Below are 288,358 nucleotides of genomic sequence, written 5' to 3' on the forward strand. Positions count from 1 at the left end.
TGAAGGTCATATCTCCTTTATATATTGTTTTCTTCTCTCAAGTAGTACAGATTTATTTATTGTAATTGATGATTTCTGAGTTTGAATTAACTTGAGTGAAGAAGGGTTAAATTTGTTTTAAGGTTTGCTTAAGATTTTGTTAAAAGAGGTATGTAATATGATTCATTCGACTTACCAATCTTCCTTCCAGGAATATAACTTTACAACAAATAATGTACCACTAATAAGGAATAAGGATGATTATCACCATCATTGCTTATCCAAACACTTGTCACCTTAACAGTTTGGGATTAAGGCACATTTAGGGTTCCCTTTGGGCTTTTTAGGTGGCATTCGTTCTGGATAAAGAGGTTGGACAAGTGGTCACCATCCTGTAACTAAGCTTAACCCATCTCAATCTATTGCCTCAAATTATCTCCCTTCCCCTCTCATTCGTCCACCTTCTTCTTCTTCTACTTCTCTTTCTCTCCCCCCATTAGCTCCCTTCCCTAGCTAGATATTCCAAAACACAGCTACCAAACAAAGTTAAGAGTATACTTCACATAGATAGAGCTCTGGTCCATGGAGGTCAATGGTATGTTTGATGGCATTCTTGGAATAGATTCTGGGTCTATAACACATTCTAAAACCCGATTATTCTCTATTTTCTCGTTTGAGAATGCATTCTATACCCAGAATTTAATCCGAGAATGCATGCCAAACACAACAATAGAGTGTTTTTAGGTTCACGTTCACCATTAGCTTCATTAGAGCCAACACTATACATACAGAGCTCTGGTCTATGGAGGCTTATGGTATGTTTGGTATGCATTCTCAGATAGATTTTGGGTCTAGTAGTCATTCTGAAACCCGGTTAGTCTCGTCTATTTCCTCACTTCAAAATGCATTTTATGCACAAAATCTATTATAAGAACGCATACCAAACTCAACATACAATGTTCTTAGGTTCATGTACACTATTAGCTCCATCGGAGCCATCACTCATTTTCACGCACTTGGAGGGTTACAGTGAGTGGTAGGTATCAAGGAAAAGTGGGACTACTGTACAAAGCATATTTGCTCTTCGTGTCCTTATTGAATCGGAATTCCCTTATATATAGAGCTGCCTAAATGCATGAAGTAAGACATAATTAGTAACTTCAACAAAATTTACAAGGAGCATGATCCAAAAATAAGGAGAAGTTTATTTTAAGAAGTGGGAAGAGAAAAAAAAACAAATTTATGTGCACCACTTTGGGAATAGATAGACCAAATGGTATACTAGATCAAAAAGTATACTCTAAAATTGGAGTAAGAGCTGAATCGAGATAAAAAATGTCACTTTTTGATTAAAATATATCGATATTTTGGTCGATACAAATATACAATCAGTCCCTATCGGTGTACCCATATCGGGATTGATTTCCAACGATGCTGATACGTATCGTTCGATATAATCAATATGTGTTTTACTGTCTAATTTTACACCATGTTAATACTACGTATACTGTAAAATTGTGTATTACACATGTCATGTAAGGGTCCCTTTTGAATTTGAACAACAAAGTGGGAATGTGGTTACATAAGGTAGGAGGTTGTAGGTAGTTACTTAACCACTCGGAATGTTCAAATTCAAAATGGGAGGTGAAGGAAGTTGCTGAAAACTGCCAGGAATCACCAGAAACTACCAAGAACAGTGGTATGTTCTCTATATATACCCGCATCAAGATTAATAGAAGTACTCGATTTCCCATTTTCATTATCAATTGTTCTGTGATTATCTTTATTTCATACATTGTAATTTGGTCTTTAATTTAAAGTCCTTGGAACCATCGAGGCAGGAAGGTGATCCACATAGCTTGATAGAAGTCAGAAGTTTAAACTTGTACTACTTTGAGTCTTATAGACTTTGACACGCCCGCGTTCTACATCAATACCATTTGATTACGGTAGACTGATCTCACGATTAACCGATTGTTTGAGCAATCCAAAAAAAGAGCCAAACAATATGATATAGATACTTAAAACCCTAATCATGACGATAAATACCTAGCATTGTCTAGTGCCATATTGGATATATCATGTGCGAGGGTCAATCCCTCAAAAGATCCAATAAGAAAAATGGACAAATCAAACAATGAAGCAAGTCTCAACTGTTGCTACCCCTGGTTGTACTATAAAATCTTTTAAGCCACCAGATATATTAAGTAGTGCAAGAGATCGCTGCTTGGCTGCATAGGAGCATCTATGCCAATGTCTAGACTTTAGACCAATGGGGGAGTGTGTCTAAGTATCCACCCAGGGGGTTGAGGCGTTATTTCATGGTACCTTGTGAGAGGACGTAAAGGGATAACAACCAAGCAGGGATTCTTTTCCCTACTAAGTACCTTAGTTAGTAAGTTCAGGAACGGCAATTGAACGGGAACGGATACGTATGGCAATTAAACGGACTAGACGGTAATAATACTTTTAAAAAATCCGGCTTCATAAAACGCATACGGTAATAATACGGTACGCGTTTAATACGGATATAATACGGCATTGACAGCAATAATACTTTTAAAAAAACGGACATATATTCATTATATAACATGCATTCACCACCTAATAAACAAAATAATATCATGATTTTATGAACTAAAATAGACACAATAATATAATATGCTATATAACATCTCTAAGATTATCATTTAACATACCAAAATATCAATAATCTACAAGAAATGAATGTAGATTGTCTGAAAATGACATGAGTAAGTTGATTACCTTATCATTAAATCATTCTTCCAACATTACATTTCTTTCTATCTACAATGAGATAACCATTTATTTTTAACCAGATGTGTTCTTGTGAAGGGGGATGAGTTCCCACTAATTAACCAACACAAGACAAGAGGGAGAGTTCCAGATATGGATCTCCACTATACACATTAGCTACAAGAGACAGAAAAACAAGAATAAAATAGAATAGAGATTGAGCCGTTCTCGCCAATATCACATCAGATTCATTTGCTTCACTACCACTATCAAAGTTCAAAGACCAGAGAAACAAGAGGAGAGTACAAGACTTAAGTGCCACTTTGTTGAACGGAGATGGCGAGGATGATTGGAGATGGAGGGCGGCTACTGTTGCCTACTATGGTTGGATGTTCAACGCAAATCGGAAGGGACGAAAGGGAAAGTGAAATCGTTTCCCTAAATTCTAATCTTTTTGGTAAATTTTTTTTTAAAAAAAAAAAACATATAATACGTGTATTATATGAGTATAATACTCGATTGATTAAAAGATGTATTTTTTTAAATAAAAATACGGGAAAATATGGGGACGGGAGTATTATATGTTTAAAAATACGGGGACACATATAATACGCATATGATACACGAATTTACTAACTAAGCTAAGTACTAGAAGGTATAGCTTGTGGTCAATATAAAAGTAAGAAACCAGTGGGAACAAATTTGCCCCTCTGATAATTGCCCCTCTAATAATGGAAAGCAACCTTGGGCTCTAATTAATGAATTATTTTTTTTTATCAACTTGTCAACTTCCTCATTGCAGTATCCTCTCATGTTCCTGTCCGGTTCTTCTCATAGGGGGGATGGAAATAACGATCTAACCTTGTCTGAAATACTGTCCGAGTGAGGTTAAGTTGTCATTTTTGCCTTCCTATGAGAGGAACCGGACAGCAAACCTGAGAGAAAAAAAATTCATAATTAAGTGTATATTTATGTTCATACTAATAACTATTAAGGGTTAGTGCGGTAGTACGTTGTATAAATCTCTATCTTATTTGTTACCCCAAAAAAAAAATCTCTATCTTGTTTAGCCGATTATAATCTGTCGTTCCCAATGCGAGGCCCTTACCCGTCGGTTGCCTCACTGGCCCGACTGATGACGAGCCCGCTTAAGCCCAAACCTTTAGGCCCGTTTGAAATACCTATTCTAACATCAAAATCCTCTAAGGCTCCATTTTTACTTAAGGCCCAAAAATCAAAATCGACTAAAAGCCCTAACCCTCTTCATGGCTCAACAAACCAATGATTTTCGATGTAATGAGCTTATGGACCGACGAATTAAACATTTGTTAACCTTTGTAATCCTAAAAATAATATAAAAAAAACACTTTCTGTCATGGCGCATTTTGAGTTAAAATGTTCACTAGCCCGTTTAAAGCCTGCCTAAGGTCCGTTTAGTCCGATTATAAATAGCTTGATTAAAGCCCGAACACCTATCAATCGAAATAAGACAGGATCATACCTATCCAGTGCAAGCCCAAATACTTAAACGGACGGACACAATGCAAGGGTGAAAATTGATGACACCCGACCAGTTGACACCCTTAACTCTATGATTGGACTCGTTAGTTTCATCATTAACTCTCGCCAAGTTAAGAACACTCTTTCCAAACCAATTCGAAATGATATGTTATTGCTTAAGATCTTCTCTCTTCATCTAGAGGGAAGGGAATCTTCAAGAATTACATATATCGTTTTAGTTTGGTTCAAGATACAACGTGTGAAAAGCGGATCAAATAGAATCCAAATAAGAACATGTATTTTCAAACAAAAAACCAAACTAACACATTTCAGTTTGGTTACCACCGGACAATAAAAAGCATGACGATCGCCGAGTGAGAGCTTCACGATATCCACTTGTTGCATGTGAATGGCATGTAACTTCAGTGCAAGCTCGAGACCCAGTCATATTCGGTTTGACCTTGATTTTACAACAAAAGAATCCTTGTTTGTTAGAGTCATAATCCACTAAACTGTTTTTTAAACATTAAAATGAAATAAAAATTTATCATCCATGTTAATTAAACCATTTGAAAAAGAATATGATTTATTCGGTTTCATTCATGAAATCGAAATCGAACCTAAACAATGAAAGATTTCAGATTTTCCAACCAAAATGAACCGATTTAATTTGATTCAATTTGATTTTAAACAGAGGGTTTCAATTTTGGTTCTAAATAGACATCCTTACCTAATCATCCCATTTTAATTTATACCGTTTATAGTTTACACTATAAAATGATGATAAAGTTTCCATAATAGGTATAGGAAAACTCTAGCCCACTCGGAAATCTTTGCTCTTGTTTTCTAGTTTTTAATAAAATTTTCCTTTTTATTTAAAAAAAAAATCCCTACCTTATAAAGTTGAGAACAGCCCCTCCCAATTCAATGAATGTGAGAGATGTCATGCTTAAGATGTTCTCTGACTTCTCTCTTTACCGAGGGTGAAGGGAAACTCGAATTACTTATATCACCCATTTTACCCTTTATAAATCAAAATGATGACGAAATGTTTGGGGCTATAAATAAACTCAAACTAGAAAAGAAAAAGATTTTCGTAAACAATTCAGTTTGAAAAATTCGTAATATTTACAACACTAAATGATAATGAATAAAAAATTAAAGCCCACCTTTGTTGTCTTGAGTTTTTTAAATGCAAAAATCTAACATCCAAATTAAATATTCAAAAAAAAAAACAAAACAAAACAAAACAAAAAACATTCAAATTAATCCAATTTGGGCACTTGGGTCAGCCTATTTTATTATTTTGTTTTCAAAAAAAAATTCAAAAAATCCTCTTTCAAATTTTAAAAAATAAAACCTCAAATTTTTTTTTTCAATGGGATTATGTTGAGGACTTGAGGGCACGGCATAGGTCAAAGCAAGGTCGATCATGGTATCAGAGTGAGTATTGGTTGCCGCTCATATTGATCCGATCAGCCGTATCAGATCAATTCTAGTAAAAATTTGCCCTTTGTGTACCGCATCAGATCAGATATCGATCACTTGCAAAATCAATACAATATGGATATGGTATCGACACATATCAATTGTATCGGACAAATTTACCTTTGATTTTCCATAAAAGAGATAGATTTTTTGACTGTTTTACCCCTTGTCCATACCGTTTCATCGATATGGTGTCAATATGGTATCAGAACAGGTGACTTGCAAGACTGATACGCATCACCCGATACAATACCGAAACCTCAAACCATGGTTAAAGCTGAGAACAAAGAACAATGGTAATGGCTGCTCATAATATACCACTATAGACTAAAAATAATTGTATTAATATAATTGCCTCCAAGTAAATGATTACAAAAATTTAAGGAGTTTAGGGGGTAAATTAATCGAGGAACATTTGCTTTTCTTTCTTCAAATTAATGGCTACGAACAAAAAGATCCAAGAGATCTAAGCTGATGCTAATCATATAAGATTCAGCTTTAACTAACTATAATTGGAGTTCCAATTGCTTTGAAATTGAAGCATCGGAAGCCATTAAATCGAACCAGATCTTGTTATGATCAGCGTGTTGCTTGGAAGATTCTGTAGCCGAGTTGTTAACGAGAAGGTATGGTGCTTTCGCACTAATCCTGTCTTTTCTCTTCTCCAAGAACCGGTGGAGGGAAGCTTTCCTTGCAATTGGCAGATCTGCATCAACAAACTGAGATCAGAAACAGATCGGGAAATAGTGCATTCCAGATCTAACTAGCAACTTACATCTAATATAAGCAAAAGGAGAAAATTTTTATATATTATTTTTCCCAAAACTATGAACTCTATATACCTGAAATATTAGGGTGAGCAGGTAGCTGAAAGCATTCTTGGTTCAGTTGGTTGGTTCCAGAAGAAGTGGATGCAGAGCTACTGAGTTTCTGGGAGCTTCCATTGCTCGCTAGAAACATGACTTCTCTCGCCTTTTCAGCCGGGAAATCGTTGAACACAAGCACTTTTCCAGCGTAGAAAATGGTCATTTGGGATGTTGCAGCTTCTTCGGTAGTAGGAACCGAGGAAGATGGATGATGATGAGCAAAACTAGCATGTTGAGGGAACAGATCCATGGATGAGATGTTACAATTTGCTGCTATCTTTTCCTCAGAAACGCTTGATTCTTCTTCGGATGATATTTCCAGGTTCGGTAACAGATTCATCGTTCTTAATGTTTGATGACATGTTTCAGGTTTCCCTGGAGAGATCAAGTAACAAACAAAATACTTTATATCAGATTCTCGTTCTGTCTTTCCTTTTTTAATTTTAAATGAAATAAAAAAAGTCCTTTCAAGTAATCAAGAATCAATAACAGAAAATCAATCAAGAACATGTCGATGTGTTAAGAGATCGGGTGAAAAAACTGTAGTAGATCTACAAGTATTTGTCGGAAGAGAAAGAGGGGTTTGATTTGGGGATCTTCGATTGGAAATCTTAAAAATTTTAGATAGGAAAAGGAAGGAAAAAAAATTCGCTGTTTGAATGAATAGATTTGATTCCTCAGATCAAAAACCAAAAAAGAAAAGTCGCCAGGAGCAAGAAGATTAACAGAGAAGCAAAGAAAGAAGGAATCATATAGAGGGAGAATATCATATAAACATACCTTTGGATTGGAGATTGGAAGAAGAGACGACTCCCATGCTGAAGAGATCTCCAAAACTCCCTTTCTTCTCCTTCAAATAATGGCTCAACAGATTACAAGTCTGGGAGAAGTTAGATTTCTCCTTCGGTCTGACCATGTTCCGGCGAAGAAGAGTTGCCGTTTCTGAAAGTTCACGAGAACTCGACATGTTTCCGGCGTGCGTTTTAAAGTAATGAAGAAAAAAACCTTGAAAAATACCAACACGAAACCTTCCCTTCCTTGCGCACTGCAAGTCTTGCGAGGGGTTTCACTTTTCAGTGAGAGAGAAAGAGAGAATTTGGAGAGAAGTGATAGACGATGTTCTCTTTAATACACTTTGCTTGCTGGCAAGCTTGGATTAATGTTGGAACGGTAAGAGTGATGGAGTTATTAAATATTGGCACGAGGAATACATGGGGGATGGTATTAGATGGGGACTCATCACCACCCACTGCTTATTTGCTTGGGCTTTCGGTGGTGGTGGTGGTGTTTGAAACACGTGCTCTTTTTCATTTAAATTATAGAATAATATAATGTAAAACCGGGTAACGTGGGAGTAGGGGGGGGGGGGATGTTTGGTTGAGTAACTTTTTGATTCCGGAAAGAAAGAAGAAACTGGGAAAGTTGCCGTCTTGTTATCGTTTTGGTAAACTGCACAAGAAGCGCTAGCGTAAAAAAGAGACTTTGCCATTTTGCCAACCTCCTCGAGTTCCCCAACCAGCCAACCTCCTCAGTTTAAAAAACCTTAGTCAAAATCCGAAATTGAGTGGGTGAATATTTCCCTGTTTCTGTCCCCTCTCCCCAGCAAGGTTCGTATATTCTGTATCGGATCGGATCGGATTGGGATTGCCCATTCTTGGGCAAAAGTGACACTTTTGCCCTTTTTTTTTTTTTTTTTTTTTTTTTTTTTAAATTTTAAATGTTTAATTTTTTTTTATTCTTTTATTCTTGTTCGTATAAATGGATTGAATTGATATCGGTCTCAATCGATACTGATCTGAATTTTGTTATAATACACATTGTCAATATTGCACCGTTGCTCTCGATTGATACATTGGCATTGTATGTAATCTTGGAATCGGATTTGGATTGATGTATGGGATAGGTCTCAACATCACTTAGAATTAGGTCGAATTGGATGCATTGGCCCTTGTTTTGTATTTAAAACAAACAGCTTTTTATTACCTTTTTATCCTTGATTGATCGTATTCGTGGATCAAGATCGGCCTTGGAAGATACCGATCCAATCCGGGAACAATTCGGAGTTATCTAATATTGAAACATGATCTGACCAATTCTGAGTGATCCTCAATGAATTATGCTTCAGAATCAACTGGACCTGATTCAGATCCCGATTCTTGTTTTAGAATCCTTCGTTAAGAATTAGGAATTTACGATTGGGGTGACGAGCGGTTTGATTGTTTCAACGTCGTCATGTCAAATTTGAGTTTATGTGGATTTTTTGACTAATAAAAAAACAATTATTAATTACTTGGATTGACTGATTCGCTGCCTGAACTGACGGCATTGCGTTTTGAACTTTTGACGTCGTTAGTTACTCCATTCGACACGGCAATTCCACAATTCGGTAGTTCGCAAGCGACTACCGGTCTACGTAAATGGGTCCCACGCTCCGTTGGTGGGGTCAGAGTTCTCTTCAACATTTACAACCTCAATTGTCCAAAAAGTAAAAACGACGAATCCGAAGTCCCATCGCGATGAAGCAACAAGGAAGGAAAGAAAGTTTGTCTGCCAGTCAAGTAGGGCCAAGTGGCAGTGCGGCAGGTTGGGCGCCAAAAGAAAGAGAGAGAGAGAGAGAGAGAAAAGGATTGCAGCCTGCCCACATACATTGTACTATACAAGCGGAACTGTGTGTGAAGAAACATTTTTTCTTCGTGACATTTTATTCCTTCTCTCTCTCTGTATATTGGATCACGAAACTCGTGTGACGTCTGTTGTTGACGTGACTGACCAAACAAGGAACAATAAAAAATAAAAAAAGAAGGAAAGGCTTCGTTGAGTTTCCATTTTCGCATAAACACCACGTGTTCCATGTTCGTTATTATTTTATTATTGTCTCTATGTGGCGAAACAGACACAGTTTTCCGAAAGGAGGCTTCACATATTGTTAGGTGATGACTGAGTCGTAAATTTACACACAAAAAACAGGTTTGTTGTAAATACTTTTGTTTAATCTACAAGATTACACAAAATTATGTTTGGTGTTATAAACTATCTGTTTACTTTTTCAAAATAAATTGGAAAAATTACACGATTAACCGCATTTCTTTTATAAACTGTTGACTCAATTTTTAATTTAAGTATTATAACCTAAGAAAAGATTTTTTTTTTTGGTAATAAAAGTCTTTATTTATTTATTTTTTGGATAAATTTATTAAAAATCTTTATTAAAATCAACATGTAACCCGATAGTACCCTCCAAGCCAAGGAATCAACCAAGCTATTAGTCTCCCATACAATAAAGTTGAAAATACAACAAACAAAATGTAAAAACAAGAAAGTAACATCCTCCAAGATTGATCGAACCTGTAAAGGTGAAGATGAACAAAGCTTTCTTTCTTCTTTTTTTTTTTTAATGAAGTTCCAGATAAAGCCAACGGAGTAGTTGAATTTAGTTTCTATCACTTATTATTACTGAGAAAGTGAAACACAACACCTTTGATAAATTTATCAGGATTGATGTCGATGCCTATGATTCGTGAAGCTCCTCTTAACCGTGCTCCTTCTGCTACCTGCGCATCATTAATTAGATCGAACACTTTATGATTTATATGGTCTGAAACACAAAGAGAGAAAGAGAGAGAGAGAGAGAGAGAGAGAGAGAGAGAGAGAGAGAGAGACGAGTCTTTTTTGAGACTTACAGCAAGCCCCACAGCAGCCAAACCAAAGATGGCCACGCTTGATCCGGCTTGCACGTTTGCGGTGTTCCAAGCAGCTCCAATCCCTTGAACCCAACAAAATTATTATATTTTTTTAGAAAAATTTCTTCAGCATCCATATGTTATATACATTAAATGATCATATATCATATCATTCATGTCATGTCCCTGCCTGATGTGTAATTTGGAAATAGGCAACCAGAATGTTCCACGCCATGCACAAGTACTGCCAAGTTTCACCAACCCAATTGAAGAACTCTCATCCACTAACTCTCCCTCTCTCACTCACTCACTCACTCACTCGAATGAGTTAATAATAATAATAAATGAAGATTAATTATGAAATGAATTAATTGGCGTTGGGCAACCAGTTCATGAACAAAGTGAAAATCGATTTCCACATGCTTTGTTTTAGCATAGAAAACTGGATTGGCCGAAAGGTATGTAGCCCCAATATTGTCACACCACAGAACAGGGGGACTCGGAAGAGGGTGACCAAGTTCGCGAAATAGAGATTCAAGTCAAATAAGTTCCACGGATGTATCAGCTAGCACCTTATATTCAGATTCGGTCGACGAATGTGCAACTGTCTTTTGTTTGCGAGACAACCAAGATATAAGGTTGGGCCCCAAGAAAATTGCATAACCACCAGTAGAGCGTTGGTCTGAGCCACTGCCAACCTAGTCCGCATTAGAGAATGCTTGAAGTGTGTGAGATGTAGACCGAGTAATGAATAAGCCATGATCAATAGTGGCCTGCAGATACCTGAGAATGTGCTTGACCATGGTCCAATGAGACCCAGTTGGAGATTGCATAAACTGGCACACACGGTTGACCGAAAATGAAAGATCAGGTTTGGTAAGTGTAACATACTATAGAGCACCAACAATCGACCGATATTGAGTAGGATCTGGATGTGATGCACCCCCTGAAACATCGCTCAAGGCAGTGGTAGCCATTGGCGATTGTACTGGCTTACAGTCAATCATGCCGGCTTTGTTCGGAAGGTCGCGAATATATCTTGTTTGAGATAATAAGAGACCGTTTTTGTGATGAGTGGCTTCAATGCTCAAGAAAAAGTGAAGATCGCCCAGATCCTTAATGGAGAATTCGGCTGCAAGGCGCTGAAGAAGAATAGAAACTTGCTTGGAGTCACTGCTAGTGAAGAGGATATCATCGACATATACCAGAACGTAAACAACATGAGAACCAACCTTCAAAATAAATAAGGAGGGATCCGTCTTGCTAGCAAGGAGCCCCAACTGAATGAGAAATTGTGACAAGCGATGAAACCAGGCACATGGTGCTTGTTTTAACCCATAGAGGGATTTATGGAGGCGACATACATGATTCAGATGATTGCTGTCTTCATACCCTGGTGGTTGAGACATATAGACTTCTTCAGTCAAGAAACCATGAAGGAATGCATTGTGTACATCAAGTGGTCGCACTGGCCACTCTTGAGAGATTGCAATTGTGAACACTGAGCAAATGGTGGTAGGCTTCACCACTGGACTGAAAGTATCATTGTAATCAAGGCCATAGAGCTAATGGAAGCCTTTTGCAACAAGGCGAGCCTTATAGTGCTCTAGAGAGCCATCAACCTTTCGTTTGATGCGATACACCCACTTACAACCAACAATATTTTGCATCGAAGTAGACCGTGGAACAAGGGACCATGTACCATTACGAATCAATGCATTAAATTCATCACTCATTGCAGCTTGCCATTCAGAGTGCTTTGAGGCCTACGAAAAACAAGTAGGCTCAGTAGTAATAGTAGTCGTGGTTGGGGCAGTAGGGTGGTTGGTACGTGGGCGTAGAACCATGGGATGGTGTGAAAGGGCTGTAGAGGGTGGGGGGGTATGTGAATCAGAAATTGAATTGGTGGGAGATGCAGTGGGTGTTGGGGCAGCCTGATATAGATCATGAATAGATCGAGTGTGAAGAATTGGTGAAGATGTAGTGCTTGTAGGACTGGTAAGGGGGGTAGCTAGGTGAATGGGAGATGGAGACTGAAATGACCCTAGAGGAGTGGGTAACACCGGACTAGGGGAGTGAACCCCGGAAGGCGCCATAATAGGGTTAGGGTAGGTGGGGGGAGATGGTGGCCGAATAGATGTAACTCCCCAAGGAGATGAGGGAGATAAAGGCGGTGATGGGGATTGCACGACAGGCAATTGAGAGAATGGGAACATGGATTCATCAAAGCGCACATGGCAGACGATGTATAATCTATTGGTCTTAAGATCAATACAACGATAGGTGGAGTGAGAAGGGTTGTAGCCTGAGAAACACACATGGTTGGGACCGGTATTCCATTTTGTGACGATTGTAAGGACGAAGGAATGGGTAACAAAGAGAACCAAACACATGAAAAAAGGAATAGTTGGGTGCTTTGTTATGAACTATTTGAAAAGGGGAAAATCCGCCAGAGACCTTGGAAGGCATGCTGTTAATGAGGAATACAACAGTCTCAAAGGTAAAGTGCCAGTAAGACATAGGTACAGACCCATGAGCAAGAAGGGAAAGACTAGTTTTAGTGATATGGCGATGGTGGAGCTCAACAACCCCTTGTTGCTCATGGGTGTGTGGGGCAGCTACTCGATGCACAATTCCAAGTTTTTGGAAATATTGGGGAAGAGAACGAAATTCCCCGCCCCAATCAGTTTGGACCGTTATAATTTTCCTGAAAAAATGGCGTTCAGCCAGGGCTTGAAACTGAACAAAGGTAGAGAACACTTCAGATTTACGTAATAACGGGTAAATCCAAATAAACTTACTATGATCGTCCATAAAAATTACATAAAACCGATGTCTAGATATAGAGGGGTTAGCAGAGGGACCCCAAACGTCACCATAAATAAAATCTAAAGGAAATTGGCTATGAAGATGAGACTCAGATAAAGACAATCTGCTAGACTTGCCCAATTGACAGGACGGGCAAATTGGAAGACCGATACGACAAATTATTGGACTACAACATATGGCGAAGAAGGCGTTCATTAGGATGTCCCAAACGGCTATGCTCGCCATCAAGAGTGGTGTGCTCGGCTACGGAAACACAAGGAGATGACTTAGAAGAAAGGGTGTAGTGTTATACCCGCACCCCGAGAGTATAATTAATTATTAATTCTTCCCCGTGACGTGTAGTTATCACTGCCACTTATGCCGGTGAGTTGTTCTCACTGGTGGTCAAACCCAGCTATATTGACCATAGTACGAGGTTGCCTATGAAAACTAGTCGGGACCATGGAGGTTGCCCCTTGACGTGTCAGGGGTAAGTAGTTGACCAAATTTTATTGTGTGCTTACGCCCTCTCAAAGCCCTCGAAGTGTGGTCCAAAGGCCCCGACCTCTTATGGTGGGAACCACCTTCCTACTCGCATCGGAGGCAAGGTTCTTGGTTGCCTCCGACCCCGCATCCAATGTCTGCGACAAGGACCCTTGTGGGTGAGACCCCGTGGCTAAGGTACTATTGGTGTCCCTGCCATGTTTGACCCTACCCTTACCCCTTTTTATTAACTTGACCTTATGTGGGCCTTGGGGCCCAAGTTAGATTTTTAGAGCTTGTGTAAGGGTGGATGGTTGTTTGACCCTATCCAAACAGACCTAGCCTACACTTATGAGGCCTTATCCAAACAGGCCATTAAAAGTGATTTTCTATATGAGAGAGAGGGGTAAGACTATTCCTTAGTCTTTCTTTTTCTTTCTCTTTCCTAACCTAATCGTGAAAGGAGAGGAGAGCTTTGAAGAGAGGAGGCGGCAAGGAGGAGAAGAAGGAGAAGGAAGGGAAGAAGAAGAAGGAAACGGCTGCTGGGTTTGGAGCTTTAAAGAGGGTACATCGTGTGTACCTCAAACCAGGTAAGCCAAGTGCCCTTTTCCCCCATTTTTCTCTCTTCCCCCTTGCTCGTTTGAGCTTGGGTGGTTCGTTGGTTGCAGCCCCAAGATGGGGATTTCTTTTTGGAAATCCAAAGGGTTAGCTCGAGCCATGTGTAGTTTCCCCTTGTAGGATGCTATCCCATTTCATTACAACCCTGTAAAGACCTCTATTTGACCTCTTGCTGAATCTATTTGATTCTAAAGCTTCAACCACCAAAGAAAACCCCAAATCTGGATTTTGAGCTTTTGATCCTTTAAACCCCCTTAAATCTTTGAATGTTGGGTGTTTCTAAGACCCAAATAGACTCCAAGACACCCCTCCCTTGTCCCTTGAGGCTTAGAGAACCAAATGGGACAACCCTGGGCTTTTAAAGACCTTGAAATCACACTTGGGTTGCATCGGAGGCAAGAGGCGCGTGAGTCCGATGTTTGCCTCCGATGTGTCCCGAGCTGCGAGGAAGGTCGGAGGCAAGGTCGGAGGCAAGCCTCGCCGAGTCCGACGTTGCCTCCGATGCGCTTTTAAGGCTTATAACTTATGTAAATGGTGGGGTTTCTCTATGAGGCCTCCCTACACTCTCTCACACTCTTATTCACTTCCATAGGTGCCAACATATGTGCAATGGGGTGATTTTAAGCGGGAATCGTTGCGCTTATACAAATTCCATTTGAAGTAATTGGTGAGTGGGTTTGGGTACTGTTTGAGCTTGTTTACTATTGCTTATTCATGCATTTATGAATTATATTGTGACATTATCATTCAAGCATGATTGCATATTTGCATTTATTCTTATTCGATGATGATGATTTGGATGATATGGATTTGTGTTGGGTTACGGTGCGGGAAATGCACCGGAACCCCGATACGTGGAATTGTATATTGCATCTCATTCTTGTCTCGTATGCGCCGTGTTGTCTTGGTACCGGGTGTTAGATGGAATGGGACGTTGACACACCCGGATGTACCTCTCAACACGATAGGATTCATGTAGTATATCCGTGGTTAGGCTCGTTCCTATGCTACGACCCTTACCAACAGGGGTTTTGGTGTTGGGTAGCGCAGCACTGCTGCTGTGGAGAGTTAGAGAGGCCAGGCCGGGGTAGTAATGGTTATCGGGGCTGCCTGGGTGGTGGTGACTACGACCGGCGCGGGCTCCATAGTAATAATTGAGGTTGCATTGTGGTGAGAATGGAAGGATCCACAATGTCTTCCCGAGTTATTGCGAGTAGCATATACCCATTGACTTAGCATTGTGTGTTAGGTGGTAAATGGCTCGTTCCTATGCTACGACCCTTACCAACGGGGTTTAGGTGTTGGGTAGCCGAGCACCGCTGCTGTGGAGAGTTAGAGAGGCCAGGCCAGGGGTAGTAATGGTTATCGGGTCGCCTCCGGGTGGTGATGACTACGACCGGCGCGGCTCTATAGTAATAATTGAGGTTGCATTGTGGTGAGAATGGAAGGATCCACAATGTCTTCCCGAGTTATTGCAGAGCATATACCCATTGACTTAGCATTGTGTGTTAGGTGGTAAATGAATTAATAATAGCATGCACCATGGACTATTTGTGATTGTGTGATTGTGCATCCCCTTTTCTCTCTCACTAGCTCGTGGAGCTAACCCCGTGTACACATTCTTTTTAGATTTCGATGCAGATGATTACTTGTGGAGCCGGAGACCGTGGTCGAGGATCATGGCGATTGTTGCCCATGATGATTGTGCCTACGTCTGTATTTGATACTGGGACTTGTTCTTCTTTTTTTTTTTTGGGGGCCACGTGCCTTATATAAATATTTATTGTTATACTTGTTTTAGGGTAGTTATGCTATGGTCATTCGGGATATCCATCCAAACTATTTATGTATCACTTAGCCGTGTGAACATGAGGTAACATCGAACGCTTTCGCTTATTTTATGATCGTTGGAAATGTAATATTCTTTTATCTTTCTGACTCGATATTATTGTATTGTAATATTGGTTTATGACCGTGAGTTGGCCATCGATCGAGATCCTGGCGGTGAGGTGGGATGACGCGTGTCACCCCAATCATACCCGATATTGTATTTTATCCCTTGTCGGGATAGGGTGTGACAACATGGTATCGTGAGCAATGATGCTGCACCAACCACTCTTGCGGACTTTTGATTTACTCTCCACAATTAGGTTCTAAACTAAAAATCTTCAAGCACATAAATGATTGTGTGCGGACATAGGAGAAGACTGATTGTGGTGAAACAAGGACTTAGAAGATAATAGGTAACATGGAACTTAGGACTTGAATCTTAGGTCATTAAGCTACAACTATGTAATTGCTTGGTTGAGTCTTAAGTAGGTCATAGATGGACAATTATATGCTATAATTCATAAACACTAATGAATCAATCATAACCAAGCACAAATATCGCAATGATTTAAACAAGAGAGAATTAATCAAATACATCGAGATACATATAAGATTAATTACAAATATCAATTATTCCAAATCTTCTTTGGAGGCAATCATATCCTTCCCATTTCAACATTCATGATTTCATCTATTCCAATAAAAACATATGACTCCATCTGCTCAATCAAGAGATACCAATCTAAACACCATAATTGTTCGATTCTCTGTTTGGGCATAAGCGTGCCTTTCCCAACTCGAGATGCAAGACCCCATTTGTTCCAATTGAAACTTTTGATTATGGTTATCTCGATTAAATATACAAGTCTACCATTTCTAAAAGTTCCTAGTTGTTCATCCTAAGACAAGAACTAGAAGAAGCGATCCGGGATAACTTCAATTTGTTGAGAGAAAGCTGGGCTAGTCATTTGCACCACCGCCACCACCGCGACCAAGAAAGGTGTTGATGTCATCTACCCCTCTCTCGATACCCTCTAGGCGCCGAGTCGTCGAAGAGTTGCTTCGTGACCTCATCGAAGCATCCACCACTCGCAGTTCGCCGCCGATGGTCGCCGAATGTCAATACCTCCCACCGATGAAGGTATAGGGATTCCTTCTAGGTGAACAGAGGTCTTCTCTTCCCCAATGGAGACATTGATAATGCCGCCAAGTGTGCTGCGTGAAGGCTATTGGAACCCCCTTTACATACGAAACAACCCGATAGTTTTGTGTGCCCGGGTTCTCGGTGTTGATTTGCATAGAAATGCCTCGATGAGTTTTGGGTAATATGGTTCAGGGAGGTTGAGAATGTCAGTCCACCCCAATGCCTCGAACTGCTCCACATTGTATGCTTTGAGATCATCCAACACTACATTTCACCTCTTCCACTATATTTTTGAAGAAGAAGTAGTCTTGATAAAGCTCTTGGTCCTCTATCTTTTGAAACCAAAGTGGATCTAGGACAGTTGGTGCAACTTGTTCCACGCATGCACGCCGTGTTCTTGGAGCCATTGATTGTTTTAACCTGCAGCCAAAAGCCAAGTAGATAGCAAATTAATACCTTGAATGCTAAGGCCTAAGTAGATGATCAATGTAAGGTTATGGGGTTTAAAACCTAGCCTTTGATTCTTTTCCCAAGGCAATTAAGTTACACAGGATTCTTAGGCTAGAAATTTCTGATTTTTTTATCAAATTGTGATCTAAGAAGTTGGGGAAAAAGGGAATGCATGGCCACTATATGAATGCAATCATACATGATCGAGGTTAATGGCCATATTATGCCTAGAAAGTAATATTTTATGCAAAACAGTGGGTTCAAGCAAGAAATGGGTTTATTCAATCATGGAGCATGCCTTGAACTTCAAAGAAATTTTTTTAGATTTTGTGGTTGGAAGTTTGAATCTTGGGAAATAAGTAAATATGATTTGTGATAACTTAGAGAATGTAAGCTAAGCCCTATCTAGTAAGACCGAATCAAATATGGCAAAAGAGAAGAGGAAAGATTCTAAGGATTTTATCAACAATCATGTATACAAGAAAATATGTTTGAAGATAAGACATTGTGATAATTTTCTATGAGATTTTATGGCATGTAAAAGAATTAGATTTGAACTTGGAGAGTTTTCCCAAAAAATTGTGAATTGAGGACTTTAACACAACCAAAACCTGAACATAATCCTAGTAAAATTCAACTAGACATGACAAACATAGCAACAATCTCTAAAATGTTTGCAAAGACTTGAAAATTTATAAAAGATGCAATAATCAAACGAGGATCCAACAACTTAGTGCCATCGATCAAATAGGGCTTGATTTACATCTAAAAACCCTAGTTCCGACCAATCGATTTTGGCATGGACTTGGTGTACATGGCCATGGGATTACAAGCAAAATCAAGACATGATCACAACTTGAGATGATTCATCCCAAATCCAAGAAAGAGAAAGTAGGAATGAGAAGAAAGTCATATCATGAACAAGTAAGAGTTGAACCTTGAGGCTTAAGATTACAAGAAAACCACCTAAGGGGAGCTTGAACGAAAGTCCCTGTAGAGCTTTTTCTCCCTGCGGTTATGTCCTTTTCTTTGGAGCCAAAAATGCGTTTTAAAACTCGTGGCTCTGTTTTGTTAAAATTCTACGAACAAGCGAACGAACGGATCCACTTGTTGTGAATCCGCTCCGCACAAAACTCGAAATTATCATTTTAAAAGCGTGCGAGATCAACGAACGGATCCACACTCATGCGTCGTCCAGTAGATCCGTTTGACTTCAACTCTCTGCCTTTGAGACTTCGAGACGGACGAATGAACGGATTTGCATTCCACATCCGCCCGTTAATCCGCTCTACCTATTTTCACGGAGGAGCCACGAACGCACCCGAGAGTCCGACGGTCGCTTGTGAGTCCACCCGATTTCTTTTAAGATTTTGAGCCTATTTTGGAGACCTTTTGACCACACCTATATGTGATGATCTTGTGCCTATACCTAGATCGGACACCCTGTTGTGTGACCCATTTGTGGGGACCACATGAGTCTAGTTAATACCTAAAAAAATTGAAAGAGGTTAGGACTTGTACCGACTAGGCCAGCTAATAAGAACTAGCAGCATTGGTAACGCTGTGACTCCTCTCTTACCTAAAAGGAGAAGAGTTACCCTTGAGGATGAAGATCCTTAGACCCTATGAATGTAAGGACTCAAACCTTATGGATAGGGAAACCTAAATCTATGCGGGTAGAGACCCTTAAGGGGGTGCGTAGAATCTAAACTGTGGGTAGGTACTAGGAAAGGAAAGTAATAGGCTGGTTTGGGCTGTTTATTTGAGTATGCCATGAAGGTCACGTGTATTTGGAAGTCACTCATAACACCTCAAGCTAGTGATGACTCTATTTGGACTTTACTTGGTCCATCCAAACCTTGTTTAGACTCATAGAGAAAGTCCTACACCGTGTTTCGACTTTCCAAAGAAAGGACTTAGCGAACCGTGCACGAGAACTTCTTATTCGGTGGATTGACCTAGATGATGAGATATGTCCATAGGAATTTGAATGTAATTATTGAATCTATGCCTACATATTGGTGTGATATATATATATAGTTATCCCTTAGAACCTTGGACTTGTGTGACTAGAGTGATTCTCTGGTACTATAAGTATGACTTACCTCGACCTTGCTGTGAAACTAGTTGGAGCCCTGACCTTGGTTGACCAAACCTTAGGGTAATGAATAATGAATTTAATGACCGAGTAGGTTAATTTATTGAGACTGCTTGAAGAGTTGACTTGGACCAAAACTATTAAAGGGTTATTGGTTCTCGAAAGAGGACCGATGTGGACTCTTCCTTGTGGGATAAGCTGTGTAGTAGGTTTAAAGGTTGTGAAAGTTGAAGCCGAAGGATGTAACAAGACCTTCTCCAACGCAGATATGAATGGGGTAATGGATCACCAAATGCGTTCCCTCCGTCTTGGGAGTGAACAATAGGAGATTCCATCAATATTCTAAATCATTCTAAAGTTGGGTTAGGTAATGAAACAACCGGATGTGAAAGCCTTAGAATGTAAACCCTATGTTGGGTCATGGACAGGTTAAATCCTGTAACCCAAGAATGACCGAGTAGTGAAGGCTAGAGTGGTATCACCCGATCTGGAAGATCTAGGGAACCTTTGGTCCTTGAGACTTAACTTAGTAGTTGGAACCCTGTTTTCCTAGGGTTATTGTGAACCACACCCCTGTGGTAATTTGACCTGTAAGGAAAAGAGAATTGTGGAACCCGACTTGCTGTGACATGTAGGCCCGCCTCATCTTGACCCGACCTTTGACTTAGTTTAAGATGTGGGTGACTTGGGATGTTGTTATCCAACAGCCCTTATCACTTGAGACCCTAAGTCGCCTCAAATTTCGGGACGAAATTTCTTGTAAGGTGGGGAGAATGTTATACCCGCACCCGAGAGTATAATTAATTATTAATTCTTCCCGTGACGTGTAGTTATCATGCCACTTATGCCGGTGAGTTGTTCTCACTGGTGGTCAAACCTACTATATTGACCATAGTACGAGGTTGCCTATGAAAACTAGTCGGGACCATGGAGGTTGCCCCTTGACGTGTCGGGGTAAGTAGTTGACCAAATTTTATTGTGTGCTTACTGCCCTCTCAAAGCCCTCGAAGTGTGGTCCAAAGGCCCGACCTCTTATGGTGGGAACCACCTTCCTACTCGCATCGGAGGCAAGGTTCTGGTTGCCTCCGACCACCGCATCCAATGCTGCCGACAAGGACCCTTGTGGGTGAGACCCGTGGCTAAGGTACTATTGGTGTCTGCCATGTTTGACCCTACCCTTACCCCTTTTTATTAACTTGACCTTATGTGGGCCTTGGGGCCCAAGTTAGGATTTTAGAGCTTGTGTAAGGGTGGATGGTTGTTTGACCCTATCCAAAGCAGACCTAGCCTACACTTATGAGGCCTTATCCAAACAGGCCATTAAAAGTGATTTTCTATATGAGAGAGAGGGGTAAGACTATTCCTTAGTCTTTCTTTTTCTTTCTCTTTCCTAACCTAATCGTGAAAGGAGAGGAGAACTTTGAAGAGAGGAGGCGGCAAGGAGGAGAAGAAGGAGAAGGAAGGGAAGAAGAAGAAGGAAACGCTGCTTGGGTTTGGAGCTTTAAAGAGGGTACATCGTGTGTACCTCAAACCAGGTAAGCCAAGTGCCCTTTTCCCCCATTTTTCTCTCTTCCCCTTGCTCGTTTGAGCTTGGGTGGTTCGTTGGTTGCAGCCCCAAGATGGGGATTTCTTTTTGGAAACCCAAAGGGTTAGCTCGAGCCATGTGTAGTTTCCCCTTGTAGGATGCTATCCCATTTCATTACAACCCTGTAAAGACCTCTATTTGACCTCTTGCTGAATATATTTGATTCTAAAGCTTCAACCACCAAAGAAAACCCCAAATCTGGATTTTGAGCTTTTGATCCTTTAAACCCCTTAAATCTTTGAATGTTGGGTGTTTCTAAGACCCAAATAGACTCCAAGACACCCTCCCTTGTCCCTTGAGGCTTAGAGAACCAAATGGGACAACCCGGGCTTTTAAAGACCTTGAAATCACACTTGGGTTGCATCGGAGGCAAGGCTGCGTGAGTCCGATGTTTGCCTCCGATGTGTCCCGAGCTGCAGGAAGGTCGGAGGCAAGGTCGGAGGCAAGCCTCGCGAGTCCGACGTTGCCTCCGATGCGTTTTAAGGCTTATAACTTATGTAAATGGTGGGGTTTCTCTATGAGGCCTCCCCTACACTCTCTCACACTCTTATTCACTTCCATAGGTGCCAACATATGTGCAATGGGGTGATTTTAAGCGGGAATCGTTGCGCTTATACAAATTCCATTTGAAGTAATTGGTGAGTGGGTTTGGGTGACTGTTTGAGCTTGTTTACTATTGCTTATTCATGCATTTATGAATTATATTGTGACATTATCATTCAAGCATGATTGCATATTTGCATTTATTCTTATTCGATGATGATGATTTGGATGATATGGATTTGTGTTGGGTTACGGTCTGGGAAGCTTGCACCGGAACCCCGAATTACGTGGAATTGTATATTGCATCTCATTCTTGTCTGTATGCGCCGTGTTGTGCTGGTACCCGGGTGTTAGATGGAATGGGACGTTGACACACCCGGATGTACCTCTCAACACGATAGGATTCATGTAGTATATCGTGGTTAGGCTCGCTTCCTATGCTACGACCCTTACCAACAGGGGTTTAGGTGTTGGGTAGCCGAGAGCACTGCTCTGTGGAGAGTTAGAGAGGCCAGGCCGGGGGTAGTAATGGTTATCGGGTGCCTCCGGGTGGTGATGACTACGACCGCGCGGGCTCCATAGTAATAATTGAGGTTGCATTGTGGTGAGAATGGAAGGATCCACAATGTCTTCCCGAGTTATTGCAAGAGCATATACCCATTGACTTAGCATTGTGTGTTAGGTGGTAAATGGCTCAGTTCCTATGCTACGACCCTTACCAACAAGGGGTTTAGGTGTTGGGTAGCCGAGCACCGCTGCCTGTGGAGAGTTAGAGAGGCCAGGCCGGGGTAGTAATGGTTATCGGGTCTCGCCTCGGGTGGTGATGACTACGACAGCGGGCTCCATAGTAATAATTGAGGTTGCATTGTGGTGAGAATGGAAGGATCCACAATGTCTTCCCGAGTTATTGCGATAGCATATACCCATTGACTTAGCATTGTGTGTTAGGTGGTAAATGAATTAATAATAGCATGCACCATGGACTATTTGTGATTGTGTGATTGTGCATCCCCTTTTCTCTCTCACTAGCTCGGTGGAGCTAACCCCGTGTACACATTCTTTTTAGATTTCGATGCAGATGATTCTTGTGGAGCCGAGACCGTGGATCGAGGATCATGGCGATTGTTGCCCATGATGATTGTGCCTACGGGCTGTATTGATACTTGGGACTTGTTCCCTTCTTTTGTTTTTTTTGGGGGCCACGTGCCTTATATAAATATTTATTGTTATACTTGTTTTGGGGTAGTTATGCTATGGTCATTCGGGATATCCATCCAAACTATTTATGTATCACTTAGCCGTGTGAACATGAGGTAATTCATCAAACGCTTTCGCTTATTTTATGATCGTTGGAAATGTAATATTCTTTTATCTTTCGCACTCGATATTATTGTATTGTAATATTGGTTTATGACTGTGAGTTGGCCATGCATCGAGATCCTGGCGGTGAGGTGGGATGACGCGTGTCACCCCAATCATACCCTGATATTGTATTTTATCCCTTGTCGGGATAGGGGTGTGACATGTAGAGACCGCCATTACTCGGTCCGGATAGCACTGTTGACTTGGTGACCTGATCCTTCACAAGAAAATAAGAGCGATGGAATTCAAAGAAAACATTATTATCTTTGGCAAATTTCAGAAGAGAAAGCAAATTCTTTAAAATAGATGGAACATGTAAAATATTGGATAACTTAAAAGGAAGAGAAGATAGGGGGGAAGTGATGGAGCTGCTACCAACATGGGAAATTGACAGTCCCTTACCATTGTCTACATGCACTTGATCATTACCAGAATATTCTTTATAGGAGGACATAGAATTAAGATCATGAGTGACATGGTGTGAGGTGCCCGTATCAGGATACCAGGTAAGGACGGTAGATGGATGGGGATTGGGAAGAAGTGGTGGATTGGGATTATTGTATGTATGGGATTGAATGGGGGTAATAAGAGTGAGAAAAGTTTGCATTAGGTTGGTAAGATGGTTGGGAGGGATAGGGTTGTTGAGGGCGATAAAATCATGTAGCGGTGGAGTGATTGTTACGGTTGCAGAAGGAGCACCACTGGAAACCACGACCACCATACTGGCCAAAACGTCCATCACGACCACGTCCAAATCTGCCATGCCCCCCACGCCCCTATTGAGAACCACAACCAAGGGATGAGCCAGATTCACCAAGGGAGGAGGGGGACCGCTGAACAATGTTGGCAGTTGGAGTTGAAGATGGGGCTGCTTCAATAACGGAGAGTTTGCGAAAAGCGTGCATGCTTTCATGACTGAGGAGAAGACCATGGAGTTCAGTATATGATGGAGGTGTGGGACGATTCAGGATGCCAAAAACCACGTCCTGAAGATCATCGTAGAGGGCCTGTAAAACATGGAGATTGAACTCAGTAGGTTTGAGAGTATTGTTAGATGCAACAAGTTCATTGGCGATAGCTTTCGCACATCGAAGAAGAGAAGTGACAGACTCATCGGGTTTTTTACTGAGGTTTTGCATGTCAAGATGTAAAGACATAAGTCTTGTAGAGGAGGCAGAACCGTATGCTTCATGAAGTGTAGTCCAACATTCATGGCTTGTTTCTTTGTCGAGGAGCAGAGGAACTAAGTCTTCAGAGAGAGAGGCCACAAGAAGGCTCACAAGTTGGGCATCTTGTTTCTCCCATGCAGCAGCATCAATGGGATCGGCCGATTGAGGATTGGACCCATCAAAATACCCAAAAGACCTTGTCTCTTGAGGAAGGGAACAAGCTGTTTCTTCCAAACAAGGAAGTTGGTGGCGTTGAGCTTGATGGAGAGGAAGTGGTGGGCGGATGGGAAGGTGAGTGGAGAGGAGGGAGTGGTAGTTAGAGGATTGGATGGTGTGGCGGTAATGCTGTTTTTGTCACCCATTGATGGAGAGCTCGGTGGAGCAGAAAAGAAGAAAAAAAAAAAAGGAATTGTGTGCTCGTTTGAGCTTCAGACTCTGTATAGCATGTTGAAGAATATTGTATTCCTTAAATACATTACAAGTATGTGATCTTAGAGAATCACATAAAATAAGAAAGAGAAGATTGGAGGGTTATACCAATATCACATGTGATGTGGTTGCCTTACAAGAGAAAAGAGTGATATGTTTCCATTTAGGGATTGCTTGGCCGGCACTACTGTATGTGTAGAAACAAGAAATAGAAAATGTCCAAAACACATGCGCCTGCATTTCATGGTCTATTTTGTGTTTGTTGGTGTATAAAGATGATATTGCTAAGCTAGAACGGCTCTCCAAGTTCGTGGATGACTCCTGAACTAATACAATGTCTGTTCCTCATACAGACCGGCTGCAGCCAATACAGTGTTTGTTCTTATTTATATACCACTTTTTACATTTTTGCCACCACCCACTCTTCTGACAGATGGGAAAACTAACAACTCCCTTAAATTAATTAATGGGGTCTATTCTAGTGTATTGGAGCTACATTGAGCAAGTTTAGTATGAGAGAGATTAAAGAATTTGATTTAACGCGTTCCATCAACTTTGACGCGCTTATGGGGTCAAGTACCTAACACCTTTCTACCCAATCCCCTACAACCCCTTTGCAATCCCTCCATCGCAACACCCTCTTGCCCCACACCCTCTCCTCCTGTCCTGTACCCACTGCAATTGCATCACCTCAATCTAAAGCCAAAACAAAAAGATAAACGAAACCAAAAATCCCACTCTTACGAAAGGGAAATGATTCAGCCAAGATTCTATGGAAAAGGAGAAAATTGGAATCCATAGAATTGGTTTAGATACTCGGTTAGATCATCACGATCAATTCGTATCCTCCATTGGAGTCGAAAGTAAAAGAGTTCGACAATAAATTAAAATAAAAAAAAAATGTAAATCTATACAAGGATCTATTATCATCGACCTCCATTTTTTTAATATCTCCGTCTTTTTTGTCTTAGATCACAAATTGCAGATGAGCAGAGGTTCTGAGAAAGCTTGAATTGGGAAGCCGGTTGTGATCACGAAAGATGTAACCAATTCCACCCTTACCCTGCTCGTAGGGAAGTGATGCATCACAATTGACTTTGATCTTCCAACTTTTGGTGTTGGAAGGTCATATCGTTTCAGGACAACCATAGGTACCAGAATATGAAAGTTGAGAGAGATCCTCGCGAGCCTTTTTCTTGTCCTCTGAGATGAGGGAATCCCAACTTTTCAATTAGAGGAGCTGCCAAATCAAACTGCTATGGCAAAGGGGCAATCCTAAATGATATGACCAATTGTTTCGAGATCAGCTCCACATCGGCAACATGTATAGATCAAGGGGGATTTGATGAATTGCAAGACCTTCACCTGGTGCTAAACCTTGGGCACAAGCCCTCCATAGGAATGAATGACTTATTTTTTTGGAAGGGAGTTGATGGACCAGATTCTATAATTTGGCTCTATTGGTATTGGTGGTAGTGGGAGTGGGAGAATGATGGTTGAAGCAACTCTGCCGTATCTCTTTGGTTACCGTCGCGAGATACACCCCAGACATGTTTATCTTGAATTTCCGATTGCTTTGAAATTGAAGCATCGGAAGCCATTAAATCGAACCACATCTTGCTACGATCAGCCTGTTGTTTGGAAGATTTTGCAGCCGAGTTGTTTACGAGAAGGTATGGTGCTTTCGCACTAATCCTGTCTTTTCTCTTCTCCAAGAACCGGTGGAGGGAAGCTTTCCTTGCAATTGGCAGATCTGCATAAGCAAAAGAGATCAGAAACAGAACGGGAACAGATCAAGCTACTTACATCTAATCTAAGCGAAGGGGAAAATTTGATATATTATTTTTCCCATTAGTATATATGAATTCTATATACCTGAAATTATAGGTCGAGCGGGTAGCTGAAAGCATTCTTGGTTGGTTCCAGAGGAAGGAACCAAATTGGAACTGGAAATAGCAAAGTTGGTTTGGTTGAGCTGATCATTGGAGGAAGTGGATGCAGAGCTACTGAGTTTCTGGGAGCTTCCATTGCTTGCTAGAAACATGATTTCTCTCGCTTTTTCAGCCGGGAAATCGTTGAACACAAGCACTTTTCCAGCGTAGAACATGGTCATTCGGGATGTTGCAGCTTCTTCGGTAGTAGGAACCGAGGAGGATGGATGATGATGATGAGCAAAACTAGCATGTTGAGGGAACAGATCCATGGGTGAGATGTTACAATTTGCTGCTACCTTTTCCTCAGAAAAGCTCGATGCTTCTTCGGATGACATTTCCAGGTTCGATAACAGATTCATCGTCGTTAATGTTTGATTACATGTTTCTGGTTTCCCTGGAGAAAGATCAAGCAACAAACAAAATACTTCATCAGATTCTCCTTCTTCCTTCTTTTTTTAATTTAAATGAAACAAAAAAAGTCCTTTCAAGTAATCAAGTTTCAAAAACAGAAAATCAATCAAGAATATGTTGATGTGTTAAGAGATCGGGTGAAAAGATCTACAAGTATTTATCGAGGGAGAGAGAGAGGGGTTAAGATTTGGGGATAATTTTTAGATGGGAAGAAAAAAAAAATCTCCGTTTGAATGAATAGATTTAATTCCCCAAGATCAAAAACCAACAAAGAGAAGTCGGTTGCAGCAGAGAAGATGAACAGAGAAGCAAAGAAAGAAGAGATCATATAGAGGGAGAAGAGAGAACATATAAATATATGAACATACCTTTGGATTGGAGATTGGAAGAAGAGACGACTCCCATGCTCAAGAGATCTCCAAAATTCCCTTTCTTCTCTTTCAAATAATGGCTCAACAGATTACAGGTCTGGGAGAAGTTAGACTTTTCCGTCGGTTTGACCATCTTCCGGCGAAGAAAAGTTGCCGTTTCTGAAAGTTCAGGAGTGCTCGACATGTTTCCGGCGTGCGTTTTAAAGTAAAGATGAAAACTTGGAAAAAAAAAAGTAGTAAAAACGAAACCTTCCCTTCCTTGTGCACTGCGAGTCTGCGAGAGAGAGAGAGATGATTTGGAGAGAACTGATAAACGATGTTCTCTTTAAATAAGTCTTTGTTTGTTATTATTATCTCTTAAATACATTTTTGCTTGCAAGTTGGATTGTTGGAATGGTGGCTTGTGATAGTGATGGGATAAATATAATAATAATATTGACTTATTTAATATTGGCACGAGGAATACATGGGGGATTGGGTGTTGGGATTTGGGTACTTACCAGTTACCACCCACTGCTTATCAGGGGCTTTCGGTGGTAGTGGTATTGTTTGAAACACGTGGTTTTTGTATTTGAATTCTGGAATAATATAAAACGGGAAAACGTGGAGCAGGGGGAATCGGATCCTCTCCTGTCAGTCTAGCGTACAGGGAGAGGCTTCCAACCGTGTTGGGCAGTTGGGTGTGTTAGGATGTGTGCTTATGTGACACCTGATGTATATTCCAACATGCCCAATAGTTAGGACTATAAATGGATAATCAAAAATTCGAATTGAATTCGATCCGCATCCTTATCCGTTTTGGAGAATCTGAATTCGTTTAGAGATATCCGAAAAAAAATCCAAATACTCTAACAAAAATCTGAATCCGAATACTTAATTATAAAAAATTATGTAAATCATGATCTTGAGGGTTTTTGAAGATTCAATAGGTTCTAGAATATGAGGAAAAGAGAATCATGATCTAAAACTATAGATTGAGAGTGAATTGTATCCACTAGGGGGAGGAAGGTTCGGGTTAAACAAGACAGAGGTATAAACGGATGGTCGAAAATCCGAATTCGATCTGCATCCAAATCCGTCCGAATCCGTTTAGAGGTATCCGAATTTGACTAAGAAATATTCGAATCCGATTACATCCGATCCGTATCCGAGCCGAATCCAATCCATTTACAGGCCTACCAATAGTTCAACTCGGATAGATGCCTCACTGTGCATTGCTTGAAAGCTGAGTTAGAGATTTCTGATCCGGAGGAGAGGAATGATGGGAAACTTTGATTTTCGTAAATAGCGCAAAATATTTGCGATTTTGCCAATCCCACAGTAGGGTGCCTTGGGGTTAAAACATGGATATACAAATATTGGAAGAAAAAACGCTACTTGATTGCGTAGGTGACATATATTTTCATGTAAGCAGTTGTATTTTTTACCGTCGGATTAAGACTATCCATTTAAGGCCCTTGATATAATTAAGGCAATAAAAAAAATCAATTGAATTAAATAGTATTTTATTGTATATGAATATTACTTTAAGAATGATATAATTAAGGTTTACTATAAAAAAAAATTGATTTAATTATCCCAAGATTCTTTTCCATTAAAGTAAGTCAATAAAAAAAGACCAATAGTACTCTATTGTATATGAATATTACTTTAAGATTGATATAATTAAGGTTTACTATTCAAAAAATTGATTTAATTATCCCAAGATTCTTTCCCATTAAATTAAGTCAATAAAAAAAGACCAATTGAATCAAATAAGTTAGATATTCTCTCTGAACCCACAAACAAATGGAATACTTATTTAATTCATTTGGTATTTTTTTATTGCCTTAATTATGTCAAGGGTTTTCATTTAAAAAAATTATGCCAAGGGTTTGAACTAAAAAAAAAAAAAAAATTATGTCAAGGGTTTTAAATAGATAGTGCTAGTCGATGGTAAGAAGACTATTGCCTGCGTGGAAAATGTACCACCTACACAACCAAGTAGAGTTCATTCTCCCCCAAAAAATATTGGATCAGGTGGATTGATCCATTCAAATCGGAATGGGAATTGATTCGGGGTTTTAATAATCAGTCTCAACCACTACCGATTTAGATCAGTCCATATTGATCAAGTTTATCCTTTTTTTTTTTTTTTTTTTTAAATTTAAGTTTTGTTTCTTACATTTTTACCCTTATTCGTATCAATGAATCGATACAGGATCAACCAAAAATCGATATAAATCTCCACCAATACCAATAAGAGAATCGACTAATCCAATCAATTCAATATCGATTCCTCAAACCATGAATGGAATTTGGAATTGCCAAAATTCAATCTTGTTCACTGTTATAATAGACATTGTCCATATTCGCACTGGTCCTCTCAGTTGATACATTGGTCATATACCAGCTAAGGGAGCTGCTTTGTCTTTGTATGTCCAAGGTTTGGTGGGGTCAAGCCCTTGCATTCATTGTAAACCCTTCTCTTTCTTTCAAGAAAAACAGTTTGTTCATTGGTCAAAAAAGACATTTTATAATATCCATAAAGCAATTTACTTTTTGGGTATTTCACCAATAGGTGTAGTATCAATATTGTATGCAATCGACATTATTAATACGTATCCGATATTATAATGTTTCTTATTAGAATCATGATCTCAATTCCTATCTTTTCAGAGTGGACGATCCAATATGGGTTCTAATTTTAAAGCAGAATCTGACCAATTCTGACTGATGCTCGATTAATTCCGGTCCGTTCGACTCAGAACGAGAAACCGGTTCAGCATCTGTACCGGATTCAGATTCAGAATCAGAATCAGATTCTTGTCTTAAAATCTTAAATTAGGACTTAGGATTGGGGTGGCGAGCGGTTTGATTGTTTCAACGTCTATAGTCTCGTGATGTCAATTCATATGTGGTTGTCTGATTGATGACATTGCGTTTGAGTTAGGGGTGAAATCGAACCAGGTTGAATCGGGTTTTATAAAACCTTAGTCTAACCCTGAGTCCTCTTAGTTCAACCCAAGCCCAACCCGGTCCTAGATTGGGCTCAATCTAACCTAAACTAGCCCTGATTGATCATGGTCAGGTCGAGTTATCCCTAATTGATCTTGATTTTTGTTAAGGGTTGGGTTGGCCTTGATTGACCCTAATTTATTATGTTAGGGCTTGGTTGGCTCTAACTTGTCCTATTTTTTTGCTTATATGTCGTCTTATGCATTAAAAAAATTAGATACATGTGATTGGGTATCGAGTTGTTTCATACTCAATTGACTACTAGACTTTATTTTGGATTTAAAAACTTAATATAATTTTAAAATTATTCATATTTTCGTTCATTAGATTAATTAGTTTTTTTTTTATTTATTGTAAACCAATAGATAATTAGATACTTAAAATAAATTACAAAATATAAACAAGAAATAGTAAAACATAACTTGGTTCAAACTAGGCTGAGCTTAGCCCGAGGTTTCAACCCTAAACTAAGGCTTGAAAATTTCAACTCTAACTTATTCACAGGGTTGAAAAATCCAATCCATTCCCAATTTGGACTCATGGTGGGCTCTGTTGACGGGGCCAAACTTGCACCCCTAATTTGAGCTTTTGATGTCGTTAGGACTCGCTCAATTAGGCATTCCGATGGTTCGCCAAGGTTATAGAGACTACGTAGATGGGTCTCACGTGCTCTTAGTGGGGTCAGAGTAGGTATTTATTTATGAGTACCCAAAAACAAATAAAGGAAATCAAAATACATAAATAAAACAGATAGGAATTAGGGAGGAAAGCACGGGTCAACTTACAGTTGCATGTCGCCAGTCAAGTAATGGCAAGTGGCAGTGAAGTAGGTTGGCGCGGAAAGAGAGAAGAAGATGGCAGTCCACATGCATTGTACAGAAGCCGACATGTGTGAGGGGCACTTCTCGATTTTTTTAGTTGTTTTTTTTTTTTTTTTTTTGGGTGAATCTCGATTTTTTTAGTTGGATGGAGGGATGAGTATGGGAAACCTTTTCGTCGTCACATGTTTTTTTCTGTGTCACGTGAAGTTGGCTGAGTCTGATGTTGACGTTACCGACATAACAAGGAGGACTAAAAGAAGGAAACGCGGAACTTTCTCGAGTTTTCCGTGTTTTGTATGCACACCATACACCAGTGTTCCACGTTCGTTATTATTTAATTCTGTCTCTTTGCGAAGAAACAGGCACCGTTCTCTCCCATAATTACACTATATGCCATTCCCCTTAATTGAATTTTCTCAAGAAGGGGATCGCTTTTGTGTGTCCGCGTGTGTTTTTATTTATTTGGAAAAAAAATCTCTATCCGTGAATACAGTTTATGCCAGTGGTCCTATGAGTTTATCTTTTTCTTCTTCATGTGAAAAGATAACTCTATCTTTTTGTTTTCAAGAGGAGAGAGATAGACACATGGGAGTGATGGCGTAGACCACACTCCTGAACAAAAAATTGTATCTCTTTTTTATTTTATTAATTTAAAGTTGTGTTTAGTATATATTCTTGGACTATTTTGTATTATCAAATGATAATTTGCAAGACAAGTTTTATGTTTTTGTACGCTTTTTATATTGTTAGATGATGAGTTGTCACAAATATTTTTTTATTTTTTAAAGTTTTCATTAAGAATGTATAAAAGGGTATGGATGAAAATAGAAGACTCCACCTAACCACACATATAAAATGCATATGTACAAGTAGATGATCTGGGTTCATATTTCTCCGTTCTATACTTCACACAATTTTAGTTTTGGGAGAGAGGTTCTTCATGATACCAATGTAGGAAGGACTCTTTGCAAACCACACTAATAAATGTCCTAAAGAAGGTATTATCCATATATTTAGAATAGAAAAAAGAAAATAATATATTCACAACTCAGTATAACGATACAATTATCAAGGATGCGTTCTACCATAATAGTTTGTCGTGCAGACCAAAAACTGACAAACACGTATGATTAAGTTGGCTAAAATGAAATCCAAGTATCTTGACCTTTTCTCATCAGTAGATCTAGAAGTAAAGTAAATTACTTTAAAAAAATTGATAAATCATTTGACTAAAAAAAAGACCGTAGAAAAACTTTTTGATTGAAAAGACATGCTAGATCGGAAAATGGTAAAGTTTGTTATTACTCGTCTAAAGGGTTATGCCACAATCAAGTGGGACCAAATTCAAATAGATAGGTGGTTGAAAGGTAAGGAACCTATTAGAATGTGGGAGAAAATGAAATTCAGATTACGTGGAAAATTCATTCCGCCACCTAAACGTTCTTTTAGAAACTCCAAACCTTTGTTTTTTTTGGATAGAAATTCCAAAACTTACGCTAATGGGAAAGAAGTGTACAAGAATATACTGAGGAGTTTCATCAATTATCCATTCAAAACGCCTTAAATGAGCCACTTATTAGAGTAAAGATGCTCAAAAGGTGGCTCGTATGTGAGTAGTTTGCGACCCCCAATCCAAGATGAGCTATCATTACACCGGATGCTGGATGTTGATTATGCTTACCAACTAACATTAAATGTTAAAGACAAGCTACATCGCCATAACATTAGAAGGACTATTTCAGAAAAGGAACAAACATCGACAAACATTATTAAATTGAAAGATCTGTAATCGCACTACCAATCAGTTGCAACAAACTACAAATAGTCAAGATCATGGAAAATGAGCTAAAGGAAACCCTACAGGTTGTTTTAGTTATGAAAATCAAGGGCATCGAGCTTACAAATGTCCTAAGCATCAACCAAAAGCTCAAGTCCACCTGGCTGAAGCAAGTGAATTAGGGAATGGTATGAAAGAAGAACTTGAAACCGTAGAAAGTGAACATATTGAAGAAATCCATGTGGGAGAGAAATTGTACTATTGTAGGAAAGTTTTTCCCTTTGACTCCGTTTGGTTGCAAAGGGTATTAAACAGAAGGGAAGTGAATACAAAATTTGCTTCTTCGACTTTGAAAATTTTTGCTTTCTTTCCCTTTAATTTACTTCCAACTAATTTAGAAGAAACAACGAAGAAAGACAACTCAAGGGTATATCTATTTGTAAATGATGACATCAGTTTATGCATTTGCATGGAAGAAACCGCAAGTTGCAAGAGGCAATTTGAAATATAAATGTGAGCTATATATATAGTCCTACATTAGGGATTTAGAGTAATACAAAATAATTCCATTATCATTTTAACCCAATAATCCCACTTCCAAGGGGAGGGTGAGACCGAGTCTACATTCCCTACAATTCCTCACGTAGGGGGCAAAAATTACCACCCTACCCCCTATCTGAACACACTACTTATGTGGGGTCCACCCTCTATTAGAGGAACTTGGGGAAATGAACCGGCAAAGAATTACAGGAGATAATTTTCTGAGTGCGACCCCACCTCAACTGGAAGCCATAAAAAAAAAATAATTCAAAGGGTGTGCTCATAAAATGACTCATATGAGAAATACCATTTTTGTGCATGAAAGAAAAGAAAAGTTGTCTTAGAAACAACAAAAAAAAAAAAATAGTAAGTTGCAGGTTACGTACAACTGTGATAGAATATACATCAATTTAAAAAAAAACCCATGAAAACGAAAGGAGAAGTTTTTTGGTTCATCACATCATCGTAACGTTCAAAAATCCCTATAAGGTTTTATTATGTTTTTTAAAATACCATCTCACATGCATCTGTAGCATATAAATGAATGGATTCCCATTCATCGTGGCTTAAAAAAAACTCAGTCCTAAATGAACTTACCCCGCCCCATTTGAGTTTGATAAAAAAAAAACTGCAGTTTTATTATTTATTTATTTTTTTCTTTGTTATATTCATCAAGCTAGGGTTTCCTATGGGTTGTGTCAGTCAAGAAACCTTTCTTGATCAATACATAATATTTGCCACGTAGTAGATTGAATTGAGCTGAAATTTTGTAAGCATTCTTTATTGACACGTCAAATTTTGAATCAATCAGAATCTACCAAATGTTGAAATCTAAGCATTGAGAGATTCATGACCATCGAGAAGATGCATGGACATGTATGAGATGATGTGTTATTGAATTTGAGTATGATATTGACATGGTGGCTGGCACATAATTTTTTTGAAACATAAAACCATTAGAATTATCATATCACCCTTCCATAGGACATAACTAAGTGCAAGAACCAGAAAAATAATGCACACAAGAAATCTTTTCAATATTCATTATTTTTTTTATTTAAAATAATATACATATAGAAGGGTTAATTTGGTCCCAAAATAAATTAACCGGACTAGGACCAACCGATTAAAATCAACGCCGAGCCAACCATTTAATAAGTGATTTGGTTTGGATCTAACGGTCCGAATAGCTAGCAAAATCCGAATTTGATTGAAAGTAGGTAAAAAAGATCAATAAACCAATAAAAATCGTTAAGCAATGGTTTTTAACTTCTTATTTTAGTTTTCATAAGACCTTTTAACTATATTTACCAAAAAAAAGGACCTTTTAACTAATTTTTTTTTAATGAGAAGATTATTTAACTTAAAGGTGTCAATTCAGTACCAAAATCGTTTACCGAACTGGTACCATACCTTACCATACCATACACAATTTGGTACGGTAACGATATGGGGAAATGGTGTATCAACGGTACAAACCGATATCGTACCGAATCACCGAATACCGGTACCGTACCATATTATCATAATATATACTATATATATATATATATATATATATATATATATATATACTAATTTATATATAATAAATAATATAAGTATATATGTATTATATATATATATATATATATATATATATATATATATATATATATATACTAATTTATATATAATAAATAATATAAGTATATATATATAAGAATATAACATACTAAAAATATTATATTTCATACCATATATTCTAATTTTTATACATATAATATAAAAAACCGTATACTGTACTACATATATACTGAATAAAACCATAAACTAAAACCGATATCGTACGGTACCGGTATGGGAAAATGGTACCGTATTTAGAGTATGGTATGGTATCAATAGAGGGTGTTTGCCTTCGTATCATATCGAATACTAAATACCGTACCGATTGACACCCTTAAATTTTAACTATTGATACATTATTGATGATCATGTTTTGGATTTTGATTTTACAATTTAACTTTTCAACTAAAACCAAATATAATTATGCTGAAGACATCAATTATTAATTGGCTATGGTCCTAAGACGTGAACCGATTATATAATCGATCGGTTCTAATCTAGGATAGAGAGGTCATGATCTTGATTAATCGTGTTTCAAAATTTCAAAACTTAATTCAATCAAGAAAGAATATTCTCTATGCCATAGCACAGTCTGCGCCCAGACACATCGTTAGCCTATGCAAAGGGGTAGAGTGGTCATTGCGTTCACCCCATCTGCCTGGACATAAGTTGGGCTGCGGTAGAGAGAACAGCCCCCCTTCAATCAAATATCATTCCTGGTATCACCAGCGACCTCATATTTGTTTATGTAGAGTCATCAATCGAGGTTCGGCTGGACACTGACTTTCGGAGAATCGAACTGAGAATAAAACCCATCATCGTTCAAACCTTCAAGCCGCCACCAAAGGAAAACTATAGAGAGAGCGGGAGAGATAGCATAAGATTTGGTCAACTGTGGAAGATTAGATGGAGTCAAAATTTTTGTGGACCAGTAGAGCCTTGGTCCCCTACCCAAATGTCAAGCTCATGTCAAGTTTCAATCCTCTGGTGTTTGTCACATGCTTAAATAGAGGTTTGACGTTCTAAATAGAAGAACGCGCAATGGCGGTCAAAGTGCGTAAGCTTGCATGGAGTTCTAAGGGTGTCGATGTTTGGCAGCTGAGCGAGCTTGCTTGCGGGGGAGGCAAAGAAAATAAATGAATCTTTTCTATCTGGTCATGGCAAAAGGTGTTCAAATCAAACCAAAACCGTGAACACTTTTAATAAATGGTTCAGTTAGAGGTTCAAAATTAATGCCATTTAATTAAAGGGAAAATATCACGTACCTCCCTTGAGGTATGACTTATGTATACTTTCACCTGTGAGTTTTGGGAAATTTCATGTACCTCCCTTGCTTTTCAAACTAAGTAACAAAAACACCCACTTCGTTAATTATAGACGTTAAACGTTAGACTTTTGATTTAAATGGCCAAATTGCCCTCATCTTCTTCTCCAACTCGTTTCTCCAAAACATGAAACCCTAAACCCATTTTAGGGTTTCAAAACCCTAAACCCATTTTAGGGTTTCAAAACCCCATTGCCGCCTTTAGCAGCGGCCAAACCAGAGGGCCCGCCACTAAACAGTGCTGATCTCAGGTAGCATTTCACTAGGATTTTGTCCAAAGATAAAACGAAATCGACAAACCTTAATTGAAAATACAAATATGCAGCACCTGCAGATTTGCAGATCTCTCCTTAGTCCTAAGAGTAGACGAGGCTGGTAAGAATCTTAAGTCGCCATTATCGCTTAAGGAAAGAGTTAGGGTTCTAGATGCGCATGCAAAAATCGAACCATGAGTGTCTTTCAAAAAAACATGATTGTAGAAGAGAAACTGTAGAAAAGAATGGAGTAAAAAATATACCTGATGCTTAGCCTGCAAGACGTCCCAAACCTCAAAACTGAAAAGGGAATCAGCTTTACGGAAACTCGGAAAGAACACAAATAAAAAATTTTAGAGCTCAGAGAAACAGAGAAAGGAAACAAATAAGAACGAAGCGTACGATCCTTCTCTGGTTCCCCAAATTTCAAAGTTCAAATTGAGCTTCGCTCTCCCTCTCTTTGCTTGTCTTCACTTTAGTTGTCGTACGGTCATGGACGACGAATTGTGTGATGGACAAACCACAGATCGTTTTCTTACAAAATTGAAAATCCGAAACTCACAGTTGGCTTCACTCTCCAAAATCCTAACTTTGTCCGCCTGAAACCCTTCTCCTCTTCTTTCATTCCTCGATTTCAACCTCCGTTGAAGGTCCAAGCTCGCAAATTGAAAAACGGTGAGGGTTTGGGAGATGGAGCGAACAGGTTGCTAGAAAATTTGGGGAAGTCGAAGTGATCTTTGAGATGGATGGTGAGGTACCATGGCCGTGGCCGACGCCGATAAGCAACGATCAAAGGGGATTTTCCCTTGTTTTCCTTTCTGGTTCCTTATTTCATGTTTAGGATTGAAGGGTTTCGATTCCTAAACAATTTGGGGAAGAAGATGAGGGCACTTTGGTCTTTTAAACCAAAATTCTAATGTTTAACGTCTACAATTAATGGAGTGGGTGTTTTTGTTACTTAGTTTGAAAAACAGGGGAGGTACGTGGAATTTTCCAAACCTTACAGGTGAAAGTGTACATAAGTCATATCTTAGGGGAGGTACGTGATATTTTCCCTTAATTAAATGAATTGAAACAAAGTGAACTGTTTAACCAAATACCACTTAACACTCTTAAATGTACATAAATGTACCAAAAGCAAGCACAAATCATTCATCGAACCAAACAGTTTAAAACTAAAACCATAGAACCGTTTACATACTGTCTTCAAGTGAATTCAACTAAATGATGGTGTCCATAAACATGGTTTGGTTGCTACAAGAATCAAGCAAGGTAGATTAGGAGCCTTACCTAACTAGGACACCAACTTGGACGACTGGACAATCAAAGAATAGATCATCCCATTTTGCACTCAAAGAACAATATGACTGAGGCGATTACACCAGGCAAATGAACCGTTAAAATACAAGCAGCCGATTCATCCCTCTTAAAGTTCTTCGAACATTTGCAGAAAACGGGCATACTCCTGCCTCAGTAAATCCAAGAATGCATAAACAATTGAACCCTTTGGACATGAACCCTTACGACATATATACAAACCTGTGGGAAGATGATGTAGCTGCAACAAAAGATGACAAAGAAATGAATAACCGCCCTGCCAAATACTTCATCCCGGGCATCCAAAACTGTATCAATAGACACAAGATGAAGCCATCAATCTCTGTGGGATAAGCCCAGTAGACACTGAGTACCAGTGTTTAACCTAGAAACCCTCTTCAGAAATCATAATCGATGTCTGTAATGTTCTGGGATGTTGACCGCTTGACCAGCCGATCTTGCTCATCATATCGGTCGAGATTCTCACATGGTGCAGGGAAAATTGTTCCGATCACTCGTCCCTCAACGAAAGAACACTGGAAGATATGCTTCTTCTTGTATGTTATCCCCACAGACATGTCCCGAAATGTTACGTTTCTCACAGGGATCTCTTCACTGCCATAGATTCGTACTGGGACACGGACTCCTTGGCCATGGATCCCAGTGAAGCTTATGTCCTCGAGCACCGGGAAGGCCTTGGGGTCGTACCCCTCATCTGGGTGCTCATTATAGTCTGTCTTGATGACAATTCCAACCCGGACATTGTCAAAGGTAAGATTCCTGTAGGTTATGTTTCGAACAAATCCTCCTCTCCCAGGGGCAGTCTTGATCCGGACTGCCCGTCTCGAGCTCCACACATGAAGATTCTCTACTATTACGTTTGAGACTCCACCAGACATCTCACTGCCTATTGATACTCCAGCACTGGCCAAGTTTAATCAAAGCACACCTTGGTTAAATGTCTAAATACAAATGTCAACATGTAAGAGATTTATTGCACATAGTGACATTATTGCACATAGTGACGTGACAATGCCATATTAAAAAAAAAAGGGTGTACCCAGTGCACAAGCTCCCGCCACTGCAGGGTCTGGGGAGGGTCATAATGTACGCAGCCTTACCCCTGCTTTCGCAGAGAGGCTGTTTCCAGACTCGAACCCGTGACCACTTAGTCACAATGGAGCAACCTTTACCGTTGCACCAAGGCCCGCCCTCTGTAACAATGCCATATTCAACTGATAAAAATTATGCCCCACATGCACCCAAAAACTGTACAATTATGTCCCACACGCATCCAGCTTAACAAAGCATAACATATCAAAGACTTATTCAACCGGAAAAAAAAAAAACATATCAAAGACTTGGCATCCCTGGACCCAGACCAGACATTTATGAGTCAACGAGGACAAGTGGGACTGACAAAGAGAAACAAGAAACATTTTCTTTTTTTTTTTTAGTTTGAGAAGAAAAGAATATAGCAGATAGTTATGGTTAGCTTATCCACAGACTATCACATGATACTGTCTTCTAGCATATAAATAGTATGATAGATGTGAATGGGATAGATCATCGCAGAGAAAGGCTAAACATGACACCAAAGATTGGCCTTGCCTGATGATGTTCCAGCACTAAAGGCCCTTTCTCCAGGTTTGGGGTGGTCTGGGAGTCCAGAGTTGTTATCATTCTGGCAGTGATGGAGGGAGGTCATAGCACCAGTTATGCACAGTATGAGATATTCTGACCATGAATTAAACAAGGTAAAATAATCCTTCCCCTTCAAAAAAAATCGCAGAGCAAAATGCAATAGACTACACATACAGGAGGTACTATTCTCATACACATACGTACGTTTGATGAGCAGGAAATATAGTGAGGAATAACTCACCTCACCATAGAACGAACAACAAGGTTTCGGATGAGAATGTTGGTGGAAGGCCGGCCATAATAAATTCCATATTGATCCCAACCACTCTTTATTGCGATTGCATCATCTCCTACGCTAATGTAACAATCCTCTATCACCATATTCTCACATGAATCTGCAGAACACAAACCCAAAGCTAAATTCCAATGCAAGATAATAATATAAAAAAGAATCGGCACCACTTCAAATTCTCAATAAGCAGTAACTATGTTCTTTGTACACTTGAATAAGTATATTTAGAGAAATGTTAAGCCAAGAGGTCAATGAGGCCTTCTTCACTAACTTAATGGTCGCATCCCATCATAATGTAGCTTCCAATCTCAGGATCCAATGTTTAATGCAACAAAGAAGAAAATATATCTTGATCATGAGGTCCGTTATTCTCCAGAACCCTGAACTAGCAAGGATTCACATCCCTTCCACTTATTGTCTAGACAGTTCAACTGATTGGTAAACTTTTCAAGGATGGAGCACTACAGTAATCTCCATTCCATCTGCAAACCTTCCTACTTTGGACTTTCAAAGGCATTCATGTTTCAACTCATGGTCATAAGGTTAACATCCCCTGGTAGCTCACCATAAGTTCATCATATATTCCTCCATCATAAAATGACAAATAAAACAAGACAGAAGACACACCAGCAAAGCATACTCACCAGGATCTATTCCGTCTGTGTTTGGGGCTTCAAAGACAGGAGCCAAAATGGTAACATTTGTGATAGTTACATTCTTGCAGTCAAAGGGATGAAGGGTCCAGAAGGGAGAATCACGCAAAGTGATGTTAGAGATCCGGATGTCACTTGACCACATGATCTGCACAAGTGGGCCCCTGGTATAGTTGAGCAGTTTCCGACGGTACTTAACCCACCATGATTTACCTTGCCCATCAATGGTGCCATTGTGCCCTATTATAAATAGAATCAAACGTATAAGTGTTTATACTTGAATCCCCCCCCCCCCAACACACACACACACAAAAAAAGAAGAAGCTATAATTAGCACCACGCAAAGCACTATACCAATGACATACAATTTCTGTCTTCAACATGGGATCGATACGAATCATATATATATATATATGGATTTTCTTATTGACACCCCTTAAGGTGTCAAATAATTTGTAACCTTACTTTTTTGCCCTTTTAGTATAAAACTTTTTTTTTTCAGTGAGGGTAAGTCCTGTCATTTCAAGTGTATTCAAAAAATGTGTAAAGACAATGACAGTTTTAATAATGACATAACGATATCACTTTCAAATTACTGTTAAAATTTTTTCACTCTCGACTTAAAGAAGTTTTGGGGATAAGACAAGGGGCAATCAAAAGAAGGTTACAAGTTCTAAATACAACTATAGAGGTGTCATTTAGTCATTTAGAAGTGTGTGTGTGTAACCAAGAAAAATCATCCAAAGAAGTTGAATAATCCAATCCAATCAATCTGAATAAATGTATTTCTGTCACATAAACACTAATACACAAGTCAGATTGAACTGTCTAAACACTTTTGATTTTCACCTTAATTTTTTGTCAAGGATGTAAACCAATCAGATTAAGACCTTAGGTCCTACATCTTTAGTTCTGACAGATCTAGGATTAGATTTGGCTATTGGTGATATATGGTCAAATTTTACATGGATACACAGATCAGATCTGTTATACCGCTATACATGTCAGAAAAGCATGCATAACATTTCGAACAACACCAGTTAAAGCTTGAACATTTTTCAATGGGGAAATGTTGTAGAGATCCCAATCAGATAACTGAAGTAGATACCACAGGATTTGACTCAGTAAACAGCGTCCAGAATAATAGAGCCAGCCTTTTCCATCACTATTTCTAAGTTTTTTCCCATCCACGTATCCATACAAAATATGACAATTTTTCGGCAGGTCATTAGAGTTTAACAATCTACCCAGCGAAAAAACTCAGGTAAGAAATGTCCTCTACCCACTCCTTAGATAGAGGGCCATTGGACAGCTTGGCTAAAGCCCCTGTGAGACAAAACTCAGCTGTGCCATTTAGATAAGCATTAGTGAATTGAAAGGCTTGCAGGGACTCAAAAGGAAACTTTTCTGAAAGGTCTACCAGCTTAAAAGGCTAAAACAATTCAATCATGCCAAGACTAAGCTGACTCAGCTCAAGACCTGTTTGGACTCAAAGACTGGACCTTGTATTATAGCTCGACTCTAGAAGACATTTACAAAAACAAAAACAAAAAGTAGAATTATTTTTGTCAACTTCTGAAACAAGGTCAGCTTGCAATGGACATACTGTGCCATACAATTTGTATTAAATATTGAAGGGAAAAGTGATAAAATATATAATCTAACCTGTTATTACAAGATCCTTGAGATTTTGACCATGGATCAAGCTCCCATATCGTGGTCCAGGACGTTCTCTCCCATATCCATAAGATGGCAATGGAGGCATCAGTGGCCAGTACTTCTCATCCTGTTAAGAGGCATGTTAGAACGATTCAAGGAAAATATATAAAAATGAAAACAATAAAGATTTTAACCCAAAGTATTGTCATTAAGGTAAGTATAGAATATACCCGTTCTGAAACCATGTGTTTTTAATCACTACTTGACATATAACGCCAACAATAATAATTTGTACACATTATCAGAAATACAAACTTGGAATAGAGAAAAAAATGAAAATAGGCTCAGGACCAAAACCTCGGCTTCTATAATGCTGTCAGTGTCCGACAAGGCTAACAATGCTTTGGCTCATAAGGAGTCACTTTTCACTTTAAGTGATTTTCTAGCTTCAAGTTTTTCTCAGCATTCTCAATGATACTACAGATGGTCCTCACAGGTATGAATATCACGGGTTGTTTTAATCTTGTAAGGAGGGGGGGGGGGGGAGACATTGGCAAGTTGCAGCTACTTGCACTGGAGAACCAAGATGTTTGTCCAAAGTAAATGTATCTCATGATTTACACAATATATATGAATCTGTTGATGCATCATGGAGTGAAATACAAAACCTGATGACTATACCTTCCAGGTAATATGTGCTCCCTAGGTAATCAAAATTTATTTATCTTTTGAAATTAAAGTTAAAATTGAATTATAATAAGAATATGAAGGAAAATAGAGATATTATAAGCGTAGGGAAGCCAATATAAAGCTCAAAATGATTAAATTCAAGGATGATATGTAAACAATAGATAAACAAACACATTCATAATGCAAACTGTCAGCCCCCTATTTAACTCAGTCAAGTTCTTAGGAAAAAGAACAAGAAAGAAAACAACGATAAAGAAAGAGGAAAGAACAGGGGACGCGGAGAGAGAGAGAGAGTCTTGTTGCCACGTATAACTGTAATTGATTCATAGCTGTCCATAATTGGCATCCTAATAAAACCTTACTGGGCCTATTTAACAACATCCCCACCGTAAGTCTCCTCTGTTTTTGTGTGTTGATATAAATTGTTGTAGCCCTTACTTAACAGATCAAGCTTTTGGGATAAGCAGTTGTAACATGGTATAAGAGCCATAGGGTCGATCCCTGGTAAATGCAAGGGGTTTGTGTTAACTGTTGTTGTGCCCCTTGGCGCAACGTGGTGTCACATGCAAAGCCTTATGTGTGTGTGAAACTGCACATGCAAGGGGGTGTTGTTGTGTGTTGATATACATTGTTGTAGCCCCTTACTTAACAGTTTGAGCTTTTGGATAAGCGGTTGTAAGTTGTAACAATTCCACTCCTCATCTGTCTGTTTCTCTTGCACCAAACAGATCAGTTCCATGAAAATAAGCCAAGTAGAATTGCTCAGGAAATACCCGAGAAGCCACAAACCCTAATCTCAGTTTGTTCATTTGTTGATATCTACAACTGAAAGGAGGCTATAGGATCCATACATGTCCCATAAAAAAAGCAGATTGGTTTGTTTAATAGCAACAAAACATTAATTTGCTTTTCATTGACTCAAATTTTGTATTGTTTACAAAAGATCAGAAAGGAAATGCAATGGCATGGAGATAAGAAACAAAAACAGGAAACAGAGTGCTGGAGAGGAAAGAACAGAAGGGTTCAGGAAGGGATTAATTTTCACTACACATTTTGTTCCCATGACTGCTAGCCTTCTCATTCATGTGACATTCTTTGTCAGTTGTGGCGCTTGTTAAAATTAAATGTCCGTTAATGGTCCTACTTGGATTGGTCTAAGAGGAATAATATGTCAAAGCCTGATGTAGCATTCACGCGACATCAAACTACTACCGGAGGGATGTAGCATCCCTTGAGGGTAACAGGAATATTTAAAAAGCACCAAATAATGAATAATTAGAAAAAGCAGCTGAATAATTAGATGCCAAGCCTAATTATGATGTGCAAGTCTGGGATTTTCCTAAGTGGCATAATAAATCAACTCCTGTTATAGCATTCACTGGATCTCCAACTACCACCTTAGTGATGTAGCATCCCTTGAGAAACAAAAACAAGGGTGCTGGAATTTTGACAGAGCAAAAAGCTTCCAAAACGGAGCTCAGAGAATCACTCTGTTCATCCATCATTTTGGTAAAAGAGGGGTGAGAAAAAAATTTCCTAAATTACTTCACTTGAATCAAAACCAGCAACCGTTTATCTTAATTGACCATAAATATCTTTTATATCTAAACTCTAAACTAACCATAAAGTGAAAAGTTCCAATGACCAGAGATAGATATGAGTACTCTGAAGTTCACTCCTGAAAAGTACATATTTCTTTCTTTTATAAGTACTTTTTACGATATTTCCTAAAAGGCTAAAACTACCCTAACAAAGATTAATTCTTTGCATTTCCCCTCTTTGGTGGTAATCCTAACAAAGTTTAGTTTAAGACTAGACCTAAAAAATAAAAATAGTACTAATTCAAATGTAAACAGTTTGACCAATACTAAAACTAGAAAAAGCAGAACTACAGTGAACAAAAACTTGTGAGTTCACTTTATAAAGAAATTTTTTATTTTACTACAATGGGGTTTATTAACATATGATTTTCTATAAATAGTTATAGAAGTTTTACTAGGACTAATGCAATCCAGGGTTCCAAAACCCGGCTCGAGTCGTTTATGGACCCAGCCAATCAATAAGACCCCAAGTTTTATAAGGCAATGGCAGTTTGGTAAATAACCAGAAATTTCAAGGGTTGTTAGGTGACTAAGTGCGGAAAAGACATAAAAGGGATTAGTATTTATTGTTCAGGGACAGACTTGGAAGCAAAGTTAATGTAAGGGCTAAGGGAAATAAAGGGGAAAAATAGGGGTAAATATTGGAAACTAAAATAAAATGATTAGAACACTCCACACATGAGATTGTCTTCAACCATACAACAGCCAAAGCCAGTGGAAACCTGGCCTGATTCAAGGTGATAAATCTCACCCAAAAGAGAATCAATACACCCAAAGTTCACGGATTAAGATTCTCAGCCAGAGACCTCTTGAAATCACATGACTGCATAATGTAGCCTAGGTAGGACAAAGCCCACTAGGAACCAGGGGAAACAAGGTTATGTAATAGGGCTGGCCCAATGGATAGGTTTTGGGTAATTAGGGCAAAAACTAGGGTTAGGGTTAGGGTTTCGAGTTAGGGTTTATTTGGTAAAGATGTGCAGGTTTTTATGAGTCTAATGGTGTATAAGTTGGATCGAATTTGGTTGAGGTTGAAAATCTAGGGTTTCGGGTAGGATGCCTTATGAAAATGAACTGTTTGTGAGAACTAGGGTTTAGGGGCAGATTTTAGGAAAGGGGCTTATAGGGTTTTAATATGCAGGTTTAGGGGATCTTCATGATGTAAAGAAGTTAGGGTTTGTATAGGTTTTCAAATTCTGCTGTAGGGGGCAGAATTAAGTTGCAAGTTTAATGGAGGTCGAATGTGATGGAAGAAGGTAAATAGATCAGATCTGTATAAGAGGGAGCAAAGGGCAGCAGGTTACTTACTGTAATGCAAAGATAAAGGCAGTAGTTTGAAGATTAATAGAGCCTCCTAACCTTCACAGTGCAAGGAGTCGCAGGAGTCCACCCACCCTTCACCACCTTGAGTCCACAAGGATGCAAGCTCGCAGAGGAGCAGAGGCAGCAGCACGCAGGCAGCAATCTCAGATTGAAACAAGAGTTTTTTAATGCAAAATTAGTGGGGGAGCCTGCCCACGATAGATATATTTATACTAAAAATTAGGGGCCAAAAGGCCTTACACATAATCAGATTTGAACTGGGAATTCCAGTTCTAAATCCTAGAAACAATCCTAGTCAGATTAGGAGTAATGATTCTTAACCTGAATCCTAATAAAAACACAGCAGACTCAATCTAACTGGGAGTACAAGCTTAAACAAACAAATAAACAAATAAGTCATCCCTCTAAAATCGTGGAGGGGAACAAAAGACTATTTTAACCCTATTAACTAAAACATTTAAAACTAATTATGGAAAATAGAAGGCTCCAACGATTTCTTCTTCTTTCGCATGCTTGGACCTGCATCACTGCAGGCCCAAGAAACTGTTGAATAGAAAATATAAACTCAGCAATCAAGATCTGCGGAAACTAAGGTTTCAGACCTGTTGCAGACCTTGTTCATCACCACAGAAAGGGGGTTAGGACTGGGGGTTCAAGGGATTAATTCGCCTACGGGTAGGATACCTTCGACCCAAATCTCAGGGCCAATCGATTGGGAATAGTGATTCAACAAAGCTTTCTATAGAATCTGGTAGTACCGCCCAGAGAAGAGGAACTCAGTAACCAATGTTGTAATAGAGAAACAGGGAAGCAGGGGTTGGGGTCTGAAATTGAGTAAGAGGAACTCAGGGAGACAGAAAATAGAGAAGAAGAAATCGAAGGAGGAGAATACAGAGGAAAGGCCACACAAACTGCTATGCTATTGTACCATTTTGGTAACAATAAACAAAACCAAATTTCATTCCTTCAAAACTAAATCTCTCGGTTACAACCATGTATTTAAAGAAACTAACAAATGACTCCTAATTAGACTCTAAAACTGAAACAAAATTATAAATCAAACTCTACCACTACTTAGCCTATTAAAAATAAAACAGAAGATTACAAGATAAATTCAAATAATAAATAAATAAATAAATAAACTATAATATCCTACTGGCCCAAAACAAAATTTGGACCCGGTTCATCTACTCTGGCTCCCCAACGGATTTGGGCCGGTCCAAGGAATTGCTCCTACATCACTAATGTATAAACCAAAATTCCTAAAATTAGAGGCTTATGCAGATTTTTTTTGCAGGTTTTGAAGTTTCCTTCATCCTCCCATAGCTGTAAGCGCTTCTCTTTTGTTTTGGGCAATTACTTGGGTTAGTTGCTTGAGTATTCCAACATGACCTCTATTTGCATAACTTAAATTGATTCAGCTCTCTCTTGAGTTACACACCATAAATTAAGGATGCAACGTCAGAGTCAAACAAAAATGACCTTAAATTGTAACCATCCCATGATTAAAAAACAATATGATATATTATATATATATATATATATGCAAGGAAAAAGATACCACTCCTAGCAATGGGAGTGGGACATCAGGCCAAGGAATACAAACTCCATAAAGATATTTGGTAAGAAGTAATGTAGCACACAAAAGGAATATCAAGCCCATGAATTATTCAACCCCCTGCCCCCCCCCCCCCCAAAAAAAAAAAAAAAAAGAAAGGGAGGGGATATGTAAGGTGTAAAGTACAGTTCACTCAAAAATTAAACATTTCCACTAAAGAAAAAATCAACCTATAGTGGATCCTCGGATGGGCATTTAGGACCTTGAAGGAGACCAAAGACCAAAACAGTCCTACTACCCAAACTATCCCTGACAGTAACATTGGTATTGCTTAGAGATCAGATCATAATCCGTTAAGGCTCCCTAGACTGCCCTGACCTTAAGTGCATTGGAAGAGTGTTGCATCCAGATCAGAAAACACTGATCCCAATCATGATCAGCCAATCCAGACCAATACTGGCTGAAATTTGACAGAATATCTGTGGTATCCGCTGATTGGTGATGGTCGATCCTGATCCCGGCCGGCCAAGACTTAAAACCTTGCACATTTTCTTTATAACACATAAACCTCTTAGACAAAACCCGTCTTGAGCAATCTAACTCCCTTTTCCTCGATAGATTTGTCTAATGTATGTGAACACTAAAATCATTCTTCCAGGAAAAATCATTGAAGAAAATATAGCCTGTTTTAAGTCATCAAAGCTCATCCCAATATATGACAAACCCTCTGTCTCAAGTACTTCCACATGTTGTTCCTGCTACACTTGCATCCTTACTAGCTTCATCCATGTTAGGTGGTTGGTAATTCTCTTCTCCATAAACATTGGCTTCCCCTATACCCTCGCCAACACCATGCAAACATTCAGATGCTACAGATTCTTCTGTCCCAGTGTCCTAATCCTGTAGTTCAGTCTCCAACTCCACTGCATCAGCTTCAATAACTTTCTCCAAATCTGATTCTTCGTTACTTCCATATATAAACTTTGTCAAAGCATCAAACACAGTGGCATCCTGTCACACTGTCATCAACCATACACTAGTTTTCTAACCATACTCACCTGTTTCCATATAAAACCAGGTACTCCGAACCACAGAATAATCCTCTATCTCATCCTCCATCTCTATGGATGAAGCTATACTGACGATCTCTTACAAGCTTTAACCATGGAGTAAATTGTACCAAATTGTGATTCAAACACCAACACCGCATTCTAAACATCAGTCCTACCAAATGTCAGGGCAAAGCTGATAGAGAATGTACTAAAACTGAAAGCACGAAAAATTGACGTACAAATAAGCAATAAAACTGAAAAAAAAAAAGTTGAAATGAAGACATTCTCCCCAATGACAGAAGGTTAAATAGTGTTTCAATTTACAGTGAGTTTGGTGGCCCAAAAAAAATTACTTTTCTTTAAATTTTAGGAAACAAACTAAATTACCCTTTAGCATTGTTTCAGACTTTCAGTCAAACATGATCTAACAACCATCAAACTGTTAACTATTTAGATGACAAAGTTCATGGTTCCCTTGCTATTTTTATCCTTGTTAAATAACTTTTTGGGCACTACATGATAAATCTGGCTTGGTGCCTACTGCCCTCTATGTTGTTGGTGTTGACTAAAGTTGTTGCTATTTGAACCAGGGGAATTTGTTTACCTTTATAGTGGTAATGCAAATAAAGGTAGACATTCAAGTCGATTTACAATATTCATGCAAAAAAATAGCCCCAGCACATAAGAAATTACATGGTGGAAAATTGCCATGCAAAGGGAGTGAATTATGTGGCAATTTGTAGAGTTAACGAGCAAGACCACAGAAAAATGCCAGAGTATCAAGAGCTTGAAAACAGACCATTGCCAGAAATAATGACCAAAACCACAGAAGCAGCAGAGTATTGCGAAAGTAACTAGGGTGAGTGCAGTGATTGTGAAAGAAAAAGATTATTCTTTTGTATCCAAATGATAATGAACAGAAACATATGTGGGTAGTTCAATTAAAACCCCGCGTTTTGCTTCACTGGCAATATAATAAGACTGAAAAAAACAGAACTCGAAGTGCAAATGAGAATAAAAACTCAAAAAAGGTTGAAACAAAGATATTTTCCCAATCTAACAACAGGAGAACACCTAATCACAAGTCAAAAGCTTCGTCAATGCAACCTTAGTGATGTATATCATAGATCGTTGTGATTTAGCCTCTGTCTTTATTTTTTTAAACTATAAATCAATTAGAAATACAGAAGATTAAGCGAGAAATACAAAGGCTACATGAAAAACCTACTTATTTGCAGATATATCAAGTGTTGTCACAAATAGGAATGCATAGACATGAAACATAACGCCATAACATTATGCAGAAACTGGAACTACTGATCGGAAGTATTGGTTTTGTAGTGACATTAGGATGAACCCCTTTTCAGCTTTAGAATCATCTGTGGAATCTCCATATCATATATACAACCAACAATTTTATGTGTCTTCCTCTTCAGAGTTCCTCCAACATCAACTCTTCTTTGCTGTTTACTAATTCCTCTTTCGTCACTACAAATTTCTCTTTATGGTCTAAAGAAGCAATGCATGTTCTGCTCTAAAGAAGCAATCAATACCTTGCCCTTTTTTTGTTTTCAGCTAGGAATCTCTTGCTAAACTCTTGATTAAGTAACCCTCATTCTACTGGAACTTGCTTGGTTTATCCAAGCCCAATGGAGATATAATGACCATGGTACTAATATCAAAGCAGATAGGTAAGATGGATCATAAATTACTCCAAAAGATCCACCATGTTTATCGGTTGGAACCACTAAGAACACCAAATGTGCACCATGTGAGCAAACATGAACTACAGATTGAAAGTGCTGCTTGCACAGAAGTAAGGACCTTGGATTGTTGTGGTCGTGTATTGGGATCAGATCCCGATGCCTTTTTCTAATCCTCCAACCACACTTTCTCAAAAAATGAAAATAAAATGAAGTACAGATCAAGAAAATCGGAATGAAAGAATAATATCTTAATACAAAGAATAGCAATCCATCAAAAATTATTTCTTGCCAACCCATCAGTCCTTATATTGTACAGAGACACATATTTCTCAAATCAAATGAGAAACTCTCCAAGAACCCTTGTAACAACTCGTGATACAACTGATTTCAATGCTCAACTCACACAATGCTGGCCAACTACCCTTGGGATTTAAAAGATAAATAACCTGTCATAATATTCACAATCAATCAAACTGGTCATCCATTCGGCGCAACAAATTCAATAAATCTAAGCAGTTGTTTTTCAATTAAAGCACACAAAAGAAACTTTGATCCTCAATCCAATGAAAGAAGAGTCAAATCCAGCATCAACTGACAAGTAGGAAAATTGAATACTGTGAAGATGAAACGATCAGATCACTGTAAGGTCCCCAAAAACTTTCCATGATCAACTCGACAAAATCAACTTACTATCTCTCAAGCAGTGTACTAGAAAGAGTAAACTATAGGGAGCCAAGTAGAAATAAACCACCTTTAGATTCTTAAATCATGAACTAAAAAATGTTGATTTACAAGAAATAAATGAGGAAAACTAGAGAGTACCGACCTCAAGTCCAAGTATAACAGCATCTTCAGCGAGAAACAGAGTCATGTGACTGGTAAGATTAAATGGCGCTGTGAGCCAATGCCCAGCGGGAACATTAAGCTGTGCGCCGCCTTTCTTCCCCAGCTTAGAAATAGCGACCACGGCCCTCTCGAATGCCTCCGTGTTCACTGTTACCCCATCGCCAACAGCACCGAAATCAGTCAAATTGAACGCAAATGGTCGTAGCTTCGGAATTGGCCTAGCTGGGACTCGCCGGAAGATCCGAATGCCATCAACAATGTTCCGTTGCCATATAAAAACGGAAGCGAATCCAACGATCCACAGAACGGTGAAGAGTGTCCTGTGTGAAGATAGAAATGCAGGAATACACCGCTTGAAGTCAGGTCTTTGGTTGTGAAACCGCCCAAACGTGAAGGTGTCCACCATGATCAGATGAACGAGCTTGTATGAAACGAAATCAGCAGATCCCGGAGAGGTTAAAAAAAAATTAGAGTTTTCCTATCGAATTTTCATTTGAGGAAGATTTAGAATCGGAAAGTTTAATTCTAGAGTTAGAAATGAGAGTTTCAGGAGGTAGGGTTCGGGACATTCTCAGGGTTCATAAGGTGCGGAGTCCTGTCACGATGGAGAGGGTTTGGAATTGGAGTACATTGGAAGGTAAGGTTCACAAAAACTAAGAAGCAAAGGCGTGGAACTTGCAAGTGTTTGTTAACTGACGAAATCAGGTTCGTTTTAGATTTGAGAACTTCTACTCCCACTATTCCAGTTCCACTCTCAGAGCCTCAGAGGAGATTCAGGAGAAGGCGACTCTGACGAAACTACCCTTATTAGTTGGCAAAATTACCAATGGAATTCCCGTGTGCAGCACTGCAGCAAAACTACTCCCTAGTCCCCCCACCCCTTAAAACCCCAACCCTAGTTTCAAAATTTGACCCAACAAACTCCCCAGAAAATACCAGAGGTATCCTATTTTCTATCCGATCCCACTTATGATTGATCTCCCCATTTAAAATGAGTCCGGATCAGATTCAATGACATGTACCATCCTTAGAGAGGTTGCTGGTGAAGGTTTTTGATGGGGTTCAAGTCGGTAGTGGGCGACAGAGACGATCTGCAAAGATGGGGGGAGGATTATCAGTGGACATGATGATCAAGAAGGGGGGTGGAGGGGTAAAATGGTCAAAAAATACATGATTAAGGGTGTAACATTGTTTTGGTTAATTTTGTAAACTCAAACACTAAAGGACCGAAGAGTATCCCTCCATCCACGGTGAATTGGATCTCATTCACCGAGGGCTGGGAGAGGGCGGGAATGAGTATCAAGAGGGTATTGTGAAACTTACCAAAATCCTAGGAGAGGTTTATGAACCTTAAGATGGTGGGTGAATTGGCCTTTATGGGTGGAGGAAAACTTTGTCCTATAATAAATAGATAGTTTTGTAAAAAGAAAAGGATATTTTACAAATGACCCCTTAAAAATGTCCATTTGTCCAAATGCATTCTTACAACTTCTTAAATTGCAAATTCCCTCATACTTCAAATCACTGTAACACTTTGGTCCAGTCCGTTAGTTTGGATCGTTATGTTCAAATTTGAAACGTTATGTTCAATCGTCTGAATTCTTTTGACCATTTTGCCCTTAATAGAATAGAATGACCAACTTGCCCTCACTCACTCCCAACCCTTCAACTCATCTTCCAAACCCTAGCTATCTCCACCGTAATCCATAGTCGGAACCCAATTATTTGCACCACCGCTACCAAGGGTTTCAGGATCATCTGCCCAACAAGGCACCTCCGAGTACTGGATTCGATTCAAATCCATACTTTATTATCAGTGCCTGCACACGAGTCCCCCCACTCGAGCTCCCTTAGTGAAGCACATGATCGTAAAACACTCGAAAAAGTGAACTCATTAGGGAACAAACCAGAAATCACCATGTGATCAAACAATTCCAATGCTTCTTCATGATTTCCACTTCTGACATAAGCAGATATCATGCTAGTCCATGAAAAGATATCCGTGTAAGACATTCCATCAAACATCTTCTGTGTTGGTTCAATCCCAAAACACTATGCATAGAAAGACAATAGAAGATTATTCAGAAACAAGTGGTCTTGTAGACCCAGCTTGATTAGAGGGCTGTGGATGTTTACACCCTCTTTCAATGACCTTGAGTTACAATTAGAAAGAACCCATGAACCAAAAGCTTATGAAATGCACAAATTGGTTCCACTAGCAATCGTGGGCTCTGATTTCTAAATCCATTCTCTTCTAAACAAAGAACTGAAATCAAATGGCTTATGTTGGTCAACATGACTGTGGTGAAGAAAAGCTGGCAAAATGGGGTTTCTAATAGAAGGGAGAATTACTTGGGTTTGAGAAGGAGGAAGTAATGGAGAATAGAACAAGTAGGAGATGATGAATCTGCAGAAATTCATGCTAAGAAATAAATTTCATTGCCTAAAATGGCGCTTCGGTGATTGCCAAATTTCGTGGGAATTTTCTGATTCAAAGCTCTGAGAGACAGCTTACAAAATCTTCGTCGGAGCTTGTCAATCTTACAGCGGAGAGCCTTCTACTTGCATTCCACCATTGGAGAAGAATGCGAGGTTTCAGTCTTCGTCTTCGCTGTCTTATCTAATATTCTGTTCTGATTTCTCTGCTTCGACAATTGGGTGCAGACACGGATAGTAAAGTATGGATTTCCCTTCTTTCTTTGAAAGAAATTAGATTTGGTGGTGGGTTTCTTCCGACCATGGATTACGGTAGAGATGTTGGGTAAGTATATGGTCCCTGAAACCCATGGCAGTGGTGGTGCAGACAATTGGGTTGGGTTCCGGCCATGGATTAGGTGGAGATAGCTAGGGTTTGGAAGATGAGTTGTAGGGTTGAGTGTTAGTGAGGGCAAGTTGGTCATTCTACCTTATTAAGGGTAAAATGGTCAAAAATGTCTAGACGTTTGAACATAACTCCCAGGTTAACGGACTGGACCAAAGTGTTACAGTGTTTTGAAAATAGGGGAGAGTTTGCAATTTGAAAAGTTGTAGAGATGCATTTGAACAAATGGGTATTTTTAAAGTGGCATTTGTAAAAAACCCAAAAACAAACCTAATTTTCACCAGTATTTTTTTCAAAGAAAATTATAAGATTGGGAAAAATGGATTTTGGTTCATCAAATTATTTATCTAAATCTTTTGTTTAACTAAAACTATCTGGGCATCATAAAACTACTCAGAATTATGCCCCTCTTTCTGATCACCACCTCTCTCTCCTCAACCACCTAACTTCCTTTTTCCGGCCAGCAAATCCTTGAGAAGGTTTGCTATATTTTCAATGTTGGTGAGCTCTAAAGCGTCAATAAGGTATTTTAGCAGAAGATTAGCCCAAATTTGCACTACTAATTGAATCAAGTATGAGAGATCGAATAATATTATCTCAATTGGGCTAAGGATGCACAATTCCTTATTGATGCTTCAGAGATTTGTTAGCCGGAAAAGGGAGTGGAGTGGCCGGAGGTGAGAGAGGTGGTGATTGGAGAAGGAAGAAAGAGGGAGATCAGGGGGTAAAAATGTTAAAAAATGAAGGTCGGTGAGGGAGGGGCACTTGTTTGAATAGTTTTATTATCCAAGTATTCAAATATGAAATTTAATGATGGGATTTGTTTTTTTTTTTTTTTAAATATATATACTACTAAAAGAACATAATATTGTATATAATTGTTTATATCTTGTCATTTATTTAATTATAAATGATAGCTCAACCACAATTTTTCTATGATTGGTTATATCTTATGAAGACTATAAGTAACCTTGTATCCAATTATCATTTGGATACCAAAAAAAAAGGTTTTTTTTTTTTTTTTTTTGTATTAGATATTTAATTACAATTCGATTCAACTCAGTCTTATCCAAATTAAATGGATAAATATCCAAATAATATATGAGAAATTCGAAGGAACATACTTTTTCAATTGTTAATTTATAAATTAAGAAGAACCTAAAACCTTGTTGAGCATTGCATCATCAGTACTTTTTGGAAATTGAGAGCTTTTATTATATATTTATTTTTAGGGGGGGGGGGGGGAAGGTAATCGTTCGAGTCTTGTGATGAGCATGGGTATGAAACTCACCATAGCTCATCAACTGCACTAGGCATCATCAGTGCTTTCAGTACTTTTGTTTTCATTCCAAGGGAGAGAAACAGTTTGGTGGATTTCCTTATAGGGTCTGGAAGTTTGTAACTTAGAATCCATATGCACGAGTACCACACATTCTTTCAGTAAAGTTTTATTTACCCCCCCAAAAAAAATAATAGTTTCATAAATTTATTTAAAGGTTAAGGTCATTTAAGTTACAAAACATTTATGTTACCTTTGAAAAGAGAAAAAGATTCCACTAATTACAAAATTTTATTGTTGAACTAAAAAAAAGATTTCTTACACTAAAGAAATAAGGAATTACAAGACAAACATCTCCCTCAAGTAGGTAGGAGGTTGCTTCTCCCTCAAAAGAACCAGTTTAAGAGAAAGAGAGAGAGCACGACCACAATGTTCCTATGATTGAGATATGCAGCCTAAGATGGGCCAAACCTACTCATAATCTCATAATTAAACAACTAAAAATTGCCTTCATTTTGCTTGTAGGGTTGGCAAGCCTATTATTGGAAGTTAGACTTTCCATCATCTGTTCTAGTGATACACTAGTGTTCCACTTCCATTTTGTTACTCTCTGTATCTTTAACACCAAGTCTATTGGAAGTTAGACTTTTTTTTTTATAAAAATAAAAATATATAAAAACAAGAGAAAAATAGAAGTATATACATTGTCCATATGGTACCAAAGCATCTGATGACCTTGGATTGTTTTCTCAGCAAATCTTGTCACCCAAAACATTAAAGACGTATCAGGAGAGAGCAATATTTAGTATCATGGAAGAGACTTCTCTACTTCCAAGGCGGGCTGTACAAAAGTATTAAGATCGATCAAAAGAGGCAAAATATCCCAAAGGTCAAACATTCTAAGAAGGGTGAGGCACATGTTGTAGAATTTCCTTTTATGTAACCCAGATCCCTTTTACACTTAGTCCTAGGCTAGATACTTGTTTGAGGGCAGAAATTACTGACTTTCCTACTATTATTAGACTAATGTCATTACAAATGGAAAATAGAATCTAAAATAAAATATAATACAGTTAATCTTTTAATAATGTTAACTGAGTAACAACTACTAATCTGTTATTAACAACCATGTGCTGTTACTGCTGAAGTTTCTGGAATATTCGTATTGTTGGGTAATATTGTAGTGGGCTCTATGGGCTTAATAGGTTCACTATTTGTTTGAGCTTAAAAATCAAAATTGACACATGAGCAAGAGCAAAAGAAATCATGGCAATAAAATTTCTACCCAATTCCATGTGTTTTTTTGTGTCATCAAATATGAATTTCGATGAACATGCCAACTAGTAAAATCACTTCGAAAACTTATCATACTATAAGGAAATCCCAAGAGTATGGTTTAAAGTATTGCACTGTATTGTATCGTATCGATTGATATGTATTGGTATCATAAGGTATTAATACGATATGATGTGATATGTATTTTTTTATAAATATTATGTATCATTAAGTATCATATTGTATCGGTCGATACGTATCGATACCAATACGTCAATTTAAGGATTTGGAATATATATATATATCATTACATATCGTTAATGTATTGACCGATATTGATACAATGCGACACAATCGACACCAGTACGATACATCTCATCAAGCTATTAAAACCCTCGCGCTTGCAGAACTCAAAACAAAGTTTGAAACAAGTTCTGATCGAAAGTGGAAATAATCATCCGAGACTCCAAATCTTTACTCTCAACCTTTTTCTTTTCAATTTTTTGACTTGGGGTTTACATTCAAGCATCAAATACAAAGCAGATTCAACCAATAAATATTTCTTTCAATTATTCAAGTAGTTGAAAAATCAGAGATTGAAAGAGACTTCCCAGAAAAGGTAGGGTTTCAAAGAACTTCATTTGTTTTTTTAATTAAATATTTGTTTTTAGACTCCCCCTCCCCCCAACGCCCACCACCCTTGTTGCTTTAGATCTGCTGATTTAGAAAAGAAAAAAAAAAAGCCATTCAATTTCTAAAGACCTTTATAGATATGAGTTTGAACCATCCTCATATTCTTCATGGTAATAAACTATTACTATATGTAAGAAACCTCGTCTATTATAACAATTTCAATTGAATGCACTTGTTTTATTATACATTATTTTCCATTTTAGTATTCATGCATGATATATGTTATATATTAGTTATTTATTTATATTATTTTCTACCCAAAAAGTGTATTTATTTAACTTTTTTTTTAGGAAAAAAAGTTATCAAGGTTTCAAGAAACTTAACCCACACAAAATTTTTTTTGAATGTTTTAAGAATTGATATCAAATCGATCAATTTTGGCCCATCTGGATTGATCGGCTTGATCAATCTATATTGAATTTCTATGGGTAGGACATATTGTCCGATTCTTGGCCAATTCCAATCTAAATCTTAATTCAGGGAAAGGGTTGGGCACGTTGCCCACTGCAAATAGGCTGACGGCCTTGCCAATGGGAGGGGTGGATGATCTTATCACATGAGAAAGGGAGAGAGATAGCGCACTGCGCACCCTTTTCCCTATAGTTCAAGTTCAAACATTGAATTTGAGATGGAGTTATTATATTAGGTATCCTATCTATCCTCCAGCTGGAAGAATGGCTAGATCGGACTCCATGTAACATGAATATCTTACCTACGGATGTGGTTGTTTTTTTTTTTTTTTTTTTTAAAAATAATATTTAAGTTTATCATAAATTATTTTTATTTTTTGAAAATAGAAATTCTATTCCAAACCGGGATTAAAAGAATACAAGGAGTCAAGATTACAAACATCCATCAGCCAAGGAATGAATATCAATCATTTCGTCTTACTAGTCAAAGACAATGCCTTCCAAGGTAGGGAATGCGCAATAGTATTAGCATGTAGATATATGAGAACAAGAAAAAAAATAGAAAGACTATCGAGAAGACAACTAATGGATGCCCTAAATGAGGTTAACCATAACAGTGGGAGCATGGTTTTAGTGTATGGTATCGAAACGGGTATCGACAATATGTAAATCGATACGATACCGATATGATGTAGGTCTGAATAGATTATATCGGACAAAATTACCCCTAAAATTCCTTAAAAAATAAGTTTTTTAACCATTTTACCCCTTGTCTGTACTATATTACCAATATGGTATCGACACCGATGACCAGCAAAACCGATACGCATCACACATATCGGGCAATACGATACTCATAGTTAGAACCATGAGTGGGAGGGGAAGTTGTGCCTTCCTTGAGAATGTTCACCACTTCCACATTATCGGATTCAATGTAGACGTGCTGCAGGCCAAGCTCGATTGCCTTGATCAAACTCGCCCGAACCGCCATTGTTTGCCCGACTAGAACTTCTTCGAAAGCTATTGGATGTGAAATCGCTCCCTTATGATGCATCCAATCCAACTTGATTCTGTTTTCGAACAACTTTCAGAAAAACCTCCGGGGGTATGCATTGAATGGGTCGGGTCAGATCGATTACCTACCCGGTTCTACACCTAACGCATAAGTTATGGTACGCCGTTTTTAAAATTAGGATCAGGGTAGGGTGTTTGAAAGTCTAGGGTACCTCACACTCCAACAGTCCAACTGCCAGTTTGCCACAGCCTGTATGCACTTGCTCCGGTTATCGTGTAAATTTGGAGGTTCCATGCATGTTTTGCGAGGTGGGTGAACCCAACGTAGGTTAGATACGGTGGGGGAATATTTTTTATTTATTTATTAAACGGACAGTTTATGGTATGTTTTTTTTATGAAAAGGATAGATTATGGTATTGCCGTATTGGAGATAGCTGTAGTGAACCAATGCCAGCATCCATCTCACTATTCCTAATTAAGCATGCCCCACCAGGGACCTATGTGGTGGTTATTTCAAAGGGAAAATTACATGATTAACTATTTTTGGGTTTTCATTTATAAAACTGTTCACCCTATGTTGAGTTAATAAAAATAGACAAAAACAAATTTAGTTTTACAAGATTAGACAAAACTGTGACTCTCCTTCCTTCCTTTGCAGTTCTCTTTTGAAAAAATCATTTTTTTTTTCCTCTATTACTTTGGATAGCATAGAATGGCGGTAGTTGGGACAAGGGTAGGGTTGCAGGGAATGAAGGATGCCTAGGCGAGAAGGTAAAAATATCTAAAAAAAGTAAAGTGTGGGAGGGAGGGATACTATTTTGTCTAGTTTTGTAAATTGTAAGGTTTTTGTCTATTTTTGTTAATTCAAACATAAAGTGGATAGTTTTGTAAATGAAAACCCAAAAGTAGCTAATCATGTAATTTTTCCTATTTTCTCATTACCTAAAGTCAAAAAATTCATCGGCACGTGTAATGAAACCGATGGGAGCATGAGCGAGGGTGAGGACATTATTCGTATACAATGCAAATCAGCGTTTTAAAACTCGGGATCGAAACAACCTGATTGATTGATTCGGATCAGAAGCGGCAGACTTGGTAGAATTGTCCGATCCATACCACATTGTATCTCACCCATTTTGGCCGATTCTTGACCGATTATGGTCAATTCAAATGAAAATCTATCGGACCAATCCGGATCTCAATTCCGCTGTTTACAACCTTAGAGACTGAGTGTTTAGAGAAGAGAGAGAGAGAGGGTTAAGGAGGAGCAAAAATGTGAGAGAGTGTATGTGTCTTTTTTCCATTACACTTAACTAAAGGAAAAGGGTGAAATGGAACCTCCCACACCTCCCTATGCCAACACTCTACTAATGGGGAAAAATTCCGAATAGTTCAATCCGTCGTGCCTTTCTTTGTCAATATTGTTGCATCTCTTTTTTTCTCTCTCTCTCCCCTACCGCCTTCGTTTATTTTGGGTAATTACTATCACTTGTTTTTATTTAACCTATATTTACTAAAAGTCTTCTAGTTTGAACTTTTTTCAAATACTTTTCTGCTTGTAAACTTTTACATTTCCTTATTTCCTCAATGAACAAGTTGGTCTCTGCATGGTGTTGTTTTTGAGAAATTTTTTGAAGGACTATATGAATATTTCAGTAAAATTCTGCATATAATTTCAGTATATATTTGTAGGGAGAGTTCTTTCTTTATATATAATCTGAGAGAAATGTAAAGATGAACGACTATAACCTTATTTTCCATTGATAGTGAAACAAATCTCATTTCACTGTGGATATAGATAATTTTATTGAACCACACAAATCCTCACACAAATCCTTGTATGCAGTGTGATTGCTTGTTTGTAATTCCCATTCTTTTCAGAATCATTATAAGTTTTGTTTTATATAGGTTAGATAGATTTGGATTGATAAAAATGAGGTAGGAGTGGGTCATAACTAAGTCTGGACCATACGAAAATTGTGTTTTAAAGGTAAAACCCAAAAACAATAAATTGAAACGTGATTAGTCCTCTCTCTCTCTCTCTCTTTCACACGACAATACAAATCTTTTATTTTTTAAATGGCCAATGGTTTCGATGACATACGACCATGCAAGAACCCTTTCCCCTTTTTAAATATATGAAAGAACTTTTTCTTTTGGTAAAAAATAAATGAAAGAACTTAAAGCTAAAGATGTCCGACTTTTCCTTTTTAAATATATGAAAAGAACCTAAAGCTAAAGATGTCCAATTTAAAAATTTTAAGCTTTCTTCCAAATGATAGCGATGTTTACCCCAAAAAAAAATACAAAATAGTGGTGTAAGTGGATAGTCAAAAAATCTACATTCGTTTTATTGCATTCATTAACCTTATGTTTGGATGTCAAGAAAAAAAAAAAAAAAAAAAAAATACAATGAAAAAAAAATCATGATAATATAATGATTGATTTATGTGTCTATCTCTCTCTTCATTAAAATTTTTTAAATTTTTTCTTTGCTTGACATCCAAACATTGTGTAAAAGTGAGTTTATATTTGAGAAACGATTTTAAATAATTATCCATATTCATTCAAAATTTACTAGTTTCCTGGGAAGTTAGGAAGAGGGTTAGGCACACCACTAGCTTTCTTGCAGTTAGCAACTGTGCCCGATAGAGAGGGTGGGAGGCGGAAGGCATGAGTCATTTCTATAGGACCGGCTGTGCACAGTCTCTCTTAGCTGTAGTAAAACAAAACCCAGCTACGCCAGCCAAAAATTGTTCAAATACTAATTCGTCTTAGCTGGCCCCCTTCCGCCTAGAATAGAAAAAAGGTTTATTACAAACACTGAATCAGTATCTGACACGGATCGGTCTCGGCTTAAATCGGACAGATTTACCTCTAATTTTACAAAAAAAATCGATTTTTTAAACCTTTTTTCTATCCTTGTCCATATTCATCATACGGGATCGCCCAATAATCGGTATTGCCAACCACCTCTAACGATACGAATCAGGAGATTCCGACTATTGTAGTAAAACACAACCCTCTTCCTCCAAGCATACTTTTGTCTCTCTCTCAAAATTCTATCGGTCTTCTGGATTTCCAGTTTCAGAAATTGACACAAAGTAGCACAGTGCCGTTGCCTACTTGCCTCCTTCTGTCCCTCTCTCCCTCTCTCCCGCTCTCCCTCTCTCCTCTTCCCTGAAATATCTATCTAGCCAGTCAATGATTCATTTAGGTTTCTCTTCGTTATTTCTATTCTTGACTCTCTGAGGCAATATAACAAACAAGGAAACTTCTCTTGTTTCTCTCTATCTCTGTCTGTCTGTAGAAAAACAAAACCCAGCTACCCAGCAACGCCAACGAAAAGTTTCGCAACTTTCCCTTTATCTGGATTTTTAGAAACCCTATGGGTGATTGACTGATTGGGTTTTTCTGTCATCTCCCTTTCTCCTCTTTTTAATCTTTTCTTCCCTCTTTCCGGCCACTGCCATGGAATCGCATGAGAGCGTCTTCATGAAAGTCGAAGCCGCGGAGAATCTCATACTCAGGTGGGACTCCTCCGCATCCGAGGAGGCCAGGGAAAGAATGATCTTTGATGGTGGCAATCGTCAGGAAACCGACCGTTACTTGAGGGCGGTCGACGAAATCCAACGGTCTATGGAATCCGTTTCTGTATCCGGAGATACATTTTCCGGTGGTGGTGGCGACCCCGGCAAGGCTAATGGTGCCATCCAAATTGCCATGGCTCATCTTGAAGATGGATTCCGTAACATCCTCATCATCCATACCAACCCAATTGATTTCGACTCAGTCCTCCACTCCAATTCTTTTTCAACCCTCTCAAGCAGCTCTAGAACGTCTGACGGCGGCGCCTGCGATTTTGATGTTGATGATCTCTACCCAGTAAATGATGGAGGAGGAGGAAGTGGACGACGCAGCAGCAGCAGAGAAGAGGAACTGCAAGAGGGAGAAGGAAGTACTAGCAACAGCGGGGATCGTACTCCAAGCTACCGTTCCACTAACAGTATCCGTGAGATCGATTTGATCCCATCCGAAGCCATCTACGACCTCCGTAGCATCGCTGAGAGGATGGTCACTGCTGGGTACTTGCGTGAGTGCATTCAGGTATACGGAAGTGTCCGCAAATCCGCTGTAGACGCTAGCTTTCGCCGCCTCGGCATCGAAAAGCTCAGCATCGGCGACATCCAGAGGCTGGAGTGGGATGCTCTGGAGTCCAAGATCAGGCGCTGGATACGCGCTGCGAAGGTCTGCGTTCGTATCCTCTTTGCGAGTGAGAAACTTCTCTGCGAGCAGATCTTCAACGGCATCGGCTCCGCCGCAGACGACGCCTGTTTCATGGAGACCGTCAAGGGTCCCGCCGTCCAGCTCTTTAACTTTGCCGACGCCATCAGCATCAGCCGCCGATCACCGGAGAAGCTCTTCAAGATGCTCGACCTCTACGATGCCCTGTCCGACCTCTTGCCGGATATCGACGCCGTGTTCAATTCCAAGTCATCCGAGTCCGTCCGAGTCCAGGCAGCCGAGATACTATCACGGCTCGTCGAGGCCGTCAGAGGGATACTGTCGGAATTCGAGAACGCCGTGCAACGCGAGACCTCCAAGATTCCGGTTCCAGGCGGGACAATTCACCCCTTGACGAGGTACGTGATGAATTATATTAATCTCATCTCTGATTACAAGCAAACCCTTCTCGACCTCATTGTGTCAATACCTTCCACTGCCTCACGCTACTCCGATGATCCCTCGACGCCGGATTTGGAGTTTCCGGAGCCAGAGAACCGATCTCCGCTGGCCCTTCATCTGGTTTGGATCATTGTAATTCTGGAATCGAATTTAGAGGGGAAGTCCAAGCTCTACAAAGATAGCTCCTTGGCTCACCTTTTCCTCATGAACAACGTTCACTACATCGTTCAGAAAGTCAAAAGATCGCCTGAGCTCCAGGAGATGATTGGGGATGACTACCTGAGGAAGCTAATGGGGAAATTCAGGCAGGCAGCGACGAGCTACCAGAGGTCGACATGGGTGAGGATCCTCCACAGCCTGAGAGACGAGGGGCTACATGTAAGTGGGAGCTTCTCGTCGGGGGTTTCGAAGACCGCTTTGAGGGAAAGGTTCAAGACCTTCAATGCCATGTTTGAAGAGGTTCACCGGACTCAGGCCACATGGTTGGTACCCGATCCTCAGCTGCGTGAGGAGCTCCGCATATCCATGTCGGAGAAGATCATACCGGCTTACCGGTCCTTTCTAGGTCGGTTCAGAAGCCATATAGAGAGCGGGAAGCACCCAGAGATGTACATCAAGTACTCGGTAGAGGATCTCGAGACTGCTGTCTTGGATTTCTTCGAGGGTTTCCCAATTTCCCAACACCCTAAAAGGAGGTCACAGTGAAGGAATGAATGGATTCAGTTAGCTAAACGCTTGATTGTTGCTGTTTAGAACCTAGGAAATATTCTTTTAATTTTTGGGAGTATATAGGCAATCGGATTCCGGCCAACCAAAATTGGGTTTTGTTTGATTTCTTTGGAGAACCTGATTGAATTCAGTCTCAGATGATTTTCAGCGAATTGTGAGAGAGACAGGAATTGGGAAAATCGGGTGGTGCTCTCGAGAGTCCAGAGTAGCCAGAGACCTATGCCCAAATACTTCTGCCCTGTAAGAAAATTGTTTCATTTTGTTACTCCATTCTAAATTTTATTTCATTTGTTCATATAGAGAATTGTTGTGTGTTTCTCCTGGTGTCTAGAAGCAGTTTCTTTTACTAATTTTGATTTAGGTTTGTTCTCTAGCCTCTTTTTTCATCTGAACTGTACATGTTAATGTATCTGTTCGACAATATTTCTCCTCTAGCGCATGGTGCCTGTGAATATTTCTCTTGTCTAGTTCATATGGAACTCCTACCGTGTCTCTTACTCTGCAATATGGATTGAAGGTTTTCCTATCAAGAAGTGTTGTTTGGGTGATTGGGTTGGACAGAATAAGGCTTGATTGTTAATCTTGTGTCAAATTTTAATGTGCAGAAGCTGATCGGCCCAACGGCTTCCCATTAGTTATATAGTGATTCTTTTACAACCGTCCAGTTTTAATCCATTTTTGGCTATACCAATTGATAACATAAATTGTTTCCAGCACCATGAAGCATTCTGGGTTTATTTCTGTCATCATAGATCGTCAAGCAAAGCATCACCTGAATTCATGTTTCCTTATTGTAAGGTTACAGAACGTGCAATTTGTGATACTGGTACAACTTACAAGGTACAACTTGAGTAAACTGGGGATTAAAGTTGAGTGCCAATGCCTCCATGGATATCAGATGTCTTGTGTTCTTATTACAGACTAAAAGAATGACCAATCCCCCTAATGAGATACAAGTAGCAGCTGAAATCTTGTAGGCAACTCTCTCTACAGCCACCAGCTCAATGGTTGCCATATTTGAAGTCCAAGCCCTGAATGTGAATCCACCTTCAAACGCATCACGAAATAAAGATCTCATTCTTTCTGGGTGTAAAGATGCTTTCTTCTCTGTGCAATCCCTGATTGAGTTCCTGTCTAGGTTTCATGCATGGGAAAGCAGGGAAGGTTGTCTTCACACTCTTGTGAACTTTCAAAACATAATGAGAAGAAATATTTTGGGGCTTCCCTGTCCTTAAACTATTAAATTATTAGCCATGGGTAATCCTTTTCTTGATGTAAATTGTCCCACTACCCTCTTTTGTATTGACACGCATCATATGTATGTCCAGAAACAGCGCCCCCTAGTTTGAATTAGAAAAGAGGAAAAGAACAGTGTCAGGTTGTGTAGCATACATTAGTGCCTCTTTGTGTCTATTAATTACTCAAAGATAAGAGAATAGATACAATATCGGCTTTTTGCCTGCTGATTCAGGTGTTTAACTTTGGCCTGAAAAGCTAAAAACTTAATTAACCTAGCCAAGTCATTCTCATTAGTTTTAATACCAAATTGTTAAAAGCTAGGGAAAAGGAACATTAACCGGTATTGTGCCTGGAGTGTACTTGCGCCCAGACACAACATAGCAAAAGACTGACGATGCCCCTGGTCCTTTCCGCCTTTCTAGGGGGCAGCGTTGGTCTTTTCACACTGGACTGTGTCTGAGTGCAAGTACACGTCCAGACACAACACCGGTTAGCTTTCTTTCTCCCTCAAAATTATTACACAGTAAAAATAGTTTAAAAACCAGGGATATGCCCCCTGGATAGAAATCCTCTATAGTGCTTACTTTATATTGCAGTGCCTTTGCAAATCGGGGCTGCAAGCTCAATATGTGGAAGATGCTTCATCCAACTGTGCGAGCTCGAGTAGAAAAAAATACTGTTGGATGAAGCATTTTCCGAGCTCGCAGACGGGCACTGCAAAGGCACCGCAAGATTAAGCACTGCAAAGGATTTTTATCCCATGCCGCCATGGCCATACCATGCTTTTTAGCTTTGGAAATTGGAAACCAAAAATTGCAACTGAAGAAAATTTGTGACTACCTCAACTTCCTCAATATATTTAATAAGGAAAAAGAAAAGGATCCACAGATGCTTGACATAAACAACGTATTTGTAGGATTTTCCGGCAAATCTAATTATTCATTGTCATCATATTCGTCATCCACTGATAATTAGAGGGTGGCTTACCGTGGAGGCAAATGCATTGGGAAGTTAGGTCATAAATGTCCTGTTTTTTTTTTTGAGGTTTGGCTTCGTAGAGATTCTGTATTATCCTCTTAAAAGTAACCGAAAGGTATTAATGCCAAGATTCATGCCAAAGGTAAAGCCAGTATTATTCTCTCCTTTTTGAGTTTCTTATCTTCTCATCTTCCTTTCATTTATGTACCATAACCAGTTTTGTTTGATCTCATCCATGGTTGATCTCTATTTTCTCCATAGATAAGCTTTGAGGTACGTGAACAAGCATGGATTTTTCTGATGAAACTCGACCTATTGTCTGTGATAATGGATCTGGCTTTATGAAGGTTAGCCTCTAAGAACTTGTAATTCACAGTCATTGACCTTTAATTTCTATTGCTGCTTTTGTTTAAATCATCTAATTATTGACTTGTTCTGTGTTATCAAATTCATTTGGAAGTGTAGGCTGGTTTTGCTGGAGATGATGCTCCCTGTGTGGTTTTCCCTAGTGTAATAGGCCGACCTCGAAACAAGCATTCCATGATGGGTATTGGACAAAAGGAAATGTACTATGGAGATGAAGCTCAAGCAAGGCGTGGAATACTTCAACTAAGTTATCCTGTTAACCAAGGAATAGTGACAGATTGGGATGCGATGGAAAGGCTTTGGGAGAACACATTCGAGAAGGAACTTAGGGCGACGATCGAAGAACACCCTGTCCTCCTAACAGAGGCTCCATTGAATCCCAAGGCCAACAGGGAGAAGATGGTGGAGGTCATGTTTGAGGCATTTGAGATCCCAGCTACATACATAGCAACTCAACCAGTTCTCTCCTTATATGCTAGTGGTCGCACTACAGGTTCAGTACTCACAACAACTTGTGTTGCTTCTCTTCTTGTGTATTGTAGTTGGGGTTGAGTAGCCCAATTTAAGCGTATAAGGATTTGGGCTACCTCTCCTTATGCCTAACTTTGCCTAACTTTTAAGGGTGAATTCTACCCAAACCAATGATGTCACATCGGAGGTTATTAGTTCGATGTGAAGACTTATAAGGACTTGGACACCTTCGATATCCTTAATGCTTAACTCTGTTATTGGGTGTAGGGATTGTAATGGACAGTGGAGAAGGGGTCACAAACATTGTCCCTATCTACGAGGGCTACGCACTGCCACATGCCATTGAGAGGCTCAACCTAGCTGGCAAGGATCTGACTGACACCCTAACCAAGATTCTAATAGAAGAGGGTCATGTGTTTGCCACATCAGCGGAGAGGGAGATCGTAAGGGACATGAAGGAGAAACTTGCTTATGTGGCGATCGACTTCGAAAAGGAATTGGCCATGTCGAAAGAAAGCTCAGAACTAGAGAGAGAGTATGAATTGCCTGATGGGCAAGTGATCAGAATTGGGGCAGGAAGGTTCAAGTGCACAGAAGTCCTATTTGATCCAAGTAGAGTAGGGATGGAGTCCGAGGGGATCCATGAAATTGTATTAAAATCGATTGGGAGGTGCGATATGGACATCAGGAGAGATTTATACTCAAATGTAGTGCTTAGTGGGGGAACCACAATGGTAGCAGGCTTGGCCGATCGGCTAGCAAAGGAAGTGAGCACAATGGCACCATCATCAATCAGAGTGAGAGTAGTTGCTCCTCCTGAAAGGAAGTATAGTGTGTGGATTGGTGGCTCCATTTTGGCTTCTTTGAGCACTTTTGAACAGGTATTCTATCAATCCCTTTTTGAGTTTTAAATACTAAATTTCTATTCTAGCCTAGCTTCTTCAAATAACAAATTGATTAAATATTTTTGTGGGTTGTGGTGATGGTGGTTGTGTTGCAGATGTGGATAACCAAAGAAGAGTATATGGAAACTGGTTCTGCTATTGTACACATGAAGTGTTTCTAGTCAAGAAGCTATTTTCCCTCAACAAAGCTTTCTTTAAACTATTTCCCTATAAGGTGCATCTTGATGTTACCAAATTGGTGAAATTAGAAATTGTAATTCTCTCTTGGTTGTACCTTTTCTTATATCTAAATGTTATTTAAACCAAATGTAAAAAGATAATTTCATACACCAAAAAAAAAAAAAAAAACGAAGATAATTTCAAATTGAGTTTAAAGTGACTTATCATTATGGTATTTTCAAATGTCATTTGAAATGATACGATTATCTTTATAAAATAGGTTGAAAGCGATTTATCATTACTTCATTTTCAATAATTTTCTCAAGTGTGTTATATTAAAAGGCCAATAAGTAAGACTACAATCTCGGTGTAACCAACCTTGGTGAAAACAAGAATTTCTCTATAATAATTAATTTTTTAGAAACTAGTACAACAGGATTAAAAAAATCCGGATCTAATCCAACCGATAATCAGGCTGAATCGTCCGATTCTAAATTTTTAATCCTTAGTCGATAGTCAAACCTCATATATTTTTAAGATAGGTACCTATTCTATGGGGGGAGGGAGGGAAGAAGAGAATCAAGAGTCTTGAATCACAAGACTTGCTAGTAGGATGGGCTTTTACACTCCACACATCTACCAACTACATTAGACAGTTGTTCTCAACCTCATATACTTCTTTTAGTCTTCAACTCTTCGTGATACATTGATTTTTTTAGTTTCTATGTGATAATGCAATAAGGTTTAAAATTCGTTTTGGTGAGGTTTTTTTTTTTTTTACCCACAAAGTTCGAAATTTTAGAAAATCAATCAATAATTAAGGCATTTGTGTGATCTCATAAGACTATGCATAATTAACTGAGAGAATATTTGTAATTGGATTTGAGCTAAAAATGTTTTGAGTAGAGTATAGTACAGAACGACCCTTTGGAAGAAGGGCTATTAAGGGAATGCTATCAAGGGTATAGGGCCGATCCAACCCGACCCGACGCATTGCAACCCTTAGACTTTAGTCAATAGTCAGGGCGAGAGAAGCCATCATAATCATAATTTCATGAAGGCTTCGCAAAAGTGCAGATGAATCCAGTCTAGATTACAGCTAATACGAAGACTTGGAGAGGTGTCTGAAGCTTCTCATTGATCGGACAGTGAGCAGATATATTTTTTCGCTCTGTTTTCCAGGTAGATTGTTAAATGTATGCTCTCTTCTTGCTTCTCTTGGTATGCTGCTGCTGCCTCCCTATTTTTTGATTTTCAGTCTTGAAAAGCTAAAGATATTTGAAGTCTGTTCTTAGTTGATATTTGAATCCGAATTTTGATGAATAGTTGAATACCCATCTCCTTCCTCCTTTTGAAGTGATGGTTGTCAAAAAAATGGAGATGCAACTACAAACTAGGACTGATTTTATAGAATATTTTTTTCGTCATTGCAGCCAAAATTGAGTACTGCTATAAATGTTAAAACTTTCCCAATTCCAAACGCACCCATCCACTGGTCCAAGCTTAGTCGGGATCAACTGCAGATGCGGCCCCTTGATATGCACTTTTACCATCCCTGAATTGGTTGTCCTAATGGGTACAAACTGAAGGAGCTGTGGTTGATCCACTGTGGTGGGTTTTGTGTTCTGCCATTAGGGTAGAGAAGGAGCTGTGGTTGATCCACTGTGGTGGGTTTTGTGTTCTGCTATTAGGGTAGAGAACCACCCCAGGTTGCAAGCGAAATTGAATAACACGATTGAGGCTTCAGATAAAAGTCTCTCTCCCCACCCCTGCCCCTTTTGTTTTAATTTTGTACCCACAACCCCTTGTTAACTTGCAACACTGGTTTGCAACTTCAGTCTGATTTGATTCTGGGTGGACAGATTTTCTCTGTTCCTTTGTTCCATTACCAAGTGCCAGTGCTATAGAGGGAGTCACAAGAGATGGGTTCAATTAAGAAGGCTTCAGAAATTGCAGCACTATTAAATCTTCTTCCTCACCCTGATGGAGGGTTCTACTTGGAGACTCACAGAGATTCATCGATTACACTCCCCAGATCCCTACTTCCGTCCCGCTGTAAGTCTCTCTCTCTCTCTCTCTCTCACACACACACACACATATTTTGACGTTGAATTCAATTCTATACATGGACATTTGGCTAATGGGTTGACTTATCTGGATACAAACTACTTAATTGTAATGGTAATATAGTTCGAGAACTCGCGAGATCTCGCCGAGTTTCTCGGTTTTTGGAAAAGCCGAGACGAGACTGCCTACGAGTCTCAAAAGTGCAATATCTCGGTTGGATCTCAGTCTCGATCCATTATTTTAACCCACCTACCACTTAAATACCTTACCTAATTGGACAAAACTCGACATATCTCGGCGAGATCTCGGGTCCAGATCTCGGGTTGACCCAAAGTTGAGGCTTCCGACAAATAGAAACAAGCCAAAGCAGCCCCAGGGAGATATAACTAACTCTTGAAACTCCTTCCAACCTTTAAATAGATCAGCTGAATGCTCTTTGGGAGCTAAAAACCAAGAAACTGAGATAAGTCCTCTTTCACTTTCTTGGAAAGGCCTTTTCTACAGTCGAAGTAAAACACAGAATCGATTACAAATCAACAACCCCTGGAGAGTAAAAAAGTGGACAGTTATTGCAAATGCTTAGAACCAGGAAAGAGGTGACAGTTACCCTTAGATGCTGGGATCCTGCAATTTCAGTTGAAGAATAATAATGAAAAGAAGCAGTGATAACAGACACACCGAGGGGAGGGAGACAGAAAGAGTTGAGTGCATTTTTTTTTTGACTTACTGTAAAAAATATATCAGGTGTAGCATGTGGAAGGTTATCCCAGGACTAATTTTCCCACTTAAAAGGAGAGATAGAAAGAGTTAAGCTCTTTTTTCTTTTACTTACTGTATATTTATTGTGGAATTTTTTTTATTTAAAAAAATATATCAGTTGTAGCATGTGGGAGGTTGTCTCTGGACTCGTTTTCCAGCCTTTGAGCTGAAAGCCTGAGGGTCTAGCTTAAGATACAGTGCTTCCTCAATGGAAAGATTAGATGGGAAAACCTAGATCAAATGAAAGCACAAAATGTCCTGATTCCCAGTCCTAACGTAACTTAGCTAACAAAGTTTTAACTTCAAAACCAAAAACAGGTTTGTGAACTCTCTCTCTCTCTCTCTCTCTCTCTCTCTATTTTTCTGATAACAATTATCAAAGAAAAGAATTTGTGAGAAAGAAATGCAGTAACAGAGTTTTAAAAAGATGAAGAGAAGACGGATAATAAAAAAAACAAGGAAGATAATGATCCTTTGTCTTGAGACTTTTCCTATATACTGTGCATCACATGCCGACTTCTGCTAGTAGCCTTGTGGTTCCTCCCTAGGCACATTTGAATTCTCTAGGTGTTCCCTCATTGCTGTGTTCTTAATGGCTTGACCCCACAGAATATTTCCATTATTGTCTTAACAAAAGCTTATCTAGGACGTGGTCTTGCCTTTCAAACTCTCAACACCATGGCTTCCCCTTTGTCATCTTTAAGTTCATGACTTCCCTAGAGCACACAGATTTCTCTTTTTCATTTTGAAGTTCCATGGCTCTTGTTATGTCAGTATCGATTGGGGGTATAATTGGACTCTTCTCTTTATTTTTCTGTCTTTTTAGTGTAAAAATACACTTAAATTATGTGGACCTGTCCTTTATTGTAATTTACCTTTATTATGTTAATATAAATATCTCCCCCCACCCACGATTTGAAGATTCTGCTCTTCTCTCAAACCGTGGGGAGATCTCTCCATTCTCTCTTCTTTGCTTGTTCTTTTCTTCGACCTTCATCTTCTCCTCTCTCTTCCTTAATGTCTAGGTTCTGATATCAAGTTCTGTCAGCCTGTCACAGCTCTTAATGGGCTTGGCTTGGGCTTTTTAATCCTCTAAGATGATCTTTTAATATGTATTCAAGTGCAGACCATAACATGACAATGTTCATCGATAATGAGTAAATATACAATTTGACCCTACAAGCGAAGGTCAAAGCAACAGCCATACAGGCAGGACAACTAGATAGTAGGATGAGGCTATATATTGATTCTTCTATTTCCACTCTTTGTAGTCTCATTATCCAAAGAGTACCACCAGACTTAGATCTCTCCAATGAAATTTTCATGGGTCTAGATGGAGAAACCAAGTAGTCCTACTGAGATGGGTCTTGATTGAACTGATTTCATCATTTATACAATTTTTTTTGGTTTTGGGGGGGGGGTTGGATAAACTTATCCAATCAGCCCTATTATCTGCCATGTGGCAGATTGGATGGGGCACAAATTTTGTGCAAGGGTAGACTCCAAGGGCCCTTGTTTTGAAAATCTAGGGACTATGGGAGGGTTCATGGACGTACGCAGATAGTTAAATAATACAAAGATTCATGGCCATTCATGGAGAGGGTATTTTGACTGAATTTGGTCTGTAATTTGACGTAACTAATCCATAAGGTGTACAACCAATCTAGTAGTCGGTGTTAGTTTTAAATAAAGTTATAAAACAAATGAAGATTCAAAACACTTGTTCTCCAGTTTTATTCTTTTTTCTTTTTTTGATGATCCTTAATGTCTCCCGCTATGAATGCTCTTAATCTCTGCAGTTGCTAGAATATTTGCTTTGTCTCTTTGTTTTCTTTTGTTTTTAAACTCTCCTCTTAATTCCTCTTAAAGTCTCATTTTAACTCCTCTCAAAGAATCTTGCTACGTATATAAATACCTGGGACTTTAGCCTTTAGAGGATCAATCGATCAAGTCCCTCTTGAGCATGCATGTGTTGTTATTCATGCTTCTCTTGGTTCTTTTTTTTGAGTTTTACAAGTTCATATTTGTGAGTATTTCCTTTTAGTTTGAGCACAGTTTTTGTAGTCTCAAAGGGGTCTAGTAGTCGAGTGCATGATTACTAGGGGAGCCAGTGAGCTGTTTTATCTTGGAGGTCGATTCGCAATACTCCTAGTTGCACCATAGGGGGCAGCTATGGACTTAAGGACAGTGTCAAGTGACACGACATAGCCCGTCAGTTTTCTAACTATTTCTGTTGCAGGTTTCCAAATAAATCAGTGCAAGAGATAATTTGAATTCTCTCCTACTGTAAAGGGAACATTTAGATTTGATCTCTCACTATTCTGACATACATTTCCTACAGTTGGCCAAAACCAAATGTCTATGTGGCTCAAAATTGTGGACCCATGCTGTGTAAATGAAAATTTGCCATTTTTATTGTGTTTAACATCTTACCATCTAACTAGAGTTTATTTTCAGACAAGGTAGATCGTCCAATCAGCACTGCCATTTACTTCTTGCTGCCAGCTGGGAGTGTCGCATGGCTCCATCGTATACCATGTGCAGAAACCTTTCATTTTTACCTGGGAGAACCTCTCACCGTAAGATGAGTTGTATTTTTCTCCTCAAGTGAATTTGGTGTTTCCTACTCACAATCCATGTAGATGGCTAATCTGTCCATATTATTCTCTTGCCGGAGAGTAATTTGAAGGCACCTCTTTCTGATAAGGACTTTCTTCTTGCAACTGATTCATAAGTTTTTAGAATATGGCTTATCAGAAAAGTGGTCCATCAATTCAAATGTAAGGTTGGTTGACCCATCCATTCAGATTGTGGGTATGATTTTTTTTTCATTTTTGGAACAACTCATTAAAGAAGTAGACTTGTTAATGTGAAGACAAGTTGTATTTTTCCGTAATTAACACATTGTTCCTCACCCACCCCCAATGCAACCTTTTCCTTCAGATATTGGAGCTTAGAGAAGATGGGGTGACTAAGATGACTGTACTGGGTCTTGACCTGGAAGTTGGTGAGCGACCACAGTACACAGTTCATCCCAATGTTTGGTTTGGTACATATCCAACGAAGGACATCTCTGTATCTCCAGATGGTAACTCATTTGTCAAAGCCCCAAGAAGGGATGCTGAGAACCACTACTCTCTTGTTGGAGTCACTTGTGCACCGGCATTTCAATTTGAGGACTCTGAATCAGCAAATTGTTTGGAACTTGTTACACGTTTTCCCGAAATGGAGTTCTTGATCTCTTACCTCACATCCTCTAACTGAAGATTGTCCGGATTGTAGTAGTTGTGGGAACCTAGTATTTTGTCATCTTCACCTCATCTCCATATATATATTGTATATGTATCCTTTGGTGGTCACCAGATACTGCTTGGCACTCAACAACGCACCACAAGGGACAGGCGCCACATAAGAGTACAGGACCTCTCTAGTGGAAATCTTGTTGCAGGGGGCTCACAATGCCTATGAATGGAGTACAACTCGATCCATCTGAAACAGTTCCATCTAATAAATAAATTCGGAAATTGTGGAGCAAAGCAGCTGAAATTTGAATCTACATTGTATGCCTTTCAATCTTTCATGATGCATATTATCAATGAACAGAAAACATTTGACTTAAAATTTTCATACCAAGTTGATTCACTTAGGGGATTAACCTTTTGTACTTATTCATCTCTTGGATCTCATGATTCTCCAGGTTGATCCAGTTAGCACATTAACCTTTCGTGTTTAATCATCTCTAGGAATTCATGAATCACTGACATTTGGTGTTGAGCAAATAAGGAACCATTAATTAAGCAAGGATTATAGGGTTTAATCAGCCTTGGGCAGGATAACAATTATTTGTGGGACAGAGACAGAGACTTGGCATATGTAGTGGAAAGTTGAAACGTGAAGCTGACTCTAACCCAACTCCTTGAAGAGAAAGAGAGTGACTCTCCATACTTCAGAAATTTGAGTCTGGTAAAGTTTTCTTGAAATATCTGGACTTAATACAATCAGGAATTCATGATTACTAATACTGGATCAGTTGAAACTTGAAATGGCCGACGAGACCTTTATGCTCCAATTCTGGAGTCGTTGGACAAGAATCCATAAAAGATACGCTCTCTCCGGTATCAAATCACAAGTCGTATATCTTTTTGAATATCTCTTGGACTATATGTCATTGTCACCAAAGGTGTAGTAAATATAATAGCACACCGGGGTTGTGCTCAATCTGAGTTTGTCTCTCTCACCCCTGTGGAAATGATCCTTTTTTTACTTTCCCCATCCTACCTTCTCCATTGGTCACAGTTGTTAGCTCCAGGGAAGCCAGCGGCGTGCCCAACACTCTCCTTAAATTAATATAAAAAATAAATAAATAAATAAAAAAAGAGGTAGACTTGTCCCTTATGGTTAGGTGATTGAATTCGATTGATTGTAGGAGTCTTTTATAGCAAATATAATAAATTAATAGGAAGTAATTTTCTATACGGGAGTGTGGCCTACTCCAGCACTCCCATGAGTCTATCTCTCTCCTCCTTAAAACAAGGTGGCAGAGGTGCCTTTTCACATGGGAAAGAGAGAGGTAGACTCATGGGAGTGCTGGCATAGGCCACACTCCCGGACAGAGATCTTTTTCCCCAAATTAGAGTTAGACTTATCTCTTATGGTTAGGTGAATGAATTCAAACCATTCTTGATTGTAGAGGAATCTTCTGTACCAAATATGATAAACTAATATATAAAATGAGAGTTGGATATCTTATGGTTAGGTAATTGAATTCAGACCATTCTACATCATCTACAACTAAGGGTATCAATTGGTCCGGTTCCTTAATGGTTTCAATCCTAAGGAGTCAGGATCAGAACTTGACCAATATGGTAATTGATTCTATACCTGGGAACCAAGACCATTAACTAATAGGTGGGCTGGTTCCGATTTCTAATCGGTTCCAAGCAGTCCAAAATTAAAAAAAACAAAAACTTAAATAAAAAATCTTCTAACACATGCTATATATATTCAATAATATTGTAATAAAACATTATATTTGCTTTGGGAACTCTAAGATACTAATTTCCATCACATGAGATACGCAATTTATCATCATTTTTTTTTATAAAGGGCTTGACTTAGCTGTCAAGACCTCAAGACTTAAGAATTATATAATATATATGGTTAGGATGTGGATTTTGTTCCAGTTCCAATTCCAACGGTTTTTAGTTGGTCTATCTATTTTGAAACTGTTTAATTGACAGATCCAAAATCAGCCCAATAACTTATCGACAGATTCAGAACCGACCCAATAAATTATTGGGTGAATCAGTTCCCATTTTTTGTAGGTCGGCTCCAGTCCGATTTGCAGTTTTGGTGCCCAATTAACAGCCTTAACTAACACATGAACATCAAATTCATCAAGAAATTTGATGGGGCTGAGTTGTGCCACTTGTGTAACTTTCCTTAAGATCGTAGATGTCCCTTGTGATCCTATCTGGGTAATGTGACCAAGATAAAACAACCCCCACAAACTCTTCCAATAGTTGTTGTACCCAATCTCCTGGGTCACGTGGGAACATTACTCAGTGTGTTGTTGAATCAACCAGCGGAGGAGAGTGGAGGCTACAAAGACTTCTAAAACAGAACATTTTTTTGGGTCTAGCTAGAACAATACATGAAAATTGTAAAAGCCAATGAGAGAGAAAGAGAGATCCTTGTCTCATTATTTTTCTAGTAGTAAACCCTTCAAACAAAATTTGGGAACTCATGATAGAGCAGCAGGAGAAAACAGGTGAAGCCGTACAGTGACTGTGAAAGTGTGAAAGTGAAACAATTGGAAGATTGATTGTCGTTGCAGAGTGAGCATTGCAGAGCTAAAATGGATCCAAACAAGAAGGGTTCTGAGATTGCGGCGCTGTTGAATCTGAATCCTCACCCAGAAGGAGGTTTCTATTCAGAAACTTTCAGAGATTCGTCAGTTACTCTCCTCAAGTCGCAACTTCCCTCTGAGTGTGAGTATTTAGGGTCCGAAGTCTCAATCGTGACTCATTGATTTGTCTATTTTTATCGATTTTTCTTCTTAAATTTATCATTTATCTGGTTTACTCATCTGGGCGTTGAATGTTTTCCCATTTCATTTCTCACCCCCACTCCCCTTCTTATTCTTGCTTCCTCCCATTATATACACAACCGAATCCACCCAGGAAGTAAAAAATTGGCCTTGATCGACTCTGACCTTAGAACTTCTTTACAGACAAGGTTGATCGCCCCGTCAGCACATGCATTTACTTCTTGCTGCCATCAGGGAGTGTCTCACGCCTCCATCGTATTCCATCTGCAGAAACTTGGCATTTTTACATGGGAGAACCTCTCACGGTATGGATGAACTTCTCTTTGATTCCCTTTTTATGAACTAGTGATCTTCACTCACTGTCAATCTAATTTAGTAATTCATGGATGGGATCGGTAGATCAATCAGCCAATATGGAATTTTTTTTTTTATGGGGTGGGGGGGTGGGGTTGGGGTTGCTATCCAGTTCCTCAATTTCAAAGTCATAGTTTTCAAAAATTGTGACGGTTGTTGGAATAGCCATCTGGTTGCGGGTATAGATAAAAAAGGGCATACCCAGTGCACCAGGCTCCCGCCACTGCGGGGTCTGGGGAGGTTGTACGCAGCCTTACCCCTGCTTTTGCAGAGGCTGTTTCCAGACTCGAACTGTGATCACTTGGTCACAATGGAGCAACCTTACCGTTGCCCAGTATAGATGATCTCTATTATTTTCAGGAAATTGATATATGAAATTGTTGTAGATAACTTTATCAGTTGCTTCTATTCACATTTAGTTTCATCCCTTTCTTTTTCTTTTCTTTTCCTAATCAATTCAATGAGAATATAAAGGAGGAATATATAATAGTCATGAAGGAATCAAGAATGGTAAAAGATGATCCAAAATAAGCAACAGAGTTGGATAACTATAAATTGACTCTCCAAGGGCTCATAACCCAAGAGATAACCAACCTTTGGCAGGAGAAGAGTACACTTTGGGAATAAATTCTGTATCCCCAGTCATTGAGTATTGAGATCTGACAGTACATGCACAAACACTAGCCCCCTACCATCCCACACTTCAATCTCCAAAGCTGGGTAAGCCCATATTTCTGAAGGAACTCTCATCAAAACATTGAGTCTTGTGGAGTTTGTCAATGGATGGGCAACAAAAAGTCTCCAGCTGTGGTGATAAAAGCAATGGTCTAACTATTTCCACCCTCTCCTGAATGATGTAATTTTTCTGATATTTCCTGAGGCCTAGTGAGCCCTAAAAATTCCATCATCTGTTGAATGGTCATATTCAAATAAAGAAACCCTATGTGCTTATATTCCCATAAACTTGTATTTACCAATGGATATGAATTCTCCAGAGAGGTTAGTGGTTTGACCAAAGACAAAGTGAGTGAAGTACTGTAAGAATCCATACATATTTTATGGTACATGCATTGTTAAGAGAGATTTGGAAAAAGGACTCCATAGTAATTAACAGGGCGAAAAGATGGATTGACTGATTTCCCTCTCACTGAACACAATTAACAAATTTGTGGTGCAGCAAAGAGAATTCCATCTTTGCTTCTCCTTTTGTTGCATGCCCATTGTGTGTGTGTGTGTGTGTGTGAGAGAGAGAGAGAGAGAGAGAGGGTTCAATGTGAGTCCTCTAGCAAAGTGCTTCAACTGGACATGAATATAAAAGTTACTCGTTCTAATCTACTTATTTTATTGAAGCAGTGATTGGTAATTATGTTATGTTTGTTTCCAATATAATGCTTTTCTGTTGTAACTTCGATTTACAATACAGCAACTGTAGGAAGAGATGAAGTACACAAATTTTCTATGTTGGAAGATTGTCATCAGCTTGCTTGGTATGAACCTCACTTTGCCTCCCCATTTCCTAAAATTATATGCCCATTGTATCAGGTACTGGAGTTGAGCGATGATGGCCACATCAAGATGACCACCCTGGGGCTTGACCTAGAAGCAGGCCAGCGACCCCAATACACTGTAGCTCCAAATGTGTGGTTTGGTGCATATCCAACTAGGGATGTTGAAATTTCACCAGATGGTAACTCATTAGTTATGGCTCCACAAAAGGATGCAGAGAGCCACTACTCCCTTGTCGGGTGCACCTGCGCTCCAGCTTTCCAGTTTGAAGACTTTCAGTTGGCAAAACGCAGTGAGCTGATTGCAAGTTTTCCAAAGCTGGAGTCTCTGATTGTGTACCTCACCTTCCCCAACTGATCAAATGCCCAGTTAGCTGGAGTGAAATCTGGACCGAATACTTTCGAGTTTTGTTTGAAAAACTATGTTATGAACTCACTTCCCTTCTCTTCATCTCGCTCCCAACCAAGAAAGTCACACACACAAACCCCCCTCCCTCCAATGGCTAGTGTAAGTCACACATAGGACTTTCACTAATGCCTATACACATCGAGGATGGATATGGGTTCTTCTGCTGTTGGATGGACAGTATCATTATCTTAATCATATGGTCGTCACTGTATTGGACTATTTGCTTTATTTTGTATAAGTAATACAGATTTTCATACTTGACATGTCAACCAAACTTCCACATGAGACGCATCCACCAGTGGCAGAATGGTTTCAACTCCATTATTTTCAGGGGAGGAAATCTAACAAGTAACAACCAAGAGAAACCTGATTGTCATTCCCCTCCTTAATATGAATAGGGAATATATGATACACAAATACCCACCCTGACACGACCTTGAATAAGATCTGTTCTATAGGCTCGTACCTCTGTTTCCTTGAGTTCTAACAATTACACACCCCAACACTAACGTATTTTCCTGCGTTTACAAGCAAAAGTAGGTAGGATATGGGCAATAGTAACAATGATTCCTTTCCACAGATTTAAAAGTTACACTATTCATTTATTTATTTGGTAAACTATCCATCCACATGAAAAGCTAGAGATCCAACCATTGCAATTTAAATGCCAGATAAAGTACCAAGGGAAGGGAGGAAAAACAATAGGCATTCTGATTTAGAGAAATGTGTACCCAAGTATGAAACACGCTCATTCTGATTGGGAAAAGCGGAATAAAGGCCCTCGCTGCCTCCATATAGACAGCAAAGGCAATGCCTTTGCTGATGAAACTCTCTCCAGGGTACTCTGGGCCAATTTACTGAGGATGCACTGAAGAAGAGATGGTAGAGGTATGAGCTCCAGTGCACAAACACTGGAAGTTTTTAAGTACTACAGTCACCTACTAGTAGCCTAGATTCTGGAATTAGTCTTTAGTGGAAAAGAATCAATTGGTGCTGAGTCGATGACTGCTGAGCTTGAGCTTGCTCATGGCGTACCATGCATCATTCATTATCTTTGTCCCTTTAGATCCATTGATAGGCTATATCTAAACTTGCACTTTCCGATTATTGCAACGATATCATGAAACAATGGCTTGACAAAACAAGTATCGGATTTGTAGACCCATGGCACTGACCTAAATCTTAACACAGTTCACACTTCACTATGCACACGCTATCCAGAGGATGATTTAACCTGCAACCCATCAAAATACAAGTTTTTTACCTTATAAAGCCTTTCTCCATGTTAAACAATGGAATGGAAGTTTCATAAAGGACGTTTCCACTTTTGAAGGGTTGATAATTGATATTCTCTTCTGCAAGGCCCACAACCTTCCTCTACAATTTGACATTAGTGAGGAAGCCAAGGCCGCACACATACAGAGATTGTTAAAGAAAAATGTTCTCAGGGAGAAATAATTTCATCGTAAACAAATATTGAATTCCTCACCCTCAAACCAATTTGTATCTTACAATCCAAATCAGATATTGCAAGGTAGCTTCTCTCCCATCACCCTTCTGGTCAATTGCTTACAATCGCAACCACAGGAAGCAAAAGCATCACCATCGTTCAAAATATTATAGCAACTTGATACATCCATTCACATGTTAAATTCACTCTTCAGAATTGTCAAGAACCAGAGGGGAGGATAGCATTCCACTTGTCCAAATTCATGGTGGAGGAATAACAAATGGATGGAGAAAGGGGGCAAAAAACCATCTTCCCTGATGATCGATCTCCCTTGGCAGCAACCAACCATGATAATATTTGCAGACATGGCATTTAGTCACTGACCAAAAATTGAGGATCAAATGTTATGAGGATAAATCATCAATCCAGATCAAGGAACTCCATCCTCTTTCTCATGGAGCCTTTCAGATCTGTAGAATCCCTTTCCGCTTTCTGTGCCTGCAAATGTGAGGCAACAGTATACCCTTGTTATAGAAAGCCATAAATATTTGCATGGTCATAAGTGACCCACTCGTCCCATATATGACAGCAACATTTCCCGTAGTGAGAAGAAGGCACTCTAATGGACATGCAGCAGCTTTGCATAAAATAAATGAGTATATAATAATATGGAAAAAGAAGGCAGGCTGCCAGGTTGCGTGGCACCTGCGCCCAGACACAGGAAGGGCAAAATAACCCCCCCGCCCCCGTGAAATGAAAAATCTCACCCATGTTGGGTGCCTCCACGTGCACTCTTATTGGCTTCCACGGTACAGGGGCAACGCATTCGAGCAGCAATCCCCCTCCCATAATAATAATAATGATGATGATGATGATGTATTTGGAAATCAAATTACTAAGATTAGGGTCTACTAATTTAAAAAAAAAATTTCCTTATAAAATGGCGGTTATACACAGAACTTCTAATGGTATGCTCATCTATAAACTTCACTTGGCAAGACAAACAAGGAATTTGTTTTGATTTGACATCAACAGAATTCCTTATAAAATGAACAGAAGCCTATGGCAAGACTCGGAACAATCAACTAATACGCAACGTATCTAAAATCGTCCGTTTGATCAAAGGCAGTTAACTATGCACCTCAGATCCCTGAAAGGTGGCGACTGCCAAGACAGATAATCCAGTACCTCAGATCTCATGACTCAAGATGATGAATGACATGAGAAAAGCACAAAAGCCTTCTCTCCCTTGCAGGGTTTTTTGACACTGAAGAATATTCCTTTGACACTTTGGGCTTCTTAGTTGTTCCAAAATCTTAGTCCATCCCAAGAATTTAAAGCAAGAATTTTAGTTGTTTTCCCATTTTATCTTGTCAAGTCAAACTAATGCCAACTGGGAATCCAAGCCATAAATGAAGACGAACTTGGAAATAATTAGAGAAAGGGGGAAGTTAGAGAGGGAAAAAAAAAGGTCGTCCCAGTGCACGAGGCTCCAGCTACTGCAGGGCTTGGGGAGGGGCAGACGTATGCAGCCTTACCCCCGCTTCGTAGAGAGGCTTTTTCTTTGATTCCTTAAAGTTGCGTTTCTTTTAAAAATTGACAGTGTTAAAAATGCCTGTGGATTTCCTTTCCCCACCCCACACCCCCCAAAATAACACAATGTCACTTAATCCGTCCCATTCAAATCCATAAGCGGGCCATCACTAGATTCTTCATTCCCAAATAGGTAAAATAGTCAGTGGTGAAAAGTCAAAGTGTGAGCGGTGAAGACTGCTTATGATCCCTGGTCTAGGGTTCGAATCCCACAGACTCTGCCAGCATAACACCAGCATCCATTATCCATAGATGACTACCTTTCGTTCACTATCTCATCCCTTCTCTTTTCCTTATATGCGCTACCCACAAAATGTTTTCCTTTATAATGAGGTAAATTACTGCCACCATCCCTTATAACTATACTGCTGCCTTTTGTTTCTGCACCCTATTCTCTACCACATTCAAATAACCCAACCCCCTCCATCTTCTCCCACCACATGCCCCCTTGACCATCTGCCCCTTCCTCTAGAATAAAAATATCTTCCTCTGTGAATCTCACAAAAACTATATTGCATAAATTTCGCCTAAACTACAATAATGTTAATCATCTTAGGAACCTCATTCCTAACTTCTAAGTTTTAACCACTGTAGGGTCTCTAATGTAGTCCTAGATTCGTATGGGACCAACTAGGAGCCAGTAAACCAGGATCTATTATGAACAGGTAAATTGGCTAGGTCAAAAATAGGGTTTTGGTGAAATTAAGGTTAGGGTTTGGTGTTAGGGTTATGTCAAGTCAAGGTAGGGAGACTCTAACAGTGAAGGTCCCTGAGATGTTTTAATGGAAGGAAGTATGCTGATTTGAATTAACAGCAATTTAGGGGTTAGGGTTTCGGGTTTTAGAAAAGTGGGAAAGATGGATTTCTAGGGTGTGGCTGGAAAGAAGTTAACCAAACTTGAATGGTTTTTTTAGGAGGGTATGAGGGATAATCGATCAAATTTTTAGACTGTTCTGACGGTTGGTTTGGGCTGGGCAGAAATTGGGGTTTTGGGTATTGATTTGAGATGGAGGGAATTAGGGTTTCAGTGGTTGGAATGGGCAGCAAGGGAGATCGAGTTCTCCTTATGGGCAAGGGTGCTGTGGTTGAAGTTCTGATGGCTAGTTAGGTCTGGGGAATTTAGGGTTTGGGAAAACTGAAAATAACAAAGGGGAAAACTAGGGTTGGGGTTGTAGAGGATTAGAAGGAGGAGGATGGAGATGGGGATGTCTCAAACTTACTGTAGTTGCAGATTACTTTTGGCAGCAGCTTGTTTGAGGATGAAACTTGAATAAAAATTGGGTCTTTAACTAGAACTTGAAAGAAATCTTCTAGTAACTTGAAGGAGAGCTTCAAAAGAACCACCTGGGCTTCACACCGGAAGGTGTCGATTGGATCAAACACCAATCCCACCAGCTTTGATCAAACACAAAACAATTCTTCAAAGAAGAAACAAAGTTGCAGAGCAACAATAGCAATTTTCAAAAATTCCGAGGTGAGAATAACTCCCCCATTGAATCCTTTATTTATAATGGCCAAAGGCCCAATTCCTATGCAGCCTAGGAGTGTAAATACTCCTAGCTGGCTAACTCTAATATCACTTCCATTGACTAATTCGTGGGAGGTATAGACCCAAAGAAAAAACAAAATTACATTAAATAAAAAAAGGTGACAGGTTCAATTTAAAACATGAAAATATACCAAGTATAGAGCTAATCCCGTATGCAACCTATGTACCCCTACTTTAAGGCCATAAAAGTGGCATATTACATAGAAAACCCATGGGACCAAAGGTCCAACATACATAGAACCCAACCCTAGACTTATTTCTAATAAAACAAGCCTATTTTGGTGATAAATCTGCATCAGTCTCACAAATGTAACAATAATCCAATAGCACGAATCAAACACATCATAGCCCAATCATCTCCTCTGTTACATACTCCACATAAATATTCCACAATAACAGCATCATCATCATCAAACTGTAAATATTGGCCACCTTTAATGACAAAATAAAAGTTAAAGGTTTGTCATCACTCTCTCCAACCTTCCAAAGCAAGATCAAACCAATCAGTCCCATTGAGCTTGGATACACCAATAACACAGCACAAAATAACAATTTTCCAATAGATTGGACCATCCATAGTGGATCATAAACTGGATCCTCCCATTTAAGGATCAAGCTTTGTCACCAGCCAACTCACCCAGTGAAGATTATATTGAAGCTCGAAACATGCAAGAACCATGACTCGATTGTCAAGCCGCCCATCTGAAACGCAGTGGACCCATATTAAAGGACGATAACAATTCGTTCTTATCTACTCCAACATGTTCACAAGAAAGACAAGTGAAGATTGACCCCACTTTGAAGACGAATGATTAACAAAGATTCGTTCTTATCCTGACATATGAAGCCCATATAAAAATGGATCCACGGAGATGAGGACAATGCTAGAAGCGAAGAAAAATTCATTCTTCTGATTATTGTTCTTGATAAAGACAAGGAATTTGTGTCATATTCAAGGAGTCATTGTAGCAGAACTATGCAACAGAAGAAAAAATTTGTTCTTCTGAGTGGAGACTTTCCAAATCAATGAATACTAGAACACTATTCATTGAGAATAAAAGCCAGAAAATACCCGAGGTGTTCCCAAGAATTACTTCGAAAAACAATTAATGTTTGGGTAAGCACTATTGCTTTATGCTCTTCAGATTGTTTATCTAACAAAGAACAGCTTCCAGGTCGTATTCGAAACCTAACATTTTTGTAGTCCCAATTACGACCAAAATGGATCACAATAGAGCAATCCTAAGAAACCTTGTTCTGAATACTCTGCCATTCACATGTTGCCCACGAGCTCAACTCATACTACAAACCTAATTGAACTTTCCAACTAAGCATAATTATGCGGGTTCCTCCATCACCACAGAATGATTCAATACCACATTACCATCCAATGGCTATTACTGTTCTGTCAGTTCCTGTTTGTATGACTTCTGCAAGATCCAATATGATATCCTTAGCCCACCTGTTCCCAACCCTCCTATTTGCATAACTCATGTGTCTCCTCAGAATTCGCATGGTGGGGGGTAGGCAGGATGAACCCTAGGTTCAGTCTAGACACCTCCTGGACAAAATCCCAAATAAACCCAAGTTGAAAAGTAAACAAAAAAGTCAACCTTATCAGATGAAGGTCAAACTCTGACACACACAAATAAATAATATAGATGTCCTGATTAAAAATAATTGTAGAATATTCAAGATTAAATTCCAGCAATTAGGAAATTTCTAATTAAACAGAACCAAGAAGTCAGATCAGTATAAAATTCTGGTCAACTTCTGTTCTCGAGGTAAGGAACCCTTGCTGAAAGTTTCAGGTCGATCCAATGGTTGGATCAGAATTTATTAAAGAATCATAGTTTGCTTAGGAGAAGGATGACAGTCAATTAACAAATCAGAATACTAATCAGACAGAAGAATTATAATCCCCAAACAAAATTGATGCTATGGTATCAACTTCAAACAAATCAGACCAGTAATGACAAGATATCGAGTTCAGCATTCAAAGGGAATATTTTGTCCTACTTGAAATAGGACTTCGACTAATAGTCAAGAAACTAGAAAATTGAAAACAGAATTGGAAAGGGAAAATTATCAATAGACCAATTCTGAAATCAGAAACATGATCAACATTATAAAATTATCAAAATCAAACAATCCTAGTAAAAGTAGGATAGTTAGAATTAACTAACAGAATCAGAAACTGAAGACAGATTTTGAAAACTAATAATTTTAATTAATGATTGCAGAAAACAGAATGTGAATCCGGTTATGAAGTATGAACTCACCACTAAATCAGCAATCTGATGGTGATTGGAATGATATTGCAGACAACATTAAGAATGGCAGAATTGCAGTAAAAACAGAGTATAGAGAAAAGAAAAGGATAACAATGGCTTCCCACTAACTGGAATCCCACTGTCCAAGGCTTCACACCAACAAGGTACAGAATCTCACTGCCCTCCAAGGATTTCTCACCTCCTACTAACTCGCATAGCATACATTGAAGAAAACTACTTCAAACTTTCATTCATCTAAATCGTCTGTGAGCCAATGGCTCTTTCAAGCTTTATATAGAAAAACTAAATCAAACTCCTAATCTGACTATGAAAAGCTAATCCCGTAGCTAATAACTAAGCATAATTTAAAAAGGAAACCTACTCACACAAGGTGAGAGAATTCAAAGCCTATTAAACAACTTAAAATAAAGACAAACTAAACTCATGAAGCCTAATCCCATCCCGTATGCCTACCTTCTACCCATACTTTAGGCCCATTACAATGAAAACACATGGGATCAAATGCCCAACACATGCATAACCCAACCCAAGGCTCATTTCCAATAAAATAAGCCCAACACTCCACACCATACATCTGAACATTCTCATCTCGGCTCTAATATGGTCATTCCTTACTTTATCCTTCCTAGTTTGCTATAGATCCATCTCATCATCCTCATCTCGGCTACACTTAGTTTATCTATATGACGCTTCTTAACTGCCCAACATTCCACACCATCATAGTACTATATCTCGCGATATATCGGTATCTCGGGCCTACCGAGATATCCGAAATATCCGAGATATCGCGAATATGACCGAAATATTGCATTTTTCTGCAATATTTGGGGTCCATCTCGGGGTTTTTGGCCATATCTAGGCCGAAACTTCATGGACAGCCTTATTTAAGCTTAATAAACACATTTAAACCATAAAATTGTAAAAATGTGAATTCAAATTGGTGTTTTGGGCTTGCACCCTTGATTGACATACGGTCGCCGACCTAATGTATAAATAGTTAAATACACATAGATTAGGCAGTTAATATTTAATAATAGTATTTAACTTCATCACATATCAAGTTAAAGCCAATACACATTGATGAGTGCTATGATTCTCATAAACTCCATAATATTCAATAACTCGCTTAAAGCCTTAAAGGCAATACACTAAGTGTCAAAGTTAGTAAGTCACAAGACTCGCAACTCGCAAGTCACAACTCACAAGTTCATAGATCAATGAAATCACAACTTAAGTTACAAATTACAAGTGCTAAGCGCTAATAGTAGTTCTTTGTGCCTCCCTGGATCAATCCCACTCATGCCTCGCCGAGTCGACGTCCATTGCTCTCTGTTTGAAGGACATATGTGGACCACGGTATAGAATCGGAGAAGAAAGCGAGTGTAGTCATCCACAAGTGTCACGTAAATGGAATCATCAACATCTGTAGGTAACCTATCCTAGGATATAAACTAGGGTTACCAATCGATCCGATCCGTGAAGAAGATGATCCTTCGTGATATGATGTTGGCGCCGCGCAGAGGCGATGGCATTGGTCGCATGTATGGTCGGTGAGGTTGGTAGTTAGGTCCGCTAGGGTATGCAAAGATGTTATTTACAAAAGATGATCCAGATGTCCTCGGGATGGGTAGTAGTCATAGTCCCCTACCCCACTAAACGCCCATATGATGATGATCCATATCTATATCCATCGTAAGGTTGTGATGCACCATAATCCGATGCCAATGGAGTGGTATGTGCGAAAATTAAAATAATTATTTAAGAGCGAGAAAAATAAACCGACACCGTGAAGCCGTAGATCGGCCATTGGTGTCTAACATATATTTAATTCATTACCATCTAAGTCATATTACCCCTAATTATTTCCTATTTTAATTGTAGGAAAATGAATTTTTAAAACCAGAAAAAAAAAAAAATACATATGGAAAAAAATTTCGACACTCGTGAGGCTATAGATCGGCCTCGTGTCTAACATATATTAATATCATCACCATCCAACAAAATTTGTACATAGTCTTTTCAAAAAATAGTTTTAGAGGAATAGAATTTACCTTAAATAGTGGAAAAAGCTTGGATGATGAGCTTAGATGACCCTCCGATGAGTTTACCGCGAAAATCCGACAACAATGTGCTTGAACAATGGCTAGAGTGTTGGATGAGAGCTTGGAAGAGTGGAAGAATAGGCAAAAGACTGAAATTCCTTAGCAAATGCAGCTCTCGGTCGAAATATGGACCGAAATTTGCGAAATATTGTATTAAAGCCCCCTTCACGTGACACTTTAAGCCAAAATACCATATTTCGCCGATATCTCACGAGATATCGAGATATTGTCGATATCTCACGAGATATCGTCGATATCTCACGATATCTCACGAGATATCGACTAAATATGGTATTTTTCATTTCGACCTGATTTCGCATCTCGGTAAGCTCGAGATATACGAAATTAAGCGATATTTCGGCGAAATATCGCGAGATTTTGAACCATGCACACCATACATCATAGCCAGTCGTATGATAGTTCTGTAAAATTTTTCATTAGCATTAAAAGAATATGCCGATCACACAACACTCTAGACACACCTCTCCACTTCATCCATCCTATTGTAATCCTCTGGGCAACATCATCCTTTATATCACCTACTTTATTTGCGATTGAGCCCAAATATCTAAAATAATCACTTTTGAGATGGTATAAGAAGTGAATCTGTGCTTAACCATTGTGCCGACACATCTACATCATAATACAGATGCATTCAAACAATTCTTGAATCTAATACCAGTAAATGGAATTGTTCCTCAAACAGGTCACAGATTCAGATTTTGATGATGGAGTCTTTGATAGTTTTGAAAAATATAATATATCTAGTGGATATAGTACATACATTGGACAAATATACTCTTTCGGCGGTCTTACAACCAATTACAATCAAACAACACGAGGCTAATAATTATAGTCCATCTATGGCAGTCAGCAGCCACATCTAAATGTCTGGCCATTCATTAAGCCAGATAACCTTCATTTGTAGAGACAGGAAATGGGAACATTTGCACAAGCTTTGAAACATCAAATGATTATCTTTATCACCAAGGCAATTATATCCAAGTATCCAACGAAAAGAGTGAGAGAAAGAGAAGCTGCCATAGAAACCCTTACCCTTTTTATTTCTGCAGCTGGAACACGAGTCATATGCGGGGGAAGCTCCTCCCTCTCGAGGTCCTGTCCAAACAACAAACAAATTTAGGAAGACATGCAAGAGCTAGGTCCTGCAACAATAAATCACATAGTAACAAGATATTTCCCATACCAGCTCACCAATTAAGACAACATTCTCTCCACGAATTACATAGAGACCTAAGGGAATGTCACAATAAAGATCACCAACAATCACCCGCTCGCAAGCACCTTCAAGAACAGCATTGGCTGTATATAATGAATGAAATTGAATAGTCATTTAATGAGGAAGAATGGGTATATGAAACATCAGGAAATAAATGAGCTAACGGAATGATACCAAATTGATCGAAAGAGCGAAGTATCCCCAAGAGTTTTCGACCATCTCGCAGCAAAATGAGAAGTTTCTCTGTGAAATACATAAATGAGCAGACAGTAAAAATTAGACATGAAAACTTTAGGAATTTTTCTCATTGATAAACTTTTTACACGTTAGAAAACACAGATGAATTAGATTGGTCACCAACTGTACTTCTGGCAAGGGAGGGAGGAGTAGAGAGGACTACCAGGCTGTAGATGACATCAAATTTGCATTTAGAACCCCAGCCAATCCATATAACATAAACATTCCATAAATTTCTCAATAAAAAAACAAAGTGTATGAGCTACACACATGTTACTTCAATAATCAATACTCCTCCAAACCAACCATATAGTATAGGTTCAACTCTTCCAGTTTAAAATAGATGAATGAAAAGGCTAATTTCACAGTGACTGACGTCACAATCCAATCAATTGCCAGATAAACTATCTCTATTTTTGTCGCCCTTACTGTACAGTTTTCCATGACCAGGGTCCCAAGTGCATGAGAACCCATGATAAAATGAGTAAATGACAACGTTTCTTCCCCAAGCTTCATGGCAATGAAGAAAATCATCCAAACTGCTTCAAAAACGGAACGTACAGCTTTTCACACATCCGACACCCCAAACTAATTTAATTTATTTAAACATAGAAAGTAAAGACTAAGTTCAGTAAAATCCTGCAATAAGAAATTAGCATAACTTGATTCTCTAATAAAGTATAAAGTAACCGACCAAATTGCATGACTGTCCAAGTGATTACTCCACCCCAGCATATTTCAGAAAAAAAAAATCGAGAGTACACAATTCACAAGAGCTCTGGCATATAACAAGAAGCAACATAGATAGCCCAGAAATCACAATTAGGTTACTGAGAGAGAGAGAGCTTACTGTCAAGGTAGCTCGCAAGAGACGTGGAAAGAAAGATATCTTCCGGGCCTGCCCAAGACATTGAATTCTAACTTTTTCGGTATCCCAAAACTCACCGAAAAACTCTTCAAAACCGTAACAAATGGCATTGGCAGCTCGATTCTCCAATGCCTCACGAACTCCCAGACAACGAAATCCTCAGTAAAGCAGAAAAATTTAAAAAGAGAAGGGTGAAACCCATCCAGCAAAAGTCAACCCTAACTTCAGATATGTTAATAGATATTAAAATTAAAAAAAAAAAACACCTGACTGCACAAAAACCTTAAAGTCACAATACTTAAGATCTAAGACTCAAATTTGTTCAGATAAAGACCCTGGCAGTAAAAACAAAGTCCTTAAAGAACGAAATGAAGAATTCCAAGGTTTAAACACTTAGATCCAGTTGCCCCCAAAGAATAAAAAACAGAAGGTAAGTAGGGCTAAATTAGATGGAGAGAGAACAAGAGTGGACAAAGAACGAAGGAAGGAGAGAACGAGACTTGGGGCGGGAAAGATCAGAATTTTAGGGCTAAGTTTGGAACTTTTGATCAGCGCCTGCAACTTCCTTTTCGCACAGATAACCCATTTCTCTCTTTCTCCTCATCGATTGAGAGAGAGAGAGAGAGAGAGTAAAAACCCTTTGACCAAAAAGACGGTAATTATAATACGTACATATGCTAGAGGCTAGTCCACGGATGGATCGGGTAATATCCATTTGTAATCCGAAAAGAACTTACCGCATCAAATGCTAATCGGATCTTACTTAAAATTTAAAGTATGATCCAATTATTGAAACAATGATGTAACCTGAACCAATTGCACTTAAGTTAGGGTCCTCAACTTGCACCTGTCATTCATTTAATGGATTAAGATTCATAAGTTGGATGAGCCGCCGGTTATCACCTTTGAATTAGGGGTGTAAATCGGTTATTCCATTTTGTTTGGGTTCAATTCTAAAGAGTGTTGGTGTGATCCAGAACCAAATCAAGAATAAAATTGGTTCTGAAATTCGATACTCAAACTGAATCTGCTTGGTTCGATATCGGTTTCAAAATTTGGTTCTGATTCCTCTACGTGGTTCATATATTATAATAATATTCAATATATAATATAATATATTATTGGGCAACAGATCTCTACTTGGTCGCATGATCTTTACACAAGCGTCTGGATCAATGGAAGAGCACACCTAGGTATCTACCCAGGAGGCAGAGGCGTCATTTCACGGTGCCCTGTGAGAGGACGTAGAAAACACCACCAAGTAGAGATCTTTTTCCCTATATTATTATACTATAATATTAGTATAGAAGTATAATACAATCTAATATTAATATTAGTAATATATAGGCATAATATTATATTACTAGGTTAAAATAAACTTCATTCTTGGAATGTTTTTATAGGCTTTTGAATGCCTATAGGTCCTTTACCAAAAACAAAAAGAATGTCTATAGATGAGGTCTCTTAGTTTTTTCTAAGGAATTAAATCCACTCAATGAGAAGGAGATGATTCAGAAGAAACATTTTCAGTGACGATAATTAAATCCATCCACCAACATTTTATTATTGGTTGCGACACACTTAGATTGTGAGATATGACAGATGGATATACAAACCAACCACACGTATGCATCAGCCAGTTTTGAGATCTATCTATGGTATCAAACAGGATTCCAGGAGTTGGAACATATGTTTTGATCAAACTGTCAAAGCGTTTTGGGTTTGAACAAAACATAGATACCCATGCGTTATAAGAAGGTCAATGGGAGTAATGTTTGTTTTCTGATCTTTTATGTTGACGATATTCTCTTCACTTGGAATGACATGGACATGTTGTCATCTGTAAAGGAGTGGATGTCTAAGACCTTATCAATGAAAAACCTTGACAAAGCCAGCTACATCATAGGAATTAAGCATGTGAGAGATTGCAAGAACATAATGTTGTGCTTATCACAATCCAATTACATTGACAAAATACTGGGCAAGTTTGGTATTAATGATTTTAAGAAAGGAAGTGTTCCTTTCAAACATGGGGTCACTTTATCCAAGTGTTAGTGTCCTTAGACTATTGGGGATATAGAGGCAATGAAGAGAATTCCTTATACTTTGATCGTATAAAGTCTCATGTAGGCCATGTTATGCACCAGGCTAGATATTTGTCATGTGGTAGGGATTACGAGCTGGTATCAGTCTTATCCAGGCCAGGAGCATTGGATTGTTGTCAAGTGTATTCTCAAGTATTTGAAGAGGATCAAAGATTATTTTTTAGTCTTTGGTTGTGACTAGTTGTCAGTCATAGGTTATACGGACTTAGATTTTGAGACTAACAAAGATTATAGAAAATCGACATCTGATATGGTTTTTGTTATGGGTGGTGGAGATATAATTTGAAGAGTATCAAGCAGAAATTAACGATTGACTCCACAACTGAAGTTGAGAATACCTAGAAACTAGTGAAGCAGCCAAGGAAGGGGTTTGGGTCAAGAAATTCTTAATCGACCTAGGGGTAGCACCTGAGCTCATCGAGCACCCCATTATGTTTTTTTTGCTAAAGGTCAGCAAGTATATATTGAAAGTAAGATGAAAATTACAAAAATAAAAGAACTGAACAGCTGCTGTGGCTTAAGAGCACAAACAGCTAATTACAAGTACAATCAAGATCGTAGCAGCCTCACTACAGGTTTGGAGAGGCGGTAGTACGGTCTGCCCAAAGCTTCCCATGTAATAGTATGAGCAATGAAGTTAGGGGATCCGTTCCAGTTCTCAGAAGTTTTGGAATTTGCTGCACGATTGGCAAGGGCATCGGCTGTGGCATTACCCTCTCTATAACAATGGGTGATTCGCCACTGTATTGATTTTAGGTAATTTTTAGCAGTCCACCAGCGTTGAAGGAAGTCCCACGGGATCTTAGAGGAAAGAATGCCAGTAACCATCGTGGCTGAATCACACTCCACCCAGAGGCGCTCGACCTCTAGATCTTTCGCCTCATTTATGCCAATAAAAAAGGCTGCCATCTCAGCTTGGAAGTTCGTTCCGATTCCTTGGAAAATAGAGAAGCATCTTCTTGTTACACCAAGGTGATTCCTGAAAATCCCCCCTGCACCTGAATAGCCGGGATTGCCAATGGAAGAGCTGTCAATGTTCAGTTTCCACCACCCCACAGGGGGCGTCTTCCATCGAATTTCAAGATTTTGCTTCAATTTGGGCGTTGCAGTGTCTACCTTGAAGAATTTTGCTAGCATTAGATCATTTACTGATTTAATTTGGATTCCTTTGGTTATAGAGCAATCTGCAATCTCAACGATACAACGTTGCATGACCCACATTGGAGTGTTGCGCTGGTTGTCATACCTTCGTCTATTTCTTTCCACCCAAATCTGTTGGCATACAATTATAAGGAGTGCCTTCCAGATATCAGCCACCAAAACTATCTTTGCTCTTCTCCGCCACCATGAGAAAAGGAGCTCCATGGAGGGGAAACCGTTCCAATGCTCATTGAAAAGATCTAAATCTCGACCCAAATCTGGTTCGAGAAAATGCAATTGAGGAAGATGTGATTCCTTGAATCCTCTTCAGCCCAACAAAGCTCACATCTGGACACCAGTGGAACTGCTCTACGACGAACATTCTCATCAGTAGGGAGTGATTTGTGAACTAGTCTCCAGCCAAACATGGAACTGCGGGGGTGGAGATGTTGAAGCCAAACTGCCTAAGTCCACTCCGGATTTGCTGCTCTTTGCCTCAACCCTTCCCAGGCTGAGTGCACCGAGAAGGATCCAGACTTGGTGTTCGCCCAAACCCGAACGTCCTCCCTCCCTGAAGGCACAATATTCAGGTTGTGTATCTTGGAGAAAACGCCTTGAAGCACCTGATCCTCCACCCGTGGGAACACCCATTTACCTTCTTCAATAAAATCTGAGACGGTGGCTGTGAGGTTGTTGGGAATACGGCCTTGCAGCAACTGGTCTATGCTATGGTTACCCAACCACTTGTCATACCAAAACCTAATGGAATCTCCATTCCCAACCACCCAGCGTTCTTCGGCTTGAATGAAGTCCCACACCTTCTTTAATCCTATAAGTACCGTAGAGGAACCCACATATTTCTTCAGGGAACCATCCTTATTAACCAATCTTCCTTGCAAGAAGGTAGTTAAGCTTGAATTTCCATGTCTTATAGACCAGGCAAACTTGGAAAGAAGGGCTAGGTTTACCTCTCTGAGACATCGGATGCCAAGTCCCCCTTCATCTTTCGGCTTACAAAGGGTGTCCCACCTTACAGTGATGGCTTTGGATTTGTCTGAGTCCCCTGACCAAATGAAATTACGGACCCATCTTTCCATGCAATCAATAGCAGACGACGGCCAAAAATACATAGAGAGGTTGTGTATTGGAATGCTTCCCATGACCGATCTTACCAATTCCACACGCCCAGCCAGGGAAAGAAGGCGACCTTTCCAAGAAGAAAGCTTTTTCTTGAAGTGATCAAGGAGAGGAAGATTTTGCCCATTATGATGTATTATACAATCAGGGAGTCATAGCACAAGCAAAGGAACCTAGGGCTCATCAGAAAAACAAGCATGTGGAGTGGAAATTTCATTTGATTTGAGAAATTATTTAGTGTGGTGAAATTTGACTCTATTCAGAATATTTTTGATCCCTTGACAAAGGTTTGTCACTTTCTATTTTTGAAAAGCATGTTGAGAACATGGGTGTAAGGTACATGGGGAATTGTCTATGATGTACATGAAAGTTGGAAATGTGTCCATCAAACTCTATTAAATTAAATTTTCTAATTTACTTAATTATTTAGCATGATCTTTTAATGGTCCAAGGTTGTCCATGGGTTCCAACCCAAAACTGTTCACGACTAGGGACGAGATTGGACACCTTGTTCATATGGTCATTACGCTGTATGTACCTAGGAATGGTTATTCCAAGGCCTAAGTGTGAGTGTACATATTATGTTTTCATTGAACTGGATCATTCGAGAATTTCTCATGTGGGTTACTATCGGATATGGTACGGTATATATGTCGGTCCCTTGACTTGAGGGGTCCTTATCGATGCAGTTATGCTTTGTGAATTTTGGCCACCAGCGATTGATGTCTTGCTGACTATATATCGGTGTATTGATTCCTAGTGTTTGGTCTTATATTCAAAAGAGATGTCCAACACAGAATCACTGTCCTAATTGGGTGAATGTCAAGGAGCAAGAAAGTCTGTAACTGATTGGACAAATATGAATATAGTAGCATTTGGATAAATTATTTTTAAAATATTTGGAAAATTAACATATTTTATTATTTATTTTCACAAACATTTAAAAAGTTTTCGATCCAATCTGAATTACGTAATATCTGTAATAGAAGTTTTGGCGCATTAGGGACTTGACATTAATTTTGCACATGCCATATAGTATGCCATATGATATTGTTTAGTGGGGAACTAATCCTTAATTAATCTACTTAAATTGGGAGTTTTTGGTTATACTTACTTATTATGTATGTATTGGTAAATATTACATTGAAAATGTACTATTCACTACACTACATAATGAGTTATATCCCTATAGGGTCATACTTTTACGACAACATATATAAGTTGGCATATATTCATGAGAAGATGAACGTTATTTTGGAATCTTTAGATATGAGATTTGATCTGATGTCATAAAGATTGGATTCTGATTCCATGGAGTTTGATGTACAACTGGAAGAGTGTTGGTGGATATGTGTCCATCAAAGTATTATAAGGGCCCACCATATTATCTATGTGTGGAGATGAGAGTTTAAATTTTAAATTCAAACCCTAACATCCTATATTGAGGGGATTTGATCCCCAACCACTTAAAGTGATTAATTCATCGAACCTAGACGGAATAAAGGCAAAGTAGAGTTGGTGCAGTTTGGGAAACTGCCATCACCCCTAAATAGTTAGGTTTAAATTGCATATTTGAGTAATTAATCAATATACTCTTTTGATGAAAGAGTAGTTCTCTCCCTCTCTTTCTCGCCAAAGGGAACAAGGTCAAGTCCCATTGCATGTTCTCCATTGAAACCTGAAGAAGGCAAGGTGATTCCATCACTGTGGGAACGAACAAAAAACTAACTTGCTGTCGTGAAGAGAGAACTACTCGTAGAAGGGCTAAGTCCGCATGGAGGCTACGTGATAGCAAAGTTACGGGTAACCTTCTTCTCCCTCAGTTAATTGTTTATGAATGATCATCCCCAACGGTAGGTTGATCCCGTCTCTAACTAACACATTGTATATTCCTGTCTCAATTCTGATTTAGGTTTCCTATCTCATGTAATACTATTTGGAGTCATCGATTCAATTAATTACATATATAGATGATAAGGTGAAATTGGAGAGAGTGATTAGAATCAGCCAAGATAAAAAAATTCCTTAGGGCAGAATCAAATAAGAATGTGTCATATTTTGATACACACAACATAAATTCTGCGATCTTTATGATCAAACTCCACAATTGCTCCTGTTTTAGCTTCAACACCTGAATTCTTAGTAGATAGCTGTATTTATATTTTGAACTTGAACACCCACCTCTTGTGCTTGTTCCCAATTGTTGGATCCTATGCTAACTATTTTAAATTTTGATTCAAATAATACAGATATCTGCAAAAATCCATTTAACATAGTTATTATTATTGTCTCTCTAGTAATATAATTAACTGAGCAAACAAGGATTCCTCAAGGTTTTAGAGATTGTCATTACCAGGCAATCTTTTTAATCATATACTACCCAAAATGGAAATTGAAGCTTTAGATCTCTAGAACAATATCTGCATCAAAAAATTTGCCCATTAATCCCTTTTTGCTTAACTAATTTTATGCAAAAACTTTTTATGAATACCATGATTTCATAGCAAGAATAACTTACATTCAGAGTCTGTCTTGACCCATTTACTGCCATCTTTCGCTTTTTCGGGCAAGTCATCTTCCTTCCTGTCTTGCCCCACCATATGTCTATTTTCCAGGTATTTCTTCATTGATGCAGTTGGAGTAGAACTTTGTGGATATATCTTCTTTTGAAGAATTGCCCTCAAAAGCTGCAAACAAGAACCATGGTTAATTAATTAATCTTCTTATAGGGACCCAACCTTGTATTTATAATACAAAACCTTAATCTTTATCCACCCCCACAATGGAAAAGACTAGTATACCCCTATTAACCTTAAAGTAATCCAAAACCGGGTTTCATGATCATGAACCCACACCAATAGAGTAGGGTATAATTAATTAAACCCATAAAAACTAACATAAACCACTAATAATATACTTACTGGATATATATATATATATATATATATATATATATATATATATGAAATACATACCTTTTCCATTCTTGATTCTGGAATTGGATCTCTTAAACAGGGAGTGAAGGTGGGAGCTGGTGCAAATCCACTTCTACAAGCGAACATCTTCTTAAGAAGAAAGGTTACAGATCTTTTCTTGATCGCATTTGCATTGTTAGTATTACTATCCAAACAGGTGCCTTTGTCTTTACTCAAGACCACAGTAGTAGTACTGGTAATATGTTCTTGATAAGGAAGATCTTTATCATCTAAATCATCACAGAATTTAGTGCAATTTGTTCTATCAACCTCCAAGCTTGATGGGCAGTTTAAGAATTTGTCTAAGGGGAGATTATTACTACTTTCTCCTGTTGATTCAGATTCATTATTGGAAACAGGTTTACGTGATAATAGCTTAGTTAACTCTTTCTGTAATTTCCCAACTTCTTCAGGTGTGAAATCTTCCAGTAGTTCTAGTGATGAAGATGGATCTTCTTGAGTATTATCACTCTCTGATTCTTCTTTCAGATTGTTATTTCCGAATGTCCCAATTGCTAGCAACCCATGTGGCCAATCGCTGAATTCTTCATTTGGAGGTTCTTGCCGGATTTGATCTGAGTATAGGGACAGAAGAAAGGAAAAACTACTTCAGAAATTTATTTGGAAGATCAAAAGCTTTTGTACATTACACACAAATGTCTTGTTAATTTCCCTGTGGACCACCCGACGGGTCAACCGGGTTCACTTGAATCTGAAGCAAGATATGGCATGGATTTGGGTATCAGTATCGGTATCTTTGGTAGCCGGAACCTGATACCGATACCTGCACGGTTGATCGTATTTGTCTCGGTATCAGGTGTATCAGCCGGATTGGCTTTGATGACCTGATACGAGTTATAAACATACACTTCATGGTTTAAAGTATTCTTATCGTATCAACAGATAATATTTATAAAGGGTGATGTTCTCTGTGCCGCAGTGCAGCCTAGGCCCAGACACATGGGTCTGTCATTCAGGGGGGTAGGGTGGTCATTTTGCCCACCCCCATGTGTCTAGGCGCAGCCTGCATAGAGAACATTTGGCCTATTTATAAAATTTTAGATTTTATTTTTTCAACCAATACAATAGTCAATCCCATCAAATGATTCAGATTGATCGAATCAGACCAATTCAGCCAATATATATCAATTTTGGTATTTATATCAGCTGAAACCGATACCTTAAACGCAACAACTCAGATGGATGGTAATCACTAAGCTAGGGGTGTCAATTGGTTGGTTCGGTCTGGTTTTGGTAGGTTTGAATTGATTTTGGGGTGAAAATGAGAGAATCCAAAACTAAACCAATCAGGGAAGGTTCGATTTCAATCGGTTTCAGCCTGGTTTGGGTTTGGTTTATTTGGTTTTTCTCTTATCAGTTTGATATTGGGTCCGGTCTGATTTAGGTTTGGTTTTCCTATATGTTATATACATTATTATTTAAAAAAAAGAACATGTTTTTTTTTAATGTTTTCGGGTTGATATCAATTTGGATTTGATTTCAGTCTGATTTTTTAGAATCGTTATCCTCTCTTGTTACAACACGGTGTTGTACCGCATCGTGCGATGCTACAGAGTCCATGTGGCACAATGGGCCCCACATGGTGCACATGGCCTCTGCAGCCGTTGCACGATGCGTTACAACACCGTGCTGTAACAAGAGAGAATAAAAATTCGATTTTTCATGTTTGGTGTGATTTTGATTGGTCCGGTGCAGTCTGATTTTCAATTGGTCCCGCAATATCTGAAACCAAAGCCAATCCAATAAAGAATCGGATCGGTTCAAATCGGTTTCACTAAGCATATAATTGGCTTGGGCTTATGGCTCCATTCATGAAATCGTTGAAATAGGGTAACCACAAAGTCATGTATGCTGCACGTGTGCTTTGGAAGACGTGAAAGGAGTCTTCCAGGTAAAGGTTGCCAGATTTTCCGCTCCTTCTTTTGAAGCCTCCTTTTTTTTTTTTTTCACCTTTTCACGGAAAAGTATATGTTTTGATTAATTGATTTTGACCATATGTTTGGTTAATTGAATAACCATTTTAAGTCTCCTAGCAATTCATGGGCACATTACCATATGTTTGGTTAATTGAATTTGACCATTCTATTAAGTCTCCCAGTATTTCATGGGCACAAATTTTTTTTTTTGAGTGAAAATTCTGTTATGTGTCTAATGGGGTTCGGTCTAGTGTATGAGCGTAAATCAATCTAATATGAGATAGGTTAAAAGGTTTGATTTAGCGCGTTTCATCTGCTCTGAAGCTTTTGGTGTATCGATCAAGTACTTAACAACATGATCTTATATTGTTATTGTCTTGTGTAGAACTTTTTTATAGGACTATTAATAGTAACATACATAAGTACACACTTGGCGTTTACCCTCCAATGAGGAAAAAAACAAAAAAGGGTGGGTGTTCTCTCACTTTGTGGGGAGCATGGTTTTGTGCATGTCAGGGGACCAATGAGAGTGCATAAGTTGGCATAAGGGGACGAGATTTCTACCTTTCATGGGGATGGGGCAGTCATTTCATCTGTCTGTGTCTAGACGTGTGCGATACACTCCCCTCATAGAAAACTTTCTTCCAAAAAAAATATACACTTCCTATAACAAACCTTTTTTTTTTTTTTGGGGGGGGCGGGTTTGGGTCCTCCACCGACATGGGGACCTTCCCACATGAGATGTCACCATCCATGGGGAGAGGATCCCATGTGGGGAGGTACCCACATGGGCAGAGGATCTAGACCCTAGGGGTACTGGAGGTGTTGAGTCCGGATCCCCTCCCCCACATGGTAACCACCCCTACCCATCTCAAACCATCCAGGGGTGGAGGTAGTGTACGATAGGATGTGGCCTGGGTTGGTTACCATGTGAGGAGAGGATCCCCACTTGGAGGTGTTAAGACTTAGGACATTCTAATTTTCTGAAACAAATCTAACAACCCTTGGTATAGCTGAAATTTCAGAAAATTTAAATTCCTTAACCGTACAATAAATAGAAAATAAATATACATTTGTTTTTCCATGAGATTTATCACCAGTTTAATAAGCAACCCTCTCCCCCCACCACCTTCCCTGGTTCTAAAAGGAGAGAGAGAGAGAAAGAGAGAGAGAGTTAATAGCTTCATGGAATATCTATATAACTAACCCTAATCAGAATCAGCATTACCATTACAGTTCTTCAGAATTATGAACAATTATTTTTGTGGAAGTTAAACATAATAGTTAATAAGAGGATCGAGATTTACTTAATAAAAACACAAATCTCTCAAGAAATAATTTGTGTAGGTTGTAAAGGGGAAGGATATTGAAGGAGGAAAAAGACTAGCTTAACCATGAATAAATTAAAGAGATTGAAAGAGGTAGCATGCACTTACGATTAACTGAAACCCCACTGGGCTTATTGCTGCTCCCTGCTCTTCCGCTAAGCTTAGTTTGCATCCAATTGAAGAAGATCTACAAACAAACAAATCAAACTACACTCATTAACTTACCAAACTTAATCAATCATTAACTCTCACTCTCTCTCTCTTTCTCTTTCACTTTCTCCACCTCTAGCTTTTGTGTATTTTACCTTCATCGTTTTGTGCTGTAGATGGTTTTAGAGCTCTCTTCAAATCAAAACAATCAAAACACCAACAGATCGAGATAGATGGTGGGAGTGACAACCAATGGAAATGAAGTTGGTGGTCCTGCAAAAAAAAAAGATACTCGGATCTTGTAAACCAATGAGAGCATTGGGAGTATTAAATAGATCGCGAAAGGGCTTTAAGAGAATTCCACGGCCAAGCAAGTAGTTGCTACTGGTTCAAGTTCCCAAGCACACCCTTTCCACCCTCTTTCCCTCTCTCTTCCACCATTTTTCAACTATTGTGCTCATTTCCCCCACTCGTATCTTATTTAATTAATTAGTACAGAAACAACAACAACAATAATATTATAATAAAAATATCTCCATATCTTATATTTCTTATTTGCTGTAGTTTTTCATGGGAATTGGATTAAATCTTAAGCTTCTCTCTACCTGAACAAGTTGCACATCAATCTCAGACATATGCGACTATATATCCTATCGGAGTTTGAAAGTGTTTACCTTCCCACTGAGCTTGTCCACGAAAGAGTGACCGAAAATCACAAAATATGTCTCCCTATTTTTGCTACTCCATGTGCATTTATGTTATCAAATGAGAGAGATTTGATTTGAAATAAGTGACTAGTAGCTGTTGGAGGGTCCAATCCAAAACCTCAAGGCATTCGATAGAAAGAGTTCGTCAAGTACATGAAGGCTGCGCACCAAGGTGAAACTATAACTCTATAATTCCCAACATCTAATGTTGATCACCTTGCTCAAGGTTCCTCCGGGGGGGGAGATTAGTCATAATCGGATGTTATTAAAGTGTAAACATATGAAATAAAAATAAATAAATAAATACATTAGCATAGGTTGATCATGTTGAGGATTTGATTGATGTCTTGTATTCCTTCATTTGCATTAAGTGAGATGCTTCTAAACTCCTGTTAAGAGGACCGGAGGAATTGACCCACCCTGTGCGTTAATTTATGTTATTATTAGCCAGGTCTTGACAAACTAATGGCTCCATGCAAGGTTTGGGGGTGGTAGCTCCCAAGAATCATTTTAGGGTTATATGGGTATTTTGGTAAAATTCCTATATAAGGTTTCGCTATAAATTTGTACCAAGGGTTTTTTGTCCGTAACCAATCTTAGAGAGGTGTGAGGGCTAGGGGTGTCAACGTTGGGACCGAACCAGGTAAATTGGGTCTAACCAAACCGAAACAGCCCGACCTGACCTGAAGGCTTATTTGGTTGGTTTCGGTTTGGGGGATTATGACACCAAACCGAAAATCGAAAACCAAAACCGAAACTAAACTGGTCTACTCCAATAAGAAACCGATAACAACCCGAAACCCATTAAGAATCATATATATATATTTTCTATAGTGTTATATCAATGTGTATGGTAATTGAAATCGGACCGAAACCGAAACCAATCCGATAACAAACTAATATAAACTCGAAACCAAACCGAGTCGAAACCAAACTTTCTTTATTGGTTTGGTTTCAATTTCATCATTCCCACACCGAAACTGACTCAAATTGAAAGGAAACCGGTCCGAACCAACCGATTGACACCCCTAGTGAGGAAGAACAGTTGTAAACTTATTCTCCATTAAAAGTGAAATATATCTCATTTCACCGGACATAGACAATCTTACCGAACCACATAAATCTTTGTATTTGACTGTGTGATTATTGTTTGCGATTTCTATTCTTTGATTCATCGTTTGAAGTTAACGTAATTCAAATAGGTGATACTTTGGTTCACCATTAATTGTGAGATCATGGGCTTATTCTTTATATTTGCAATATACATTGACTATCCTAGCTCATATAGAAAATGTAGGATATAAGAAAACAGGGAAAAAAAAAAAAACAAAACCTAATCGATCACTGAAAAGAGTGTAGAGTTAAGAAGATGACTGCCCAGTGCCCACTTGTCTCTTTGCTAGCTCCCTAGCCTACAGTCCAAAGAGGTAGAGGAAGGTGATCAGGTTGTGCAGCTTTGGAAATTAATGTTAATGGGAGAAGGTGGGAATGGGGTGCAAGGATAAGGAAAATGCCATAATGTTCGCGTGGAAATGTCTCTTACTAACCGGACACCCCGCCTAATATACCACATCTTATTACTGTCACAGAATCACTCGGAGGCAGCCGTCACTTCCCCATAATTCCTTAAGCACACATTATATATATATATTTATTTATTTATACCTTACCATTAGTTAATAAGCAATATGCAGCTCTTGTACTATATATGGATTGATTAAGCTTGATATACTCAAAAATAAAAAAAAATATCCTACTACTTCTGTCTACCCAATAATAAAAAATAAAAAAAAATAAAAAAAAAATCTTATGTGAGATGAAGTTGATTTATGGGGGGAGGGTTTCCCACGCCGTCTGTGTAAGAAAGAATTTGCACGTCACACCAATGAGGTTAGGACTATAAAAAGGTCGGGTTGGGTTGGACTGGGCTTTTCAAAACCCCAGCTCAACCCTAAGTCCCGCTAATTGGGGCCAAGCTCAACCCGACTCTAACTTAGGGCAAGAAAAATCTAACTCTGACCCGCCCTGAGGGTCAGGTCAAGCTGACCCTAATTGGCCATGATCATGGTGCATGGGTTGGCCAGGCTAGGAAAGGGAGATGCCTGGGCTAGCCAGGCTGCGAAGGTGGTGATGAAGAAGAAGAAGAAGAAGAAGAAAGAAGAAAGAAGAGACAGAAGAAGAAGACCAACAAAAAAAAAGAAAGAAAAGGAAGAAGAAGATAGGGTCAGCTTGGGCCAGCCCGGGCTCAGCCGGAGGCCTCAACCCTAACCCGACCCAACCTGACCCTGACTCAAGGCCAAAGAATCTCAACTCAGGTCCTATCCGGATCAGCTCAGGCGGTCAAGACCAAACTTGCACCCCTCAATGAGGATATGTCGATATGAAGAATGATATCATACATATATTACAATTTACACCTTTGCAACATATGCTTCTTTTTCCCTTGATTTGTATGCACATTCATCAAGTGCCCTAATGCACTTAGATGGAGGGTATTTTGAATAAAGAGAGCGCTCTTAAGCATAATCTTGGCTAAATATTATTTCTTCTTCCTAAAGAGCAAGACAAAAACATTGCCATGTACCTCACAACATGTCAAAGTGACCAAGTCAACAAATACAAACATCAGAAAAAAGTACTAAGAACCCCATCTCTCATATTTTCGACATTATCAGCTCAAATTTGATTTTCCCAACTTAAATTTACATATTTTTTTTTATTGCTTCTAACATACCAAACGTAATATAGAGATAACCACCGAACAATTAAGAATTGCTCTCTAAAGATCTCTCACAAATTATTGACAACGTAACCCACACACACACACACAAAGAGAGAGAGAGAGAGAGAGAGAATGAAGGATTGTGTGAGTAGCAACCCTAAGTTACACGTGTACTGCAAATCCCATTGACGAGGGGATCTGCAAATGTTGGTATAGGACTACAAGTTCCTATAAATTTTCGTGGTAAACTGTGCACATTGGTAAAACCATCATTGATTTTGACTTTGATTATCAGAGTGGGTCGTCCTATAAGAACTTTACGTGTTCTAGCTTGTTCACCAACATCACTACTATCATCATCAACCAGTACTAGCAATTCACCAAATCAAAACGAACAACCAAATCCAATCCTAAAATCTAATTAGGCATCACCATACCTGCACCATAAGGTGAGCAGGATAGGTCAACTTGAAGCAAACAGAGAGACACTATGCAATTTTATACTCAGTTTGGGAACCCCAACATGGAAGAGTACTGTAAAAAAAGGGACAAAAGTTACACGGCTTGTTGTAAGCAAGTAGAGCACAATTTTTCTACCAGATTTTCCATTTTCCCTTCTTTTTAAAGGTTTCAAGTTTCAACAACGGGGACGAGTAGAGGGATGAAAGAGTTGGTGATGGCGAAGCAACGCAAAATTTCAACAGCATCTCCTGCCCTCCAACACGATTCTACCCCATCCGAAGAAGGGGAACCAAAAAGCCCAACCCCATAAGGAGGGGATCCGGTTCCTCTCTAGGGAGCTCAGCGCCCAGGGGGCATCCAAGGGTTGGGCTGTGCTGCACACATCTCGGTGCATGCCTAACGATTTGTACAGTACAACCCAACGGCTGGATGCTCCTTGGGCATGCTGGGCTCCTGGAGAGGAGCTCAATTCATAAGGAGGATGGTCTTAGGTAACTTGATCAATACGCTAAAAGCATCAGAGTTTATCCAACACATTAAGTCAAACCCTTCTAACCCAATCTAGCGCCCATACACTAGATCGAACCCCATAATATAACAAGGAGAAACAAAGAATGCCTATTTTTTATCCAGAAAATGATTCTGAATCTTAGCTCTTGTCACCACACATGGATCTTTATCCTCTTAGATTCCTTGTCCAGTACAGTTCATACGATTCCTCTCACGAGGCAAAAATGACCTCCTTATCCCCTGCACTAGGATAATTTTCCCACCACATACTCACTTCTCTCTTTTATCCTTTCCGATTTTGATGGAATTTTGAAGAAAACGAGTAGGGAGAAATCCAATTTAACTACCTCATTGCAATCAAACAATATAATTTTGGTATTTTCAAGAAAAATATAGATAACTATTCCATTCCATCTCGCCGTAACACCAGCAAACACAGTCTCATGGATTCTCACGTTTCAAACAGAACTGTTGCAACAGTGGAGACTGTAGAAGGTAATTAGATCATTCATATATATACAAAGGAGAGATCATTATGGCATTCGGTTGTGCAATTTGGTTTGTCCACGTGTTACACGACAACCTTGTTATGACCCTTGATCGTGCAATTGGTCCCTTGTCTTTGTCCCCATTAAGGAATCGGATTCCGGATCAGATCCCGTGAAGGTTTGACGACATGTGTCCTCTAATTTCCATAAATAACCCTTCACATTGTCATTAAGATTGTTAAAGGGGCATTTGTGCAATTAAAAGAATATATGTAGTACTTTAACCCCCCCCCACCCTAAAAAAAAAGAAATATATGTAGTATATGTAATAAGTGTTAAAAAAAATTATTAATATATATAAAAAGTCTTTATTTTCTACGGCTTCGTTTGGGTGCAAGGGGAATTAAAGGGAAGAGAATTGAAATTTTCAAAGTTGAAATAGAAATTTTGTAATCATTATTCTATGGGACTATATCACTAATTCCAAATCATTTCATATTTGGTTATTAAATTTCATTTTATTTTGTATTCATATCCTTTTGATTTAATGGTTTAAAAAGTCAAACGAAAATTACATGTAAAATATATCATTACTAAATATGATAAGAAATTTAAGTAGTTTATCCAAACACATGAGATAATGATTACAAAAATTTCTTTTTTAAATTTAAAAATTTTTACTTCCCTTCCCTTAGATTTCCCTTGCACCTTGCAACCAAACGTAGCTTACATACGGGGAGTTGGTCCGAGGAGTCCGGAGACTCCGGACTAAGTTATTAACCTTCCCCTCTCCTTTACAAAAGGGGGAAAAAAAAAAAAATTCTTTCCCTCCCAAAAACTAATAATACCTTTAGGGAAAAGAACAAAAAAATTTAAAAACTTTGAAAAAATTCAAAAACATTCAATCGGATTGGATCGACTGATCCAATCGAGTTGGCTGATCCAGAGAATGACCTAGTGAAACCTTGCCGTATCGGTCTAATCTCAAGATCAGCCACGATTGATACCAATCAGATCCGAGATTACGAACCATGGGGCCAACATCTCTTTTCTATACTCTTTGTTAGTCTTAATATAATATTTTTTTTTCATAAAAAAAACCTTGACCATATGTTAGTTTCAAACCTTGACAATATCTTAAAAAATAATCTAAATTGGGTAATATGTTAGTTTCAAATTTAGACTTAATCATGTAACCAACATATTTTGAGTATTTTCAACCGTCCATTTCTTTTTAGAAAATTTTCATTTATCCACAGAGGTTCAAAACTTTTTTTTGCCACTTGATCAACTTTGTTTTGATTGAAACTTGACATGTCAACAGGGCAATCTGCTACGTGACATATATTTGTGCCAGACTAGAAAAACTACCTAAACCAGTGGAATAACAGGTAATTGATACTAATACTATAGAATGAGAATCCATATGAGGATCATGCATATTCAATGAAGGTAAAGATTCTGACTTAGAGTATTTTTACATAGAGAATATCATCCTATGTGCTAAGTAGCTACTGTTCTTCTACCAAAAGAAAAAGAAAGTAGCTACTGTTCTAAATCTCTCAACTGCCACTAATGATTTCAAAGTAGTGGTTTTTGATCAATATCTACAGCCTCAGTCGTGGGCAATGGTGGTGGTTCAATAACCCTCTTTAATTCAGTGTTTAGCCAATCCATTAATGTTCCTCCCTGTTAGCACCTGTTACCATTTTAGGACATGAAAAAGTATCCATAAGGATAAGGTTATAAATGTCTGTGGAAGATTTAAATGTATAAACTAATCTTAGGGATTTAGAGTAATATAAACTAATCTTAGAGATTTAGGGTGAGTCAGAGATAGCTTATTGAAAAGCTCTAAAGTCCTAGATTGCGGCTGCTAGATGAAAAATATACATCCACATTAACCCATGTGGTCTGGGCTAGAAATTTCCAAAGAAGTCTCTTATCTTCTAAATTCTAACCAGATTACAGATCAACCCTGAGGGGGCAAATGCGAGAGAGAGAGAGAGAGAGATTCCTCGAGATGCAAGTTTATGCACATGAAAAAGAGGGGTTAAAGCAACATCTGGTTATAAAAGAAGGCACTACAACCAATAGATAGATAAATTTCTTAACCAATGAGGCCATGTGATTTCCCCTCACAGCTACAAATAATATAAGCACCACCTTTCTGGGGGCACTTGGTTCAAACCCAATCTTAATCTATCTAATAATATTTTTTTGTAACAAGACATTCCTAAACTGGAAAGTTTCTCCTTGTAGCTTCATCCCTCTGGGAAACGGCAGCTTTTTATGGTTTCAAGTATGACTAGCTCGACTATCGCTGGCTCTGCAAGTGAGTTTTTCCTTTAATCCAGAGAAGAACATAACATAACAGCAAATAATGAGTTTTACTAGAGTAACAGTAACGCATCCACGAAGGGTTTATCTTATGGAAAGAATAAAAGCAGCTTCAGACACAGAGCAACGTTATGTGCCGCAACCTGTGGGATGAGGGAGGTCGGTCTGTGGTCAGGGAATACAAAGATACATAACCTATCCAAACCCATGCCAGCAGCAAATAGCTCCCACAAGGGGAACCCTAATTTTTGCAGAATGACACTCCAAAAGCCTATGGTTTGGTCCTCCCAAGGTAATTCATTTGTTCTAATAGCACTCTAGCATGTCTCATAGGGGTATGGTTTTTGCCAATTGCATGAGAGTACCCACCAAAAAGAACAGCAGAAAATATATTGATCTGCAAGGATAATTACTCCTGTAGCTCTCAACTCAGCCTTATCCCAACTAAATAGGATCGGCTACATGATTCAGTTTTCTTCAATCTTCTCTATTGAAATCCATGTGTTACAAGTTCTAAGCTATGCATGTCGTTCCTCACTTCTCCTAGAGTCATGTTAGGTCAACCCTTTGGCTCTTTTAGCTCCTTCAATCTGAACCAAATTACTCTCATGCTCTGTGATTTCCATATCTAAAGTTCTTTCACTTGAAAATACCCTTCCTACCATCCTTCCTGTCCTCCGCATGTCACTTTTTGTAATCAAATTATGACAAATATTGCATCAGGCTTCACTTATACTGGAATGCTAACCAACTAGGAATCACGATCATTCAAATATTCTACTTTTGGCATAAACAATTTCTACATGAGATCCATTGTAGAAATTGAAATTGAGACCTAGGAAGGCATTTTTTTAACGTGTAACACTTAATTTTTTTTTTTTGATAAATAAACATTCTTCTATTGTAACAGCCCAAATAGCACTGGCCAAGTAGCAAAATAAAGCATTGAAAAACCAAAACACTCAGCTTCCACCCCACCCCCCAAAAAAAAAAAATAAAATAATGTGCACATCGGTTGAACTATTGAGAGGATGCATTGCCAATTAATGCAAAGCAATATGATTGAATTAGAGTCTGAAATTTGACAGCCAATTTAGATCATTCCCTAGATTTGAATGAAAGGAATTGCCACATCACTCTTCCATGCAGTACAACCAATTGTGCATTAATTACCAATAGTGGACCGAGTAGGGATGTAAATGGATAACCGAAATCCGAATCCGAATTCGCATCCGTATTCGTTTAGGGGCATCCGTATTCGTTTAGAGATATCCGGAAAAAAATCCGAATACTCCGATTAAAATCCGTCCGAAAAAAAATCCGAATACTTAATAATAAAAAATTAAGTAAATAATGATTTCAAGGGTTTTTGAAGATTAAATAAGTTCTAGAATATGATGAAAAGAGAATCATGATCTAAGAGATATGGATTGAGAGTGAATTGTATCCGCTAGGGGGAGGAAGGTCCGGGTTACACAAGGCAGAGATGTAAACGGATGGTCGAAAATCCGAATCCGATCCGCATCCGAATCCGTTTAGAGGTATCCGTATTCGACCAGGGAATATCCGGCTCCGATCATATCCGATCCGTATCCGATCCGAATCCGATCCGTTTACATCCCTACCGAGAAGCACCGGAAACCATTTAGTAGAAGGGTTCTTTCTTAATAAACAATCAATTAGTATTACATTAAATTTAGATAAACAATGCTTAGTTAACATAAAAATATTAAAAGCCAATAGCTTTTATTCCACTAATTTTACAAAAAAGATGCTGTCAACCTTCCCATAAAGAATCATGTAAAGCTAATAGCGGTATTCCTTGATATAATTGTAACAGGAACTAGATACATTACTTTATTTTAATAGAATAAAGATATATTTCCATCCGCTCCTGCTTATTATTCTGGTGTGTGGATCTTCAGCTCATGTGTATAGGTTGTTTTTCCAAGGGTAGTTCATTATGCCTCTATCTAGGCTTCAAAATTTTCTATTACAAGTAAAAGTCTGAAGGGCCTTTGGGATGTTCAGAGTTAAATGCAATTATATATAAGGCACGGAAATGAAATCCTTCGTAATAAATGTTCCATAACTACATAGCAGTTTTTCAAGGATTATCATGACAGATAAAAGTGAGATAGCAATGGACAAATTTTCAAGCCATTAAAAAAAAAAAAAAAAAAGCTAGAATCAGAAGTACATCAACTCTATATAAGATGAATACATTCATCTGTGGCAGGTACAGCTAGAGGTTTAAGCAGTGCAACAGAGCAAAATTGAGTTTTTGAGAGAGCTGTAGATGGTAATCTGGTAGTTTGAATTCAATAATACCTGCTATAGTTCATCATGATTTGCAATACTTTCTCCTGCAGTGAACATACAGCAGAGCAGAAATAAGAGTACTCTTTTTTGCTTTTCTTTCTCATGACAGGTGGATATTTGGAAGAAAAGAAATGAAATAAGAAAATTAGTGGTTAAAAAAACTAGCTAGTTTTAGTAAGATTCTTCAAAGCAAGGATATTTCTTTCATTTAAATTTTCTCTTTCTCCTTTCTCCAGTTGGTCAGAAAGGAGAGTGGAAAACCAAAGTTTATGTACGTTATTGTTGTGACAATAACAGAACCTGAATCAGTACATGGACATAAGAAAGAGAAAAGAAGAGAAGACGAGAACACAGCCCACGGTTTGAGTAGTGAGCAGAATACTCAAACCGTGGGGTGGGGGGATCTATTTATATAAACCAATAAAGCAACTACAATTTAAAGACTGGGTCCACAACCCAGAACCAACTTAAGAACAAAAGAAATAAAGACTATGACACTATGATAATAATACCCATAAAGTGACACACATACACACACACACCTAAACCCATAAAGTCGACACCACATAACCAAAATTTAACACTCCCCCTCAAGCTGGAGCATAGATAACACCATGTCCAGCTTGGAACACCCTTAGAGAAATACATTTTGAAATAAGGCTTTGGTACAAAAATTTCCAAGTTGATTATTAGAGCTAACAAATGGAGAAGAAATCAATTTCTTCATCACTGCATCCCAAACAAAATGATAGTCCATTTCAATATGCTTAGTCCTCTCATGAAAAAATGGATTACTGGCAATATAGATAGTTGCCTGGCTATCACAAAACATGTCCATTGGTTTGCCATCAGAAACCCAAGCTCTTGTACAAAGGATCTAAGCCACATCAACTCAGTTGCAATGTCAGCCATTACTTTATATTCAGCTTCAGCACTAGGACGGACTACTATAGTTTGCTTTTTACTTCTCCATGTAACAAGATTACCCCCGACAAAGGTGTAATAGTCTGTAGTAGATCTCCGATCATCATCAACACTAGCTTAATCAGCATCAGAATAACCAATAATATTGGTGTGTCCATTACAAAGATAAATAAAACCTTTCCCTGGAGCACCCTTGAGATCTCAATATATGACATACTATCTCACAATAAACTTGCTTAGGTGTCTCCATAAACTGACTAATCACACCAACAATAAAAGATGTATCAGGTCATCTAATAGTAAGATATATAAATTTACCGACTAACCTCCGATCCTAATGTTTGTGTGCAGATTCCTTGTCTTAGACGCACCAAGTTTAACAGGAGGATTCGAGTTCTTTTTTGTTTTTCTTTGCTCCCTAAGGGAGCTGCTGTATTTTTTCCTCTTTGGTAATGAATTTTTCTATTCACCCAAAAAAAGAAAAAGTTTAACACGAGGGTCCATAGGAGTATCTATAGGCTTACAGCCTAACATTCTTGTCTCACTCAAAAGATCAAGAACATACTTCCGCTAAGACAAACTAAGCCCTTTCTTAATTTGAATACTTTCAATGCCAAAGAGAAAATATCTAAGAACGCTCAAATCATTCATTTGGAAGTGTTGCTTTAAGTAAAACTTAACTTGTTCAATTCCAGACAAGTCATTACCAGAAAAAATAATATCATCAACATAAACTTTCAATGCCAAAGAGAAAATATCTAAGAACGCTCAAATCATTCATTTGGAAGTGTTGCTTTAAGTATCTTGTTCAATTCCAGACAAGTCATTATCAGAAAAAATAATATCATCAACATAAATCACTAGCACAATAATTTTAGAGTCTTGACGTCGAACGAATATTGAGCGATTAGAGTAATATTGAGAAAAGCCACAACCAGCAACAACTTTGCTAAATTTATCAAAACATGCTCTTGGGGGACTATTTCAACCCATAAATAGCTTTATTCAGCCTAAAAAATTTTTGAACATTCTCCCACTAGATAACATACCCAGGAGGTTTCTCCATATAAACCTCATGCAAATCACCATACATAAAGACATTCTTGATGTCTAACTAAAAAAAAGGCTAATCAAGGTTAACAACAAAGAGATCAAGACTCCCATAGAACTCCAAGGAGCAACAGGGGAGGATGTTTCAAAATATTCAACTCCATATGTCTGAGTGTATCCCTTGGCAACCAAATGAGCTTTGAAGTGCTCAACCAAACCATCGGGGTTATATTTAATAGTATACACCCAATAACACCACACAAGATCCTTACCAGAACGTAGGAGTTGAGTGAAAGAGAGAAAAGAGAGAATGAATTTGGCTTGTCAAAAAGACAGAGGCCATCACTTTATTTATAATTAGAGATCATTACAATAAAGGAAATAAAATCCTAGCCAAACCACATGTGCAACATGTGCATAATGAACCTGGACACTTTAATGTATCCAGGTCCGGGTTACGGGTCATCCTTTAACACTCCCCCTCAAGTTGGTGTATCATATTCCGCATGCCCAACTTGAGCAAGGTCACCTTGCGTCCTTGAACCGTACTAAACCAATTAAAAAATAGGTTAGTCCAGGCATTCTATACACGCTTTCTAGTGTTTTCCAGTGGATTTACACCATGTAAATAATTTAACTTGTTTTTATTAATTTGAGCCTAAATGCTGTGGTTTAATCCCTACAAAAAAAGGTTCATTTTGGGCTCATATTGGTAACTCGTATCGATAACAAAACCGAAACTGAAACTGATAAAATCGTTTAATTGGAACCGTTTAGTAATTGGTTTTGATTTGGGGTATTGGAACCGTTTAATAAATGATTTGGTTCTGGTTTCTACCTTTCATACCTTGAACTGAATTGGAACCGATCCAATTAACACCCTTAGTGTCTAGTATTAATGTAAGAAAAACAAAATATGTGATGTGATTAGACAGTTACCTGATGAGAACATCTCCCCAAAGAAAAATGAAATCTCCCTTGTGGCAGAGTGAGGAGAATCTGAACCATGAACACAGTTTCTTTCGGAATTCAACCCACAGAGGGCTCTGATGCTGGAAATGAGTATCAAAAACCGTACAATAAGATCAATAAATATAGTACCACAAAAAAATAGCAAATATGCAAGAATCCATGAGAAAACCAATCATATGCAAACCCAAAACAGTAGTATTTGATAATAAGGCCACGAATAAATCTTTCACACATAGCAATCCCCTTTGCCATCCAACTGCAATATGGGCAGGAAGATTTGAAACTTTCAGAACGGCTGCCTCACTTAGGACCTTCAAACCAAAAATTGACGTAATATATTCAAATGATGGGGATTGTTCCCAGCATCCAAAAATATAAAAGGTCAACGAGACTATATCAAATGTCTCTAAGACTCCAAGTATTGATCTGGCATTGCCTAGATAGTATGGGGCCCACATGGAGGTTTTCAGCCATGGGACCCACACACATGTGGTGTGGAAGGGCATAAAATAGCTACATTTTTTGAGCTTTTTTTTTAAAAAAAAAAAAAGTTGAAGCAATAATGATAATAATGGCTTGTGTAGAGCAATGAGCCCTCCACGATTTATTTCTAATAGTAAATCCATAAGAAACCAATTACAATTAGAACTCTAACTCTAACTAGCTGACTAGGCAACATAGTATAGCTAGGAATAGGAATAAACAACTAAATAGAAAAAACAACCTCATGGGTCGACCATATATCATGGGTCGACCCATGTCTCACGGAAAGCCCATATTCCAACACTCCCCCTCAAGTTGGTGCATAAATATCTGTCATGCCCAACTTGCACACTAGAGGTTGAAAAACTTTTCCACTAAATCCTTTTGTGAACACATCAGCCAACTGGTCTCCAGATTGCACATAAGGAACGCAAATAGTCCCATTATCCAGATTCTCCTTGATAAAATGACGGTCAATTTCAATATGTTTCGTCCTATCATGCTACACTGGATTATGGGCAATACTTATTGTTGATTTGCTGTCACAGTAGAGTCGCAGAGGTAGAGTAATAGGAATGCTCAAATCTTGTAACAAGGTTTTGAGCCACAATAGTTCACAAATATCGAGAGCCATAGCTCTAAATTCAGCCTCTGCACTTGAATGGGTAGAGCAATGGGAGAACTCTTGGTGTGGTAATACTGCAATAGTGGGCTGTCTTTGCCCTTTTTTCTTTCTATAATACTGCTGATTAAAGTCTTTCTCTGGCTGTACCTGCTGCTCCCCCTGGACATCATCATCTAAAGGTACATGGTAACCATCAATGGGTTCATCTAGAGGAGGTGGAATAGTAACCGGCACATCTTCTAGAGTAGGTGTAGACTCCCCCTGAAGAGGTGCCGAGGAGGGAATGAAAGCCACCGCCTCATGAAAAACGACATCCATGGAAACAAAAACCCGACGAGAAGTAGGGTGATAACACTTATACCCTTTTTGAGTAGGAGAATAACCAATGAAAATGCAGCGGAGACCACGAGGATCAAGCTTACCATGGGCATAGTGATTCCTAACAAAACAAACACACCCAAAAATCTTGGGCGGAATAATATATGAAGAAGACCCCTTTAAAAGATCAAGAGGGGACCTGTAGTCAAGGACCTGAGAGGGCATTCTGTTGATAAGGTAAGCAGCCGCTAAAACAGCCTCACCCCAAAAATGAGAAGGGACATGCATCTCAAACATAATAGAGCGAGCCACATCAAGGAGATGTCTATTTTTGCGTTCAGCCACTCCATTTTGGGGTGGAGTGTCAACATAACTAGTTTGATGAATAATACCTTGAGTAGCAAGAAATAACTGAAATTCTCCATCGAAATATTCACGACCATTGTCACTCCGGAGAGTTTGAATGGTGGCCTGGAACTGAGTTTGAACCAAGCTATAAAAAACTTTAAAACAAGAAAACACTTCACTTTTGTGTCGCATTAAATAAACCCAGGTGGTGCGTGTGTGACAATCAATACAGGTGACAAACCACTTAAAACCAGAAATAGAAGATGTACGTGAGGGACCCCAGACATCAGAATGAATCATAGAAAATGGTTTAGAACATCTTTTATTGGAACTAGAATAAACAGAACGAGTTTGTTTTGCAAAAACACAAGCCTCACATAATAAAGAGTGAGGATTACAATGCTGAAATAAAATAGGAAAAATCTTAGCTAATGTTCCTAAAGGTGGATGGCCCAATCGACGATGCCAACGATGCAGTTCAGATAAATGATGGTTAGCGGAAGTAGCAGTAAGAGCCTGCCCAGACTTAGCAGCAGCAGTACCAGAGATAAGATCATCGTCAAGCAAATAAAGGCCACCACGCATTTTACCAGTTCCAATCGTTTTCCCTGTCCCCAAGTCCTGAAAGACACAATGTGAAGGATAAAAAATAGCTTTACAATTTAGATCAGAGGTCAAACTTCGGATAGAAAGCAAATTAGAAGTTAGCTTAGGGACATGCAAAACAGAGGACAAAGATAAACAAGGAGAGCAATGGATGGCCCCCTTCCCAGATACAGAGGAAAGAGAACCATCGGCTATTTTAATTTTATCTTTGCCTGAACAAGGAGAATAACAAAAAAACAAATTAGATGTACCAGTCATGTGGTCAGTAGGTCCTGAATCAATTATCCAAGGATGAGATAATGCCGAAGCACACTGACCAGCAAAAGAAATACCTAGTTTGGAGAAAACAAGGTTGGATTCAGAAGAGGGAACCACAGTCGAGGTAGAGGCAGATGCAGATGAAGATGCAAGAGATCCAAAGTTTATCATCATGCGACGAAAAATAGCAAGTTCCTCTGCAGAAAGGGTAGTAGTAGGGGCTGTTTCAGTAGCTTCAGAAAGGTGAGCCTGTGTGCCACCACGACCATGACCACGGCCTCGACCACGACCACCACCACGACCATCAGATGAATCAGATGGCCGACCATGCAACTTCTAGCAATAATCCACAGTATGTCGTTCTTTTCCACAATGGGTACACTTAAGAGGTTCCTTCTCAGATGAGGAACGGGTACCAGTATTAGAAGAGCCACCCCCAGAGGAAATTAAAGCAGATCTCTCTGGCTGTGTAGTTGGTAACATGGTATCAAAGAGTAGGCTTGCTCCAAAGTGGGAAAAGGTGAACGACTCAAAACTTGAGACCGAAGCTGATCATATTCCACATTAAGGCCAGTCAAAAAAGTGTACACTCTGAATTTGTCCTCCCTAAGCTGAAATTTGGTAATATCAGAAGGACAATCAAGCTGAAAGTTATCATAATAGTCAAGCTCCTGCCACAGACTACGGAGTTCACAGTAATATTCGGATAAGGTCAGTTCACCCTGTTTGGTTGCATGAATTTTCCGTTGAATATCATAAACTTGTGCATCATTCCCTACCTGGGAATAGGTACCCTTAGCAGCTTTCCAAATTTTTGCGGCTGAATCTAGTAGTGTATAGCCACGGGCAATGGAAGGAGTCATTGCACTGAGAAGAAAAGACATAACAAGAGAGTTACTTGAACTCCACTTGTCTTGTAATGAACCAGCCTCACTTGGCTTGACAGTGGTACCATAGATATATCCCTTATAACCCCTTGCATCAATGGAGAGAAAAACTGATGTGGACCAGAGTAAATAATTGGTGCCATCGAGCTTCACTGGGCTGACTAGAAAAGAGGGATAATCATGATGATTCCCTTGTGCAGTAATTTGACCAGTGGCCACTGTAGAGACTTCTGAATCAGGCATATTGATCACAAAAAAATCCAAAAACAGCCAAGAAAATTGCAGATATCGATTCCAAAAAAGTGCAGAAATTGATTTCTGCAAAAACAAATCTCGGCTTGTGATGGAATACTGGTTCTGCTTATGTATAGTGCAGAAAAACTGAGAAGAACAAAAAATCTGCAGGAATGCTGGAAACCGAGAACTGCAGAAACAAAAAAATCTGTTGTGGCCGCAGGTCTGCAACAAGAAAAAATACCAGCAGGTTTTTGAATAATCTGCAGGTCTTCGAAAAAATTGCAGGGCTTCAAAAATCTGCTGGTCTTCGAATAAAAAATTGCAGGTCTTCAAATAAAGCTGCAGGTCTTCATAAAAAAAATCTGCAGGTCTTCAAATATAAATAAGCTGCAGAGCTTCAACAAATCTGCAAGTCTTCAAATAAACTGCAGAGCTTCATAAAAAAATCTGCAGGTCTTCAAATATAAATAAGCTGCAGAGCTTCAAAAAATCTGCAGGTCTTCAAATAAACTGCAGAGCTTCAATCTTCAGACATGGATCTCACGATTGTTGGAGATCATAAAAAAAGAATACACGAAAGGAGGTAAGATTATGGGCAGGTACTAGATCATTATGAGATCACCTCAAAGTACCGCCTCCATAAAAGAAGAAGAAGAGAAGAGAGAAGGCTTTAGGGTTTCGGTGGGTTTAGGGTTTTAGGAAGGGGAAGATGAGTGGGAGCAGAATTCAATCTCAAGTAGAGAGATCGATATTGGGATGTGAGAATTATCTCTCAGGTATCGTTTTCAGCTCTGATACCATGAAGAAATAATGATAATAATGGCTTGTGTAGAGCAATGCGCCCTCCACGATTTATTTATAATAGTAAATCCATAAGAAACCAATTACAATTAGAAATCTAACTCTAACTAGCTGACTAGGCAACATAGTATAGCTAGGAATAGGAATAAACAACTAAATAGAAAAAACAACCTCATGGGTCGACCCATGTCTCACGGAAAGCCCATATTCCAACAAAAGTAAATGGAGTTTCTTACTTTAGTTTATTCAGTTTCTCTTAATAATGATGTGGTGGTACTGGTGGTATAAATTGGGTGGTGCTAGTGGTGTATGTTGTGGTGTAGGTGGTGCCATACCATGAAACGGACCCTGTGGGATGAAGTTGGAAGACTCACCAGATTGCAGGGACTCTTTCCCTTATCAAAAGCCACCAGTTGGTCAATAGAAGCTTGCATGGATGTCATCATAGGATGGAGGGAATTGACAACTGCGGTGAGGGTATCGACACCTTCAGTGAGGATGTCAATTTTTGGGTTAGTTTCACCTTTATAGGAGTTGAGCTATTGGAGAATCTCACTATTGGCAACCATGGTTAAGATATGGATAGAATCTCCAAATTGATAGCGATCCTACGATTCTGAAACCCTATTCAGATTTGCTATGGGCCTACCCAAACAAAAGAATACTCAAATCAAAGGGATAGTGACAAAACAGTAAATAAATGGAATTTATATGAGCATGGCAGAAAAGTAATTAAAAGGGATCTTAAAGGGTTATAGTTGAAAATGAGATGGTCAAAGAATGATTTGGCTTGTCTAGCATGACAGAGACCTTATTTATAAAGTGGATAACGGATTACAAATAAGGAATACTAGGTAAGGTTGAGTTTTTTTTTGATAAAGAGGTAAGGTTGAGTCACAGTCCTTATCCCAACATACAATGAATCTAAAGAGTCTAGTCGTAACCCTCATCCTTAACACAATCCTACGCTGGTGGGATTGTGTTGATAAGATCTGTCCTTCAATCCTCATACATCTACTGGTGTGGTATCTATGGGCTTCCAAAATCTACCATCAAACACATGGAATCTATCTTCTGTGCTTTCTTATGAAAAGGAAAAGAATCCTCCAAATTCCTACACCCTGTTAACTGGGCAACTATTTGTATTCCCAAATCTGAAGGACGCCTTGGCCTCCGTAGAATCCGGGATTACAACATCGCAAATTTTCTTAAGCTAATCTGGAAAATCTCCACTAAGCAGGACTCAATCTGGGTCAATTGGGTTTATTCCTACCTTCTAAAAAATGATTCCATTTGGACTGTTACCCACCCTGCTGACCCTTCATAGGTCTGGCGCAGAATCCTCCTCCTCCACCCCTTAGCTCTAAGTGCCACCTCCACGGTGATTGCTGATGGGACTTCAACCTCCCTTTGGCTCAATCCTTGGCATCCCTTAGGAGTCCTCTACATAGCTGTCACGATGTCTCGGCGACCCAAAGCGTTGGAGAGGGTCCAAAGGCAAGGCGACACCAAGTAGGCGGCCAAGGCGTCCAAGGCACCCGCCTAGGCGACCAAGGCGCCTGGATGCATAGTTGTCACGGCGTCATGGCGATCCAAGTCGGTGGAGGGGTGTCACGTCGATATATCGACATGTCGCCCGCCATGGCGTTGCCATGGCGAGCATGCCGACCATGTTTTATTTTTTATTTTCTCTATTTTTAATGTGTTAATAGATGTATACTCAAGCCATGTTTTATTTTTTCTCTATTGTTTCTCAAGTTTTAAGAAGAAAATTCAGATATCGAAGAAGAAATCGAAGAGGGAAAGAAGAAATCGAAAGAAATTGAAGAGGGAAAGAAGAAATCGAAGAGGGAAAGAGAGACAGGAAGAAGAAATCAAAGAGGGATGCCATGGCGGCGCCATGGCGACGCCATGACAACTATGCCTGGACGCCTTGACAACTATGGTCCTCTTTAACCTCATAGGTGCCCATGTGGTCTACTCCTTTAGTATCCCTAAATCAGCTTCTCTCTCCACCATCATCGCCCTTGGCACTTGGTCCTTCCCCTCCCCCTTCCCTAATGGTCGCACTCAGATTTGGGCCTCTCCCCCCTGCCCCTCTTTCAGTCAGGGTTATCTGGCTACTCTCCCCTAACAAGCTTGTTACTTCCAGTTCAGCTTGGAATTTTGTTAGACACCAAGGTCCATCCGTCCCTTGGCACAAGTTAGTTTGGTTCAAAGGCCACATTCCTCGCCACTCCTTCAATGTCTTAGAGAACCCTTAACCTTTGCCTTTCCACCCAATCATTCCTTCTCTCCCGCCACATTCCTGTCTTCCCCTCCTATAACCTTTGTTGGAATGGTGTAGAGGACGTTGATCATCTTTTCATCTCTTGCCCCCTAGCCTCCTCTATTTGGAAAAAAAAACCTTGGATTCCATTTGGCCTCACAGTAGATGTCCCTTATCCTTCGCAAGGGAGTGGTTATGGTTGGATATGACTTTCTCAAGCTAGTGTTCGGGGCTACTATCTCTCATATTTGGATGGAGAAGAATCTTCAAAGATGGACCTCCAACTCCCGTTCTTTAGACATGATTTGGAAAGCCATCTTCTTCGATGTTAGCTCTAGGCTTCATACGCTCCCCCATGGCTCTCTCTATGATTCCCTAGGAACATGCATATTGTTGTCTCTTGGGGCTTAGATATTTCTATTTTGCAATCTTCTGGCCAGTCTTCTTACGCTTGTGTCTTATACAGCTCCCCCTCCCCCCATTCCTCCCTGTGTATTCCATCCCCCCCTCTTTTCCCCCTCTTTGGGGCTTTTGGTAATGAATTTTTCATTCACAAAAAAAAAAGGCAAAATAAAGAAGGGATATGATGGGTAATAAAATTAAAGACTAAGGATCTACTTGGAACAAAATAACATTAAAGGAGATAAGGAGATAAGAGAGGAGGAAGATAGGGTATTATTGGAAACTTAAAAAAAAAAACAAATAAGAAACATAAAGGCTTAAATAAGAGTAAAAAATGTGGGGTTCAAAAAGGGACTTATCGCAAGGGAGAGATGGAAGACGTGATTAACTCGTCTTCTATCAGCAGACAATTAGAGGAGAACTTGCAGTAGTGGAGTTCAACTTTGGCTTCGACAAGGAGATCTCCACTCACGATGTCTGACACACCAGGAAGTAAGGAGATCGAGAAGGGTCATCTTCTACTGGAAATAGAACCAGCAGTAGGAATGTAGTAAGTCTAGACCTCAAGGAGTTCGATTTGAAGAAGCCGACCAATCTGGAGGTGGGAAGTTGACTTGTTGCGAGGAAGCCGACCAAGGAGGAAATCTTGACTTCGAATAATCAAGTATGAGCTCTCTTTTTTTCCGCTGGCGGAGCCATATAGGGGGGAGTCGATTGAGATCACACTGGGCGATAGAAAGGACGGCGGTGGGTGTTTTGCCTGTGGAATTGAAGGGATGGGTGGGATGGTGATAGTGTTGGGGTTAGGGTTTAATGTTGAAAGAGAAAGAGGGCAACAAAGGGTATCGTTAGTCTTAAGGGAAGAACAGAGAAGAGAAAAGATGAGAAAAAGAGGAGTAGATATTATTGACCAGCAAGGGTACTATTGGTCTTGCTATGGTAGAACAGTGACAAATTAGGAAAGAAGAAAGAAGGAGATGAATACATTCGGCTCTGATACCAAATTGGGGAGGGCTGGTTAAGAGAAGGGAAGAATTGTGAGATGAGTCTCAGAGTTGCAGGGAGGAAAGAGGAAGCACACAACCACACACACACACAGAACAAAACCCAATATTTTTCTATTCAATTCAATGTCTCCAATGTTGGGTTACAATAGCAAAAATCAAGACACTCCTAACTAGACACTAAAACTAAAAGTAACTTGTAACCAAAGTCTATCTATCTCCTACATAACCTACCCAAATCAAATAAAAGACAAAGATTAACTAAACTACTTCTGACCCTTAGTGGACCAAAAACCCGGGTTGGACCGGTTCTATCTGGGTTTGGGTTTCCAAAGTTGGTCATGCTGGTCCAACCAGTCAAGTGCTACTGCATCAATAAGTCCAGACTGATCTAATTAACCAATTAAATTGAAGTGACTCTTAAAGCATAAACGACAAATAAGCACCAACATGTAGACTTTAAAATAATAAAAGCCAGACAGTTAGTCCCAATAACTTAAACCAACCAACTCCATAATTTCTATAATGAATAATAAGACAATAAAGGCTAATTATAACTAATGTTATGTGGGACCAATATTCATCTCCTCTTGACCTATAAACCCCTCCAAGATCCAACATAATTAGGGTGATGCAGTAGGAAGTATGGGGGCTAGATCTTGTTCTAGCGGCCACGACCCTCGAATACTCAAGGTAACGAAAAACCCTAATTCCAATGTGGAAGAAGAGCAAACAAAATGAATTGATTCAAAACTTCAAGGTACTTTATTTTGTCCAAAACAACCTTTATATAAGGAAGTTAGATTACAAAGGAAAAGGAAACCTAAATAAAACAGCAACGAAATATTATAGAAAAATAAAATAGGAAACTAATATCTTGAAAGTCAGTCCAATGAATGAATTGATTGGACAGCCTGTAGAGCACTGGCTGCCCTTTCCGAAAGGTATTATGGCTCCCGTAACTCCATCCTAGTCAAAAGTTATGTCCGTCGAAAGTTGAGATGGAAAATCTGGAAAATTAATATCTTCGACCCGATTGGATGGACTTCTGCTGATCCAACCAATCTAGGAATTCTTCGGAAATCTTCTCGACATCATAGGGACTTCACTTGGGGTACATCCTTTCCTAGTAGCATTTGGATCTCATCTTTTGGCTTTTTTTTGTTCTGCATTGGCATCATAAGATGTTGCAGTCTGTTACTCCAATAGTTGCACGTTATAACTCCAAGCCAGCTAATAGAGCCAGTATACCAAATTATCTCTGCCTCAAAGATGAACAGCCAACAACAACAACAACTCAGCCTTATCCCAACTAAATGGAGTCGGCTGCATGGATCCTTGCAAATACAAAAGAATAATTAAAAAAGTAAAAAGAAAAGAACAAAACAGCAATAACAACGACAACTCAGCATTCTTTCAGTTTCTAATCATTCAGCAATACTGCTAAATTTCTTCTAGAGCAATCCCCATACTTCTTCTTTATAGGATTTATGTAGCCAAACCCAAGTACTTCTAGATAATGCTTACTGAGTTGTCAGCTTGTCGCAGAGTTGTTCTTCAATAACTTGACCCAACATGAGAAACAGTTACTTGCTTTGAAACTGTGATGCTTAAAATTAGCAAAGTGTGAATGCTTAAAAACCCTACGAGCAATTCTCTGGACTCGTTCCACTTCTCTGTCTTCTTGATACCCATATAACCTTGATACCACCTACTGAACTGTAGTTCTCTTTCAACTTCAGTTTCCCACACCCCTAGATCATCAATATAGATCTCCATAGTCCACAGAACTGTAAACAGTATTCACACCTACCAGCCAAAGAAGAAAACCTGAACTTCTCAAACCCCATCTAACCCAGTTTCAACTCACAAATAAGAACTCACCATCCACTTTAAACTGTAAGTCAAACCCTCTGTCTAAGAAGACCCTATCCCCTAGTCGCAATTGGTATCAGTGCACGAACTATAAACACCAAAACTAGCCACCAGAGGGGAGGGAAAAGAAAATAGAAAATCCTTTTCACCAGCAAACTAGAATCTTTAAACCCAAGTGATCCTTAAATTTTCAACACCACCAAGTAACCACCTTGATACATGAAACCCCAACCATACTTACTACTTGGAATCAGTGTACAAGCTTTAAACACCAAAACCAGTCACCAAAGGGAGAAAAAAGTAGAGAAAATAGAAAAACCTTATCACCATCAAACTAACTCTTTTGAACCTAATTTTTTTTTTGTTGAAAACTAGGGGGTATTTTAGTCTTATATTTTGGGTTTTGGGGGTTTTCTGTTATTTTACATCACTTCTGTCCTTAGTTTGTAAGGTTGTAATAAGTAAGGGGTTAGAGGTAATTTCATATATCCCTAACTACCTTACTTTCTATTTTATCTAAATTAATTATATATTGAGAGGCTGCCTGCGTGATGGTATTCTAATTTACCTATCGCAGGCTGCTCTCCTTCTCTCTTGCGGCAACTTCTTCTCCCTCTCTTTCTTCTTCTTCTTTCACCTTTCTTCCTTCACCCCTTATGTGATTAGTTTAATTCTGATTTGCAACATGGTATCAAAGCTATGCTAATCAATCAAGGGTTCGTCAATACCTGTCTTCTGGTTTTCTCCTTCGGTTTCCAGTTTTTTTTTTGGTGTTCAGCCACCGATTGCTGTTCTGGTTTGCTATGGATTAAAGCCTCCTTATTAATGAATGGAGGGCTGTTTTTGATCTCTCTCAATGGAGTTTGGTTGCTGATGGGAAGACAACCTTGAAGAATCGATCAAAAATTGTTCCTGCAAAATATTTTTTCTCTCTCGATAGTGATGGTTCCTATTATCACTGGGTGCTAATGGCATGTGGTTCCTATGCCAATCTGGTTCTTTATGATCTTCTTTAAGGTGGTTTTCATGCTGGTTTGAAGATTCTATCAACTTCTCTCTCTGTTCTTCACTTCTTCATATTGGAGAAATCGATGTCAACTGGTGTTTTTCTCTCCATATCAATTTTGGTTTCTTTTTTAGTGAGAATCGATGGTTGCTGCCGACTGTGTGACTGTGGAGGATTCTTCTACTGTGGTTGCCACTCTTCTGATCTAGTGACCTCCTCCTGTTATTCTTCGAGGATCTGCTCTCTTGGTGATGTTCTTCCCCAACTCTATCTAGTTATTTACTGCACTTGCTGGCTTGCTCTGTGTGGTTATTGTTTGATTTCTGCTACAACCTTCATTGCTCCTGAATTGGTATAAGTTGCTGCTGTCAATATTATTTGTATGGTTGGTGCTCCCCTACTGCAGGATCATCATTCCTGCATTTTTTTTTTTGCACCTGATTTGTTATTGTTGCTGCTGGTTCCTGCTTCTGTCCATCTTATTTGTTTGTTATGGGTGACTCTAAGTCTACTACCTCTGCTGTTCCACCTTCTTCTAATAATGTGAATGTGACAATTACCTCCATCAAGCTCAAGGGGAGCTCGAATTATTTTTTATGGGCACAGGCTGTGAAAGTGTATATCATGGCCAAGGACAAGCTTCAATATATTACATCTGATCCACCTTTATCCAGTGACAGCAAGTACAGTGAATGGAAAAAGGAGATGCCATCACTCTCATCTGGCTATGGAAGAGCATGGAACCAGATATAGCCACTGTTAGGAATCCTAAGAAGAAAAGGAAAAACTAGAGAAGAAACGATAGAAGAAGAAGAGATGGGGAAGAAAAGAAGAGAACTTGATGCACTGAGTTCCTCTCCCACAGTTTTTATTTATAATAATAACCAATTACATCAAAATAGGAAACTCATTCCTTGACAACCAAGAAACTAAAAATAATAAGAAACTAACATAAAACGGTGGAAACAAACTAAGAAACCAAGATAAGGACAATTCCCCTATTCATGGTAAATTACCCAAACTACCTTGTACCCCCACGGTACAATGGCCCATTCTCAACAGTCCCCCTCAAGCTGGAGTACACATATAACAAAAAGAAATCTCCAGCTTGAAACAAAAGCACAAGGGAACAATTGTAGCACCACCCAGCAGCACATCACCAGCTCAAGCACAATAGCCACCAGCAGTAACAGTAAGTAAAAGAAACCGCGTCGAACAGAACCAAACAACAATGAGCAATAATAAGCGGTAGAGAACCCCAACCGCGATCTAAAGATCATATAACAGCAACAACAACAGCAACAGCACACAGGTAGTAGATAGGCATCTTCCCAAAGAAGACAAGTAAAAGTGCAGCTTCAACAGCTACATCACAAGAAGAATCCCACAACTCTCTCAGAGGCACCATTTCACAAAAGGCTACTGTCTCAGAGGTACTACTGCGGTACTTGTACATCAGCTTGGTGCTTGTAATATGCGGACCCAATCCCAAAGACAACATCTGGTTGCCGACCAACCAATCAAAGATAGCATATGGTTGCTGACCGACCACACAAAGACAGCATATGGTTGCTAACCGACCACACAAAGATAACATATGGTTGCTGACAAACCAATCGGCATAAGGCAGCTGTGGACCAAGTAGATAAAAGTTGTACTGTTGTTGAACCAAACACATAAACCCTTAATGTTGTTGTGGACACTAGCAGATGACACGTATAGATAAAAATAATCTTCAATCTTAAAAAATGAGTGACTAAAGTAAATAAGTCTTCAATCATGTAGAAACATCATACTGATGGCCAGATAAATCAGACAAATAATTCTTGAGCAACGCAATAACCAAAGCACTAATAATCACCAAGATAATCTCCAATCTCCCCCTCACGTGTAGCATTATACGTGAACAAATAAGGTAAAGCCAATGGAAGACAGCCAGAGTATGCCAACAATGCCGACCTTCAAAAAAATAAATAAATAAATAAATTTTTGGAACTCCAAATTGATATAATTGGGCCCATCGAAGAAACCCGAGGAAAATACCTAATTGGGTTCGGTGTGGATACAACCAAGTACCAATAGGCAATAGCAAAAGTTAATGGCAAAACTGTAATTAACACAATATGAAAAGGAAAGGGCATGGCTGTAATTAAAGAAATCCAAGTAAAGCACAAGCAGGGCCAAGGGTAAACTTGAAATTGAAAGTAAAATATGGATAGAGTTGAATAATAAAGCAAGGGGAGGGGTAATGTAGGAAAAACAAAAGTAGATGGGCTTTAATGGAGGGGCTATTGGAATAATAAAAAAAATAAGGGTAACTTGTAATTAACTTGAGAAAATTGGGTAATAGTAAAGTGTAGGGGCAATAGTGGATAACATAGGGGACATGAGAGGAAATAGAAATTATTGTTTATGGAGTCGGAGACAGTCTTGGCAATAGGACAAAATAAGTATGGGACTAAAGTTAAATAAAAGATGAGGGGTACAATTGGTAAGGAGGAAATATGGTGACCTTTAACAACCTGTCACTTTACCTTCTTCCTCTCTTCCAGAAACCAGAAACCAGAAACCAATGGAGGAGAAAAACTTGTGAACAAACCAGCCCTTCTACCAGGAGCCCAAATCACCCAAAAAAAAAAATCGAAGTAGCCTCGTAACTCTCGGCCCTTCCAAATTCAAATCACTAAAGTTTCAAGGAGCTCAGACAAAAAGAAAGTCTGCAACTTGGGGTGTGCGGATTTGCAGGAATCAGAGAGTTTCTGCTTGTATCCAGCAAATAGCAGAACCAGAAATCAGCATATTACATAAATTGATAACAGGTTCAGCAGTAAATAACGAAGCAACAAACGAATTTATCAATAGCAGTAGTATCGCATGAGAGAAACCAGCAGTAGTAGGTCTCCATCAATCGAAGCAATCGAACCACACAGCAGAAATCTTTCAACACCGCAAACCAGTGGAAACCTGCTTCTATGTCAATTAGAAGAACTCTTGGTCGATGGAAGCAGCGATGACAGTAGAAAACCAGAAAACCAGCATGTGACGACAAATCGATAGAAGCAGCAATAGTAACAGATCTTCCAATTTGCAAAGGTGAATCGTACAATACGGGTAAGGTTATCACAGGGGCAGCAAAGCATCCACTCAACCAGCAGGAAAGCTCTCTACCACGGTGACGGTAGAGAGTGATAACTCGAATAGATGTTAACTCCAGTAGCAGCAGTCAGTAAACATAACGGAGACCTTTAAACGACTCTCAAACAGAACGTTTTGAACCCATATCGATTCAAACCTTCTTTGATACCATGTTAGGAATCCTAAGAAGAAAAGAAAAAACTAGAGAAGAAACGATAGAAGAAGAAGAGATGGGGAAGAAAAGAAGAGAACTTGATGCACTAAGTTCCTCTCCCACAGTTTTTATTTATAATAATAACCAATTACATCAAAATAGGAAACTCATTCCTTGACAACCAAGAAACTAAAAATAATAAGAAACTAACCCTAACTAGGAAACTAACATAAAACGGTGAAAACAAACTAAGAAACCAAGATAGGGACAATCCCCCTATTCATGGTAAATTACCCAACTACCCTTGTACCCCCATGGCACAAGGGCCCATTCTCAACAGCCGCCAACGTTATGTTTCACACTACAGCCAAAGGTGTTTGGGATGATTTGCAAGATACTTAATTCTCAGGAGAAAAGTATGAACCGTATATACGATTTGTATGAAAAACTGTTCCAGCTCCAACAATCTTCTAAGTATCTTCAAGAGTACTATTGTTCTTTTAAGGGCCTGGTTGAGGAGTTGAATGTATTTTAGCCTCTTACTACTGATATTAACAAGTTAAAAGCCCAGCAAAATGAGTTCTTTGTCTCCAAATTTATTGCTGGGTTAAATTCTGATCTGAAAGCTGTGAAGGGCCATTTATTGGCTGGTGAGACAGTCCCTACATTGGCTAATACCTTCTCTCGTCTCCAGCTTATTGCTGCTCCTACTAAGGCTGATTCTTCTCCCAAGGATAACTCTGCTTTTACTGCTGGTCATGGTCGTGGAAGAGGCCATGGCACAGGGGGAGGTCATGGTGGTGGTGGTCCGTCAGGTGATCGCTCTAATCGACGGTGCACTCATTGTGGTAAATCTGGTCATACTGTTGACTATTGTTGGGATAAGCATGGCAAACCAGATTGGGGAACCCAATCAGCCAATCATGCAGTATCTGATGGGATCATGGGAATGCTGATATTGTGACCACTGGTGATTCTCGATCGGGTTCCACTACAGGTGGTAGTTCGTCTAGCACTACTCATCGTGATGAGCTTTCTCAAATATTACGGAGGTTACAAACTCTTGAGGCATCCAGTAGCGCATCCTCCATACCTTCCTCTTCCGCTGCTACCCTTGCTCATGCAGGTACATCTGCCTTCTTCTCCACTACTTCTCCCCGAATTATTGACTCTGGGGCTTCTGCTTATATGATTGGTGAGTCTACCTTGTTTACGTCCTTTTCGAATAACTCGGATTCTTCATCTATCATATTAGCAAATGGATCTGCTGCTCCTGTTACTGGATCTGGTACAGTCACTGCCACCTCTTCCATTAGTCTTTCCTCTGTGTTGCATGTTCCTTAATTTTCATTGGGTCTTTTTTCTGTTAGTCAGCTTACTAAAGCTTAACACTGTTCTGTGACATTTTTTTCCTACTCATTTTGTTTTTCAAGATCTTCACACGAGGAAGACGATTGGTGGAGGGAATGAAAAGGATGGGCTGTACTACCTTACCTATGGTGCTGCTACTTCCTCCGTTGCTCCTGCGTCTGTTGGTGGGGTGACTCCCTTCCAATGGCATTGTCGTTTGGGTCATTTATCTTTAGCTAGGTTACAGTTATTATTTCCATCTTTTAAGTCTGTGTCTAGGATAGAGTGTGAAGCTTGCGAGTTGGGGAAATACCACCGTGTGTCTTTCCCTTCTCGATCTGTGGCTCGTAGTTCATCTTTATTTGCTTTTGTCCATTTGGACATTTGGGGTCCCTGTCGTGTCAAGAATAAATGTGGTTTTATGTATTTTGTCACATTCGTGGACGATCAGTCCCGTCTTACCTGGTTGTATCTCCTGAAGGATCGTTCCAAGTTTTTATCTATATTCCAAGAATTTTATAATGAAATAAAAACTCAGTTTGGTGTGTCTAAATAAAGTTTTCCGTTCTGATAATGCATTGGAATATGTACAAAATGAAATTTCTGATTTTTGTATTGCCCGTGGCGTGATTCATCAGACTAGTTCCTACACTCCACAACAAAATGGAGTGGCTGAACGTAAAAATAGGCATCTTCTTGAGGTAGCCTTGTGCTATCATGTTCCATATGCATGTCCCAAAGCTTTTTTGGTATGAGAGTGTGTTGAATGCTTGTTATTTGATTAATCACATGCCTTCTTCTATTCTTGCCGATAGGTCCCCTTTTTCCATTGTTTTTTTCGGGCACACCCGCTTTCGCTTTATCCCCCTCATGTTTTTGGATGTGTGTGTTTTGTGCATAACTTACATATCTCCACTGACAAGTTTGCACCTAGGTCTACCAAGTGTATTTTCTTAGGTTATTCTCATACCCAGAAAGGGTACAAGTGTTATGACCCTGTCTCTTCCAAATATTTTGTGAGTGCCGATGTCACCTTCTTTAAGGGAAGTTCTTACTTTTCTCAGTCTTCGTTGACCTCTGAGAACGAGTGGCATCCTATTGTGCCACCTCCTATTCCTACCTTAGTATCGTTTTCCCCTCCTTTGCAGGTGTATCAGCGTCGGGACAAGACAGCAGCCCCGCCTGAGATTCCTACTGTTACAGTGGTTTCACCCCCTCTACTTGCGTCCTCCTCTGGTGAAGCTCCATCTACTTCCTCATCTGATAACTTACCAGTTGCTTTGCAGAAAGGTACAAGTTCCTGTACACAGAAGTCTAATGTTGTGTTCCCCATTGACAAGTTTGTTTCCTTATCTCATTTGCCGCATTTGGTCCATAATTTTGCCTTGTCGTTATCTGCTTCTCCTATGCTTGAAAGTCACACTAAGGCCCTTCGTCTTCCTGGCTAGAAGGATGCCATGGATGCTGAAATGGATGCCCTGTTGACCCATAACACCTGGACTCTTGTTGATTTGCCACCTGGTAAGGACCTTGTCAAACCTAAAATGACCACAGGAGAAGTGGTGAGGAAGGACATGCATAGGCTAGGGCTAGTTCCAACTATGACCTCGGACAGAGCCTACTCGAGGTCAAAGATCCATGTGGCAGACCCATTTAGCAAAGATTCTCCTAACGGGTTGGGCTATGCCTCTTTCCTCTTACTATCTTACATATATATATATTTTACACTATGCTTTCCATACTTTGTTTTGTTTGCATGTAGCCGACCCCATTAAGTTGGGATAAGGCTAAGTTTGTTGTTGTTGTAAGGACCTTGTCAAGTGTCGCTGGGTGTACACTATTAAGTATCTTCCTGATGGTTCTGTTGAACAGCTCAAAGCCCGTCTGGTTGCCAACGGATATACCCAGGCTTATAGAGTTGATTATTTTGAGACGTTCTCTCCTGTTGCCCAGCTGAATTCAGTACGTTTATTTATTTCCTTGGCGGGGAATTTTGATTGGCCATTATATCAGCTTGACATTAAAAATGCCATTTTGTATGGTAACTTGCAAGAGGAAGTTTGTATGGAGCAACCTCTGGGGTATGTTGCTCAAGGGGAGGATCATACACGGGCTTGTAAGCTACGTAAGGCTATTTATGGTCTCAAACAGTTGCCCAGAGTGTGGTTTGAGAAATTCAGTGCTACGGTGATGTCTTGTGGCTTTTCACAGTGTTATTTTAGACCACTCGGTGTTTGTCCGCCGCCGAGATGGTAAGGTGGTTGTCTTGGTCGTCTATGTAGACGATATTATCATTTCTGGTGATGATGAGGCTGGTATTGCAGAGGTAAAAGCATATTTACAGCAGCATTTTCAGATCAAGGATCTAGGTAATCTTCACTATTTTCTTGGCATTGAAGTTGTGAGAAGTAGGAAAGGTGTCAGTTTATCTCAAAGGAAATATGTATTGGACTTTCTGTCAGACACTGGCATGCTAGCTTCAAAACCAATGGATGTTCCTATGGATCCTGATCAGAAGTTTGGGGTAGATGATGATGATCTCCTTAAAGACGTGCACCAGTACAGAAGTTTGGTTGGGAAGCTAATCTATCTTACAGTTACCAGATCAGACATTTCCTTTGCAGTGGGTGTCCTTAGTTTATACAGTCTCCTCGGAAGGCTCATTGGGATGGAGTTGTTCGTGTTCTTCGCTATTTGAAGGGTGCTCCTGGTAATGGGTTGATTTATCGCCCTCATAAGCATATGGATCTTGTTGCTTTTTCAGATGCTGACAGGGCTGGTTCGGCCAGTGATCGTCGCTCGACTACAGGGTATTGTACTTTTGTTGGGGGTAATCTGGTTACGTGGCATAGTAAGAAACAGATTACAATTGCCAGGTCGAGTACTGAAGCGGAATACAGAGCTATGGCTCATACTACTGCAAAGTTGATGTGGCTCAGGTCTCTTCTTCTTGAGATGGGTTTATCTGTGTCGGTGCCTATGAAGATGTATTGTGATAACCAGGCAGCCATACACATTGCAAGCAATCCGGTCTATCATGAATGGACCAAACATATTGAAGTGGACTGTCACTTTGTTCGAGATGCTGTGTTTAAAAAACTTGTTGAGACCCCATTTGTTTCATCCTCGAATCAGCTAGCAGATATGTTCACCAAGTCACTTTTTGCTCCTAGTTTTCGCACCAGTTGTAACAAGCTGAGCATGGGAGACCTCTATGCTCCAGCTTGAGGGGGAGTGTTGAAAACTAGGGGTATTTTAGTCTTATATTTTGGGTTTTGGGGGGTTTTCTGTTATTTTACATCAGTTCTGTCCTTAGTTTGTAAGGTTGTAATAAGTAAGGGGTTAGGGGTAATTTCACATATCCCTAACTACCTTAATTTCTATTTTGTCTAAATTAATTAGTACAAAATTTTCCAAATTAATTGATTAGGATTCGATTATGACAATAGTTGTTTCAAGTAAACACTGTCATTAGGTTTCGAGGATGAAATTCCAGAAGCTGATCAAAGATAGGAATTATTCTCTTTCGTTTGTGACATTGAATATGTTACATAGTATTTTTGAAACCCCACCATCATGAATAAACTAAGAGTTAGTTTCACCATATCAACATCTTATAATAACAATAAAGAAGATCAGAATGATAACTATAATGACCTGTCTGGGTGTGTAATCTTAGCTTTTTGCGCATCAGTTGGCCCAATCAAAGCACGCCAATCAGAAATAGCGCCCACCTTCTCCAAAACCATAACAACCACTGGACCACTGACAGATTTAAGATCAGATAACAGAATAGAAAGAGAGGGAGAGAATGGCAATGCTACTTAACAGAAGTTTGATGTGCACACAGCCACGCACATGTACATATGATATGCAGACAGGTGCATGGAATGTATATCAATGCATACAGAGATAGATCTCAGTGATAGCATCAGTGTAATATGGATACATGCTACTCTAAAGGGAATCTGTGGCCAATAATTTGCCGATTCAGATAAACGTAAAAGCAATTACATTACAGCATGAAAAGAGACTGCGGTACCAAGTTTAGCACATAGAAAACAAACCCAATGACCAATGAGGTAATGGAATACAAAACTTTAGTGGAACCATGTTACAGAGACTACTGATTTTAAAGTTTAAAGAAAAAATCTTACTATGATTCCAATTTGACTAAGTAATGAACTATTATCTCATTGGTCAACATGAAATAAACAATAATAAAAAAATAATAGCAATAATAATGTCATGGCGATACCTTGTCATGTATTTGACAAGGTTAGGAAAGAAAGTCCTTTTAGAGTGCTCAGCATAAAATACTGTGACATTCTCCTCGTCAAGATGAACTATCTTCTCGTTAAGGATGTTGAAACCGGACTTCAGGATAACCCTCTTTATCTCGGCTGTATAGTTTCCAGAAAAACCATCTGGCTTTATCATCGCCAATGTCTTCTCTTTCTCTGTACTGGCAAAGCTTGGAGATCTGAATCCCTTGCAAATTCAAGTAAAAATGAAGACAGTAAGAGCCAGAGCAATGAATAGAGGAAATGAAACCTAAGTTCCTATAAATTTTAGGGTGGAAAAGATAAGAACATAGCGTAAGGTATTAATACGAGCTAAGATTAAATCAAATGAATAAGGGACTGATAAAATCATCTTCAACCATTGGTGATCTATATAAACATCTGGAAAACTGAAAGTCCAGATCCAATCATGAGGAGATGAAACTTTCCACTAAAAACTACGCCAAATAAATAAGAATTTGGCGCTGACAAAATTTTCCGTAATTGGAACTAGTCCATCAATTATTCCCTTTTCAACATAAACAGATAGCATGAAATGCCAGTCAGACAATAAAGCCGGAGTGAAATGTTCAATGGCCGAACCATTTGAAAAATCAAACATTGCAGAACAATAGTAATTAAACTCGCGTAAGATTAGAAGCACAACAAATCACAACAATGGACCGAAAAATTGAGAGAAATAAGGGGATGAGATGGAAGCTAAATTAGGAAGAGATGGATAGGGAAGAAACCCTAGTGTTAGTTACCTGCCAAGCAGAAACATCAAACACAGTAAGAAGATGACCAGACTTCCAGTTCCACCCATATCTGAAAGTGAACGGATGAAGGGCGGCAAAACGAGGTATGGGAAAACGTCTTTGCTCATTACGACATTACCTATATGGCTCCCCCCTCACTTATCCGAAAAAAAAAATAAAAATTTAAGGATAGCCACGTGGCTAAATTAGCCCTTATCACATTCTTTTTCAATTTTCAAAAGGTCTGATAGTCTTTCAATTTTGCGCCTTGTGAAGTGGAGGTGCCGCCAGGTAGACTGCCACGCCACGATCTTTATATGAAACGTGTCGGCATTTGACGGAAACACGTAATTAAGTAATGTCTCATTAATCTGCAACAACTGGGTACTCTCTGCAACTCGATCTGTTACATACTCCTAGAGAACTGCCATTAGCTTCTCAATTTCCTAAGAATTTCAAGTTAGGGTTCTTGGAGTTCGTAGCATTAACGTAGAGCTGTAGATGGTGTTGCAGTTGCTGTAACGGCGGACTCCTCTTGCAGGTTAGTGCCACCTTGAACATTTCCAGAATTTGAAGTTCTTCTTAGAAACTTAATACGTTAAAGTTCTAACGATAATGATCTTTCACCAATTTTTTATTGTTGTCATTCACATTAGGCTTAATCATAATAATACAAGAAGTTAAGGCTTTAAGTTTTCCGTATCAAGCTTGGTAGAAGATGTTAATGGAATGGCATCCATTAACATGTTAGAGTATGGAGAAGCATATACAACTCTTCACCAACCAGCTGTTATCATAGGAGGATGCCTCGTTCTGGTTGCATTGATACTCTCCATCCATCTGATTTTTCAGCATCTTCGATCCTACACAAACCCAGAGGTCAGTTCTTCAGAATCCTTCAATTGAGTGGACATGGTAGTCTCTGGTTAACCAACTTGCTTCACCTCCATGGGGAGAGAGTATATTATTTGTTGCTGTGAGAAGGGAGTTTGGGCATGAGTTTAATTGATGCAAACAGATTTACATTAATGTGTATTCTGGATATTTCTGTTGGTTGATTACTTGGATGAATAGCATAGAATTCTATCTATATGGGTGTGCAAATCCTCCTTCAACTCTTCAGCCCACGATGGGCTTAACATATAAACTAGCTATTGCATACTTTTGGTATGTAGAAATATGCATGGAACAAAATCCCGGTTGAAACTGCAGGTTTCGCAGCTAACCAAGATAAAACGTTAGGGGAGTTTAAAAAAATACCTAGTTTCGACCAGTTTCAACCAATCAAGTTTCGGTAGTTTCGACCAGTTTTGACCAGCCCATCACATGTCGAGTTTTACCCAAAAAATAGCAGGTTTCGACCAATTTTGGTTTCTGGCGGGTCGAAACCTACATCAGCACTGATTCTTTATCCTTGGAAATATGCAAATGATTAGGTTCATCTAATTGTTCAGTGTAAAGATTCAGATGCAATGAAGTCAATATCCTTTTTCTATTATACATATGCGAGCCACAGTTAAATAGTGGGGGATGACTACATGTTTATATTTTGTAGCCAATAAATGTTGAAGATACTCAATGTCCAGCACTCAGTGTCTTTTGTTTCCATGTTAAATTCTATTTGTGTAATTGCTGAGGTTCATATATATTTGTCTCTATCAGAGAATTATTCAGGTGGAACTTTGGTTCCTTGGGCATGGCATGTGGACTTCTAACAGAATATAAAATTAAGAAGATGAAGAAAAAATGGAGAAATCAAGGTTATGTTCAATTTTAGTTTAGTTAGAGCCTAACACAGACAAACTTGATTTGTTCTCAGGAACAGAAATGGATTGTTGCGGTTATTTTCATGGTTCCTGTCTATGCTTGTGAGTCTGTAAGTATCAACTCCAACTGAAAGCATCATAGGCACTTCCATTTAGATATTTTTTAAATTTGACATGAAGAAACAGACGTTCACCTCTCACCCCATAGACATCTCAATCGACATGCTTGGGCATATGAAAATAAGGAGTAATGTTAACCGTCCTCCCAAATAGAAAGGAAAAATCTAATTTGACAAAAACATGTGTTTTTAAGTATGGAGGCCTAATTTGCTTGCTTTTGATCTACCATATTGAATGGTCCACAGTCCATGGAATAGACATTTCATTGTTTACTCCAATCCTGGTAAGATTCCAAAGATTGCAAGATCAAACATTTAGAAATTGTAGGAGCAGTTAATATGGTAGTTCACAAGCTTTTCGATGCTATTCCCTAAGCAGTGTGACCCACATGTCTATTTGATTGCTGAAATGAAAACATTAGACTCTGTTTTATTAAATTGTTTTCTCATGTCAAACTTTGTGTTTCCTGAGCAACATGAAAATGAAGGCCTCACTTTGTTGGTGACACAGGTTGAGCCCATCACACCAGGAAAAAAAACATTTCTTAGAGTTGAAATCTGTTTACCATTCGTGTGCAACTCCAATTTTGGCATCCTCTTTATTTTTACATTTTTCCTCCCAGATTATATCCTTGTGGAACTACAGATTTTCCATTGCATGTGATATCCTGAGGAACTGCTATGAAGCATTTGCTTTGTATGCTTTTGGAAGATATTTGGTTGCCTGCCTTGGTAAGCGTTCAGCTTTTGATTGTTTCTCACTAGAGAGCCATTATATATATCCGTTTCACACTAAATTTGGTTAGATAAACTGGAATTTTCCTTACTAGAATTAGTCAATTTATTGTCAGACTTCTGTTATTTCATGACTTCTTTTCCATTTTTCGTTATTCAATGTTTTTTTTTTAACTCAACAAATTGAACCCTTTTGATTATACCAATCATATAAAATTAAGGTTGAAAGGTCCCCTCATTCACACAAACATGTACCAAGACAAAAGAGATGATGCTAAAATCCAAGAAGAAAATGAGTATGTATATTATTCAATGTTGACATTGTGCTTCTAGTGCTATTTCTCAGAGCTTCTACCTCAGAATTAAATTTGTATCCTTACCTTGGGATTGAGTGTATCATTGGTGCTTATATATTCTTGTTGGATGTAATATTAGCATCTTTAGATTGCTCTAGAAATTTCTGTGATCGTAGGATACAAGTATACACCTTCATATACCTCTAAATTACATGTTACCTAGGTGTAGTATCAAGACCCATCTAATAGAAGAACCATGTCAGGTGGTGAAGAAAGAGTCATGGAAGTCCTAGAAGGTGAATCAAGAAAACAACTCTCCAAACCATTGGTAGAAGAAGAAGACAAGCCATTGCTAGAACAAACAGCACATAAGAGATCATTTATCAGTTTTTTCCTCCAGCCAAGTGCGCTTGGAAAAGACTTGTACAAAACAGTGAAATTTGGTCTTGTACAATATGTAAGCCAACAAACATTCTCCTTTCTGTCATGCTTTTCATTCTGTTTGAATCTAATAACTGTGGATGGCTCAGATGATTCTGAAGACTGCTTGTGCCTTCCTGGCCTTATTGTTGGAACTCTTTGGTGTTTATGGTGATGGAGAATTCAAGTGGTACTATGGGTATGTATCATGTACAACTAAACTGCTCAGTGAGGATACCAAAATGCCTTTGCTTTCATGATTAGAGGTATTGGTGTGGTATAACACCATTTGTTTACTATCTTTGCATCCATTTTGGTTGAATTGTACAATCTAACTAGTCCAGAATTTCTTTTGCACCTGAAAATTTTACTAATTGTATCAACGAATATATACATGAGGTTGTAAGTAAATATGTTTTTTATTAGATTGTATGCATGCAAGCCCAAATTTTATGGCTAAACTTAATTGGACTACTTTTTTTTTTTGGGTCTGTGTCCATGATTTCCTTCATTGTTCCTTCATTTTTAAGGTAAGCTGGTGGTTATTTCTTGTAGGTACCCATATATAGCAGCAGTGCTGAACTTCAGTCAGATGTGGGCTTTGTATTGTCTTGTGCAGTTCTACAATGTTACTCATCAGAGACTCCAACCAATAAAACCACTTGCAAAGTTCATCAGCTTCAAGGCCATTGTATTTGCAACTTGGTGGCAAGGTGTTGGTATCGCAATATTATGCGCACTTGGTGTTTTACCCAAGGACAAGAAATTTCGAAATGGATTACAGGATTTCCTCATCTGCATAGAAGTAAGTTGTCACCTTGTGCTATATGACCAAGGGAACTGAAAGCATTCCTACAACTAGTTGACTGGAAGCTTGGTTCTCCTTTATAAATAAACCACACCCTTGTTGAGTCATTACCTTTTGCGGTGAAGGAGTTTAAGATGACTGTCCCAGTCCAGCTAGTAAGCAAAATAGATAATGAATGATAATAATAAGACATGTAGTGCATATCTATGTGTACAGGACCTACCATGCAGTGGATAATGTCAATGAATCAATTAAAAAAATGAAAATAGATGATCTTAGCCATCAAACTTTTAGACTTCTTCTCCAACTGTTTATCATATTCTTTTTACTGTCCTGATGTACACACCTGCCGGATTTTGCCACCACAGTTCTTGGTGCATTCCATTTGCAGGGTAAAATTGCATTTCTGTGTCTAGCCATTTGGGAACAGTCTTTTTCCCCTTATTTCTTTGGCCAAGCTAATTAGTGCAAAAGTTCCATACACACTTCTCCTATGAGCATAACACCCATATTTTCAACACCATATCCAATTGACCAGTGATTGAACTGAGTCATTCTGGTCCTCAGCTGCCTCGGCAAATACAAAGTTCACACAATACATATATTTGCTTTGAGTGGGCAAGAAAGTATTGGAAACTCTATAACTTGGATCATCCAATAGAAAGTTTTTTTTTTGGGAGGGGGGGGGGGGTTCAATTAGATTGTTAACTGGTGAAACGTCTAAGGTTGCAGCCATGGGCTGCCCTATCAATTAACTGTTTACTGGAGGTTACTAACCCTATTAGTTCAACTATTTACTAGATACTAGTGTTTGTTCAGTTTCAAATAATGCTATCATCAGATTGATCATCAAACAAATTCCTCTTTTCTTTAATGTGTGCTGTAGGAAATCAACAGTTTACTCAACATTTAACAAAATGCATGTCATGAATTTAAAGTATATCATCCTCTTTCTTCGGCTTATATTATTTTGGAGAATTAACAATGGACTGTTACATCAATAGTGTGAGATCTCCTGGTGTAGATGACACCAACATGTCCATCAATCTGAGCCATTGAGTAGATTCCTGGTTGGATGTGAAAATTTATGCTCCTTAGATTCCTTGATCTGTCTACTCATATTATAGACTTTCATGCAGGCATGCATATTAGTGACACTTAAGACTCATTTAGGCATGATGCCAGCGATTATAAACAATGAATCTGGAGAGCCAAAGGAAAAATATTAAAAGTAAATGTAAGAACTAAGGTGCATGAATTTAGACTTCATCTAGTGCAAGAGTTGTTCCATAAATTCATATCAACTTTTGAAGAACCATTGCTCTATTTTTGTGGTAGAATAAAAAGAAGCACATTATTTGTTTGCGATTTACAGCCAAGATCATGCACATCTATTCATCTGCCTTGACAGATGGCTATTGCAGCTGTTGCCCATGTTTTTGTCTTCTCAGCAGAACCTTACCGCTTGCTGCCTGTTTCTGAGCACGGGAAGGTCTCCAGAAAAGAAACCAGAGCCATATTGAAGCTGGAGGAGGGTGGTAAGGAGAAACCAGCTTTCATTGAAAAAACTGATACTCATGTTGAGTCTCCTGGGACAAGTGTCAGTGAGAGTGTTCAAGACATTGTTATTGGAGGCGGCGAACATGTAAGCACCCTCCTGTCTTTCTGCCTACCATGCAATTTTCTTTAGATTAACACATGTATGATCTGTATTATCTAAGTTTTCAGCCTCTATTTTTTAGCATGTTCTTAGCAGGTTTAACTTTTCAGCCTCTCTTTTTTTTGTTCTATGCAGGTTATCAAGGACGTTGTACTGACCATAAATCAAGCAATAGAGCCCATGGAGAAAGGTGTGACAAAGATACAGGATAAGTTACATCTTAGCTCGACAGGCTCCGATAGCAAGGAGAAAGATTCAAAGGCAGAAGTTGAACATGTCCAGGAAAACATCACCGAAAGTGAGTCTCATATGGTAAGTTCTAAGGAGGAGGTGATCTCTGAAACCGTTAGTGGAACTGATGAACAAAAGGACACCAGACCAAATTGAATGTGCCTGGAAAGGATGTAGGAAGGACAATTGGGTTTGGAGACAATGTGAATCCCACCCGAGGGGCTCTTGTAGTTGTAGAGCATCTCTTCTAAGTCTAAATCTTGTTTGATTTAGTATGCACTCACTGGTGAAAGTTCAGTTGCAAATGCACGTGATTAGTACGCTGTTTTTCAAGTCTGATAATGGATTTGTTGGTGTTGAAATTGTTAACAAGCCAACATGAAATCATTTTTCGTTACAAGTCTTGGCAGCTGCTCAACTCCAGGCCACCATATCTAGCCTAACAGACATCAAGCACAATTTCTTAAAACATAGAAGTATTTTATTTGGTTTTTCGACATAAACCATGAATGGCAATGAGACAAGCAAATCCGTCTGTAAGATTAGGGTGTGGTATGAACCCTACTTAACCAGGTCAAGGTTAGGTATGGGATTTAGAAAGACACAAGAACCCAAGTTTTCTAGTAGAATTAGTAAGCCTCATCCATGTTTTCATAGGGCAGGTTGGGTTCTGATTGAGAAATATTTAAAGAAAAGGGAATGTATTCTTTTGCAGTCTGCCCTACCTTCCATCATCATTCCTGGTTGTGCCCTTGTGTTGTTGCACTACTGAGATTAATTTTTGTTTAACAGCTAGTCTAATAGTTATAATCTATAGTTATATTTGGTATCAATCACCTCGACCATCTATGCCATACACAGTCTCCGTTGTGCTACCACCATCGACCCTTGCAAGCTCTGCCCAAACCACCTAAACAAAGTTTATCCGTTTGACATCCACAGCCGCTGCGCTCAAATCATCTGAAGTTTCAGAGTTCATACTTCCAGGAGTATTGTGAAATCAACTGTCCAGAGGCTGTGAACTATTTCAGCAGCCTGTAACTATATGAATAAGAGGTTACTAACTGCATCAATATGGATACTCGCTTATACAGTGACCAAACGGTCAAAGAGACCATCAATATGTATATGTCAACCATGCTCCGGCATATTTACAAAGGGGAAGAATATTGCATATCGCGTTTAAAGAATAACTCACAAACTACATATAGAAGTAATATGTCATTTTCCTCTTAACTTGTTGATCATCCATCACCACTTGAACAACAGATATCTGAACAGCAGGTGAAGCAGCCAAAACACGACAAGGCAGTGCAGCACTGTGTTAGGGCGACGGCACATTGGTCATTCAACCGGGAACAAGCTTTGATGCAGCACATGCAACAGCAGCAATCAGCCACCCTGCTGCAACAGTTTGAAGCTGCCTTGATTATTATGTCGGAAGGTTCAGACGAGTCACCTACATATCCTGGAGGAATGTTCTCAGCTGTTGCATTCAAATCGCCAAAGCCCACGCTCAAGCTCTGAAGCAAAATTGCTTTGCAGCCTTTGGAGTCTACCAGACTCTGGAGGTCAACTTTGTTTGAAACCTAAATGACATGGATTTTAAAGAACAATCAGTAGGTTAAACAAAAACTATACAATCAATGGGGGAAAATATTATTGGCAACCAAACAAACTCCAAATGAAATATCTGCTATTATGTCAAGAAATGAAGAAAAAAGGTTATAACAGAAAACATTTGCAACCAAAGGGACTCTAAATGGTGAAATGAGAAAGAAAAATAGGGCAAATGGGCTGGAGATCTCATACATGTATTACATAGAATGTTTCTACTGCTACCCCAACATGGCGTTAAGAGATTACAAGGTGAACTCCAATTCAAATACTAAATGAATAGTGCATGGAACAACATATGATAATATGCTATTGACTAGACATACACGAGAAGGAACAGAAGTTACATCCCCCATGCATGTGCTATTTAGCCAAGAACAAATATAGTTATTACTTTAATATGTAGAAAATACATAATTGTTTGACATGATAAAAGTAAAACATACAAATCAATAAAAGAGTATCCAAGTTGACCCCCAAATATTTACTTCTTTTCTTAAAGTTATTCACTAAAAAAAAAATAATGTCGCTACAAATGCAGACAAACACTTCAACAGATATGCAAGCATGGTCCTTATTCTAACAAGAAAAAGAAATTTCCTTTTTACACACTGGGTTAGAATAATAACATCATTACACTGGGTTTGAGAAATAATATCCTATCTACACAGAACTTGATGTCCTTAAACCCAGAGGTCAGCTCTCCGATTTTGATACATCTCTCTCTCCCTCCCTCCCCAACAAAGCTTTTCCTTTCGTTCCTTGTTGGTTAACTTCGCAAGGCCATTTCGATGGTGTACTGACATGTTTGAAAAATCATGGTCAATGTTAAATTTTCAACACCTGTAAAACTCAGTTTTTTCTCAATCAATTGCCTTTGTTCTATCATATATGTGCTCAAATTGTTTTATGTATTTCCTTGACCTCCAATACACATTAGAACTAGGGTAGTGGTTAAGAGAAATCTGCAATATTGTCCATCACGGCCTACTTCCTACTTCCCTCCCATGACTACGACTTGAAATCATCAATCTTGCGGAGTCCATCAGTAATCCCATCACTTGAAATAATCAATCTTGTGGAATTTCAATGCCAGTATCAGAAACCTTCTGGTGCATCTATTGGCAGGATACCTCAGTCGAAGACCAACAGTATTGAAGTTTTGTTTAGCCGACGCTCGACACACCGAAGTCCTTTTTTAATCAATGTCTAACAATGAACTTGGAAAGTATCTAGAGAATACCACATAATTTCATTGATTTGTACCCTCTGCCTCTATGATAGATCCGAGCAAGACTAGCTTTTTTTTCCCTCGACGAAGAAGGGTAAATATTAAAACTGAAAACCCACTCACTCAATGTCAAGTGGAGTTACCATCCCACTTTGTGCAGAAACAATATTTCTTCCAAATCTTAAAGGCTGTACCCAGTGCACAAGGCTCTCGCGTTTAGCAGGGTCTGGGGAGGGTCAAATGTATGCAGCCTTACCCCTGTTTCCAGGACTTGAACCCGTGACCAAGCGTTCAGCAAGTGAGCACTTGACCAACGCGCCAAGCAAGACCACCTTTTTCTTCCAAATCTTGGTGTACTTTATCTATAAGTTTAGACTGGTGTGCAGTTTGGCTATTTTTTTCTCAAGAATGAATATGGGAGATATTTTCTGTAAGAATGAGGCACAGGAGATACTTTAATAATAAAATAATTACTTAGTACAGGTTAGAACCTAAATGCTTCAGCATGCATCCAAATAACCCAGTGAGGTGTTTATTTTTTACCAAAACATTAAATTCACTTTTTCTTTAAATTTTTAATTCATACAACTCATTTATAACCACTAATACAGCAGCAATCATGATAATTTAATCATGAAGAAAATAAAAACTAATGCAGTTAACACCAAGTGCAGACAGCATTCCATATGCATAATTAAAAATAAATAAATAAAGGGCACCAGTATGCATAATTATTTCAAACAAATAGTTTGTACATATGGTCAGCAGAAATTAACGAAGCACCAGTATATAATCAGAAACAAAATGCTACCAAAAAAAGAAACCCATTCAAAAGAACCAACTAGTAAATAAAAAAAATTTCTATCACATGTATTCAAAATTTATCTGCAAACCCTAACTCTAGTGGGTTATGGCCCGAAAGAGCAATGAGCCAACATAAGGGAAAAGATCAGTGAGCCCAAAGCTTAATCAACACACCAACCTGAAGAACACAGGAAAACAGAATTACAGAACTGACCAAAAAATGTTTCAGCTTCTCTTAAAAGCATCAAATGGGCACCCGATGGAACTTTTTGTACAGAAACTAAAATGAACAAAATGAGCCATTACTCCTTGAAAATGGAGAACATAGGGGAGGCCAATAAATTTTGGAGACTAAAAACAGGTAATGTGGTTTTCAGAAAACCAGTAACTAGCATAGCATAGTTGTTATTGGGAGTAGTTATTGCTTCTTGCAGCCTAGCATAGTTGTAAATAAGGTGCCCGGACATGTCCAAGGCTAGTCGCCTTATGTGTCGAGGCACCCAGATCAATTTTAGTCCAAAAAATGGGGAACATAAGCATCGAAAAAGGGAATGAAAAAGAAGGGGGGGGGGGGGGAGAAAAAATAAGTAAAACAAACCCAGAACTGAAAGCAGAATAATGAATGGGGTACATTTTCCAGAATAACTCTCGCCTTGGTGCCCTGACAACTATGCAGCCTAGAAATTTAGAACATAAAACTGGCCTTATTGAACAACTGGTCCACCAAACGTTCAGCACAGAACAGAGAAGTCCAACTATGGTCTCTGACAACCCACAAGGAGATTGGTCTGGAGGGTCCAGATCCAGCCCAACTACTTCTCTTATCAAAACCAAAGTTCAAAAAACTCGCCGAAATTTCGCTAATTTTGACATTTGTAAGAGACGAAACAAGAGGTGAAACCCAGAATCAGCACTGTTTCGCCGAAATTTCGTTCATTTCCTTTTAAACTTTATTAAAACTAATTTAGATTGTATAAAGTAAGATGTTTTAATGAAACACTTACCAGAATAACTCACTATCTGCTCTGCTGTAGCTATTAAAATTTGAGCAACTAGAATCACGTGCCCAACTAGAAACAAGTAAAACAAGTAACAGAAATTTATAACATAACAGCTAGAAGACTGTCCACATACCCAATGGAGTGTCAAAGAAACTACGCATTTATGAAACTCAAAGCTAAATGAACCCAATTACAACGTTTCACGTGTCCCCAGCTCTTAACATGGGTTTTAGCCACCTTAAAAATTAGATATATCTATAGCTGCAAATAGAAAGTCCTTTTCTACCACATTCAATTGCTTCTTTGTTTATAAAATTTCAAATATAGCCATCAAGGAACATATTCTAAAAATAAATAAATTCTAAATAGTCTTCAATCCTTACTGTTGGCGGGTTAGGAGACATACTTTACATGCTAAAAGTCCTAAGCCCAGTCTTCTGTAGCTTGAATATAGTACTTGAAACCAAATTTTATCACTAAGAACCCTCCAAGGAGCATGGAGATTAACTACAACTATTCCTTTCAATGATGATGTACACAGAGACACAGAGGGGGGGGGAGTGAGATTGTGCTTAGGACTCTGGGATGCCCCTAAAAAAAATTGATAGCAGAAGGAGTTTAAGGCCCAACAAAGGGAGTGAACCTAGCTCCAAACCCCTAGTAAATAAAAGAGCCCAAAAACCTTCCAACAAAAGAAAAGGAAACACATTAAATGTACCTCGACAGAGATATACAATAATAGAATGAATTTATATTCTAACTGAAAGAAAGTAGCTCACTTCTACAGAACGTATATATTCGGAAGCTACTGAAAGAACAAAACAGCTGAGATTTTCAATTAGACCTCATGTTTTCTAATCACAGATGAGGTTCGAGTGAAGATACAATGGACTCAGGGTTGCTCCTCGATTATAGTACCAATGCATTCAATTGTATAGCTGACACATAATATTTAAGGTTTGCTCCACTGCAGTATTCTTGCCACTTCACTGCTTAAATCTGGAGTAACATTTTGGAACAAGATTTAGTTGGTTGACCCAAGAGATTTTTCCCCCCTGTTCGTGATGCAGCATGGTTAGGTTCTACAGGAGGGTAAAACGCTATAGTAGTTAATTCGTGCTATTATTAGAGTATTTCGCAGGCCAAAAATAAGAGTTCAAGAATTATGCTATCCCTATTCATGTGATCCTGAAAAGAATCAAAGATCAATTGTAGGCTTTTTCTTGTAAGGAATCTACAGGGATCGAGTTATCAAACATGGAGATACAAGAGAACAATTGTCTAGTGCAGTTGGTGCAAACCCGAGAGGGTAAGGAAGCCAAGATCGAATCTGGAAGAGAATAGGATTAAGATGTAGAGCTGGAGTCCCACCTGGGTTGCTGAGTCTCACAGCTCTTGTTTCTCACAAGAGTTCTCACAAAGTCACAAGAGGATTTTTGTTTTCAAAATTCTGGGTTGCTGAAACAGCCTCCATGATTTGGTATTTATAAGGGAAGAGGAGACTAGGCATCCTCTTGAGATACATGCATTTGACATAAAGAGACTTGGAATTTCCAAGCTAGATGGAATTCCCACACCTAGAAAGAAAGAACCAATGATAGAAAATAAAATCTAGACCTAGAAACTAAAACCAAGAAATAGAAAATATTCCCAAGATATAAGTGTTCATTTTTAGAGAGGAAGGAGAAGAAGGAAAAGAGAGGGAAAGAGAAGAGCACATACGGTTGTGTTTAATCTCCATTATCTCAAACTAGAGACAAACTTCCTTATATTGAAAAAGAATAACTAATTACACAGGCCCCTGCCTTATACAAATAATGAAGAAACATAAAATACATGTGGTTATATACAAGAATACCCTTAAACTCCTATTCTTAACACTCCCCCTCAAGCTGGGTGGTATATGTCATACATACCCAGCTTGTTCAATAAATGATCAAAGTGATGAGTGCTAAGTCCTTTGGTGAAGATGTCGGCCACTTGTTCATTCGTCTTCACAAAAGGGTACGGATGGTCTTTGACTCAATCTTTTCCTTGATAAAATGTCTATCAACCTCAACATGCTTGGTCCTATCATGTTGCATCGGTTGTGGGCAATACTTATGGCTGCCTTGTTGTCACAATATAAACTCATAGGTTTGGATCTCAAATCCCAATTCCGAACAAGTCTCTTCACCACAAGACTTCACACACTCCGTGAGCCATAGCTCTAAATTCCGCCTCAAGACTTGACCTAGCCACCACAAAGTTGCTTCTTACTTCTCCAAGTAACCAAATTCCCACCAACAAAAGTACAAGATCCCGAAGTGGATCTTCGATCGAAATAGATCCAGCCAGTCAAGATCGAGTGTATGCTTCGATCCTCAGTGACCATTTCTAGAGAAGAGAAGACCTTTTCCAGGGCATGACTTTAAGTATCCGAGGATCCTATACACTGCATCAAGATGTCCCATTTTGGGTGCATGCATAAACCGACTTACCACGCCAACAAAGATAGGTTATGTCCGGTCGGGTAAGGGAAAGATAGATTAGCTTGCCTACTAATCTCGATATTTTTCAGCATCTACAAGGGGCTCACCACAATCTTCTCCTAGTTTGTGATTCTCGATCAATAGGAGAGAAGGTTGGTTTACACCCTAAGTACCCCGTCTCCGTAAGTAGATCAAGGACAAACTTCCTCCGACAAACACCGATCCCTTGCTTGGATCTTGAAACTTCAATCCCTAGAAAATACTTCAATGGACCAAGATCTTTGATCTCAAACGCCGAGCCAAGTAAAGTTTAAGCTTTGTGATTTCGGTTATTGCTCCCCGTGACCACAATGTCATCAACATATACAATAAGAGCTGTAATAGTGTTGCCCTTCCTTTGTATAAACAAAGTGTGATCAGCTTGACTTTGGATGTATCCATTCGTAGAATAGCTTGCCTAAACCTCTCAAACCAAGCCTTAGGAGATTGTTTAAGGCCATAAAGCGCTTTCCGAGGCGACACACTTTTCCATTACCACTAGGATGCTTGAACCCGGGGAGAGTGCATGTAGACTTCTTCTTCTAAGTCACCATGTAAGAAAGCATTCTTTACATCAAGCGGTATAATGGCCAATCAAGGTTTGCACCATTGAGAGGAGTACCCGAATGGAGTTATGCTTGGCCACTGGAGCAAAGGTTTCCCGATAATCAATGCCATACACCGGTATAGCCCTTAGCAACCGCCTTGCCTTATATCTCTACAGTACCATCGGACTTGAACTTGATCGTGAATACCCATCTCGCATCCAACAGAACTCTCCCCTTTGGGAGTTCAACAAGATCCCAAGTGTGGTTCTTCTCAAGGGCCACCATCTCGGTATTCATTGCTTCTCTCCATTTTGGATCAGCCATGGCCTCTACTACATTCTTAGGAATAGAGATGGAGGAGATAGCCACCTGTGAAAGCAATACTGTAGGGAGACAGAATCATAGGAGACAAACTTGGCAATGGGATTAGTACAAGCTCGAGTTCCTTTGCGGTGAGCAATAGGAAGATCTAAGTCCGAGGGTGTAGGAGTAGAGGAAGGTATACCTGTCTCAGGATGAGGAGACGAAGGAGGATTTTGGCGGGTCTTCTCGTATAGGGAGCCATGAAGGAGGATTTCTCTTGTCCTTTGTATACACAAGTAGCTCCCCGCTCTCTGTTCACCTCTGCACTCGGAGACTCCCCTCAACAAAGATCCTCGGACCTTTTCTTTCCTCACAATTTGAAATGGGGAAATAGGGACGAGAGAGGGGGAAGGAAATGATAGAAACTCGGAGCCTCTTCAACCTCACCTACCACGACACCCTCGAAGAGGTGATCAAAATACGGAGATGTTCAAAGAAAGAAACATCTTTGGAGAGAAGCCACCGACGGGTAGAGGGGTGATAACATGTGTAGCCTTTAGAGGTAGAGGAATACCCAAGAAAGATGCACCGAGGACTTAGGATCCAATTTAGTGTGGGCAGATTTGCTAAGATGGACATAGCAGATGCAACCAAAGACCCGTGGGGAAGTGAAAAAGAAGAAGAAAGTAAGGGTAAGACCGCAAGAGGTACTTTGAAGTTCAAGACACCGGAGGGCATATGATTGATAAGAAAGACTCTAGTGAGTAAGGCATCGGACCAAAAGGTTTTGGAACATGCATTGTAAACCAAAGAGACCGGGCTACTTCCAAGGCGGCGGTTTTTCTTTCAAGAACCCCATTTTGTTGAGGGGTATCAACACAAGCCACCGGTGGATAATGCCACGCCGAAAAAAGGACTCCAAACCACCATACATATACTTCCACCTTTATCGTAACGGACAATCAATACGAGTTTGAAACTCGAGTGTAAACCAACTCATAAAAGTTTTTAAATGCAACATAGACATCACTCTTTTGTTTCAAGAGATAAACCCAAGTAACTCGAGAGAAGTCATCAATAAAGGAGACAAAGTAGCGGAAGCCACGTAAAGAAGTAACAGGAAGGGCCCCAAACATCAAGTATGAACAATGTGAAAAGGTGAAATAAATCTTGCTAGAAGATGGATAAACTGCCTTACAACTTTTCGCAAAAAAGACAAGGTTCACAATGAAAAACATGATCGACAGTGAAAAGAGGTAAATAAATGGGGCAACATTTTTCTCATAATGCGTAAAAGGAAGGATGTCCCAAACGCCGGCGCCAAAGCAAAATGTCCTCCGTGTACGTCCGCCATGTTGCCCACACACATAAGATCGAGCTATCGTCACAGGGGAAGCAGCCCGTCCACACAAAATCCATCGGTCTCACGCCCCCCCCTGCCCCTCCCGCCCCCCCCCCCCCCCCCCCCCCCCTCCCCCAAACCACCCGAAAAAGACGGGTAGGAAAGCAGTCAAAGATAGCAACACCCAAAAAAAAAAACAAAAAAAAAACTCAAGGGAAAAATAGGGGGGAAGGTAACGCGACACCCTACCCGAGAGGAGAGGAACCAGTTACCTTACTTTCCAAAAAACCGAACAATAGGAGTTAAAACACCCCCACCCCAAACAGATCCCATGGCCCCCGAGTCATACCCAAGGGAAGAAAAATGAAGTAGAGACTGTAGAGCAAGGAGCAAGGAGAGGAGGACCACCAAGCGTGCACAATCCGACCAAAACGCTATGTCTTTGATGAAAAGAGAGACGACCGGATGAACCCCCCAACACGGGCTTGGCCCATTCTTCTTCGGTCCTTTCCCCCCCCCCGGGGGGCCGAGAGGGTGGTTTCCCAGCGAAGATCCCAACAAAACTCCTTTTATGCCCGACTGGCCACAATAGTCACAGGAGAATCGGCCTCTACCAAACCCCCTCAGCCAAGGGAGGACGGTCCTGTGGAGCGATGGATGAAACAAGAGCAGCGCTCAACAGCGGGAGTGGTCTCCATAGCACTTCTACGCGCTTCCCTCACTCAGAATAACCACACACCTCCTCCAGGGAGGGAAGACTTGGTCGGCCAAGTATCTCGTACTCCGTATGGGTTCAAACTCGTAGTTAAGACTCCTCCAAAGGAACAGACCTCTCCTTCTCAAATAACCGATGCACTTTAGGCTCATCAATGTGACACACCCGAGATCTCCGTAGCGATCATACTCCTCCCAAAGTCCCACAACAAGGCTATAGTACTTTAGAGATACTTTTGCCACCCCGACGCAGCTAACAACTGGGTCAAGAAGTTGATAAACCTCAGAGTCCCCCACTCTATCAAAAATACGAGCAACACTATCCCAAATATCTTTCGTCTGCCTCCTCGCTTCATAAACCTTCTTCCAATCTCCTCGCCTCATTGAAAAATGAGCCAAGTCATCACAAGGAGTTCTCGGTTTCCCATTTAGAGTAACCCGGATCATCAATGGAAGGGGCCTTAAAGCTCCCGGATATATATCCCAACTTCCCCCTACTTCAAGGATAAGCTTCATCGACCGTGACCAATCCAAGTAATTGTTACTATCGCTTAACAATGGGGAGCCGAACATTTGATTCTCATATGATGGAGGGATTGGCAAGGCTCCGTAATAGTGGGAAGTTCAGATGTCTCAACAGCTTTTTTCACCCATTGTGGTTTTAAAACAAACACTCGAGAGGAGCAATCAACAAGACTTCAAGCAAGAACAATAGATTCCCAAGTAAATGTAGAAGAAAAATGAGGTAACCTAGACCACAAAGCCCGAAAAAGCTTCAGAGCCTCACACAAATGTAAAACAGCAATGAGTAGAAAAGAAAAGTCTTCCTTACCAAGAAACGACAGTGGGTAGTCCAAAAAGCTCCCAAACAAAGCTCAGTGAAGAGCTATTGCCAATCCCACACTGGCCGGCGGAAAACAGGCGTAACGATCCTGGCCGAGATTCACTCCCGCCCTCGATGCTCCCAACCGGCTTGAGATGACACAATGGGAAGAAAGGTAACCTCCAAACGAAACTAGAGCACTTGGTTGCTCTCCATTTGGATGAGAACCGAGAGAGAAAACAGATCTGTGAAGAACCGCAGGTTGGAGCTCAAACTCCAAGAACAACCAAGAGAGGAAACCACCTCTTGGTCCACTAAACACCCTTCTAACACCTTCAAACTCCGGGAAGAGTAGGCTCGATACCATGTTCATTTTTAGAGAGGAAGGAGAAGAAGGAAAAGAGAGGGAAAGAGAAGAGCACATACGGTTGTGTTTAATCTCCATTATCTCAAACTAGAGACAAACTTCCTTATATTGAAAAAGAATAACTAATTACACAGGGGCCCCGCCTTATACAAATAACAAGAAACATAAAATACATGTGGTTATATACAAGAATACCCTTAAACTCCTATTCTTAACAATAAGAACTACAAACAAAAATAATTAAAGAAAACATTAAAACTGCGTAGAAACGTGAAAAAACACTTAACTAGAAACTAGGAAAATTAAAAGACACTTTGTTGGAACTGAAGAGTCACTGTTGGGATTGAAAAGTCACTAGACTGTTGTTGACTTGTGGGGCCAGATTTGGCAGTCCCAAGGGTTCATGACTTTGCTGTGAGAGGCAGAATTGTAATCAGTCCAGGTTGGACAGATCTGGGCTGGTCATGAACTTGGACTGGGCCTACTTTGATGGGCCAGCTGCTTTCATGAACTTGGGCTGGGCCTGGTAGGCTAGGCCTGGCGGGCTGGCTGAATGCCCTGCAACAACAGTTGGTAGAAGTGTGGAGCGTAAAAGCCCACCCTACCAAGATGTCTTGGGTTCAAGCCTCCTGGTTGGCTGGCTCTCGTCTTCCCTTCCTCCCCCATAGAATAGGTATCTATCGAAAAAAAAAACATGGAGATACAATGTGAATCAGATATTGTATACCTGCTGCGATTGCTGTGGTTTCTGCCATTGGGCCTTGCTACACTTCATTTTAGCATACAATCAGGCTTCTTTTCCTCTTATTTTTATCAATTAAAGTTTCGAATTTATCAAAAGAATTAATTAGCTTTCCCCTAAAGATATGCTTCCCATTTCCGATGTATTTTAATGTAAAAAAAAAAAAAGTTTTATGAGCATAGTTTCTGTGCTTATGGCTATAGATGTGTCTCTGTTCCCAAAGTTGTGGAAATGAACATGGCTCACGAAAAATATATTTATGATATTGGTACATAACCCATGCTTGGATGAATGCATCCACCCATTATTGAAAGGCATTTCGCGTGAACTTCTACTCTAACTCAGACCTTAGCACCTAACATTTAAAACCATCCAGGACATAATAATGAATAATAGTCACCATACAAACTTCCTGTAACATCTACATGGAAATTTTAAGGAATTCCTAACACAAAATATAATATATATTGTTCTCTTGCCACAAATAAGAGAATTTCAGTTAAGTATGCCATCAGGTCTGAAACTTAAATAATTGACGCGGAGAGCATTTTCCTTTCTAAATATTTCACTAGAATGCATACCTGTTGAATCCCTAATGATTCAGATGCCTGCTTCCCTTTATCAGTCTGAAGTAAGAGCCAATGTGTATATTCAGACGGAACACTGGTTTGTATGCTCAGTTTTGCCACCTGTGAATCAAAAAGGGTAGAGCTCTAGCAATGCTGCAAACACATTCACCATAAAAGCATTCTTTTGAAAACAACAACACTGGCTCACCAGACCAGATGGCTAAGGAAGAGGGCCCTGAACAGTTAGTCCAAGTCCTGGTCTCCTGACAGAGATTTGTATGGCATGACCAAACAGCAGTTCAACCAGATGATCTTAGTTTGTGAAGACAAGCAAAAACCAAAAATATTTTATTATGTTTCACTTTTGATACTAGATAGCACCAGCAGGTTCATTCAAAACTACCCAGACTAACCCACAGTCCAGGTGAACCTAAGGTAAAATTCTTTTTTTTTGGTGAATAAAAATTTCATTACCAAAAGGGGGAAAGGAGATACAGGGAACCTTGAAAAGGGGAAGGATAGAAACAAGAAGAAATAAAATACATACAAATTAAGCTGATTCCTTGGGTGGCAGAAGAAGAGGGAGGCAAAAGGGAGAGAAACAGACCCCAGGCACAACAATATGCATGTTCCTTGGGGAATCAATACAACTAGAGGATACCATAGCAAGCTTGCTCTTGATATCAAAGGAGATGAAGACCCAAATTTGTTGAAACTTGAGAGGGCCCGCCAAACAGTGAAGCAGTGACGAGGAATATGGCCTTTTAACCACACTAACTTGCTCCAAGGAAACGGCCCACGAACTCTGATGAAGTCCCAAGCCACTTTAGAGCTGGAGAAGCTCGAAGAAGATGCAGACCAAACAACATTATCTCCCCTACCATGCGGCAGCCTTCTAGAAATGGAAGATGTTAGTAGAGACTGTTTTAAGTTTCGGATATATTCAGGGGTAGTTTAGGTATTTTTGGTTATGTTATTTCCTATTCTGTCTCTTATGTATCATAAGTCTTTATATATATGAAATGAAGTGGGAGCTCTACTACTAAGTGGAAACCTCCCAAGTGTTACACGATTTCCATTGTTTTTCTTCTTCTTCTTTATTACATGGTATCAGAGAAAGATCTCTAGGGACTGTTACACCTTCCTAGTGTCTTGTCTCTTCCTCCTTCAAGGGTTTCAATCAGTTATGATTGATCCATCTCAGTTTCTGTTTTGAGAATCCTTTCGGTTTGTGTTTGAGAGGGTAGCAGCACCCTATGCTGCATTTCTAGGCTGTTTAGAGACTAGTTCTCGAATGGAGATTGGGAACTAGGGATCTTTTGTTGGTGATTTTTAGTTTATGGCATGGAGAAGACATTCAAGGCCTTAGAAAGCACTTTGGATCATGTTGTTTGATTGATTTTTGGAGAAAAAGTAGAGATTGACTTTTTGCATTGGAGCTGATTCCAGCCTACTTTTTGGAGATCGATCTCCCCTTTCCTTGTTTGGAGACTATTTCTTGGTGTGTTGAAGGTTGGAGATCAATCTCTTTTTGAAGTTTGAAGGTTGGGGCACCCTTTTCAGGGTTTTGAGATCAACTTTTCAGGTTTTTGTTACTATCTTTGTGTTGTTGATTTATTGCTCACCTTGTGTTTGTTGAAATGGGTGAACCATCGAAGGCTGCTGTTGGTGAAGTTGTTTTGTTACTATCTTTTTGTTGTTGATTTATTGTTCACCTTGTGTTTGTTGAAATGGGTGAACCATCGAAGGCTGCTGTTGGTGAAGTTGTTTCTTCCTCATCTAGCCGGATTACTGAGACAAAGCTAGAGGGGATCAACAACTTCCAACAATGGAAGAAGATTGCTAGGCTGGTACTGATTGGTAGGGATCAGCAGGGTCATCTAACCAAAACCAAGCCTAAGGATGATACTACATGGGACACAGTTGATGCACATATTTTGGGACAGCTTTTGAACTCCATGGACCGCCAGATTGTTGATCTTGTTACTCACATTGACACAATGAAGGACTTGTGGGAATATTTGGATGTTCTGTATTCTGGATAGAACAACCTAGCTTGTATTTACGAGTTATCTCAGGATTTCTATCGGTCTGATCGAAAGGGCCGTCCCATAGTCCAGTTCTTTGCTGAGTACAAGAGGATGTATGAGGAGTTGAACTCTCTGCTTCCTATTACTTCTGATGTACAGCAGATGCAGAACCAGCGAGAGCAGCTCGCAGTTATGGGATTTTTAGGTGCTATTGGGAAGGAATATGAGTCTGTGCGTTCCCAAATACTTGGTGGTGACAAAGTAACCACACTCTCTGAGGCTTTCTCTCGTGTTCTCCGAGTGTGACGAGAAAGCACTCATGATTCTATGCACATTGACAGTTCAGCCTTAGCTTCTTTCCCACCTAACCGTGGTCTCTCCACTGGACCAGGGGCTGGGGGTGGTCGTGGGAGTGGAGGTGGTTCTGGGAGAGCTCCTATGTCCCCTTTGCTTGGGGAAGCACCCATTTCAGGATCCAAATCTTCTGGTATGGTGAGGACATGTCACCACTGTGGACGTACAGGGCATATCCAACGCTTTTGTTGGAAACTTCATGGCAAACCACCACAGCAACAGTTTGCCAATTCTGCTGCCACTACTGAGACTACACCTCCCTCGTCCTCTTCTGAGGGTAGGACTACTGTGACGTTGTCTGATGAGGATTATGCTCGTTTTACCCAGTTCCAGATCTCTCAGTCCTCCTAGCCTGCCACTGCTACTTTCAGACAGACAGGTGATGCAACTGCATGTCTTTCGACTGCTTCCCGCCCCTGGATCATTGATTCAGGGGCCTCTGATCACATGACTAGGGTCTCAGATATATTTTCTTCCTTTTGTGTATCCTCTTCTAGTGTTACCTTAGCTGATGGTTCTTTAGCTAAAGTAACTGGTTCAGGCACTGTTCAGGCTACTCCTTTATCCTTATCTTCTGTTCTTTATTTACTTGAGTTTCCTTTTAACCTTCTATCTGTTACTAAGTTTACTAAAACTTATAATTGTTCTGTAACCTTTTTCTCTGATTCATGCATCTTTCAGGATCTTACGACGAAGAGGACGATTGGTAGAGGCCGTGAGTCAGGGGGGTTGTACCTACTTGAAAACACTTTATCTGTGGCATGTTCGAGCCTAGCATCTCCTCACCAAGTCCATTGTCGTTTGAGCCATCCATCATTGCAAAGTCTACGCATTTTGGATCCTCGTTTTCAGTCTCTTTCTAGTTTACCTTGTGAGTCCTGTCAGTTTGGGAAGCTTCATCATGTGAGCTATCCCCCTAGAGTCAATCAAAGGTCTAGTCAGTCTTTTGCTTTAGTTCATTCAGATGTATGGGGCCCTTGTCCCGTTGCCTCCAAGTTGGGATTTCGTTATTTTGTTACTTTTGTTGATGACTATTCCAGAGTTACTTGGCTTTATTTAATGAAGAATCGTTCTGAATTGTTCTCTATCTTTTGTGCCTTTGTGAATGAAGTTAAGACTCAATTTAGTACTCCTTTACGTATTCTTCGTAGTGATAATGCTAAGGAATACTTTTCTGCTCCTTTTTCTACTTTTATGACACAACATGGCATTATCCATCAGTCTTCTTGTGCCGACACCCCACAACAAAACGGTGTGGCTGAGAGAAAGAATAGACATTTGTTGGAGGTCAATCGGTCCCTTTTGTTTGAAATGAAGGTTGCCAAATCTTTTTGGGCTGATGCTATCTTGACTGCGTGTTATCTCATTAACCGCATGCCTTCCTCTGTTTTACATGGTGGGATACATCATTCCTTTTTGTTTCCTTCTACTCCTTTATTTGCCTTACCCCCTCGTGTCTTTTGCAGTGTTTGTTTCATTCGTAATCATCGCCCAAGAATCTCTAAGTTGGATCCAAGAGCTCTTAAATGCATCTTTGTTGGATATTCTCGAACTCAAAAGGGCTATGGACCTGAGACTCTAGAAGAATCTTTTCCATTCTTTGGTTATGTATGGAAAGATAGAAATAAAATGACCACAATTTTGGGTATTCACTTAATCTTGTTAGGTATAGGTGCTTTTCGTCTAGTACTCAAGGCTCTATATTTTGGGGGTGTATAACATTCGAATTAAGAACATAAGCTCGTTACTTTTTGTTTCCCTATAATTGGAGCCATCGAGCTCTATCCATTTATTCACTCGACCCAACTTTGAATTGATTTTATTTTGTCCCGTTCCAAGAATTCAAACAAAATTTTGTACCGATCCCACAAGGATGAAGTATTCTCAGAGTTCTCCATTGATACGACATGCTGTTTTTTCCACTCATTACCTTTCAGAATCAGTCGTGGTCTTACAAACTTTACCAATGGTATGGACGAATCCCTTGCTTCATCCAAATGTGTAAAAGATCCTAGCCGCACTTAAAAGCCGAGTACTCTACCGTTGTTATTCCTTTGAGTTCTAGAAATATTTTGTCACTACTGATGTTTCTTTCTTTGAGTCTACTCCTTATACGAACTCTCCAGTGGTTTCTTCTGACTTAGATGATGATCTTCCTGTGTATATTATTCCGTCTTTTGTTCCACAGGTATCCCCACCACCATTGCCGCCAGCTCCACAGGTGCCACAGCCTATTGTTTTCCATAGCCATAATTGGAAGACTTGGGCCCCCACTGCTCCTCCTTCACCTTCCTCTTCTTCGTCGGTGGATCCTTCCCCAGGTACTTCTTCTCCTGATATTTCTTCCCCTGATCCTACTTCTCCTGCAGTTTTCTCTGATCTTAATATCCCTATTGCTCAACGCAAAGGTGTTCGGAGTTGTACTCAACATCCTTTGTCTAATTTTGTGTCTTACTCTGGTTTATCCTCTACTTTTCATACTTGCTTGACTACTGTTGAGCAACATCCTGTCCCTAAGTCTGTTGCAGAGGCATTATTTAGTCCTGGCTGGCGGGCTGCTATGATTGAGGAATTGTTGGCCTTAGAGGTCAATCAGACATGGGATCTGGTTCCCCTACCCTCGGGTAAATCTGTTATTGGTTGTCGGTGGGTCTTTGTGGTGAAGGTGAATCCTGAAGGTTCTTTGGCTTGTTTGAAGGTTCGCTTTGTGGCCAAGGGTTATGCCCAAGTGTATGGGGTTGATTACTTGGACACCTTTTCTCCTATGGCCAAGCTTACTTCTGTTCGTATCTTGATCTCTCTTGCAGCTACTCATCATTGACCCTTATTTCAGTTGGATGTTAAGAATGCTTTCTTACATGGGGATCTCTATGAGGAGGTTTATATGGAGCAACCTCCTGGGTTTGTTGCTCAGGGGGAGTGTGGTATGGTGTGCAAGCTCAAGAAATCTTTGTGTGGACTAAAACATTTGCCTCGAGCTTGGTTTGGTTGGTTCACTGAAGTCGTTTTGGAGTTTGGACTGACACGTTGTAGTAGTGATCATTCTGTATTTTTCCAGCATTCTGATGTAGGGAGAATATTTCTTATTGTATATTTGGATGATATTATCATTACAGGAGATGACTCTTTAGGTATTGAAAAGTTGAAGGTGCACTTGCAGCAGAAGTTCCAAACTAAAGATTTGGGAAGATTGAAATATTTCTTGGGTGTGGAAGTGGCTCAATCAAGGAAAGGGGTTACACTTTCAGAACGAAAGTATGTCATTGATCTTCTTTCAGAGACAAGGTTGTTAGGATCTAAACCTCTAGACACTCCTATGGATCCTAATTTGAAGCTTACAGCTGATGTTGGTGATGTTCTTAGTGATCCTGAGAAGTATCGAAGACTTGTTGAAAAACTAAATTATTTGACTGTGACTCGACCTGACATTGCCTTCCTTGTCAGTGTTGTAAGTCAGTTCTTGTCTACTCATTGGACATCTCATTGGGATGTTGTTATTCGCATCTTGAGGTATCTAAAGAAGGCTCCTGGACATAGACTACTTTACTCTGATCATGGACATGGAAGGATTGAGGGCTTTTCAGATGCTGATTGGGCTGGATCTCCTGTTGACAGAAGGGCAACTACAGGCTATTGCACATTTGTTGGAGGGAATCTCATTTCATGGAAAAGCAAGAAACAAACTGTTGTGGCTCTATCCAGTGCAAAGTCAGAGTATCGAACCATGGCATATGTTACATGTGAGTTGATGTGGGTGAAACAATTGTTGACTGAGCTTGGATTTACAGACAACTCACCTATGCAACTATGGTATGATAATCAAGTTGTTGTTCATATTGCTTCGAACCCTGTGTTTCATGAGAGAATGAAACACATCGAAGTAGACTGTCATTTTGTTCTTGAGAAGCTACAACAAGGGCTCATTTCTCCTACTTATGTTCGTACAGGACAGCAACTTGCAGATGTGTTCACAAAGTCCTTGGGGAGTGCTAGAGTGGATTACATTGTAACAAGCTGGGCATGATTAATATCTATGTTCCAGCTTGAAGGGGGAGTGTTAGTAGAGACGGTTTTAAGTTTCGGATATATTCAGGGGTAGTTTAGGTATTTTCGGTTATGTTATTTCCTATTGTGTCTCTTATGTATCTTAAGTCTCTATATATATGAATGAAGTGGGAGCTCTACTAATAAGTGGAAACCTCCTAAGTGTTACACGATTTCCATTGTTCTTCCTCTTCTTCTTCTTCTTTATTACAGAAGATAAGGCATTCCAGATGGCATCTAACAGGGGAGAGGATGACGGTGGGGGGGGGGGGGGGGAGAATCATTACGGCTAATGATATTTGCAACCATGGACTGCTTGGAAAGACCCATGCTGTAACTGGCTCTAGCACCCACTGTGTGAAGGAGAACCCCCATAGGGTGCCAATGATCAAGTTAGAGGAAAGTAGAGGCCTCATCAATAATATGGCAGAAAATGGCCCCAAGAGTGATAGGCCTAAGCTTCAGAAGTTTGAGCAGACCCAGGAAGAATCAAAATTGGAAGGAGCCATCCATAATAGAATCATTGCGAAGAGGACCAGAGAAGACACAGTCAATGCAGATACTTCTTTTCTTAGCCACAAGTTCTCAGATCAGCTTGAGAATTCCAGCTGAATTTACCTCTTTGATTCTTCTTACGCCAAGACCACCCTCATACTTGGGAAAACAGACAGCAGCCAAGGTGGTAGAGTGAAGGAATTAGAAGCTTTCCATAGGAATGGGGACATAAGGGACTCCAACTCCTTGATGATAGACTGAGGCAACCCAAAGATACCAGACCAATGTATGTAACATGACTAGAGGACTGATCTGATCAATTCAAGGCAACCCGCATAAGAGAGAAGCCTTTCCAGAGTTGAAGTTTCTTATGGATAAGGTCCAGCATAGGAGTGCAATGGTGGGCTGTCAACCTGGCCGGAATCAAAGGCAAGCCTAAATACTTGACGGAAGATGACTGATGGAGAACCCCATCTTATCAATCAAACGAACCTTGTCAACTTCAAAGACCCCTACCAAGAACAAGAGAGATTTAAAAGGGATTATGCGAAAACCCGACAACCCCTCAAAATCTTGCAAACAAGACATAATACTCCCAAGAGAAACAATGTTCGCCTTGGAGAAGATTATAATACCATCCACGAAGGCCAAGTGAGTGAGCTTAAGAGCCTTGCACTTGGGAATGGGAGAGATAAGCAGCTGATCCATACAACATTGAATGCTTGTAGAGAGGGCTTCAAAAGCAAGGCTGAAGATGGGCAGAGAGAAAGGATAGCCGCTGACAGATTACCACAGTGGAGGCAAAGTAACCAGCTAGACTACCATTGAGAAACATTGAGAAGCACATAGAAGAGATGCAGTGATGGATCAAATTAACAAACACTGGGCGGAAAGCCAACTAGTACAGAACTTTAGAGATATAGTCCCACATCAAAGAGACAAAAGCTTTGTGTATGTCAATCTTCATGAGAGCAGCTGGGAAGTGAGATTTCTCTTCAAACCCACTAACTATCTCATTGCAAAGGAGGATATCATCCGAAATACTTCTACCAACGAGGAAAGCCGATTGGTTGTCGCTGACAAAAGAGTCAACCACTAACTTGAGCTTGTTGGCAAGGACTCTGGCAATGAACTTATATAGGAGGTTGCAAAGAGAAATCGGCCTGAAGTCTAACATAACAGAAGCACCTTCCTTCTTTGGGACGAGGCAACAGAAAGAGTGATTGATTCCCTTGATCTAACTGGAATTAAAGAAGAAACTCTCAAGGGCCTTGATAAGGTCATATTTAATAATGTCCTAGGAAGAGAAGAAGAATCCCATGCTAAAACCACCGAGGCCGGGACTTTTTTGGCCTTGTTGGAGAGAGCCATTGCTAAGATTTCTTCTACCTCTGAGGGGATGGCTTGTAGAGTGTTCATGAGGTGACTAGGAACAAACTTATTGGGCAGATTTTCAGGCATGGGCCTAGTGGAAGCCAAAGAGATTGCCTAAAAATCTCCGTGAAGTAGCCAACTGCCCCTATTTTTATATCTTCACCAAGAAGGAGAGGGGATCCATCACTAGCCAGGAGCATGGAAATGGAATTGCTATTAGATCTGGCTCTCATAAACCTATGAAAGTAAGCCGCAGTAGTATATGAATATCCAAGATCCAACCATTTTATCCTCGATTTTTGCCTTAAGAAACTCTCCTCTTAGGCAATCAAGGAGAGAAGCTCCATAGAAACCACATTTTCTTCATCTGCCAGAAAAGGATTATGGATGTCAACTTGGAGCCTCAACTGAATATCAAAAAGCTTTCTCCGACAGTCCAAAACCATCAAAGAGATATTCCCAAACTTGGTGGAGTTCCAAACTTTGAGGGCTTTTTTAACATTGTGAAGCTTCTGGCAAAGGCAATAAGGGGGTAGAACAGGTTCGGACCGGCTGATCCCAATTCTCTTTAATAGTGGAGAGAAAATCTAGAATAGAGGACCACATGTCAAAGCATTTGAACGGTTTGGGGCCAAAGGAAATGTAAGGTTGGACAAGTAAGAACTTGGGGCTATGGTCAGAAATACCAGGGGGCTAAAGGAAGCATGGGAATAGGGGAAGTTGGAGAGCCAGGTTTCCTTGACCAAGATTCTGTCAAGCTTACAAGCAATCTGAGAATCACCAGTTCTTCTATTGTGCCAAGTGAATTTAAGGGCAGACCACCTCAAGTCATTCACAGCTATATCTTCAATGCACTCATTGAAAGCATCAACAGAAACCCATCTAACCGGTTACCACCTTGCTTCTCATGAATATACCGGATGACATTGAAATCACCACCCACTCCTCAGGGGAGGGACCCAACTTGCAAAGCAATATGACGAAGGTCTCCCCAAAGGGAAACTCTCTCAGAGGGGCAATTGAGGGCATAGATAACATTGAAGAAGAAGCTGGAGTTCCCAAAACAGTCTGAAATTTTGAGGTGGAGGAACAGAGAGGAAGAGGAGAGCAACAAAATATGAATTTTGGAGGAGTTTCAAAGGAACCAGAGACGACCATTAGAATGGTTAGAATAATTAGTAGGAGGAGAAAAAGAGGGAGCAATTAAGGAGGTAAAATGGGAAGTATTCTCCTTAACACGAGATTCAATAAGGCAACAGATTGCCGAATGATGAAACTTAATGCTGGAACGTACCTCGGCCTGTTTGGGAGGGTTGTTAAGGCCTCTGGTATTCCTAGAAAAAACCATGGTTCATTGGGTGGTAGGGGAAGGGTGTTGCACATACTCCATAGAGGAACAAGCCAAGGATGGGCAAAACATTGAAGGAGTGCTGCGATGCCAACAGCAATATGCCCGAAGAGGGGTAGGAGAAGAAGCCGAGGGAGGGGTCGGCAGGGGTTCAAGCCATAGGGAAGGGGAATTTGGTTGGCGGGACGAAACAGAGGACATGGAGTGTTCGGGCAGAGATGAAGAATTGGATAGATGGTGGGTCGGGAGGGTTGTCAACTGCTCTGAGCCCACAGACGATTGGGGAGGGTTGGATGGAGGAATGGAGGGGCTAGGGTCTAGTCGAGATGGGGAAGGTTGTGGATTGTTAGTGACCCGATGGGCTCGCAAAAGGTATCAAGGATGGGCATCAAAGTAGTGGGTATGGTGGGCCGTAGAAGGATGATTGGGGAACAAAAGGCCATGGTTAGGACTTAATGACTGACAAAAGGAAGGGAGAAAAGGATCGAGGCCTCTGGGCCTCACCCAAGGGATAAGAAGGTAAAGGGAGAAGGAGGGTAGAGGGGAGGGGAGGTTCATCATACCTGGAATTGTGATTGGAGGAAGAGCATCGAGGGCACTGCTATCGAAAGAGCAGAAGTTGAGATGGAGGTCGGTATGGGAGCCAAAGGTACAAACAAGATATGGTGATTTGTTGAGGGGCAAAGGGATGGTAGAGGCAATTTGCAGGAGGCACAGGTTTTTAGATGGAAGGTGAGGGTAGTCTATGACAGATTCAGGTGAGTGGCAAGTTTAGAGGGATGGATCGCTGGTACTTGGCAGGCTATGGACCAGCGGTGGGGAGGGGCCAATGGTGGTGTGGCCTTGTGGAGAACTCGACGGAGGGATGCGATGGCGCCAATTTCACATACGGTTTCGACGATGACCTATGTTGGGGCTGCGGTGGCCAGAAGGAAGAGGGGGAATAAGGTAAGAAAGGGATGGGGGAGGAGGGTATAAGGTGGGAATATGCTGAGAAGGAGCAGAAGAAGAAGCTTAAGGGTTGGGGTCATGGGGAGCTGCAACGGAGAGGGAAGCATCAATAGTTGCAACGCCAACGCCGGTAAGAGGAGCTCCTGCTAGAAGATCATCTACTACGGCATCTCCAAAGGGAAGGGTAAAGTCCTCAGGCGCAGACTTTGGCTGCACTTGATTGAAATGTGGCCATTCATAGTTGTCAAGGCGACGCCTTGGCGTCCAGGCACCTTGCTCTCGCCTTGATTGCCTAGGCAACGCCTTGTCGGCTTGTTGGTGTCGACTTGTTTTTTAACCCCCTCGACTGCCTTGCTTCACCTAGCCACCGTAACAACTATGGTGGCCAAAGTCCTTGCAGATTAAGCACTGGGGAGGAAGCCACTCATAGCAGACTAGTTGGCTGAATGAAAACTCTTCATCGTTGGCCACCGAGATGGAAGGAGGAGTTTTATCAGCCGAGACCTCAACACAGATTCTTGCAAAGGCCAAGCGATCTTGCTTTTTTGTTCTTCCATCAGAATAAAGATGCTTCTCAAGCACCGAACGGACTATGTTGAGACCATCTTCGCACCAGAAATGGAGACAGTCCTAGAAAGGTGATCCACAGGGGAATGCTGCTAAGGTCAACCCATTGCAGCTGGAGATACTGATCCCAATGGCAAAGGAAAACGATTTCCTACCCACTTGCCAAGGCCCTCCCTCCAAAGATCGAATCTTGTCATCTTTCTCAGAGAACTTGAAGATGAAGAATCCCTTGTCCATCAGGTATATGTCTAAAATCCCTTGGATTCTCCATTGTTTGGTTAGAGAAATGTTGATTATGTTGAATGGTGTTCGGCTGCCATTGAAGTGGCCTACCAGTGCATTTTACCATTTGAAAGCTTCATGGGCAAGAAGACCAACTGGGCAATGAGCAGTTTTGTAGAACCCAACGATGGTGGGTGGGACAAAATGGAGGGAGGACTCTCTCTGGAAGGTGAAGGTGCCTAGCCTAGCTAAAGAGAGAGCCTCAAGTCACACACTCCTGGGAAGAAGGGGATGGAGACGGAAGTTTAAGTGAGAGGCGGAGATATTGATGAGAAGGAGATTCCACAAAGTGATTATTTTAGGTATCTGGGCTCAATCACAAATAAAGAAAGTAACATAGATGATGATGTTTCTCAAAGAATTAAAACATGCTGGATGAAGTGGAGATGTGCGCCCAAAGTATTGTGTGATCGAGAAGCCTGGTTGGTGACAGCACCAAACCAGGGGGCCGGCCATGGAGGCAGGCACCCACAGAAGGGAACACTCAGGCAGGGGAACACCAATTTCTGAAATTTAAGATGCTACTCACACGTTATTTTTGAGGTTAGAATCTCAAAACATGCATAAGAGAAAAAGCACTCCCCCAGGCCATCTCTTTAAAAACAACAACATTAGAGAGTATGTTGTGACAATTGTATATCTAGATGAGGTGCTACAGCCAAGGGGGCCATATTTCTACATCATCCCCTCTTCAACTGTCGTTTCTTAGAAGGTCCTTGCCACTTGGTGAAATAGAATGGCAGGACTCTGACCTCTTTGGCCACAGAAGGACTCCATGATAAGGGAGACAATGCCCCAATTCGTATACATATGGCAGTGTCTTTTTATTTTCCAGGCAATTGGACATGTCAAATTCTCAGCCTTTGCTAGATTCTTAACAAACTGGTCTAGGTCATGACCACTGATGGCCTCAAAATTGATAATCGGTTGATGGATCACCTGGACCACAGAGCCTGTTCAAACAAGTGGGTCAGTCCGTCGGTCAATAGGTATTGTTGTACTAAGAAGATTTAAACTTCATTTGAAAAGCACATAATGATGAAAATGTGATCCCAAAACAACAATGCAAGTCTTTACCATGACACAGAATATTCACTTTTGCTAAGAGAATATCCTTATATGCAATGCTATTGTTTTTTTCTTCCTGTAATGTTTTCACTTTTAACTAATGGACCGACCAGATAGAATGTCAGACTACAGAGCAGTAGGAGAAAATAGCCCAGCCTCTTCTGTTGGTAAAAAACATTGATATGGCACATTTGGTACCTTCAAGAAATTTAGTGCAAACAATTATGATACTGGATTACCTTAACATTTGATCCATCTAAATTTTGGATAGACAAAAAATTTACCCAACCCCCCCCCCCCCCAACCTCAAATTAGTGAGTTCTGGATAACTTATTTTCCTATTGAATTTATGGAATCTTTTACATTTACTATTTCTATTTAAAATCAGCAATTAACAAACCTTCTCCTCAATAGCTTTATTTTCCAGCAGCCATGCTTGAGCAGTAAGTACATCAATTTGTTGCTTTGCAACAACCTGTCCAGAAAGTGAAAAATCAAAAGAGTAAGCAGATATAACTAGATCACTTCTTCGTTTTTTAAAAACCTAATTAGTCTACGAGGCACTCATTATTTGCTAATAGCATCAGAACAAATTAAATATGTTTATCAAAATTATTTTGGCACTATGACTTGCATATGGAATCGGAATTTGGGAATTGAAACCACAATTGCAACAATGGACGTTTGGTTTGAGAACCTACATGGGTTACAATTGCCTATAAATTTACGTCAAAAAGTAAGCTACTTAGTTTATTATTTGTATTCATTTTCTTAGCACACTTCAGAACTGAATATTTTAATGTCATTATGCATCTCAGTTACTAAGTTAGGCGCATTAAGAGTTGAGGTTATCTAATCAATGTTTAGTGTGCACCTGGTGCCCCATGCAAGAAGTGCACCTCTCATCTCGTTGCTTCCCACCTGCCACTAATTTACAAAGGTGTGCACCTTGCTTGCTCCTCTGGTATGTTTGCTATATTCAAAAAGTAAGCTACTTAGTTTATTATTTGTATTCATTTTCTTAGCACACTTCAGAACTGAATATTTTAATGTCATTATGCATCTCAGTTACTAAGTTAGGCGCATTAAGAGTTGAGGTTATCTAATCAATGTTTAGTGTGCACCTGGTGCCCCATGCAAGAAGTGCACCTCTCATCTCGTTGCTTCCCACCTGCCACTAATTTACAAAGGTGTGCACCTTGCTTGCTCCTCTGGTATGTTTGCTATATTCAAGCAATGAGCATAAGCTTTGTTTCTTCAACAACTTAACACAACAGGTCTGATCTACTTTAGCAAACATAGCATGCTCTTCAATTTTTCACATTGGCAAAGGCTACAGAACTTTGGTCTGCTATTTGTACATAATTTATGTGCCACAGCACGTACCTTTGTAACCATGCAGAATGGTTATGTACTATAGAATTAATAGAACATAGGCTTTGATACATTTCACCTTGGTTTTGTACCATGTGAATGTCATTCTGTGTTAATCCTTACAGACTATTTCTGCCTCACTTCATTCAGATTAACCATCCCCTTTGCATATAGAATCAATAGAACATAGGCTTTGTTACATTCCACCTTGGTAATGTACCATGTGAATGTCATTCTGCGTTAATACTTACAGGCTATTTCTTCCTTCCTTCAGATTAATCATCCCCATTGCACCTTAGACCTCAGGCTTTAGGAGGCCTGGTGCCTCATACCTGCCGCTTGCTTAGATAACTTTAGGTAAGCTGTGGTTTTTGATTATGTTTGCTTGCCTACTTTACAATTTCAAAGAAAAACATATGAACAATCTATGGGTTTGACATGGATTTTAAAATATTCCCATAACATATCCATTTTGAAAATCCATAAAATATATCCACCATGTATTGTGGAAAATATTGGCATAAAAACATCAGGGCTGAGGAACAACAGGGCAATGACCAACAGTTATTATGTCTTACACTTAATAGATTCAATATTTCACACCCAGAAATAAGATGGAAATAAGTATTTTTCTGAAACAAGGTGCAAATAAACATTGATAACTTCAGGGGAAAAGAATTAAAGTATAATAGAGCGAATGAATAAACACCTTACTTTGTCAAGAGGGATGTCCTTCGCTTTTTGCACTTTCAAGTCTATCACAAAATTGTTCATATCTCCCAGCATACCTTTAGCTTTCAAAGATTCAGGAAAATCCCCTTGATATCTACCTGACACAATCAATAGGCTTCCAGATAAAAGGTCTGGAATATGGAAAGGGTAGACCTAGCATGAAGATAAAAGAAAGATTGGTCAATCATTTCGGGAAAAAAAAACATTGAAGCCAGCATGCCAAAAATAAAAATCTAAACTGAAGTAATCTCTTTAAAAAAAAGGCTAGGCAGATATTTTCTTCAACATATTTTAATATTTCCAGTCAAAAAGTGCCAGTCTGGCAAAGTATACACAAGAAATGTAGGGAACCGCTCCTAAACAAGGCAGAATGAATAACCAAATACTGGTCGGGCTTTGTCCACATGACAGATCACCCATTACCGGATTATATCTCATTTCCAGATGTGGTCAACGTACAAAAAGATATGATGGATAGCGCTATTAAGATATGCAAACTGCATAATTTTGATAACAATGCAGAAAAGAATACCCGCTGAAGGTAGAATATTGCTCACTTCCCAGTAACACAAGTAAATGTAAGAAACATCTAACTAGAAAAGACCTGTCAGGAAACCATACCTCAAGTGCATCAAGGCACTGTAAAGTGTCAATGGTTATATTCGCCAGAATGGTAGTTGATGCTGCTGTGAATAGTCTTTGCATGTGAAGGTCAATTGAATCTGAGCAAAACAAAGAGAGATGATAATAGCAATTAGTTTCCCAGAGAATATCCAGTTCTCAAAGAAAAAATCTAACACCTACACAGCAGGATTCATCGGCCATCGCTTCGTTTCACAAATATTGCAAGTCCTAAGCAAAGTTCAATATAAATACTCATAAGCTATTTTTATAAAACAAGATTACTAACCTGCATCATATGCAGCTTCATAGTGACCCCTGCTGATATGTGCAAGCATTTGCAGAAAATAATGATTACAATATGAACCTGGAAAGTATTGTCTTAGAATATAAGTTGGCTGGATAAGAGAATAAGGAAACACCACATAATTTATGTAAATAAAGAGCACAACTGTGTCATAATATAATGTAACTTGATGCTTGCAGAAGTGCAGAGAAATAAAACTAAGATAGGCTTCGAGCACAAGTGTGTATCTATGGGTGTTAACAGAAAGGTAGGCCCAATGGGCCACCTTTGTCTGCTACCAGTCTTGACCACATGTGCAACCTGAAACCTGCTGTTAGCACCAATGCCATGTGTGGTACTCCTAGGATCCGCACCTCAGGATCGATTCTGGACGGCAACCAGATCAAAATCAGGTTGCGTAGGAGCAAAGTATGGTAGGCTAATAAGATTTTAAGGCTGTTGATTGTGTTGATAATGGTGGTGAGGGGTGAGGCTTTGAAGGAAAGAAGAAAGATGTATTTGAAGGTGGAAGGTGAAGGGTCAGGTTGTGGAATATGAAGGGTTGCTGATGGTATGGAGGTAAGATGGTAGATGGATAGTTGGATAGGTGCAAGCCTAGAGTCCCACTGGTTGCCAACCGTCGGAGTCCCACTGGTTGCCAACCGTCGGAGTCCCACTGAGGTCATGATCGAAGGAGTCCCACCTTGATCCCGCTTGAGTCTCACAAAACTTCTTGCATCTCACAAAGAAAAACTCTCACAAAAGGAGTAGTCATTCAGATTTTTCGTGGATGATTGAGAGCTCACCCATGATTTCAATTTATAGATAAAGGAGGCTGCCTCAACTGATTACATCCTAGTCAGAATTTGTAATTTCCAAAAAAAGGGAAGAATTCCAAAGGCTGGATACATGAACAACAAAAACATTAAATGGTTAGGCTGGTAAGGCTACGACATTTTTTTTTGGTCTTTTAGTTTTCCTAGCCAAGTAGTTGTTGGCTTCCAAAGACAACAACTACTTGGCTAGGAAAACTAAAAGACTAATCAATACTAACTAGGAAAGTAAAACCCACTACATTAATTAACCTAGAAATGAAAATAAGCTACTACTATTTTACTAAGCCTAATCCCGTATACCTTCCTTGTACCCACATTTTAGGCCCATTAAAGTGGCTCATTACAAAGAAAACACATGGAATCAAAGGGCCAATGCATACATAACCCCACCCAAGGCTTATTTCCAATAAAATATGCTCATTATTTGACTTATCTACATAGTACTGACTCAAGCTTTATGCTGGTGGCCTGATAGATTTATGCTGGTCGGAAGAGTCTGATGTGGAACCTGGGTCACAAAACCCTATTTTGGTTCACTATGGGCACACCCACGCTTGTACAGGCTCACTGCTAAAGGTAATGACAAATATGTAGTTTCTATGACATTCCAGAACTTAAAAGACAAGTAGCAAATAATGGCACTACCGCAATTTATTAGAACTTCAAGTCACAAGCAAAGGGAATGTAACAAATTAGTGGAAGGGGTAGTTTTTTGATCGAAAGCAAAATAAGGGTAGGATCTAATAAAGGAACAATGGGGAGGGTAAAGTGATGCAGGAGCATCATAGACCGGGCCAACCCAACTGGTGCACTACCTTGGACCAACCCAAACCCAGTTGCGTATTCAGATGGAGATGAACTGGATCCAAATATGGTTTTATTCTGGTAGATATTTAGGATTTTATTATTTATTTTTATTGGGATAATTATGTAAGGAGATCATTTAATTTGGGTAGGATTCAAAGGATGATTTTTAGTATAAATTGTCTTTTTTTGTTAAGAGTCCTAAAATAGTTGCTTCCTTGTTTTAAGTCTTTTATTTTCTTATTTATATGCTTGTAACCAACGTATTGAGCAGAGAATGAAGAATGAATTTGAGTTGTGTGCGTGTGCACTCCTCTTCCCCCCCCCCCTCCCTTTCTTCTTCTTCTTCTCACGGTTTCTTCTCTTCCCCCCCCCCCCCCCCTGCAATTCTGATTTCTTCCTAGCTTCTCCTTTCTCCTTTCCAGTGCCCCATTATAAAATAACGTGAAGAACAACTTTGTCTTCCTCCTGTCATGAAGCCTGAATCAGCGGTAATATGAGAGGATTGCGATGGGTAATTCCCACATGGCAAACCCAATCAAGCCAAGACTTTGGGACCAGATTCGCAACTCATAACCCTATAAAATCCAAGTGATAACCCAGCAAGTCAGCCATCATATCATTAAAGAAAGCTGCCTGAAACTGTTCCTGGCGGTAGAACAAGAACCCGTTCAGTTACAGGTATGACAACTAAGATTAAAGGGCTTGGGTCTTAGGGGATTTCAATTGCATATGGAAGGACTTCATATACCCAAGATCTGAGAAGGAAGAAGTAAGGGAGGAGAGAGATCAAAATCAAAACAAGGGCACTGCTAGTACTGATAGAAAAGAGCAAGGGTAGAAGAAATAAGAAGAAGGGATAGGGAGTAAGAAGGAGGAATCGGTGTATCGCAGGGTGGAAGAGAAGAAAAGAGAGAGATCGAAGAAAGAAAGAGAAGGAGGGGGAAGCACAAAACCAGCCAACGCAAGCTTCAACCAAAAACTCAATGCATTCTTCTAGTCTGAAACTTTCATTACAACAATGTATTTAAAGAAAATAATAAAAGACTCCTAGTTAGACTCTAAAACTGAAACATAACTTTAAATCAAATTCTAAAACTAAAAAGAACTCCAGCCTAAGTAAAGATTGCAAGATAAAAATAAGTCCAAATAATAACTCTAAATCTAAATCTAAATAAATAAACTATAATATCCTATTGGACCAAAACTAAATTGGGCCCTGGTTCATCTCCATCTGGGCTCCTGAATGGGCTTGGGCCGGTCAAAAGAAGTGCTCCTGCATCAGAGTCACCCCTTGGCAAGTAGGTTCCCATTCAAGTGATGCTATGACAGAAGCTTGGTGAGACATTAGCCATTAAAACCATTTATGTGCTTGCATTGTCTGTAGACATTTTGTGTGCATGTCTGTAGGTGGAGAGAGAGAGAGACAGAATATTGTAGAAAGTAGAAACAGTAAGAAGCAAGAAATCAATCGCAAGGAAGCAGAATTCTACATACACACATGCACCCAAAAATCCCATTTGCCAATGGTTTTTAGATTCTTCACTAAGAAAACAGGCGTGCAAGAAAGTACCATTCATTGCTCTACTCAGAAAGTGAAACTCAAAATGTTGGAAAACTAAATTAAAGTAAAGCTGCAACTTTTCCAAAATAATATCAACGGTGAGAAATAAGTTCATTTTGTAGATTTATTAAATTAGTCACCTTTTATTTTCTTCAAAAATAAACTCAGCCAACTTATTTCTCTTCCTCTAAGATTGTTACATTCATATGACTAGTAGGACCACAGAGACGTTAATTTTCCGCCTTTTTTTTTTTTTTTAAAAGCTGGATAAGGAATATGATGCATCCTTACCTAATGTACCTTAATTGTATTCCCAAATCCTCTCTATAAATAAGAAAGGCCTCTATCATTCTAGACAAGCAAAATCATTCTCTCATTCTCTCAACTTCGTATCAGAGCTTAAAAACTTCGGTGCATAGATGTCTCTCACGCCCAACTTGGGATGAGATCCAATAATTTGAGACGATTTGGAATTAGTGTGGCGAAAGTTAAAGATGCCTTACGAAAGATGAAAGCAAGCAAGACACCAGGCCCAAATGAGATTCCAATAGAAGTGTGGAAAACCCTAGGAGATTGTGGGGTATATTGGCTTACCATTCTGTTTAACAGGATTATGAACACAAGGAAGATGCCTGATGAATGGAGGCGAAGCATTGTAGTCCCAATTAAGGGTGTCAAAATGAAACCGAAACCGGAACCTACCGTTTACGATTGAACCGAATCGGACCGCAAAAAAATGGTGCGATTCTGATTTCACATGTTCTCTATCCGGTTCGGTTCAGTTCAGAACCGGATAACCGTCGGTTAACCGCCAATTTTGAACCGAATAGAACCGGATAGAATCCAAGAGTCCATAACTAATGTATAATACCCGTGGAGGATTTGCTTGTTCAGTATAGGTACCATCTTACGATTTCTTCATTAATCTTTTATTACACTTAAGAAATTAACAAGAAAAATTTACATTCACTTTGCATAACAGGGAGGTGTTGGAATCTCTGGAGCAGAAAATTCTAATGGGTGGAGACGGGAACATCTAAGCTCATCTTTGTTGCGTTGGAACTCTTAGAAGAAGCTAAAGAATGCAAATTAAAGTGACGTGGATGCATCTTTGTAGAATGTCTATGGTTAATTATGGACTGTTGGATTGAGATTGGAGCTTGGAAGCATAACATTACAGAATATTAGATTATTCAGTCATTTTTCCTTGGGGATAATTTTGATGATTAGAACTTCTTTTGTTTGCTTGATTTTGGTGGTGTTGGAAACCTTATGGAATCATCTTTTGAACAAGATCAAGATCTTTTATTTAATGCTTGGTGTTAATTTTTTATAGGGTTCTATGTTGATTGCTTATATTCTGATTTGTTGATGAAATGGGTTAATTGAATTAAAGGATACAAAGGTGGAAGGTTGAGTATTAATTATAAGGTTTTGTTAGTGATATTCTGATTTGTTAATTATATTCTAATTTGTTTATGAAATATACAATTTCTCCCACATAACAAGGAAATGGATGATAGAATTAAAAGGTACAAAGTTGAAACCAGATGTGAACTGGTATGACAAACCGCATGTAAACCGGTTGTTAGCCGTATAATGAAAACCGAATAGAGACCGCAAAAACCGCACCACATATAAAACAATTTTGATTTTGGGTGATTCTTATCCGGTGCGGTTTTGATTTCTACCTTGCAAAATGTGCACCGAACCTGAACCGCACCGTTTGACACCCTTAGTTCCAATATACAAAAATAAAGGTGATATCCAAAGCTGCAATCACTATAGAAGCATAAAGCTAATGAGCCACACTATGCAGCTTTGGAAGAAAGTTATTGAAGCCCATTTAAGAAGAGAAACTCATATCTTGGTGAACCAATTTGGCTTTATCCCAGGTAGATCCATGACAGAAGGTATCTACTTATTGAGGAGGCTCATGGAAAGATATCGAGATACTAAGGAGGATCTCCATATGGTCTTTATTGACCTAGAAAAAGCCTATGACAGAGTCCCTAGAGATCTAATCTGGCATGTTTTAGTGAAGAGAAGGGTGTTGAGTAAATATGTGGATGTAATTAAAGATATGTATGAGGGCGTGGTGATTAGTTTGAGATCAGTGGGAGGTCAGGACAAAGAATTTCCAATTACGATTGGGTTACATCAGGGATCAGCCTTAAGCCTGTATCTATTTGTGCTTATCATGGACGACCTAACTAAGACCATTCAAGACAAGGTTCCGTGGTGTATGCTCTTAGCCGATGATATTGTATTGGTGGATGAGACAAAGGTAGGGATTACCGCTAAACTGGAGCTATGGAGATCAACCTTGTAAACAAGAGGCTTTAAGATTAGTAAAACGAAGACAGAATATATGATGTGTAATTTTAGTCATACTATGATGGCAACTAACACGGTGTGACTTGGGGAAATAGGGATACTGCAAAGTGACTATTTTCGATACCTGGGGTCAATCATAACTAAAGCAGGTGACATAGAGGATGATGTTTCACTAAGAATTAAAGTGGGATGGATGAAGTGTAGAGGCACGTCTGGAGTGTTGTGTGATCCACATATCACTTTAAAGCTTAAAAGAAAGTTCGATAGGACTATTGTACGACCAGCTATGTTGAATGAGGCTGAACGTTGGGCAGTTAAGAAGTGTCATATTAAGAAGCTATGTGTAGCAGAGATGAGGATGTTAAGATGGATGTGTGGAAAAAGTAGGAAGGATAACATAAGGATTAAGGAATGAGCGGATTAGGACTCACTTCGGAGTTGCCCCGAGCAATGACAAGCTCCGAGAGAGTAGTTTGAGGTGGTATGGTCATATTCAACGGAGACCTAGAGATGCTCCAATAAGGAGTGATATGATCCAGATTGAAGAAGCTAAAAGAACGAGGGGCAGGCCTAAAATGACCATAGGAGAAGTTTTGAGGAAGGGGATGCATATTCTAGGTCTTTCACCAAGTATGACCTCGGATAAAGCCTATTGGAGGGAAAGGATCCATGTAGCAGACCCCAATTAGCTGAGATTCTCCTGACTTGCTGGGCAGTGCCTCTTTCCTCTTACTTTTATCTCGCTTTCTTTCTTTCCTCCTTTTTCTTTTTAGTTTCCATCTTTCATTTGTCAACCCATTTTGCATTCCTCATCTCATTCCCAACCCTCTTTTCTCCATCTCCTCATTACCCCTTTTTGTTTTTTTCTATTTAGTCTTCCTTTTTCTTGTTTGTTTGGGATCCATGTAGCCGACCCCATTAAGTTGGGATAATGCTGTGTTTTGTTGTTGTTGTTTTTGTTGTTGTTGATTTGGAATTAGTTTGAAATTACTATACTATAAACTACTCAAACTAGTAGCATATTTTTCTGGATTATCTTAAAATTGCCAGTCAGACCAATCATTTGACTAAGTTGACTCACCTAGAATGGACCAACTTGACAAATACTATGTCATCTGAACTGTCATAATGTTTAGTATCTTAGATTATAATTTCAGCTTATTTGAATATTTTTGGTGGGTTTACATGCTAGAAGTTTACCGACTTTGAGTTGTGAGCATTATTTCAAATTTATTACATTCAACATTTTAAGGTCATTTAAGCTCATTATTAGTTGATCAGGTTGTGTTTAAACCTAGTCTTACATTACAGTCACAACAAATCCAAGCCAACAAGAATGTGTCACAAATTAAACAATAAAAATAACCAAGTAAATTAAGTATTGTGTTTTTCCCCTCTCAGAAAGGTATCAGACTACTAGCTTAAGATAATAAATAAAAAAGCATTCCATATTGGGAAGTGCTAAAGCAAAATTTAAGAAGTTGATCTTTCTCGTAGATGAATAACCATGTTAAAGATAAAGATATTATAAGCATGGGAAGATATGCCAAAACTGCAAATATCTTGGATGGTGGAAATCTAGGCCAAAACTTAATTTGGAATTTGAGGCTGAAGTAAGTAGAGATTTTTCCACTTTCTAACAGCAACAGTGCATTTTTTTTAACCCTATTGTTTTCCCGCTGCAATGTCTTGTCGATCTTAACCCATGCATACTGGCTCATATAGATAATACAAACAACAACAAACTCAGCCTTATCCCAACTTAATGGGGTCGGCTACATGGATCCAAACAAACAAAGTAGGTAAAATCGAGGTCTAGACCAAAAAAAACGGAATGAAGAGATCGAAAAAGAGGGTTGGGAAATGAGATGAGAAGTGAAAAATGGAAAATGACAAATGAACAATGGGAAATAAAAGAAAAGTGAAAGATAAAAGTGACAGATAAAGTAAGAGGAAAGAGGCACAGCCCAGCAAATCAGGAGAATCTCAGCTAGATAGGGTCTGCTACATGGATCCTTGCCCTCCAATAGCCTCTATCCGAGGTCATACATGGTACAAAACCTAGACTTTGCATGTCCTTCCTCACAACTTCTCCTATGGTTATTTTAGGCCTGCCCCTCGCTCTTTTAGCTCCTTCAATCGGAATCATATCACTCCTCCTTACTGGGGCATCCCTAGGCCTCCGTTGAACATGATCATACCACCTCAAACGACTCTCTCAGAGCTTGTCATTGATCGGAGCAACTCCTAACTCAGGTCATATAAATAATATTATTTGCAACAATCATTTCAGAGAACAGAATTACAGATTGATTAAATTTTCATTAGTTAATTTCAATCATCAAATCATGCATATGGAATTATAGTCAAACAATATTATCAATTATATAGTAACTCTTGCATTGCTATTTTGTTAATTTAATTAATGCTTGAACTATTGAACCATATAAGCATAATAACATCAAAATACTGTAAATCACTAAATTGAGAAAAGAAAAAGGAACTGAAAAGGAAAAATAAATGCTACAATAATATATCTTAAGTTTCCCATTAAACCTCAAAAAATTATTCTGCCCGGAATATTTGCAGTCCCCTAGAAAAATATTCTGGAATTTTTTTCCTTCTAAGACCTCTTGAGTGTAAGAGTATATAGGCAAAAAAAAAAAAAGGGATTGAAACTTGAGAATTCATACCTATGCCAAAACTGAAAAATCGTGGAGCCATAGATCCTCTATTTCTCAGATTACTTTTCATAACATCACATATGTGTCTTTCATCTTCAACTGACCCATCAGTAATAAGGAAAATGATAGGGATTGAATCACAGGTATTTGATAACATCTCCATCGCCTGAAATAAAGTAGATGAGACCATAACCATATAAATAAAAAGATTTTTAAAAAAAATTCCATTTAGTATTGATATTAGTAAAGAGCAGAAGGGTGACATTAACAGGACAGCTAATAGAAATGGAAGTAACAGGAAAATGACACATGAAAGATGTGGCAAGACATGAATCCAAATCATCCAGTTGATGCCTTGGAAAAGAACCTCTAGGATGATCCACAAGTAAGAGACAAGACCTTCGTAAAGATCTCAACTAGACAACCATGCACTTTGTTAAAGTGTAAAGTATGGTCCTATGACCCCGTGAGAGGTTCCTATTACTAAAACCAACAACCACATTCCAATAGGAGTCCACAACTCCTATAGGACCGCACTTTACACTTTAGCACACTTAACTTTTATGGTAAATAAGGCCCATAGAGAATTCAATCAAGAAAATAGGACAGTATGACTCCCCCCACCCCCCAAACACACACACACACACCACAAATTTGTGGACCAATTTAGGTTGAAAATATAATAACATTAGTAATAATAAAAACTCTTTGTTGAGTTGAGAAGAATACTAAAAATGAGTTCAGCAGATTATACCTGATTTAGCGGAAGCAAAATGTTTGTACCACCCCCGGCAATAAAGTTTATGCTAATCCATTGGGATGCATTTTCAATCGTTTCTTTGGTTGCCAACTCCAATGAAGACGAAAATAAATATGTCTCTCCATTGAAAGCTATAATGTTAAATGAGTCTTCTGGATTGAGTTTGGACAGAGCTGCACACATCCCATTCTTCACGTTCTCAAGAAGCCTTCCCTTCATGCTCCCACTTATATCAACAACAAATACCACTTCCTTTTTGAAAGCCTATCAAATATATTACAATGAGATAAAACTGCACAAAAAACTAAATAAATGGAGTAACCATAACGACATTATACAAACAAAAAAGTAATTTGAAAAAATAAATAAACAAAATGTAGGGAGCACAATTAGTTCTAATAACCATAGAACCATTTAAGATATTTATTTTTAGAGTGGAAGTAGAGTTTATTTATCAAAGATACAAAACAATGTACCACATTTTTATCTCCATAAATTAGTAGCACATTATATTTTATATGTAAAAAGAAGAAAAATATTAAAACAATGCATGCAGATAGCATATTGGTAACTCCTGAAAAATAATATAAGAAAAAGCTGTACGTACAGATCATCTAATGTTGGTCAACTTCTTTGTTGCACATACTTTAAAGATCAAACAAGTTAGACCTGAATGGGAAGGTACAGCAGACCACTTTGCTTCATTGATTGCATTTGTGTTTGAAGTTTGAACATGATTACATGGTTGAGACAGGCCTTTTCCTTGAGGCCAGGAAGCTGAAACAAACCACATATGCAGTTTTTATATTTCCCCTTTTTGTTTCAGACAAGAACGTCGACTGAGCAACCTAATCGAAGAATTTTCTTTGTGGAATAGATGAGGACTACTGCAGTAGCAATAGCAGTAGCAGTAGGGGTAACAATTATATGGGTTCAGGCGGGGCTAGGTTTGCCCAAACACAACCCGCAACCCCTATAAATGAATAGACCTGACCTCAATGTAAGGGCATATGATGGCAGTTGTTGTTTTTGGGTGGTAAATATAGGATGGCTGACACCTAATATAGTGGTGCCAGTATATTGAAGGAAATTCAATGCATCTTCCCACCTATAAAGAGTACGTTAAGTACAAGGTGGGCTGTGGCAATAGAGTCATCTTTTTTTAGACTGATAACCGGTACTTGAAGAATTCTCCTCTTTAGAAGCTCTCTGACATATACAGTATTGCTGAAAACATGCACGCTTATTTTGATCAATATGTGAGCTAAAATTATCCATTAATCAACTGGCACATCCCCTTGCATAGAGCTCATAATGACTGGGAAATACAATCTTTCTTTAGAATGCTGGGCATGCTTTACATTAAACATATTTCTCCAGAGAGCCTGGATGGAAGGGGTCGGCTCTTGAAGGTAATGAATCTTGTGGGTGAAAGCCCAGCTTCAGGCCTTGTAGGTTATTTTACTTCTGATTTTCCTGCCAAAGCTATTTTGAGGAAGGGGTACATCCTAAGGCTCAGTTCTTTGTCTCGAGAGCAGCTTTAAATTTAATTCTTACTATGAAACACTTCATCCCTAGGGGGATGGATATTCTGAAATTCTTTCATTACATATAATGGTTAAAAGGAAACCGTGCATTGAAGAATACTCCTCTTTAGAAGCTCTCTGACATATACAGTATTGCTGAAAACATGCACGCTTATTTTGATCAATATGTGAGCTAAAATTATCCATTAATCAACTGGCACATCCCCTTGCATAGAGCTCATAATGACTGGGAAATACAATCTTTCTTTAGAATGCTGGGCATGCATTACATTAAACATATTTCTCCAGAGAGCCTGGACGGAAGGGGTCGGCTCTTGAAGGTAATGAATCTTGTGGGTGAAAGCCCAGCTTCAGGCCTTGTAGGTTATTTTACTTCTGATTTTCCTGCCAAAGCTATTTTGAGGAAGGGGTACGTCCTAAGGCTCAGTTCTTTGTCTCGAGAGCAGCTTTAAATTTAATTCTTACTATGAAACACTTCATCCCTAGGGGGATGGATATTCTTAAATTCTTTCATTACATATAATGGTTAAGGGAAACTGTGCACTACGTGTCATCTTATTCTCTACCGCCCCTTGGCCCATAAAGTTTGGAATTCTATTTCACAAGGATTGGGATGATTAGGAACAGAACAGTCGACCTGAAACATGTTCTTGCACAAAGGCTGACCAGACCTGGTAACAGCAAAGGGAGAGAATCTGGCTTCTAAGTCCTGCTGCTATTGCTTGGTCTAAAATCCTGGAAAGAATTCAATGGGTGTCAGAGAATAACCTGCATATAGAACAGCTACAAGGGTTAGGGATCTTATGTTTTGGGCATCCAATTGTAAAGAACTCAAAATTTAGAGTATAAACTTCATACGGAGCAAATGATAGACCTTTTGTGCATTATGGTCCCACGTAGTAGCCAGTTGTATTTTGATCTATAGTATTGGGTGTGGTGGGGCCGTATCCCCTTAATAAAATATTTTTGGCTTATCAAAAGAAATATTTTTGTAGGTGAGAATAAAGCATGCAAACCTGGATATTCATTCTTAATCAAATCAAACAATTTATAAGTTATTCTAAGATCAAACAACAAATTGCAAACCAGTAATCACACAAACTAAATAAATCTCTCATACATGTCTTGTTTTTTTAAGTCAGAGAAAAAATATTCAAAAAATCAAAATCACAGCAAGTACAAAATGCCCTTTTGGTTCTAAGGCCAAGGTTTCAGTTAAGACAATTTAGTTAGAAACCAAGCATAAGCCCATGAATACAGCCCAGGGCAAGATTCATGGTTGGATGGACCCAGAATTCAACAGGTTAGCTAAGCGCATCAAACCCCGCAACTTTAGAAGGATTGCTTCATCTTTCCAGTCCAATCTATTTAGCTAGAAATCCTGGGCCCGCAAATGGACCTCAGGAGTCAAGTCAATGTCCCTGGCAGGATGGGTCCAACAGCCAACTGGCCAGTCTATTAGTTAGATTTTAGGTTTAGGAGGTAAGAAGAGAGAAGGAAGAAGTTGGAGGAGGAAGAAGATAGCAAGAGAAGAGAGAAGAGAGAAGAGAATATTTGGTTGTAATCGATTGTGATGGAGAGACTTCTCCATACACCCTATACTCATTCAATCATAACTAATAGAGAATTACATCCACCTCCCTAGGGAGGTAAAAGGGAAATAAAGAAGAAAAAACAGAATTACATAATAAGGCAACTAGTAATATAACTAGTTCCTAAACTACCCCTATTACATGACTTCTAACACTCCCCCTCAAGCTAGAGAATATATATCATGCATTCCCAGCTTGCTTAGGAAAGAACTAAACTGAGGAGAGCCAAGAGTTTTGGTGAAGATATCTGCCAACTGATCACCAGTCTTCACAAAAGGAGTACAAATACAGCCAGAGTCTATCTTCTCCTTGATGAAATGCCTATCAACCTCAATGTGCTTAGTCCAGTCATGTTGCACTGGGTTGTGGGCAATACTGATGGCAACCTTGTTGTCACAGTACCGTCTCATGGGTCCTTCAGTGTCAAATCCCAGTTCTTGAACACATCTTTTCAGCCAGATGAGCTCACACACTCCGTGTGCCATAGCTCTAAATTCTGCCTCGGCACTAGATCTGGCCACAACATGCTGTTTCTTGCTCCTCCATGTGACTAAATTACCTCCCACAAAGGTACAATAGCCAGAGGTAGATCTCCTGTCTGTAATAGAACCAACCCAATCGGCATCTGTGAAACCTTCCACTCTCAAGTGGTTGTGCCTTGCATACAACAGTCCTTTCCCTGGAGAGGACTTCAAATACCTTAGAATGCGATACACAGCATCCAAATGGCCACTCTTGGGAGCATGCATGAATTGGCTGACAACTCCCACTGCATAAGAGATATCTGGCCAAGTCATAGAAAGATAGATAAGCTTCCCCACTAGCCTTTGATACTTCCCCACATCAACAAGAGAAGGACCACAATCCTCTCCTAGTTTGTGGTTCTGTTCAATAAGAGAGTTTCTTGGTTTCTGCCTAACATCCCCTCTCTCATAATGAGTCAAGAATAAACCTCCTCGACATATGTTGATTCCTCTCTTGGTCCTTGATACTTCTATTCCTAAGAAGTACTTCAAGGGACCCAAATATTTGATCTCAAACTGTTGTGCCAAGTAGCTCTTCAATTTACCTATCTCAGCTGTATCATCTCTTGTGACCACAATATCATCAACATAGACAATGAGAGCTGTGATAGTACCATTACTCCGCTTGGTAAAGAGAGTATGATCAACTTGGCTCTGGGAATATCCATTCTTCAGAATAGCCTGTCGGAAGCGCTCAAACCATGCCTTTGGTGACTGTTTGAGACCATATAGAGCCTTCTTAAGGAGGCACACTTTCCCTTCAACTGAAGGCATCTTGAAGCCTGGTGGAGTTTGCATGTACACTTCCTCTTCCAAGTCACCATGAAGGAAGGCATTCTTCACATCCAACTAATATAAAGGCCAATCTTTATTGGCAGCCAAAGATAAAAGAACTCTTATTGAGTTATGCTTGGCCACAGGGGTAAATGTCTCCTGGTAGTCAATTTCATAGACTTGACTATACCCCTTGGCCACCAACCTTGCTTTGTATCTCTCAATACTGCCATCAGATTTATACTTGATTGTGTAGACCCATCTGCATCCAACTGGGACACGTCCCTTGGGAAGGTCAACAAGTTGCCAAGTACCATTCTTCTCAAGTGCCATCATCTCCTCAAACATAGCTTGTCTCCACTTTGGTCAGACATAGCATCAATGACATTCTTGGGAACGGAAGCAGTAGAGAGAGCAGTAATAAAGGCAAAGCATGTAGGAGAAATTGCATCATAGGAAACAAACTGGGATATAGGATTAGTACAAGTTCTTTTCCCTTTCCTAATAGCAATAGGAAGGTCCAAATCAGATGAAGGAGAAGAAATGTCACCTGATTGAGAAGGATGAATCTCAAGATGTGGATCTGGATCTGAAGAGGACTCTTGGTAGGTCTTCTTTCTTGTATTATGCAAGCCTTCACCTTTTTTGTATGTAATGTAGTAATCCTTCTCCTTATCAGAACCACTTTCAACAACCAAATCTGTATTCCCCCCTGGTTGATGATCAACCTCAACCACATCTACAGTCCTGTGTTTTCCAATGTCAAGCATAAAAGGAGATGTAGGTAGAGGAGAAAGGAAGAAATCCTCAGTAGCCTGTTCACTCCCACAATTCTCCCCGTGAAGAGGATGCTGAGAAGGGACAAAGAAGGGGACTGATTCAAGAAAAGTAACATCCTTGGAAATGATACATCGGCGGGAAGAAGGATGATAACACTTGTACCCCTTGGTAGTAGAAGAGTACCCAAGGAAGAGACACTTGAGAGCTTTGGGGTCAAGTTTAGTGTGAGCAGATTTGTTAACATGCACATAACAAACACAGCCAAAGACTCGAGGAGGAAGAGAAAAAGGAGAGGCCTTGGGAGATAAGATGTCCAAGGGTGATTTGAAATTATGAAGCTTGGTAGGCATACGATTGATGAGAAAGGAGGCAGTGAGAAGAGCAGCGGACCAGAAGGTCTTGGGGACATGCATGCCAAACAATAGACTACGGGTGACCTCCAGAAGATGGCGATTTTTCCTCTCAGCAACCCCATTTTGTTGGGGCGTGTCAACACACGCTAGCTGATGGATAATGCCATGAGTAGTAAAGAAGGTTTGAAGACCACCAAATATGTACTCTCCCCCTTTATCAGATCGCACAATTTTGATGCGGGTCTCAAATTGAGTAAGGATCATTTGGTAAAAATTCTAAAAGGCATCACAAACATCACTTTTATGCTTCAAAAGTACAGTCCATGTGGCACGGCAAAAATCATCAACAAATGACACAAAGTAACAAAAGCCAAATAAAGAAGTAGTAGGGGAAGAACCCCAAACATCAGTATGCACAATATGAAAAAGGAGCAACAGTTCTATTACCATGATAAGGATATGCAGACCGACAATGTTTGGCAAACAGACATGGTTCACATTGAAAAACATGAGAAGAGGCAATAGATGAAAATAAGTGAGGCAATTGTTTCCGCATTACTAGAAAAGATGGATGGCCAAGACGGCGATGCCATAACATAACAGAATCCACATAACTACTATCATTTCGACCACACACATAGGAATGAGCTGTGGGCAAAAGCGGATCAAAAAAGTAGAGGCCTTGTTCCTCACGTCCACTACCAATAATCCTCTTCGTCACCAAATCCTGAAAAAGACAGTGAGAAGGAAAAAAAAGTGACACAACAGTTGAGAGATTTAGTCAAATGACTCACAGATAAAAGATTCAGAGTAAGGTTAGGGACATGAAGAACAGAAGAGAGGGAAATAGATGATGTCACAGGGATATTACCCTTACCAGATATAGAGGAAAGGGAGCCATCAGCTACCCTAACCTTGTCCTTACCAGAGCAAATGGTATAGGAATCATAATAATAAGACGTACCAGTCATGTGGTCCGTGGCACCCAAGTCAATGACCTAAGACTGGGCAGCAGTGGAAGCTGAGGTGGAGACCTGCAAAGCTGAGGATGATGAGGATCCAGCCATACTAGATGTAGAAGATGTGCTCAACTGTGACACAACCCTGCGAACCACTGCATCCATAAAGGTGGAGTCATCCTATGGGGCATCAGCATCAGTCGCCACTGCGGAATGAGCTCGAGCTCCCCCTCTACGGCCACCACGACCACGCATACCAAGAGGACGACCATGGAGAGACCAACACCTATCCTTGGTGTGTCCAGTGCGTCCACAATGATCACATTTAAATCTGTCTCGCCCAACTCCACTGGCACCAACTGTCTCCACAGTACTAGCTTCCTCTCGGTTAGGCCCTGGGCCTCTACCACCTCCACGGGTGTCTCGAACAGAACTAGAATTGAGGGCTGCCCTCTCAGATGATGCTGGTGGTGGTGCCATAGTAAGTCGCCTGGTCTCTTCACTCTGTAAGTAACTACAGACTTCACTAAGAGAGGGAAGGGGAGACCGACCTAACAGCTGGAGTCTAACTGGCTCATAGTCAGAGTTCAGACCACTAAGCAAAGAGAAGACACGCTCCTTTTCAAGAGTCAGATACACCTTGGTTTCATCCTCTGGGTTGGTCAAATGAAGGTCTCTGTAGTGATCATACTCTTCCACAAGACTAAGGATCGCACTGTAGTACTCAGAAATAGTGTTGTCACCCTGTTTCAATGAGTGGATTCTTTGAAGGAGCTGATAGACCTTGGCAGTGTCACCTACTCTGTCAAAGGCCACAGAGACACTATCCCAAATAGCTTTGGCTGTTTCTTTCCTTAGAAACCTTCTCCCAATCTCGGGCTTCATGGAGAAGATCAACCATGTCATAACTGTAGAATTTTCAGTCTCCCATTTATCAAAAGTAGGTGAACCAGCTGTGGGAGCCTTGATAGCACCTGTGTTCCCTTACTCCTAAGAGAAAGTCTCACAAAATGTGACCAATCTAGGTAATTAGTACCATCAAGCTTCACAAAAGAAATCCGTTGGTGAGTACTCTTATAAGCCAACCGAGGGACAACAGTAGGGGTGTGAATCGCAGCACCAAGCACGATGCATCAAGCGACCATTCTTTACCAAAGACAATAAACAAGAACACCAAAGACAAGTGGGAGTACACACTCAACCCAAACAAGCAAAAAAATCCAATAAGCGAGTCTCGGATAGCACATCGCCGAAGCAGTCCCTAGCAAAGAAATCTCTAAGAGGACTTAAATCAAGCACTTCTAGTGCATAACAACAAGCATCCCAGAGCAGTCCCTAAGAAGAGGCCTCACAAAGGCTTGCAAGGTGTAGTAATAACTTCAAACAAGTAAAACAGCCTCACAAAGGCTACGCATACACATCCCTCAACCAAGAGAGCATCAAACTGCAGCTTGAAGCAAGAAAAAAGAAGTAAACACTCTCAGGTTTACCTGGGCAGAACAGAGGATCCCACACAAGAACTCTATCTGCTCATATGGCTTCTACAATCAGCAAGGGAGATCATAACAACTCTCATAAATGTCCTTGGGCGATCCAAATAAGCCAGACCAAGACACAAAAGGAATCCGAGAAGAGCAGCAGCTGCAATCTGAACTTGAACTTGGCGGAACTTGTAGCAACCTTTGTATGAGATCCAAACTATCAAGAGAGCTTCAAAATAGCTCAGGTATGTCCTTCAATCATCAAAAGAGGCTAAAATAAGCCTACTCCATATTCTTTAAGCAAAGCTGTACACAGAAATCTCCTCTTTGGAATCCTTAGACACAAAGGATTTCAAAGAGAAGAGAAAGAATGAAAACAAGGACTGAACACGACTCTCAAACTTTGGGCCTGCTCTGATACCAAGTTAGATTTTAGGTTTAGGAGGTAAGAAGAGAGAAGGAAGAAGTTGGAGGAGGAAGACGATAGCAAGAGAAGAGAATATTTGATTGTAATCGATTGTGATGGAGAGACTTCTCCATACACCCTATATTCATTCAATCATAACTAATAGAGAATTACATCCACCTCCCTAGGGAGGTAAAAGGGAAATAAAGAAGAAAAAACAGAATTACATAATAAGGCAACTAGTAATATAACTAGTTCCTAAACTACCCCTATTACATGACTTCTAACACTATTACCAATCTCCTTTGGATGGTATTGTCCTCAGAAGAAAAAAAATTACCTAATGGCTATATTATTTCATATGCTTCTTACTCTTCCAAATTACATAAAAATGAGACTTCAATTGTGTCACGTTTTCAATTTCCACATGCATATAATATTTTCGGTAAGAGTGCACTTTGAACCAACTCCAAATGTTTGATAAATATGGCTATATTATTTCATATGCTTCTTACTCTTCCAAATTACATAAAAATGAGACTTCAATTGTGTCACGTTTTCAATTTCCACATGCATATAATATTTTCAGTAAGAGTGCACTTTGAACCAACTTCAAATGTTGGATAAATTTTGTTAGTTGATTGACTACTTGAAACTTTGATAGTATGATTTGCCTTTCCAACTTTACAAGTGAATTTGGTGAATAGTTTTCCAAGCAACAGTGCACATTTGCCTCCTCCATCAAGATACTCACATACAGCACAAAGCAGATGCACCAGTGGTCAAGAAATTTTCTCACAATAGAATAAGAAAATATGCATGGAAAAAAAATATACTTGAACGGTAGAAGAGACAAATACTAGATTAATGTCAATGAACCTTTCTATGCTGGTGATTTCCAGGAAATAGATAGAAGCAGAACATCTCTCTTTGATCAAAGTCATGTACAGAAGGAGATTTCAAGAGCAAGCCGCCAGATATGTCACTTGATGTAACCTGCAGATTTAAAAAATATGCAGAAATAAGTATATATATATATATATATATATATATATATATATATATCAAAATGATTCTTGTATAACAGCTCCATGCATCTCTTCTGTGGCTGGAAACTGTACATCTAGATCTGTCAATTTAGATCCACAGGGATCCACCTTCAGAAGATTAGCAATAATAGTCAAGTGCAGTCTTACCATATATGAAAAATTAAAATCAGTTCTTGACCATGTAAGAACATTTGCTTCATATAAGAAACACAAATTTCCTGCTTGGCGTCTTATTTCCTGGAAAACCCAGCACCAGAGGGAGAAAAAGGAAAATAAAAACATCAGTTGATTCATGCAGAAGATTAACCCTAAAGTTTTAAGTGAAATTGAAGTAAAGAATACCTTCAAGGGATGGCTAGTTGTCTTGCATAAAACCTCAGTCGCGTTGCCGTAATTCACATTCAACTGTATCTTTTCCCTTTTGGAAAGTCTTTTTCCAGCCGGAGTGACATACTCTGGAAAGCTAAATGGTATATTAAGGGAGAACTGACCATCACCGTAGAATATTTTCTGAGACCAACTCACTTTAACAGAGAGATTGGACCCTCCATCAATCTTGAAAAGGAGAGGCAGTAACAGTTAGATACTTCAATCCAAAAGTAGCTCAACTATGATTTCTAGATAGTCAAAAGTTGGACCATCAAATGCAATAGGTTATTACCTCAGGAATTGTCACTATAAAGATTTGGGGTTTCAAAAAGCCTCCATCTCTGGCTTTGTCTAAATTTTCTGTATTAATCTTTTCATCAATGGCAACCAGTCGGGTGCAATATGACTTTCTAGCAACATCAACCTCAACACCTAGAATTGAACCCTGTTAGCCAAATCATATATTGCTTGAGAACGATAAATAAGTACATTTAGAGGTTTAAGCCAACTGAAATAAATATGCTCCAACTCGGTGCTTGACAATCAGAGCAACATAATAATATATTTCTGTCAAAAATAGCATGAGAATCAGCTATCTTATTATCATACCTAAAGATATGCAATTTCAATGTTTGAGAGGCATGGGGAAAAGTGGCGCACTGCTAACTCGGTGATTGACTGCATCAAACGCTGGGTTAGGGAGATTCAGCTCCCTCCCAAGCTTGGTAGCCAAGGTTCGGTCAGAAACGGCTTGATTCTTCAATGCTTTGGACTTGGGGCCCCTACTCCCAGACGGGGCCGCCCCACTCTGGTGTATTGGTGTCCCCCTTGTGCATCAGTGAAACTTAATGTGGATGACGCCTGCAAAGGCAACCCCGTTAGGAGGGGGTGGGGGTGTTGTAAGGAACACGAGGGGAGAAGTTTTGGCAGCCTTCTTCAACTTCTATGGCAATTGTTCGAACTCGATTGCTGAGCTGAGAGCTCTGAGGGATGGCTTAGCACTTTGCCAGGCTTTAGGCTTCAGTGAGGTGGTGGTTAATTCGGACTCTGCTTCCTCGGTTAGAATGGTCAACCAGAAAAGGTGTAACTTGTGGCAAGGCTGGTACTGGTTCCAGGAGATCATGTCTTTGGTTTCAGAAGGCCGGGCCTCTGTGGTCTTTGCTTTCCGTGAAAGTAATAGGGCAGCTGATTGGCTAGCTAATCTAGCCTGTGACTTGGGTGCGTCTAGCATTTTCCACCGGGACGACATTCCCACAGGTAAGCTTCAGGTGATTCTTAGGGAGGACAAGGCAGGCTTGCCGATGCTTAGGAGCTAGGATTTTTATCTTGGGTTAAAATTGTATGGGCTTGAGTGGAGGTAAGGCCTTGAGTGTTCAGTTTCAGGGGCTGGGGTAAGGCAGAATGTCCCCCCCGTGTATTCTTTGATTCTTTTTTGGATATTAATAAAATTCTAGGGGCTGGCCCGGGTCCCAGGTAATATTCGGGTTAAAAAAAAAAAAAGAGAGGGAATTGATCATATGAATGCCAAGTATGCTGAACCTCCATAAGCAACAAAAAAAAAATCATTTTTAATTCTTTTCGTCTTGGGGGGATTAATATCTTCTGTATTTAAGGCTCCAAGTACAAAACAAAACTTTTGAACAAAGCACAGGAAAACTTAAAGAAATTAACATGTTGAAGACACATATATTCAATGCTTAAACTCCAACCATAACAACGGTCAGATGACAAGTGTACAGAGCTGTAAGCAGTACATTCCAATTACCCATGTGCACGCCAAACCAAACAAAATCACCAATCCAGAAGGTTGACCTATCAAATTGCTTGACCCAATAGTTAGTGTCAAAGACGCAGACTTTCAGAGACAGCTAAAATAATACATTCTTTCATTATTACCCTTCCTTCGAAAACTCAACTAAGGTTTTTCCGGTTTTCCAACTAACTGGGTCAGCCACAAAAGTCCTGTTTCACTATTCTACTCTATTTAGATATTCTAGAAGTTAAGATTGCTATTATTTTGTTAGTCCTCCTCCCCCCCCCCCCACTCTCTTCTTTGTATTACATTTTCTATAGTTTGATGTTGTTTCCTCTTCAGGGTTTCTCTGCATAAACTTTTTTAGTTCTTTATTTTTCTTTGCTCCTTTCACTCATAGGATTCTCAATTTCTTATCATGCAGGAGCCCAAGCAGCAGTAGTAACAATGTTAACAGGCTGTCCAAGCCTATTAACTGCAATGTAAACTTCGGATTTTGCTAGTACAGGCCCCTTTCAATTAATTGGTTATATGCTGCAATCTTCCAGCAACAAGTTCGAGTGAATCGCAGAAATGGTTACACCAGGATGCCCAATCCCTTGATCTCCATGGAATAACTACGTTGATCCATTAAACATTTCTTCCAAAATTTTAAACAAAAAAGAAAGACTCATCACAGATGTGATGCATCTAATAGTAAGAAAGGAGATTCTTGTGGCCATCAAAGCAATTAAGCCCCACAAGGCTCCTGAGCCAGATGGTTTTAGTATGAGATTCTTTCACTCAACTTGGGATATTCTAAAGGAGGATCATGTTCGTGCTGTACAGAACTCCTTTTCTGATCCGACTCACATTAAGGAGGTAAACCAAATTTTCCTATGTTTAATTTCTAAATTTGAAGGAGCTGGCTCTATATTAGAATTTAGACCAATTGCACTCTGCAATCTTCTTTATAAATTTATTGCAAAGATCTTGGCCAACCGGCTCAAGAAGTTGGTTAATGGGCTGATCAGTAAAAATCAGTCCGCTTTCTTTGGGGATAGGAGCATTACTGATAAACATTCTCTTATATTATGAGTTGGTTAGGGGCTTTGATAAGAAATCCCATCCACCTGCTGCTATGTTGAAGCTTGATATTCACGAGGCCTATGATTCATTGAGACGTAATTTTATCAAGGAGGTGATGTCCAAGATGCAATCCCCCCCACCCCCTGTTTTGTTCATTGGGTGTATCAATATATCTCTTCAGCCCACTTCTCTATCCTGGTCAATGGGAGCCTTACTGGCTTCTTGGATGCCCTATGTTCCCATATATCGCCATCCTCACTATGGAGGTCATGTCTAGAAGTCTTCAACCTAAGGTGGAGCAAAAGATTATTGATCCCTTCCCCAAGTGCAAGACTCTCCAGTTATCGCACTTACCCTTCGCAGATGACCTCATGAACTGCATAAAGATCAATCCCTTATCTTTGGAAGTAGTGTTGGACACCTTAAACTCCTATACTGGTATGTCGGGTCTTCACGTCAAGCAGCAAAAATCTCAGTTGTTCTTAACTGGAATTTCAAAAGATGCTAAGGAGAGCTTGAGATGTAGCACAGAATTTTCTGTGGGACAATTTCCAATCAAGTACCTCATTCTCCCCTTGATCTCCTCTAAGTTGGCAGCCCATCAGTGCTCTCCTACCATGGAAAATCTCCAGAAGAGGCTCCAATTTTGGAAAGCAACACTATTGTCTTATGCCGGCTGCCTGGAGTCGGTAAGATCAGTTATGCAGAGCTCCTATATTTCCTGGACCGGTGTCCTTGGATTGCCTATAGCCATCATGCAGAAGGTGGAATCCTTGATAAGTGTTTTTTTTTTTTGGGTGTGTGGAAAGGCAATGATAAGAACAAATTCTTGGACACCATTAGTTGGGATTCAGTTTGCCTCCCTAAAAAGAAGGATCGCCTTGGTTTGAGGGATAATGGAGGTCAACTTCGCAGGAATTATCAAGTTGGACTGGAAGTTGGCTGAGCGGAAAAAAAAAGTATCTAGGTTGATTGGATATACTCCCGTTTCCTTAAAAATGACTCCTTATGGACTGTTTCCTGCCCATCTGATTCTTCGTGGACTTGGTGGAAAATCCTCAAATATAGACCTATGGTAGCCGATGAGGTTAGTACAAGTATTAATGATGGGACTTCTACGCTTATGTGGTTGGATAACTGGCATCCACATGGGATGCTAATCAATATGTATGGGGACAGAATCAGGTATTTCACTCCAGGATGGATAGAATGGTCGTGGTGTCTTCAATTATATCTGGAGGTGATTCGCGGCTGGACCTGCATCTTCTCCTAGCCTGATTGATGCATGAGGTGCTCTGCCACTGATTGTCAAAAGACCATGGGGAAGTGGTGATCTTCTCACTTGGCTGAAACTTGTCCGGGCATGTTCTCCTCTTCGTCATATTCCTGGTCACAGTTTCATAATGCGGAGACTGCTGCTCACTCAGTCTCTCCCAATGCAGTCCTTCCTCCAAAACAAACTTCTTTCCTCTTCCTCCTCTTGCTGCTTCTGGTGGAATGCCTCCAAGGACATTCATCACCTGTTCTTTGCTTACCTAACATGCTAGAAGACGGATTCTTGACTTTGAGCAGGAATGACAATGGACTTTAGAGGATCTTCAATAGGAATTCTTGCCTTGACTTACTGGGCAAGCTAGTTTTTGTGCTACTACCTACCATGTTTGGAAGGAAAGGAATCTGAGAATGTGTACAACAAAATCAAGAACAATTCAACAGATTTGGGCTTCTATCTCCTTTGACGCTCGGGGCAAGCTTGATGCCCATGCTGGGTCATACTTGGATACTTAGGAATAGGCATGTTGTTCAACCTTCGGACGTTCTTATCCAGTTACATACTACGAGTAGGAATATGCCCCTTGAGGGTGGCTATTGTCTGTATTTTTCCTTTTCTTTGCCGGTCTCCCCCCCCCCCTCCCTTTTTTTGGGGGGGAGCTCAATGTATTCTTTTGTGCTTATTAAATATAAATTGTGATGCATGTAATGGTAAGAAGATATCAAAAATTAAAACAGCTGCATTTAAGAATTCATAGGAGTTTACGATTTTATACAAAAATTGAAACTTCGAATGGATACCTGCTCGCTCATTGGTATAGCAAGGCGGCAATCGCAGCTACGGCTTCCCATGACACAATGAACACGCCAGGAACCCCTAACAGTAACAATCGCTGTGTCCAAATAACATTCCGCCTCCATAGCAATGTCATTCATCTGAAGTGGAATCAATGCCGGGGGATCGCAGCGACCATGGACATGAGGTTGGTAGCTCGGCATATCAGGATTATCAACAATTGAAGGATCAAAAATCACAGCATAAAACATGGGAGATGTCGGAAGAAATGAACGCATGGCTTTCTCCATTGCCACTTGATTCGGAGGTGAAACAGCACGATCCTTCCCAAAGTAAATCCTTTTCGAAAGTTTTAAGCCATCCTCAACCGATTTCACGAATACATCCACCATTTTGGTTCAGCTAGATTTTCCGGCGAAAAATCTTGGACGATGAGTCAAATGAACACCGGAAAAGCGCAACAGATCGGTTATAGATGTGGGATTCACCTCCGGGATCCTTTCCAATGGAGAGGAAGAGTATTTGAAAGAGCAGCTGTGTAGGACAAGAGAAGAAAACGTTGGAGCTTTTCTCGGAATCGCTTTCGAGTCGGGTTTGCATTTAGATTGTACAGTCCGTCACCGACGATTCGTCTTTCTTGTGGAAATGTAGATTTAAATTTGAGAAAAAAAAGAAAAAAAAAGTAATGGGAGAAAACAACGGCCGAAAGCGGAAGCCACGTTGAAGCGCGGGGCCAATGAGATCGTTGGGCGGTAATTTCGCATACGAGTAGCCACCCCACCACGCAGCGTTCTTTTAGGGAAAGAAGAGTCCGTGTGTACTTCTTTTAATGCCATCTTATTTTAGGGAAAGGAACTCCGTGTGTACTTCTTTACTCTATTGCTAGATATTAAATGATTTTTATTTTAATTTTGGATTAATTTTATGAAATTAATTTCAATTTTAAAATTTAAACAGCTTCTCTGTTATTTTAGAATTTTTATTCCTTTGACGTATATTTCACGGAAATAAGGTATAAATATCAAATCAAATAATTTTTAAAAGAGAAATCACCCCATCAAATTGGAATAGAAATCATACCAAATCAAGAATATAATCTATTGTTTTCACTCTTTGCTGCTATCCATATTTCTTCTATTTTTTAACCAAATTCATTAATTTATATAAAAAAAAAAACCATTAAAAAAAATCCTTGTTACAACCAAAATTGGTATAATAAAAAAAAAATCACAACCTCCATTTTTTGTCCTTTAGATATAAGATACTCAAATCATGGTAAAACCTTTCTACCAAAAAAATAATCATGGTATAACTAGGGGTGCAAGTTTGGCCCTGTCGGCTCGAACCCGCTCTAACTCATCTTGAATCAGGGTCGGGTCGGGCCTAGCCCAGCTAAAGAGACTCAGAGTTGAGTTAGGGTTTTATAAAGCCCAATCATGTTGCATCCCTAGGTATAACTCTATCATTTCGTATGTGTAATCAAAAACTGCAATACAATTCTTGAAAATGGCATAAATAATAGGAAATCACTTACAAATTATTTTTAAAGAAAAAGGTTTCCATATCATCAAATGTGGGGCCCTATGAACAAAACTGTCTCATACTTTCTAATTGGTATATTTCCCACTTTTGTCTAGTAGATAGTTTTCTCTTATTTTTTTAAACTCTTTTTTATACTTGATTTAAAAAAAAATATATTTAAAGTAAAACACATATCAATCAAAAGAAGGTTACAACTTACTCACAGCTTGGTTGCAACAAAATAATAACTTTCAATTTTAAAAACTCTCTTGCATCCCTAAATTAAAAGAACCGTTAGGAATAAGGCCCACAATCCAAATTTTAAATCCTTATTTTCTATTTTTTGATAAAACTTAACATGAGAATAGTAGATTTCACAAAAAAAAAACAGCAGATTTGTCTACTCTGCCACATGGCTGAAACCAAAACCAATATGGTTCTGTGTTGAAATTTGAATTTTTTTCCTTTGGTAAACAATTTTTGAAATCCGACCGTAGGCTGCGGTAGTCGTTTGAAGGTCTTCGCCAGCTTGCAGCTTTTCTATTTATGGGAGGGTGATCGTTCGTTGAGACCCATTTCTCTCACTATTTTCACTTTATTATAGTGGTGATATGCTGGCCCAACTTGTCGTCGTGTCGCTGTCTTATTGTTGACCATAGGATTAGAATCTGACTTGACGATATTGCTACAATGACCCGAGTACCGTTTCCCATTAATGAAGGATGGAAAAATAGAATCGCCCAACAAGAGGATCTTTATCACCTCCAGTTTGCTGATCGGCCTAGTTCCCCAGTTCCTCTAACAAAGGGGGGCTGAAATGATCTCTCTACCCATGCCCAAACACCCTGCCCGGATGGGGTCCACCATCCCTCTATTAGAGGAACTGGGAAACTGGGCCGGTCAGCAAACTAGAGGTGATAATTTTCCCCAACAAGAGGGTTTAATAAGTAGAGTGTGTGGGTCGGGGGTTCATAAAGAGATGTGAAAGGACGTATCTGCATATTGTCACTCTGGCAATTTATTTCTTTCTTTATCATCAATATCATATTTAAGTCATGTAATGCCCCAAGTAAAAGTGTACCTGACATGAAGGGGGGCGGGGTAGGGGTTGGAATGACCACTCCACCCCCCCCCTCATGATAGGCGGAAATATTACCTTCTCATGATGCCAACACACATGTTCTCATTGGCCCTCGTGCATGTGCAGGGGTTATGCTCCCCTACAAAGAACGCCAACCCATATCATATATAAGCATGTAGTCTTTTGATAATCCAACCTTTGTTATGCATTCTTTTGTAGTTCTAATTGTTTTTAGAAAAGAGATCATTTCTTGGGCCTCTAAAGCATGCATGTGCACGGTTGCACACTGGCCAATGGGAGCATGCGGGCAAGCATCACTCTGGGAGGGATTTTCATCTTTCCATGGGGCAACGTGGTACTTTCATGCGCTTTTGTGTCTAGACACAAGAGCTACACGGGTTACGCTGCCTGATAGCATTCCTTTTCCCTAGTTTTAATTACAAAACTAACTCTCCCGTTGTTCATCATTTGATTTGATTTGGGTTGATTTTTGAGCTAATTTAGCTACTAGCTCGTCTCCAAGGAGGCATGTGCCTAGGGTGCTGTCAGGGGGCATCCAGCAATTGAGCTATGCTGCACACATCTCGGTGCACGCCTAAGGATGTGTGTGGCACAGCCCAACGGCTGGTAGTGCCCTGTTCCCTGTTCCCTGGAGACGATCCTGATCCTAGGTACTAACCCCTTCGGGTTGATGGGGACTTTTTTTGGAAGAATAATTCCCCCCCCCCCCCCTATAGGTGATGAATCTTATCAATCCCTTGTAAATATTTTATTTTATTTATCTTTATAATTGTTCCACCTCATTTTTTAGGTAAAATAATATTAAGAAAAAACTACCAACAACAATCGTGATGCGCTTCATTCCCATGCTCACCAGGAGGTCTTGAGTTCGAGTCTCTTAGCTGGTACCTTACCCCCTCCCTATTCCCCATCCCCCTAAAAAAGTAAAATATATATAAAGGCTCACAATTCCAAAAAAAAAAAATATTAAGAAAAAGCTTTCCCATCCTCCCAAAGTTAAATGTTCTTCTCATATGAATTTTTTTACTATTTTCTCTCTCCTACTCTGAATCTGAATGTGTAGAATCTATGTGTAATACATTTTTCAAGAAAATCATTAGTGTAGCATGCAAATTCTTTCCCACACTAACATCGTAGGAAACCCTCTATTGTAATAAACGCCAAAATGAAACTTGGGCAAGCATTTCCTAGTTTTGGTAGACCAAAAATTTACATAACCAACACTCATTTAATATCAATGGCAAGTTAGATGAAATTGTAAATTTGTGGATGGATAGATCCCAACGTACTTACTCACTTGTCATGTTAAAATGCAAATGGAATCGATCAGATGGCAAAACAAATCATAAAATTTTAGTATTACGAAGAAGGTGTATCAGTGTATGGACTGCCGAGATGGTGCATGGATATGCATTGGAGGCTATATGATTGAAGTTGAAATTTGACAAATGGCTGATCAACCTCATTTCCTAAATATTCGATAGAGAGAGAGAGAGAGAGAGAGAGACAGTGTGTGTCTATGATAGGACGGTACAATATTAAATAATAAAAGACTACATAAATGACACCTTTATAGGTTTATTTACACCATGTAACCTTCTTTTGATTGTTCATCATCTAATTTCCAAAAGTTCTTCAAGTCAAGGGTTTTAAAATAAAAAAGCGATTTACCATTATTCCATTATCAAGAGTTCTTATTATTTCACACGTTTTAGAGTACACATATAAAATGACAAGATTTTACCCTCATTAAATGAAAAAAAAAAAAAATATATATATATATATATATATATATATATATATATATATGGGAAGAAGTTCTCAGTCCGGGAGTGTAGCCTACACCAGCACTTCCATGTGTCTATCTCTCTCCTCCTCAAAACAAGAGGACAGAAGTGTCTTTTCAAATGAGGAGGAGAGAGATAGACTCATGGAGTGCTGGGATAGGCCACACTCCTGAACAAAGAACTTTCTCCCAAAACATATATATATATATATATATATATATATATATATATATATATATATATATATATATGGGAAATAGTTTTTTGTCCAAGAGTGTGGCCTACGCTTGCACTCCCATGTGTCTATATCTCTCCTCCTTAAAACAAAGGGGTAGAGGTGTCTTTTCAAATAGGGAGGAGAGAGATAGACTCATGGGAGTGTTGGCATAGGCCACACTCCCGGACAGAGAACTTTCTCCCTATATATATATATATATAATATAATGCTATACTAAGAGGCCAAGAAAGTAAGATTATAAATCATTTGACACCTTAATATATGTCAATAAGAAATTCATTTAGGCAAAAATTTTCAACTCCACATATAGTAGAGAATTATCTACTTTGTTTTACTATTGACTCCACTCTCAGGATTATGGTCTCTAACATGATGAGCACTTGGTTAGGGGTGTCTCAGTTTTCAATCTCAACCCCACTTCTATGCACTTCCTGGTTCATGTTCATGGAAGGGACGGCTTAGTTGACAAAGATCACCTCACCTTCTCTACGTGGGGTAGACTATATACTGTACACTAGTATAGCTATGTTCGATGCATAGTTACAGAATGTTAGACCCTTTCCTTGTTGAATGATTTTAAGAAGGATAAATCAGAAAGAACCACAAGGGTAAAACATTTTTTTTTAATGAATGCCAAGAATAAGTGTCTCTCTCTTTCTTCAAATTTTTTTTAAAAAAAAATTTTGAATTTTTTCTTTTCTTTTTTTTTTTTTTTTGCATTTCTTGGCAACCAAACATCGCTCTAAGTAAAAGTCACTGTTTACACCTTATTTTTACAAATTTCACGTCCCACTTTTGGTCCTTGACTGAAACACCATGCAAGGCCTTGCATTGCACGTACCATGAAAGAGGTTCTTTTTTAAATTTGAACAACAAAGTAAGAAGGTGGTGTCGGAGGTTATGGTCAGTTATTTACCACCTTAAGATGTCCAAATTCAAATTCAAAAAAGAAAAGTGGAGGTTGTGAAAACTACACACAACTACCAAAGGATCAACACAAACAACACTTCATGTGTTTTATGTAGCTCTTGTGATGAATCAATTTGGCATATATTCTTATTGTGTGATTGGACTAAGCTTATCTGGGCTTTTGGTCCTCTCGGACTAAGAACTGAGCACCTCTCTAGCCCATCCGTCATCTCCCTATGTGTATCTTTACTTGAATCCCCTGATCTTGATAAACAATCTATCTCTTGGTTCTTCTCTATTTTCATTTTAACTTGTTATTATATATGGTTTGTAAGGAACAATATTGTCATGCGTGGCACTTCAGGTGACCCCTTATTGGTTATCAAATATGTTTTAAAATGGGCAAATGATTTATGTATCTCCCCACCTACAATAAATTCATCTATAATGGAATCACCAAATTATGGATCTCCTACTATGCATCATATCTCTGGTTCTAACAATATAATCAACCTGCTTGGTTTAATTGTCGCAAGAATTTCTGAACCCACTTCTAAATTAATCAAGTGGCAATTTAACATTTTGATAGATGGTTAGAACTTTCTAACAGATGCAGGTTGCTTGAGTGTTCAGGACCCCATGGAGGCGGAACTTTTTGGTTTTCTTCAATGATGGGAAAGAGCTACCAAGGAGCGGATTCCCATTGGACATGTCTGGTTATGCAACAAGAACCTCCTTCAGCTTTTTATTTTCATAGACTCTTATATTATACCCTGGAACTTGCTACAGAATTTTTTCGCTTTAGCTGAAAAAACTAACAACTTTGAGAACATTATTTTTTACTTTTGTAAGTACCCAATTTGGACCAAGACTCCTCCACCTTTGTATCTAACAATTTAAGTTATATATATATATATATATATATGCTTTTCATCCACACAAAAAAAAACACAAACAACACTTGGCAAGTTTAGTCTATATATAGAAGTTTTATCTTTTACTTGAAGGGGAGATCAACATTTAGAGGAGGCATCATGTTCTTAGCATCAGTAGGCCAGAAACTAAGACATCATGTTATAGCATCAACGAGCCATGACAACCATGTGATCTATCAACATTAGCAAGTTTGAAACGAAGGCATCATGTTCACTATCAGCAGGTCATTAGCACCATGTTATCAACATTAGTAGGCCAAGAATGGAATGTTGATTTTCCTTTAGCTTATCTTTTTTCCTTTAGTTTTTGCTGGAGTTGGATTCTGGCTAACAATATATCATTGGCCCGTATTTCAAGAGGCATTCACGTAGGTCTAGCCTAGGCCACTCATATAGAATCCACTGTATGACTCTAGAGGGCCTTGAACAGTACTTGTACAAGGACACGATCCACGCTCTTAAAAATTTAGAAACTTTTCCAGAGGGTAGCTCACTTGGCAAGAACCAACACCGCCAAAATGAAAAAGATCATAAGTTGCACAATTCTTGGAGCTTGCCTATCTAGGAAAAAAATATTAAGAATTACAGAGGATGTATAGATATAGACAATTGAGAAATACTAGGAACAAATGGAGCCCAAGGAAACACTAATCGATAGAAATCATGACTTTGGGGCAAGTATTTATTTATTTGTTAACTGTCTTATTTAATGAGATTTCTAATCTTAAGATCCCATATTCCCATGTAACGTGATCAGGTATGCATGTGACGCTAGCAAAACCTAGTGAAAGTGACTCTGACCTTTGAGAAAATCATAAAATCCAAACTGAATCGTGTTTTAAAGTACACAATTGGATTGAAGTGTAGATTGAAACTTCATCTCAACCTTGTAATTTATAGTCAAGGTGTTTATTTATTTATTTTTGTTTTTCGGATTTTACGAAAAAAAGCACATCGATGAAATACAACGGAACAGTTTCGTATATAAGAGAATAACAAAATCATTTCATGTGAAGAAGAAAGGAAAAGATAGAGAAGGTGCTAAAATAGCCGCCCTAGCTCGTGGCTTAGAGAACCTTTGCTAGAGTTGCTTTTAGTTTTAGGTGTCTTTGCCTACATGATGAGGAGTTTTGAATTCTTACTCGAGTTTGATAAAATTCATTAATTGATTTCTTCAAAGGATAGAATTAGATTAAAAGCAGATATTCAGTTGTTAAATAAGAAAATAAGACAGAGGGTTTGTTGAACACTCCAAGCAATTGATTTAAAAAAAAAATTTAAAAATGAAAAATAGGTGGGTAAGCATAATAAAAAATTGATCTTTAAAGGAAAAAAAACGACTACATGGCCTCTGCGCCTAGATTACCACCTTACCTCCTGTGAAATAAATTATTCAATCCATATTGATGCCCTTGCATGCGTTCTCATTGACCCCATGTTGATGCAGGGACTACATGACCAGACAACAATTTCTTGCCCTATTCTTAAATATATTTTTTGTTTCGTCAAGTTGATTAGGTGTATCAATGTTCTTTCTCTCCCCTCTAGAAGAAAAATAAATTATATTTTTGTGGATCTCTATTTTATAGATAGTGGAGATATACTTATTTTGCATAAATTTGCTTCTATGGGACAAGTCATATGCGGATGAAATTTGTGGATGAATAGACCATAAGGTTCCTTGATCATATGTCAAGTTTCAACCTAAATGGAGTTGACCAAGTAGCAAAATAAAGCTTGAAAATCTAGAATTATGAGGTTGCATGTAAATACATATACATGAATGATTGGAAAAGTCTACCCAAAAAAAAAAAAAAAGACTGGAAAAGCGTAGAGATGCGCAGCCATACATGAGATTGTATTTGATTAAATATAAATATAAAATTTGACACAATTTATTTAAAATATTTTCTATTATCCGATGGTCAAAATTATGACACCATCCACCCACATGACACAAATAGGTGTGCAAAGCATCTAACATTTATATTTTTTTTTGAAAACCTTTAAAGTGGAATAATGTTTTGATCAAAAGATTTTAGTGGGACAAGAAAAACGACTTTCCAAGTTAAGAGCTACATCTACCATTGCAGCCCTTGTGCATGGTTAAAAAAACGTATATGGAATCATCCATGTCTACAATTTCCACTATTTGACGAAATCATTTTTGGTTTTTTTGGGGGTAAACAAAGATCTATCAAATCTCGCATGTGGGGCATGTAGTTGGGGAATTACATGACGCCAACAACCACAGAGTGGAGATTGGTCAGATTGTCAACTTGTCGTACATGTTGTAGACAAGGGTTTCCAGGCTAAGAAGTCCGCTATCGAGTTGGACACCCTAAGAACAAAATCAAATTTACAAGATAAAAATAAGGAAGTTAAGTGCAGCAGGTCTCCTATAATTAATCCAATCCCATTTAACTTACTATTAGAGCTCCATGCTGCATCACAATTGAGTTTTAAAGAAAGGCTGGATAGAGGGGCCATCCAAGAAGCGACAGATGCATTTTGGTTGAAGGGAGTTCACATGTTTCTTTTTAGCGTGATTGGCATGCCCGAATTCCACATATGTTTGATTAGCAACTTGGATAACATCCAATGGACCCTAGTCTTCGACCAAAATCATATCATTCCTAGATAACCAAAGTGACCAGGCAGTAAATCCTCAGAGACCCATAGCATCATTTCCCTCCCTCTTCCCCAAGCTCTTGAACAAACTCCAGGATTCAATCAATCTTGGAATTGAAAAGTTATCATCATTTGGGACCTTCAAAGATAGAGATGAGCCAAACCATACCCCCTTTGCATATGAGCAACGTAAGATAATAGTTCTCTTTCCAACACTTTCCCCCCTTCCAAGATATATACTTCTCCAGCCCTATGACAGGTTGCTACCCAATTTGGCTAGGAGAAAATCACATTTTGGAAAATAAATTGATCTCATGAACAACACCCAAGCCGAGGTCGGTTCCTCCCAGAGCCTCCATGTGATCTTGGATAACGTACAAGGCTTTGTTATGCAAGATTGGGTTCCAAAGACCAATACCCCCACGATCTTTGGAATGACAAGTTTCCGCGCAGAATATCAAGTGTATCTTTGATTCATCATCCTTGCTTCCCTAGTAAAAGTTAGCAGCCTCCTTGCTTGTACACTTGTGAAGGGAAATGGAAAGCTTGAAGTGTGACGATGCAAAATTAGCACTTGGAAGAATCACCGATTTCAGAAGCACCTCTCAACCGACATGTGATAGATAAATTTGTGCTCATCCTTGTATTCTTTTGCTGGTTCGATCGCTAATATCATGGAAGAGGTCAGATTTTTGAATTCCCAAGTCCATAGGGAGGCTAAGGTATTTCGAGGGGCCATCTATATAAAACATTTTCAAAATTCTTGAGAACCAACGCTTGAGACATGGTGCCATATTCGGACTAAATTAAGCACATATTGGATTTCTTCAGGTTAATGCATTGACTGCTTGCCTTGCAATTTATATTTACACACTCCTTCAAATTATATATTTCTTTTAGATTAATCTGTGAGAAAAATAAATAGTCATCGACAAAAAGAAGGTGCGAAAGAGGTTGAGACTGATTTTGAATTTTGATGCCCTGAATAAGTCCCTCTGTTGCAGCTTGATCAATTAAACAGCGTAAGACTTGGAAGCATAATATAAAGAGTGTAGGTGATAGAGGATCTTCCTGTCTCAAGCCCCTAGATGGCTTCACCGTACATCGTACCCCACCATTAAGCAAAATTGAATAGCTTACTGCTTTTACACAGATCATAATTTTTTTATTTTTTTATTTTTGTGGTAAGGTACACAGACCATAATAAGAGACACAAAAAGGGTATTGAAGCCCATCCAGAGTAGATGATTTTTGAGGAATGGCCATTCAATTATGTCGTAGGCTCTCTTCATATCAATTTTCAGCGTAACCCATTTCAATTTCCATTTTTTTCTTCTACTTGATGTAGCGGAATGCCTCTTGTGCTTGAAAAATATAGTCGGAAATCAACCGATCAGGAATAAATGCTGATTGAGCTGTGGAGATGGTATTTGGAAGAATATTCTTCAATCTAGTGGCTATAGTTTGGTGATTACTTATACTCCTCCGGATTACTCACCTTAGGTATTCAAAATCAATTAAATTGCTCACAATGGAGATCACATGTATAAAACCATCTAGGTTTTTTCTAGTGCATTGTAAGCCCTTGAGATGAATAAAAGAGAAGTCGCAATGCAAACCCTTCGTATATGTATTGGATTGGGATTCGGTTCCTCTCCAGGGAGCTCAGCGTTTAGGGGGCATCCAAGGGTTGGGTTGTGTCACACATCTCGATGCATGCCTAGGGATGTGTGCAACATAGCCCAACAGCTAAATACGTCCTAGACGTGCTGGGCTCCCTGGAGAGAAGCTCAATCCATTGGATTGATTTGGCTTTTTTGTTTTTACCTGAAGGGGAAGAGGGTTTTGGGGTGGGTTTAGTATCCTTACATCAAATATTATGGAATTAAACTTTAGAATCGGTTGGGCATGAATCAGTCGATTCAAACTCCTGTCACTCTGAAATAGGAAAATTAGTATCGACCATTTCTGAAACTAATATCGATACTGATATTGATACCAATCCTTATTAGAAGTTTTTGTCTTCAAATTTATTGATACCATATCGTATTTTGATCATTTTAACAAATAGATATCGGTATTGGTGACGGCCAATACCGATACTACTTATTTGATACAGATTCCTAAAACCCTGGTTTAGACGGAAATCTGACCGATTCCAACCTCTAGAATGGAATCTGATTGGAATCGACTGGACCCAATTCAGATCCCATTTTATTGTTGGGTTATACCCTATCATCAAGTATAAAAATTCGAAGCCAAAATCAATTAAAAGTAGTGACTAGCGAGTGACCTGTTTTAAAAAGTCGTTTTCTAGTAAAAAAGCTCCGAACGCCAGAAGCCTGCAACTGGAATTTGTGATATTGACAGTTCAGTTTGAGAAATACCTTTTTTTAATCTGCAAAAGAGAAAAGGAAGAGAAGGAAAGAAAGAAAAAGTTAGAAATTCAAAAGCATTTCTTCGCAAAGATTGTCGTTTCTTCGTTTCTTTTGTTCTTTTCCTTTTTCCTGTTTTCTGTCGGAAAGATCTCAGAAATTCTCTCTGTTCCATATGTTTCTCTGTTTTTGATAAAAGGAAAGGATTATCCCAATTGTATGTAGATTGTATAATCCTCCTCCCGAAGGAAAGAGGAAATTTTCATCTTTTTCCGTTTTCCCCTTTTGAATTTGGAATTCCGGTTTCCATATTGGGTGAATGATTCTGTCAAGCTCTCATGGTTTCTACCATGGTTTTAATTGATTCCCTATCAGTTCTCTTATCCGATTTGGTGTTGTAGACTGCTAGCGCTCCAGAACCTGCAAAGCTTCGCTTTTTCTGAAACTTTATGGTAAGATTCTTGTGCTCATTGTTCAAATTTGAACTAACCGGAATTAATCCCCTATGAGATTACTGGCCTCGAATTAGAATTTCTCTATCTTTGCTTGTTCTGATCCCCTCGTTGTTTCAGTGAAGATGTAAAGATTACTTCAAAGTATTCTGCTTTTCCTTTTTCTTTGCTCTTCTGCATTGGAAATTTGAAAATCGACTGAAAAAATCTGTTTCTAACGCCTATTTGCATGTCGGACGGGCTTTGAGAAATTGTGTCTGAAAATGGTTCGGTTTTTGTATGTAGCTTGCACGGAATTCTGGTAGAGCTTTGAGAAGTAATCATGGCTGGCAGTAGAGTTGAGGTGATCAACAGCAAGGGTTGTTCGAGACTATCTGTTGGGATTTCCTCTTCGCTGTCTTCTTTGCGAGGGATGCAATCCTTCGAGCCAACGTACCCAGCTTCCTCTGCTATGTCTCAGCCTGCCGTTCGAGCCAGTGGTCCATTTGCCGGTCTGGTTATTTGTGTCACTGGACTATCCAAAGGTATGCAGTTTATCATGCTTTACATTTGATTTGATTTCGAGGTTTAGACAGTGTTTGTAATGGTAGCTTTTCAAGCTTCAAGTGTGTGATCTCGAATTGCAAGCTTCAGCTTTTTTGTGTGTGCGAATAAAAATAAAAATTAGGTTAAACACCAATTAATTCATGTATATGCTATGTAATGTGACAGAAGCGAGGAAGCAGGTCATGGATGCCACAGATAAATTAGGTGGTCAATACAGTCCCAGCTTGCATTCACGATGTACTCATCTGGTGGCCCAGATATCCTTTCATAAAAATCCCTGTTTGACAGTATCTTAGTTGTTGCATCAGTATGAGAACAATTTGCCTAACCTCAATGCAAGTTTTTAAGCAGAAATAACTCGGAACTAGGGCCTGCTGGACCAGTTAGTATTGCACCATTTTTGAATAGCATAATAAAATGAGAAACTGTCAAAAGGTATATATATGTACAAGTTGATTGGTCACAAGATTAGGTCGCAGTGATAATTTCTTCTTCTTTGATGGTCGCGACATCTTCTATGCATGTGAGAGGCCAGGGTTTGAATCTTGTGGGAAACCTTGAACAGTTTGTGGTTGGTCCAAGTTGCTTCATCCTCTGTTACAATGTGCTGGGCAAATGTGCAGCCTGTGTCTTCCTGGATTGTCGTTTGTGGGAAAGGCATTGGATACCCAAATACAAGAGGGAAAATGAAGAAAAATAAAAAAGCAATATGAAGACCTTCATAATGGTACCTACCCATGGTATCAAGTATCGATACGATACAGATTGATACGGCTGATGCTTATCGAGGTTGGCCATGTCGATCTGATACAGAACTGATACATAAAAAATTAAGTGCAGAACCATACAAACCAGTACAGTATCGATCCATAGGCTGCCAAAACCCAAAAATCCAATTTATTGATCAGAAATTTTTTTCATACTACTATTTTTTTGGTCAAATCCAAAATGGATCCCATCTACGCCCAAAAACAACGTGGGAGGAGCGATTAAACGAGAGAAAATTTGCATTAAAGCTCCTCAAAGTGAATATTGAACATCAAACCTACAGGTTGAAGTATGCTACAAAATTTTTTTTGCTTCAATCTTTGATTTTCTTGCTTTTTTTTTTTTTTTTGCCAAGTATCACATCTAAACTAGAAAATTGACCTAGATGTGGATCATCTTGAATGATTTGTGATCAATAGTATATAAATATGTTTGTTGCTCAGTACTTATTATGTTTGTACACTGGGTATGCCCTTTTATGCTACTTTAAGTTTGTTAATATATTACTAGCAGGATATATGGTTAATGTGTGTATACTTATATGTTACTTGATACTTAGTAGTATTTTACACTTACATATTGCTTCTGGTTTAGGGATTATTTTAAGCCAGTTTCGTTATATGCAAATGGATTTTTCTTTTTCAAATTTTCTTGCTTAATTGCTTCTTATTAATTTTTTTGGGCTCATCCTATCAAGGACCCATAGGCCACTAGGTGGGCGCATGGGGGCGGCCTAGGGGTGGGACCCAAGGGAGGGCAGTGGCTGGCTGCACAGTATTGTGTGTGAGGGGGGGACTCGCAGATGAGACCTCAAGCCTCGGCCCTGCATTCTACAAGTAGTAGGGCACAAATGACCAGCCCGAGGCTGGTGTCCTCACTTCTTATTATTTGTTAGTAGATTTGATATTGCACTTGCCAATAAAGTTTTCAATCACATAGACATCGTGAAGACAGAGATAACCTGACTTTGGTTGGATATCATTTTTTATTGCTTATTTATGGTGCACAATGCTTAAGACACTTCTTTTGCTTGTAAGTATATCCATGCACATGAAAGCGTATCTAGTCTCTCCGATACATCTCTGAGACGTCTCTTAAAACTAGTTTTCTGATATGCTACTCGATACCGATATTTGACAACTTGTACCTACCTTTTGTGTTAAATTTGCACTTCATGATCGAAAAAAGAATGTATCTTATACTATTTTTTTGTCAAGAGACCTTTGTCAGCACTTAACACTTTTTACAGCTTCAGTGGACGTAAGTTTGAGCATGCTTTAAAGCACGGATTGAGAAATGGTCTATTTGTTGTCACCTTGGGATGGTTCGTGGATAGTGTTAAGAGGAATGGTGAGTACCAACGTTTTCCCATCTAATTTTACTGGATTTTAGACTGGGTTCAGAGGGAAAATGGATATTACTAAACACCAGTTAATTTGGAAACCATTATACCAGTCATGTATGTGATGGGTAGGGTTGTGATCCCTTATGTGGTTGTTGTTGTAAACAATTATGTGGATGCTTATAATACAAGCCTGTATTCAGATAGCCAAAGTACGAACTGTATAATGTTTACCAAATGGTTATTTATTGGAGAAATATTCCATTCTGGACAGTTCTTGGACTATGGCCAATCAGAGAGATGTCCTATTGAACTAATGATCTGGACTAGTTGACCTCTTACCTTTTTCTGGGTAGGCATACTCTGCTCTGCTCTGAAGTTGTATCAAATTATGGGGGTGGAGACGTCTTGGATCATTAACCAGACAACTACTTAACAGTATGGTGGGTAGATATTATCTGTGAAAGTTTCTGGCCTTAGTGTGACTTTCAAATAAGTTTATCCTAATCCCAACTATTATCATAGATTCAGAGTGGAGGTGTCGGTTTTGTTTCTCTTGGAAGTAATCAAGGGGAGGAAATTATAAGAGCTTAATCAAATCATTTCTTCTTCAATGGTTCATACTTGCTGCAGTGAGGTTGAGTGAATCACTTTACAGTGTCAAAACTGTTGGAGAAAGAGGCCTACAAACGGAGGAGTTGAATCGGCTTCTGGGGTTCACCGCCACTGAGAATACTTGTCTGCCCGTTGGTCTGCGTGGAGATACTAAACAATATAGCGACACTCTGCAACCACATACACACGTAACTGAAAAAGAGAATAGAAAGACTGGGGGGGCAGCAGTTCTTTCCAGACACTCCATATTTGTTGATTCAGATATTTCCACGGAACTACGTAGTAAGGTAGAATCTGCATTGAACTTCTACTCAGCAATATTAATTTTTTCTCTTGGAGACAGGACTTTAAGACGTAGCTTTCCTTTCTAGTGAAAATAGTGCTCTAGTCCAGCAGCTGTGGGTAGGCCTGTCTTGGCATCTCACATTCTGTAGCACAATCTATACCAGTCATACAAAAGATTTGACTTCTCAATGGAAGTATCTTGTTAAATTAGATTTTGAGAAGGTGCCTCATTTGGGGATAATTGGTTCATTCGTGGCAGGTTGTGGAGACAGCTATTCAAGAAGGTGCTACAATTGTGGATCACTGGCTTGTTGGTTGCGGTGCAAGTCATGTAGTGTGTGAAGGACCTTCTGTTCAGAGATATCTTGGCCACACTGATAATGTTGTTACAGTAAGTGCTACTGAATTCGATTTGTCTTCTTGTAGAAGGACCCTACATCTCAACTGATTGAGAGAGAGTCCAGGATAATTATCCACTGTTTGTATGTTTTGTGTCAGCGATGCGTGAAACTGTTGCTATGTTCAATCCTAGGTTAGCATAATATTAGGTCTCCCTTGGTTGCTTGCAAGCTGTATTAAATGCATTTGCATCATCATAGGAGTGCTTTATGCTTGACTCTGACCACCATTAAATTCATTTTTCTTTGAATTGTTTCAGCCATTTTGGATTCTCAAAACAACAAAGGAGAAAAATAAGCAAAGGCTTGTGCATTTGTCGGCTGATTTAGCTAGGCAGGTTGGCATGATCCTGGAAAATTTTCAGAATGTAATTGCTGTGAAGGTATTTCTGTTTTTCAGTTTGAGTGCTTCAGATGCAATGTTACCATTGTCTAGAGCGAATTGAATATTTTGATAATTTTTTAGTGTTACCATTGTCTCTTCTGTTTCTTCTTTCTTTCTCTCATTTAAAAAAAGGCTGTACCCAGTGCACAAGGCTCCCGCGTTTAGCAAGGTCTGTACAAATATTTTTTTTTGCTCAATTAAACTAGGCCTTATCCCTACTACTTGAGTTGTGGCCATATTAATCCTGTTTTCCCATTCTACTCCATTCCGGGGCAGTTCTTCTATTGACTCGTAAGCACTGACGTCTATTATCAATACTCTGACCAAAAGTTTGTCTTTGGCCTGCACATTATCCTTTTACCAACTTCAATTTGCTCTGTATGGCTTATAACTGATGCTGCCATTGTTCTTCAACTTTTTTCAGGAAGCAAATGGGGTTGATGCCTGTCAAGATTCATTAAATTTTCAATTAGCACAAAGAAAATTTATAAAAATCCCTGAAGAAAGACAGAAGACTGTTGACTTGGCAAAAATTGGAGTCAGAAATCGTCGTGGTTACTGTATGCAGGTAAGTCATTGATGATATTTTCTTGCATTGAGCTACTAGGTTTATCTTTGCTTGTTCCTTAATATCCAATGACAATAGAGGTTCTCTATTGTACGTACCGGAAATGTTAGATTACATGCCTTCTTTGTTAATAAGTTGCACTGGTTAACTTGTCATATTATAATGCTATCTACATACCTAGAGCAATGCAGAAGACTGGCTACAGGAAGGGTGGGGTTCATCCTCCAATGGTTGGATATTTGTGGTTCATATGCTATACAACTTAGAGTTATCAGAAGAAAATTTAACCTAATAGATGATCCTAACCGTCATATCATCACATAATAGGAGCTAGGGAGTTGTATGTTCCAGAAAAATGCTTGTGCATTTATATTTTAGATCATATGGTACCGATCATTTTGGTGCTGGGGGATGTTTTAAGTTGGAGAGTATAAAATGGTCTGTGGCCCGACTACATACCTGTCATGTATATATGACAGTGGGAATGAACTTCCTGCACTCCTCTTCTGACAGAATTCTGCATTTCGTTATTTTTTGCCATCTTCGACCTACGCTAGTATCTTCTGTATATTGATAATTTATATTAACAAATGTCCAGCAATATTTTGTGTCTCTCTTTACAGACATTTCAAGCTCCGATACGCTCAATTGCCCCAATCAGCCTTCTGGATTCAATATGCTGGTCGATATCTGAGCCAACTTCAACTGCTTGTATTCATACAGATTCTTCTGGTTTTGAGGATGTAAGCGACCATCACACTTCTATATTCTTTGATGCAAGAGGGGATGGAGGGGACCCAGAAACCTCATTTGAGAACTTCTCTCGTCCACTCAGAGAAAGGTTGCTGTACTTCTCCCTTTAATTAATTTTATATAAATGTTTCATGCTTCAAAGATGTGGTGCATGGGATGGGGTTCATTGTTCGGTGGCCCATTTTGAAGATTTGCACCAAAAATCTTGACTAGAAGAATCTAATCCCTTCATTTTTATGTTGAGTAGTTGGTAGTCCATTAGAAAATCTATCAATTGAATTGTCAACTACCTTATCGGGTCCTCTATTTGCTGTGGGAACCTCTTCTTGTTGCTTCCAAATTCTCATATGCACCATGAGTATAGCTTTGGACCTAGTTTCCATCTGGTTAATGCCAGATGGGCTGCCTTTGATTTAGTTTCCAATTCATTTTATGATATTTTTAGTGTCAAGCTTCTTTTTTTCTATCTGCTTTTAATCTTCTCAAAATGCATGGTTGGTTCCAGTGAAAAGGCGGAGTTGATATTCAAAAATCACTTTCTTACGATTCTGTTTCCAATTGACCGATTCGGTGAGATGGGGCCCTCTTCAAGAACATACTTCAGCGATTCTGGTTTTACATGTTTGCAGGTGTTGGATTATATCTATGCATTTTATCAGGTATTTGTTTCAGCCTTCTGTTTCAACATCATAAACCTGGTTGTATTATGAAGAGTCCTGATTATCCAGCTTATCCAACTTTTGACTAATCAAAGATATGGCTTATTGATAGGATAATAGATGTTTAACGATGCCTGCATCTTCCTACTCTGCAGGAAAACATGTCATCAGATGATGTAGATGCTGCAATTCATACTGACTCTAGGTATGCTGAACGGCTTCGATCGGTCTATGCCAGCAAAGAGACAGCAGAGCTTGGTTTTGTGCGATTCAAGCGGATTAATTTTCTGGGGAGTCGAAAAAGCTTTGAAATGTTAAAGCGTGTTAGTGTGGATAACAATAGCAATGTGTATGAGCTGTTGATCAGAGCATGATAAATTCCCAAAGGTTGACTCTCTCTCCCATTTCTAGAGACAGAAGACCTGTTAGAAGCCCCAGCTCTAGACCATTGGATAGAACTTCTAGTGTTCATTGTATTTTTATGGAAAGTGGGATGCAGTTTATACCTGAAATTTGTAGATAATAGAGATGATCGCATATAATAGTTGAACTGTCACGCCATTGTGTTGGACACGTGAATGTTTGAATTAAACTCTGAAATTTGACACGTGATGTGTGAAAGTAGTTGAAAGGCAACGTTCCAATTTTCCACGCACCACAAGGAACATATTTTTCTATAAATTTTGAATTTTGGATTTCCTCTAACCTTAAGCCCAGAATGCCATAAGCCATTGAATCGAGCGGTGTCATATATATCACATCTGTGTTACAATGTAGGGGGACTTGGGGACAGGGAATTTAACAAAAACAATTTAATGTATTAAATAGTTACAAGAAATAAACAGAGTTGAGAAACAAAAGCTAAGTGGAGTCCCCCAATGAATGCCTTCCATTAATCTGGCACTACGGCCAGCTTGTTAAACCTTAATGATACATGTCCTCTTTTTTCTTTTCTTCGCTACCCACGTTCGTTCTTTTTTTTCTGTTTCTTTTTCAACCTTTTTTGTTTCTTTGTTTCCCTCTTGGGCCTCCATTCCTATATTTCCCTTCCACTTCTTCCATATATGCACATACAAGAATGAAGATAATGAATTAAGACAATGATTCACGGGTTTTGATCGTGTCAAAAACTCCTATAAACTTACAAATGTCATGTCTCTGAATCAATATATCACAACTCGCAGAAGCCCTGGCTGAGGCTCAGTGTAATCCAGGCCCTCCTCTTCAAGCAGGTATTGCTCCACAGCAACAGGCAGTCTCGCTGGAGTACGGGAACCCTTGGTGTGGTGGCCAGTACCAACACAGATATAGACCTGCAGCCGTTGCGCCGCAGATCTGGCTAAACCCCTCAAGATGCTCAACTCGTTCTTCAGCACACGAATGGCTTCACTCACATGCAGACCATGCAAGTCTATCATCCGCTCTTGTCCTCTGACACAGCCATGAAACTCTGGAGCAACTGGATTCCTACATCAGAAAATCAGAACACTATTAAAAATACCCAAGCCTACTAACAGGTGAGGTGGGATACCGACATTAATTCACACCATGCATCAAACATAAATAAACTTTCGACCAACGTTCATCACCATAATGTTCTTTATAATATCTGAAACCACACATTTTACTGAGGCCATGCATGAAGAATTCGAAGGATGCATCAACACATGGTCACCTGTCCAGTTCCCATAAAATATGCAAACAACTCCCATGCAGTGACAGGAAGATAGATAGCTCATCATTTCCCCACAGCCAAATAACCATGCATTCAGTATCAGGACTCAGGACAATCCCCGGGGTTCTACTTCCACCCTATTCTGGACTAAGACACGCAAAGGAGCAGTCAAGGATGAAGGTAAGTTTTCTGAATATTCTCCTGAAAAAAGTACTCAACTGTATGGTAACAAACACATGGTTGTGTTTCATCATACCATCTGCACTGGACTCCATGAGAAGAACCCCCAACCCCCCCCCCCCCTCCACCCAAAAAAAAATAATTATGGTCAAAGTACTGGAATTATAACAAAGAAAAGTCCCAGTGAATTATGTAAACCATAATCAACTTAAAAAGGAAGAAAAAACTTCACTGATTTACATAAAACCTAGCCTCTACCTCTGTCTAGGAGCCGACAACGGCATATAAAATTTGGTAAAATTGCAATTTGGCATGGCAAAGGACTAAGGATCGAAAAAAGGTACAAACTTGATAGAAAAGAAGCTAAGATGATTGTAGGGAAAGCACGAGTGAAGAAATATCAAGTCTTTATAAGATAGCTAGAATGAGAGAAAGGAATAATAGAGATTTCGACCATGGAAGATGTATTAAAAGTGAAGATGGTAGGGAACTAATAAGGGTTGAGGACATTAAGGAGAGATGGAAATAGTACTTTGACAGACTACCCAACGAAGTCATTTCGAGTAATAGTACCCCCGGATGACTGCAATACCCAATCTTGACACCATATGTCGTAAATATATACACAAAATCAAGGTGTCTAAAGTGAAAGCAGCTTTAAGAAATATGAAAGTAGGCAAGGCATCGGGCTTAGATGGGGTCTCAATACTCAATAGAGGTGTGGAACAGCATAGGATTTTGTGGTTTATCGTGGCTAACCAAGTTGTTTAATAAGATTATAAGCACAAGGAAAATGCCAGATAAATGAAGGAGAAACATTGTGATCCCGATTTACAAAAATAAAAGGGAAATACAGAGCTTTAATAACTATAGAGGCATAAAACTAATAAGCCATACTACGAAATTATGGGAGAGGATTATAGAAACCTACTTGAGAAAAGAAACTACTATCTCAGAGAATCAATTTGATTTTATGCCAGGTAGAAACATGATGGAAACTATTTACTAGGAGGCTCATGGAAAAATGTAGAGAGAGCAAGAAGGATATCCATATGGTTTTAATTAACCTAGGAAAAACCTATGATAGAGTCCCTAGAGATCTAATTTGGCATATTCTTGAGAAGAGAAGGGTTTCAAGTAAATACGTGGACATAATTAAAGATATGTATAAAGAAACACGTGAGCGTAAGAATGGTGTTGGGGCAAGGGTCAAGGTAGTGAATTCCAGAATTACAATTGGGTTAAATCAAGCATCAGCTTTATGCCCTTATCTATTTGCACTCATCATGGATGATTTAACCAGAGACATCCATGATGAGGTTCCTTGGTGTATGCTTTTTGCTAATGATATTCTGTTGGTGGACGAGACAAAAGCAAGGATTAATGTCAAGTTGGAGCTATGGAGATCAACATTGGAATCAAAAGGTTTTAAGATAAGTAGAACAAATACAAAGTATATGGTGCGTAACTTTACTTACACGAGGACGGTTAATGAGGTGGTGAATATTGATGAGAGGGAGATAACACACAACGATTAATTTAGGTATTTGGGCTCAATCATTATATAAAGAAGGTGATATAGAGGATGATGTGATGGGTTCGAGTCTAGAAACAACCTCTTTGTGAAAGCCAAGGGCAAGGCTGCGTACATTATGACCATCCCCAGACCTCACAATGGCGGGAGCCTCGTGCACTGGGTATGCCCTTTTGTAATATAGAGGATGATGTGACTCAGAGAATTAAAATAGGTTGGTTGACATGGAGAGGTGCGTCCAGAGTGTTGTGTGATTGGCGTATTCCTTTGAAGCTTAAAGGAAACGACATGTTATAATGTATGGTGCAGAATGTTGGGCAATTATGAAGTAGCATTAAATAAACCAAGTGTAGGGGAAATGAGGATGTTGAGATGGACGTGCGGCAAAACTACGAAGGACAAAGCAAGGAATGACCACATTAGAGCTGAGTTGGGAATAGCTCCGATTCATGATAAGCTACGAGAAAGTCGTTTGAGATGGCATAGCCATGTTCAACGAAGGCCTTCGGATGCCCCAGTTCGGAGGAGTGATTTGATTCAGATGGAAAGATCTAAAAGAGCCAGGGGCGGGCCTAAAATAGCCTAGGCTTTCTACCACATATGACTTCGAACAGAACTGTTTGGAGAGCAAGGATCCATGTAGCCGACACCATTTAGTTGGGATATAGCTATGTTGTTAATGTTGTTGCATGTTATAACTTATAAATTAAAGGGCAACAATCAATCATAGAATTAGTCAACATCTCACATCCGCATGGTATACTTGATAATATTGTCCTTCAACAGTAAAAAAAATTAGGTTCAAGATGAGGATGACGTTCATTTATATGAAATTTGCAAAACACACTATAGAATAATATCCATTCCCAGGGGAACAAGATAGTAGTTCCTCCCATTCCCTTTCTCTTGAACACTGTCAAATTTCGTAGAAGTGGGTGTGCCCCCCCCCCTCTCATTTATCTACAGATAACAGCCCGTTAGCGTAGGGAATGGGCGCCATCCCCTAGGATGGCATACACTCTTTTCTTTCGCTTGATCAGTAACACCAGGGAAAGAAAGCCTTAGTAAAAAGGAGATAAATGATTGAGCAAGACAAACAACAACAACCACCAAGTGTGCTTCTAACCAATTAAATTTAACATTTAATGCACCCCTAAGAATCATCATTCATGCAACTAACTTGTAATGGACCAGGGTAATGCAAGCACACAGCCCAGGATCAATCTTACCTATGTCGATAAATGGATTCTTGAGCTTTTACATGAGCTGCCTTCATATGCATGTTGTGCACCTGTCCTTCCACACTTAATTCTTTTGCTAGAGCCTTGTTCCCGATGAGATATGCCTGTCGTGCCTGTTTTTAATTAACACCCTCAATTAGGAATTACCAAACAGTTAGCTTGACCAACATAGAACTTAAAAATACCTCCAATTTTACTAATAAGACTGAGCACAAGCTTGGAATCACTTCAAACAAAAAAGACAAAGTAAGGACCCCTTTCCCAATTAAAAATTGGCATTAAACATAACAGAATTCATTTCACATATGACATTCTAGAGGTCTCCTAACCATTCAGTTTGCCTAAAAATGAAAAGAAGTTGGCCATAAATTTATCTATATGATTTCAAACATCCAAAAATAGTTAAGAAAAACTTTTTCCTTCCAAGGGGTGAGGGTGGGGCAAGGTTAGAAGAGGGAGGTGATCAAAATTTTCTTATCAGGCAAATCCCTGAACTCCACGACTAGTAATAATAACCCTTACTAGAACTTGTAGCATGGAGAAAAACAATCTAAGAGATGAATCACATTGGGGGGGGGGGGGGATACCCAGTGCACGAGGCTCCCGCCACTGCAGGGTCTGGGAGGGTCATAATGTACACAACCTTACCCCTGCTTTCGCAGAGAGGCTTTTCCAGACTCGAACCCGTGACCACTTGGTCACAATGGAGCAACCTTTACTGTTCCATCAAGGCCCGCCCTTAGAAATAAAACGCACAGCAGGATAATCTTCCCATAATTTACAAGCAACTTCACTTTCAGAAGGCACTGTAACCAAGTTACAAACCAGAAAGCAACTCATTATGAAATTGTAGAAAGCATTACAACTGAACAAACATTCATGATTTTGCACTAAAAATTGATTTGCTTGCCAGAAGAGTGTATCTCGTGTTGAAGTAGAGCTGAAAAGACAACTACTTTCATAGAATGCTTCAATGTGGTCCTAGTTTGATTTTACCTTTTTGTCCTTCACGTCTCTAAGATACTTCTTCATTTTTCCTCCCTTTTGACCAACTTTATGATACAGATGCAGGGATCAGAATCCAACAAGGAAAGAGAGGTCTCGAACTCAACAAGCACCACATAAAAAATTAAAATCAAAATTGAAGTTTCAGCAATTCTTCTTTCAAGGGGGTATACTGATCTAGTTTTTCAACTTTATAACCTCATAGCATATAAATAACAGACTGAATTTGAAACCGTTTCTATGTGTGTGCACATAAGTTATTTGATTGCCTTCATGAACAGGCTTAGGGGTAGTTTATAGTTTACTGTGATAGTTTTTGCTGTACTTAATTCTGCATGAGGAAAAAATTCACTGGGACAATTTTTTTTTTTGGGAGGGGGGGAGGTACTGATTTTGACAAGTCAATTCCCAAAATTAATTGAGAAATAAAGCAAAAATATTGGTAAGAATAATTTTGTGCTTACCCCCTTGTTAAGGTTTATTCCGCGGGGGGGGAGGATACTAGTGTTAATCCCATGCAGTAGTGTTCTGTTTGATTTACTTGTAGTTAACCACCATGGAGGGAGTGTCCCTATCGTGATATATCTACTATATCTTAGTGTAGAGTTTCTTTCCAAGTAAGACTTCTATTTGTGCAAGGACTAAGGAGACTTCTATTCCTTGCATTCTTGTATTTGGTTTGTTATATAATATATATACAATGGAGGGAGGCTGTTGGATCTGTCGGCTGCTCCTTGGCAGTCTTCTCTGTTCCTCAGTCCTCTCACATCTCTCTCTTGTGATTACTGGTTTTTATCTCTGATATTGTTAGACCCTTGATAGAAAAGGGGATACACCTTTCGATAAAAAAATGGATAAAAATGGTATACTTCATATAATATAAATTGATGACAACCGCTGTTATATAACCATTCATGTCTTTTCTCATTACATGAGCTCAGATCTCCTCCACCCTCCTATTGACCCATATGATATGCCACTCCTAATTAGCCATCTGCTGGTGTTCTTTGGACATAACCAGTGTCCAACCCATCTCAATTGAATTTTTGAAGGGTGCTATCTTTGAGTTCCCTCGAATGAATATATTCCTGATTCCATCAGCTAATCTTACAACTGATCCATTCCAACATCCTAATCTCAGCTAACTACTTTTAAGTATATATTGTTTCTTTATTACCCAGTACTTACTTCATGGCTGAACCTGTTAACATCTAGTAAAGGTAAAACCTACTTTTAAAGCAATGTGTTGATCACGTATACACTCAAAAAAGTGCCTCTGAACTTCATCTAACCAGCTCTAATTCTATGGGCAACATACACTTTAATCTCTTGCCACACATAGATGATTGAACCCAAATCATCGCTATGAGGTATATCTTCATCAAAGCTTGTTTATTTGGATTTGCAGTCATTCCAAGTCTTTTAGTGTGGCGCACTAACTAGAAACATATGTCACCAGTCATCAACAGAATAACTGAATGGACAAACCAGAAATCAAACTATGGCTTAGGATAAGTAGGGAGTGGCCTTGACCCCCTTGGAATTCATACACGATTGCATGGCCACATCTCAGATTCTCCTCGGTTGCAGCATTTGACTTGCATCTATCCAAGATGCCAATATACATGGGATAGACGGATTATTATATAATTCAAGAGAATTAATAAAAAATGCATAGGAAAAAAAATGCTCAAACACATGGGCAACGACTTCTCGGTATGATACCTGGTCAAAGTAAGCGTTGCGAAGGCGTGCATGGTCACGAGCTTCTCCCCTAAGTTCTGAGTACATATTTGCTGCCATCTCAACATAGTTAAAGCAAATATAAAGGCAAAAACCCAATTCCAAAAGTATAGTGCCATTCTGAAACATGTTTAAAGATTGTCAACTCAAGAACATTACCCACAACATCTCCAGTCTCAAGCCAAGGAGCTCCCCGAGCTGAACCATGATTTTCCAATCGATCACTATGAATGGGCCTCCCATGACCACCACTATAAGAGCTAACTAAGTTATGGGAACTTCTACTAGAGCCAACAGTGGTATCTGAAGAACCGTTTCTCTCATACTTCCATTGACCAGAATCCTGAGATGCCAACTTCCTAACAGCTGAAGCAAAATCTATAGCACCTCTAGATGGGGTTGAGGAGCTCGACTTGAAGAAAAGAATAGTGTCCTTGTCAGAAGAACGGTATGGATTTGGAGCTTGCTGGATATCATCACCCACATATTTTGACAAACCATTTTGATCATCAGGAGCAGGAAGTGCAGGAAAATCCATTGCACTCAGGTTTGGAGTAGTCAGGGGTTTTGGACTCAGGTTCTGATTAAAACCACCATCAACTTGAAGCTGCAATTTGCAAACAAAAGCACTTTCAACATCCACATCTAAAGATCATCCTTGGTGCCAAAAAAATCTGGCAACATTTGCAAGAGCAGGTACAATAATTGTTCTCCTCCAGAAGAATTGAAATCAACTTTATTTAACCCAAGTCATCTATCTAAACAAAAAAATAATATAATCCAAGTAAAAAAGAGTAACATGAAATTTTTACCACATTTAATGCCTTCATTATTTATCCTAAAAGCGCATAAGGGACCAGAAAGTTTCTTGAACTTACAGTTGGGGGGGAAAAAATCTCAAGATCAAGAAGCATCCTTCATATTTTTATACTGTTGTTTACAGAATACTAGTCCTTGACTCATCACCATAGAAAATTCAAAAATGTTGATCAAACTTCCAGATGGAGTACAGATCAATATGACCAGACATTGGCATAAAAAGGTCAACACAGTGAATCATGTGTAGAATGATTATCCTCGATTATTGAAATCGGTACCATATTGTATATTCTTCAAAACGGAATACACATTCTCGATGCAAAATTTTTGGACTGAAGTTAATAACAAACTCTATCTCACATGGGCTTATAAAATGCATTCTAGGGGTGCAAGGTAGGCCGAAATCAAGCTAAACTTTGAATCAAAGCTGGGCAGGCTAGGCCAGGCCAGTTAGGCTCAATTTGGTCCATAATTTATCATTTCCCCAACCCAAAGCTGGCCGCTTACACCCTTAACACGTACCTAAAGAACCACCTGCATCCTCAATTTTACCAACTCAGTCATCTTTTGACTAAGTACATCTGTAACATTGAGCAATCTGACTCTGGAAATCAGACTAATGATGCAGTGGAAAAGCCAAACATCTATGCAGAAGTGGATCCCTTCCTTACTAAAGAGGTGCAAAGCAGGGTACTCCACCATAATGAACAACAAACTAGAACCTATTCTAGAATTTATCATTGAAGACACGGCTCACTATTGAATGTACTACAATATTGCCTTCTCTACATAATTTTGGGCCCCAGGGGATGGTGGAATTAAGTCTTGTGAAATATTTCATATGAAGTGATAAAAGAAAATAGATAGGGAATGAAAAGGATATGTTAGTGGCAATTTGATAAACGTAAAGCACGAAGTACATTCTTAATGACCCTATAACAAACTATGAGATCAAAATGCAGAAGAAAACATATTTCAGTAACAATATCCATATTTCTGAATACAAGTTTTAGGATTGCTTTTCTTTTTCAATTAACCTTTTTTTTTTTTGGGGGGGGGGGGGGTTGGTGCACGTGTGTTTTGATGGGTGGGCAGGGGAGAGTAGGAGCCCATCATTGGACCAAGGAAACAAGGAGAATATAATTACAGGGTCATACAGAGTTGACTTCATACTCTTAAGAATAGTTTGTTCAAACAACCAACAATAAGCAATCATCTTGAGAGTTAAACACCCCAAGCAACTGCACTAATGGTTGTCTCATGTAATGATGGATTTCGATGACTACGACCCAAAACAAACATTTCAGTGGAGGATCCTGAAGGGTATGTACCTACTATAACCTTCACAGTTCGTCAAATATCTAAATCTACATATACATTCAAAAAGTTAAAGCAAGAAGCTTTCTTCCCTTGGTCAAAGGTGAGTTAATTAAGAGCACAGTATACCTCAAGTTGAGTCAGCATCTCAATTGTCAAATTCAAGTCACACCCATTGGCATAGTAGACCTCTGCAAGGCTTTCAATAGCAAAACCAGGGAATTGAGAAGCCAAGAATTCCACAGGATTGATGTCAATATCCTCCAAAATCTCATTCTCATTCAAAGTATCATTTGGGAATACAGGGTTAGGGTTGACATTGTAAATAAACCCATCCCTTCCTTTACTGCCAATGTGCTGATAACCATTCATGAACCCTGTTGGCAAATTCAGAAAAGCTGCTGAAGACGGATCTTCCCTAAATGACGGAATGGAATATCTTATCTTATCAGTCATGGTGTTATTAATATTACCACGAGGAGATAATTCTTGATGCTTGCTTAATATCTGACCATTGCCTGTAGATACAGAGAACCTCGAGGTATCACTCCGATCGTCAATGGACAAACTTGAAAGAGTGAGGTTATCAGGTCCTTGCAACTCATCCTCTCCCATGAACTTAAAGTCTGGAGTGATGTCATCAGGGAGCTGGCGGTGCCAGTACTGGTGGGCCTCCTCATCAGAGTTATTAGAAACAGTGGACTCCGATCGATCTAAAATTGCTTTTCCAGATGTTCCAGAGGCATTAAGCCTTGCTGTCACATCTGCAGAGCTGTGGCTTCCAGATGAAGATCTAAGGGCCAAAGGGATAAACTCTGCTGCATTTGGATTCAAATTAGCTGTCTTACCCATGGCATTCGGCTTTGTGTCATTGGTTGAGATAACTTTTCTGGACAAGCTCATCATTATTCGAAATTGAACAAAATAAAACTTTGTACATGTAAAAGTGTACAAAGAAACAGAAGATAGCAGCAACAATCACCCAAATCCTGCAAAATAAATTGAATTAAAGAAAATAATTCAAACCAGAAAAGACTCTAAAGTTTCCTTCTGAGTGAGTATATATCATGAGCACAATATCAAATCCTTGTTAATTCATATACATAAATCAAAGATAAAACAAAGTAAGAAATCCTTACACTTAGTTACGAAGTTTAGTTTGAGTGTTTATATCGAATTCTTGTTAATTCATAAAAACATTTGAGGTAAAACAAAGTAGAAATCAATTCACTTCAGCATTAAATTCAGTTTGGACGTTTATAACACAGAGCTTGAGTGAAGTGTCAGATAAAGCTTGTTGGGAATTTGGAAGGAATACAACCTGCAGGCTGCAGGTAACTTTACATGAAACAGAAAGAAAAAGTCGAATCTAAGTAACTGGGAGTAAAAAACGAGGAAATTACATACTGCCAAGGTATAGCTACGCATTTTTCTTTAAGTACTCCCTAATTCTCTTCCATGTGACCATCTTAAACGATCAATCACAGATTAAATATAGAGAAAAAATCACATCACTCATGAAAAAATACAGAAGAAAGGGGTGGGGGGGGGGGGGGGAGAGCATAAAGTGCATGAGACCGTAATTATTATACGGATACAATATTGCAACCCTAAGGTCAACAAAGCAACAAATCGGCATCACAACATACAATTCCACCAACTGTTCATTAACAGAACAAGCTAAAGAAATCCAGGCACACACACAAGTACAAACGAAAACTCTACGATGAAGTTAAAACATCAGATTTAAAAAAAAAAAAAACACTCAATTCACAGAAAATTAGTTTGACGGCGCCAATAAACAGCAGATATCATTAACCTGAACACAGTAAAGAAAGAATCCAAAAGATACATGTTTTCGATCTTTAAACAATGAATCCAAAAGGATCTTAAAGCAAAAGTAACGGGAAAAGAAAACAGAGAAATTGAAACAGAAAAAATAGTAAAGAAAGAAAAAGACAGAGCAAAGATTTGAAGATCTGAAGAAGAAAAGAGCTTCCAAGTACCTTTCCGAAGCTTGATTGCAGGTATGACCAAATCGAAACGATTCATCGATGAAGGGGAGAAGTATAGCGAGCAAGTGGTTGTTGTTGTTGCTGTTATTGTTCTTAAGGCTGTGAGCTTCTTCTGTTATTCAGCTTCTTGAACTAACAACTGGTCTGTGTTTATCTTTTTCTTTTCTTCCTCTCAAACCCTGTTGGCGATCACCACCACAGAAAGAAACTTCATATGAAACCCACCCCTTCGCCACTCGATTAGACGTTTCCTCTCTTCCTGTCTATCGGAATTCGGAAATAATGAAAATTGATAAAATAAAGGCAAATTATGTGATTTAATGCTACTGTAAAGACTTAAAGACCCTCTCATTTTGTTGAGATTTTCGATAAAACCTTTGGACATGGTAGAGATAGAGAGACTATTCACTATAGATATGATCTACGAATCCTTAGCTGTATACGTGGCACGCTTTTCACTGCCCGTGTCTGGTGGCGATTTACGATTGTACCTTGTCTGCGCTCGTAGAGGTTCAATAAACTGCCCTCCGCCCTTTGATACCATTCGATTCGAATCAATGTACTGAAGTAAATCCGACGGTTGATAAGGAGTTGACTGAGTGTCGATCCTTGAATCGTCTTAACTTGTTGGCTACTTGGACGTGGACTACAAGTTACATCTCCTTTATACCAAATGGGGCCCATCGGTTCAATTTGGATCCCTAGCTCCCTACAGGGATGGTCTACTCTTAAATCAATGTAACTATTTTTTTTTGTTTTTGGTAAAACATCAATGTAACTATGAATCAACCATTGGACTCACAAAAGAAAAAAATCCAACTACATTTAATGTGATATCTTTTTGGTGCAGTTGTCAAGGGCCAATTGGCCATTAAGGCCCCACAAGGAGGCAAGAGAAGATCCCGAAGGGATCAATATGGAATCCGGACCAGCTACCCACATGGGCTTCACTTCTTGAAAAGTAAATATAGACTTGGTGTCGTTACAGAGACTTGACCATCGATCAAGCTCCTGATGCAGTTCTCCCAAGGGAATAGCAAACCACAAGGGTCGATAGAAATAAATTAAAAGAAAAATTTGCTACGACCTTAGTGTGACGATTCGCGCTTATGCCTTTTCATGTGCCACTGTGGATCCTATATTTTCTTTCTCCTCGTTAAAACTTTTTATTGGACAATTTGATTCCTCATCCCCTCATTGATGGAAATTGTACTTTGACGTTAAAGCAATCCCTCTCCCCAAAAAGAAATTAAGATAATTTAAGGGGGGTTCTAATCATAGTTGAAAAACCAAGTTTTGATTCGGACGAATCACCTGAGTCGAGTCAAAAAATGATAAAACCTCGTCAAGAGTCCCGTAAACTCGAACAAGATAAAAAATAACCAGACTCGATCTGAATTTGCCCGAGTCACAAGAAACGAGGTTTTTTTACCCGAGTCCAGTGCGGAGTCTAGTCATTCTCTCTTAAAGGGTCGTTGATACATTTCATTGGTTGAGTTAAACTACTGCAGTGATTATATTAATGTTCAAAACTACAGCATTTAATTTCACTATTTTCCAACGCATGGTGAAGATTATGCAATTCCAAATCACAATGAAGATGCACAAAATACTACTCTTATTGGAGAAGTTTGGTTTCCAATAGTAATTTTCAGTTCAAAATAATTAAGGGTAAATTACATATACCATCCTTGAGGTTTAATGAAAGTATAATTTTACCCCCTAGTTTTGGATAATTTTGTGTATCCCCCTAAAGTTTATAAACATTAACAAATACACCCATTCCGTCAATTCATGACTAACAACATTAAAAATACGATGTGAACTGACAAAATTGCCCTTGGCAATTTAAGGTTTCAAATTGGGGAAAAATCCCACATCTGAACCCCTTGCTCACTTGCAACTCGTCTTCCTCCCCATTCCACTTCTGCTTCTGCCGATCAACAACCCATCAAAACCATTGTAGTCCTTGTCATGGAGAATCGATCCTTCGATCACATGCTCGGATGGATGAAGAAATCTGCAAACCCAATAATTAATGGGGTCACAGGCAAGGAATGCTACCCTGTTTCTAATAAAACCGCAGGTTCCCTATCCATTTGCTTCACCGACGACACCGAATTCGTCGACCCTGATCTAGGCCACTCTTATGAGGCGGTTCAACAGCAAGTCTTTGGCTCCAGTCTCATTCCTTCCATTTCCGGATTTGCTGAACAAGCTCTAACCATCTCTCTTAACCTCTCCGAAACAGTCATGAAAGGCTTCAATCCCGAATCAATACCAATCTACGAATCTCTAGTTAGTGAGTTCGTTGTCTTTGACCGGTGGTTCTCTTCGATTCCTAGACCCACCCAGTCCAATAGACGATCATGGTCGCTCCTGATTCTACTGCTTTGAAACCCTAATTGTGAAGGGCAATTTTGTCAATTTATGATGTATTTTTAACATTGTTAGTCATGAACTGATGAAATGAATATATTTGTTAATATTTGTAAACCTCAGGAGGTATGCAGAATTATCCAAAACTAAGGGGTAAAATTATACTTTCATTAAACAAACCTCAGGGGTGGTATGTGTAAATTACTCAATAATTAATGCAATGCAAAGGGTTTTTAAATGGTCCGTTGATTCCTCTTCCTTAAAGGTCATCTTTTGATTTATAATCCTTGGTTGACGAATACAATTGTAGTTATTATGATTATCTGTATTCATCAATGATACTTTGTTTAGATATTTACATTAATGTTATTTGATTTTTAAAAAAAAATATTAACAGGGATAAGAATTATATTATATTATATTATATATATATATATATATAATAAAAATATATAAAAAAAAGTGACTCGTCTGAATCACCAGGTTTTGAAAAAAACGAGTGGCAGAAAACCTGATTTTCCAACTATGATTCTAATAAAAGATCAATTGAAAGAAAAAAATCAACTACATAGCCCACATGTATTGATTCCCATATCCAATAGTGTAATAGATAAGGCAGTATTTTACTAAAAAGATAAATTAAAATAATAGGCAATTGATGGGGACTTGGGAATCTATCAAATTCAAGTGTATACCCCACATGAAATGATATTTTCCTTTGTATTCTCAAATACCTTTTGCTTTCAATCTCTTCTTTTTTTAAATTGAATACTTTTTAATAGGAGTCAAGTTTTTTTTGACACATCGTCTACAAATAATAGGTATAGGGGACACCTATTTTCTATCACATAGCAGGTAAAAATGGCTGAAATTTTGTGGATAGGTAGACCCTAATTTCTTTATTAACATATCAAATTTCACCTCAAAAGCAATGAAAATTAAAATTTTAGACAATTAATAATTATCAAAAGGGTATTCCATAATGCTTGGACAACCAAAGGATGTATGAACATATATGCGAAAGTAAATGATTGAATTTAGGCTGTAGTTTTATATGTGGCCAATCTAAATCATTCCTTATGTATTTAAGTGTCCAAATGGTGGGAATCACCCTTCCATGAGAAATAATAGGTGCTTCGCTTAGTCCCAATGAACTAAAAAAACCTATCAATCAAATGGTCTTGAACGCGCTCTTATTGGCCTCCACATTGGTGTAGGTGCTACATAATACGACAACAATCTCTTGTCCTTTATTTTATCATGAATAGGTTACAAACTATGTATGTGTCTAGTTTTAATTTCTTGTTTAATCATTGATCTCCATGAACAACCAAAATTACTGAAAAATAGTTGCTGAAAAAATTGATATCATCCATGAAGAACCACATGTCTAATTAAGCCACCACCATTTCAACCAAATTTACCATAATTTATTGGTTTTTGTTTTTTGTATTTCAAATTTTCAATGAGTATTCATTTCGAAATTCTTCAATGTTGTGGTGAAATGCTATTAAGTTGAGTGGAGAATGACGTGGGCAATAGGCTGCTTTTTATTTTTTTTGCAAAATCCCATGAAGGGGTTGGACAAGGGACCCACTAAGGGTTAAGAGGGGCCCAATAGGGCGATATTTTTTTTGCTACTACGCCCAAAGCAGGAATGTTCCTGCTACAAGGCTAGCAGCCAAGGAAATGGAATAATTCACTTCCCCTTTGGGTTCATGAATACCCTCCTAAGTTTTAGTATTTTTTGTCGGAATTTTTTCAATAATTGTGCGGACGATTTTGGGTCATTCATTGGTTCAATGTTGGCCTGGTTTTTTTGGCTAAGGGACATGTATCTTCAAAGAGACATATCTAAAGGACATGTATCTTCAAAGAGACATCTCCAAGAGACACACCTACACCATGGGGTATCTTTAAGGGACACCTACATCTAATTCAATTTTTGTGGTACGATTTCAGTCAGTCAGGCATTAACAAATTCTCAATTCTCTGATAGTTTCAAGTGATTACTGTCTCTGCAAATCAGTAATCAGTCCAGCATGTTTTATCTTGGGAGGCAGATTTACTGCAACCCAGTGCAGTAATAGGGTGCAAATACTGTCTTAAGGACAGAGCGTTCTCGTTCGACTCAGGCTATCTTTTTGTCCTCTTCTTTTGATATCAGTGTTTTTCTAATATTTTCCAAAATACCCCTTAAGATCCCATTTCCTTGGCTGCCAATCTTGTAGCAGAAACATTCCTACTACTAGTGTAGCAACAAAATTTTATCCCAATAGGACCACTTATTGTTACATTACTTACTACCTACTCCTATTACTTAAAGAGGGTGGGGGAGGGGGGTTAGAGGGTCTTCTTGGACTTACTCTAGACCTCCATTGGCTAGCTTTTGCCATTAGCTCCATCCCCTATATAGTTGACAAAAGTTTGATTGGCAACAAAATTGCCACCATGACCTTTCCAGCTTTAGTGGTCAATAGGACAACAAATATCCCATGATGGATAATTTGTTTTTTGTTTTAAGTAGGATGAAAGATTTCATACATAGTTATGTGTGAAACGCGGTTAGTATATCATCCGTTGGATAGAAATACTCAATTCTCATAGATCTATTGGATGGCTGAAGTGTTGATCGTGTTTCATACATGAATGTGTGTGAAAACTAGTCTCTTACAAAAATTATATATTCTTTTCGAACAAATTTAAATTTTTGTAGAATTTAAAATCCCAGTGAAAGGTGGGATTTTTCTCACATCGAGAGAGTACAATCCAATAAATTTCATGGTAAACTCCATCATGAAGTAATCATCAATCTATAGTCCAAACTGAAGTGGGGTTTTGCTTCCCATTTTCACCGTTTAAACGTGTGAAGGACGGAAACCAAAAGGCAATAGTATTTTTTTGATGAAATAAAGTATAATCACACAAACCACACACCAATCCCATAGTATTAATACCTTGCAATTGTTGTCGCATTCCATTGGTCAACCTCATCAATCGTCACATCTATTCTGTCACCCAAAGGACTTATTGTTAATAAAGTGAGAGAAAGTTAATGACTTGTTACACGAACGTACTGGTTTCCCTCCACCCACGGCGTAGGAGGCATTCCTTCACTAGGGCCCATCATTATTATGGGATGAACATAAAAAAGTAGGGAAAGGTATATTTCGAACCTTCAACTAATAGGGGAGAAGAAATAATGACCATTGGAAATTGGGTGAACCCTTCTCCACGGGAGAAAGAAAACTATATCCATAAAGGAGTAAGAAATAGGAAGACCAATCATGTAGAATTTAATGTCACATTTTTTCTAGATTACTTGCTCACTTTCTTCCTTAATTTCTTTCATTCATTTGGACTATGGTGAAGGTCAAACAGGACAAGCCATCACGAGTCTCAATTTCATTCAAACCTTTCCCACAAGTAAACCCCAACTCCCCAACTCATATTTCAAGTTTTAGTCCATGTTTTATTCTCTATCCCTCATAGTAAATATTAAAAATTTTGTTGAGGAAAAAGGCCAATATTTATTTTTGTAGTATTGAAAATACAAATAAAAAGGGGGTCATGACATATTGGTGTCATAATATTCAATATATGATCAATCCAAAGATTCCTCCATACATCAAACTGCTAGAATTGACCATATTAACCCTTCTTCTAATCCATATGAAGCCTTATATAAGGTGATACAATGTTGAGTACTACAAAGGATCTCGGTGCCACCTTCTCTTTAGAAGGGAAAGGGTATATAGGCTTGGATGGTCTTGTAACTACTGGCCACTTAGTTAACTAAGAAATCATCTATCAAATGAATCCAGATCAAATTGTTGATCACTCTTACAAGGTTTTAGATTTCAGTGAAATTTCAATTTCAATTGAAGGGATTGAAATCAAAATCTTGGAATTTTGGATATTGGAAATTTCAAAAAATTTTCAAAATATTTCAGACTTTGGAATTTCAACCAAAATTTTGATAAATTTTCTCTTTATATACAACTTTTATTTTATTAGCTTTGTTATTTACTCGTTAACATATTTAACTTTTAGTGAATATTTTCATGCAAAATACAATGTTTTATCGTGTATATCATAAAGTGCATTGTTGATTATTATTATTATTGTTGTAGGGAAGATTTCATTTACATGGTCCCATGATGAGAGTTCTTTGAACACGACCCACCTTCATTGTGTCGCATGGACTAATGATAGGTTTATTCTGACAGTTGGAGGGAGAGTGTATGGTTTGCTTTAATTATGTGCCAAATTTAAACTCAAATTAGATCAATTTCCCCCCACACATATCCATGTATACTTGTGTATGTCTATACATTCTTATATTACTCGGACCACTACTATTATATATTCTCTAATGGTCCTAAATTTTTTGAAACTCTATTATGCTACTGGGCACTTTATTTGAGATGGAATTTGAACCACATTAAAAAAGCTCTTAACATGAGTCGAATTAAAATAATTCATTCATTACTATTTGATGGATCACAATTTTTTTTTTTTTTAGAATGTATCTTTTATCCATTAATTTTTTAATCTTCAATTCATATTGTTCATATTTAGAAGATAATGTATGAATCTAAATGAAAAGAAGAATTAAAAAGAAAAACATAATGAATCAAATATATTTTGTAGTTTGGTTTTGAAAATTGAAAATTACTTAGAATATTTCAAATGAAATTTTATATGAAAGCAATGAACGATAGTCGGAAAAATTAATAGTAAGGCTATGATTGGAAGGAAATAAAAGAAAAAAAATACAAAATTAATCGTATTTTCATCATTAGTTTTGTATTATTATGTTTTGCTTTTCTTTTATTGTCTTCCAAACGAGTCTTTCTATCACAATTTTTGTTCAATTTTTATCCTCATCCAATGTTGTCATCGATCATCATTTTCATCCTTAAAAAAGAAAAAGATGATTAGTCATAGTCACACCCTCATCCTCATCTCGCTCCATTCTTGTCTAAGTCCTCTAGTCCCTATATATTAATTTAATTTATCATTGGCATTCAGACACCCCACCTTGTGACTGTGACAAAATTTAACCTTTTGCTTCTTTCAATTTCCCAAATATTAGAACAATGGAACAATCTATCTTGTTTACTTTTCTCACCAAAAAATATCACATTTCTAGATATCGTTCAGGAGATAATTTTAAATTATACACCTTGCACTTTGTAACCAGGATTTATTCTTGTTGATGACGCTTTTGATCTTATAAATGGTTTGATTGGTTTGGTTATTGTTATGGTTAAACTAAGTGGTAGAGAAGCATCAATCATATGTTAGATTCGGAAGACCTCCTCAACATTAGAAGCGGAGGTTAAGGGGATAGAAACAACTATTAGTTTGATCAAATCTCTACATTTTAAACAGGAATTATTATCTCGGGTTGTTTGGAGGTAGTTAGCTGTATCTATAGTAATATTTTTGAAAAGTGACCTTGGTCAATATTTGATTTGCTATTTGATGTTAAGTATAGTCTTGGTTTTAAGGATGACTATAAGGTATTTCATATGTGTAGATCTATAATCAATATTGTGTATAGATTAGCAAAAATTTCAACTAAGGAAGCTAGGACAAGTTAAGAATCTTATATTGATGAGGAAAAATTGTTGGACTAAAATAAATCAAATTAGAGTTATATTGACTACATATAACAATATATATAACATGTTTCAACTCTGAAATCTCATATTGATGAGGAAAAATTGTTGGACTAAAATAAATCAAATTAGGGATATATTGGCTACAAATAACAACAACCAAATTTAATTAAATACATATCTAAAGAGTAAACACTCCCCCCACCCCTAACTTCAAAGGAAGGAAAACAATCATTCCTTTTGCGATGTGCTCTCATTCTTGATTATATTGTATCATTTTCTTAAGGAGTGGCTGATTGCTGATTATCACGTGGTGGATCGCTAAATTGCACTCTTTAATTTACATAACATTACTTTCTGTTTTTTTTTTTTCCTTCAGATTTAAAAAAACAAAGTAATGCCAAAAGTTTTCTTTCTTGATTTTATTTGGAAACAAATAGATCCTTAATACACAAAACGATTATACATTCTTTACATTAAGCTTGGTACGTTTTACACGTAGATTATATTAATTGTTAAAATAAAAACTAACAAGTAAAAAAGAATATAATTTTGCTACAATTCCAATAAGATTGAAAATTGCATAAGAATTAGACACTTAATAGTATGCATGAAGTAAACATTGAATGAAAATTTGGACTGAGACCTACTAATTAAATGGGGTTGAGATCATCATAAAATTAAGGGTATTTTGATATTCACCAACAAGTGAAAAGAAATTAATTTATAAATTATTCCTCTATGAAAACTTTATATATGATAGACCAAATTTCAAGGAGTCCTCTCAGAAGAGTATGGTACTTTTGCTAAATAAAGGACCAAGCTAAGGATAACAAAATCATTTAATAGAGAACAACCAAATGCAGTTAAACCAGAGCAAAAGATTTTATTAAAAAAACATCATAATGTTGCTTAGCCATAATGTCCCTTGTTACTTCTTTATTAACCCAAAATTTATACTTATATAATTGCATTTAAAAGGACAATCAAGATATGATTTAGTTAGCTTAAAGTGTAGACAACCCATCAAATTTAGACCCATCAAATTTAGGTCCATTGTTGATGTTGATGTTCTAGAAAGCATTTTTATATCCATTCTTACAAGTAAACTTCTTTTTATTTAATAGTTAACTTTTATGTGTTTGTGAATGACAAAATTGTGCACTTGATGGCTAGATTAGCTTCTCTCACATGCATTCATTTCCACTCCTCTAAGAAGGACCTTAGATTAATTACTTCTCATACCATAAATAGGGTTAAAACAATCCAAGTTGGAAAGGCAGCATATGTGTCACCCCCCATCCCCATAAGGAATAAAGTACATTAAAAGGGATGACTAGGATGACATGCATCGTCCTACACTACCAGGATGATAGATACAGTGTCCCAGCCACAGTCTTAAATCAATATTAAATTGCACAATAATATCTGAGTACAGGAAAAAGGAAATATTACATTCCAAAATCAGAATCAAAAGCGAAAGTGTTAGTACAGTAGTTATAGTATGTTCAATCGATTAAGTGATACATCATAATATTTAATAGTGTTCTGACTGACCATCATATAACTACTCAAAAATAATATATAATGTAATACAGACAAGTGTTTATAGCGGGCACAAAGCCCCAAAAGAATCAAAAGAGGGGACAATCCCCAGCATCAGCACGACCCGTAGGCATAATCGTCACAAGGACATCCATCGCCGTGTTCCTCCGACACAACATCTGACTCCTTAGTGCCAATACCATCATAATTAGCAGACTAGACCTCCAGACCAGCCATATAACTGCCATCTGTATCAAAGTCCAAAAGAAGGTGTACACAGGGGGTTAGCTCCACTGAGCCAGTGAGGGGATGGGGAATGCACATACACACAATCACACATAGTTCATGATGAATGTAGATGTTAATAGATTTTTCACCTAGCAAACAGTCTAAGTCCAGGTATATGCTACTATGACAACTCGGGAGTTACTATAGGTCACTTATGTTAACGCCACATTAAAACCTCAATTGTCACCTGGGGCCCTACACCGATCGAAGTCACCAAAACCACCCAGTGGCAAACCCTGATGATCAGAAGTCATCCTTGAGTTGGCCTCTCTCCCCCACAGGCAAGGAGCCCTAATCACCCAACACCCAAACCCCTGTTGGTAAGGGTCTAGCATAAGGGATGCGAAACCTAGCCGCAGATTTACTACATACAAGTCCTATCATCCTGAGAGATATGCTGGGTGCATCAACGTCCCATTCCATTTAGCACGGGTACAGCACAGCACGGCACATACAGGCCAGGATGACAATCAATGAATTTCATAAGCATTTACGGGGTTTTGGTACCGGTATACTCGACACCGTAATCCGATACAATCATGAAGCAATAAACACAACCATATCGTATCAAATCATAGCCAAGATAATTTATGCAAATATGCAATATGCTCATTGATGATACAAACAGCATAACAAATGCATATTTAATATAAAGCAAGCCCAAACATCACCCAAAACCCACTCATCGAAAGTCTACTTAATATTTGGCTGTTTAGAAAAGGTTGCTAGGTACACACCCAGTTCAGTTTGCCTAGGTATACATCAAAAAGGTGTTAGAAGAGTGTAGGTGGGTCCCGCAAAGAGTCCCCACAGGCTGCCATCCATGATAACACAAAAGGCCTCAAACGGAGGCACACCTAATGGAGTCATTAGTGAATCCGTTCTCAGAAAATAGGAACCCGAGAGCAAAGGTGAAAATGGGCTGAACGGATTTTCGAACGAAGGTAGGACCCTGGGTCGGTTCGTGAATCCGTTCAGGCCAAAGCTAAGTTTTTAAACCATTAAAGGCTGAACGGCTTTTCGAACGGAGGCCTGATGCCTGGGTCTGTTCGTGAATCCGTTCAAACCGGAGGACGAATTCTTTAAGTTATTTGTTTCCCCCACCCAACACCTTGCATGTATTTGATGTTAGGGCTTGGAGAGGGTCTAGGTAAGGTCCATTAGGGTTACAAGGCCCTAACCTAAGCTCGGTTTTGAGGATTCAATGATTGGAATCCCCTCAAGGTCCATTTCTAGGGCTAGGGTAAAAGTCTTAGGTTGGTCATTTAGTTGGCTTACACTAGTCCTTACAAGCTCAAGGTAGCACTCCAATTAAGGTGCAATGACTCAACATTGAGTTGAGAAGAAGGTTTCACACAATTTTGGGTTCCAACAAGGAACCCTAGCCTAGGCTCGGTTTAAGGGAAGGTTTCCAAGCATAGGGGAGGAGGAGAGAGTGAGAGAATGTGTGAGGATGTCTTACTTGCAAGACTTGAGTCCTCCAATAGATGAGCCCCACCTCCTCCTATCCTTCCCTTCTGCTCTCCTTGCCTTCCTATCTCTTTCTCTCTTAATGACCGATCCTTGGGTTGGTAGAAGAGTAAATGGCCAATGAGGGCCTTAGTTTCTATTTATAGAAGGTGCCCAACTAGGGCCCGTTTGGCTTGGCCTTTCAAGATACAAAACACCTTAAAAAAGGTTTTGGAGCTTGTGGGCCCACAACCATGACCCAACAACATAGAGGGGTCAAGGGTAGGTCCCACCATGTTCGGGAACATGGTCATCATACCCGGGGCATAGGTATGTGGGTCCCACACTAAAGGAAACGTACCACAAGCCAATCAACACGAACAGATTATCGGACGGACTCACTAGCGATGGGTCCATTAGTAAATCTGTTGCAGCTAAAAGGGCAGGAACTCACAAGGAGGCTTTGGGGCTTAGACCCGCACCTCGAGGCCATAGAAAGGAGGATGCACAAGCATACCTAAGGTCAGTGACTTACCCCTCGACCGTCACAGCATGTCCTTCGTGATCCCGAAGAGTTTCCCGACTGCGGTGCTAAGCTCATAACTGAGCAAGGTGTCTAAGTGTCGCGACACGGGAAAAGTCTTCCGATATTCTTCATTCATGGGCCTCATACTGGGAGGATAGTCGACGAAGTCAGCATTGACGAATCTCCCCTACTCCCGATTGAGGAACCTTTCTTCGACGGGCAGACCTGTGAACTGATCGATGATTTTATAATTGGGCTTGACCACTAATAAAAACAGTTCATCGGCGTACAAGGCAGTAGTATCTACACATCACGAGGAAGAAATCAATAATTAATTAGTAATCCTGGGTGCAGGTATAACAATATGCTTCAGTTTGGTCTCTAAACACCTTCATTAAAGAATGCATGTTACATTTTTTGAGATGTTACACATAGGCCGTGTTTGGTATGTATTCTTGGAATGCATTCTAGGTCGATTTTGCATTCTTGGGGGATAAAAACAATTATTTTTGTTGCCTTTATGAATTTTTAGGTCCTTTCATTTAAGTTACCTTTATGAATTTTCAAGAGCAAGGAAATACATAGAGAGAATTGTATAAGGTGGACAGAATTGGGTATTTCTTCAAATCAACTTGAATTTAGCTTTACATTTTGCTGTTATGACAAAGATTGCGATCGATAAAGGTAAATCTCAGCTTAAATCCATCTTATTACTTGACAATGTCAAGCCTTTTAAACTCTAACAAGTGGCTGGAAAAAAGAGTTTGAATACTAATTAAGAAGAAAAATCCATTATGCGGTAACTGAACTTGTAAGTAGATTTTTTTTTTTTAAAATCCTATTCAAAATTCAAGGAGTTTGGTTGCAAAGTGAAATAAAATATAATTATTAGATTTAGAATGTTTTTGGGTTTATTTACACGATCTCTAACAATAATGATTAACAAAGTTTTCTATTTTATATTTATTATAACTCTATTTCTCTTTCCTTTATTGCACTTTGAGCCCGAGTGAAAACATAATAGATATATCTTTGGTATGTAAACACACAACTAATAAATAAATTTTAAGAAAAATGAAGACAAATTCTCACAAAGCCGAATAGGTATACCCCGGTCAGACTTTTCGCAATTATGATCTTCTAGGCGATGCCATCATCATAGGAGACGATAAGGTTGTGAAGGTTTATAGGAATATTATGGAGCAGTTGGGCCTGTCGGCGTTGTTTTACCAAGTTTGAAAAATTACTCACCTATTTGAGTCTCAAGGGGAATTAATTTACTCATTTCAACTATTGGATAGATGCAAATACTATGCGTTAGAAACAAGTTAAATTCAATGGCCCTTTTTTTTTTTGTACAATTTTTTTTGAATAATTTGTGGTTTTCTCTAAATAATTTTCGCTAATGAGTATAGGAGTTTATTTGCTGTATTAATAAATGGTAATTTTGCCTCAAAATTTTGTTCTCTTAACATAATTTGTAAAATAGGGATCTTTCATCCATTTCTAAACATATTATTGTTTCTTCAATGTCAAATTTAACATATGAGTAGGAATACAAGATTTTGTTTGTGCAACAAAGAGCCATTTACCTTATTGAACCCTTTCCCCTCCCCCTTTACCCTCCTCCCCCCCCAAAAAAAAAAATACTACATAAGAGTGCCAAAATAATTATATGCAAGTGGGAGGATAGATAGAAAAAGGGTGAGAGAATAAGTTTGGATTTACTCATTACTTCTTGAAGGTTTCGTTGTTTCAACTTTCCATAGAATTTTGTTTTTCTAAAAATTGACATGTATTGGTGTGCTTGTATTGTATTTTTTGCCCTTTGTCATTTTTTGTATTATACATATAACATCACAAAGAAAGATAATAAGAATTTTTTATTAAGATATTTTGACATGATTGAGGGAGAAAAATAATCTACCACTTTTCTAGAAAACATCTAATCTTCTTATCTTCACAGCTTGGCATTCTTATCGGATCCTAGCCTGGCGACTTGATTCCCATCCCCAATAATCACTAATCAAACGCACAAAAAAACTGGGAAAGTTCCTAAATTCCAATTGGTTCTTACTTTCCCACCCCTATTGGGCACCCCACCAACACATGGATCTCAAGTTGTAGCCTAACCGCATGCTGTTGAACCCCTGGAATCGCAAACATCATCGAGACTACAAATATGGAATCGACTTCTTTCTCCTCCTTCTAAAACGATCTCATGGCTTGAGAGCTCTTGTCTGTTTTTTCCTTTTTCTTCTCTATCTATAAGTGTGCTTTCCATGTTACCCTAAATTCCAATCGGTTCTCACTTTTTCCCTCCACATTAGGTTTTATTCTCCAGGATTCTCTTCATTTTTATTGTTTAGAGATGATATGGGAAAGAAGATAGGTAATGAGAGAATTTCTTCACCCATTTGTTCAAAAATATAATAAAAATTATTTACACATAGGTAGTTACCAAACCTATTTTTCATTCTACAATCTATTATGTTTAGTAGTTACCAAACAGATTTTATTTTTTGATCAAAATGGTTTTTAGTAATGATTTTTTTTTTTTTAAATAGTCCAAAATGAAAATGAAAAATGATACCAAAGAGAGCCTAAGAAGAAAAATCCATTATGCGGTAACTGAACTTTTAAGTAGATTTTTTTTTAAATCCTATTCAAAACTCAAGGAGTTTGGTTGCAAAGTGAAATAAAATTTAATTGTTTGATTAGAAAGTTTTTGGGTTTATTTACACAATCTCTCACAATAATGATTAACAAAGTTTTCTATTTTATATTTATTATAATTCCATTTCTCTTTCCTTTACTTCACTTTGAACCCAAGTGAAGACGTAATAGATATAATTTGGGTATGACACAACTAATAAATATATTATAAGAAAAATGAAAACAAATTCTCACAAAGTCAAACAGGTATACCCTGGTTGGACTTTCGCAATTACGCTCTTCTAGGCGATGATATCATCATAAGTGACGATAAGGTTGCAAAGGTTTAATTATAGAGATATTATGGACCAGTTGGGCAGCCGGCGTTGTTTTACCAAGTTTGAAAAATTACTCACCTACGTAAGTCTCAAGGGGAATGAATTTACTCATGTAAGCTATTGGATAGATGCGAATACTATGCGTTAGAAACAAGTTAAATTCAATGGCTTTTTTTTAACAATTTTTTAGAATAATTTGTGGTTTTCTCTAAATAATTTTTGCTACCGAGTATTGGAGTTTATTTGCTGTATTAATAAATGGTAATTTTTGCCTCAAAATTTTGTTCTCTTGACACTAATTTGTAAAATAGGGATCTTTCATCCATTTCTATACATATTATTATTCCTTCAATGTCAAATTTAATATATGAGTAGGAATACAAGATTTTGTTTGTGCAACAAAGAGCCATTTAGCTTATTGAATCCCTCCCCCTCCCCCTCCCCCCTCACCCAAAACAAAAAAAAGAAAAAAGAAAATACTACTTAAGAGTGCCAAAATAATTATATGCAAGTGGGAGGATAGGTAGAAAAAAGGTGAGAGAATAAGTTTGGATTTACTCATTACTTCTTGAAGGTTTCGTTGTTTCAACTTTCAATAGAATTTTATTTTTCTAAAAATTGACATGTATTGGTGTGCTTGTATTGAATTTTTTGCCCTTTGTCATATTTTATATTATACATATAACATCACAAAGAAAGATAATAAGAATTTTTTATTAAGATATTTTGACATGATTGAGGGAGAAAAATAATCTACCACTTTTCTAGAAAACAACATCTAAAAGAAAATCAAAATGTTTTTTTCAACATTTGTATCTTATTATGTCTGAAAATTTTGATGTTATAAATTAATAACATTTCATTTTTTTTACTTCAGAAGAACAAAATCTGACGATCCCTTCGTCCATTATGATCTCCATCATGTGCAGTAACAACCTAAAAGAGCCAAGAGAGTCAGTATCAACCTTTAATGTCAAATAATGCATATGCATCCTATATATCTTACTAAAGTTGTTTGGGGGCTAAAGTTTGTTTGGTAAGAAATTTCCGGAGAAGGCAATGCCAATCATGCGGCACATTTGTCTTTAACAATCATTAATTCCAATTTGATGAAATTGAAGTAGTAATTACATCTCTCTTCAGTCCACCCTTGGTCCATCCAACCTACAACTTAGAAAAAATGAGAATTAATAGTGATATATATTCACTATTTACGAGTCCAATCAAAACATCAAATCATCATGGTTAAAGAGATTTTCTTCTCACCTTGCGTGACGTTAGAATTCTTTGTTCTTTTAATTAATGATTGACATATGATAAAATATTATCTGTTTGTATCCAGACACATGGGGTGGTGAAATGATTGACCCACCCCTTAAATGATCGAAATGGCTGCCTTGTCCTACGCATGTGTTTGGAAATAGCTTGCACCCCTTGAACATCACTAAGACAAATCCCAAGTTTTTCTTAACCCACGGTGAAAAGAGAATCTCTCCAACCATTTAATGAGGTAATGAAGATACTCACTCTTCACCCTATGTGATTAAAAACTTTTGCTTAATATATTTACAAAGGGGGAGAGATTCACTACCTCCAATGAGAAGGAGAGAATGCAGGGTCTATGGGGATGCAAGAGGTTACGCGCAAGAATCGTTTACAAATTTAGAATGTGAAACAAGATAAATAAATGGTAGAGCCAATGTGAAACATGCCGTTGTATATGGATTAGTGAACCAAGAATGTCGGAATTATTGCTTTCAGATTACAAGTCAAATTTATTTATTTATTGTTTGTCCAAAAAAAATTATTTACTTATTGATACATTGACTTTTCAAAGGAAAATTATAAAACGAAGGAACTCGGAATAGAAAAGAAATTTATATGAATAAATGGGATTAGAATATTACTTTATAGGGAACAGTTTTCATTCATGATTGTGTAAATCGTGTATGTGAAAGGGTGGAAGTTTCAAGACATTAATTAATGGGTGGAGATTTATGATTTTTTCAATTTTTTGTGAGAGAGGATACGACCGTGGCTGCGTATGAAAATTTCCCCCTTTATCTTAATAAATGAAGTCTAATTGAAGCCGAATGAGGGGCGAAAATGGCATTTTGAGAGAGCCAATGATACAGATAAAATAAAGGCTTCAATGCACGTCACTGTTGTGTTCTCTCACTGTCTCTTTCTCTCTCCTATATGATATGTGTGATGTATATTTGTCGAATTGTGAATAGTTTCTTTCTGGTAAGAATCTTTAAATTTTGTGGTTGATGTGTTATGTCATCTGTCACCACCACGTTTTTCTCACGACCAGAATCACAAAACTGATCGAAGGCATGGCAACTGCAGAAGCATATTTTGAGGTCGGCTCAGGTTCATGTAGGAGAAGATTCTCTGTAAGCCATACAAATAGAATCCATAGGCATTTAGATGGAATCCAGCCAGATGGAATCCATGGCTGGCACTTATGAGAATGTTCTCCTTTGTGAATTTTAGTCGAGTCCTATATTTCTTGGTATCTTTTTTTTTTTTTATATATATAAATAGGAAAAGGTAGTATGCACCATCATGTACATATACAATCTGTCTTTTCAACCATTGAATGGGGAAGAGGAAGCGAACACCACCAAGTAGAGATCTTTTTCCCTAATTGAAAATAGATATTTACCCAAAAATAAACAATTGAAAACTGATAAATATGTCGAAATTCAATGGACAATTGAGATAAATTTGAAAGAGAGAATTTCTTACAACGCAAGTATAAAAATGAATCTACACACTATAACCAATGAAGAATAATATGGGACCCACATAATTAGAAAAGGTGAGAAAAATGTGAGGTCCAGTATTTATTATGTGACGAGAGTTAAAAAAGAAATGGGAAAGAGTTCTCAGTGGGGGGGAGCATGTTCTAGTGCATGCGTAGTGGCCAACCGCCAAAGAGAGTACGAACATAAGCATCACAAGAAAAGAACTTCCGCCGTTCATAGGGGTGGGGTAGTAATTTCATATCCCTCTGTGTTTGTGCATAGGCGGTATACTCCTCCACACTCCAAAAGAAATCTAGACAAGGCTAGTGTAGCAATCATTTTCTCTTAATTTAATATCAATTTATAATAGAAAAAATGTGACAAAGAGATGGGAACACCACCAGGGGGCAAAGGCATCAGCTCACGGTACCCTATCAGAGGGCGTAGTAAACACCACCAAGTAGAGATCTTTTTCCCTAAGGCTCCGTTTGTTTTGTTGTAAGATTTTACCTGGAAAATTTTACTTCATAAATGTAAAATTTTAAATGTTGAAAAAATTTCCAATGTTTTTTTCCATAAAAAAAAACAAACATTGGAACACTTTTCAACATGTAAAGTTTTACATATCAATTTTTTTGAAGTGAATTTTCAAGTAAAATTGTACTTGCCGAAACAAACAGAGCCTAAATTGAAAATAGATATTTATCAAAAAACAATTGAAAATAGGTAAATATGTCAAAATTCAATAGACGATTGAGATTAATTTAAAGGAGAGGGATTCTTACAAGGAAAGTATAAAAAGGAATCTATACACCATAACCAATGAAGGATAATATGAGACCCACATGATCAGAAATGAGGAGACAAATGCTAGGTCCAGTATTTATTATGTGAGAATGATTAAAAAAGAAATGGAAAAGAGTTCTTTGATGGGGAGGCATGGTCCTAAAGCGTGTGTAGTGGCCAACCGCCAAAGAGAGTACGCACAAAAGAATCATGAGAATTTCGCTTTTTATAGGGGTGGAGGCAGTAATTTCATCCCCTCTGTGTATGAGCTTAGGGGATATACTTAGGGGATGTAAATGGATTGGATTTGGATTGGATTCGGATTTGATATTGATCGGATGTGATCAGAGCCGGATATTCCCTGGCCGAAAACGGATACCTCTAAAAGGATTCGGATGTGGTTCAGATTCGGATTTTTGACCATTCGTTGATAACTCTATCTTGTGTAACCCGGAACTTCCTCCCCCTAACGTATACAAGTCACTCTCAATTCATATCTCTTAGATCATGATTTTCTTTTCATCATGTTCTAGAATTTGTTGAATCTTTAAAAACCCTCAAAATCATTATTTATTTAATTTTTTATTATTAAGTATTCAAATTGTTTTTTTGGATGAATTTTAATCGGAGTATTCAGATTATTTTCTAGATATCTCTAAACGAATATGGATGTCCCTAAATGGATACGGATGCAGATTCAAATTCGGATTTCCGTTATCTATTTACATCCCTAGATATACTCCTTTCCCAACACCACAAAAGAAATCTATACTAGGCTAGTGTAGCAATCATTTTTTCTTAATATAATTTCAATTTTATAATATAAAAAACGTGACAAAAAACTTGAGAAAGAAATGGGAACACGTAATTCATGCCACCACCAAAATAATTATACCAATTTAAAATTACTAAAATACCACTTACCCTAACTCTGACTCAAATCTTTTAATCGCTGACCCGGTTTAGAGTTTGGACTTCCCGATGAAAAGAAATCACTGTGATGTGTAATTATTAATGTCCTTCACACAACCACACGTGGTCGTAAAGAATAAGGGTACAGCTGGCAAGTGCATTTAAAGGAGGACGACTAGGCCTCCGGTATTGAAGTGTCAGTGTAGAACGCTGACATGGACGTCTGAAACCGCCAATCATTGAAGGAGAGAGCTCGGCTACGTTACAAACAAATAAAAAGAAGGGAAAATCCCTCTCTTCACAGTTCTTCTCCACTTCTTTCACTCCCATACGGTATATACATTAACGAATGACGGAGAGATCCTTTAGAGATGTCTTTCATCTCCGATATCTTCTTCTCCTTCTTCTTCTTCATTCACAGAGGGAAGGTGGTGGAGGAAGGTGAGTGGGAGAAGGAGAGATAGAGAGGAATCTGTCGGAAGTTCTTTGTTTTCTTCGTCTCTGCATCTGCAGGATTCCATCAAAGTTCCGATTTTTAATGATCTCACCGAAAGAAACGGAGAGTTTGAAAGAATAATCAAGACTCAAGAACGGTAATTTCTACTTAATAGGCTTCCTTTTAGGAATTTTTAAATCTAGTTATGATAGAATTTATCAGTTGAATGGTATATTCACAATTTGTATTCTTTTTATTTCAATTTTGAATGTAGATTTCTTATTTCTAGGGTTCCAGCAATGTCTACTACGATTCTCGGTGATTCAATGGCGAAGTCTGCTCCGGAATCTCAATCAACAACTATTAAGATCAGTAGCGCACAGGTGGAAGTCGAATTCGTCAAATGCGAATGCTGTGGATTGACAGAGGAATGCACGCTCGATTACATATCTAGAGTTCGTGAAAGGTATCAAGGACGATGGATCTGTGGTCTGTGTGCCGAAGCTGTGAAAGACGAGATTTTCAGATCGGATAGGCTCATCAACGCTGAAGAAGCTTTGAATCGACACATGAATTTCTGCAAGAAGTTCAGATATTCGAATCCTCCGACTAATCCCACCGAGCATCTGATATCCGCAATGAAGCAGATTTTTAGAAAGAGCTTGGATTCTCCGAGAGCCGTGAAGTAGACCCCGAGTAGTCCTCTCAGAAAAGAAGAAAAATAGGAAATTCTGATGATCGTAGCAGAAGTAGAAACTTAGTTCAAACTTAGTTTATATTTCTAATGGTAAGGACTTGTTAGGGTTTTTCAATTCTGGTTCATCATTATTTACTGTTTCTAAGGTTTCAATGTGTCCTGTTCCTTGTGTAAAGATTTCAATGACTGAAAGTAGGAAATGATTTTACTTTTACAGGACTTGCGTCGATATTCTTTATTACCTTCTTCTCTTCTCTAGAAGATTGAATCTTTCTTTATGCTTTTGAGGGGAAGGGGAAAGGGAAAAAAAGAGAGAAAGAAACTGAAATTTTCAATCTAGAATTTCCTTCTACTCGCAAACCTTCCTCTCCGGAAGATTGAATCTTTCTTTATGCTTTCGCCGGAGGGGGGAAGGGGAGGGGGGGGATTGGGAGAGGAAGAAAGAAGGAGATTGAATTTTGATGCTTCCAGAATTACATAGTGGCTGGAAAGGTAAATAAAGGAGAAAATGTGGGTAAAGAGAATTAGGAATGGCAGGAGTTGGTTGGCACAGTCAGAACGCCAGAGTGGCGTAGAGGTTGCAGGGATTTCAATTTTCCTAAGATTTTCACTGACAGAGCGGCGGTGATAACGAGGCAGATTGGTGTATGCTTTGCTCCCCAAATTGGGATTTGAGTCCATTTCCCTTCTCTTTTATAAATGGGGAAATATGCTAGAGGGTGAGAGAGAGATCCTCCATCCTGCCTGAATGTGGTGGCGAAAAATTTTCTTCTCCAGTTCTATGCCCGACTCAGTTCTACAGTTCCTCTAGTAGAAGGGATAGTGGACCTTATTCGGGGTAGAGTGTTCGGGTAGCAATAGGGTAGTCATTCTAGTTTCCCCTTGTTAGAGGAATTTGGGAACTGGACGGATAGGGAACTAGAGGAGATAAAGATCCCCAAACAGCGTTAAATGCCTACTTGAACACTCATTGGGCGGATGCCTCGAACCAGAGGAGTCTGATGCCAAAACACAAGAAATCAACCCTCAAAGTTGAGTTGCCAAACAGAACCAATCTTTGTGCGTGGGGTGGGGGTGGAGGAATATCCAACTCTCATTTGATTATTAGGGCCCCAGTCTAGTTTTGTTTCCATCTCCATACGCTTCATAGGGTTTAATGATCATATAATCATCCTAAAAACAACAACCCAGTTCCTATTAAGTATCAAAGTTTGATGGGAATGAGAATTTGATTTCACAGCTGCAAGCACAGACACGATCGAGCAAAGAATAAAAGAGTCTTCAATCCTAGAAACCCAGAACTTTAATTATAATCTCAATGTAGATAGGATGTTCTCGGTCTTTAATTAAATTATGAAAAACATTGATGTTCTGGTCCACCATGTGCTTATTTGTTTCCATGAACGCTAGCTGTATACCTTCAATTAGGTCTCGTCCAGCTCAAGCGGAGACACAAATATTGATTGAAACGGGTATATGTAATACAAAGTTCTCCTGATCAGAGAAACGAAAGGTTAAAAAGAAATCCAGAAATTCTGTGTGGTTTGTGATGGTAATGCCAAAAATATATAAATATACAGGTGCTACCATCTTGTGTTGTTGGCTGAATTTTTATGAAATCTTTCTGGTGACTTGCATGTGGTATCACTTTTGACTTATTGGCTGCTTTAGCCCATGTTGGCATGAACCCAGCAGCTTAGCTGCATGAGAGAGAGAGAGAGAGAGAGAGACAGAGTAATTTTACAGTTCAATTTACTTCTGTAGATTCTAATACAGAAGCTGGTATATTTTGTTGTGTTCCCTATGCATTTTTGGAATGCATTCCAGGTCAATTTTGCATTATTGGATGATAAAAATAATTATTTTTATTATCGAAAAATACGAAATTGACCTAAAATACATTCCAAGAATGCATATCAAACTCAGCTTAAATTTCATTGCGTCTCACTCTCATTTTTCAGTTTTCATTGCTGTTTTCCCACAACTACACGGTTGTATTTTTATAAAATGAAGTTTCTAAATACCTTTATGTGTTCTGGTTCTGTTCGACATTGATCGGTCTTAATCGAAATCAATTGTGTCTCTTGAAGGGACACATCCCTTGGGAAGGGTGTCTCCAAGGGGTATGATGTCAACTTTTTCATTGTGTTTTTTATCCCTTGGAAAAGGTGTCTCCAAGAAGTCCTTCACCTCCATATATAGAAGATGCTTTTGGATACTTTGTAAGTGAATTACAAGTGTTGTTACACACTCTCTTTTATATTCAGTTTCTCTTAAGGTTTACTTTCTAGTTTTTATTGTTTGAGAGGTCTCATTGTTTCATTCCTGTTATTGACTGAGCATAACCCGAATGTGTCTCAACATGGTCCAATAAACGAGTGCAACGACTACTAGAGGGTCCAAGAACTGTTTTATTTTAGACGTTGATTCGTAAGAACCCGATTTGCATCATAAGGGACTTCTACAGTCTTAAGAACAATGTCTATTAATACAACTCCGTCCATTAAGTTTCTCAACAAAATTTTAGGTTTGTGGCGTTATGTTTAGTGTTTAAATTATCGACACCAATCTTGATTTATCTACAAAACAGATAAGTAATCTAAACCCCCCGATTACATATATTCTTATGTATGCTTTGAATAATATATTTCCTACATACATCTTAGTGGATGTTTTGAAGGATATCAACATTTCCCATAGCTTGAGCGGACACTTTCAGAGCTGAGAAAATAAGTCGTCTTCGGTAGGATGAAAACTCCTAAAAATAGTGTCATGGTCCATCTATGTCACAAGTAACTCATAAGGGCCAAATAGCAACTTTCAATTCCAACTACCCTCCTACTTTTTACCTCCCCTAAGACCTTGGGTGTTGGGATTCTTTTTTCTCCCACCCCCTATGTACTGAGTCTCTTGACTACGAAAAGTAGTTTACCTAATCGCTTGATATTAACCTAACTTTAGCTTCTACCAAAAAAAAAAAAAAAAAAAAAGGCCTAACTTTAGGTATAGATTAGCCTTTTCTTTATTTTCTTTCAATGCCTTGGGGATCTCAAGGGTAGACCTGAAATTTGATTTAATGAAATGAAGACGCAATTTTTAAGTTAGGAAAAAATATCCCCAAGATGTCAAGAGTGAGGATTCCTTCTTATGTCTTTTCACATAATTAATAGTAAGATTCAAATTAATATTCTCTTTTCCCATAAAATATGGGTTTCCTATCGAACGAATCTGTCTTCCACCCTCTTATTGGTATGGTTTTGGAAAATCTTTGGAGTTTTTAGTATGAAATTCATTTATTTAGATGTTTTTTCATATATTTTACTTAGAGAAATAAAAGGGACATGTATCATATATGCAAAATCTGAAAAGATACCCTGTGAATATTTTACATGAGATAATGAGTGTAGCAACAATAGTTTTTAGAGACAAAAACTAAAGTCACGTAGGAGATTTAACGCGTAAGTATAATAACAACAAACTCAACCTTATCCCAACTTAATAAGGTCGGCTACATGGATCCAAATAAAACATGATACAAAAAAAAAAAAAAAAAAACAAGAGATGGGAAAAGAGAAGAAAAATGAAAAATGACAAGTGAAAGATGGAAAATAAAGAAAAAATGAAAGATAAAAGCAACAAAAAAAAGACACAACCCAGCAAGTTAGGAGAATCTTAACTGGATGAGATCTGCTACATGGATCCTTGCCCTCCAATAAGCTTTATCCGAGGTCATACTTGGAACAAGACCTATACTATGCATGTCCTTGCTCACAACTTCTCCTATGGTTATTTTAGGTCTACCCCTAACTCTTTTAATTCATTCAATCGGAATCATATCACTCCTCTTTGCAAATTGTTAATAAAAATCTATGCCATCATCATCACAAATTTTGTTATTCCAAATTCTGTAGGAATATTATCCCATTTTTAGAAAAAAAATGGGTTTATTGAGTCAATCCTACCTTTTTCATTTAATAAATCCAATTTGTATTAACGAATTTATTTTTTTAAAGGAAATATGGTTATTGGATTAGAAGGAAAAGTTAGTGCGTCAAAAAGTAGGTCAAATCCTTCTAATGTGGTGGGAAACAAGGGTATTTAGAGAAATCCTTGGTAATGTTTTTTTTTTCTTTTGGGAGAATACCAACTATATTGGGAGCTATGTGCAGGTAAGTTCCCCTCTACGATCAGCTTGGGGCATAAATTGATACTCTCTTACACTTACCATTGCCCTTCTTTGGAGATGATAGCACCCCCCACCCAAACCCCCCCCCCCCTCCCCCCTCCCCCCTCCCTCCTCCCTCCTCCCTCCTCCCTTTTTGTGAGAAGCACCTAAAGCCTGTTTCCTCTGTCAAGTGAGCTGCCATGTCTCTGTGTTAAATTAGTATGTGAAACCAACACCAGTGCATAAAAGAAAGAAGGAAAAAAAAGTCTTTAGGATCGATGTTGTCCAAAGCACTACAAAATGCTTCACTATGTTCAAAGAAGCAACTAAGGTTCATGCAGATGCAGAGATAGAGCATACTCATGTAATGCCATTCCATAAGAATTCCTTCAATCTGGCTTTGTCAAGCTCAACTGTGAAAGTAATGGTTCATATAGTAATGATCCAGAAAGGAAAGCCTGGTTATTATATCTTGTGAGGAATCATGTATTACAAAATGGACCATGCTTATTGATTATTTCTCATTGCATTGGTTTAAAATTTCTCTTGGCAGCAGTAACAGAGCCTTCGATCAAATGCTCATCCACCGGAAGTTGCAACTATTGTTTAAATTATACTCCATCTCGCTCAGTGCTAATAGGAAGCATACTCCTGTAATGGAAGAAGCACGGACAAGGACTCACCTGCCTCGGAAGCACAGAAAGTTTGACCAGTGTTTGCGCTTAGATAGACATGCAGTGTCATCTTGAGGACTAAAACATTTGATTCTGCCTGCAACACCCATAACCATGGGATGGCACCTGCAGAAAGCAGCTCACTATGAACTGAGTTATGATACAGATAGATTGTCAAAGTAGGCCAAGATACAACTGCACAGCAAATTGGCCTTGGTTCTTTATTATACAGAAATCAGATAAAAGTCGCAATCTACATTTTGAACCATCATTTCAAGCATATTGCCAATTTGCAGAAGTTACCGAAGAAGATTGATTGACCCTACTAGCAAAGAAAGAATTGAATTTTTCACAACAGGATAACAAAAAGTATTCGACAGAAAGAAAAAAATGTGATAAAAACAACACCACTTACTTCCTGTGTCAGACCCAGGTGAAATTTATTCCCTGAGCCAGGGAGAGCTCATTCCCATAATTGATTGTACTGTCAAGAACATTCATCAGTTAGTGTGAAAACCAGATCATGACAAATGAATGTACAGAGCATAATTGATGTCCTTTCAGATATCATCAACATCAATTTTTCAAACTGCGACAAAGGTATGTACAAAGTTCACTTAAATGAGTTAAAAACTATGAAGGTAAGACTGTGAGCTTGTCAAGAGGACTTATAACCTACTTATTGCATTAGTAGTCTTAATAAATTTACCATGTTGAACACTGCATATATTGCTTGCAAGAGTCACTTCTTGCTTCAGGGCCACCTCCAGTAGTCTTTTCACCACCCAAGCACCCCCAATTTGTGCACCATTTATAGGTATATTTTACATTCATAATACCACAATCGGTGCCTTGTGGTTTGCATTATATGCAAATGTGTAAGGAAAAAAAAAAAACAAAAAAAATAAAGGAGACAGCTAACTCAGTCTAACAGATAGAGCTAGCAAACAGAACATCACTAAGATGGCATCAGGCCCCGCATAGGTGTTTGCATTCAATTTTAGAAACTCCTATTATGACCCTTTCTTCCCGTAATAACAACTGATTTTGAAAAGAAAATCTTCAAGTTATAAACATGACTTATGAGAGAAAACCAAGGTGAGCCATCCAGAACCCTCCTAGACAACTCCTCTATTTGACCCAGGTGGAGCGACATCAGCGGACCGGACCACCCACAAATAGGCAAACCTCTGGATTAGTCAGATTTTCAGTTCCCTACCATGTCAGATGTATAATTCAGCCTGTAACATTTTCTTCCACATGTAATTCCAGGCTGTAGAAGCTCTCAAATTCTGTAACAAGGGGAAATGCTAGTGCTACTGTCTCGTAAATCATATCTAATTGGTATAATTTTAGGTATGTGGAGTAAAAGTGAATAATCTATCACAGCAATTCATGGCATTCAAACACATTTTAGCATAGAAAAGAGGGCCCAAAAAGAGTCATGCTTATGGCCCTAGGTGCTCTCATGCCATCGTATATAAAGTTCTTGCAGCAAATCCTCCTGAGCTTGAAGAATTTTGACTCAAATTTCCAGACACATTTAATTTATTCCATCTGTTCTTCCTTGTAAGAACCATTGAGAAATAATGCTTTCTTTTTCATCATCTTCCTTCAACACTCACTTTTCCTTTTAGAATAATGAAATGTGAACCTCAGTTATTAGTGACTAACTCATCCTTCCTTACCCGAATAATTGGTTACATAACTTCAAGATTGATCAACCATTGAACAATTGTTTTTTGTTTAAAAGTTGACACTGATTGATGGAGCCTTCTAGATGGATTTTTCTTACATTTTTTTCTCCCATTCTTCTCTACTTGCCCAAATGATAAAGAATAAATGCATTTCTTTTAGCCCCCCTCCAAAATAAAAAATTCCTAGCTCCACAAAAGCTTAATCAAGCCAATGTCGAATAGATACAAGAATAAATATGATGACTCTACTGTTCTCCAAACAACAGTAAAAGTTAATGAGTTCAATGCCTTATGTACAAAGAAGCAAAAGAATGGTCATAAGTAAATATAAGAACTTTAAATATAATGGATTATATTGAAATAATGAGGTGTCATGAAAGGTGCATAGCCTCATTACTATTATCTCTTTTGGCCTAATTGAGGGACCATTGTAATGACTTACCACCAGCCAACAACATCAGTGATTGGAGACCCAATAAGCACAGGATAAACAATTTCAGAGTTTAGTGATAAGAAATTCAGAAAATGACATCACAGCAGGTGGGAATCAGAAAAGTTTGATGAATGGATTTTTCTATTACAAGTACTGGAGGGAATTCAAGTGAGAAGTCATTGAATCAATGGTCGGAAGTGGGAACCTAAGAGAACTGGATTTCCAGTTAAATCTTTCAATAATGATTCAGTGACCATATGGCAGCAGTCATCTAATTTAAGGAGAAGGTGGGTTAAATACTTAAACCTATTCTGCCAAGAGTGTAGGCATTTGCCTGAATTCTGTCAAATAAATTTCTGACCGCAGGTAACTTGCAAAAGAAAAGGATTGCAGTTGGCAAGTAAATACACAATGTGAGGTGGATGTAGAGTCTGATACGTATCTCTTCCTTCATTGTAGCTTTGTCTTGTGTGTTTCCCTGCCTTTCTACAGATTCTTGGAGAAGATTGGAGATTTCCAACAGCACCAGAAAATATTTTCTTACTATGGCCTAACACCCCATATAGTGTGAGATACTGTGGAGATTGGTCCGGTATGTAGGAAAACATTCTGTGGAGGGGTGGAGGGAGAGAGCCTCTTCAAGTTTTGCTTAATCATTGGCAATGATAAGATCTGAGCAGAAGACACCCCATTACAGGCCTTTGGAGACGGTTCCCATGCAGTGGTCTGGGATGGAGTTTCTTTTGCTTCATCATGCTGGGGAATGTAAATATTGCAGACTTACCGATTTTTTACATGCAGAAATTTGTAAGCAGATGCACAGCTTCTTTTGACCAATTTAATGATTTTTTTAATGTTTTTCTATCAGGGAAAAAGAAAAAGGTATGTATCGATAATTATTCCATTAACTATGAACTGGGTTAATGTGCAGGTTGGCTATGGTATCAGTGCCTATAGATAACCACGAAGTCAACAATTCCAGAGCTTATAGACATTTTTTTAACATAAAAACTCCCCAGTTCCTTTAGGAAGTATCTTTCCCATCTCAAGTTATACAAGGGTACCAAGATGCAGCAATGTCACTCTCAATGCTTTACCTATCTGTCTAACAAATCACCTCTCTTTGGCGGAGGATTTTGTGAAGGAGTGAATGTAATGTCATTAAAGAAATAACTCACAGAAGCATAGCTATTGAATGGTGTAGTCCCAAAGGAAATCATATAAGGTTCAGCTCTCAATGAAATTTTGGGGCAAGCAGGAGTTTTGAGTAGCTCAAGCATTCATAAGGCAAATGCTTAACTTACTTGCATCCATATCTTTGCAGCTTCACTACAAGCTCGCATTCCCTCATCATAATCTTCGATGGATGCTTCCACTACTTCACCACTGCTCTGGAGAAAAATGAACAGAAGATTAATGCCATTTTTTTTACTCATTGAACATACATTTAAAGACTAGAAACTATATCAAATAAGCAATGATTGCCATACATAAGGAGACAAATCATTGGAAACAAGTTTTGGTACCTATGTAAAAGTTTCCAATCAATCTTATTGACGTTGGGAAGAGAAATGTGGAATGAGGGAAGGAAACCTGGAAAAGAAAAGCTCAGCAGGAATCAGCACGTGACCCCCCCCCCTCCCCCAGGAAAAAAGAAAGAACTGAGCATTGCAAAGACCCAAACATAAGAAAATGCCATCAGACTTCAGACAATTCAAGATTTAAGAATATTGAGAATATTAGGAGGTCTGAAATATTATCCCTGCACCAAATGAAAAAGAATATTCGAATGTCACATAGACAACATCACAACACACAATATCATCATTATAAGGATTCCCTGGCAGTTGATCAGGCAGTCAACTACCCTCTCCAATATAGTTACCAGGAAAGACATTCTGGGGCATTTGCTAATTTTCTTTTCAGGGGGGTGGAGGGGGGGTTGGTGTTCCCCCTTAAACAAGCTTATCCATTTGATTTTGGGAACTTCTAATTTTGTTTCTCACATCATTATCCTCACTTCTTCCACTTTTCTTTAACTATGAATGCAGAAGCACATCATTCAGGTCAAGTATAAATCAGAACCTTCCAGACAATCCTGAAACAGAGCTTTCCTCTCTAGGATCCCCAGAGGTATGAAATTTGAGGGACAAAAAATGGTTATAGTGCAAAGGTCAAAGCTTGTATCGTGTAGCTGAACCCAACTAGTCGTCTGTGTTTAGTTATTGAGATTACAACGAAATAATATGGTGAACATACTCCATTCATCCTCTCATCACGGTTCCATTAGATGCAATTTTCCATAAGAAAATATTCGACATGGATTAAGACTTATGATTGAAGATTGGAAACCTGATTGTTCGCTGGATTCCCGGATTGCGAGAACAGAGACCCATCTCCCCCAGGAATTCGTACTCTTTCCTCGCGAAACCCATCTGTGCAGTAATTGCAATCGCTGATAAACAATCATGGGTTACACATACTACACGATAAATAAACAAATGAAAGACCTTCAGTTCAGAAATCACCAGCACAACGGAGCTAATTTCATGGAGTTTGGACTTTGGATCAGAAGAAGATGCTTAGGCAGCAATGGAGTTCAGTACACAACTACAGCCACGTGGGTTAGAGCTTGGAGAGTTGGAGCTTTGGGAGGAGATAACAGGTGACAAACATACCTGAATTTTACAATCTGAACCCTACATCTGGTTGCCAACGATGACAATAAGCCACGTATGCATTTGATTTTTTTTTTTTTTTTAAATTTTAAATAGGACTTCCGATTAAGGAAGTTTCCTGTGTGTTTTAAGAAACCCCAAGAAAGCAAAGATTGAAGCAGAACTCACACCAAGAAGAAAGATAGCGGAAGGAGAGACTAGAGAGAGAGAGAGAAGGGGCGCAGAGGCGTTGACTCCTGCGAGGTGCATCGATATAAGACCTCACAGGTACTAACGAGAGACCTCAATCTAGCTTCGCAAGACTTATCTTTAATTTACTCTGAATTTGTTTTGAAATTTATCGATGTATTATCGATTATAGATCAAAAGAAATCTTTTATACTTCGAGATTGCAATTGAAACCCTAGAATTTTATGCCCCTGAATTGGGCAATTGAGTTTCAAGCCAAGGTTTCTGTATTACCAGCTTTCACATTTGTCAATAATTTATGAGAATTGTATGATTAGACTCAAATAAATGGGAGAACCGATCAGCGCGAGGCGTCGACTGGGTCGGATTTTTCATGGTTTGTGTGCTTTGGTTCTACTTTTCTTTTTCTACAACCGGGAAGATATGCTGAGGAATTCGTTCCTCAGGCGAGCTTCCTTAACTCTTCCACCTCGATGGAACTCAAGAGGCGATCATGTAGAGGTGATTCACAGGCGAGCAATGGCAGTTGATGGTAATTCATCCACTTTTAATGTTGGGGTTGATGAGGTTGCGCAGAATAATACGATGGGAGATCGGACACCGTGCTCTGGATTATCTGATTATCAGGGCTACAAGAATCGATGTGAATACCTGAAAGCAAATCCAAACTGCTCATCTGGAGGATTCTTGGATTACATAAGGTTCTTCTACTGCAGCTGTGAGAATATTAGCGTATTGGGCTATGCAGTTTTGGGTTTGTGGCTTGCAGCTCTGTTCTATCAGTTGGGTAACACTGCCGCTGACTACTTTTGTTGTTCTCTGGAGAAGCTTTCAAATCTATTGAAGCTTCCCCCAACAGTTGCTGGGGTTCTTCTCCTTCCACTTGGCAATGGAGCCCCTGATGTGTTTGCTAGTATCGCTGCTTTCGTGGGTGCAGATGCTGGTGATGTGGGTCTTAATAGTGTCCTGGGTGGAGCTGTTTTCATTACTTGTATTGTTGTTGGTACTGTTTCTCTCCTTGTCGCGGAGAAGGGAGTTCAGATTGATCTGAGATGCTTTATCAGGGATCTTAGCTTCTTTCTATTTACTCTCTTGGGTCTTTCTCTGATCTTGATTGTTGGTAAATTGAATGTTGTGGGTGCAATTGCTTTTGTCTCAATATATGTGGTATATGCTTTCTCAGTTGTGATGAATGAGATTTTGAGGAAACATGCTCGGAGGTTAAGGTTGGATGCCGTGACACCTTTGCTGCCGGTCAAAGGAAGTATTTTCTCTTATGGGAGTGAGGAAGATGATTCTGTCTACAGCTCACTACTTGATATAGACTCTCAGAACGAGCCATCACATCTCCATACTACATTGCCACAGTGGATGTGGGCTTCAAATGTAGCAATTTATTCAGAACAGTCACTAAAGTCTGGGTTACCAGATAACTCGAGACCTATGTGGGGTTGGAGTGAGGAGGACACAGAGATTAATGGTCCATTACTCTCTTGTTCTAAAGTTTTTGCAATGATGAAGATGCCCTTGACGATCCCAAGACAATTAACTATTCCAGTAGTTGAAGAAGAACGGTGGTCTAAAGGATATGCTGTAGCCAGTGCATTCCTTGCCCCCATTCTCCTGGCCTTCCTGTGGAATACACGTGACGATGCGACTTCTCAAAGTGGAATTGCTGTGTATGCTATTGGTCTTCTACTTGGTGGTACTCTCGCTGCTCTTGCATTTATCTACACGAGATCTGATCAGCCACCTCGCAAATTCTTTTTTCCATGGGTTTTTGGGGGCTTCATGATGAGTATTGTCTGGTTCTACATTATTGCCAATGAGCTCGTTGCTCTCTTGGTTGCATTAGGTTTAATTTTAGGAATCAACCCGTCGATCCTTGGATTAACTGTATTGGCATGGGGCAACTCTGTGGGTGATTTAATGTCAAACATTGCCTTGGCGATGAATGGTGGAGATGGTGTACAGATAGCTCTGTCAGGATGCTATGCAGGGCCCATGTTCAACACGCTTGCTGGTTTGGGGATCTCAATGCTGCTCGGAGCTTGGTCAGAGAAACCTGCTTCTTACATGGTGCCACGAGATATTAGTTTGTTTTATACAATAGGATTTCTTGTGTTAAGCCTCATTTGGGCTCTTATTGTTCTACCACGGAATGAAATGCGTCCTAACACGATGTTAGGAGTGGGTCTGATAACCCTCTATTTGATATTTCTCTCTGTTAGTGTGAGCAGTGCTGTGGGGCTTATCTCACTGCCTGGTCTAAATTGACGTTTGGTTTGTTCATAATTAGAAGAAATGAGTGTAAATGATGATTTACAAACTGATTGAAATAGAACATTTAGTTGATATACCACTCATGCTGGTTCTTTGTCTCAAGAAAGTTCAGCAGGAGAACTATTATGCAGTTTCTAGATGCCCTCAAGTTGCTGTGAAAATACGAATGCCATGGTTTCTACTTTTCCATACTACGTGTACATAAGAGAAACGATATCAACTCCTTCATACATGTACATGATCTTATAGTAGGAGGAATAAAATGAGTCTGGCACTCTCTCTCTCTCTCTCTCTCTATGTGTGTGTGTGTGTGTGTGTGTGTGTGTAGCCATCTTTGCAATTTTCCTATATGTCAACATGTTTACCATTCCCGTGTAAACTTTTTGCTTTTTATCTAGTGCTCTGAGATTGCTTAACTATTATTTGTTTTTGAGATTTTAAATAAATTTTATGTACGTCTTATATTTTCAGTTTATGTTCTTATTACTTTGCTGCAAGTTGAACAATGTTCTTTATGGTCCTTTAAACAACTTAAAATTATCATTTGACACCTGAAATGTGCAACAGCATTCAACTCAAGTACCATCATTTACTGTATTCTATGCAGTATGTTATGCAATCTTCCAAGCTTTGCTGGAACAACCAGAGTATGAAGTCTCCATGTGATGCTAAAACAATGTAAGGCTTGCCCATTTAGTTGGATGCACAATATAAAGCAAAGTAAACCTCACTGTTATTCAATGCTTGTGAAATATTAATATTACATTTTAGTGGTAATTTTTCTCTTGCATCCATTCAATTGTTCGGAAGACTTAATTCTGCCCTTGTTGAAGCTATAAATAATCAATCTAGGGTTTTTGGTCATGCATGTTGATCTGTATTGAGCACTGAAGTATGAATATGAATTGCAGGGACATTGTCTGAATTGTTGTTAGTAGGGTATTATTCAGTTTGTTGTAACAGATTCTGATTTGTCCATGTTGGGAACCTGCCACCATGAGGGGTGAAGGCACCACGATTGGATCGCCCACCCTTACCATCAGCAGTGGTAACAGTGTTCACTGTGATATTAGTTTCAGATTTTTGAGCATCTAGAAGTCTGATTTCTTGTGTAAGGAGCATACCACGTAGATCAGGGTATGAGATCACATCAGTTCGGGTTGTGATCGAAGTCACAAAGTCCTTATATTCTGAGCCTAAACCAGCAAGAGTATAGAGACATAGATCCTCATTACCTACAGGCTTACCAGCGGCTGCAAGTAGGTCTGTGATGGATTTAATTTTCAACAAATATTCCTGTATTGTAGAGGATCCTCGTTTGGTTGTTTGCAACTGATATCGAAGCTGCAACACCCGAGCACTCGACGGGCTATTGTAGGAGTTTTCTAGCATGCTCCAAACTTCATGTGATGTTGTGCACCCAATGATTTGAGCATGCACAGGTTCAGATAGTGATGAGATTAACCAGCTCATGATAAGCTGGTCTTGCCGCTGCCAAGTGATGTATGCCGGATTAGGTACTGGTGTGTCCGTAGATGCTTCAGTCCCCTGTTGATCTGTAGGAGATGCATTTGTTGCAGCACGAAGGTATTGAGGTGGGCAAGTAGAGACACCAGTGACCAAGTCATATAGGTCATATCCTCTAAGAAGAGGGACGAACTGTGACTTCCATAACAGGTAGTTTGAATCAGTTAATTTTATAGCAATGGCATGATTGAGAGATGGAAATTGAGAGGATGATGAGGAGGCCAAGCCAAGAGTGGGAAGGTTACTAGCAGAGCCCAAGGAACCTTGGTCGAATGATACCATGTTTGAGTTAAAGAAGTAGAAGAGAAGAGATAAGAGAAGAACACAATAACGTTTTTAATGTGGTTCGGTTTCACTGGAAACCTACGTCCACAGATCTTGTATTTCCACACTCTTAGCCTTCATCTATCCTCTCTATATATAGGTGATTAGAGATAGGTTTGATGAGGTTACAAGGATTAATCTCATGAGATGGATAAGTACAGCAGGTCTTATAGTTAGAATGAACTTGTTCATGATCCTTGAGCTTGGAGGAGTTTGATTTCAACTCAACAACTGCAGCAGCCTTGTGCGTTGAGGTAGGGATAACTTCTGTGATGTTCTTATCCTTTGATTGGTTGAGCTCTTCAGGGTTAGGTTTGGAGGATAATGCCTTGAGCGTTGTGGTGCTCTTATCCTTTAAGCCATTGGGCTCTTCTGGATTAGTTGTGAAGGATAAAATATTTTCCTAATCTCTAACATATGGTAAGGCTAACTAACTTCTCTTATATGGATACTGACATTTATTTTGATGAATAGTTTAACCAGTTATATTAGAGATTTTCTTATTGACACACCTCAAGGTGTCAAATAATTTGTAACCTTACTTGTTTGATATACAGTTTTTTCCCAATGGTGGTAATAGTATCATATTGCCTATGTACTCGAAAAATGTTTATAACAATGACACCTTTTGATAACGACATAATGATGTCATTTTCAATTTATTTGAGAAAACCCTTTAAAACCCTTATCTTAAAACTTTTTGAGAATAAGACAAGGGACTAAAAAGAAGGTGTCAAGTTCTAAAAACACCTATAGAGGTGTCATTCAGACACTATCATTGTATTACGTTACAAATGCATGGCAAAATTTTTCCCTCAGGTCAGTGCACCCCCCTAACCCGTAACCTGTTGGTTGCAATAGCGGCCACGGCTAAAATTGAGATGAGATTCTCAAGGGGTGTGAAGAGCCATGAAAATCTCAGAAGAGAAGAAATTAGAAGTTCTCTTGCTACCATATGAAGTTCCTTCATTTGAGAAACAATGACACTAAATTCATGTGTCGAAGCCAGAATCTCCAGTTTGCATAGCCTTCACCAGACCCTTGTAATATGATGAAATAGCCAGCTTTTCAAGGTTCAGGTTTCTTGCAGGCAGAAGAGTTTGTTATATAGTTTCACTTTCTGTTGAGGAAAGGCAATCTGAGTCATCTGACTGAAAGTCAGTACCCTTGGCATCCATTAGATCTCTACTCTGGTATCTAATAACAACACAAAAACTAGCTTTATTGGATCCCTTGAGGAATGCACCATCAATGAATATGGCAGATACTTGGATAGCAGTGTTATTAGCTTCATGAAACAGTAGAAATTGCATTCAACTCGTAGCTTCCACTTCTACCTTGTACCTAGAATGTTCACCTAGCGGGGAAACTCCTTCAAGAACAACTACAACATATTTGAATTGTCAATAGGTGTGGGAGTTTGTTGATGGGACAAATATATTCACATCACCAGTGGGCCGGGATCTTCCTCTACCACTGGTGAAGGAAAACTTTTGGCATACAAAATTATGTAAGGATTGTTTTACTAAAATGCAATGCAACAACTTGGAATACAACCATTAATTTCTCGTCATAATTCTTTCATTATAGCTTAGTTTCCATTTAAACTTGGTACATAAGAGTCTGATATTACTGTCTATTGATTTATGGCCATAAACCTGAGATTACTCTCTCATGCCTATGGAACCAACCCCTCCCACCCCATAAACCTGTAATTCTTCTCTCCAAAAGCTTCTTGGCTTCTGACGTTGGGAGTGGTGATTATTCCAACTTGTAGAAGGTTGAGAAGCATCCCAATTATGCATGGTTGCCACACTGTAAAAGTAGGATTCCAAACCAGGAGAAAGCTCAATGGGCAAGAACCAACACCTCAGAATTAAGAAGTCAGTTCAACTCTCCTTACGTCTTATCTTTCAAAATAATAATAAAAATAATTGGGCCAAATTATTATTATTACAAATGTTTGTTATTTTTCTAAATGTAACAAAGAATCTATTCTATCACGTGGACATATGATATGACCATTCAAACCGTTGGATGGAAAGAATATGGTCTAGATTAGTCATATGCCAAATTTCATAGTCTAATTAAACTAAGGGCAAGAGATCGCTGTAGGTGTGTAACCCTTGCACTAGCGCAGGTCCAATGAGAGCGCGTGCAAGGGCATCGACATGGATGAGAAATTTTCTTGCAAGAGAGGCTGGGTGGTAATTTTGCGTGTTCATGTTTGGATCCAAGAGTCACACGATCAAGTAATGTTCTTTTCCCCTTAAATCAAATACTTTCGAACTCATATTCGTCTAAGTTGGCTGAAAACTGCTTTTAAGTTCCTTTCCGAAAGCAGAATATGGGATTGAAGTTGGAATGAGTTGTAGTTCCGTTTCTATCCCTGATGGGGAATCAAAAGGATGGCTTACGATCCTTATTAGGAGCCCCATTTTTATTGGCACACATCCCATGTATGTCCATACATGTATACCAATACTCACGACATTAGTGTTAACTCTCCCAATTCTGAGTGGGAAGTGGGAACAAAGGTTTAGATTTAAAAAAAAAAAAATTGTAAAAATGGTTAAGATGTGTTTTGTAATTTTTGGAAATATTACCTTCCTTACATGAATAACTACCGTAAAAAAAAATAATGGGAATCCGACACCGTGGATTAACGGTTGCTCTCTCTCTCTGTCTCTCTCATGGATATGTTCTCAAGATTGCTGTCTTCTTTACTATAATTTCAATCGAAAATGAGTAAATAAGCATTTGAAATTCCATAAAAACCACAAAACTACCATTTATGGGAGATGAATATATAAAGATAAAAAGGATATTCCTTGGTCACGTGCCCCTACATCAAAACATAGAATTGTGTAAAATTATTGTTCTTGTCCTATGAAATGCAAAATCTCGTCCATGTTGATACCCCTATGGACGTTCTCAATGACCCCTATGTTGATGCAAGACCACATGATTAGACAACGATCTCTTACCCACAAGTAAAAATATGAAAGGACATCATTGTTATGTTGAACCATTTCCTTTGCTCTTAAGATTGCATTTCAATGAAATGACATTCTTGTAACTTTATAAAACTTGGAATTGACTACTCTCTTTGCTTCTTTTGTATGTGTTTGAAGTTCTCAATGATATGATATGAGACGAACAATATGCGCTAGCTTTTTCTATTGCTCTTTCTTTTTGGTTTTTTCTCTTTCAATGGTCCTCATTTTTTTCAAAGATTCCCACATTTTCAAGCGATTTCCAATCAGCATAATGACACATAAAAATGTAAGATTCAATTGGAATTTAACACGTAATTAATTAGTGACATGGACAACATATTCAATGAACTTGCTTCTACCTAAGGAAGATGGGTGGCTGGTTATCATCTCATTGAATGGAGGAAACAAAAGTGCAGGTTTTTAAAAATCAGGATCAAATCGGCTGGGTCGGAATTGACCTCGGTCGACCTTTTCACCGATTCAAATCAAACTCGTCCGAGATTGATCTGAATTTAAACCCTACAAAAAGAAAGAATGAAAAAAATTCCCAAACCAATCGGTCACCATCTGTTAAGGACTCGAGGGAACAGCCAAATGGTTTTTTTTTTTTTTTATGAAAAGAAAAACTTCTATTAATGAGTTAGAATAGATACATAAGTTCTGAATTTACTCCTAGAGAAATTGGATAACCAAGAAATTATAGAGTTATCCCAAGTTAGTTGAATTCCAGTATCATCATTTACAACAATATTAAGATCAAGAAGTACAGGCACTAAATGCCCCGGCCAAGGTTCTTTTCTGGGTTGAGGAAGAAAAAGTAGAGATTCCTCTCTAGTGCACCAAATTTCTTTCAGCTGGAGGTCAAAAAGCTAAGCCATCTTGATTCCCTTCTTCATTGTCGTGAGTTCTGGCTCTAGTGAGTGCCGAGTATCAATATTTCCAAAATCTACCAAAATGGGGTTCCCTTGCAGAATGACACAAAAGGCCCATGAAGCTACTTCTATTCCTGGTTCAAAGGATCTTGTGCAACATAAGATTGGAAATTCTGAGTAAGGTTATTTTGGTAATGCACCAATATCACCAAAATCATTAGTGTCGATATTATCATCAACGTGGTCAAAATAAAGCCCTAGATTTCCTAAACAAGGGGGAAATATTAAGTTCAGAAATCCATCAATTAATCAAAAACATTAGTCGGTAGGGGCTGGGCTTAAGTTTTCCAAAAATTACTTTGTTCCAGATTTCTCAAATAAAATAACATGTTATTATAAAAACATAGAAAAACCAAGTTAGAGTTTTATGATCAAAACTCCTATTCTTAAGAAAAAACAACACAAAGCTTCCAAAGAAGGGAAAGAAAGGTGCTTGGTTTTCAATCCTAAGGTTCTGCAGCCCAGATATGCTTGACCCAAGGGCACGAAATAAGGATATGCCAATCAGATTCCACGGCCGATTCACAAAGAACACAATTAGTATTGGTTGTCATCCACTTCGAAATAGTTGCTTCTGTCGAGATCCCTGCATTAAGAACATGCCGAAAGAAGATTTCCACCACCTAGATTTTCTGGGAGTATTATGGAAACCATTAAGAGTAATGAAATTAGCAGCTCGCTTAGTTGAGAATTTGCCATCTTTGGCAAGAGTGCACAACCATTGGTCCTCCTCAGAAGAAACAGGAATGTTAGAAATTCTATGAACAAAGTAATTAGGAAGAATCTAAGAAAGTAAAGAGGAATCCCAATGCATCGAAGGGCAAAAATGACTTACCATGTCTTGACGAGGAGTCAGATTGAGGGAAGAGGGAATAGAGCATTCGGTATCCACGGGTCATTCTAGAAATCAGACGTACAACCGTTACCTATCTTTTTGAACACAATGCGTTTAAGAGTAGGGAGACAACCAGCAATACTATTTCAAGCCCACAACCCTCTTTTAGTGATAACCTTAAGATTAAAAATTGATTTTTGAGGGTAGCATTTTGCTTTGAGGACTTTGGCCAATAGGGAAGATGGTTTAGTAATTAGTCTCCAACCCAATTTGAGAATCAAGGCATAATTTTGGACTGATGTTTTTCTTATTCCCAACCCCCCTGTCATTGGCCTGCAAATCTTATCCCATGAAATTAGAGTCAGTTTTTTGGAAGTTGTGCTGTTATTCCAAAATTTGATACGAGTCCAAAGATTTATAGATTTTATTGGGAAAAAGAAACGTGACATAATGTAGGAAGGAATTGAAGACAAAACGGATTGAATCATCACACGACGACCTGCATGAGATAAAAAATTATTTTTTTCATGATGCAAGTCTAATTAATCCTATCAACAAATGGTTTTTGTTTAGTGGTTTTCTTCGTTGTTGTAAGTTTGTCCTTTTGTTTACCAAAAAAAAAAAAAAAAAAAAAGTTTGTCCTTTTGGTTTTTGTCTTTTTGGGTTTTTGTTGTAAGTTTGTCCCTATGTAGTAGTACACTACTCCACACTCTTTTAAGGGAGTAGTGGAGTACTACATAGGGAGAAAGTACGATTTGTATTTATGTAGTATAGTTAGTACAATTAGTACATACAATATCATCCCTCTTCCTTCAATTTTATTCACCAAATTGTACTGCACGTAACAAATCGCGATCCACATCGGCGGAACCGAAATAATAGCTATCAATATTATATTATATCGGCCACCAGACTGTATCGGTATTATATCGGTGGATCATCAGATACTGAAACTAGCTAATAATGATAACAAGATATTAATACAGATTGATTGTATCAATGAAAAATATATATTTTTTTTTAAATCAAAATTTTTTCTAACCAGTAAAGACGTCCAAGGTCCAAGACCAAGTGCTACACGCAAGCTACTAGCATCGTCAACGAAATATACATCACCTCACCAGTTGAAGGTACTACCTACAATAGGTACAATTCCAGACGGACTCATGCACCAAAGATCTTATCCAATATACAAGGGCACATGTATGTCTATCTACCAATAACATCCTCCCTATTGGGACTCTACCTCCTATGGGAGAGCAACCAATAAAGAGATGAGTCCTATCAACTAGGAACGCCTATCTATTACGAGGATTACTTGTTACCAATTGGGACTCTCCACATCGTCACACTCCACTATAAATTCCAAGGTACTCTACCCCATTAACCCATCTAAAATTCTAATTATTCATCTGTTTGCTTAGAGAAATCTAACTTAGGCATCGGAGGCACTCGAAGGGATCGCTAGACAATTTCTTGACACAAACAATGGGCATGGATCGAGAGAGATTTTTTATTTTGTAGGGGATGGGCGGGGTCATTTTAGGGGCTGTTTTTGGGTGCAAGCTGCACAAGTCGAGGTAGTGTATTTTTTATTTTTTTTGCCAAACAAAATGAGAAAAAGATCGTTGTTAGGTTGTGTGGAGTCTATCTAGCCACAGACAGGAGTGTGTGAAATTATCGCTTTGTTCAATGGAACTAAAATCCCATTCATATTGATACTCCTGGGTGCACTCTCATTGGTTTTACTGTCAAGAACTTACTCACAGCGCTGGACGAAATGGCCGTGACATCACGCTGGCGTAGGGGCCATGGACCACCCCATAATGATCTGTTGCACAAAAAAAACACAAAAAAAAAAAAAAAAAAAAAAAAACCAAAACAAAACAAGAGATCAAACGCAGAATTAATAAGTGAAATAATTTTCATTTCTGCATCCAAGTTCCTATTCACGAACGCTGCAAAGACCGTTCGTTCATTTATCTTCTCTTCCCTCACCTGCCCGGCTGCCCACCAAACAAAACTACTTCTCTGGTTCTTCCTCTTGACCACACCTGCAAATCTTCATCTCTTACTCTCTCTTCACTTCCGATTAAAATTCCATATTTGGGAGAAGCAGTAAAGAGCCTCTCACACGATCTCTCTCCAACAAAAGCCAGACAAGATGATGCACATGACCTTCTACTGGGGGAAAACGGTGACACTACTTTTCGACTCGTGGAAGACCGATTCATGGACGAGTTACGCTCTCACTCTACTCGCTTGCTTTCTCTTCTCCGTCTTCTACCAGTACATGGAGGACCGGCGTCTCCGCTTCAAAGTCTTCGCTGTGAATAAAAAGCCCATCGAAACTCCTCTGCTCTTCTCGAGGCTCGCCGGCAGTGGTTGGAGCAACCCCGCCAGGTACGCTGCTGCCATCTTATTCGGAGTCAACTCGACTATTGGCTATCTCTTGATGCTTGCCATCATGTCCTTCAATGGAGGTGTGTTCTTGGCAATCGTCTTGGGCCTTGCTTTTGGGTATTTGATCTTCAGGATCTCTGATGAAGAACTCGTGGTTATAGACAATCCTTGCGCTTGTGCTTGAAACTTAGAGTCGACATCTCCTCTTTTTGCTCCTTAAAATTAGGGGAAGAAAATAAGATATGCTCAATATGATTCTGTATGTTTTAAGATATGAAATGTTAAGATATGAAATTTTAGTTCTTGGATTTCGTTTGGGCTAAATTATCGTGTTATTAGATCCAGATCGTCTTTTACCCCTTTGTGAATTAAAAAAAGAGAGCTTTCTCCCCCAATTCGTTGAAGTTTAAACTTTTTTTTGAGTGAATCGTTGAAGTTTAAACTAGTTCTCGAGGATCATATGGTTTTGAATTGAGAATTTCGAGAACACTTTACAGTCCTGTATTCACGAAGAAAAGCGTAAAGTCAGCTGCTATCTTTCGTCTTTTCTGCTTAATTTGGGTGGGGTTTGGGACTTTGCGATTGTTGATCTCAAGTTTCAACTTAATTGGAGGACCCATTTATCTGAATCTAATCGGGAACACGAAAATGGGTTGAAAGAGCAATTTCTGTGTGGATTGATTCTTTTCCTTTATTTTATTGGTGATCATCCATGCATTAATTTCCTTCCGGCTACATTCATTTGAATTCAATTTCTCTGAAGTTCCAAAGGGGGGGGGGGGGGGGGGAGTACAATAATGATTGACTCTCCAACTGAGAAACATGAGCATAAAACTTTACATGTAGAACAACAGCAAAATCTTAATATCTTTTACAGCTTCCACTTCCATGAATGGTTCACTCAAGAGATAGTATCTACAGTGTGATCTTGTTTATGAGTTAAAAGAATTGTTTAAATTAATAGTGGTAGACTACTTCTTCTTCTTTGTCTCAAAACATGATCAATAGTGACTTGATTCTTCATAGATATTGTCAAGAACAGCAATGACCCCAAAAACAAAAGCTTGATCAAACCCCTGTTGCACCACCACCTGATAGAGATCCTTGCTTACCATCATCAACTGTGTCTCCTTCCTCACTCCAACCTGCACTTATCAACAAGTAAACCCTCCAAGTTAAACATATATACCCTTCTCTCCCTCTGTCTCACATACATACAAAGACATACAAACCAAGCGGGTACGTGGATCAAGTTACCTGGGCAACTGTGTTTCCTGCTGAATCAATAATGGCACAAGCTTTATCAGGGAAAGAACCCCTAACCTCAAAATCCCAATCCTTTTTCATGTTGAACCGCTTAGACCCGACATTGACTCTGATGGAGTTGTTCTTGGCAAGGTATGAGTGTGGCTCTTTTAAGATGAAAACCAACTTCTCTGGCCCTTCATAGTCCACCATGTAACCCTTCCATTGCCTATTAATGCCTAGTGCTTGAAACATACCTTCCTACACTTACTGATGTACAGTTAGAATGAATACAACATTTTTCCTTACTGAAATTGAATTTTATGGGAAGATAAGAAGAAGAAGAAACAGAGACCTAAAACCATATTTATCAAAAGTTTTTAAACACTATATGAATTGATCATATTATTAGCAAAAAATTTGCTGCATTATTCTGATTACAATATAGATATCAAGGGTGGAGGAAATACCTTCCGGCGAATGAGAAGCACTGGTTCTCCTTCACCATCCCTCAGGATCAGTTCTCCTTTGGTGCCTAGAGTTCCACAGTCATCTACCCTGAAAATAATCTTCTGGCTGCAATCTGTGACTACAAAACCTCCTCCATTCACAACATGAGGCCTTCTCCTTACAGTGAGGACTACTTGTGAAGCTGAACAGTAGAGTTTACTAACAATAGGCCTGATAATGGCATTTGCAGTCATTTCTTTTCTTGGAAGCTAGCTCTTGAAGTCTCTCTTAGAATTCACAAACAAGGACCCTCTTCTACCCCTCTAATATATAACCAAGTCATGAACCGAAAGTTAGAGAAAGAAAAGGGTTTCTCTTTCTTTTCAAAGAAATCTTTGGAGTGTGGATTTCATGAATATGCAGGGCATTCATGCTTCTGTGATAAAGGTTGGTAGTTGAATTCAAAAAAGATGCAAAGATGCTTTGAGACTTTGAAAATGAAGGTAGCTTTGATTCTGGGGTTAGACTTATGAAAAAGTTTTGAAATTCGGATTATGAGGGTGTGCCTAGATGCAAAGTGCAAAGGGTTTGGTGTAGCTTTGGGGGCACTCAAAGAAATGATACTGTAATTGGATTAAGTCATTAAGAAATGGGTGAATCAGAGAATATATGTGGTTTACTTATATACGATACAGAATTAACAACACATGTGATTTTATGCTTGCTCATTTCTTCCACATTATTCCTTGGATGGCATTAGAGTCCTGACCAGATGGATAACCACCCCTAGTTAGAGTTTCAAACTTACTGAGAATATTAATCTCTGTTTCTCCAAGGGATTAAGGACCAATGATGGATCCATGGAACATTCGTAGGTTGACTGAACAATCAATTAGAGGTTATCCCTTATCTTTTCATATAATATAAAGATTAGGTATGGCACCGATAGGCCAACCCAGAAGACAACTGCTAGTGTAATTGGTTGAAGCCTTGCCGGTAGAGTGCAAGGTCTCAGGAGGTCTATCAGTTTTGGATTAGGGGTATCGGTAGATCCGTTTTAGTATTGCCCGGTTCTTATTAAATGCAAGTCTGTTTAAAAAATGAATTTTTTTATTGAAATTGAAGGCAGAACCGTCCGATATGATCATACAAAAGGTAGTACGATACATATCGGAAGACCGATATGGATCCCCATACTGATATTTTAATTACCATGATCCCACCAGATAAATGGATTGGAAGCATGTGGATCACTGCACTTACCTGGGACTCAAATAGTTCCGCAGGTAATGAATGGTGTGAAGTTCTTGTTAAAAAGTTAACTGGTTAGAGAAGAATAGGTTCATGCTTCACTTACCTTAAACAAAAATATAACAATTTTAACAAATGAGGGGAGTACTTGAATGATATAATTGCTCTTATTCCAATTTTGGGTTTTGTGTGATACATGCAGCCATGAGGGGTCTGATTTGGGGCTGTGAGGCTGGGGCCCTTAGGTCCAGCCCATTCTATCCCGCATGACAAGGAGATATCTTTGAACATGTTTGATCGAGGAACAGGAAATCATGGCATGGTACAATTTTAACTGTACCTTATCCCCTTTTTTTTTTTTTTTTTTTTCTTCCTTTTCTTCGATTTCAAATATGTCACAAGAAGGAAAACACAAACCCGTTTTAGGAAATGTTCACATTTGAAAATCTAAATGCTCAAGGGTAGAGAAGTTTAGAGATGAAAAGCCCATCACTTGGTGGGCTATATAACTGACGTAAGTAAGACTTTGGGAAACAAACACAGCATTGAAGTCCTTTATCTGATGAAACAGTTCATATGGACACCATCATCATTTCTATATGGTTGAAATACTGGTAAATTACCAAAAAAAACCTAGGTTAAAATTTTAATAATTGAATATTATTTCACCTAAGATGGTACTGTTAAATGCTAACTAGATTGGGCCTATATCTCAGCAAGGACGAAGTCCATGATATTAAAAAGTGATCTGGGCTTTAGTTGACTATAGCCCAAATGAGAGAAATGAAACAATAATGATAACTAAGTGGAAGGCTGATTTGTCCACTTTTTTAAGTCTTTTACGTCAATATTTTAGAATCAACGGAACTGCCATTTGGCAGATGAGCGAGCATTCAACAGCAATCTCTTTCTTTCTTTCTTTCTTTGTTTTTTGTGTGACTCTATGTGAAAAGTGGCCACCATAATGTAGCCCATTATGAAAATTAAATATTTTATTGTGCATTACGTGTAATAATGCTTTACCCTAAAAAATAGGTGTAATAAAACATAACTATACCTGAAAGTAGGCATAATGGAAAGTGCTATGCATGCATCAGTGCATTTTTCTTTCGTAAATTTTGGAAGGGGTTTGCTGCGTAGTCCCATGGCGCGGCCCATGCGGGCATCCAAGGGAAGGAGTGGGGTGATGATCATTTCATTTCCTCATGTGATAGGGCACAGGTGACACTGTCGGGGTAGTGATCTTTTTCCCAAATATATAAATTTTGGGAAAATGAACCCTGAAAGGTAGCCCAGACACAAAGGGGTGTAAAATGATCATCCTGTCTGTCCCATGAAAGATGAAAATTCCACCCCTATTGATACTTCTGCACATGCTCCCGTTGCGTAGCTACCGTGCTGTTTTTTAGGAAACACTTCCAAAATTTGTTATAATTTTTTCTTTCTTAAAAAAAATGAATAAAAAATGTTATTGTGAGAAGGCATTGGGACTGTTGTAGGTTTGGAAAATCCTTTTCCATTTTATAATTATGTAGATAAAGACATTTAAGTGCCTAGATGGGGCTCCTCTACAGTGTCAGGGGTGCACTAGAAGATGTCTGGCGATGGGTGCGTTGGAAGATGTCTGGCACACCTCCACCGCGTGTGCACCCAGTTCGGTGGTGCACATCCATCTTCGCCATCTGAATAGTATCTTGGCCATGTGTCGAGCTATGAGGTTACACGAGACATCTTCCAATCATAATTAGCAAGTGTGAATATGACAATAATATGGGAGCGGATATGTACGGCAGTTAAACAACCCACACGATAATAGTTCATTTAAAAAAATCAGGCGCAATAAAACGTGTACGGAAAGAGACATCTTCCAACGCACCCTACGCGGTAGAGGAGCCCGATCCGTGCCTCGGGTCCTCGACAACATGGATTTAGAGTCACCGATACTAATAAAATGAACAGCTGTATCCCAATTGATCTCATTGTGTTATTACAGTGAGATGAGCACTCGCACAAAGAAATGTATCACTAATGTATGCATCTTCTTCTTTTTTGGCTTTTTAAAATGGTCCTTCCCTTTAATGACTACTTCTTGTCCATTCGAAAATTTCATTTGGATACACCCCCACTAATGTGATTGTGTGTTACTCAGTATCACATAAAAAGCTCTTGTTACAAATTTCTGACCATCCAAACTTCCACATCATCTACCAACCCTAGTCAGTGTGATTGATTTCGTAATCAGACATCACAAACGATGGAACGATAATCGATTTTGAACCGTTCATCACCGTCACAGACTTGAAGGGTTTCACTTTTTCTTTTCCCCCACTACAGTCACACGAAATACAAATTTTTAAACAGAAATAGTGGAGATCGAAACCCTCTTTAGCCTCTTTGGATTATGGAATCACGATCACGATTGCGTCCATTCGTAAGAGACTGGGCTTCGAACTTGGTGTTGCTCGTTACTCCAAACCATCCACCCGAATTCCGGTCCTGACCCGACCCGATTCTTACTATTCTTATTTGCCACGAATGTGGCGGTGTATCTGAGCTTCTCCCCTACCTGTCTGAACACAAGCTTACTGGGAACAACCCTCACCCCGACGCCTCGAGGTCCACCCACGGTGACGTTATAGGTGGAGACGGCAGCCCCAACGTTGGTTAATTCTCGAGTGTATCGGACGACCCTGGTCTTCCCAAACAAAACCGAGAATGATGGATAGTTGAGCTCGCCCGGGTCATTGAACCGCCTGGAACATGTGATGTTGGGCTTCTTGGTGATGGCCTGGACTTGATCGATGCCGTAGTCCAACGAACAGAGGAATGCGATGTAGTCTTCGGGTATGGCGTCGTAGACTAGGCCAGGTGAGAGGGCTTTCTGTGGGTCCACATGACCCGACCCATGGGCCCACGGGGTGGAGGAATCACCGCCTGCAGCGTCGCGTAGAGGTGATTGAGTGTTGTCCTGCGTGTAAGCAGTCGTCATCAGCGCTGATTTGATGGCAGTTGGACTCCAATCTGAGTGGGCCGCCTTGAGCAACGCAGCTACACCGCTGATGTGCGGACACGACATAGATGTACCTGCATTATTCCAATCCAACGTACATAAATCGTTAGCTCTTTTTTCTATTTAAAGGTAAGCAAACTAACGTTGAAAAACGGAAAAAGAGCCGTTGGCATTTTTTCTTACCCGACATGATGTTGAACTGAGTCTTCCTAGTGTCTTTCGCCAGGCCGGTGGGCCCCACAGCCTCAGACCATGCGGCCAATATGTTAACTCCCGGTCCAATCAGGTCCGGTTTTAATATCTGAGGTGTCACCACGTTCGGCCCTCTGGAACTGAATGCAGCCACCACTGGTGAAGGACGCACGTTCAACACAGTCCCTTCAAAACCTAGCAGGGCCGTCGGATTAGGATCAGACCCAACGTAATCCCTGATCATATCCCCCTCTTTTAATCCCACCGCCACCGCCGGTATCAGATGGCTGTCAGCCACCAGCTCTTCTCCATTGGCTGCCGTGTTTGCCAGTAACATCCCCAACCCCCCAGCGTCTCGCACAACCGCACCCTTCTCCACTCGAGCGTTGACACCACGGTCGCAAAGCACAACCTTCCCACGAACCCGTTCCGGTTCGAGTGAACCGGGCAAGCACAGGACACTCGAACTGTTGCTTTTGTCGTAAAACAAGCCGACCGCCTTGGAACCCATCCCACTTCCACTGTAGAGCGATACACCGGCAAACCGCTTCCCATTCCCGAGTTCAGCGAAAGCCGGGAAATCACGGTCAAGAGTGCCTGCACCAACTGTGGTGATCCAGGGAGCCACATTGGCCAGCGATGCTCTACTGGGCCCACTATTCCCGGCGGAGCAAGACACGAAGATTCCCATCTCCATGGCCGTAAATGCTCCGATGGCGATGGTATCACGGTAATAAGGTGCGGAACCACCACCGAGGGAAAGCGAGAGCACATTGACACCATCGGCGATGGCACGATCCATTCCAGCGAGAATATCGGAACCAAAGCAACCGGTGCTCCAACACACTTTGTAAGTGGCGACACGTGCCCTTGTGGCCATCCCACGAGCAGTACCGCTGGCATAACCGAGAAGGCTAGCGTTGGCGACGTGAGACCCAGCCGCCGTACTCGCCGTGTGGGTGCCATGCCCGTCTTGGTCCCGAGGTGACTCGTTCTCCTTGGGTTCTTTCATGAATCTCCCACCGGAAGCCATGCGGTAGCCCTTAGAGAAGCTGCGAGCCCCGATGAGTTTCCTATTGCACAGAGAAGGCCTGAAGTCGACGCCGGACTCACACTGCCCTCGCCATCTGGAAGGGATTTGAGGCATTCCCGAATCGTCGAAACTTTTTGACTCAGGCCAAACGCCGGTATCTAGTACACCGATGATGACATCCTGGGAGGCTTGATCGAGATCCTGGGTCCCAAGGCCGGCCCACGAACCCAAGTCAGTGTTGAGGCCGAGAAACTCGGGGGTACGAGTGGTGTGGAGATTGTAAACCGATTCCTCGTAAACACCCAGAACAGAGTCGGATTGGCGGAGGGCCTCGGCTTGGTCACGGTCGAGGGAGGCGGCGAAGCCATGGTAGGCAGTGTTGTAGGAGTAGAGAAGAGAAGAAGAATCGGATGATACAGATTGGAGATTTGCAGTGTACCAATCATGGTGGGTAACAAAGGATGAAGGCTTCAGGTGATGCTTCATGTGTACTATGTAAGTCTGCTTGGTTGCCACGACACTAAGAAGACAGGGAAAGAGAAGAAGAACAAAGGAGGACCGTAACAGCGACGCCATGACCATTGCAAGAGATTGATGGATGGATGGATCTGGGTTTCTGGAACAGAGGGAGATTGTTGAGTGAAACTTTTAACAAAACGAGAAACAGAGTAAGACTGAGAGAGAGAACAGTCGCTGCATGTTAGACAAGATAAAAGGGATAAAAGAAGACGACCGGTGTCGGCTCTTTAAACTAGATAGGATAAAAGATGGGGCTTCCCATAAACCATAATTACGTGAATGCCACTGTCACAACTTGTATTGAGTTCTGAGTTGTGAATTGTGATCTGTGATCATGGTTTCAAAATACGCTCTCATTATCGACACTTGGCCAATGCTGTATCATTGTAAAATTATCTAAAAATAAAATATAAGGATAAATCATTTTTTTAATGTTTTAATGAATCGTGAATGATAAATTTTATTCAATTTGGAATTTAAAAAAAAAAACAAGTTTAGTGAAATATGACTCTATCAAACAAAAGGTTGTTTTGTAGTAGAGATGTAAAATGTTTTTCCAAATACTTAAAATAGAGACTAGATTGAATAAGAATCAAACCGGATTGGTTCAATTATGATTTGGAAACACATACTCTTATCCGATTTTAATTTCCACATGTTGTATCTTGAACCGGATTAAAACCGGACTAAAAACCCAAAATTGAACCAATTGACACGTGTAGGTGTTGGTGTTAATATTGGTATATTTAAAACCATGGTGAGTAGTGACTACCAATTAAGGATTAAAGAACTGATATCGAATCAACTTTTCTAATCCTTCCATAATCAAGGGTTAATGCTTGTTTTCACCAACAACACTAAGGAGTCGGACTAATTCCAAGTTTTTAATCATTGCTACTAATACAATAATGGAGGATATTTTTAGAACTTTTCCTAAATTATCATAATATCATTTTTCCAAATTTGGCAATCATGCTGGCTCATGCACCATTCGGTACCAATCCGACGGATTGAAGCATAGTCAGCAATACGAGTGACCCTAACCCAATTGATCTTCTATTTCTTTTCCACAAAATGTTGGAAAGTTGTGAAGATATTGGAAATTTGGGTGGATGTACAAGACATCTAATTGTGATATGGGAGAAGGTTTTTTACAACACGAGTTTAAAAATGAAATTGCACAACCCTTCACGTATCATTGTTCTAATGACCCTACCTCTATCAGATTCCAAAGAAGGTTTCTTTCTTTGGCTAAACCTGCAATGAGGTAGAGTAGGGGATCCTCTTCCTTGTTGTATTGTAAGATGGTTGTGTACAAATTTGATTTCAATAGTAGATCGATATTGTATTGGTGAAACATCCATGAATCTTAGATTTTAAGTAAAAAAGTGGATTTTTAATTTTGCATTGAATCGAATGACAGAGACAATAGCTTTATGGATAGAGACAATCTATATTAAAAAGGGAGAGGCTCTGGCTATTAGGAATAGCTTGCTTGAGGCTCTAGCTCTTTGCATAGATCATTTGATTATTGTTGAATCAGATTGTAAGGAGGTCATTGCCCATGTACACAATCAAGGCCGAACAACTGTTCTTTCTTGCCAGTCTATCATTGAGAATATTCTTTATGACGCAGCGTAAATTGTGCCTAAGCACATGGGCAACCTATGTAGGAGAACAAGGTGGTCATTGCGCCCATCTCCATGTGTCTGGGCACGATCCGTGCCACAGCACAGAAAACAATGCCCACTAACTCTTTAATTGATTTCTTAGCTCAAAAGACCTTTCCACATCGTATAAGACCAGTGTGATCGAATTCCTCTCCATGATTGATGGAACCATATAATTCATCCATCCCCGAGAGAATATTTTCTCTATAATGGAGGAAGAATAGAATCTTCTTCCATTATAAGTCTCTCATTTTGAGTGGAATAGATTTCCAACCCCCATAGCAATTAGTTAGTACCAACATTGACAGCTCAGGATCTTTTCATGATTCTTGCTCTATTATACTCTCTCCGCTCTCTCTCTCTCTCTCTCTCTCTCTCTCTCTCTCTCTTATAATATATGATAGGTAAAAAGTTAAAGTATCAGATAATGGAGATGGCGAAGTGGGGTTTTGTCCGGAAATTTGATACCATATGGGGTAGGGTAGGGTAGGAGACAACACAACACGCTTCCAACCGTGAATTTTTATTATTTTTAGTAAACTTCCAACCGTGATTGATGAGTGGCATGACATTTTAGTAAAAGGAAGGAACTACTTTTAATTGGCTTTACATTATTGATTAATGTCACGTGGTGGCAACTAATTAATTCTAGAAATAAATCTGCCTTTTACTTTTTGCTTGATTGCTTCCATGTAATAATGATAATGAGTAACCAAAAGGAAAATGGCAGTGTTGTAATATAAATCAAAAACAAAGGGCAAAAGAGAAGTAGGTTCAGTAATCGAGGTTGGTCCGACTGTTCGTGCCGTTGGGTTAAAGTTAAGTTGGTCCGTCCGTTTATTCTGAGTCTTATTTAAAAAAAAAAAAAAAAAAGAAACAAAAAAAGAAGAGATTGGAGTGTCTATTAGACCCACCCACCCTCGACTCCAGTGTTTTAGTGTGTGTGTGGGGTCCACTTTTTCACCACATTTCACATCACAACGGTTATATATTATTTGAGTGTCCTTCTTCTTCGCTACTTTTTGACCCAAAGGTGTGAAACGGAACTAGAGAGAGAGAGATGGGCCCAGACAGACCAAACTAGCCAATGGAGTGTGAATAAGAGAAGTGGAAAACAAAACAGAGGGTTACAGAGCGGCAGAGCACATGGACTGACGAGTGACGACGAAGGTGACGGGGGGTGGGGTGGGAAAGGGCTCTCTGCTATCACACAACACCGCACGCTCGCAGGCACGCAGGGCAGACGCTCACAAGAAAGAGAAACCGCAGTCCGTAGATGGTGGCGTTAATATTGGAGGAGGAGGCAACAAACTCTCATCAACCTCCACGATTCGCATGCTCCTTCCTTTCTTCCTCTCTTTTCGTTTCCATTTATTATTAGATTTCCAACATATGTGGCTTTTTGAGGGTGGGGATTGGGGCTTTTATTATTAGATAACTCTCTCACTCCCTCACTCCCTCACTCCCTCACTCAAAAACCTGGGATTCCTGGATTTTTGCCCTTACTTCGACGGTGGTGATGAGAGGGGCGATGGCTTCCAATCTAATCCATCCAGAGGTCCACATTCTGATCCCCGTAATAACTGTAAAAAGAGAACAAAAAAGCCATCTGTGTTGGGCTACAATGAAACTGTTTTTGGAATATATCTTGCATTCTTCCCTCTTTCGGTGGTATAATCAATCACTAATGTTTCTACACATTCAATTAATGTACCTAAATGGGTCAAACCTAAAACATAAACTTTATAATCTACCTCAGCTGACTTATATTACTTACTTCAAATTATTCTATATTTTGGGTTTATTATTCACTTTAATCTGCATCCAAAGCCAGATTTAGTATGATTTTTATTTCAATTTCAGATTAATTTTATGAAATAATAAATAAATATATTTTATCAATAAATTGAAATTATTTTGGTTGTATTAATATGAAATATTTCAAGAATTGTTTTTAAAAAAACTATTTGGTAGTACAATTTTTTGAGAATAGATTCTCTATATTTCTTGGGTGGTGGTGGTAAGGGCGGGATGAGGCTAGGAAGGCGGCGACATGGTGGTGGTGGCATGGTGGTAGTGAGACTATTTGAAAAAGAAGGGTGGTATTTTATTTGTAACATGAAATTGCTACTTTGCCCCATAGTTGGAAAACTGGGTTTTGACTGAGGCAAGTTGCCTGAGTCGAGTCAAAATTAAAAAAAACCTAGTCTACTAGGTTAATCTAAAAAATGACGAGATTGAGTCATATATCATCTGAGTCAAATAAGACTCGGTATTTTTACCTGAGTGGTGACAAACTTGACAAGTTTAGTCATTTCTTTTAAAAACCATAAAGCCAGATCACTTAGAATCTGAATTGAGTAAAATAGTAAATCTGTATTCTAAAATAGTAAGAAACCCTCAAATCTTCGACCCCCTTCTCTTGTTCAATGGTATAAACTCAAAATACATTGATATATGAGTCTTTTTTTTTCCCCCCCATATTTAGTTTTGTATTTTTTTATTTTTTACTAATTTATACATATTTATTGTATTAACAATTAAAAAACACTCACCTTGACCGTGTTTGACAAGACCTCAAGTCACCAGGTTTTTCTGAAAGATGAGTCGAGTCAGAAAACCTGATTTTCCAACTATATTTTGCCCATCAAATTAACCATGTGCTCATTAAAGAGCAAGAGTGAAATCAAATGAAATAGATTCCAATTGATTTCTATTTCATCAAAGTAAGGTGCAAAAATCAAACCAAACAATTTCTTGAAATAGAAATCACCCCCCATTAAGTTGAAATAAAAATCAAACCAAATCAGGCTCAAATCCTTTTATTTTGAAAAGTAATATAAAAATTACATATAAAATATATTATTATTAAATATAATAAGAAATTGGACTGAGTTTTTCTCCATCCACAGTCAATGGATATTCACTGCGGGGTGGGATAGGGTAGGAGAGGTCATCGTGAGAGCATTTTGGAAATATATTAAAATCGTATAGAGATTTGTGAACCATCCTATAAGGGTGGAGGAAAAATTTCTCCTAAAAGCATTTAAGTAGTTTACAATCACATGAATAATGATTATAAAAATTTCTTACTTATGTTTGAAAATTTTTATTTCTCTTCCCTTTAATTTTCTTTGCAATCATAAGACCCATTGGATAATGGGTATAAATGGGCGATTCCCGGCTGTAGCTGTGATTTGTGGAGTAATTATTATGGTGTAGCTGGGGATAAGGGATCCCCATTTTTTCTATTATTAGCCAAAAGAAAAAGGAAGTTTCGCTGCCACCCATTAAAATAGATTAAAAAAGAGGGTTTGGGTGGGGAAGGAAGGGAGCATTATTTAATAGGAAAATGATTGTGTTTTTTGCCCATGTGAAAGGGTGATCTTAAAATACCTTAATTTGCCATTGCAAATTTGAATTAGACAGAAATTTGATTTTAGATGAATAAAGCATCTTGAGATCCAATTATACAAAAAATTTTTACCTCACCTGAACTGAGCCAGGGCTAAGATACCTTAGAGGTCGGTTCAGGATTGAGAATTTCTATTCCTAAGTCAAGGCTGGGCTAGGGTTGAAGGTTCGGGTTGTACCAGGCCCGGCCCAGCTCAATTGTGTCTTCTTTTTCTTCATGTTTTTCTTCTTCTTGTTAGTATAGTGAGAGAGCTCATCGTTGTTCATGTAATTCCATTCTTAGCTGGGCCCAAGCGCAGCCCGGCCCTAAGGGCTAGTCAGGGTTGGATTTTCTAACCTTGAGTTAGGGCCAGGCCAGGCTTGGGCCTAGCTAAGAGGACTTAGGATTGAATTGAGATTTTAAAAATCCCAACCTAACCCGACCTTGTTGCAGCTCTACTGCTCTAGTGGTGGTCTTGAAAAATTAAGGGTGTCAATTGGTTTGGTTTCAATATTTTTTGTTTAGTTTGGATTTAGTTCAAGATACAATACATATAAAGTAAAGCCAATAATTTTCATAACCTCAAAATTGAAACTGAATTAAATCAATTGGATTTTATTCAGATTGTACACGGTCTCGATAATTTAGTTTATGTGAATATAACTTGTTGAAAGTTGAAACAAATAAACTTGAGAAGGAAATTACAATCTCATGAAGATCCAATCCAACATTGTCATATATAGTTTCTTGAATTTTTATCCGCTGCTATAACTGCAGCGTTGCTGTGCGCATCGTGCGATGCAACAGCGGTCATGTGTGCATAGTGGGCTATACAGTGCACACATGGCCGCTGCTGCACCGCACGCACAGCAGCGCTGTTGTAACTGTAGCGAATAAAAGTCCTAGTTTCTTCCACCTGTTTTTGCACAACTCAACTAAAAAACGTGTAAAAGGTAATTTCAAACAACCTGATCATTATTGCTACTCAATATACTAGGGCCCATGCGGCAGGTTCTATTTGATGAGTACACAAGGAGTTCATTATGAACTAGTACTCTTTCATCTTGGATAAGGATGTAAACGAATCGAATTCTGTCGTATCGTGGCATTATCATATTCGGACAGATTTAGATAGTATTTTATTAGTTTTCGGATGGATTCGGATAGTTTTCGAATAGTAATTTTTTGAATACGGATTCTCCTAAATGGATATGAACGCGGATCAAATACGAATTTTTGACTATTCGTTGATATCTTTACCGTTTTGTTGATGAGGGTTAGGGTTGAGACTTGAGTTCAACAATTACCCTTTTTACTACTCATCTTAGTCATTGATTTTCTTAAGGGATTTTTTTACTTTTGATTTTATCTTGTATTTATTGTAATAAATATGTGATTCCATATATCACAGTGCATAAAACAATATATATAAATCAATAGAAAATCTAGATAGATATATTTCAGAGATTTTATTACTATTGGATTGCTAAACGGATCGGATAATAATCGATCTAATAGGGGAATTATCATATTTGTATCTGATTAGTTTTCGAACGGATTCAGATTCTCTTAAACAAATACGAACACGGATTTCAAATATCCATTGACATCCTTAATCTTGGACTGGATATGGATATGTATTCTAATATGCAGCCTCTCTAGTGTTAATCTTGGACTGGATATGAATATGTATTCTAATATGCAGCCTCTCTAATGTCTACCTTTGTTCCTTCCTTTGTTGGCATTTGTATATGTTTTGGTGGTGATGATGAAACTACAGATGCTACCATTGCTTCTTTTATGGGTGGTTCGGTAAACTAAGTCAGCTGAAACTTCCACCGGAACTTAAAAAAAGATACATGATTGTAGGAATTTAATATATTTTATTCGATTTGATTTAATTTAAACGGATGATTTTCAGTCTAAATCCCAAACGAATCCAATGAAATTTCACTTTTTAAAAATCAAAACCTTATCAAACCTTTTCAATTCAATTTGATTCGATCAATTTTAAAGGGCTGGTTTTAATTTCAACTTTCGATTCAATTTCTAAATTGAAACCTTTACAATAAAGAGAAGAAAAAAAAAAACTAAAAGAGGGAAAAATAGGGATTTAGCTCCTCTCCAGGGAACCTAACACTTAGGGAGTGCCTTGAAGACATCCAGCCACTGGGTTGTGTCATACACATTCTAATGGTTGATTAGATGCGCATCAGGATATGTATGGCCCAACCCTTGGATTCCCCCCCTTGGGCATTCCCTGGAGAGGAACCAGATCCAAGAAACAGAATGAACGGGGAAAAAAACTTGGAAAAATTACCAGATTAGCTAGATTTAGATTCTGATTTACAAAAGTATCCACTCAATCTTTATCTTAACTCAACTAACCAAATGGACTTTGGGTATTACAAAATTAGCCAAAACAGTACTCCTCCCTCCCTTTCTACATTTTTAGACATTTTTACCCCCCCACCTCTTCGTCTTCATCAGACTCTTCGTTTCTCTCTTTCATTTTACCTTTGCAAAACGAAACCCAAGTAAAGAAAGAGTGTAAACTTTGGAGCATACTTCGATTTGGTGCTGAAGTACAAGAAACCCAAGTAAGGAAAGAGAGAAACAGCAAAAGGCTGTGAAGTTACGCTCTCAGAATCAATGGTGGGTGCCTCATAGACGGTCAGTCTTCCCCTGATACATTTTCTACTTCTGTAAACACTTCAAGTCTGGCCCGCCTGTAGATGTGCTTATTTAGATTTCGTGGTGAAAGACAAAGGAAAAGTGGGACTTTCTACCCAAAACTTTCCAAGTGAAGCCATTGTTCATCTTTCAGCAAAGCCCCATATACTATATTCCATCCGAGTTTTTCTTCCTTCGTTTCCCTTCCCCATTCATTTCTCTGCAAACTGGGCCGCTTGAATTGGAAGGGGAGGGAGGAACAGGGGAGTGTGTAGGGCCAAACGTACAAAATTGTTGGAATAAATTTGGAAGATTCCCTTTCTTTCTTTCTTTCTTTCGTTTTTTCAAAAATATTAGAATTTTGAAATTCCAAGAAGCCATGGACGACTCTGCTTCGAAGTTTCAATTTCAACCATTGTTTATCTGTTCATGTCGTAAGCTATGATGCGAAACAGTTTGTGAATGAGCTCAGATAAGTTACCAGAGAGATGAATCAATGCCGTTAATCTGTTGGAGAGAGAACTCGTTGTCACTGAAGACAACTAGTGAGGGTTGCAACGGTTTGTTAGGGTTAAATGAAAGAGGGAAACGAAGCGGCTGAGGAAGACGAAGAGAGGGGTAAAAAAGTCTAAAAAATTTAGGAAGTGAGTGATGAATACTGTTTTGACTATTTTTGTAATACCTAAAGTCAATTTGGATAGTTGCGTTAAGATAAAGATTGGGTGCATACTTTTGTAAACCAGAACCTAAATCTATAGCTAATCTCGTAATTTTCCCAAATTTTTTTTTATTTCTTTATTAAATTATAAAGCTAATTAGTGGACTCAGGACGTACATGCTTACTTATTCCTTGCTTATTGGGTAAGGGTTTTTATATGGCAATAGCAGTGAAGAAGACAAACTTATAAGGGAGGTAGTGTTTTTGTCCGGAAATGCGGCCTATCCAGCACTCCCATCTCTCTCCTTCTCAAAACAAAATTGTATGAATGATGTCTTTTCATACATGGAGGAGAGCAAGAGAATGTTGGCCTAGGTCACACTCATGGACAGAATTCTTTTTCTCAACTTTATGGATGTATGTGACTGTTTTTCTATTTATAGGAATAATATCAAGAAAAAAATAATCCTCTACGATGCTTTGCAATTCAAATCTAAAAACTTGACACAGTGAAAAATGTGGCATCGAAACGATACCAACCTCAAGAAGAAAAAAATAAAAATTGGGTCAATCAAGCTCCCACCTTCTAATGAAGTATCTTCCATGTATTGAGCTCTCGGACCCCAATAATAAGACACCGCAAGATTAAGAAATTGCAGTAGATTTTAATCCGAATAACATCTGGCACTACTTAGACGTCTGTTATATGCTATCCTCCAAGTCCCAATCATCTCTGAGTGTTATCAAAAAAAAAAAAATCATCTCTGAGACTCAGAAATTTGAGAATTGAGATGGTGGTGTCAGCATTGGTATTGAAGAGAACAATAAACAAAGTATCAATAAGAAAGAGCTTAAAAGAAAGGCAAGTCAAGCTAAAAACAAAAAACAAAATAATTAAAAATAAATAATGGATTGAACACACTTTCCAATCCAATTTGATTCACCATAAGAAATTGGTTCTACGACGGCGTTTTTAAGCGCCGCTATAGATCCAAAAAGCGCCGCCGTATGATATGACGGCGTTTATACTTTGTGCCGCAGAAATGTCGGTGAAGGTACTGCCGTTTTTGTACAACGGCATTTTTTGGGAGTGACTGTGTAGGTGCCTTTATCGCGGCGTTTTCTAATAAATGCCGTAGAAGATTTCCTACAACGACATTTTTGGAAGTGCCGCGGTAGGCACTGAATTTCTAATTGTTGCGACGTTTATAGTAAATGTCGGGATAAGTATACTAAAGCGACGTTTATAAAAGTGCCGTCATAGACAACAACTTTTTAATATTGCGGCATTTGTCAATAAACGCCGGTAACTGGGGTCCTCGTTTTTTTTTTTGCCGACGTTTATAAAAACGCCGCTAATATGGTTTTTTTTTTTACAAAAATACCTTCTATATCTAATCCATTAACCTGTTTCAAATATAATAGATTCATCCTGCCACTTATTTCATATATAATACACATTCATTCATATTAATCTTTTCGATCACTTGTTTCATATAGAAGACATTAATCCCACAAAATAATGGTTTTACTAATGACAAGATAAATTGAACTATGTAAATTATCCATTAAACATAAAATAAAAAACAGTGTCTAAAGTACTAAGGTTCCGAATCGCAAAAAGAGGAGATCCCTCCTACACAAAATCCATAGTTTTAAGGTTCAGATATTGCAAAAAGACAAAAGATCCCCTCCTACACAAAATCCATAGTACCAAGGTTCCGATATCGCAAAAAAACACAAAGAGACCCCCTTCTATACAAAATTCATAACCCAATTAGCAAAGAAAATATATCAATTCATGGATCTCTGAAGCCACCAAAGTTATACTCCCGAGGAAACCAAGCCCAAAAGTGAAATTCCAAGACCTGAACACCATCTCCATCCTACACAAAACCATCAAATAGCAATATAAACTAATTAGTAAGACTGAAGGTGACAAGAGGTATGCACAAGTGCCAATAACAAAGTAAACAAAAAATTATGGGGACAGATAAACAATCCAATCAACCATCCTTCACTGGCTTGTATAAATAAAACCTCTTGACAGATCTTTACACTCAAGCCCACACTCAGCCTTGAATTGTGCAACTTTCCTAGATGTTCTTAACTGGCTAATTAATTACTACCTCATGACTTGTCTATTTCAAACCACAGTTTGTTTCTTTCCTTGTGGTTTGCTCCTGAAGTGATTGAATAATGTTAATTATACTATAAGATGGAGATATGGTTTAATTGATCGCAATTGAGTAATTTTAATTATTCTCGTTAGAAGAACATTCCTTCCAACATATTTCAGAATTGGATTGCTTTTTGAAGTCTATCTTGATATAGGAGACATTTTTAAGCTTTACTTACCAACACTAATTGGTGCTTAACATAACAATTATAAGAAAATCTTTAAACCATATTCGTGATTTTTCTTTAATAGATATTGAAAAGGCTGCTGGAGTTTACTAAGTACCCGCTTGATAACCTTACTGGTTGGAGGCAGAATAGGAGACTATTAGTATCTCAATAACCAGGGGTAAGCTGGGCTGATTTCAAGGTCGAGCAGCCCTATGGTTTCAATGGAGTTAAGCAGCAGGATGGGTTAACAAGAAATGGTAGAAGAGATCTGAAGTGAATGGAGAAGAATACATATGAACTGAGGTCTAAAACCAAACTTTAAAACATAGCAATCACAGGCAACATAAATTACAATTGAATGACATTTTTAATGACTGGAATAAGATTAAAATAAAATATATGAAAGTAGGAACAGCAGCCAAAACAAGATATGAGCTCAGAAGTCATAGGGATTTTCTTTTTTTCTTTCCATCCAGCAAACTTTTGCTTGCATATGGCAAATCTAACAGAAGTAGCTTTTTTTGCAAGAAGTGTAAAATAAAGCTTGCTATGAGAAAAACCTGAAGAAGATTTAGAAGGGTTGTTTCCATAGAAGTAAATTTAGAGCATTAAATATGGAAGCCATTATCAAAAGTAGCAAAGCATAAGGTGCCGACAACCTTATAAGATAGCCAATGTTTTACCATCATATGCATACCACCCAAGGGCAGTAGTACTTGGATATTATTACTTCCCTTCTTGGCCTACTTCATCAAGGAAAACCTGTATATATCTACTATAACTAATAAGATCACAAAATACTGTGGGTGGGTTGAAGAAGAAAGTTGCAAAATTAAATACAAGAAATGCCATGAAAATGCTCAAATGCAAGTGTCAATACAAGGGTTATGCAAGTGTAAATATGATGGAATGAGGGATGCACCCTTACTGAAATGGAAAAGAAAAATTCTTAAATGCATCAGGTTGTGTATTGTGAATAACCAAGCACATACCCCCCCCTTGCTCCCCCCCTTGCTGCCCTACACCTGAGCATACACCCCCCTTGCTGCCCTACACCTGAGCACACCCCCTTGCTGCCCATTCTAATCGTTCCTTCTTGAATTAAAGCTTGTCTCTGGGAGAAGTAAGCATTAAAAAGTAGCATTACTTCCTATTGAAACCCTGAAATTGCTTACATAGAGTCAAGAATCATGCTTCAATCAGAAAATGCTGAGAATACCCAAATGCCTAGCGATTTTAGATTCAATGAAAATCAAGGAAATAAATGCATTTACATACACATGCACACAAATACTGAAATACGAAGAGAAAGATGAACCGGAGGTCCAAAAAAACAAATCTAACACAGATCATACAATTTTTTCAAGATAAATCAGAAATAAATATTCTAATAATGCTCTTTGTTCTTCCTACTCTTTAATCTTCTGTTTCACCATGTTTCTGCCTTAGTTCTTCCTACTCTTTATTTTTTTTTCTGGTTCAATAATGCTCTTTTCTGCTATTTGCATTACCATGGGTTGGACTGAGTTGATACGACTCTAAACCCCCCAGCCCAAAAGACCTGAAACTGTGGGAGATCATTCCCCTCCCAAAAAAGATTCAAACCCATGATTCCTGGTCTTTACAAATCTCACTACTGTTGCATCTTTCCAACCTGCCATGTCTTGTGATTGTGTTGAACCAGTCCCAGTCGAAGCCTCTCCATTCCTATCTATAAATGCTATTCCAGGTTTGAATCAACCCATTAGGTCTAGGCGTTCCCATTGATTGATTTACAGACCATTTTAATTAGAAATTAGAGGGCTGCTATTGAAAGGAGAAGGGTGGGGCGGGATTGCAGGGGAGGGGGATTAAGGGAGTGGTTGGTTCCGTCGGGAGAAGGAGGAGGAGGAGAGAGAAGGATGTTGGGGCATTTTGGGTTATTCATTTAACTTTTTTTACTCATGTGGGGGTTTGGTAAATTTTTTTAAATCAAGTATCTTATGAATGTAAAACATAATTTACTACTACTGATTTTGTAATTTTTTTTTTAACCTAGTAGATCTAGGAAATTCCCGCTTTTGATAATTAGCTTCTAAATATCATTTAATCTTAGCTGGAACAAGTATGTGGTAACCACTAACACACTCCTGCTGCTCAGATCAAAATATAGTTAGGTACGCATCTGACAGATTGCCTGAACGAATCAGCTGAGTTGATTGGAAGCCAGAAGACAGCTTGGAAGTGGGGGAACTAAGATAGCTTGAAAGTTGTGGGGAACTTACCTGACGAATGGGCAATGACTCAGTCCTTGACTGTTGCAGAATTCTTGAAATATTTTGAACTCATGAAAGAGTAATAGGAATTAGTACCCCAAAAAAAAAAAAAATAGAGTAATAGGAATGAGGAGATGGGTCGAAGTCAAAGGTCTCATGAACTCTATCTATGGGTGTGCAGATAATGGACCTTAGCTTACTGCTATTGCACAACCTGAATCAAGCTTATCCCAGGGCTTTTTTGAGGTCCCCTGGCATATTCTCTTCCTCGTAACCTTTCAACGTGATCCCACCGGCCAGCATTTGCGTATATGTTTGCTAACTGTACCTGAAGATCATCATTTTCAGGTCCTAACTTAATAAGTTGCTTCGCGGACAGCTCTACAACTGTTGTGTCTCCTTGAACTGTTGCAGCCCCAAGCACTCTTCCTACAAGGCATGTCTGCCTACCCATAGTAGAGTTTTAATCCTTGCTGCCCTGCCTAGAAGGGGTGTCTAAAAGCTGTCCAAAATTTGAATCCTCGGAATTCTAGCTGCATTGCTGCTACTTGCTCTACTACTACTGTATTGGAATCTTATCATCTCTCTCATTCACTCACTCACTCACTCACTCACTCACTCACTCACTCACTCATCAACTCGATCAGACTCAACTCAAGAAGATGTAATGGTTGCTGGCTTCTTGGTCTGTGACTCTCTAATAGTGTATGTATTATACATATATACTCGATCTGAAGCTCTCTCAATCATATCTATCGATCTCCAACATAACTTAATGTCAAAAACCCAGAAAACTTAATTGCATCAAAGTATCAGTTCCAGTACTACGACATTAATATCTCACACATGAAAGGATATTTATATAGAAAAACCAGGTATATATAGGAGAATCCATATAAGGTTACACCCTTCATGCATGAAAGATCTCCAAGGTTCAAGTTGATGAACAAATCCAATAAGGTCAAATTGGGATTTTTCATTTTCAATTGAGTTGCAAGCAAGTAGCAGCAATGCAACAGCCATGTAGTATCATCAATTCATCGTTACAAAGGAAAAAGAATAAAAAGAGAAGTATCTCTGTAGAAGAATTAGTAGCAGCCAGCAACATCATCATTAGTCACTATAAATAAATAAAAAGTAGAGAAGAAGACTATCAAAAGAACCCAAATCAAACTCAAAACTTATCCATTCAACAGTTCAAATGAAACTCAAATCTTGACAGATTGAAAGCTTACCCATACGGATAGACGGTCAAAAAATAAGCCAACTTATGCAATGGCCTCAATTATCAGCTGTTCAAATGAATGGGTGAGCAAAATCAATATATATATAGTACTTCAAATAAAAATTAAAATAAAAAACCAACAAGATTTTATAATTTTATAACTTACATAAGTGAGTTGAACTTTCCGAACTACCTCTACCCCGAAGTATTTGGGATAGATCAGCTACAACACGTTTCAAATCAACAATTTCTTCCTTCATCATTGCAAATTCTCTTTGTCTTTCTTATTTCTCCCGTCTTACCTCAATATTTCTTTGTGTAAGGCCAAGAGTACTCGGCTTTATGCCTAGGCCTGCACCGCGCACTCGGCCTGGAGGATCAATGCCAAATGCTTCTACGAAAAGATCATTTTGGACAACACTCATCTCTCTCATTTCTGGGGGCAATTCTTCCAATTTCTCGTCAAACTTATCCTACAAACCAATGTATAACAGGTTAACAACGGACATTCCAATAGATACCCAAGAATATGCATAAAATTTATAAACATTATTAATCTTGACAAATACTTACTATGATATCTCTTGTCACCCGATTTATGTAACTCGCCATCTCTCCTTTGGTGGGTTTTCTTAAATTCCTACACTCTAGTAGGATCGCACCATCGGGTGTTCAACTCATGAACAAGCGAGATATGATAGTTAGATCAAATATAATCACATCCATTTATGATATTACCAAATGTTCATGAGATGTGCATAAGAAAATTATCATCTCGTGTGCTACCGTGCGAAACCCTTCCCGCCAGTTGTATGAGACACTTGTTGGTTCTCTCTCCTATTTTTGTTAGCTATAGATTTTGCCTATCATATATCGAACCCATCATTAAAATATGTGTCATACTTAATTAAGTAAAATAAAATTAGGTCAATTCATTGTTTAAAAAAATATATATATTACCTGCCAGTCCTCAGATGTCCACTTCCCTATGAGGTACGCCCATTGATCAGCTGGAATGTCTACGGGATCAGTAGGGCGGGGAGCATTATAAAAATTAGGATATTTTCTCTCTGTCTCTTTTTTCAGAACTGCCTTGAAATCCCGCCATGAGTGGCTCATTCTCATGAAAATAACACATTGGGCATCTTTCGAAACATTAAATTTTTCCTATTAAACAAATTCAATTAGTACAAGTCTAAACCCAAATAAAAAATCAATACTTACCTATGAAATTAGGTCAATCTTATAGTGAAAATAAGATGGGATATCACCATACCTCAATTTTCTTCCACGCATCTTCTTTATGATGATTTGGAACCTTTCTCCAATCAGGATAGTTTAATGGTAGTAGGGTTGGGATCCTAGCAAGTAGTCCAGAGTATGCGGATGCCTCAGCTGCATTAGTGCCAACTACAATGTCATGCTTGTCTAATTCCAAATCTTTCTTAGTAGAGCTAGTCCTTGCATTGATAGAAAGGCCTCTTGTGCGCCCTCTCTTACGACCTACAATTAAAAAATGTGACGGTATTAGTGACTAATGTGCTGTCCAATTAATGCAATCAGCCTAATTATTAAGTATTCAAAACTAGAAATCGAATGTTGTACTTGTAGATGACGATGACAATGATGCATTAGGGTCCCCAGAACTCTGTTGCTCAGCCATCACCTAAACATGCATTGGAACAAAATCACAATTATAGTAAGTATATGTGCTTGTCAAGTGCAAACTTAAAACAAATAAAGAGAAGTTAAGCACAATAAGCACCTTGCCATATGATGGTACCCTAACTTTCTTAATAACCTATAAAAAGAGAAGGCCTAAAATCAATCATAAATTGACTATCAACACAAGAAATCAAATCAGAAGCAGCTTTGGAAACTATCGAAATGTAGAATAACAGAACAACTCAGGCCTAAAACCTATGATAATTATAGCAATTAGAAAAAGGAAAATAAGACTCCATAAAAGACACCATTCTGGCATCACTATTTCATGCTTCTATATGCATGAACACTATTTTTTTTTTTTTACATATATGCCCATCAAATGTGTTGGTTGTACAAGAGGATAGACGAAATTTGGCTGAGAAACAAGCTGAATTTGAATTGATGAAATTTGAATTGTAGATACAACCAAAACTGATGTCTGGAGCTTTGTTCATCTCTTGTTTTATCTGTGCCTCTCTCTATCTCTTTCTCTCTCTCAAGTCTCAACACAACCTTTGAAGGAGCTTTTCTATAAGAATGAGAGCCTCCAACAGAGTCCTCTATTCATTGTAACTGAATCTTATGGAGGGAAATTTGCTGTTACTAATGGACTGCCAGATGTAAAAGCCATTGAAGCTGGAGAATTGAAGTTTAAACTTGGAGGTAATTCAAACTGAATCTTTTCTTAATATCAGAAAATTTTAAACCCTTTAGGTCTCACCATCACCAAACTTTGTAATTCAACTAGGACAGTTTTGATCTAATTTTGTGTGTTTTTAGATATTGTCTTTAGGTCTCACCATTACACCTTGTAAGCTGCCATTA

The 288,358-nt window shown here is 38.9% G+C and overlaps 18 protein-coding genes and 5 long non-coding RNA genes across 29 annotated transcripts; 12 read left to right on the forward strand and 11 right to left on the reverse strand.

Moving 5' to 3' along the window:
* Nucleotides 1-6,201: 6,201 nt before the first annotated feature.
* LOC122655036 lies at nucleotides 6,202-27,711 on the reverse strand. Its single transcript, XM_043849287.1, has 12 exons — nucleotides 27,503-27,711; nucleotides 26,665-27,117; nucleotides 26,318-26,542; nucleotides 24,031-24,563; nucleotides 11,922-12,036; nucleotides 11,635-11,798; nucleotides 11,268-11,550; nucleotides 10,271-10,353; nucleotides 10,066-10,141; nucleotides 7,372-7,532; nucleotides 6,567-6,969; nucleotides 6,202-6,430 (listed from the first exon to the last, which is right to left on the reverse strand). The coding sequence occupies exons 1-12, from the start codon at nucleotides 27,687-27,689 to the stop codon at nucleotides 6,231-6,233; spliced, it is 2,883 nt and encodes a 960-aa protein (XP_043705222.1). The 5' UTR covers nucleotides 27,690-27,711; the 3' UTR covers nucleotides 6,202-6,230.
* On the reverse strand, nucleotides 10,064-10,355 carry LOC122653897. Its single transcript, XR_006331861.1, has 2 exons — nucleotides 10,271-10,355; nucleotides 10,064-10,141 (listed from the first exon to the last, which is right to left on the reverse strand). It is a non-coding gene; the product is annotated as an uncharacterized LOC122653897 (long non-coding RNA).
* Nucleotides 27,712-38,144: 10,433 nt separating the features above from the next.
* LOC122656498 (probable polygalacturonase) lies at nucleotides 38,145-51,809 on the reverse strand. Its single transcript, XM_043851043.1, has 5 exons — nucleotides 51,145-51,809; nucleotides 42,395-42,515; nucleotides 40,721-40,969; nucleotides 40,026-40,179; nucleotides 38,145-39,064 (listed from the first exon to the last, which is right to left on the reverse strand). Exons 1-5 carry the CDS (start codon nucleotides 51,568-51,570, stop codon nucleotides 38,539-38,541), a joined length of 1,476 nt encoding a protein of 491 aa, XP_043706978.1. The 5' UTR covers nucleotides 51,571-51,809; the 3' UTR covers nucleotides 38,145-38,538.
* Nucleotides 51,810-62,128: 10,319 nt separating this feature from the next.
* Nucleotides 62,129-64,367, forward strand: LOC122653466 (exocyst complex component EXO70A1-like). Its single transcript, XM_043847299.1, has one exon. It carries the CDS (start codon nucleotides 62,129-62,131, stop codon nucleotides 64,046-64,048), a length of 1,920 nt encoding a protein of 639 aa, XP_043703234.1. The 3' UTR covers nucleotides 64,049-64,367.
* A 2,136-nt stretch (nucleotides 64,368-66,503) lies between these two features.
* On the forward strand, nucleotides 66,504-68,232 carry LOC122654063 (actin-100-like). Its single transcript, XM_043848032.1, has 4 exons — nucleotides 66,504-66,636; nucleotides 66,755-67,148; nucleotides 67,394-68,007; nucleotides 68,127-68,232. The coding sequence occupies exons 1-4, from the start codon at nucleotides 66,577-66,579 to the stop codon at nucleotides 68,190-68,192; spliced, it is 1,134 nt and encodes a 377-aa protein (XP_043703967.1). The 5' UTR covers nucleotides 66,504-66,576; the 3' UTR covers nucleotides 68,193-68,232.
* A 1,090-nt stretch (nucleotides 68,233-69,322) lies between these two features.
* On the forward strand, nucleotides 69,323-74,336 carry LOC122653516. Of its 2 annotated transcripts, none has more exons than XM_043847367.1 (4): nucleotides 69,323-69,372; nucleotides 70,090-70,245; nucleotides 73,474-73,595; nucleotides 73,960-74,336. In XM_043847367.1, the coding sequence occupies exons 2-4, from the start codon at nucleotides 70,113-70,115 to the stop codon at nucleotides 74,278-74,280; spliced, it is 576 nt and encodes a 191-aa protein (XP_043703302.1). In that variant the 5' UTR covers nucleotides 69,323-69,372; nucleotides 70,090-70,112; the 3' UTR covers nucleotides 74,281-74,336. The 2 variants fall into 2 exon arrangements, with proteins under 2 accessions (XP_043703302.1, XP_043703303.1); XM_043847368.1 differs by having other exon boundaries at nucleotides 69,330-69,386.
* Nucleotides 74,337-74,936: 600 nt separating this feature from the next.
* Nucleotides 74,937-91,279, forward strand: LOC122656146. Its single transcript, XR_006332050.1, has 3 exons — nucleotides 74,937-74,947; nucleotides 80,648-80,650; nucleotides 91,124-91,279. It is a non-coding gene; the product is annotated as an uncharacterized LOC122656146 (long non-coding RNA).
* On the forward strand, nucleotides 76,756-79,592 carry LOC122656144. Its single transcript, XM_043850598.1, has 3 exons — nucleotides 76,756-77,006; nucleotides 77,249-77,370; nucleotides 78,962-79,592. The coding sequence occupies exons 1-3, from the start codon at nucleotides 76,874-76,876 to the stop codon at nucleotides 79,280-79,282; spliced, it is 576 nt and encodes a 191-aa protein (XP_043706533.1). The 5' UTR covers nucleotides 76,756-76,873; the 3' UTR covers nucleotides 79,283-79,592.
* LOC122656145 (sm-like protein LSM1B) lies at nucleotides 80,946-90,867 on the reverse strand. The gene is made up of 5 exons (XM_043850599.1): nucleotides 90,649-90,867; nucleotides 89,736-89,804; nucleotides 89,529-89,644; nucleotides 89,378-89,440; nucleotides 80,946-81,281 (listed from the first exon to the last, which is right to left on the reverse strand). Exons 1-5 carry the CDS (start codon nucleotides 90,707-90,709, stop codon nucleotides 81,204-81,206), a joined length of 387 nt encoding a protein of 128 aa, XP_043706534.1. The 5' UTR covers nucleotides 90,710-90,867; the 3' UTR covers nucleotides 80,946-81,203.
* A 6,137-nt stretch (nucleotides 91,280-97,416) lies between the features above and the next one.
* On the reverse strand, nucleotides 97,417-101,605 carry LOC122656466 (protein DEEPER ROOTING 1-like). The gene is made up of 5 exons (XM_043850981.1): nucleotides 101,594-101,605; nucleotides 101,397-101,475; nucleotides 98,024-98,598; nucleotides 97,567-97,735; nucleotides 97,417-97,468 (listed from the first exon to the last, which is right to left on the reverse strand). The coding sequence occupies exons 1-5, from the start codon at nucleotides 101,597-101,599 to the stop codon at nucleotides 97,449-97,451; spliced, it is 849 nt and encodes a 282-aa protein (XP_043706916.1). The 5' UTR covers nucleotides 101,600-101,605; the 3' UTR covers nucleotides 97,417-97,448.
* A 9,256-nt stretch (nucleotides 101,606-110,861) lies between these two features.
* Nucleotides 110,862-134,835, reverse strand: LOC122653921 (probable nucleoside diphosphate kinase 5). 2 transcript variants are annotated; one of them, XM_043847883.1, is made up of 5 exons: nucleotides 134,744-134,835; nucleotides 133,952-134,176; nucleotides 133,351-133,458; nucleotides 113,903-114,015; nucleotides 110,862-111,033 (listed from the first exon to the last, which is right to left on the reverse strand). In XM_043847883.1, the coding sequence occupies exons 1-5, from the start codon at nucleotides 134,800-134,802 to the stop codon at nucleotides 111,002-111,004; spliced, it is 537 nt and encodes a 178-aa protein (XP_043703818.1). In that variant the 5' UTR covers nucleotides 134,803-134,835; the 3' UTR covers nucleotides 110,862-111,001. The 2 variants fall into 2 exon arrangements, with proteins under 2 accessions (XP_043703818.1, XP_043703819.1); XM_043847884.1 differs by having other exon boundaries at nucleotides 133,952-134,184; nucleotides 134,744-134,820.
* A 280-nt stretch (nucleotides 134,836-135,115) lies between these two features.
* On the forward strand, nucleotides 135,116-141,023 carry LOC122655756 (protein LAZ1 homolog 2). Of its 2 annotated transcripts, XM_043850075.1 has the most exons (10): nucleotides 135,116-135,279; nucleotides 135,442-135,613; nucleotides 136,554-136,610; nucleotides 137,243-137,351; nucleotides 137,914-138,107; nucleotides 138,181-138,269; nucleotides 138,626-138,875; nucleotides 140,290-140,523; nucleotides 140,674-140,927; nucleotides 140,968-141,023. In XM_043850075.1, exons 2-9 carry the CDS (start codon nucleotides 135,464-135,466, stop codon nucleotides 140,923-140,925), a joined length of 1,335 nt encoding a protein of 444 aa, XP_043706010.1. In that variant the 5' UTR covers nucleotides 135,116-135,279; nucleotides 135,442-135,463; the 3' UTR covers nucleotides 140,926-140,927; nucleotides 140,968-141,023. The 2 variants fall into 2 exon arrangements, with proteins under 2 accessions (XP_043706010.1, XP_043706009.1); XM_043850074.1 differs by lacking the exon at nucleotides 140,968-141,023 and having other exon boundaries at nucleotides 140,674-140,961.
* Nucleotides 141,024-141,907: 884 nt separating this feature from the next.
* On the reverse strand, nucleotides 141,908-193,229 carry LOC122655755 (inter alpha-trypsin inhibitor, heavy chain 4). The gene is made up of 13 exons (XM_043850073.1): nucleotides 192,580-193,229; nucleotides 187,978-188,130; nucleotides 187,659-187,871; nucleotides 187,464-187,553; nucleotides 187,147-187,263; nucleotides 177,846-178,115; nucleotides 177,101-177,257; nucleotides 168,870-168,947; nucleotides 168,581-168,681; nucleotides 167,942-168,112; nucleotides 166,254-166,328; nucleotides 153,353-153,460; nucleotides 141,908-142,358 (listed from the first exon to the last, which is right to left on the reverse strand). The coding sequence occupies exons 1-13, from the start codon at nucleotides 192,964-192,966 to the stop codon at nucleotides 142,014-142,016; spliced, it is 2,265 nt and encodes a 754-aa protein (XP_043706008.1). The 5' UTR covers nucleotides 192,967-193,229; the 3' UTR covers nucleotides 141,908-142,013.
* On the forward strand, nucleotides 153,549-165,743 carry LOC122655757. Its single transcript, XR_006332003.1, has 2 exons — nucleotides 153,549-153,775; nucleotides 165,329-165,743. It is a non-coding gene; the product is annotated as an uncharacterized LOC122655757 (long non-coding RNA).
* An 11,161-nt stretch (nucleotides 193,230-204,390) lies between the features above and the next one.
* On the forward strand, nucleotides 204,391-211,362 carry LOC122653963. 2 transcript variants are annotated; one of them, XM_043847930.1, is made up of 11 exons: nucleotides 204,391-204,524; nucleotides 204,830-205,048; nucleotides 205,236-205,327; nucleotides 207,086-207,188; nucleotides 207,814-208,082; nucleotides 208,340-208,471; nucleotides 208,739-208,861; nucleotides 209,288-209,431; nucleotides 210,055-210,272; nucleotides 210,690-210,843; nucleotides 210,999-211,362. In XM_043847930.1, the coding sequence occupies exons 2-11, from the start codon at nucleotides 204,847-204,849 to the stop codon at nucleotides 211,215-211,217; spliced, it is 1,656 nt and encodes a 551-aa protein (XP_043703865.1). In that variant the 5' UTR covers nucleotides 204,391-204,524; nucleotides 204,830-204,846; the 3' UTR covers nucleotides 211,218-211,362. The 2 variants fall into 2 exon arrangements, with proteins under 2 accessions (XP_043703865.1, XP_043703864.1); XM_043847929.1 differs by lacking the exon at nucleotides 204,391-204,524 and having other exon boundaries at nucleotides 204,766-205,048; nucleotides 210,999-211,361.
* A 552-nt stretch (nucleotides 211,363-211,914) lies between these two features.
* Nucleotides 211,915-222,437, reverse strand: LOC122653962 (polyadenylate-binding protein-interacting protein 7-like). Of its 3 annotated transcripts, none has more exons than XM_043847928.1 (7): nucleotides 222,364-222,437; nucleotides 220,831-221,346; nucleotides 220,487-220,734; nucleotides 218,381-218,828; nucleotides 218,204-218,274; nucleotides 215,462-215,586; nucleotides 211,915-212,310 (listed from the first exon to the last, which is right to left on the reverse strand). In XM_043847928.1, exons 2-7 carry the CDS (start codon nucleotides 221,261-221,263, stop codon nucleotides 212,007-212,009), a joined length of 1,629 nt encoding a protein of 542 aa, XP_043703863.1. In that variant the 5' UTR covers nucleotides 221,264-221,346; nucleotides 222,364-222,437; the 3' UTR covers nucleotides 211,915-212,006. The 3 variants fall into 3 exon arrangements, with proteins under 3 accessions (XP_043703863.1, XP_043703862.1, XP_043703861.1); XM_043847927.1 differs by having other exon boundaries at nucleotides 220,487-220,737; XM_043847926.1 differs by having other exon boundaries at nucleotides 220,487-221,346.
* A 17,081-nt stretch (nucleotides 222,438-239,518) lies between these two features.
* LOC122655037 lies at nucleotides 239,519-242,782 on the forward strand. Its single transcript, XM_043849288.1, has 3 exons — nucleotides 239,519-239,578; nucleotides 242,144-242,223; nucleotides 242,341-242,782. The coding sequence occupies exons 1-3, from the start codon at nucleotides 239,519-239,521 to the stop codon at nucleotides 242,753-242,755; spliced, it is 555 nt and encodes a 184-aa protein (XP_043705223.1). The 3' UTR covers nucleotides 242,756-242,782.
* A 4,962-nt stretch (nucleotides 242,783-247,744) lies between these two features.
* LOC122654197 lies at nucleotides 247,745-262,981 on the reverse strand. The gene is made up of 3 exons (XR_006331879.1): nucleotides 262,970-262,981; nucleotides 251,694-251,696; nucleotides 247,745-247,855 (listed from the first exon to the last, which is right to left on the reverse strand). It is a non-coding gene; the product is annotated as an uncharacterized LOC122654197 (long non-coding RNA).
* Nucleotides 252,584-255,659, forward strand: LOC122654198. The gene is made up of 2 exons (XR_006331880.1): nucleotides 252,584-252,677; nucleotides 255,490-255,659. It is a non-coding gene; the product is annotated as an uncharacterized LOC122654198 (long non-coding RNA).
* LOC122654194 (cation/calcium exchanger 4-like) lies at nucleotides 252,793-254,928 on the forward strand. The gene is made up of 2 exons (XM_043848183.1): nucleotides 252,793-252,847; nucleotides 252,895-254,928. Exon 2 carries the CDS (start codon nucleotides 252,927-252,929, stop codon nucleotides 254,874-254,876), a length of 1,950 nt encoding a protein of 649 aa, XP_043704118.1. The 5' UTR covers nucleotides 252,793-252,847; nucleotides 252,895-252,926; the 3' UTR covers nucleotides 254,877-254,928.
* A 598-nt stretch (nucleotides 262,982-263,579) lies between the features above and the next one.
* LOC122654196 (copper transporter 5.1-like) lies at nucleotides 263,580-264,145 on the forward strand. The gene has a single exon (XM_043848185.1). The coding sequence runs from the start codon at nucleotides 263,664-263,666 to the stop codon at nucleotides 264,084-264,086; it is 423 nt and encodes a 140-aa protein (XP_043704120.1). The 5' UTR covers nucleotides 263,580-263,663; the 3' UTR covers nucleotides 264,087-264,145.
* Nucleotides 264,146-264,715: 570 nt separating this feature from the next.
* LOC122654195 (protein LURP-one-related 6-like) lies at nucleotides 264,716-266,003 on the reverse strand. Its single transcript, XM_043848184.1, has 3 exons — nucleotides 265,618-266,003; nucleotides 265,160-265,408; nucleotides 264,716-265,047 (listed from the first exon to the last, which is right to left on the reverse strand). Exons 1-3 carry the CDS (start codon nucleotides 265,849-265,851, stop codon nucleotides 264,904-264,906), a joined length of 627 nt encoding a protein of 208 aa, XP_043704119.1. The 5' UTR covers nucleotides 265,852-266,003; the 3' UTR covers nucleotides 264,716-264,903.
* A 3,230-nt stretch (nucleotides 266,004-269,233) lies between these two features.
* LOC122654193 (subtilisin-like protease SBT1.8) lies at nucleotides 269,234-271,689 on the reverse strand. The gene is made up of 2 exons (XM_043848182.1): nucleotides 270,042-271,689; nucleotides 269,234-269,932 (listed from the first exon to the last, which is right to left on the reverse strand). Exons 1-2 carry the CDS (start codon nucleotides 271,663-271,665, stop codon nucleotides 269,262-269,264), a joined length of 2,295 nt encoding a protein of 764 aa, XP_043704117.1. The 5' UTR covers nucleotides 271,666-271,689; the 3' UTR covers nucleotides 269,234-269,261.
* Nucleotides 271,690-288,358: the final 16,669 nt, after the last annotated feature.

Source organism: Telopea speciosissima, chromosome 3, assembly GCF_018873765.1.
Source record: "Telopea speciosissima isolate NSW1024214 ecotype Mountain lineage chromosome 3, Tspe_v1, whole genome shotgun sequence".
Classification (NCBI taxonomy): Eukaryota; Viridiplantae; Streptophyta; class Magnoliopsida; order Proteales; family Proteaceae; genus Telopea; species Telopea speciosissima.

Excerpts from the sequence above, each read along its gene's own strand:
- LOC122655036 (XM_043849287.1), bottom strand. The coding sequence starts at position 27,689 with ATGTCGAGCACTCCTGAACTTTCAGAAACGGCAACTTTTCTTCGCCGG. Across the intron at positions 7,533-10,065 it reads TCCTGATAAATTTATCAAAG|AAACGGCAACTCTTCTTCGC; the intron begins GTGTTGTGTTTC and ends GTGAACTTTCAG. Across the intron at positions 6,970-7,371 it reads CTTCCAATCTCCAATCCAAA|CCAGGGAAACCTGAAACATG; the intron begins GGTATGTTTATA and ends TACTTGATCTCT.
- LOC122656498 (XM_043851043.1), bottom strand. The coding sequence starts at position 51,570 with ATGGTGGACACCTTCACGTTTGGGCGGTTTCACAACCAAAGACCTGAC. Across the intron at positions 40,970-42,394 it reads CAAGGATCTTGTAATAACAG|GGCACAATGGCACCATTGAT; the intron begins GTTAGATTATAT and ends TATTTATAATAG. Across the intron at positions 40,180-40,720 it reads CACAGACGGAATAGATCCTG|ATTCATGTGAGAATATGGTG; the intron begins GTGAGTATGCTT and ends TGTGTTCTGCAG.
- LOC122653466 (XM_043847299.1), top strand. The coding sequence starts at position 62,129 with ATGGAATCGCATGAGAGCGTCTTCATGAAAGTCGAAGCCGCGGAGAAT.
- LOC122654063 (XM_043848032.1), top strand. The coding sequence starts at position 66,577 with ATGGATTTTTCTGATGAAACTCGACCTATTGTCTGTGATAATGGATCT. Across the intron at positions 66,637-66,754 it reads ATGGATCTGGCTTTATGAAG|GCTGGTTTTGCTGGAGATGA; the intron begins GTTAGCCTCTAA and ends TTGGAAGTGTAG. Across the intron at positions 67,149-67,393 it reads TGCTAGTGGTCGCACTACAG|GGATTGTAATGGACAGTGGA; the intron begins GTTCAGTACTCA and ends TATTGGGTGTAG.
- LOC122653516 (XM_043847367.1), top strand. The coding sequence starts at position 70,113 with ATGGGTTCAATTAAGAAGGCTTCAGAAATTGCAGCACTATTAAATCTT. Across the intron at positions 70,246-73,473 it reads ATCCCTACTTCCGTCCCGCT|ACAAGGTAGATCGTCCAATC; the intron begins GTAAGTCTCTCT and ends GTTTATTTTCAG. Across the intron at positions 73,596-73,959 it reads ACCTGGGAGAACCTCTCACC|ATATTGGAGCTTAGAGAAGA; the intron begins GTAAGATGAGTT and ends CTTTTCCTTCAG.
- LOC122656144 (XM_043850598.1), top strand. The coding sequence starts at position 76,874 with ATGGATCCAAACAAGAAGGGTTCTGAGATTGCGGCGCTGTTGAATCTG. Across the intron at positions 77,007-77,248 it reads GTCGCAACTTCCCTCTGAGT|ACAAGGTTGATCGCCCCGTC; the intron begins GTGAGTATTTAG and ends ACTTCTTTACAG. Across the intron at positions 77,371-78,961 it reads ACATGGGAGAACCTCTCACG|GTACTGGAGTTGAGCGATGA; the intron begins GTATGGATGAAC and ends CCATTGTATCAG.
- LOC122656145 (XM_043850599.1), bottom strand. The coding sequence starts at position 90,709 with ATGTCTTGGGCAGGCCCGGAAGATATCTTTCTTTCCACGTCTCTTGCG. Across the intron at positions 89,441-89,528 it reads TTGTCTTAATTGGTGAGCTG|GACCTCGAGAGGGAGGAGCT; the intron begins GTATGGGAAATA and ends TTGTTTGGACAG. Across the intron at positions 81,282-89,377 it reads CAGCTGCAGAAATAAAAAGG|GCACAGAAAGCGGAAAGGGA; the intron begins GTAAGGGTTTCT and ends TCACATTTGCAG.
- LOC122656466 (XM_043850981.1), bottom strand. Across the intron at positions 97,736-98,023 it reads CAGAATCAAGAATGGAAAAG|CTTTTGAGGGCAATTCTTCA; the intron begins GTATGTATTTCA and ends TCTTGTTTGCAG. Across the intron at positions 97,469-97,566 it reads GGTCAAGACAGACTCTGAAT|ATATTGTTCTAGAGATCTAA; the intron begins GTAAGTTATTCT and ends TTTTTGATGCAG.
- LOC122653921 (XM_043847883.1), bottom strand. The coding sequence starts at position 134,802 with ATGGGTGGAACTGGAAGTCTGGTCATCTTCTTACTGTGTTTGATGTTT. Across the intron at positions 134,177-134,743 it reads TTGATGTTTCTGCTTGGCAG|ATCTCCAAGCTTTGCCAGTA; the intron begins GTAACTAACACT and ends CAAGGGATTCAG. Across the intron at positions 114,016-133,350 it reads AAGATTACACACCCAGACAG|CATCAGAGCCCTCTGTGGGT; the intron begins GTCATTATAGTT and ends ACTCATTTCCAG.
- LOC122655756 (XM_043850075.1), top strand. The coding sequence starts at position 135,464 with ATGGCATCCATTAACATGTTAGAGTATGGAGAAGCATATACAACTCTT. Across the intron at positions 135,614-136,553 it reads GATCCTACACAAACCCAGAG|GAACAGAAATGGATTGTTGC; the intron begins GTCAGTTCTTCA and ends ATTTGTTCTCAG. Across the intron at positions 138,108-138,180 it reads AATTTGGTCTTGTACAATAT|ATGATTCTGAAGACTGCTTG; the intron begins GTAAGCCAACAA and ends TGGATGGCTCAG.
- LOC122655755 (XM_043850073.1), bottom strand. The coding sequence starts at position 192,966 with ATGGTGGATGTATTCGTGAAATCGGTTGAGGATGGCTTAAAACTTTCG. Across the intron at positions 187,554-187,658 it reads CAACTAGCCATCCCTTGAAG|GAAATAAGACGCCAAGCAGG; the intron begins GTATTCTTTACT and ends TGGGTTTTCCAG. Across the intron at positions 178,116-187,146 it reads GAAATCACCAGCATAGAAAG|GCTTTCAAAAAGGAAGTGGT; the intron begins GTTCATTGACAT and ends TATATTTGATAG.
- LOC122653963 (XM_043847930.1), top strand. The coding sequence starts at position 204,847 with ATGGCTGGCAGTAGAGTTGAGGTGATCAACAGCAAGGGTTGTTCGAGA. Across the intron at positions 208,083-208,339 it reads CCACGGAACTACGTAGTAAG|GTTGTGGAGACAGCTATTCA; the intron begins GTAGAATCTGCA and ends CATTCGTGGCAG. Across the intron at positions 209,432-210,054 it reads GTCGTGGTTACTGTATGCAG|ACATTTCAAGCTCCGATACG; the intron begins GTAAGTCATTGA and ends CTCTCTTTACAG.
- LOC122653962 (XM_043847926.1), bottom strand. The coding sequence starts at position 221,263 with ATGATGAGCTTGTCCAGAAAAGTTATCTCAACCAATGACACAAAGCCG. Across the intron at positions 215,587-218,203 it reads GCAACGCTTACTTTGACCAG|GCACGACAGGCATATCTCAT; the intron begins GTATCATACCGA and ends AATTAAAAACAG. Across the intron at positions 212,311-215,461 it reads GAATCCATTTATCGACATAG|GAATCCAGTTGCTCCAGAGT; the intron begins GTAAGATTGATC and ends TTTCTGATGTAG.
- LOC122655037 (XM_043849288.1), top strand. The coding sequence starts at position 239,519 with ATGGCAACTGCAGAAGCATATTTTGAGGTCGGCTCAGGTTCATGTAGG. Across the intron at positions 239,579-242,143 it reads CATGTAGGAGAAGATTCTCT|GATTCCATCAAAGTTCCGAT; the intron begins GTAAGCCATACA and ends CTGCATCTGCAG. Across the intron at positions 242,224-242,340 it reads ATAATCAAGACTCAAGAACG|ATTTCTTATTTCTAGGGTTC; the intron begins GTAATTTCTACT and ends TTTTGAATGTAG.
- LOC122654194 (XM_043848183.1), top strand. The coding sequence starts at position 252,927 with ATGGGAGAACCGATCAGCGCGAGGCGTCGACTGGGTCGGATTTTTCAT.
- LOC122654196 (XM_043848185.1), top strand. The coding sequence starts at position 263,664 with ATGATGCACATGACCTTCTACTGGGGGAAAACGGTGACACTACTTTTC.
- LOC122654195 (XM_043848184.1), bottom strand. The coding sequence starts at position 265,851 with ATGACTGCAAATGCCATTATCAGGCCTATTGTTAGTAAACTCTACTGT. Across the intron at positions 265,409-265,617 it reads TGCTTCTCATTCGCCGGAAG|GAAGGTATGTTTCAAGCACT; the intron begins GTATTTCCTCCA and ends CAGTAAGTGTAG. Across the intron at positions 265,048-265,159 it reads CAGGAAACACAGTTGCCCAG|GTTGGAGTGAGGAAGGAGAC; the intron begins GTAACTTGATCC and ends TGATAAGTGCAG.
- LOC122654193 (XM_043848182.1), bottom strand. The coding sequence starts at position 271,665 with ATGGTCATGGCGTCGCTGTTACGGTCCTCCTTTGTTCTTCTTCTCTTT. Across the intron at positions 269,933-270,041 it reads TCAGTTCAACATCATGTCGG|GTACATCTATGTCGTGTCCG; the intron begins GTAAGAAAAAAT and ends GGAATAATGCAG.